The sequence below is a fragment of the Rattus norvegicus genome, chromosome 1, assembly GCF_021556685.1.
Source record: "Rattus norvegicus strain SHRSP/BbbUtx chromosome 1, alternate assembly SHRSP_T2T, whole genome shotgun sequence".
Classification (NCBI taxonomy): domain Eukaryota; kingdom Metazoa; phylum Chordata; class Mammalia; order Rodentia; family Muridae; genus Rattus; species Rattus norvegicus.
Window position 1 is genome coordinate 210,719,499 of NC_141534.1, and position 288,358 is coordinate 211,007,856.

At 44.5% G+C, this 288,358-nt stretch overlaps 2 protein-coding genes and 2 long non-coding RNA genes across 6 annotated transcripts in view; all 4 read right to left on the reverse strand.

The window, feature by feature from the left end:
• Ins2 (insulin 2) overlaps positions 1-18,853 on the reverse strand; it is a 21,444-nt gene extending 2,591 nt beyond the window's left edge. Inside the window, exons 1-3 of one of the 2 annotated variants that reach the window (XM_087613835.1) lie at positions 17,732-17,910; positions 16,477-16,542; positions 2,412-2,486 (exon numbers count right to left, since the gene is read on the reverse strand). In XM_087613835.1, the coding sequence (XP_087469961.1) occupies positions 2,412-2,424 (13 nt within the window). In that variant the 5' untranslated portion in view covers positions 2,425-2,486; positions 16,477-16,542; positions 17,732-17,910. Of the gene's footprint in view, positions 1-2,411; positions 2,487-16,476; positions 16,543-17,731 lie in introns of both variants that reach the window. The other variant, XM_087613806.1, reaches the window with a different exon arrangement.
• A 17,070-nt stretch (positions 18,854-35,923) lies between these two features.
• LOC147997012 (uncharacterized) lies at positions 35,924-95,667 on the reverse strand. Its single transcript, XR_015652736.1, has 30 exons — positions 95,445-95,667; positions 93,783-93,914; positions 91,563-91,781; positions 89,920-90,051; positions 87,699-87,917; positions 86,062-86,193; positions 83,841-84,059; positions 82,194-82,325; positions 79,973-80,191; positions 78,328-78,459; positions 76,107-76,325; positions 74,458-74,589; positions 72,237-72,455; positions 70,609-70,740; positions 68,390-68,608; positions 66,754-66,885; positions 64,533-64,751; positions 62,888-63,019; positions 60,672-60,894; positions 59,051-59,182; positions 56,826-57,048; positions 55,204-55,335; positions 52,980-53,202; positions 51,343-51,473; positions 49,120-49,342; positions 47,466-47,597; positions 45,212-45,435; positions 39,167-39,303; positions 36,930-37,175; positions 35,924-36,008 (listed from the first exon to the last, which is right to left on the reverse strand). It is a non-coding gene; the product is annotated as an uncharacterized LOC147997012 (long non-coding RNA).
• A 2,000-nt stretch (positions 95,668-97,667) lies between these two features.
• LOC147997012 (uncharacterized) lies at positions 97,668-154,178 on the reverse strand. Of its 2 annotated transcripts, none has more exons than XR_015652738.1 (12): positions 154,038-154,178; positions 140,473-140,598; positions 137,044-137,175; positions 135,276-135,502; positions 112,165-112,302; positions 109,249-109,380; positions 107,003-107,220; positions 105,349-105,480; positions 103,134-103,347; positions 101,512-101,643; positions 99,291-99,509; positions 97,668-97,800 (listed from the first exon to the last, which is right to left on the reverse strand). It is a non-coding gene; the product is annotated as an uncharacterized LOC147997012 (long non-coding RNA). The 2 variants fall into 2 exon arrangements; XR_015652737.1 differs by lacking the exon at positions 154,038-154,178 and adding an exon at positions 146,742-146,954.
• A 78,420-nt stretch (positions 154,179-232,598) lies between these two features.
• Positions 232,599-239,720, reverse strand: Th (tyrosine hydroxylase). Its single transcript, NM_012740.4, is given in 13 exon segments — positions 232,599-233,013; positions 233,819-233,952; positions 234,206-234,301; positions 234,440-234,496; positions 234,887-234,956; positions 235,115-235,250; positions 235,321-235,466; positions 235,811-235,861; positions 236,131-236,198; positions 236,314-236,402; positions 236,664-236,838; positions 237,706-237,930; positions 239,620-239,720. Coding segments are annotated over 13 exon segments (1,497 nt in total). The 5' UTR covers positions 239,710-239,720; the 3' UTR covers positions 232,599-232,853.
• Between the last annotated feature and the right edge of the window lie 48,638 nt (positions 239,721-288,358).

Consider the following 288,358-nt stretch of genomic DNA (forward strand, 5'->3'; position numbering starts at 1 on the left):
TGAGAGTTTCATTGTGGCTCTGTCTCTCCCTAGAGACTCAGCTGAACAGATGCCTTCCCCAGAGTGTCTTTGCGGTTTTTGAGTACCCTTAAAGGCAAGGGCACCCAGAGAGAGCTCTAGTTTCTCAGTGGGGTTAAGACCTTTTCTAGGCATTTTTGGAGCTTACAATCTTCCTCAGAGTCTCAGTAGGCATCATGGTCCTGCCATATCACCACTCTCTCAAATTGTTACAGTTTCCCCCAGAGTACTAAAGGGACTAAGGTTTTCTCCAGATGTTAGTGAAACCCAGTCTGCTTGGGAACTCAGCGGGGCTCACACTGCCTCCCTGGCTCTCATCCAAAGTCATGGCATTCCCAAGGCCTCAAGGGAGCTTAGGGCCCTCCATAGGGCCTCAGTGGACCCGAATGACTTCCCAAGATCTTAAAAGGAATTAACTCTTTCTGCCTGAGTTAGTGCCTTTCATATCCCTGTGAACAAATTCCAAAGAAGCAACTTTGGGAAGGAGAGGTTTTATTTCGGCTCATGGCCCATCCTGGAGCAGAAATCATGGTGGCTGTAGTTGGTCTGTCTGTGGCAGCAGGAGCTTGCAGAGGTGCTGGCCAGGAAGCAGTGTCAGACCAGAAGCAGGGCTGGTTGGCCTGTAACCCTAACACTCACTCTTGTGTGTCAATCATCTAGACCCCATGTATAAAAGGTTTCACAATCTCCCAGAACACCACCACATGCTGGAGACCAAGTGTTTAAACACACAAATCTGTGAGGGAAGTCTCACACTCAAGCCATCGCACCAGGGACTCAGTGAACCCTAAGACCTCCCCTCTGGTTGTTGTGTGGTCCACAGTTTCTCCCAAAGTCTCAAAGGAATAGAGAACAGAGATCTCAGTGTAGTGTGCTGCTTCAAGAAGGGCTCTCTGCACAGTGCTCTGTGTTCTCTAGGTTTTTAGAGGGTTTTACTCTCTGTCCCAGGGTCCCAGATTCTTAATGATGCCCATGCCTTCTCCAGGCACTCAGCAAGGTTCATGGCTCTCTCTAAACTCTCATTAGCATCTTGTGATTCACAGACTTCCCCAGAACCCCGAAGGACCTAAAGCCTTGGCACGTCAGTGGGGTTAAGGACTTCCCTTGGGTCTCAGGAAAGGCTAGTCTTCCTCAGGATCATATGCAATTGAAGAGCCTGCTTACATTGTAAAATGGTTCCAGGCTCTCCTCAGGTCTTGGTGGGGCTCAGGGATTTGCCAAGAGTTTCTGAGGTCTGAGGCCCTTCTACACTGTCCTAGAGATGTTCCCACACTTCTCGGGGTCTTCTGTAGCTTCCCAACCTTTTCTGAGGCCTCAATGAAGCATGGGGATTTTCCAGGATCTCAGCAATATCCAAACACGTTACAAGTGTCTCATCAGGGGAGAAGGCTTTCTCTAGAGTATCCACGGGCTAGAAGCCTTCACCATTGTCTTACTAGACTTGATAGTCTAAGGTTCCCATGGCCTAAGGAAAGCTCACAGACTTGCCTGAAGTCTCTGTTCTTCTTTTATATCTGTATTTTAATTAATTGATTAGTTTGTTTCCTTCTAAATGTGGAAGTCAAATGACAATCCACAAGGCATGAGTCCCTCTTTCCACTAAATGAGTCCTAGAGGCAGGCACAGGTCATTAGGCTTAGTAGCGATACCATTACAAGCTGAAACATCTTGTTACACCCAGATCTAAGTACTTTTTAAGGGCCTAAACTTTCCTAAGGGTCTCACATAGGCTTAAAACCTACAGATGGACTTACCAGGCCCTAAGTTCTTTCCAGTGACTGAATGGACATCTTCACAGTTTCAACCTAACACCTCCCACAGAAACTCACTGGGCCCAGGCCTTAGCCAGGTCTCATGAGGCCTAAGATTTCTCCAGAAACTTATTGAAGTCCATGGCTTTTCTTAAAGCCTTACTGTAGTCAAAGGTTTTCCTCAGGGTCTCATTGTGGCCAATAGTTATCACCAAGGTTTAAATGGGGTCTTAGCAGGGTCCCACTAAGTCCAAAGGTTTCCTTTAGGTTTCTATGGCAAAAGGCCTTCCCAGTGTCTCACTGGGGCACAGGCCTTACCTAAGTTCTTCCAGGATCCCACAGTCCTACAAGAGTCATAATGGAGGCTGAGTACTTCTGTGAGACCTTGGATTTATCTATCACTGAGGACTAGGGTCTTACAACAGGTATCAATCCTTCTAAGGCCTTTTCCATATTCTCTTTGGTTATCCCAGATGTTCTCAGTTTCTGACTGAGGCCTAAGGCCTTATCATACTGGGGTAGTAGGCTTTCCTCCAGGTTCTCACTGGGGCTTAATGCTTTTGCCAGATTCTGTTTTCTTTTCTTTTCTTTTCTTTTTTTTTTTTTTTAAGATTTATTTATTTGTTATACATGAGTACTCACCACAAGAGGGCATCAGATCTCACGACGGACGGTTGTGAGCCTCCATGTGGTTGCTGGGATTTGAACTCAGGACCTCTGGAAGAGCAGTTAGTGCTGCAGTCAGTGCTCTTAACCGCTGAGCTATCTCTCCAGCTTGCCAGGTTCTAATTAGGCCTGAAGTCTTCTCCAGGTCCTTACTGGATCTAAGGCCTTCCCCTAGGGCCTAAGACATTTGTACGTTCTCTCTGGTCTGAAACTCTATCAGAGTAAGCAATGCCCTCACTGAGTCTTAATGCCTTCCCAGATTCTCACTGGGTCTTATTAAGGCTTTCCCCAGGTTCTCACTGGGTCGTAAAGTTTTCACTAGTTTATGATTAAGTTTTCTAAGGCCTTCCCTAGGTTATCATTCACCCTTGAGGGTTTCTTCAGGGACTGACTGGGGCCTGAGTCTTCCTCAGATTCTCACTGGGATCCCAGGTCTTTCTTGGAGTCACAGTGGGTTCTAAAGCTGTCTCAGCTGTCTCCAGGATCTAAACCTGCTTTATGATTTCCCTATGATATTATTTGGACCTATGGTCTTATTTGTGGTTAGATTTGAGCTTAAGAGCTTCCCAGGGTTTCAGTCAAGAATAAGGATTTCTCAGGGTCTCACTGGACTCAAGATCTTTCTGTGGTCTTTCTGGGGACCTAAGGCATTCACTAGGGTCTTTCTGGAACAGAAAGCCTTTTAAAGGGTTTGTCTGGTTCATAAGACATCTCCAGAATCTCTCTAGGGTCCAAGTATGTTACCAGAGTCTCACTGAGGTCAAGGTTTTCCTCGGGGCCTCTCTGTGGCTTAAGGTCTTCCCAGTGTCTTTCTGGGACCCAGGCTTTCTTAGTGTCTCCAACCCTTCAAGGTTTATAATGGGGGCTGCAAATTTCTCCAGGATCTCATAGATACTGAGGAATTATCCAAGGTATCATAGAAGATTAAGATCTTATGCCAGGAATCATTGTACTTAAGATCATTCCCATATTCTCAGTGGGTCCTAAGGTCTTCTCAGTTTCTGACTGGGACCCAAGACTTTCTGCTGGTACTTTCTGTAGTCTAAGGATAGCCCCAGATTTTCACTATGGCCTAATGGCTATACTACATTCGCACTGGGGCCTAACACTTTCACCGGGTCTTCACTGAGTCCTAAGACTTCTCTCTGGACCTAAGGTCTTCTGCATTTCACTGGGACTGAAGGCCTTCTCCTGGTACTTTCTGGGGTCTAGGGCTTTCTCCAGTTTATCACTAGAGTCTAAGACCTTTCCCAGGTTTGCACTGGGTTTTAAGTACTCAATGAGGCATAAAGTCCTTTTCAAGTTCTCACTGAGGCCTAAAACCTTCTACAGATTCACACTTGGACCTAAGATCTTCCCAGGTTGTCACTGGGGTGTAAGGCCTTCCCCATGTTCTCACTGGGTTTTAAAGTCTTGTCTATATTCTCATTGAAGCCTAAGGCTTACCCAAGATCTCAATAGGCCTACTGTGTGACCAGGGTCTCACTAATATCTAAAAATTTTCCCAGGCCTTTGACCATTTTCACTGGGTCTCTAGGCTTTTCAAATGTCCTCACTCTGTAACCAGGTTCTCACTGATGCTTAAGAGCTTCTCCAGGTTCCTACTGCGACCCAAGGAGTTTCCCAAAGTCTCACTGAGTCCTAAGGATTTTTTCAGGGTCTCACTGGGTTCTAAAACTTTAAACAGGTTCTCATTGGGGCCTAAGGATTTCCCAGGTTGTCACTAGTTCCTAAGATCTGCCCTACGTTCTCATTGGTAAATTGAAAATTTCTGGTTTCTTTGGAGACTTGGCTCATAATGAGGTTTTACAGGGGGGAAAACAGGTGAAAGAATATTTCACTAAAGCAGGCACAGGTGAGAATGTTTTGCTGAGGCAGACACATGAAAAGATGAGTGACGTTTAAAAAGAAAGGATATAAATATGACCACAGATGTGGGGATAAGGCTCCGTGTTTTTGTTTGCTGTGCACCGCTTCGCTAGTCTTTGCTGACAGTGTGCATGCATTGGTTCACCTTGCATTGTTTTGCCAATTTTTGCTTGTTGTGACTTTGTAGAGAGTAAACTCGCCAAAGAACTTCTCATGATATTCTGGCAGCTTCAGGATGCTTCCACAGACTCAGACTAACTGGCAAAGCCTTCCAGTTTTTTCTGGTTGATGGAGTCTCACAATTTCTTCTGGATTGAACTCCCATTGCTGATTCATGTGTGGTGTCCGCTGAGTGGACTGGACCGAAGCTGCTGATTTGTGTTTGGCGCTTTGCTAGTAATCTGAACTGCTGATATCCTAACAACAAAGATTGGAATTGCCCAAAAGAACTATTTCTAAACAGGTCCACTTTCCCTGTGTCTTAATAACCTCTGGTAGGTGGTGGGCTAGAAGGGAGATTAAAGTGTTTAAGAACCCTTACAAAGGTAGGTTTGGAAAATATCTAAGCCTACACACTGGTTTTAAAAGCCTTGTTCATGTTCTCACTGGTACCTAGGGTATTGTCTCACTTGTTCCCTTGTTGCCTAAAATTTTTCTCTTTTTGCAGGGTATTTGACCACACTGTGAACCAAGAGTTTGTGTTATTTACTGAAAAAAACCTGTTTCTAGTTGTCCTGTGGCCCAGCCCTTAGCATAGACCTTTAATGCCCCTGGCTGGATACACCACCCCCCTTAGTATGCACCGTTAACACCAGACAATGAAGGTAAAGTTAGTTTGTACAAGGAAGCATCCAATTTGAAAGTGATATCTAGGGGTTGGGGATTTAGCTCAGTGGTAGAGCGCTTGCCTAGCAAGTGCAAGGCCCTGGGTTCGGTTCCCAGCTCTGAAAAAAAGAAAAGAAAAAAAAAAAGAAAGTGATATCTAGTTGAGTGGCAGACAAAGTGAAAGATTTGACAGAATAGGATCTGCCCAATTCTCATGAGAGAGAAAAGGGACACTATTTAAAGAGAGAACAGCACAGAGAACAAGAAAGGAAGGAGGCAGTTGCACTGGGACAGTTGTACAGACACATGTTTTAGAGAGAGAACAAGCTAGGTACAGGTAAAGACAGGTGAGCAGGAGAATGAGAAGGAGCCAGAAGACGAGAACATATTGCTAAAGTTAGTATGAGGACAAGCAGAGCAACTCAGGAGAGGCTGGGATAAAGGGGCTAGATTGAATCAGTTAGTGTGGAGAGGAATTTTGAGTCAGAACAGCTCACTTCACCAGCCATTCACTCAGCAGCAAGTCTCAGAGGGGAGAAAAATGTTCTATGCCTAAACTAGATTGTATGGAGGCTAAAAACTTCCAGGACAAGGCCAACATTAGCAGATGGAGGCAGTAAGAATAAAAGTTACTGTTTCTAGTTCTTACAGGGTCTTTAAAGCTTTCAATGGGTTTTCACTTTATGGTGTTTGAGTAAGAATGGCCTCCAGAGGCTCATACATCTTGAATGCTTAGTCACCATGGAGTGTCACTACTGAAAGGATTAGGGGTACCGGCGTTGTTAGAATAGGTGTGGAGGTGTGCAGTGTTGGGGAATGTGTTACTAAGGGTAGGCTTGAAGATTTTCAAAAGTCCAAGCTAGGCTCAGTGGTCCTCTCCTCCTTCTGTTCACAGATGCTAAGAGAACTCTCAACCACCATGTCTACTTGTGTGCCACCACGCTCCCCACTGTGAGGATAATGTGCTAAATCTCTGAAATTGAAAGTAACATGCTTTGTATTATACGAGTTGACATGGTCACGATGTCTTTCCAAAGCAACAGAACACTAAGACACAATGGGTCTGAAGACCTTCCTCATATTCTCACTGTGGCATAAAATCTTCTATAGGTTCTTACTGGGCCTTAAGGCCTTCTCTAGGTTCTCACAGGTATCTAAAGCTATTCTCAAAGTCTCCCTTAGGTCTAAGGCCTTCCCTAACAATTTTCTGGAGCTTAAAACCTTCTACAGGTTCTCACTAAAGAATAAGGCTATCCCAGGGCTTTCCCATGTTCTCACTGACTCTTAAGTCTTTGCCCTGGTTCTCATTAGAGCCTAAGACATTGCTCAGAGTCTCAGTGGAACCTAAGGCCCTTCCCATGGTCTCACTAGATCTTAAAGCTTATCCAAGTTATCAATGGGGCCTGAGGTCTTCTCGGATTGCCACTGTTGTAAAGGGCCTTCTGCTGGTTATCACGTGGCCAAAGGCCTTCCCAGATTGCCTGTTGTCAAAGACTTTCTCTAGGTTCTCAACGGGTTGTAAAGCCTTGTCCAGGTTTACAAAAGAGTCTAATATATTACTCAGGATCATTCTGGCGCCTAAATTTTCTCAAGTTCTTACAGGTACTATAAGGAATTTAGCATATTTTCACTAAGTCTGAATGGCTTCCTCATGTTCTCACTGTGGTCTAAAACCTTTTAGAGGTTCTCATTGGGGTTAAGACATTTTCTGGGTTCTTATTGGAATCTGAGTCTTTCTCTGAAGTTACATTGACCCCCTTAGGCCTTCCCAAAGTTCTCACTGTAATTTAAGGCCTTTCCCCAAAGTCTTATTGAGGAATAAAGCCTTCTTCATGTTCTTTTCAGTGCCCAAAATCTTCTACAGGTTCTCACTGGGGCCTAAAATCTTCTACAGGTTCTCACTGGGCCTAAGGGCTTCCAAGGTTGTCACTGGGCTTTAAAGCCTTCCCCATTTTCTCAGTATGTCCTAAGGTCTTGCTCAGATTCTAATTGGAGCCCAAGGCATTACACAGGGTCTCAATAGGTCCAAAATATTTTCTGACTTCTCAAAAGACCTATAAGGCCTTGACAGGTTTTTAGTGGGTCTGAAAAACTTTCCATGGTCTCCCTGTAGTCTAAAACCATTTACAGATTGTCACTGGGGTTTGAGGCCTTCTCTAGATTCTCATTTGATCTAAGGCTTACTCTAAAGTATCATTGAGACCTAAAACCTGCCATACATCATCATTGGATCATAAAACCTCCTGTAGGTTCTGACTGCAACTTAAGACCTTCTCCAGGTTCTCACTGGAGCCCTAAACATACTACAGGCTCTCATTGGGGTCTAAGACCTTCCCTGCGCTCTTATTGAGTCTTAAAGCTTTGCCAAGGCTCTCAGAGGCCTAAACCATTCTTCAGGAATGCAAGGGGACTAAGGTTTTTTTTTTTTTTTTTGTAGAAAATTTAATTCCAACCTGGGGGTTTCTACCCCACCTTTAACCATTTAGTTCCCGGATAAAAGACACACATACCTTTATATTTATAATAAGCCTTGATCAGTACAAGAGCTGGGCAGATACCTATCCTCTATGCTATTCAAATCTATTTCCTATCAATAACCCTGAAGTGTTACTATGTTTCATCTGTGTTGCTCTTAGCCAATTGGGCAGCCCTCAGAACCATGTTTTCTTGACTTCTAACCTTTGTCCCAAACCCAAGCCCAGGAAAACTAAACTCAGCCTATGTCTCTTCTGCCCAGCTATTGGCTGTCAGTATTTTTATTTAGCAATCAAAAATAACCTGGGAGCAGCCAGGGTCTTGGAGGCCTATACTTAGCATTAAAATACACAGCAAAAGACCAAACCTCAATAAAGTTCTTTCTAAGATTCTCACCAGTATTTAAAGCTTTCTGAAGGTTATCATTGGCACCTAAGGCCTACCCAGATTCTCATTGGATCTTAAGGCTTTGCTTACATTTTCACTGGAGCCTAAGTTGTTACCCAGAGTCTTACTGGTGTCCAAGAATGTTTCCAACATCTCACAGGTTTTAATAGTCCTTTGAAAAGTTTTCAATGGGTCTGAATTCCTTCAAGTTTTCATAGTAGAGTAAAACTTTCTGTACATTCTCACTGGAACTTAAGGCCTTCCCCATGTTCTTACTACAATCCAAGGTCTACCTCAAAGTTTCATTGAGGCATAAAGCATTTTCCAGGTCCTCATGGTGACCTAAAATATTCTACAGATTCTCATAGGAGCTTAAAGGATTCCTGAGGGTTTCAATGGGGCCTAAGGTCTTTCCCATGTTGTCAGTGGGTTTTAACATTTTGCAGGTTCTCACTCGGGCCCAAGGCCTTCTCAGGTTGTTACTGGGGCCTGAGGAATTTTTAGGTTCTTCCTAACTTCTAAGAAGGTTATATTAGGGCTAAGATCTTGCCAAGTGGTCACTGTGGATAAGTTTTCCCCCGTATTCTAAATGGTTCCAAATACTTAGCTCAGAATCTCAATGGAGACTAAGGTATTGCCTAGGTTCTCACAGGGGCGGGGGAGGGGTGTCTAATTTTTCCCCAAGTTCTCATTGATTCTATAAGACTGTTGATAGATTTTACACTGATTCTGAAGGTCTTCCATATGTTTTCACTGTGGTGGCATAAAATCTAGAGGGTCTCACTGAAGCTTAAGGCCTTCCATATGTTCTCACTGTAGCCTAAAATCTAAAGCGTATCACTGAGGCTTAAGGCCTTTTCACTGGGATCTGAGGCCTATAAAGTCTCATTGAGACTTTAGGCCTACTTCAGGTTCTCACTGGGATCTAAGGCCTTCTTTAAAGTCTCATTGAAACTTTAGGCCTTCCCCTTTTGCTTTGGGGCTTAAAACCATCTACGGGTTCTCACTGTGGTATAAGGTTGTTCCAGGCTGTAACTCAGGCCCAAGGGCTTCCCATGTTCTGACCATGTCTTAAAGCCTTGCCCAAGTGCTTCCTGTGGAGCTCAATGCATTACCAAGAGTCTCAGTAGGGCCTAAAACTTGCCCCATGTCATCACAAGGTCTGGAAGGACTTCAACAGGCTTCCCTTATAGCTGAAGAATTTTTCATTTTCTATCGTGTTCTAAAATCTTCTACAGGCTCTCACTGAGGCCCACGGCCTTCCCAGGTTGTAGGCTATCCAAGTTCACCCCCATGTTCTCTGGTTTTCAAGGATTGAACAGGTTCTCACTAGAGACAAAGGCATTGCCAAGTTTCTCTGTGGACACTACAGAATTTTCCATCTTCTCACCAGGTCTAAAAGTCTTCACCTGGTTTTCATTGGATCTGTAGTCCTTCCTCATGTTCTTACTGTGGTCTAAAACATTTTACAGGTTCTCACTCTAACTTAAGGAATAATTCAGGGTCTTCAGAGGGTCTAAGCTCTTTTTCGTGTTCTTAATCTATCTTAAATCTTTCTCCAGGTTCTCACTGGGGCTTAAGGCTTTCTATAGGTTGTCAGTGGAGCCTAAGGCCCTCCCAGAGTACAGGATAGGGTATTCTTGTCTTGCATTGGTGTCTGAGGCCTTTTGTAGGTTCACTGATTGTCACATGGGCCTCACTAATGCTTTTCCAACATACTCACTGGACACAAAGGCTTTACCTATTGTCTCACTGTGGACTAAATGTTTTCCATAGGTCTTTTGGGATCTTCAAACTTTTGAAAGGTTATCACTGGGTCTGAAAACCTTCCTTATGACCTTAAGGCGTTCCCCAGGTTCTCACAGGATTTAAGGTCTTCTCTAAAGTATCACTGAGGCCTTAGTTCTCACCCAAGTATTTATTGGTGCCTCAAACCTTCCACAGTTTCTACAGGGGTTTAAGGTCTTTCCAGGTTTTAACTGTAATATAATGTCTTTCCCATTTTCTCACTGGTTCTTTAATCTTTGCGCAGATTCTCAAGGAAGCTTAAAGCATTCCCGAGTATCTGAATGGAGCCTAAGCATTTTCCAAGTTCTTACTGGGTCTCTAAAGTTTTCTGCTTCTCACTGGGTCCTAAGGCCTTTCCAAGGTTTTAACTGGGTCTGAGGCTTTCACAGATTCTCAGTTGTGTCTAAGGCCACAGGTTCTCAATGAGCCCCAAGACCTTCCCAGGTTGTAACTAGGTCTAAGTCCCTCTTCATATTCTCAATGTGTCTCAAAGCCTTCCCCAGGCTCCCACAGAGGCATAAATTATTACCCAGAGTTCTCACTGGTTTCATAAAACTTTCAATACTATGTCTGAAGGTCTTCCCCTATGCCCTCAGTGTGACCAAAACTTTCTACATGTTCTTACTCGGGCATAAGGCTTTCCTCAGGTTCCCTCTACACTCTAATGCCTTCCTCAATGTTTTACTTAGGGCTAAGACCTCTATCTTCTATTAGTTCTAATTGTGTCTAAATTTCCTAGGTTGTCACTGGGGTCTAAGTCCTTTCTCATGTTTCAGTGGGACTTAAAGCTTTGCCCAAATTTCTTGCTGGGACCAAAGGTAATGCCCAGGGTCTCACTGGTACCTAAAACATTCTAAAAGTTTTTACTGGGATCTAGTACCTTCTCCCAATTCTCATTGGATCTAAGGACTTTTTCAAGTCTCGTTGAGGCCTAGCCTAACACTTTCCACAGGTTCTCACTGGGGCTTAAGGCCTTGTTCTGTTTTCACCATGATCTTAAGAGAACTTCCCTGAAGTCTAGTTTTATCCCAAGACCTTCTACAGATTCTCACTAGGGTCAAAACTCCCTATAGGCTCTCATCAGAACTTAAGGCTTTCTCCAGGTTTTGATCAAAAGCCTTATCCAAAGCCTCAATGAACCCTTCTGCTTCCCCTGGAACAGAAAATCTACTACAGGAATTCACTGGAGGCTTAAGCCTTACCAGGTTGTAACTGGGGCTTAATGACTTCCCCAGGTTATCCCTGGAACCTAACGCCTTCCCTGGGTTATCACTGGGGCCTACAGCCTTCCCAAGTTATTGGCATCTCAGGTCTTCCCTCAGTTCTCACTGAGATTTAAAGCATGCCCAGGTTCTCATTGTACTGTAAGAGCTTATCCAGGATCTCTATGGATTTTCCTAAGTCCTTAGACTACACAGGTCTATAAGGACCTACACAGTTCTTATAACTGGGTATTAAGGCCTCCCCCATGTTCTCACTTGCCCCTCAACTTTCTACAGGTTCTTACTGAGGCCTATGGCCTTTTCCATGTTCTCACTTGCCTAGGTTCTCACTAGCACCTAAAGGATTATTCCATGTTTCACTTGGGCCCACATTCTCACAGATTCTGGAAGTCCTTCTGCTGGGGACAGCATACCATGACAAGGACTGCCAACAGTAGGCCGGGATGGAGACATCTCAGAAGCCTGTGGCAGCTCCTTGTAAAAAAAGGATGATGTCTGGGACCCAGAGTCACATCCCTCCAGGGGACCTGCCATCTGAAATAAGAGACTGCCTGCAGTAGGCTGGGATGGAGACATTTCAGTAGCCCATAGAAGCTCTTTGTGAAAAACGGTTGTTCCCATTTCTCCTAACCTTAGCCCTGGACAATGACTATATAGATTTCATTTGTGTGTGACTCCTTACAGTTGGCCTATTATATCTGACTTCTCTATTTCTTTCTCCTTCGGTTCTGGCTAATTCTGTGAAACTAGCTGTTTCTTGATGTAACAATTCTTTTACTTTATTTTTTTATTGGGTATTTTCTTTATTTACATTTCAGATGTTCTCCCCTTTCCTGTCTTCCCCTCTGGAAACCCCCAACCCCATCACCCCACCTTCTGCCTCCATGAAGGTGTTCCCCCACCCATTCACAAACTCCCTCTGCTTCTCCACCCTGGCATTCCCCTTCACAGGACCAAGGGCCTCTCCTCTTATTGATGCCTGACAATGCCCATCATCTGCTACATATTGGGTTGGAGCCATGGGTCGCTCCATGTGTACTCTTTGGTTGGTGGTTTAGTCCCTGGGAGCTCTGGGGTGTCTGGTTGGTTATTGTCATTCTTCCTATGGGGTTGCAAATCCCCTCAGTTACCTCAGTCCCTTTAACTCCTCCATTGGGGACCCTGTTCTCAGTCCAAAGGTTGGCTTTGAGCCAACCATTTGTCAGGCTCTGGGAGAGCCTCTCAGGAGACAGCTATATCAGGCTCCTGTCAGCATGCACCTCTTGGCATCCCCATTAGTGACTGGGTTTGGTGACTGCATGTGGGATGGATCCCCATGTGTGGCAGTCTCTGGATGGCCTTTCCTTTGGTCACCTTGTCTCCATATTTCCTCCACTGAGTATTCTGTTCTTCCTTCTAAGAAGGACTGAAGCATCCACACTTTTGTTTTTCTTCTTGAGCTTCATGTGGTCTGTAAATTGTATCTTGGGTATTCTGAGCTTTTGGGCTAATATCCATTTATCAGTGAGTACATATCATGTGTGTTCTTTTGTGATTGGGTTACCTCACTCAGGATGATGTTTTCTAGTTCCAGCCATTTGCCGAAGAATTTCATGAAGTCATTGTTTTTAATAGATGAGTAGTACTCCATTGTGTAAATGTACCACATTTCCTGTATTAATTCCTCTGTTGAAGAACATCTGGGTTCTTTCCAGCTTCTGGCTATAATAAATAAGGCTGCTATGAACATGGTGGAGCATGTATCCTTGTTATGTATTAGAAAATCATTTGGATATATGCCCAGGAGCGGTATAGCTGGGTCCTCAGGTAGTACTATGTGCAATTTTCTGAGGAACTGCCAGACTGAGTGGTTGTACCAGCTTGTAATCCCATCAACAATGGAGGAGTGTTCCTCTTTCTCCATGTCCTCGCCAGCATCTGCTGTCACCTGAGCTTTTGATCTTAGCCATTCTGACTGGTATAAGATAGAATCTCAGGGTTGTTTTGATTTGCATTTCCCTGATGACTAAGGATGTTGAACATTTCTTTAGGTGCTTCACAGCCTCATGGACTCAATGAAGCCTAATTTCTTTCCCATGTTCTCTCTGGTTACTAAAGCTTCTCCGATACTTTCTGGGGGCAGAAAGACTTCTGTTGGTTACCACTGGGGCATAACTCCTTTCCAGGTTTTTAATTCTTGCCCTAAGGTCTAAGGCCTTCTCCATATTCTCATTGGGTGGTATAGACCTATCCAGGGTTTCCCTGGAGTCTTAGGTTTTCTTTACATATGACTTAACTGATGCCCAAATTTCCCCAATTTCCAACAGGATTACCAAGGCCTTTGGCAGTTTTTGAAGGTTCTTTAAAGTCTTTGAGAGGTTCCAATGTGTTCGATGGTCTCTCCCATGTTCTCACTGCTGCTTAAAAGATTCTATATGTTCTCAATGGGGCTTACAACTACCATATTCTCACTGGGTCTTATGGCCTTATTTAAATTCTAACTGCAGCTTAAGGTAATTCCCAGGATATCACTGGACCTAAAAAATTTCCAAAGCTCTCATGGGTTCTCTAAGGTCCTCAACAGATTTTCACTGGGCCTAAAGACTTTTCTCCATGTTCTTACTATACTAAAACAGTCTATAAGTTCTCGTTGGAGCTTAAGGCCTTCTTCAGGCCTCCAAACTCTCACTGAAGCCTTAGCCTTCTTAAGGTTCTCTGGAGCATTAAACATTCTGTACATTCTGACTGGGGTTTAAGGCCTTTGCAGGTTCTCATTGCACTCTAAGACCTTCCCTAACTCTCAATGCTGCTTAAGTCTTTCCCCTGGTACTCACTTGTACCTAAAATATTCTCCAGGTTCTCAGTAGAGCCTAAGGCTTCTCAGGTTATTAATGGGATTTGGGGTGGGGAGTCTAAGGCTGTACTGTTCTCACTGTTTCTTAAAGTCTTGCCCAGGTTCTCATTGTAGGCTAAGGCCAGGGTTTTTCTGAGGCCTAACATTTTCCCCAAGTTTTCACAGGTTCTCTAATCTAAGGCCCTGAATATGTTTCACTACTTTTGAAGGTCTTTCACATGTTCTCACTATGACCTAAAACCTTCTCTGTAGAAAGTTTTTCAGTAGGACTTAAGGCCTTCTCCAGGCTCTCAGAGGTTCTAAGGTCTTCCCCAAAGACTCATTGAGGCCTAAGGCATTCTATAAATTCTTTTCGGTGTTAAAACATTCTACAGGTTCTCACTGGGGCCTAAGGATTTCTCATGGTCTCATGGCTGTTTAATTTCATTGACATTCTCACTGGGTCTTAAATCCTTTCCCAGGTTCTCACTGGAGCCTAATGCATTATCCTTAATCTCATGGGGTTGGGGAACTAAAATTTTCTCAATTTCTCAGTGTCTCTAAGTCCTTCAACAGGTTTCACTGAGTCTGAAGGCCTTTTCTTTATACTTACTGTGGCCTATCAGTTTTTACAATTCTTACTGGAGCAATGTTCAAATTCTTACTGGGATGGAAGCCCTTCTCCAGAGTTTCATTAAGGACTTAGGACTTCCCCAGGATCTCACTGTAGCCCCATATCTTCTACAGGTTTCTACTGGGGCTTTTAAGTTCTTCTCCAATTCTTCACTGTGGAATAAGACCTTCCCTGGATTCTCATTGAGATCTGGGGCCTTCATTAAGTTCTCACTGTGATCTAAAACCGATAGGTTCTCAGTGAAGTTTATGGCATTCTTAGGATCTAAATATGCCTAAAGGTCTTTTCCATGTTTTCAATAGGTCTTAAATCTGTTCCAGCTTCTCACTGTGATTTAAGGCCTTTGTGGGGTTATCACTGGGTACTGAGGCCTTCAAAGCTTGTTACTGGAACCTAAGGCCTTCTTAGAGTCTCACACTTGTTGAAGTCCTTTTGTAGGTTTTTACTGTGGTCTAAGGCTTTCCTAGGTTGTCACTGGTGTGTAATGCCTTCACCTTGTTTTAATTGTACCTTAGAGCCTTTTCCAGGTTCTCATTATGTTTTAAAGTCTCCAAAATGTGTCGTTGAAGCATTAATCCTTCCATAGGTTCTCACTGGAACCTGGAGCCTGGAGCTTTTGGCATATTTTTACTATGTCCTAAAACCATTCACAGGTTCTCAGGCCTAAAGGCTTTCTCTAGATTTTGAGATCTAAGTAATTTTGAAAATCTCATTGAACCCTTAGGCTTTCCCCAGGTTTTTACTGGAACCTGAGACCTTCTACAGGTTCTCTCAGAGGCCTAAGACCTCCTCAAGGTTCTCACTGGGGACTGAAGTATTTTCCAGTATATCACTGGGGTTTAAGGCCTTCCCAGGTTGTCATTGGGGCCTAAGGCCTTCCCAGATTCTTGCTGGTATCTATGTCTTCCTCAGGTTCTCACTGGGGCCTTAGGCTTTCTCACTTTGTCACTGTGATCTACAGCTGTTGTGTTAACTATTAAAAATGCCACCAAGCTACTGCCAGCGGGCAGGCTGTGGGCCTAGCCTGTTCTTATCCTGTGGAGATTCTCTGACCTGGAGCTCTGGAATCCAAATTCCTGTGACTGGCTGGGGTGCCCTGCCACCAAACCTTTCTCTGGAACTCAGCCGAGTTGCTGTGTAAAGGAAACCACCACACAAACTTAGTTTAGAATCAACAGGTAACTCAATCACTAGGCGTACCAACTATCATCCTAATCCGTAAGCCATTTTAAGTTAAATCCTCTGGTAGCGAATCCTGGCAGATCTGCTATCTAAACCAGGGGCCTCTTGTTTACTACATGCTGTTCTCCAAGCTCTCCCTGTCCAAAAGCAAGTCACTATTTCCTGCTTCCTCTCTTCCCCTCTCTGACCTGGAAGTCCCACTTACTCCTCACCCAGTGATTGGTCCCCTAAAATCTTCACTCATTAGGAGAAGGTTCTGCCACACACAGCATTCTCCATGTTCTCACATGTTTTTAAATCATTGACTAGGTTCTCAGTGGAGCCTAAGGTAATAGCCAGTTTCCTATGGCCATCACAATTTTCCCATGTTCTTACAGGTTCTATAAAGCCTTCATCAGTTTATGGCTGTGTCCAGAGGTCTTTCCCACATTCTTGCTGCGGCCTCAAATCTTCTATTGTTTCTCACTGGAGTTTAAGCACTTCTCCAATGTCTAATTGATGTCTGAGACCTTATCAGTTTCTTACTAGAGCCTAAAATATTCTCCAACTTCCCACTCTTGCTTACGGCCTTCCTCCAGTTTCTAAGGTCTTCTCCAAAGTCTCATTGTGGCCTAAGGCAATTGTTTCAGTTATCTCTGGGGCCTAAGCATTTCCAGGTTGAACTGGTGTCTAAGACATTCTCCATGCTCTCAGGGGGTCTTAAAACCCTGACCAGATTCTCACTGAAGTCTAAGGAATTACTTGGTGTCTCAAGCTACCTAAAATTGTTCACAAATTTTTACAGGTTCTATTGTGCCTTGGCCATGTTTACAGTATGTGTGAAAAAGCCCCCCCCCTTGTTCTCACCATAATCCAAAACCTCCTACATGTTGTCCCTGGAGTTTAAGGTCTTCTGCACGTTGTAACTGCAATCTAAGGCATCACCAAATTCTCATTGTGAACTGAGGCATTATGCACATTCTTAGTGGGACCTAAGGCCTTTCCAAGGTAATAACTGGGGCCTAAGGCCTCCTCCAGGTTGCCATGGGGGACTAAGACCTTACAAAATTCTTACAGGGATCTAAAATTTTCTATAGCACTCACTGGGGCCTAAGGAATTCCAAAGCTGTCACTGAGGTCTAAGGCATTTCCCATGTTCTCCCTGATGTTAAATCCTTGCCCAGGGTTTCAGGGTGTCTAAAATTTCATAAGTTCATATAGGTTCTATAAGACATATGAGGGGGTTTCTCTGGGTCTGAAGGCCTCCCTGTGTTCTCACTCTGGCCTAAAACTTTTACCACACTCTCATTGGGGATTAAGGCCTTCTCAATTTTCTCAATGAGATCTAAGTACTACTCCACAGTCAGTGCGGCCTTAGAATTTCCCACAGTCACACTACAGCTAGATGTATTCACCCTGACCTAAGGCCCTCCCACATTAAAATTTTGGACTAAGGACTTATCTATATTTTCAATGTGTCTTAAAGCCTTGCTGAGGTTCTCAGTGAAGCCTAAGGGATTATCCAAGGACTCACTGGGGAACAAAAAAATTTCCCAAGTTCTCACTGGGTTTATAAAGCCTGTTACAGTTTTTTCACTGAGTCTGAAGGCCTTGTGTGTGCTCTCATTGTTGTCTAAAACATTCTACTGGTACTCACTTGGGCTGAGGTCTAAGGATTTCCTTAGATTTCGGATTAGGATTTCCTCTGGAGCCTAAACATTTCTGTAGGTTTTCACTTGTCTTTCTCCAGTTTCAAACTGAGATCTAATATCTTACTCAAAGTCTGAAACATTGAGGAATAAAGTCTTCCCAAGGTTCTCACTAAAGTCTAAGGTCTTTCATGGTTATCACTGGGGCAAAGGCCTTCTAACATCACTCAATCTTAAGACCTTCCCAGATGCTTGTTTGTGTAAAGGCCTTTAGTCAGGTCCTCACTGGGTCTCTGAGGCCTTCCCCATGTTCTTACTGGGTCTTAAAACCTTGCCCAGGGGTTGGGGACTTAGTTCAGCAGAAGAGCGCTTGCCTAGCGAGCACAAGGCCCTGGGTTCGGTTCCCAGCTCTGAAAAAAAGAAAAAAGAAAAAAGAAAAAAACAAAAACAAAAAACCTTGCCCAGGTTCTTACCAGAGTCTAAGGAGTTCTCCAGGTTCTTACTGAATCTGTAGCTTCTCAATTGGACTAAAGACTGTTTGCAGGTTCTTATTTGGGTCTAAGGACTTATCCAAAGATTCATTGAAGCCTTAGGTCTTGAACAGGTTCTCACTGTGGCCTAAATTTCTTTTTACAGGTTTCCACTAGAGCTTATGGGATTCCTCAGCTACTCAATGGTAACAGACTTTTAACATATTTTCATTGGGTCTTAAAGTTTTACAGTGTACTCACAGGAGCCTATGGCTTTCAGAAGTTATGAGTGTATCCTAATGCCTTTCCAGGAAGTCACTGGGACCTAAAACCATCCAGTATTAACTCAGGACCAAGACTTTCCCCATGTTATGACTGTCTCAAATCCTTATCCAGATTCTCATGAGCGTCTAAGGCATTAACCAGTTCTCACTAGGCCCAAAATTTGTACAAGTTCTCAAAAATTCAATAAGGTCTTTGATGGGTTTTGACAGAGTCTGGAGACCTTCCACATATTCTTGCTGTGGCCTAAAACTTTCTGCAGGATCTCAATGGGACTTAAAACCTCCTCTATGATTTCATGGTATTCAAAGGACTTCCCCAAAGTCTATTTGAGAACTCAGGCCTTTCCCAGGTTCTCACTGGAGCCAAAAACATTCTAATATGTTTTACTGGAACTTAAGGTACTCCAGGTACTCACTGTAATCTAAGGCCTTCTTCAAAGTCTCATTGAGACTTTCCCAGATACTCAATGGGTCTTAAGGTTTTCTGGATTGTTTCTGGTATCTAGGGCATTCTTTGTCACTGGGGCCTAGGAGCTTCTGAGTCTGTTGCAGGGTCTTAAAGTCTTGTCTAGGTTCTCTCTGTATATTAAGAAATGACCAAAGGATGTACTGTGGCCTAAAAATATTCCCAACACCTTACAGGTTCTATAAAGTCATCTCTGTGTTTGCAATGTATCTGAAGAATTTTTCCTAGTTCTCACTGTGACCTAAAACTTTCTGAATATTCTCACTGGGACCAAGAACCTTCTTTAGGCTCTGACTGGTATCTAAGACCTTCTGCAAAGTCTCCTCAGAGTTTACATCGTTCCTAGGTAGTTACTGGAGCCCAGAATTTGGAGCCAAGAAACTACCACATTCTCATTGGAACTTATGGATTCTCAAGGTTCTGACAGTGACCTAAGGCCTTACCCAAAGTTTCAGTGAAGACTAAGGGATTCCTCAGGTTCTCATTGGGATCCAAGGGCTACCACATGCTATCACTTGAGTCTAATCCCTTTCCAGGGTATAAGTGGAGATAAAGATGTTTCCAGATTCTTGTGGTGTGTAAGGAGTTTCTTGGGATATTATTATAATAGGCAAAAGTCTTCCCAGGTTTTTTAAGAACTTTAAAGAATTGCCCATATTCTCTCTGGGTCTTAAATTTTTACCCAAGTTTTTCTTGGACCCCAAGGCCTGTTTCTCACCTGGACTTAAGCCTCAACAAGTTCTTTCTGTGACTAAAGACCTTCTCTGCCTTATGACTTGGATCTAAGGCCTTTGCAAGTCACAACAAGGCATTAGGCCTACCAGAGATTCTCACAATGGTCCAGCACCTAAAATTTTTCCTTGGTATGAAGGCATTATCCAGGAACTACAGTAGGCATCAGATTTTCTATATATTCTCATCAAGTTTTCTATATATTCTTATTAGGCTCTGCCTGGAGCCTAATAAGGCCTTTCCCAGATTATCATTTGGTTTTAAGTTCTTTACATGCTCACTCAGATTTGAGGTTCTCTTAGATAGTCACTGATGTCTAAAGCCTTCTCCATGTTCTCCTTGGGTCTTCATTTCTCAATGGATCCTAAAGCATTATCCAGGGTCTCACTGGGCCTAAAAAATTGCCCTAGTCTCACAGGTTCTCTAAGGCCTCCATCAGGCCTTCATTAGTTCTGAATGCCTTCCTTATGTTCTGTCTCTTACAACTTTCATCAGCTTCCCATTTGGGCAGAAGGGAAACCTTCAGGTCCTTGCTGAGATCTTAGGCCTTTTGTATATTATCCCTAGGACCTGAGGTCTTTCTCAGGGTCTCACTGGAGCACAAAGCTTTCTAACCTTTCTAAACAGAACTTAGAGCCTTCTCCAGATTCTCATTTAAGTCAAGGGTCTTTACAACAGTCTTGTGAAGACTTTCAGCCTTACCTTGGTCCTCTCTAGAGCACAAAACATTCTAACCCTTCTGTGCCTTGAGGCTTTCTCCAGGTACTCAATGCCAATCTAAGGCATTTCTCCAAAGTCTCATTGATGACTGAGGACTTTTCCAGATTCTCTCTGAGCCTGAGACTTGCCATGATTATTCCTGGTGTCCATGGCCTCCTGCAAGTACTCACTGGAGTCTAGTTTAATCACTGTAGGATAAGTCAGTACCCAAGAATCATTATTGCCCCCAAATAGCCCAAAGTCCTCACAGGTTCTACAAAGTCATCAACAGTTTTTTACTATGTTTGGAGAATTTCGCCTAAATTTTTCTGCAGATAATCATTGGGGCCCAAGTCCTTCTCTAGGTTTTCACTTAAGTCAAAGGTCTTCTCAAAATCTAGTGAAGATCTTAGGTCTTTCTTTGGTCCTCACTGGAGCACAATTTATTTTAAAACTTCTAACTGCAACTTTAGGCCTTCTCCAATATATCCACTGCAATCTAAGGCCTTCTTTAAGTTTCAGTGGTGACAGAGGCCCTTTCCAGAGGACCAAGGTTCTTGCTGGTCTGAGGATGTTGCAGGATATTTGATCACACTGTCAACCTTGAGACTGTACCTCTTACTGGAAAACTTGTTTCTAGTTGTGGTGCAGCTCAGTCTTAGTCCATACCTTTAATCCCTTTTGATGGAATACAGAGACGCTTTTAATATATACCTTTAATCCAAACAATGAGGGTAAAGTTAATATGTAGAAGGAAGCACTCATGCTTCCTTACATAATTGAGTGGCAGACAAAGTAATGAGTCAAAGAAAGATTTGACAGAATAGATGCTCAGTTCTCACAAGAACAAAGAGAAAAGATCTCAGTGCAGAAAGGGAGAGGGCAGTTTTATCAGGGTGTTTGTAAGAGACAAAGTGTAAGAGTCAAGTTGTAAGAACAGTTGTAAGGTTGCAGAACGTGAAAAAGCTAAAAACAGGTGAAGACAAATGGGTTAAGGAATGAGAAGGAACCAGAAGATTAGAACAGATTATAAAGTTAGTATGAGAACAAACAGAGTAATATACAAGAAGTAGAGAGAAGCCAAATAGAGAGCTTAGAGAGGAGTTTGGGCCAGAACAACTAAGTTGAATAGTCAGCCAGAGTTCAGAAAGAGCTAGAAGGAGTAAGTTTACTCAGCAACAAGTCTCAAGGCTGAAAACATTCTAGGCCTAGATTAGATTGTATGGAGACTAGAAACCTCCAGGACTAGGCCTAGATTAGCAGGTGGAAGCAGTAAGCCTTGAAGATGACAATTATATCATGTGAATAAAAGATACTTTTGCTTCTGGCACTCATTGTGGTTGGAGGGAAAACCTAACATGATTGGAGAAAAATGAAAACCAACCCACATTGCAGAACGCAGAGGTTATCTGACAAAAATGTTGCAGAGGACAGGAGACATGAGACAGAAAGCAACAATTTCCTGGGACCACCCAAAGAGGTAGAATACGTTCTTCAAATTTGGTGTAAACCTCTGAGAAGACAATTACATCAGATGAATAATAGTTTTATTTATAGATATATAAATGTTATGGCCTTGATGCAGGAGGCACAGGTTGGTAGATTGGTGGTTGATGCCATTGGTTGCAGTTTGTTTGTTAAGTAGTCCTGTGCAGAGAAGAAATGACAAAACATTAGATATCCTGATGTCAAAGATCAAACTTGCCCTAAGGAACCCAATGTTACTCATCAGCAAAAGTAGTCTAACAATAATGTCACCATCTTTCCCCACTATCCTTTTTTTCCTCTCCTATCTAGAGTTAGGGAACTGAAAGGGTGAAAGAAAAGGGGTAGAGAAAGAAGCCACAAAGTAGCCAAAAGTCTGCCTACAGTAAGGCAAAAATTCAGGTCCTTACTGAGATCTTAGGTCTTTTCAATATTTTCCTTAGTACCTGAAGTCTTTCCCAAGTCCTCACCATAGCAGAAAACTTTTTTTTCTAACTGGAGCATATAGCCTTCTTCAGTTTCTCACTTAAGTCAAGGGTCTTCTCAAAATCCCATGAAGACCTTAGGCCTTTCCTCTGTCCTCACTGAAGCACAAACTATTCTAAGACTTCTAGCTGTGACTTGAGGACTATTCCAGGTAGTCACTGCATTATAAGGATTTCCCCAAAGTCTTGTTGTAGACAGAAATCTTTTCTAGATTCTCTCTGGACCTTAAGCTTTTCCTGATTATTACTGGTATCCTTGGCCTTCTGTCAGACCTACTGAAGTCTAGGTTTGCCATTGTAGCATAAGGCACAACCCAAGAGTTACTGCCACCTCAAAATATCCAAAGTCCTCACAGATTCTAAAAAGCCATCACCAGTTTCACACTGACTGATTAATTTCTCTTTGTTTTCACTGTGACAAAAATTTTTCTTCAGATTCTCACTGGGACCAAAGGCATTCTCAAATTCTCTTGGAATCTAAGGCTTTCCACAAAGGGTCTTCAGGGTTTACATCTTTCCCAGACACTTACTGGACCTAGAATCATCAACACATTCTCACTGGAACTTGAGGATTTCACCACATTTTAATGTATATCTAACATTTCACCAATGTCTCATTAAAGACTAAGGTTTACCCAGGTTCTCAATGGGACCTCAGGACATTCCCACACCATCAAGTTGGACTAAGGTCTTCTTAGGTTGTCACTGAGTTGAAGATTACCCCAGATTATCACTAGTATCTAAGGCTGTCCTAGAGTTCACATGAGGGCCCAAGGCCTTTCCAGGTTTTCAAAAGATTCAAAGGCATTGCCCAAATTCTCTCTGGATCTTAAAACGTTTAACGTGTTCTGACATGGAACTAAGGACTTGGCTCTAGATCTCTTCAAGGGTCTAGGTCTATCAGAGATTCTCACAGTGGCCTTACATGGTAAAACATTCTCTCTGAAGCTTAAGGCATTCTTCAGGAACTGCATTGAGCATCAGGTTACCTACATGTTCTCACTGGGCCTTAAAGACTCTCTAAGATGTCACCAGAGCCCAGAAGGCCTTTCTCAGATCATCATCTGCTTGTGAGGTCTTCCAAGGTTTTCACTCAGATCTGACGTCTTTCCAGATGCTTACTAGTATGGAAGACCTTTCACAGGTTCTCTCTGGGCCAAAAGCTTTCCCAGGTAGTAGTCACTGGTGTCTATAAAGACTTCTCCATGTTCTCACTGGTTCTTCAATTCTCACTCGATCTTAAAACATTATCCCAGGTCTACTGGGCCTAAAAATTTTCCCAAGCCTTTCAGGTTCCCTAAGGCTTTCAACAGGTCTTCGACTAGTTTTGAATTCTTTCTCTATGTTCTGTCCCCCACGACTTTCTTCAGATTCCCATTGGGGCAGATGGGGAAACTTCTTCAGGTCCTCACTGAGATCATAGGTCTTTTCCATATTCTCAAGACCTAGGCTATTTCCCAGGTATGCGCTGGAGCAGAAGACATTCTAACCTTTTAAACTGGAACTTAAGACCTTTTCCATGTTTTCACTTAGGTTGAGGGTTTTTCCAAGAGTCTCATGAAGACTTTTATCTTTTCCATAGTCCTTACTGGACAAAACATTCTTATAGTATCGCTGTAGCATGGGCCCAGCGAGGACCTGAAGAATTCCTTAGACTTCACTAAGGCTTTCAGAGAAAACCTTAGACCTCAGGTTGAATGTGAGAAAAAAAAAACCCAAAACCTCAAGTTCCAGTAAGAATGTGTAGAGGATTCTAGACTCCAGAATGTTTCTGGGGAAAGTATAAACTCCATATAGCCTTTTCAGAAGGTCGTGGCTGGGAGTGAGAACCCAAAAAAGGCCTTGAGCCCCAGTTAGAATCTGCATAAAAGTTTAGGTCACCATGAGGAGGAGGAGAAATTCATCAGATATAGTGAAATCCTGGTGAGGGCTTTGTAAAATCTGTGAGGACTTTGGGGTATTATGGGGGTGGCAGAGAACCTTGGGTCATATCTTTTGTACAGTGACAAACCTACTCCCAGTGAGGAGCTGGAAAAGAGCATGGACACCAGTAATATGGGAGAGCCTAAGGCCCAGAGAAAATCTGGAAAAGGCCTCAGCCCTCAATAAGGCTTTGGGGAAGGGCTTAGTATGTGTTCAGTACCTGGAGAAGGTCTTATATCTCAGTGAGAAACGTTAGAATGCTTGGTTCTCTAGTGAGGACAAAGGAAAAGCATAAAGCCTTCATGTAACTTTTAAGATCTTTGACTTAAGTGAGAATCTGGAAAAGGCCATATGTTATAGTTAGAAAGGCTAGAAATTTTTCTGCTCCAGTGAAGACCTGGGAAAGATCTGAGTCTTAGGGAGACTATGGAAAAAGCCTAGGATCTCAATGAGGACCTGCAGAACATTCACCACATGCCCCAGTGGCAATCTGCAGATTACTAGGAGTCAACGAGAAATGGGGAAGGCATTCAGAACTGGCAAAGATCTGTATAAGGCCTTAGAGAATCCATGAGAGCTTAGGAAGAAAATTTGGGCTCACTGAGACCCTGGGCAAGACACAACCTCAAGATTGTGTAAAAACCTCTTTCTAGTTGTGGTGTGGCTCAGCCTTGGTGTACACCTTTAATCCCATGGTGAAGGTAAAGTTAGTTTGTTGTAGAAGATAATCATGTTTAAATGTGATATCTAATTGAGTAGCAGAGAAAGAGCCATATCAGAGAAAGACTTTACAAAATAAGATATACCTAACTGTTTTATCCTCCCCGGGTAACACTGGAACCTAAATCCTTCTACAGATTGTCACTGGGGCTCCAGGCTTTTTCCAGTTTCTAAATGTGATCAAAGGCCTTCCCAAAACACTCATTGAAGACTAAGGCTTTCTTGAGTTTGTCACTGGGGACTCTGGAGTTTCACAGGGTATCACTGGAGTCTAAGTCTTCCCAGGTTGTTCCTGGGGCTTAAGATCTTCCTAGGTCCTCACTTGTATCTAAGGATTTCTACAGGTCTTTACTTAGGCCTAAGGTGTTGCCGGTTTGTCAAGTATTAATTGAATCTTTGGTTTTTAAGATGCTAAATCCACATTAAAAAGGCCTCTAAAGGCAAGATCAACATCAATAAATTGGTTAGAAATAGGGCTGTTTTTGGATCTCATTCTTATGATGCAACTTTAATAAGAAAAGTAATCTCTAAAGGTTTTAAGAAAAAAAACTGTCAAATAAATGTTTGGACTGTGACAAACAAGGTCATTTCAAAAGGAATTGTAGGTAGAGAGCCGAGCTAATTCTGAAAGAAGACCTAAGCCTTCTGTAATGTACTGAAGGTGTTGCCAGGCTAGCATTGGACTAGTGAATGCAGATCAACAAGAGACAAGCAAGGTAACCCCTTGTTGGGAAACACCCTAGGGGACCTTTTGCAGACTCAGATATCAAATGCATTCAAGTTAGCCATTTCAGGTCAGCAATGGAGAAACTCATCAGCAGAGCAACTAAATAGCACTGCTTTGGATAATAGCCATCAATAGTCCAGATATCAAGGTCAGAACAGCTTCTGTAGAGAAAACGGAAAACTTAGGAGAGCAGAAAACAAATATTTTGGCAAAGAAACCAGAAATTTCCACTTCATAATCCTTTTAATTTCTGACTGGAGACAGACTTTAAAAAAGCATGCTTGTGTCTGAAAAAGGGTTGAGCCATGACCCCATTCCAGAGCCAGCTTTTTAATAAAGTAGGACAGCATAAAACAACTTTTAAACAAACATTTAAACAGACATGCAATGGATTGCTAACAGTAGCAGCTAAATTATAACCAAGATGCATAGACCACAGTAAACTCACACATTCAGGGCAGCCAGTCAGCAAGCAAACATACAGTGGCCACTGTGCATTCATACACATAACATAATAGACAAAACCTTTCTTTACCTCCTCCAGTGCTGGAATTTCAGCGTAGGCGCTCCTCACAGCTGCTGAATCCCATTTTCTCAGGGACAGTGGTGCTGTAATAGGATTGGCCGCTGTTTTCCTCATGGGACTCTGGGTTTTTAAACAATAACCACTGGTCCCTAAAGTGGAAGTTCCTGGTTTCTTTGGAGACTCAGTTATGTCATGTGATGTTTTGCTGAAGCAGACAGGTGAGAGGCTGTTTTGCTGAAGTAGATAGGTGAAGGAATGTGTTGTTGAGGCAGACACATGAAAGGACACGTGATGATTAGAAAGAATACAAATATAACAGAGAGACCAGGCTCTTGTATTGGTTTGCTTTGTACCAAGTCAAGGACCTTTGCTTGTGACTTCATAGAAACTTGCCAAAAACTTTTCATGCTATTTCGGCTGGATTGAGCTGCTGCTACTGATTCATGTTTGGTGTTTGCCAATTAGACTGCATTGCCACTACCGACTGACGTTTGATGTTTTGGACTGGGCTGCTTATATCCTGACAACAAAGACTGGGATATCCCCCAAAGGGTTACTTCTAAACAGGTCTACGACCTCTGTTTCCTATTAACCTTTCTTTCCCCCTACCTCTGGTAGGTCCGCTAGAAGGGATATTGAAGGGTTTGTGACTTTTTTTTTTTCTGGAGCTGAGGACTGAACCCAGGACCTTGTGCTTGCTAGGCAAGCGCTCTACCACTGAGCTAAATCCCCAACCCGATATTGAAGGGTTAAAGAACCCTAATTAAAGTAGGTTTTGAAAAAAAAAATCTAAGCCTACAGGTTCCAAGCAAATCCTACTCCCTCAAAACTCCATATTGGGAGTGACTTTTCCAAAAGCAGCTTGCAGATAGCATGATCCGACCTCATTCCAACTAGACCCAGGGTAGGAGGTGGGGTGGAATCATTGGTGCCTGGCTTATGGGTGCAAGGTTTCCATACCATCTCAAGTCAGAAACATGAAGATAGACCAGACACACAAGACATAAGGCCCAAGCAACAACAGAAAACAGAGCCAATGACAATAGAGTACACGGACAATGACATTTAACAATTCTTTCTTGTACCATCCAGATGCTAGGCACCCATCAAAGGCTGGGTGGCTCTGAGTCTTCCCCAGTTCCCAAATCTCATGCTGGGTCTATCCAAATCTTTAGCTTTTGCCCCTAATCTCACAGAATACCTTACAGTTCCTAGCCTTTGGAACTCTATTGAACTAAGCTCCCCCTGGTCTTACCAGGGCATCTACATGACTCCAAGTTTGTACTATCTAACCAGAAAGAACGAGAGGGCAATGGGATGTCTCTGGCCTGAACAGGGATATACAAACCACATCAGGTTCTCCCCATTCATTAGATGGAGTACTGTGCAGCCAGAGTCGAGAAACCAGGCAGGAAATGGTCACAAAATGCTAACTCTAACAAGGCTTCTATGATTTGCCAAAAAGGAAGTCTCCATAAAAAAAGAAAAACTGCTTGCTGATTTCCTCTAAGCGAAGCCCTTCAGCTCAAGAGTACCACCAGACTGTCTCAACCTGACCTCTTCCAATAATGACAGACTTATTAATCTCAGGCCTTAGCTTAGGCTTGTTCCTAACTGGCTTGTATAATTTAATTAACCTTCTTTTAATTAATTTTCTAATCTAAGTTCTGCCATGTATCACGTTCTCTCCCCTTCAGTTCTGGCACCTGCTCCTTCCTCTGTGTTTGACTGGTGAATCCCTCCACCTGACTCCTTCCTAGAGTTCCTCTCTCTTTTCTGATGTTCCATTTTCTCTCTCCTGCTCTGATATAGGCCATCAGCTCTTTATTAAACAAGTCAGAATGTGCTGCAGAAGAATGTTTAGAAAACAACGAGATAGGTGATGCTTCATAAAAATAACAGTTCAGAAAGCATTCTGCTGGTCCAGAAATCAACACTTGAAACAATAGAGACAATCTGTACAGAGTGCACAAGAAGATTATCTCCCACTGAGGCCAGATTGTGCATACTTTCCCATTGAGGCCAGACAAGGTGGTCCTCTGTTACATATATGCTGATAGCCTTATTAACCAGTGTATATCTTTGATTGTTAGTTCAGTTTCTGGGAGCGCCCAGGGATCCAGGTTAGTTGATACTGTTGTTGTTCTTATGCCATCCCCTTCAACTCCTTCAATCCTTTCCAGGCAACAGCTTTTAAAATAGCCCCTGTTCCTGTTGTTCAGAACCCACATGATGATCAAGCTGCATGATTGCTACATGTGAGTGGGGAGGCCTAAGTGCAGCTTGGGTGTGCTCTTTGGATGGTGCTTCAGACTCTGAAAGCACCAAGGATCCAAGTTTGTTGACTCTGTCGGCCTTCCTGTGGAACTCCTATCCCCTTTGGAGCTCGAAATCCTTCCTCCTATTCTTCCATAAGAGTTCCAAAGCTTCATCCACTGTATCTGTCTGAGTCAGCTGCTAGGGGTGAAGGGGGGGTTTCTCAAAGAGGACAACATTCTCTGTCTACAAGCAAAACAGAGTATCATTAATAGTGTTAGGGATTGATGCTTGCCCATGGGATGGGCACTGCAGTAAATCTTCAACTCCAAAAACCCGTGTAAAAACACACAACCCAGTGCCCTTAGATTGGGCAGATTTACCACTATACTACTCTATTCCTCAGCTATGAGATCCCTTGCTACTTGAGGCTTCTCGGGGCCATGTGGTTTTGTTCCATCTTCCTTCTACCTCCTCTTTCTCTCTCCTTCCCTTCTCCCCCGACACCTCTCTAAAACCTCCAGCTCCATCTTTTTCCTTCCACTGCCCAATCACGGGTCTAGCCTTTACTTGACCAGTTTAAATGGGGAAAAGGTTCACATGAAATGACCTGAGTATGGTATCCACTCCTTGTCAGGGCAGGTCCTCTTGAGGAAGCAGAATTAACATCAGAATACAAACAGCACCAGGGTAACCCACAACATTTCTCTCTTTCTGTCCAGTTAAAAGGTTCCTTTTTTGAAGATATAAATTGAGCACAACTTATAATTTACAATTAGTAAATTATAAAGTATAGGAACACTCAGTCCATCATATTTGTCAATTTAGATAAAGCACTCTATCATCCTAGCTTAAAAAGCTTGCAATTCTATACATGAATTATGTCCTAGTTTCAGCTTGTATTATCATCTGAAAATCATCCTCTCAAATCTATATCATTTTTCTCAATGCTAAATAGCTTGAGTTGTCTATGAGACTATGACCAGTCTTCACCTCTGTCAGAAATCTGAGAACAATTTAAATATTACTTGAAAATATAGGAAGCACAAAACATAGCTTCCAAGACTTAACCAATTTGTAGAGATGTTGACTACCTGGACAGTCCCTCATTCCTTAAAACGTTGGAGCATCAGCCTTCAGCCCTCTGGCCAGGATCATCTGATGACCTTTGTAAAGCAGAATTAGGAAGGACTGCTTACCCTGTATTGGCAGAGCTATCAGTCGACTATTTTGCATACTGTGCCTTTTTCCTGGACAGTATTTTTGTCTATAGATGAGTTGAGGCAATTCTTGCCTAGTGGCTATCTCGCCACAACTGGAACAACTCCACCGATGCTCAATTTCTTCTTTGAACCAAGAAGGGGTGCTATCAGGGTATGTCTCTAGTGAAATGATCTTTAAAAATGAAATGGCCTTAAATGTTGTTTTCTGTGGACTTCTGACACCTTTGAAGACTATTTATACGAAGTATATCTGAACTCTTAGACCTTAATTATTCTTAGTCATTTCTATTTGAGTAAATTAAAAACATTTATTATAATTAAATTAGAATCTAATATAACCATGAGTTTACTATCTGGCCCTTAACTTCTGTTACTTATTCATCCTAAACAGTTTGTAATGGCAGGTATTAGAAGGACTGGGTCTAAGCCTTGTATTCTTAGATGAGTTGCATAGGTACAATGCCTATCAAAGAGTAACAGTATTAATTTCAAATCTTGTATCAAGAAATTCACACCAACAAAAACCTTAAACCTGCATCAGTCTATAAATTCTGTACCAATGTAAACTTATAACTTCAATTTGCTTAATTATAAAGATTTCTGCCAATGTAAGATATGGCTATACAATGTTTTGTTATTCCTCTAATTTTTATATTACTATATACCCTCTTTTCTTTTTCATCCCCTCTTTTCTTTACCTAAGAAGGAAGGACAGAGAAGAAGAAGGTAGAAATCCCTGAGTTTAAGCTCTCTAGTTTCCTCCCTGTCCAAAGCTATAACATTTGTAAAGTATACCTTAAAATGACAACATAGCTATAATTCATAAAATAACCAGAACCATCCACCCCAATCTAAGGGACTTGGGTTGATGATGCTCTATAACTTCTTCCTGCTGAATAGAAGTGACAAAAAATTCTTTAAAGGGGTGAGGAAGGGTAAGAAAATTAGAAAATTTGGTTAAATTTGAGAAAGCTAGCTTTAGCATCTGTTATCCAGTCTTTGCATATCTGGAAGGTTCAGAACTTGACTGAAGTTCTGACTGGATTGTCTGAAAGGTTGGATGAGGCAAGGTGGCCTGGAACCCATGGCAGTCCCTGAAGCTGTTTTGAACAGCAACTGAATCAGGGGGCCAGGCAGGTCAGTTCTGCATCTCTGAGGATGAATCTCACCAAAGCTGTACATTCTGTAATATATGAATCTCACAACCAAATTTTTAGCATCACTAAGATATTTGTATGGATTGTGCAAGATGAAATTCTCCTTGTTTGAGCAGGAGAAAGACAGCTGTCTTTTTTATGACTTAATTTTATTAATAACCAATTGTAGTGAGTCTTCATTCATGCCATGTGAGGATGGCGCAAAGAATCTTTAACTGTCCTGTTTGATTCTCTTAAATTTTCTAGTTCTTCAGGGGGGTCTCCCCTTGCATTTTCTGATCCATATCACTCTAGAAGGGGTCAGAGCCTATTCGCCTTTCCTGTCAAAACGTAGAGGCTTCCTTCCAAACAAAAGAAAAGAAAAGAAAAACAAAACAAGAGAAAATAAAACAAGTCCTTGGGCCAGTAACTGGAAATCATTAAATGTTTAACTTGATCGCTCTCCCAGAGGAATTGTACAATACTAGACTCAGAACCACACTCATTTGATAAAAAAAAAAAAACAACCCAAAGCAAATAAAGCAGTCTGAACAAATGTTAACTGCTGAGACAGCATTTCTGCTGTCTTCTGCCCCAACCTTCACGAGATCAAGGCCTAAATGATTGTTTAATATCAGTCTACTTGCGTATAAGTCTATTTCCAGGCTCTATTTGTCATACCAGGTAAAGAAATCCCATAACTCCCATGAGTAGGCCATGTTCAAAGACCCTGACGAATTGTCCTGGTAAGACTTTCTCAGATCTTCCCTGAAACATTTACCCATTCAGTGTCCCTAACCTCTCCCTTCTGAGGAGCTTAATGTTTGCTGCGTCTGCTCCTGGCCCTATTTTGTTGTGGTGTCTCCTTCCCCTCTTCTCTCTACCATGGGAACCATTGTAAATGTGACCCAGGTTCTACTACTGCTCTTGCCATAGCCTTCCAGGCTTGGATCATTCTGTTTTTAATAGCCCAAGAAGTCAGGATTTGTTTTACAAATGGTGAATGCATCCCAAAATTAGTGACTCTTTCCTTAAATTTCCTCAGTTCTACCACATCCACAGATTGCCATTCGAGTTCCTGATAACCCTGTGGATGATCATCTGGGGATTTTGTTGTACGATAACCAGATAAACTAAAGTTTGTTTTCTAACAACCTTGGTTGGCTTTCTCTAATTTATCTTCTGTGTCTACCTGAGTATTTTCCTTAATTGAAATTTTAAATTCCTCCCTTAAGGTCTGTGCCCATGCCTCATATCTCTCCTCTTGTCCCTTCTTCCTGTTCCCTGAGTTCCTTTGCTCTCTGCTCACAGCTCTTCTTCCACATTTTAAAACTTATGTTGTCATTCTGATGTTGCAGCCTCTACCTTATTTTGATTTACTAGCTTTAGTAAATTATTCTCTAGACTCTGCTTCCTTTTCTTTTCTTTCTTTTTTTTTTTTTTTTTTTTCGGAGCTGGGGACTGAACCCAGGGCCTTGTGCTTGCTAGGCAAGCGCTCTACCACTGAGCCAAATCCCCAACCCCTAGACTCTGCTTCCAAATTTTATCTCTATCCCCTTGTTGTTCAATCTGATCTATGAAATTCTTTATCTTTTTTCCTAGTATCTTTTCCAGCTCCTGTCTCCAACCTCTTGCTTATTATGACCTGCAATTTCCTGTGCCTTCAGTTCTAGAGTTTCCTCCAGGCTGTGTTGCCAAGTCTTAAGTTTATCTCTCTGTTGCTCAGTCTCATCTATGAACTTCTCTAGTGGTTGCTCTAATCCCTTTTCTAAGGCACATAATGTTTTATCCAGGGCCCTGTCTTTTGAGAAGACATAGCAAATCAAGAGAATAAATATTGCAGTTGTGTTAAACGACAAGGTATCTATTTCCTTTAAATCCATCCCTGTTGAACTGTTCAAAATATCATCCCATAAAGCCCAAAAGGTGTTATTTATTGTGATTCTTTAGGTAGGTGTATGTATATATTATCAATGTATAATCCTTATTATCTGATCCAGAGCCTTTTGTACATTTGTCTCCCTCTGCTGTTCAATTCAGGACACTGCAGTCCTCTTAGATTCTTTTATTCACAGGGAGTGGCTGACTGTAGAAAGATCGCAGCTTCTGTACTTCTGAGCTGGCTCTCTATCTTTGGGTTTCAGCAGGCAGCCTGTGCGCTGACCTCAGGCAGCCTGCAGCACAAGCAGTAGGGAGAGCAGGCCTGGCTGTCAGATGTCCTGGGTAGACTTTGGGCGTATGGGGGAGCAAGCACGGAAAGGTTCCCTCAGGCATAGATGGCTCACTGTGTCTGCCTGAAAACTACCTCGCAGTCAGTTGCACTCCTGCATGACTGTCCTCTGAGAGGTTCTACCAGCAGCTAACTGAGACAGATGCAGATACTTACAGTCAACCATTGGACTGAGGTCTGGGACCCCTATGGAACATTTAGGGCAAGGACTGAAGGAGCTGATGGTTGATATTGACACCATATGAAGACCAATGCTCAACTAACCTGGACCCCTGGGAACTCCCAGAGACTAAGCTACCATAAAGAACAAGCAGGGGCTGGTCCATGGCCCTAGGCACACATGTAGCACAAGATTGCCTTGTCTGGCCTCAGTGGGAGAGGATGCACCTAATCCTGTAGAAACTTGATGCCCCTGAAAAAGGGTGTGGTGGTGAGGTGGTGAGCACCCTCTCAGAGGCAAAGGGGAGGGGGAATGGAGTAAAGAAGTCTTGAGGGGGGACAAGAAAGGGAGGCAACATTTGAAATGTAAATAAAACAATTTTACAAAGAATGAAAGCATCTTCAACAAATGGTGCTGGACTAACTGGATGCCTACATGTAGAAGAGTGAAAATAGACCATATTCATCACCCCGCACAAAACTCAAGTCCAGGTGGATCAAAGACCTCAACACAGAACTGAATACACTGAATTTCAAAGAAGAGAAAGTGGGAAATACCCACGCATTTGTACAGGAGACAAGTTCCTGAACAGAACACCAATGGCTCAGGCTCTAAGATCGACAATTAATAAATGAGACTTCATGAAACTATAGAACACATGGCCAGGAGAAACTGCAAGTAGCAGAGGAATCAAGTTAGTATAGTTTTAGATCTGCCCAATCTAGGCATATAGTTGATGAATATAATATATGGATTGTGCATTTTTTATAAAGGCTTATGGGATTGGAAATTACTACCACAAATAGATAGATGATAGGTTTAGAACCCAACTAACCTGAGAAAAAAGTTCCCTTTGTGCAGTGTGAAATGCTAGGCTGTGATCTAGGGCTGCAGCAGTGTGTGGATGAAACGCTGAGTGAGTCTAAGGGGGTCTACAGAGAGCTTCTGAGAGGCTCCCTCCCAGAGCCCCATGGCAGCCAGGGGCAACACCCCAGCCCTAGGTGGGACTTGGGTAGCACTGGTGTTGCAACATGGTTTGGGTTCCCTGAGCCTAGGGAGGGCTCAGAGACCCTGGGTGAGACTGCCTGTGAGGTAGCCTTCTCACAGGCACAGCATGTTGATCTACGCATCTCTGGCCCAGAGAACCTTCTTGTGCTTGCTTCCTGGTTCCCTCTCTTCACCAGGTCTAAATAGGCTCAGGACAGTCAGATCTGCTCTCAGATCAGCAGCCATGATTCAAACAAAGGCAGGACAGCCCAGAAGTGAACTGCAGTGTCCCAATTTGAACAGCAGAGGGAGAAAGAGGTACAAGAAGGTCTGGATCAGGTAATAAGTATTATATATACATTGATTTACATACAATTTTAAAATACTTAAAGCTTAAAAATACAATTTTGGGTTTTGTAGGATGATATTTTGCATGGTTTGACATGTATGGATTAAAAGGAAATGGACACATTGCCAGTTAGCATTACAATGTTTACTATCTTATTTATCATGTCTTCTCAAAAGACAGGGCCCTAGATAAACATTATGAGCCTTAGAAAAGGGATTAGAGGAAACACTTCAACTAAAGGGACAGGAATGTATAGGTCAAAATAGGTGACAGAGAAAAGAAAATGAAGGTTGGAGACAGGAACTGGAAAAGATGCTAGAAATTCATAGATCTGACTGAATGGCAAAGAGATAGAGATAAAATTTGAAAGCAGAGTAGAGAGGATAATTTCCTAAGCTAGAAGGTAGATTATACAATAATAGAATTACAACATAATGAGAAATTGAAATTACAGAAGCAGGGCCTAGAACAGAAGATACAGGAATTTACAGAGCAGCATGAACAACAGAAGAAATTTAAGACTGGGCGACATGGCTGAGAGGAGACACTAGAACTAAAGCCACAGGAATTGATAGGTCACAATAGGTGACAGAGAGAAGAAAATGAAGGTTGGAGACAGGAGCTGGAAGAGACACTAGAACAAACGATGCAACAGCTCGCCCATCAGACTGAGTGGCAGAGGGAAATAATGAGGATTGGAAGCAAGGCTTGGAGGAGAACCTTTTGAAATTAATCAATCAAAATAATTGTGATATAGAGAAAAAAATTAAGATGTGGAAACAGAACCTTGAACAGGGAATGGAGGAACTTATAGAACAGGATGAACAACCAAAGCAGAGCTATGAAGCAAGAGCACAGACCTTAAGGGAGGAACTTAAAAGATCGGTTAGGGAAAATATTCAGGTATAGATAAAAGATAAAATTAGAGAAAGTCAACCAAGGTCGTTAGAAAACAAACTTTAGTTTATCCGGTTAGTGTACAACAAAGACCCCCAGATGATCATCCACAGGGTTATCAGGAACTTGAATGGCAACTCATGGATGTGCTAGAACTGAGGAAATTTAAGGAAAGTGTCACTAATTTTGGGATACATTTGCTGTTTGTAAAACCAGTCCTGACTTCTTGGGCTATTAAAAGTAGAATGATCCAAGCCTGGAAGACTATGGTGGCAAAGCAGTAGTAGAACCTGGGTCACATTCATGAGGGTTCCCATGGTGGAGGAAAGAGACAGGGGTAGGTGTTTCTAAAGGTCAGCTGCCTGGTAGAAGTGCAGGGTGTCTATGATGGAAGAAACTTGACCTTGTGTCACTTGGCAGCCTTACACTTCTGGGACAAAGTCACAGAAACAGGAAAAAGACTTGAAACATTTTTTCCAAGTTATGCAAGGTCTAACTTCTCTGACTTTTTGCAAACGTTAACTTCTGCTGTGGAAGGGAAGATATAGGATCTATTAGCAAGAAAGGCACTAATCGAGTCCTTAGCTTTTGAAAATGCAAATGCTGAATGCAAGTGATCAGACCTCAGAAGGCATCGGTTGATGAGTGGATTACATTACAGCTGATCTTAGACCTCATTTGCCTGATATAACGTTAGTAGGAGAAACTGCCACTAGAGGCCTTGAGATGACCCAAAATTTCTAATGTCTTAATTGTGGTGAACAGGGTCATTTCAGAATAAACTGCAGAGAAAATCAAATTAATCCCAAAAGTGAGTCTATGCTTTCTGGAATATGCAAAAGATGTGGCAAAGGGCAACACTGGACTAGGGAATGTGGAGCAATGACAGACAAATGAGACAACATCTTACCAAAAGACTCCCAGAGGGTCCTCTTGCAGACCCCAATGCCAGACTGAGAGAGTTCTTTTCCTCAAGACAATTAAACACCACTACTCTGAAAACAGAAGTTTTGAGACCAGATAACAAGGCTGAGGCAAATTCTACAAACAATTTAGAAAACCTATAAGGGGTCCCAAAATGAATATTTTGGCAAACTTCTATAGAGGATCAAAGGCCCAAGCTTGGAATATTAGTAAACGAAGCTGAAATTGAAGGAATGGTCAACACGGGGCAGATGCACCATTATCTCTCCAAAACATTGGTCTGCAGATTGGCCACTTCAAGAAGAAGTATGCATCCAATTTCAAGGAGTTGGTACTTTGTCCCAAATAAAGCAAAATACCAGATGGCTTGAATGTACAGGGCCTGAGGGTCAGATAGGAAAGTTAAGGCCATACATAGCCTCAATATAGCCTGATATAGCCATAAACTTATGGGGAAGAGAACTGTTACAACAGTGGAAAACACTAGTCAATATCCCTTCAGTTTTAGAGGCTAGACGCAAAACCAGTCAGATTTCTAATAAAAAAAAAATCAAATTAGCTAAGGAATGTTATTAAAGACAGTTTCGGACTGTCCAAAAATAAGGCCCAGCAGGGGCTGACAATTCAGCTTTACTTCAAAGATCCACTGCTTTTAAAACACCAACAGCCTCACCACTAAGGTGGTTGACTGACCAACCTATTTGGATTGATGAACGGTCTATGACAAAAGAAAAACTACAGGCACTAGAACAGCTAGTCCAGAAGCAGCATAAAGAGCAGTCCACCAGCCCTTATTTGTCATTAAAAAAAGTCTGGCAAAATGGAGGATGTTGACAGATCTCAGAACAGTTAAGATTATTCAGCCAATGGGTTCCCATCACCTTCCTTGTTGTCTAAGGAATGGCCTATCATAGTGATTGATCTAAAAGACTTTTTTTCACAATTCCTCTAGATGAACATAATAAGGAAAGGTTTGTTTCCTCAGTACCTACCTTTAATAGAATTTGTCCAATAAAAAGATATCATTGGAAAGTCCTGCCCCAGGGAAATGGCCTTGCCTTGTCTCAATGTTTTATACAATAGCCACTGGAGACGACTGGCAAACAATTTCCTCGATCCATTATTTATTATTAGATGGATGATATCCTATTGGCTGATTCAGACATAAATATCCTGGAAAGAATGATGAAGTAAAGAAAAAAAAAAAACCTTGCTTTGCTGGGAACTGTAAATCGTCCCTGAAAAATACAAAGAGGGGATTCTATTAATTAATTATCTAGAATAAGTCTACAAAAGTTTAGGCCACAAAGGGTGTAAAACAGAAGAAAACAATTAAGGACTCTTAATGATTTCCAGAAGCTACTAGGAGATATAAGCAGGCTATGGCCTGCAATTGGATTGGCAACTCAAGAGCTGAGTGATTTATTTCAAACCTTACAAGGTGATAAAGATTTAAATAGCCTGAGGAAATTATCAGTGGAGGCTGAGAAAGAGTTAGCTCTGGTAGAAAGGAAGTTGCAGGATACACAACTACATTGTATTTATCTAAAGATGGCCTGCATCTTAGTCATCTTTCCTTCTACCCATTCCCCTACAGGAATTCTCTCGCAGAGGGAGGATTATATCTCAGAATGGAAAATTTTAGCACATAAACAGAGTAAGAAATTAAAAACCTACATAGAAAAGGTTTCTGATTTGATACTAAAAGGGAAAATGAGACTTCCATTAATTATCTGGAATGGATTCAGCTTAGATTGTGGTACCTTTTACTAAGGCAGATATTGACTCATTGTGGACACAAGATGAACGTTTGCAAAGAGCATGAAGTAACTTTTGGGGAGAGATTGACACCAAATACCCTAAAAGCAAGTAACTTTAGTTTATAAAAAGAACTAATTGGAGTCTCCCTAGTATAGTAAAAAGAACTCCAATTCCTGAAGCCACTAAATATTACACTGATGCCAGTAAATCAGGAAAGGCAGGATATAAATCAGAAGATGTAAGGTGGCTGAGAGTCCCTGTAAGTCAGTTCAAATATTAAAATTATATGCAATACTTATGGAGTTATCAGATTTTCCAGATTCTCTTGATATAGTAGCTGATTCTCAATTTGCAGAAAACCCTTTCTGTAATATACGCAGAGACTGCTGAACTTACTCAGGATAATTCAGCTACAACAATCAATCAGGAATAGGAGTCACCTGCTGTCTTCACACACATAAGATCCCTTACAGGTCTGCCAGGCTCTCGGGCACAAGGCAATCCTGAAACTAACCAGCCATTGACAGGAAGTGGCTATCTTCTATCAACCAGAGGCTTCAGCATTCCATAAAGAACACCATCTCAAACAGCAAAGGTTTAAAGAATCTCTATGCACAGAATTTGAGGCAATGGCCTACTTGCTCATAATATAACCAAACTCCATTAACTACAGGCAGTAACCCTAAAAGTACGCAAAGAAATGAAATTTGGCAAATGGATTGTGTTCCATTTTACAGAGTTTGGTAAAGTTAAATATGTGCATCACACTATAGTCACATATTCAGGAGATAAAGACATAGCACTTTACTAACTTTACATTTTTAAAATGCTAATGGACAAAAACAGCTGCTGTAAGACATTGGATTGTGGAAAGGACTGAACTGACCAGCCTGTTTATTTTAAGGAAGTTCTAAAATCAGAATGGAAAGCAGGAAATGGTTATGCTGGAGAGAGATTATGTCTGTATTTCCACAGGAAAAGAAAAGCTTTGAGTTCCTTCTAAGTTGATAACGATCAGACTTGACAAAGGGAGACCCCCTTGAAAACCTTGGCTTACAGCCAAGAGGAAGACTGACAAGATCAACAAGATAGGTGATGTATATATATCTGTACACAGAGACAGATGGGACCAGATGAGGCTTAAATGTCTATCTACTGCCAATAACACTTATTGGGTTCAAAATTCTCATGACTTGTTACATATCATCCTGTAAATGGTATGAATGAACAGTTAGTTTGATTATGTGATCAAACTAACCTCTATTGAAATGCAGTTGTCTGTCTTTATTGATCTTCCTTAATCTGTGGACTCTACATGTTCTATATGAATGTCTTTACAGAGCTGTTTGTTGCTTGTAAGGTTTGTATATTGCAGAATGGAAGAAGAGAAAGACAGTCCTGACAAAACTCATATTCTGAGATGCTGAGATTCTGGGACCTTCTATTCTAGGTCCTAGCTTGATTTTACCTCCACTACATCGAAGCTGTTTCCTCTAAAGCCTTGCTTCCAGGACAGTTCCAGAACAGCTAGCTCAGCCATCCAGCCTGCCAGACTGTTATAGTCAGGACTTCAGCTAAGCCGTGAACCTTCTCAGCACGTAGAGACTGGAAGGCAAATGATGCCAGTTAGCCCACCTCTGACAAAACCAATTTTCCCATTTCCCTTTGGGCCCTAGAAAGGAACTCTTCACCCTAATTCAGCTAGAAGCAAGCAATAGGAGGTTGTTATCCAACTTCGGTAGGTTGGGGTAGATGGTTCTAACTATTTTATGAATTAGAGATACTTTGTCATTTTAAGAAATAATTGGCAAATGCTTTTAACTTTGGGCAGGGAGAAAACTAGAGAGCCTAGACTCAGTGATTTCAACCTTACCTTTCCTCTCCTCTATCCTTCATTCTTATGTAAAGGAGATGGGGTAGAAAGGAAAAGGGAGGATATAGTAATAGTACAAAAATAGACAAATAGAGATAGGATATTAAGTTTACTCTTAAACAAAGTGTTGTATAGCCATAATCTTATATTGGTAGAAACCTTTATATGTGATGCAAAATTGAAGCTTTAATTTCTTGCATTGGTACAGAATACATACACACACACATATATATATGTAGGGAGCCATATTGGATTTGGGCCTGGCCGCTTTTTGACTGCATGGCTCAAAGTGACTAGGTGACTCTGGGCTGTTTGGCCACAGATATTCACCCCTAAGATGACTGCCATAAAGTCTTGAGATTGTTGGACAAAAGCCTCTCCCATGAATTTACGGCACAGGAAGATAACATTCACGGGATGCCTCAGCTCGAGCAGATACCAGTTATCTCCTGAGTCAACACCTGGTGTCTCCACCACCTGACCTCTTTGCCTCCTGCTATCACTGTCTATACCCTCATCCCTCCATCCTTCATGTTTCACAAGGGACATTCCCCCTACCTGAAAGCCTTAAAAGCTGTAACGTTCACCCCAATAAACGAGACCTTGACAACAGAACTTTTGCTTGGTCTCCTTTTGCTCTTCACCCCCATTTGGCCCACAGGTAGAAAGCCTCTTCGGGACCCTGAATAACTGGGTCCCCGCTGGTGGGGGTAAGGCGCCTGAACAGGGACTCCGAAGCACGGCCAACTACAGGACGACGGAGACAAGAGAGCTGCAGCGGGAATTGAGGACTCTTCAGGCCATATTGCTCGTGCGTCGGTGGAGAGGGAGGTAAGGACCAGTTGAATAATTGTCGTCCAATTGTCATGGGGAAGGTATTGTCTAAGGAGGCTTGTTTCATAGGAGAGATCAAGTGCTCACTCAGGGAGAGACGATTAAGAGTTAAGAAAAAGGATTTAATCAAGTTCTTTTGTTTTATTGATGAAAGCAGTGTGGGGCTGAGGGTGACAAGCGTGCAGGCCTGCTAGCAAGCAAGCTGCAGGCTGTGCGTGGGCAACAGCACAGCTCAGGCCAAGTCAGCATAAGAGGAGTTTCAAGGTGAGGAAGCCAGCGCGGAAACAGGGACGTAGTGGGGTAAGATGGGCTAGCTTGAGTAAAACTTGTAATAAAAAAGGGACAAGGTAATGGTAAAGTGTTTTTGTGTATGCGTTCTTTTAGAGTTATGTTTTAGTCTTTGGACCCTGATTAGAGATAGTTTACACCCTAGACATGAGAGAGAATGGGTTTGGGAAAAACAGTCCTCCCGGACTCTCCGTGGATGCTTTGGAGAAAGAGAAAAACTTTCAGAGCTCTCCTGGGAACAGAAGAAAGGCAGGAGACATCCTGCCTCTCTGCTGGCTCCTATTGGAGAAATGCTTATTTCTGGTTCTGGGTTCCATAGGTAGGATATCTGGGTCCCTTCGGTGGGACACCATCTAGATTTTCCCCTCTATGTCTATTGTCTGTCCTTGGTGCACCAAGCTGTCTGTTTATGTCTGTGGTTTTTGTTTCTCATTGTTTAAATGTTTTATGTTTCATGTTAAAAAAATGGTAAAAACTTTATCTGCCAGTCGTTCACACCTTGATTTGGTTTTAATTCGTTTCAAAAAAAACGAACAAATGAATAAAAAACAGTTTCAGTCGGCCTTTGGAGCCCTGTATCTGTAGCTAGGAGCCTAGGTCAGCTGGAGAGCTGCCCGGGGGCAGAGCGTCTACAGGAGCTGATCTTAAAGGTGCCAACAGCCCCTCAGCTTCTATGGGCAGAGCGTCTACGGGAGCTGATGGCTGTTTCTCTTAGAAAAATACCTGACTTATTATTAGACTTAACAGGTGACAAGGTGCTTCTCTTAATATCACAGCTAGAAAAGTAAAAATGGTGTTTGGTCTAAATATTAAAGACATGTGTAGCCACTTCAATTTTGTTTCTGACTGGTTTTAAATGTATAAATATGCTCTACATACCTTGGTCATAGATTATTGGCTTTTAAGTTATTGAAGATGGTTAAAAAATTATAACGTCGGTAACAGAAAGTTGACATAAAACTGCTAATTTGGATAGAGTCATTCTGGACAACATGTGGCATGAGCCAACCTAGGGAAACAGGTCTAAATTGAGATAATATTTTTATGGAACTCTTATCCTAGAAACCAGGCTTCTAAAAGAATTTAGGGCAATGTCTCTTTGTTGAGGTATCAGAGACCGCACCAATGTGCGTTCATATGTAGGAATTGGCAGTCAAACTTTGAAGCATGAAGGATAGACTCGGCGTTTTGGAGACTGGATTTTGGAGACTAGATCGTTTGTTGGAGGTTGAGTTTTGCTTTCCAAAGTTGTGGTTTGCCCTGAAGTTACCTATATTTTGATGCTAATTGTACTGCCCCAAGGAAGCTGCCTAGTCACTTACTCAGACTTCCCAAAGTTGTGGTTGTGCTCTGGTGTTACAAGGAGAACTTAAGGATTGTGATTAAGGATTGCCAGTGTTACATTGACTAACTCAAACTTATTTATAATTAAGAAAAAATCAAACAGATAGAAATTGTTACAGGATTTACAAAGGATTGATGAGGTTTTAGAACTTGTGAGAGCATTACACCTTGTTTGCTTACTCCAACTGCCATTTCAAGATAGATTTAGAGGATTGATTTTATACAATTTGTTTACGTCCTGGCGATTGTGAGTTTTCATTTCGTGAGCTTGCTTATAATTTTAGAGAGCCCATGAAGTGATATCATTAAAAATTTTACAAAAGAATGGCTAGTAGCCTTATATTATGTAATTTTGTCGCTTCTTCAATGTAAGAAGTTAGAACTTTAATCTTTCAGTGTATATGGAAATTTTTACTACAAACCTTTGCTCTCAAAATGAGCTTTAATATTTAGAGAGTAGCTATTGCTCCAGAAAAGATTCAATATTCATTTTTAATATTTAAAACTAATTTTAAGCTTCTAAGGATATGTTAATTGGCTAAGTACCTCACCTTACCAGAGGACTTAGGCCTTTGTTTGTTATCCTCATTGGAGATAAAGCTTCAGTTGTGTTAATACAGAATTGTAGGCTAGAGTCTTAAAAATATTTTAACCCTTAAATTTTACAATTAGTTAATGCTTTATTGGAGACAAGTTTTCTACATAAAATCAGTGAGTGATGATTTCAGTGTAAATGTCTGACAATTCACTGTCCTTTCAGAGCTCCGGCTCAGACAACTAAACAAAACCATAGACCCAGCTCTTTGAAAATGGTAATGGAGTTGATAACACACCCACACGAAAAGAGGAAGACTCCATTTGCTTACTCTCAACGCCCAGCCTCACCCTGCCAACTCAGGGATTTCTAAATAAGGCTAAATCTGGACCTTGTTTACAGGATTTGGCATACTAATTAATTAATTATGCTAATTAATGCTTATGTTTAGGCAAATAAAGCTGGTGAGGTGCTGGAGAGATGGTTTAGTGGTTAAGAGCACTAAGTACTGTTCCTTTATAGGCCATTTAAGAACTCAAACTGGATACTGATACCAGGACAATGATACCAGGCAGATTATAGGCCTAACATAGGAACAATTAGTCAAAAAATCTCATTCTTTATATATCCAAACAATAATGCTAGAGACAATAATTTCATATACAAGTCAATTTATAAATACAAGTGCTCAGTGTCCTTAATTTAATTCTCGAGGACTTATCTTAATATCTTAACTATATCTTAATAAATAAAAAAGGGGAGTTATCCCTGTATGTTAAATAATGCTCCTTTTATTTCAATATTAAAATTTGGATGCCAAGGAACACTCTGAGTGTTTATGACACCCTACAACTAGACATACTTCTGCCTAGGTGAAATAGAAAGATCCTCATATTGGCATGATCCTGTCCAGGTATTTTTATGGGGAAGAGGGAATCTGTGTTTTTTCTACAGAATGCTACAGGAGTGTGCCAGCTGCCTGAGTGGCTGGTGAGACATGCTGATCCTGGGAACATGAAGATTCAGCTCTCCTGGTTCGGGTCCCTGGAGTCATTCCTGTGCCCTTGGAGGAAGATGGAGACTTTTTAAGATTTACCCTCACCGAGGTGTCTGGGGTGGGAAGTTGTATTTTGGGAGAACATATGCTCCCTCCTCACCAGCTGTTAAAAATATGCAACCATACCTTGGTTGTTAACAAACATCATGAGTACCTGCTCGCCCCAAACCATACTTATCTGGCCTGTTCATCAGGGCTACCTATGAAACAATATCTGAGTTCTTGCAGCAGCGCGATTATTGCGTATTAGTACAATTACTGCCCAGACTCAGCATTCACGAGCCACAAGATATCTTGGATTTTTGGGATAGAAACCCTGGTGTACCCCATTGTAAAAAAAGAGAGAGAGCCTATATCGGCCATCACTCTCGCAGTCCTCTTGGGGTTAGGGACAGCAGAGACAGGCACAGGCATTGCTTCTCTTGTGACTTCCCAACAAAACCAACAACGCTACCATTTACTCAGCGCTGCAATTGACCAGGACCTAGCTGAGCTGAGGGAGGGCTTAGCCAATTTAAAAGATTCTGTTGCCTCCCTTTCAGAAGTAGTACTGCAAAATAGAAGAGGGCTTGATTTACTCTTCCTACAACAAAGAGGACTTTGTGCAGCCTTAAAAGAGGAATGTTGTATTTATGTAGATAAGACTGGACTTGTAGAAGACAGTCTAAAAAAGGTGAGAGATAGCCTAGAAAAACGGAGAGAGAGAGAGAGCAACAAGAGTCGTGGTACAAAAATTGGTTTTCTACATCCCCATGGCTCTCTACCCTGTTGCCTACGATTTTAGGACCCCTTGGGGGCCTGCTTCTGTTGATTTCCTTAGGTCCTTGGGCCTTTCAGCGCCTCACCAGCTTTATTAAATCACAAATAGATTCTGCTTTGCCTAGAAATTCTGTTTCAGTACATTATCATCGCTTGGAGACCGGAACAACTAAGGAGAACCAGAGAGACAATGAACAAGTTGAGGTGCCCACTACTTATCAGGAGAGGCTCAATTAATCTCCTAAATTAATGCCATCTGGCCCCTATACTTTTGCCTCTGGGCTCAAATAAGAGGAATGAGAAGATGACACAATGTAGCCATCATCAGCAACGGCAACTTCCTCTGACTCTTGACCAGTTTAAGACATGAAACCTTGAGGGCGACAAGGAGATCCTATGACAGATAAGGCTGGGGGACAAGAGGTCGATCCTAAGACAGAGGTGGCTACACCCCGTTTAAACATACGGGCCGGTCAAATGCTCCTCTGCCCAGTTAATCCACCAATAAACACACACGTATAGCCCAGAACAGTGTGTCACAGCATAAGTTCATTCCTAGCCATTGGGGTGCAGTCCTAACTGCAAGAGTGGATCGCATGGCCGATCTGGGCGCTCTGTGAGGCATGTCTGATCTCTCTCAGACCACTACTTCCACCTAATGGTCTTTTATAAAAGACAAATGGGGGAGATGTAGGGAGCCATATTGGACTTGAGCCTGGCCGCCAATTGGGATTGGGGCTGGCTCAAAATGGCTGGGTTACTAAAATTAATGTGTGTGTGTGTGTGTGTGTGTGTGTGTGTGTGTGTCTGTATTTTTTCTTACCTGATCCAGAGTTCTAGTGCCTTTCTCTCACTCTCTCTCTTGTTCCATTCAGAACACCGCAGTACTCTCCAAATCTTTTATATGCAGGCACGAGCTAATTGGAGAAGGACCCAAGCCTTCTGAGCCATCTCTGTTTGTTTGCATTGTTGCTGGCTGCATGTGCAGCGATCTGGGGCTGTGTGCAGTGCAAGTCGTCTGTACAGCAGGTCAGCCTGTTCTGTATCCTGTTGAGACATGGGAGATAAAGGAAAGCGAGCACAGGAAGGCTTGCTTTGGTGGAGACACCTGATCAGCTTCCTGTGCCCGTGAGAAGCCTTTGCAAAGTTGGCTACCATTTTTTCACCTCTTGATGCTAAGCTCTGATATTTCACGGGAAGTTCTGCCCCAGCATCCTTGGACCTTTTAGGCTCAGAGAATCCCAACTATGTTGTGACATTGGTACTGTGGCTAAGTCTGAGCTCAGAGATGGGTTACTGTCATGGTCTGAATGGGGCTTAGGAGGGAGGTTCTCAGTAGATCTATAGAAACTTGTAGACCCACTAGGTGTTTCATTTTCACCCCGAGGCAACTATACAGCCCAGCCCTACTTGCCTATAGTGGGGAGGAGTGAATTTTCCCTCAAGTTGCTTGGGTTCTAATCCCCAGATTTGGAGCCAATTTGTTGCTCTAGTTTCCAAAGTCAATGAGACCATATATAGAACATAGAATCCAATGCAATCAGGTCAATCTCAGCTCCTCCTCTACAGGCCACTCTCCTTGCTCTTTTGCCCTTCCCTCTCTCCAGCTGCTACCACCATCAAACTTCCAGTCTCACCTTTCCCTTCTAGTCTCCAATCACAAGCTCTAGATTTATTGACAGGTTAATATAGGAAGAAGGTTCCCATGAAACCACCTGGGCACTAAATGGTCTGTTCTCTGGGGGAAGAATTAGCATCACAATACAAAAAGCAAGACTGGATAGATAATTTAAATGGGAAAACTACCTATGCTTTAAGACCTCCCTCCAAAGACACAAGGAAGCCTATGGCCCAAGGCCCACAAGGGTTCCCAGGTTACCCCTTTGGCCTACAGCTTTCCAAAGTCCTATCTGTGGCCTAATTCCTTGCACAGCATCTCGCTAGAGCCTATGCACGGGGTATCAAGTGGGCCACTATATTCCTCAACTTCTCATGGAATCTAGGAACCCATCCCGAGATTTTCACAGGGAATGAAGGCTTTCTTCATGTTCGAAATACGACGTACAACATTCCAAAAGATCTCCATGTGGCTAAAGGCCTTCTTCAAAGTGTTATTGAGACCTTCTGTCTTCCCTAGTTTCTTTGTGAAACAGAAAGGATCTTAGAGATTCTTGGTGTGTCGTCAACTTCTGGAAAGATTACACTGGTATGTTAGGCCTTCCTGAGAAACACAAGGTCTCAGGCCTTGACAGAATTCGATCTGTGTCCTCGAATATTGCAAAGTTGAACCTAAGGTTTTGCCTAGATTCCCGGTCAGTCTAAGAATGTCCCAGGATCACACAGCATTTAAAGTCTTCTCCAATACATCCCTGGCATAGAAGAGCTTTTGGTGTTCTTACTGCACCGAAGGCTTTCAAAAGGTATTCACGGAAACCTAAGGCCTCACCAAATCCAAACTGTGGTTTTTCACTGGTTCTAACAGTCTTCCACATTCTCACTGAGGAAGAAATCATTCCCCTCCTTCTCACTCATGGCTATAGCTTACCAGAGATTTTCCTTCAGATCTAAAGTCTGTCTTAGATTTTCATTAAGGCTTAAAGTCTTCCTTAGGACCTCCTTGGACTTGAATGTTTTCATTGGTTCTCTCTTGGACTCAATCCTGCTCCAGTTTCTCACTGGAACCTGTTCCATTTCTATGATGTTTCTAGGGTCCAAAGCTTTTCCCAGGTATTTTCAGAGGACTAGTACATTCTCTAAATTACCATTGAGGTGTCATGTTGTCAGGAGAATGTATCCGGTACCTTTTCTTCTGTCAGAGTCTCACTGATGTCTAATAATATCCCAGGTTGAAACTAGGTTCTGAGCAGTCTCCTGTGTCTACCTGGAGCCTCATGCCATCCCAGGATCTCATGGACACCTAAGGCCTACCCAGTAATTCCCTGCCTGTTTTGATCTCGACGGTCGGTATGCACAGTTGCTAGAAGAAAAGATGTAGTTTCTTATGCTGAGTATCTTCCCATAGGTATATGGCCAAGTCCCTAACTAAGGTCATAAATCTATCTTCCCAAGCTTCTCACCTGCCTGAAGAATCTTATCTGAATCTTGGCTCAATTCTTTCAGGGAAGGAGGCAGTTGAATGGTTAAGATCGCAGGAAACCCTCCATCCGTAGGGAAGACCAACATAGTCCCTTTCAAAGTCTTCAGCAGTCCTGTAAGGGCAAAGTACTATGCATTACTTTTGTTCTCTGATTATATACTCTCAAGTGGGGAGGTGGCATTGTCACTTTGTTCTGTCACATGTCAGATTATCTCTAGTAATTGATATACCTGCAGTCTGATTATCAGGCACAGGCTGGGCACTGTGGGTTTCCAGAATTTAAGCTTTTTTATCTTATGACTCAAAGGCTTTTTCAAAAATTATGTTTGTCATACTGCGGAAGTTCTTGGATTCAGGTACAACCACCTGGGGGCTATAGATCGTAAGGAAAACTTGGAACTGCCATAGACTGAGCAGCCTTGAACAGGGAGGAATAGCATAGTGGTTAGGAACTTGTGGGAACCATGGGTGGAGAACCTCAGGATGACCACTTGTCCCTTTTGCTAAGAGGACAAATACCTTCCTCCCTGCTCATGACACTCACTGGGGCTCATGGCCGTCATAAGATGCTAACTTGAATGTAAATATTTTGAGACTCTCACTGGACTTCCTTGCAGAATAACGTCTCTTGAGTACTCATCTGTTCCCAGAGGGTTTCCAAGTTTCTGAGAGTATGAGAAGGCCTTTACCTCTCACCATTCACTAAGACCTCTTTAGGGAGTCACAGGGATCCAGGGCCGTCCTCAGTACTCGGACCTCTATGGATTCCTTCCTAAGGTTCTACTTCAGTGCTCAGACCTTCTCAGGATCTCCGTGGGACCTAAGACCTTCCCCTAAGGAGTTTCTTCCTTCTACAGAGTTTCTGAAATTCACATTGGCACCTCAATTCTGACCAAGTATATTGCTGGACTTAAGGCTTTCCAAGGTTTTCAGGAAGGCTGTGTCTGAAAGACTTCCCTGTTATCTCAAAGGGGTCTAATGTCATCCCCAATACTCACTGGAGCCCAAAGACATCACTGCCACCAATTGTACTACTTATGGGTTTTGTATAAAAGGACTGCATACTACTACAGCTCTCTATGTTCTCACCGGTTCTTTTCTTTTGCCTCTCTCTCTTTCTCTCTCTCCCTATCCCTCTCTCTTCCAAATTTGTCATTGTTTCTCTCTGTATCTCCCTAATTTTAATTTTCAACCTCTAAACCGTTCTCTAGGCTCAGCTTCCAAAATTTATTGTTATTTCTCTGTTCTTGGGTCTGATATATGAAGTTCGGAAGCTTTGTTCTAGCAACCTTTCTAGCTCCTGTGTCCATACTTCCCTTTCCTGTATGTTTTTGTTGTGTAAAACCTTTGCTTGTACTCTCCTTAATTACTTATACTGTTTTGTTTTTCCTGAGAGTCCTGTCTTCTCAGAAGACATAGTAAACAAAGATAGTTGAAATTGTAATAATGAAAATTGTGTTTTACATGTATTCCTTGGGAACTATTCAAAATGGCAGTTCAGGAAAACCAAGGATATCTATTTGGTTACTAAAATTCAGGTGAGTGTGTCTGGGTGTGTGTGTGTGTGTGTGTGTGTGTGTGTGTGTGTGTGTGTGCATGTGCGTGTGTGTGTGTGTGTCTGTATTTTTTCTTACCTGATTCAGAGTTCTAGTGCCTTTCTCTTACTCTCTCTCTTTTCCATTCAGAACACCGCAGTACTCTCCAAATCTTTTATATGCAGGCACGAGCTAATTGGAGAAGGACCCAAGCCTTCTGAGCCATGTCTGTTTATTTGAACAGCTGCTGGCTGCATATGCAGCGATCTGGGGCGGTGTGCAGTGCAAGCCGTCTGTACAGCAGGTCTGGCTGTTCTGTGTCCTGTTGAGACATGGGAGAGAAAGGAAAGCGAGCACAGGAAGGCTTGCTTTGGTGGAGACACCTGATCAGCTTCCTGTGCCCGTGAGAAGCCTTTGCAAAGTGGGCTACCATTTTTTCACCTCTTGATGCTAAGCTCTGATGTTTCACAGGAAGACCTACCCCAGCGTCCTTGGTCCTTTTAGGCTCAACGAACCCCAACTATGTTGTGACATTGGTAATGGAGCTAAATCTGAGCTCAGAGATGGGTTACTGTCATGGTCTGAATGGGGCATGGGAGGGAGGTTCTCAGTAGATCTATAGAAACTTGTAGACCCACTAGGTGTATCATTTTTCACCCCGAGGCAAGTTTACAGCCCAGCCCTACTTGCCTATAGTGGGGAGGAGTGAATTTTCCCTCAAGTTGCTTGGGTTCTAATCCCCAGGTTTGGAGCCATTTTGTTGCTCTAATTTCCAAAGCAAATGAGACCATATATAGAACATACAATCCAATGCAATCAGGTCAATCTCAGCTCCTCCTCTACAGGCCACTCTACTTGCTCTTTTGCCCTTCTCTCTCTCCTAATGCTATCACTGTCAAACCTCCAGTCTCACCTTTCCCTTCTAGTCTCCAATCACATGCCCTAGATTTATTGACAGGTTAATATAGGAAGACGGTTCCCATGAGATCACCTGGGTACTTGGTGGTCTGCTGTCTGGGGGCAGAATTAGCATCACAATACAAAAAGCAGGACTGGATGGATAATTTAAATGGGAACACTACGTATGCTTTAAGACCTCCCTCCAAAGACGCAATGAAGCCTATGGCGCAAGGCCCACAAGGGTTCCCAGGTTACCCCTGTGGCTTTCCAAGTCGTATCTGTGGCCTAATTCCTTGCACAGCATCTTGCTAGAGCCTATACGGGGTATCAAGTGGGCCAATATATTCCTCAATTTCTCATGGAATGTAGGGATGGGAATGAAGACTTTCTTCATGTTCGAAATGCGACGTACAACATTCCAAAAGATCTCCATATGGTTAAGGCCTTCTTCAAAGTGTTATTGAGACCTCTGTTTTCCCTAGGTTCTTTGTGAAATAGAAAGGTTCTTAGAGACTCTCAGTGTGTCGTGAACTTCTGGCAAGATTACACTGGCATGTTAGGCCTTCCTGAGAAACACAAGGTCTCAGGCCTTGACAGGGTTTGATGTGTGTCCTACAATATTGCAAAGTTGAACCTAAGGTTTTGCCTAGATTCTCTGTCAGTCTAAGAAGGTCCCCAGGATCACACAGCATTTAACGTCTTCTGCAATACCTCCCCGGGATAGAAGAGCTTTTGGCGTTCTTACTGCGACCCAAGGCTTTCAAAAGGTATTCACGGAAACCTAAGGCCTCACCAAATCCAAACTGTGGTTTTTAACTGGTTCTAACAGTCTTCCACATTCTCACTGAGGAAGAAATCATTCCCCTCCTTCTCACTCATGGCTATAGCTTACCAGAGATTTTCCTTCAGATCTAAAGTCTGTCTTAGATTTTCATTAAGGCTTAAAGTCTTCCTTAGGACCTCCTTGGACTCGAATGTTTTCCTTGGTTCTCTCTTGGACTCAATCCTGCTCCAGTTTCTCACTGGAACCTGTTCCATTTCTATGATGTTTCTAGGGTCCAAAGCTTTTCCCAGGTATTTTCAGAGGACTAGTACATTCTCTAAATTACCATTGAGGTGTCATGTTGTCAGGAGAATGTATCCGGTACCTTTTCTTCTGTCAGAGTCTCACTGATGTCTAATAATATCCCAGTTTGAAACTAGGTTCTGAGCAGTCTCCTGTGTCTACCTGGAGCCTCATGCCATCCCAGGATCATGGACACCTAAGGCCTACCCAGTAATTCCCTGCCTGTTTTGATCTCGACGGTCGGTATGCACAGTTGCTAGAAGAAAAGATGTAATTTCTTATGCTGAGTGTCTTCCCATAGGTATATGGCCAAGTCCCTAACTAAGGTCATAAATCTATCTTCCCAAGCTTCTCACCTGCCTGAAGAATGTTATCTGAATTTGGCTCAATTCTTTCAGGGAAGGAGGCAGTTGAATGGTTAAGATCGCAGGAAACCCTCCATCCCTAGGGAAGACCAACATAGTCCCTTTCAAAATCTTCAGCAGTCCTGTAAGGGCAAAGTACTATGCATTACTTTTGTTCTCTGATTATATACTCTCAAGTGGGGAGGTGGCATTGTCACTTTGTTCTGTCACATGTCAGATTATCTCTAGTAATTGATATACCTGCAGTCTGATTATCAGGCACAGGCTGGGCACTGTGGGTTTCCAGAATTTAAGCTTTTTTATCTTATGACTCAAAGGCTTTTTCAAAAATTATGTTTGTCATACTGCGGAAGTTCTTGGATTCAGGTACAACCACCTGGGGGCTATAGATCGTAAGGAAAACTTGGAACTGCCATAGACTGAGCAGCCTTGAACAGGGAGGAATAGCATAGTGGTTAGGAACTTGTGGGAACCATGGGTGGAGAACCTCAGGATGACCACTTGTCCCTTTTGCTAAGAGGACAAATACCTTCCTCCCTGCTCATGACACTCACTGGGGCTCATGGCCGTCATAAGATGCTAACTTGAATGTAAATATTTTGAGACTCTCACTGGACTACCTTGCAGAATAATGTCTCTTGAGTACTCATCTGTTCCCAGAGGGTTTCCAAGTTTCTGAGAGTATGAGAAGGCCTTTACCTCTCACCATTCACTAAGACCTCTTTAGGGAGTCACAGGGATCCAGGGCCGTCCTCAGTACTCGGACCTCTATGGATTCCTTCCTAAGGTTCTACTTCAGTGCTCAGACCTTCTCAGGATCTCCGTGGGACCTAAGACCTTCCCCTAAGGAGTTTCTTCCTTCTACAGAGTTTCTGAAATTCACGTTGGCACCTCAATTCTGACCAAGTATATTGCTGGACTTAAGGCTTTCCAAGGTTTTCAGGAAGGCTGTGTCTGAAAGACTTCCCTGTTATCTCAAAGGGGTCTAATGTCATCCCCAATACTCACTGGAGCCCAAAGACATCACTGCCACCAATTGTACTACTTATGGGTTTTGTATAAAAGGACTGCATACTACTACAGCTCTCTATGTTCTCACCGGTTCTTTTCTTTTGCCTCTCTCTCTTTCTCTCTCTCCCTATCCCTCTCTCTTCCAAATTTGTCATTGTTTCTCTCTGTATCTCCCTAATTTTAATTTTCAACCTCTAAACCGTTCGCTAGGCTCAGCTTCCAAAATTTATTGTTATTTCTCTGTTCTTGGGTCTGATATATGAAGTTCGGAAGCTTTGTTCTAGCAACCTTTCTAGCTCCTGTGTCCATACTTCCCTTTCCTGTATGTTTTTGTTGTGTAAAACCTTTGCTTGTACTCTCCTTAATTACTTATACTGTTTTGTTTTTCCTGAGAGTCCTGTCTTCTCAGAAGACATAGTAAACAAAGATAGTTGAAATTGTAATAATGAAAATTGTGTTTTACATGTATTCCTTGGGAACTATTCAAAATGGCAGTTCAGGAAAACCAAGGATATCTATTTGGTTACTAAAATTCAGGTGAGTGTGTCTGGGTGTGTGTGTGTGTGTGTGTGTGTGTGCGTGTGCGTGTACGTGTGTGTGTCTGTATTTTTTCTTACCTGTTTCAGAGTTCTAGTGCCTTTCTCTTACTCTCTCTCTTTTCCATTCAGAACACCGCAGTACTCTCCAAATCTTTTATATGGAGGCACGAGCTAATTGGAGAAGGACCCAAGCCTTCTGAGCCATGTCTGTTTATTTGAACAGCTGCTGGCTGCATATGCAGCAATCTGGGGCGGTGTGCAGTGCAAGCCGTCTGTACAGCAGGTCTGGCTGTTCTGTGTCCTGTTGAGACATGGGAGAGAAAGGAAAGCGAGCACAGGAAGGCTTGCTTTGGTGGAGACACCTGATCAGCTTCCTGTGCCCGTGAGAAGCCTTTGCAAAGTGGGCTACCATTTTTTCACCTCTTGATGCTAAGCTCTGATGTTTCACAGGAAGACCTACCCCAGCGTCCTTGGTCCTTTTAGGCTCAACGAACCCCAACTATGTTGTGACATTGGAACTGGGGCTAAATCTGAGCTCAGAGATGGGTTACTGTCATGGTCTGAATGGGGCATGGGAGGGAGGTTCTCAGTAGATCTATAGAAACTTGTAGACCCACTAGGTGTATCATTTTTCACCCCGAGGCAACTTTACAGCCCAGCCCTACTTGCCTATAGTGGGGAGGAGTGAATTTTCCCTCAAGTTGCTTGGGTTCTAATCCCCAGGTTTGGAGCCATTTTGTTGCTCTAATTTCAAAGCAAATGAGACCATATATAGAACATACAATCCAATGCAATCAGGTCAATCTCAGCTCCTCCTCTACAGGCCACTCTCCTTGCTCTTTTGCCCTTCTTTCTCTCCTAATGCTATCACTGTCAAACCTCCAGTCTCACCTTTCCCTTCTAGTCTCCAATCACATGCCCTAGATTTATTGACAGGTTAATATAGGAAGACGGTTCCCATGAGATCACCTGGGTACTTGGTGGTCTGCTGTCTGGGGGCAGAATTAGCATCATAATACAAAAAGCAGGACTGGATGGATAATTTAAATGGGAACACTACGTATGCTTTAAGACCTCCCTCCAAAGACGCAATGAAGCCTATGGCTCAAGACCCACAAGGGTTCCCAGGTTACCCCTGTGGCTTTCCAAGTCGTATCTGTGGCCTAATTCCTTGCACAGCATCTTGCTAGAGACTATACGGGGTATCAAGTGGGCCAATATATTCCTCAATTTCTCATGGAATGTAGGGATGGGAATGAAGGCTTTCTTCATGTTCGAAATGCGACGTACAACATTCCAAAAGATCTCCATATGGTTAAGGCCTTCTTCAAAGTGTTATTGAGACCTCTGTTTTCCCTAGGTTCTTTGTGAAATAGAAAGGATCTTAGAGACTCTCAGTGTGTCGTGAACTTCTGGCAAGATTACACTGGCATGTTAGGCCTTCCTGAGAAACACAAGGTCTCAGGCCTTGACAGGGTTCGATGTGTGTCCTACAATATTGCAAAGTTGAACCTAAGGTTTTGCCTAGATTCTCTGTCAGTCTAAGAAGGTCCCCAGGATCACACAGCATTTAACGTCTTCTGCAATACCTCCCCGGGATAGAAGAGCTTTTGGCGTTCTTACTGCGACCCAAGGCTTTCAAAAGGTATTCACGGAAACCTAAGGCCTCACCAAATCCAAACTGTGGTTTTTAACTGGTTCTAACAGTCTTCCACATTCTCACTGAGGAAGAAATCATTCCCCTCCTTCTCACTCATGGCTATAGCTTACCAGAGATTTTCCTTCAGATCTAAAGTCTGTCTTAGATTTTCATTAAGGCTTAAAGTCTTCCTTAGGACCTTCTTGGACTCGAATGTTTTCCTTGGTTCTCTCTTGGACTCAATCCTGCTCCAGTTTCTCATTGGAACCTGTTCCATTTCTATGATGTTTCTAGGGTCCAAAGCTTTTCCCAGGTATTTTCAGAGGACTAGTACATTCTCTAAATTACCAATGAGGTGTCATGTTGTCAGGAGAATGTATCCGGTACCTTTTCTTCTGTCAGAGTCTCACTGATGTCCAATAATATGCCAGATTGAAACTAGGTTCTGAGCAGTCTCCTGTGTCTACCTGGAGCCTCATGCCATCCCAGGATCTCATGGACACCTAAGGCCTACCCAGTAATTCCCTGCCTGTTTTGATCTCGACGGTCGGTATGCACAGTTGCTAGAAGAAAAGATGTAGTTTCTTATGCTGAGTGTCTTCCCATAGGTATATGGCCAAGTCCCTAACTAAGGTCATAAATCTATCTTCCCAAGCTTCTCACCTGCCTGAAGAATGTTATCTGAATGTTGGCTCAATTCTTTAACGGAAGGAGGCAGTTGAATGGTTAAGATCGCAGGAAACCCTCCATCCGTAGGGAAGACCAACATAGTCCCTTTCAAAGTCTTCAGCAGTCCTGTAAGGGCAAAGTACTATGCATTACTTTTGTTCTCTGATTATATACTCTCAAGTGGGGAGGTGGCATTGTCACTTTGTTCTGTCACATGTCAGATTATCTCTAGTAATTGATATACCTGCAGTCTGATTATCAGGCACAGGCTGGGCACTGTGGGTTTCCAGAATTTAAGCTTTTTTATCTTATGACTCAAAGGCTTTTTCAAAAATTATGTTTGTCATACTGCGGAAGTTCTTGGATTCAGGTACAACCACCTGGGGGCTATAGATCGTAAGGAAAACTTGGAACTGCCATAGACTGAGCAGCCTTGAACAGGGAGGAATAGCATAGTGGTTAGGAACTTGTGGGAACCATGGGTGGAGAACCTCAGGATGACCACTTGTCCCTTTTGCTAAGAGGACAAATACCTTCCTCCCTGCTCATGACACTCACTGGGGCTCATGGCCGTCATAAGATGCTAACTTGAATGTAAATATTTTGAGACTCTCACTGGACTTCCTTGCAGAATAATGTCTCTTGAGTACTCATCTGTTCCCAGAGGGTTTCCAAGTTTCTGAGAGTATGAGAAGGCCTTTACCTCTCACCATTCACTAAGACCTCTTTAGGGAGTCACAGGGATCCAGGGCAGTCCTCAGTATTCGGACCTCTATGGATTCCTTCCTAAGGTTCTACTTCAGTGCTCAGACCTTCTCAGGATCTCCGTGGGACCTAAGACCTTCCCCTAAGGAGTTTCTTCCTTCTACAGAGTTTCTGAAATTCACGTTGGCACCTCAATTCTGACCAAGTATATTGCTGGACTTAAGGCTTTCCAAGGTTTTCAGGAAGGCTGTGTCTGAAAGACTTCCCTGTTATCTCAAAGGGGTCTAATGTCATCCCCAATACTCACTGGAGCCCAAAGACATCACTGCCACCAATTGTACTACTTATGGGTTTTGTATAAAAGGACTGCATACTACTACAGCTCTCTATGTTCTCACCGGTTCTTTTCTTTTGCCTCTCTCTCTTTGTCTCTCTCCCTAATTTGTCATTGTTTCTCTCTGTATCTCCCTAATTTTAATTTTCAACCTCTAAACCGTTCTGTAGGCTCAGTTTCCAAAATTTATTGTTATTTCTCTGTTCTTGGGTCTGATATATGAAGTTCGGAAGCTTTGTTCTAGCAACCTTTCTAGCTCCTGTGTCCATACTTCCCTTTCCTGTATGTTTTTGTTGTGTAAAACCTTTGCTTGTACTCTCCTTAATTACTTATACTGTTTTGTTTTTCCTGAGAGTCCTGTGTTCTCAGAAGACATAGTAAACAAAGACAGTTGAAATTGTAATAATGAAAATTGTGTTTTACATGTATTCCTTGGGAACTATTCAAAATGGCAGTTCAGGAAAACCAAGGATATCTATTTGGTTACTAAAATTCAGGTGAGTGTGTCTGGGTGTGTGTGTGTGTGTGTGTGCGTGTGCGTGTGCGTGTGTGTGTGTGTGTCTGTATTTTTTCTTACCTGATTCAGAGTTCTAGTGCCTTTCTCTTACTCTCTCTCTTTTACAATCAGAACACCGCAGTACTCTCCAAATCTTTTATATGCAGGCACGAGCTAATTGGAGAAGGACCCAAGCCTTCTGAGCCATGTCTGTTTATTTGAACAGCTGCTGGCTGCATATGCAGCAATCTGGGGCGGTGTGCAGTGCAAGCCGTCTGTACAGCAGGTCTGGCTGTTCTGTGTCCTGTTGAGACATGGGAGAGAAAGGAAAGCGAGCACAGGAAGGCTTGCTTTGGTGGAGACACCTGATCAGCTTCCTGTGCCCGTGAGAAGCCTTTGCAAAGTGGGCTACCATTTTTTCACCTCTTGATGCTAAGCTCTGATGTTTCACAGGAAGACCTACCCCAGCGTCCTTGGTCCTTTTAGGCTCAACGAACCCCAACTATGTTGTGACATTGGTACTGGGGCTAAATCTGAGCTCAGAGATGGGTTACTGTCATGGTCTGAATGGGGCATGGGAGGGAGGTTCTCAGTAGATCTATAGAAACTTGTAGACCCACTAGGTGTATCATTTTTCACCCCGAGGCAACTTTACAGCCCAGCCCTACTTGCCTATAGTGGGGAGGAGTGAATTTTCCCTCAAGTTGCTTGGGTTCTAATCCCCAGGTTTGGAGCCATTTTGTTGCTCTAATTTCCAAAGCAAATGAGACCATATATAGAACATACAATCCAATGCAATCAGGTCAATCTCAGCTCCTCCTCTACAGGCCACTCTCCTCGCTCTTTTGCCCTTCTCTCTCTCCTAATGCTATCACCATCAAACCTCCAGTCTCACCTTTCCCTTCTAGTCTCCAATCACATGCCCTAGATTTATTGACAGGTTAATATAGGAAGACGGTTCCCATGAGATCACCTGGGTACTTGGTGGTCTGCTGTCTGGGGGCAGAATTAGCATCACAATACAAAAAGCAGGACTGGATGGATAATTTAAATGGGAACACTACGTATGCTTTAAGACCTCCCTCCAAAGACGCAATGAAGCCTATGGCTCAAGGCCCACAAGGGTTCCCAGGTTACCCCTGTGGCTTTCCAAGTCGTATCTGTGGCCTAATTCCTTGCACAGCATCTTGCTAGAGCCTATACGGGGTATCAAGTGGGCCAATATATTCCTCAATTTCTCATGGAATGTAGGGATGGGAATGAAGGCTTTCTTCATGTTCGAAATGCGACGTACAACATTCCAAAAAATCTCCATATGGTTAAGGCCTTCTTCAAAGTGTTATTGAGACCTCTGTTTTCCCTAGGTTCTTTGTGAAATAGAAAGGATCTTAGAGACTCTCAGTGTGTCGTGAACTTCTGGCAAGATTACACTGGCATGTTAGGCCTTCCTGAGAAACACAAGGTCTCAGGCCTTGACAGGGTTCGATGTGTGTCCTACAATATTGCAAAGTTGAACCTAAGGTTTTGCCTAGATTCTCTGTCAGTCTAAGAAGGTCCCCAGGATCACACAGCATTTAACGTCTTCTGCAATACCTCCCCGGGATAGAAGAGCTTTTGGCGTTCTTACTGCGACCCAAGGCTTTCAAAAGGTATTCACGGAAACCTAAGGCCTCACCAAATCCAAACTGTGGTTTTTAACTGGTTCTAACAGTCTTCCACATTCTCACTGAGGAAGAAATCATTCCCCTCCTTCTCACTCATGGCTATAGCTTACCAGAGATTTTCCTTCAGATCTAAAGTCTGTCTTAGATTTTCATTAAGGCTTAAAGTCTTCCTTAGGACCTTCTTGGACTCGAATGTTTTCCTTGGTTCTCTCTTGGACTCAATCCTGCTCCAGTTTCTCATTGGAACCTGTTCCATTTCTATGATGTTTCTAGGGTCCAAAGCTTTTCCCAGGTATTTTCAGAGGACTAGTACATTCTCTAAATTACCAATGAGGTGTCATGTTGTCAGGAGAATGTATCCGGTACCTTTTCTTCTGTCAGAGTCTCACTGATGTCCAATAATATGCCAGATTGAAACTAGGTTCTGAGCAGTCTCCTGTGTCTACCTGGAGCCTCATGCCATCCCAGGATCTCATGGACACCTAAGGCCTACCCAGTAATTCCCTGCCTGTTTTGATCTCGACGGTCGGTATGCACAGTTGCTAGAAGAAAAGATGTAGTTTCTTATGCTGAGTGTCTTCCCATAGGTATATGGCCAAGTCCCTAACTAAGGTCATAAATCTATCTTCCCAAGCTTCTCACCTGCCTGAAGAATGTTATCTGAATGTTGGCTCAATTCTTTAACGGAAGGAGGCAGTTGAATGGTTAAGATCGCAGGAAACCCTCCATCCGTAGGGAAGACCAACATAGTCCCTTTCAAAGTCTTCAGCAGTCCTGTAAGGGCAAAGTACTATGCATTACTTTTGTTCTCTGATTATATACTCTCAAGTGGGGAGGTGGCATTGTCACTTTGTTCTGTCACATGTCAGATTATCTCTAGTAATTGATATACCTGCAGTCTGATTATCAGGCACAGGCTGGGCACTGTGGGTTTCCAGAATTTAAGCTTTTTTATCTTATGACTCAAAGGCTTTTTCAAAAATTATGTTTGTCATACTGCGGAAGTTCTTGGATTCAGGTACAACCACCTGGGGGCTATAGATCGTAAGGAAAACTTGGAACTGCCATAGACTGAGCAGCCTTGAACAGGGAGGAATAGCATAGTGGTTAGGAACTTGTGGGAACCATGGGTGGAGAACCTCAGGATGACCACTTGTCCCTTTTGCTAAGAGGACAAATACCTTCCTCCCTGCTCATGACACTCACTGGGGCTCATGGCCGTCATAAGATGCTACTTGAACGTAAATATTTTGAGACTCTCACTGGACTTCCTTGCAGAATAATGTCTCTTGAGTACTCATCTGTTCCCAGAGGGTTTCCCAGTTTCTGAGAGTATGAGAAGGCCTTTACCTCTCACCATTCACTAAGACCTCTTTAGGGAGTCACAGGGATCCAGGGCCGTCCTCAGTACTCGGACCTCTATGGATTCCTTCCTAAGGTTCTACTTCAGTGCTCAGACCTTCTCAGGATCTCCGTGGGACCTAAGACCTTCCCCTAAGGAGTTTCTTCCTTCTACAGAGTTTCTGAAATTCACGTTGGCACCTCAATTCTGACCAAGTATATTGCTGGACTTAAGGCTTTCCAAGGTTTTCAGGAAGGCTGTGTCTGAAAGACTTCCCTGTTATCTCAAAGGGGTCTAATGTCATCCCCAATACTCACTGGAGCCCAAAGACATCACTGCCACCAATTGTACTACTTATGGGTTTTGTATAAAAGGACTGCATACTACTACAGCTCTCTATGTTCTCACCGGTTCTTTTCTTTTGCCTCTCTCTCTTTGTCTCTCTCCCTAATTTGTCATTGTTTTTCTCTGTATCTCCCTAATTTTAATTTTCAACCTCTAAACCGTTCTGTAGGCTCAGTTTCCAAAATTTATTGTTATTTCTCTGTTCTTGGGTCTGATATATGAAGTTCGGAAGCTTTGTTCTAGCAACCTTTCTAGCTCCTGTGTCCATACTTCCCTTTCCTGTATGTTTTTGTTGTGTAAAACCTTTGCTTGTACTCTCCTTAATTACTTATACTGTTTTGTTTTTCCTGAGAGTCCTGTGTTCTCAGAAGACATAGTAAACAAAGACAGTTGAAATTGTAATAATGAAAATTGTGTTTTACATGTATTCCTTGGGAACTATTCAAAATGGCAGTTCAGGAAAACCAAGGATATCTATTTGGTTACTAAAATTCAGGTGAGTGTGTCTGGGTGTGTGTGTGTGTGTGTGTGCGTGTGCGTGTGCGTGTGTGTGTGTGTGTCTGTATTTTTTCTTACCTGATTCAGAGTTCTAGTGCCTTTCTCTTACTCTCTCTCTTTTACAATCAGAACACCGCAGTACTCTCCAAATCTTTTATATGCAGGCACGAGCTAATTGGAGAAGGACCCAAGCCTTCTGAGCCATGTCTGTTTATTTGAACAGCTGCTGGCTGCATATGCAGCAATCTGGGGCGGTGTGCAGTGCAAGCCGTCTGTACAGCAGGTCTGGCTGTTCTGTGTCCTGTTGAGACATGGGAGAGAAAGGAAAGCGAGCACAGGAAGGCTTGCTTTGGTGGAGACACCTGATCAGCTTCCTGTGCCCGTGAGAAGCCTTTGCAAAGTGGGCTACCATTTTTTCACCTCTTGATGCTAAGCTCTGATGTTTCACAGGAAGACCTACCCCAGCGTCCTTGGTCCTTTTAGGCTCAACGAACCCCAACTATGTTGTGACATTGGTACTGGGGCTAAATCTGAGCTCAGAGATGGGTTACTGTCATGGTCTGAATGGGGCATGGGAGGGAGGTTCTCAGTAGATCTATAGAAACTTGTAGACCCACTAGGTGTATCATTTTTCACCCCGAGGCAACTTTACAGCCCAGCCCTACTTGCCTATAGTGGGGAGGAGTGAATTTTCCCTCAAGTTGCTTGGGTTCTAATCCCCAGGTTTGGAGCCATTTTGTTGCTCTAATTTCCAAAGCAAATGAGACCATATATAGAACATACAATCCAATGCAATCAGGTCAATCTCAGCTCCTCCTCTACAGGCCACTCTCCTCGCTCTTTTGCCCTTCTCTCTCTCCTAATGCTATCACCATCAAACCTCCAGTCTCACCTTTCCCTTCTAGTCTCCAATCACATGCCCTAGATTTATTGACAGGTTAATATAGGAAGACGGTTCCCATGAGATCACCTGGGTACTTGGTGGTCTGCTGTCTGGGGGCAGAATTAGCATCACAATACAAAAAGCAGGACTGGATGGATAATTTAAATGGGAACACTACGTATGCTTTAAGACCTCCCTCCAAAGACGCAATGAAGCCTATGGCTCAAGGCCCACAAGGGTTCCCAGGTTACCCCTGTGGCTTTCCAAGTCGTATCTGTGGCCTAATTCCTTGCACAGCATCTTGCTAGAGCCTATACGGGGTATCAAGTGGGCCAATATATTCCTCAATTTCTCATGGAATGTAGGGATGGGAATGAAGGCTTTTTTCATGTTCAAAATGCAACGTACAACATTCCAAAAGATCTCCATATGGTTAAGGCCTTCTTCAAAGTGTTATTGAGACCTCTGTTTTCCCTAGGTTCGTTGTGAAATAGAAAGGTTCTTAGAGACTCTCAGTGTGTCGTGAACTTCTGGCAAGATTACACTGGCATGTTAGGCCTTCCTGAGAAACACAAGGTCTCAGGCCTTGACAGGGTTCGATGTGTGTCCTACAATATTGCAAATAGGTTCAGCCTAGATTCTCTGTCAGTCTAAGAAGGTCCCCAGGATCACACAGCATTTAACGTCTTCTGCAATACCTCCCCGGGATAGAAGAGCTTTTGGCGTTCTTACTGCGACCCAAGGCTTTCAAAAGGTATTCACGGAAACCTAAGGCCTCACCAAATCCAAACTGTGTTTTTTCACTGGTTCTAACAGTCTTCCACATTCTCACTGAGGAAGAAATCATTCCCCTCCTTCTCACTCATGGCTATAGCTTACCAGAGATTTTCCTTCGGATCTAAAGTCTGTCTTAGGTTCTCATTAAGTCTTAAAGTCTTCCTTAGGACCTCCTTGGACTCGAATGTTTTCCTTGGTTCTCTCTTGGACTCAATCCTGCTCCAGTTTCTCATTGGAACCTGTTCCATTTCTATGATGTTTCTAGGGTCCAAAGCTTTTCCCAGGTATTTTCAGAGGACTAGTACATTCTCTAAATTACCATTGAGGTGTCATGTTGTCAGGAGAATGTATCCGGTACCTTTTCTTCTGTCAGAGTCTCACTGATGTCCAATAATATGCCAGATTGAAACTAGGTTCTGAGCAGTCTCCTGTGTCTACCTGGAGCCTCATGCCATCCCAGGATCTCATGGACACCTAAGGCCTACCCAGTAATTCCCTGCCTGTTTTGATCTCGACGGTCGGTATGCACAGTTGCTAGAAGAAAAGATGTAGTTTCTTATGCTGAGTGTCTTCCCATAGGTATATGGCCAAGTCCCTAACTAAGGTCATAAATCTATCTTCCCAAGCTTCTCACCTGCCTGAAGAATCTTATCTGAATCTTGGCTCAATTATTTCACGGAAGGAGGCAGTTGAATGGTTAAGATCGCAGGAAACCCTCCATCCGTAGGGAAGACCAACATAGTCCCTTTCAAAGTCTTCAGCAGTCCTGTAAGGGCAAAGTACTATGCATTACTTTTGTTCTCTGATTATATACTCTCAAGTGGGGAGGTGGCATTGTCACTTTGTTCTGTCACATGTCAGATTATCTCTAGTAATTGATATACCTGCAGTCTGATTATCAGGCACAGGCTGGGCACTGTGGGTTTCCAGAATTTAAGCTTTTTTATCTTATGACTCAAAGGCTTTTTCAAAAATTATGTTTGTCATACTGCGGAAGTTCTTGGATTCAGGTACAACCACCTGGGGGCTATAGATCGTAAGGAAAACTTGGAACTGCCATAGACTGAGCAGCCTTGAACAGGGAGGAATAGCATAGTGGTTAGGAACTTGTGGGAACCATGGGTGGAGAACCTCAGGATGACCACTTGTCCCTTTTGCTAAGAGGACAAATACCTTCCTCCCTGCTCATGACACTCACTGGGGCTCATGGCCGTCATAAGATGCTACTTGAACGTAAATATTTTGAGACTCTCACTGGACTTCCTTGCAGAATAATGTCTCTTGAGTACTCATCTGTTCCCAGAGGGTTTCCCAGTTTCTGAGAGTATGAGAAGGCCTTTACCTCTCACCATTCACTAAGACCTCTTTAGGGAGTCACAGGGATCCAGGGCCGTCCTCAGTACTCGGACCTCTATGGATTCCTTCCTAAGGTTCTACTTCAGTGCTCAGACCTTCTCAGGATCTCCGTGGGACCAAAGACCTTCCCCTAAGGAGTTTCTTCCTTCTACAGAGTTTCTGAAATTCACGTTGGCACCTCAATTCTGACCAAGTATATTGCTGGACTTAAGGCTTTCCAAGGTTTTCAGGAAGGCTGTGTCCGAAAGACTTCCCTGTTATCTCAAAGGGGTTTAATGTCATCCCCAATACTCACTGGAGCCCAAAGCCATCACTGCCACCAATTGTACTAGTTATGGGTTTTGTATAAAAGGACTGCATACTACTACAGCTCTCTATGTTCTCACCAGTTCTTTTCTTTTGCCTCTCTCTCTTTCTCTCTCTCCCTCTCCCTCTCTCTTCCAAATTTGTCATTGTTTCTCTCTGTATCTCCCTAATTTTAATTTTCAACCTCTAAACCGTTCTCTAGGCTCAGCTTCCAAAATTTATTGTTATTTCTCTGTTCTTGGGTCTGATATATGAAGTTCGGAAGCTTTGTTCTAGCAACCTTTCTAGCTCCTGTGTCTATACTTCCCTTTCCTGTATGTTTTTGTTGTGTAAAACCTTTGCTTGTACTCTCCTTAATTACTTATACTGTTTTGTTTTTCCTGAGAGTCCTGTCTTCTCAGAAGACATAGTAAACAAAGATAGTTGAAATTGTAATAATGAAAATTGTGTTTTACATGTATTCCTTGGGAACTATTCAAAATGGCAGTTCAGGAAAACCAAGGATATCTATTTGGTTACTAAAATTCAGGTGAGTGTGTCTGGGTGTGTGTGTGTGTGTGTGTGTGTGTGTGTGTGTGCATGTGCGTGTGTGTGTGTGTGTCTGTATTTTTTCTTACCTGATTCAGAGTTCTAGTGCCTTTCTCTTATTCTCTCTCTTTTCCATTCAGAACACCGCAGTACTCTCCAAATCTTTTATATGCAGGCACGAGCTAATTGGAGAAGGACCCAAGCCTTCTGAGCCATCTCTGTTTGCACGGCTGCTGGCACTATGTGCTGCGATCTGGGGCTGTCTGCAGTTCAAGCCGTCTGTACAGCAGGTCTGGCTGTTCTGTGTCCTGTTGAGACATGGGAGAGAAAGGAAAGCGAGCACAGGAAGGCTTGCTTTGGTGGAGACACCTGATCAGCTTCCTGTGCCCGTGAGAAGCCTTTGCAAAGTGGGCTACCATTTTTTCACCTCTTGATGCTAAGCTCTGATGTTTCACAGGAAGACCTACCCCAGCGTCCTTGGTCCTTTTAGGCTCAACGAACCCCAACTATGTTGTGACATTGGTACTGGGGCTAAATCTGAGCTCAGAGATGGGTTACTGTCATGGTCTGAATGGGGCATGGGAGGGAGGTTCTCAGTAGATCTATAGAAACTTGTAGACCCACTAGGTGTATCATTTTTCACCCCGAGGCAACTTTACAGCCCAGCCCTACTTGCCTATAGTGGGGAGGAGTGAATTTTCCCTCAAGTTGCTTGGGTTCTAATCCCCAGGTTTGGAGCCATTTTGTTGCTCTAATTTCCAAAGCAAATGAGACCATATATAGAACATACAATCCAATGCAATCAGGTCAATCTCAGCTCCTCCTCTACAGGCCACTCTCCTTGCTCTTTTGCCCTTCTTTCTCTCCTAATGCTATCACTGTCAAACCTCCAGTCTCACCTTTCCCTTCTAGTCTCCAATCACATGCCCTAGATTTATTGACAGGTTAATATAGGAAGACGGTTCCCATGAGATCACCTGGGTACTTGGTGGTCTGCTGTCTGGGGACAGAATTAGCATCATAATACAAAAAGCAGGACTGGATGGATAATTTAAATGGGAACACAACGTATGCTTTAAGACCTCCCTCCAAAGACGCAATGAAGCCTATGGCGCAAGACCCACAAGGGTTCCCAGGTTACCCCTGTGGCTTTCCAAGTCGTATCTGTGGCCTAATTCCTTGCACAGCATCTTGCTAGAGCCTATACGGGGTATCAAGTGGGCCAATATATTTCTCAATTTCTCATGGAATGTAGGGATGGGAATGAAGGCTTTCTTCATGTTCGAAATGCGACGTACAACATTCCAAAAGATCTCCATATGGTTAAGGCCTTCTTCAAAGTGTTATTGAGACCTCTGTTTTCCCTAGGTTCTTTGTGAAAAAGAAAGGATCTTAGAGACTCTCAGTGTGTCGTGAACTTCTGGCAAGATTACACTGGCATGTTAGGCCTTCCTGAGAAACACAAGGTCTCAGGCCTTGATAGGGTTCGATGTGTGTCCTACAATATTGCAAAGTTGAACCTAAGGTTTTGCCTAGATTCTCTGTCAGTCTAAGAAGGTCCCCAGGATCACACAGCATTTAAAGTCTTCTGCAATACCTCCCCGGGATAGAAGAGCTTTTGGCGTTCTTACTGCGACCCAAGGCTTTCAAAAGGTATTCACGGAAACCTAAGGCCTCACCAAATCCAAACTGTGGTTTTTCACTGGTTCTAACAGTCTTCCACATTCTCACTGAGGAAGAAATCATTCCCCTCCTTCTCACTCATGGCTATAGCTTACCAGAGATTTTCCTTCGGATCTAAAGTCTGTCTTAGATTCTCATTAAGGCTTAAAGTCTTCCTTAGGACTTCCTTGGACTCGAATGTTTTCCTTGGTTCTCTCTTGGACTCAATCCTGCTCCAGTTTCTCACTGGAACCTGTTCCATTTCTATGATGTTTCTAGGGTCCAAAGCTTTTCCCAGGTATTTTCAGAGGACTAGTACATTCTCTAAATTACCATTGAGGTGTCATGTTGTCAGGAGAATGTATCCGGTACCTTTTCTTCTGTCAGAGTCTCACTGATGTCCAATAATATGCCAGATTGAAACTAGGTTCTGAGCAGTCTCCTGTGTCTACCTGGAGCCTCATGCCATCCCAGGATCTCATGGACACCTAAGGCCTACCCAGTAATTCCCTGCCTGTTTTGATCTCGACGGTCGGTATGCACAGTTGCTAGAAGAAAAGATGTAGTTTCTTATGCTGAGTGTCTTCCCATAGGTATATGGCCAAGTCCCTAACTAAGGTCATAAATCTATCTTCCCAAGCGTCTCACCTGCCTGAAGAATCTTATCTGAATCTTGGCTCAATTATTTCACGGAAGGAGGCAGTTGAATGGTTAAGATCGCAGGAAACCCTCCATCCCTAGGGAAGACCAACATAGTCCCTTTCAAAGTCTTCAGCAGTCCTGTAAGGGCAAAGTACTATGCATTACTTTTGTTCTCTGATTATATACTCTCAAGTGGGGAGGTGGCATTGTCACTTTGTTCTGTCACATGTCAGATTATCTCTAGTAATTGATATACCTGCAGTCTGATTATCAGGCACAGGCTGGGCACTGTGGGTTTCCAGAATTTAAGCTTTTTTATCTTATGACTCAAAGGCTTTTTCAAAAATTATGTTTGTCATACTGCGGAAGTTCTTGGATTCAGGTACAACCACCTGGGGGCTATAGATCGTAAGGAAAACTTGGAACTGCCATAGACTGAGCAGCCTTGAACAGGGAGGAATAGCATAGTGGTTAGGAACTTGTGGGAACCATGGGTGGAGAACCTCAGGATGACCACTTGTCCCTTTTGCTAAGAGGACAAATACCTTCCTCCCTGCTCATGACACTCACTGGGGCTCATGGCCGTCATAAGATGCTAACTTGAACGTAAATATTTTGAGACTCTCACTGGACTTCCTTGCAGAATAATGTCTCTTGAGTACTCATCTGTTCCCAGAGGGTTTCCCAGTTTCTGAGAGTATGAGAAGGCCTTTACCTCTCACCATTCACTAAGACCTCTTTAGGGAGTCACAGGGATCCAGGGCCGTCCTCAGTACTCGGACCTCTATGGATTCCTTCCTAAGGTTCTACTTCAGTGCTCAGACCTTCTCAGGATCTCCGTGGGACCTAAGACCTTCCCCTAAGGAGTTTCTTCCTTCTACAGAGTTTCTGAAATTCACGTTGGCACCTCAATTCTGACCAAGTATATTGCTGGACTTAAGGCTTTCCAAGGTTTTCAGGAAGGCTGTGTCCGAAAGACTTCCCTGTTATCTCAAAGGGGTTTAATGTCATCCCCAATACTCACTGGAGCCCAAAGCCATCACTGCCACCAATTGTACTAGTTATGGGTTTTGTATAAAAGGACTGCATACTACTACAGCTCTCTATGTTCTCACCAGTTCTTTTCTTTTGCCTCTCTCTCTTTCTCTCTCTCCCTCTCCCTCTCTCTTCCAAATTTGTCATTGTTTTTCTCTGTATCTCCCTAATTTTAATTTTCAACCTCTAAACCGTTCTCTAGGCTCAGCTTCCAAAATTTATTGTTATTTCTCTGTTCTTGGGTCTGATATATGAAGTTCGGAAGCTTTGTTCTAGCAACCTTTCTAGCTCCTGTGTCTATACTTCCCTTTCCTGTATGTTTTTGTTGTGTAAAACCTTTGCTTGTACTCTCCTTAATTACTTATACTGTTTTGTTTTTCCTGAGAGTCCTGTCTTCTCAGAAGACATAGTAAACAAAGATAGTTGAAAGTGTAATAATGAAAATTGTGTTTTACATGTATTCCTTGGGAACTATTCAAAATGGCAGTTCAGGAAAACCAAGGATATCTATTTGGTTACTAAAATTCAGGTGAGTGTGTCTGGGTGTGTGTGTGTGTGTGTGTGTGTGTGTGTGCGTGTGCGTGTGTGTGTCTGTATTTTTTCTTACCTGATTCAGAGTTCTAGTGCCTTTCTCTTATTCTCTCTCTTTACCATTCAGAACACCGCAGTACTCTCCAAATCTTTTATATGCAGGCACGAGCTAATTGGAGAAGGACCCAAGCCTTCTGAGCCATCTCTGTTTGCACGGCTGCTGGCACTATGTGCTGCGATCTGGGGCTGTCTGCAGTGTAAGCCGTCTGTACAGCAGGTCTGGCTGTTCTGTGTCCTGTTGAGACATGGGAGAGAAAGAAAGCGAGCACAGGAAGGCTTGCTTTGGTGGAGACACCTGATCAGCTTCCTGTGCCCGTGAGAAGCCTTTGCAAAGTGGGCTACCATTTTTTCACCTCTTGATGCTAAGCTCTGATGTTTCACAGGAAGACCTACCCCAGCGTCCTTGGTCCTTTTAGGCTCAACGAACCCCAACTATGTTGTGACATTGGTACTGGGGCTAAATCTGAGCTCAGAGATGGGTTACTGTCATGGTCTGAATGGGGCATGGGAGGGAGGTTCTCAGTAGATCTATAGAAACTTGTAGACCCACTAGGTGTATCATTTTTCACCCCGAGGCAACTTTACAGCCCAGCCCTACTTGCCTATAGTGGGGAGGAGTGAATTTTCCCTCAAGTTGCTTGGGTTCTAATCCCCAGTTTTGGAGCCATTTTGTTGCTCTAATTTCAAAGCAAATGAGACCATATATAGAACATACAATCCAATGCAATCAGGTCAATCTCAGCTCCTCCTCTACAGGCCACTCTCCTTGCTCTTTTGCCCTTCTTTCTCTCCTAATGCTATCACTGTCAAACCTCAGGTCTCACCTTTCCCTTCTAGTCTCCAATCACATGCCCTAGATTTATTGACAGGTTAATATAGGAAGACGGTTCCCATGAGATCACCTGGGTACTTGGTGGTCTGCTGTCTGGGGGCAGAATTAGCATCATAATACAAAAAGCAGGACTGGATGGATAATTTAAATGGGAACACTACGTATGCTTTAAGACCTCCCTCCAAAGACGCAATGAAGCCTATGGCGCAAGACCCACAAGGGTTCCCAGGTTACCCCTGTGGCTTTCCAAGTCGTATCTGTGGCCTAATTCCTTGCACAGCATCTTGCTAGAGCCTATACGGGGTATCAAGTGGGCCAATATATTCCTCAATTTCTCATGGAATGTAGGGATGGGAATGAAGGCTTTCTTCATGTTCGAAATGCGACGTACAACATTCCAAAAAATCTCCATATGGTTAAGGCCTTCTTCAAAGTGTTATTGAGACCTCTGTTTTCCCTAGGTTCTTTGTGAAATAGAAAGGATCTTAGAGACTCTCAGTGTGTCGTGAACTTCTGGCAAGATTACACTGGCATGTTAGGCCTTCCTGAGAAACACAAGGTCTCAGGCCTTGACAGGGTTCGATGTGTGTCCTACAATATTGCAAAGTTGAACCTAAGGTTTTGCCTAGATTCTCTGTCAGTCTAAGAAGGTCCCCAGGATCACACAGCATTTAACGTCTTCTGCAATACCTCCCCGGGATAGAAGAGCTTTTGGCGTTCTTACTGCGACCCAAGGCTTTCAAAAGGTATTCACGGAAACCTAAGGCCTCACCAAATCCAAACTGTGTTTTTTCACTGGTTCTAACAGTCTTCCACATTCTCACTGAGGAAGAAATCATTCCCCTCCTTCTCACTCATGGCTATAGCTTACCAGAGATTTTCCTTCGGATCTAAAGTCTGTCTTAGGTTCTCATTAAGGCTTAAAGTCTTCCTTAGGACCTCCTTGGACTCGAATGTTTTCCTTGGTTCTCTCTTGGACTCAATCCTGCTCCAGTTTCTCATTGGAACCTGTTCCATTTCTATGATGTTTCTAGGGTCCAAAGCTTTTCCCAGGTATTTTCAGAGGACTAGTACATTCTCTAAATTACCATTGAGGTGTCATGTTGTCAGGAGAATGTATCCGGTACCTTTTCTTCTGTCAGAGTCTCACTGATGTCCAATAATATGCCAGATTGAAACTAGGTTCTGAGCAGTCTCCTGTGTCTACCTGGAGCCTCATGCCATCCCAGGATCTCATGGACACCTAAGGCCTACCCAGTAATTCCCTGCCTGTTTTGATCTCGACGGTCGGTATGCACAGTTGCTAGAAGAAAAGATGTAGTTTCTTATGCTGAGTGTCTTCCCATAGGTATATGGCCAAGTCCCTAACTAAGGTCATAAATCTATCTTCCCAAGCGTCTCACCTGCCTGGAGAATCTTATCTGAATCTTGGCTCAATTATTTCACGGAAGGAGGCAGTTGAATGGTTAAGATCGCAGGAAACCCTCCATCCGTAGGGAAGACCAACATAGTCCCTTTCAAAGTCTTCAGCAGTCCTGTAAGGGCAAAGTACTATGCATTACTTTTGTTCTCTGATTATATACTCTCAAGTGGGGAGGTGGCATTGTCACTTTGTTCTGTCACATGTCAGATTATCTCTAGTAATTGATATACCTGCAGTCTGATTATCAGGCACAGGCTGGGCACTGTGGGTTTCCAGAATTTAAGCTTTTTTATCTTATGACTCAAAGGCTTTTTCAAAAATTATGTTTGTCATACTGCGGAAGTTCTTGGATTCAGGTACAACCACCTGGGGGCTATAGATCGTAAGGAAAACTTGGAACTGCCATAGACTGAGCAGCCTTGAACAGGGAGGAATAGCATAGTGGTTAGGAACTTGTGGGAACCATGGGTGGAGAACCTCAGGATGACCACTTGTCCCTTTTGCTAAGAGGACAAATACCTTCCTCCCTGCTCATGACACTCACTGGGGCTCATGGCCGTCATAAGATGCTAACTTGAATGTAAATATTTTGAGACTCTCACTGGACTACCTTGCAGAATAATGTCTCTTGAGTACTCATCTGTTCCCAGAGGGTTTCCCAGTTTCTGAGAGTATGAGAAGGCCTTTACCTCTCACCATTCACTAAGACCTCTTTAGGGAGTCACAGGGATCCAGGGCCGTCCTCAGTACTCGGACCTCTATGGATTCCTTCCTAAGGTTCTACGTCAGTGCTCAGACCTTCTCAGGATCTCCGTGGGACCTAAGACCTTCCCCGAAGGAGTTTCTTCCTTCTACAGAGTTTCTGAAATTCACGTTGGCACCTCAATTCTGACCAAGTATATTGCTGGACTTAAGGCTTTCCAAGGTTTTCAGGAAGGCTGTGTCTGAAAGACTTCCCTGTTATCTCAAAGGGGTTTAATGTCATCCCCAATACTCACTGGAGCCCAAAGCCATCACTGCCACCAATTGTACTAGTTATGGGTTTTGTATAAAAGGACTGCATACTACTACAGCTCTCTATGTTCTCACCAGTTCTTTTCTTTTGCCTCTCTCTCTTTCTCTCTCTCCCTCTCCCTCTCTCTTCCAAATTTGTCATTGTTTCTCTCTGTATCTCCCTAATTTTAATTTTCAACCTCTAAACCGTTCGCTAGGCTCAGCTTCCAAAATTTATTGTTATTTCTCTGTTCTTGGGTCTGATAAATGAAGTTCGGAAGCTTTGTTCTAGCAACCTTTCTAGCTCCTGTGTCTATACTTCCCTTTCCTGTATGTTTTTGTTGTGTAAAACCTTTGCTTGTACTCTCCTTAATTACTTATACTGTTTTGTTTTTCCTGAGAGTCCTGTCTTCTCAGAAGACATAGTAAACAAAGATAGTTGAAATTGTAATAATGAAAATTGTGTTTTACATGTATTCCTTGGGAACTATTCAAAATGGCAGTTCAGGAAAACCAAGGATATCTATTTAGTTACTTAAATTCAGGTGAGTGTGTCTGGGTGTGTGTGTGTGTGTGTGTGTGCGTGTGCGTGTGTGTGTCTGTATTTTTTCTTACCTGATTCAGAGTTCTAGTGCCTTTCTCTTATTCTCTCTCTTTTCCATTCAGAACACCGCAGTACTCTCCAAATCTTTTATATGCAGGCACGAGCTAATTGGAGAAGGACCCAAGCCTTCTGAGCCATGTCTGTTTGCACGCCTGCTGGCACTATGTGCTGCGATCTGGGGCTGTCTGCAGTGCAAGCCTTCTGTACAGCAGGTCTGGCTGTTCTGTGTCCTGTTGAGACATGGGAGAGAAAGGAAAGCGAGCACAGGAAGGCTTGCTTTGGTGGAGACACCTGATCAGCTTCCTGTGCCCGTGAGAAGCCTTTGCAAAGTGGGCTACCATTTTTTCACCTCTTGATGCTAAGCTCTGATGTTTCACAGGAAGACCTACCCCAGCGTCCTTGGTCCTTTTAGGCTCAACGAACCCCAACTATGTTGTGACATTGGTACTGGGGCTAAATCTGAGCTCAGAGATGGGTTACTGTCATGGTCTGAATGGGGCATGGGAGGGAGGTTCTCAGTAGATCTATAGAAACTTGTAGACCCACTAGGTGTATCATTTTTCACCCCGAGGCAACTTTACAGCCCAGCCCTACTTGCCTATAGTGGGGAGGAGTGAATTTTCCCTCAAGTTGCTTGGGTTCTAAACCCCAGGTTTGGAGCCATTTTGTTGCTCTAATTTCCAAAGCAAATGAGACCATATATAGAACATACAATCCAATGCAATCAGGTCAATCTCAGCTCCTCCTCTACAGGCCACTCTCCTCGCTCTTTTGCCCTTCTCTCTCTCCTAATGCTATCACCGTCAAACCTCGAGTCTCACCTTTCCCTTCTAGTCTCCAATCACATGCCCTAGATTTATTGACAGGTTAATATAGGAAGACGGTTCCCATGAGATCACCTGGGTACTTGGTGGTCTGCTGTCTGGGGGCAGAATTAGAATCACAATACAAAAAGCAGGACTGGATGGATAATTTAAATGGGAACACTACGTATGCTTTAAGACCTCCCTCCAAAGACGCAATGAAGCCTATGGCGCAAGGCCCACAAGGGTTCCCAGGTTACCCTTGTGGCTTTCCAAGTCGTATCTGTGGCCTAATTCCTTGCACAGCATCTTGCTAGAGCCTATACGGGGTATCAAGTGGGCCAATATATTCCTCAATTTCTCATGGAATGTAGGGATGGGAATGAAGGCTTTCTTCATGTTCGAAATGCGACGTACAACATTCCAAAAGATCTCCATATGGTTAAGGCCTTCTTCAAAGTGTTATTGAGACCTCTGTTTTCCCTAGGTTCTTTGTGAAATAGAAAGGTTCTTAGAGACTCTCAGTGTGTCGTGAACTTCTGGCAAGATTACACTGGCATGTTAGGCCTTCCTGAGAAACACAAGGTCTCAGGCCTTGACAGGGTTCGATGTGTGTCCTACAATATTGCAAAGTTGAACCTAAGGTTTTGCCTAGATTCTCTGTCAGTCTAAGAAGGTCCCCAGGATCACACAGCATTTAACGTCTTCTGCAATACCTCCCCGGGATAGAAGAGCTTTTGGCGTTCTTACTGCGACCCAAGGCTTTCAAAAGGTATTCACGGAAACCTAAGGCCTCACCAAATCCAAACTGTGGTTTTTAACTGGTTCTAACAGTCTTCCACATTCTCACTGAGGAAGAAATCATTCCCCTCCTTCTCACTCATGGCTATAGCTTACCAGAGATTTTCCTTCGGATCTAAAGTCTGTCTTAGGTTCTCATTAAGGCTTAAAGTCTTCCTTAGGACCTCCTTGGACTCGAATGTTTTCCTTGGTTCTCTCTTGGACTCAATCCTGCTCCAGTTTCTCACTGGAACCTGTTCCATTTCTATGATGTTTCTAGGGTCCAAAGCTTTTCCCAGGTATTTTCAGAGGACTAGTACATTCTCTAAATTACCATTGAGGTGTCATGTTGTCAGGAGAATGTATCCGGTACCTTTTCTTCTGTCAGAGTCTCACTGATGTCCAATAATATGCCAGATTGAAACTAGGTTCTGAGCAGTCTCCTGTGTCTACCTGGAGCCTCATGCCATCCCAGGATCTCATGGACACCTAAGGCCTACCCAGTAATTCCCTGCCTGTTTTGATCTCGACGGTCGGTATGCACAGTTGCTAGAAGAAAAGATGTAGTTTCTTATGCTGAGTGTCTTCCCATAGGTATATGGCCAAGTCCCTAACTAAGGTCATAAATCTATCTTCCCAAGCGTCTCACCTGCCTGAAGAATCTTATCTGAATCTTGGCTCAAATATTTCACGGAAGGAGGCAGTTGAATGGTTAAGATCGCAGGAAACCCTCCATCCGTAGGGAAGACCAACATAGTCCCTTTCAAAGTCTTCAGCAGTCCTGTAAGGGCAAAGTACTATGCATTACTTTTGTTCTCTGATTATATACTCTCAAGTGGGGAGGTGGCATTGTCACTTTGTTCTGTCACATGTCAGATTATCTCTAGTAATTGATATACCTGCAGTCTGATTATCAGGCACAGGCTGGGCACTGTGGGTTTCCAGAATTTAAGCTTTTTTATCTTATGACTCAAAGGCTTTTTCAAAAATTATGTTTGTCATACTGCGGAAGTTCTTGGATTCAGGTACAACCACCTGGGGGCTATAGATCGTAAGGAAAACTTGGAACTGCCATAGACTGAGCAGCCTTGAACAGGGAGGAATAGCATAGTGGTTAGGAACTTGTGGGAACCATGGGTGGAGAACCTCAGGAAGACCACTTGTCTTTTGCTAAGAAGACAAATACCTTCCTCCCTGCTCATGACACTCACTGGGGCTCATGGCCGTCATAAGATGCTAACATGAATGTAAATATTTTGAGACTCTCACTGGACTTCCTTGCAGAATAATGTCTCTTGAGTACTCATCTGTTCCCAGAGGGTTTCCAAGTTTCTGAGAGTATGAGAAGGCCTTTACCTCTCACCATTCACTAAGACCTCTTTAGGGAGTCACAGGGATCCAGGGCCGTCCTCAGTACTCGGACCTCTATGGATTCCTTCCTAAGGTTCTACTTCAGTGCTCAGACCTTCTCAGGATCTCCGTGGGACCTAAGACCTTCCCCTAAGGAGTTTCTTCCTTCTACAGAGTTTCTGAAATTCACGTTGGCACCTCAATTCTGACCAAGTATATTTCTGGACTTAAGGCTTTCCAAGGTTTTCAGGAAGGCTGTGTCTGAAAGACTTCCCTGTTATCTCAAAGGGGTTTAATGTCATCCCCAATACTCACTGGAGCCCAAAGACATCACTGCCACCAATTGTACTACTCATGGGTTTTGTATAAAAGGACTGCATACTACTACAGCTCTCTATGTTCTCACCGGTTCTTTTCTTTTGCCTCTCTCTCTTTCTCTCTCTCCCTATCCCTCTCTCTTCCAAAATGTCATTGTTTCTCTCTGTATCTCCCTAATTTTAATTTTCAACCTCTAAACCGTTCTCTAGGCTCAGCTTCCAAAATTTATTGTTATTTCTCTGTTCTTGGGTCTGATATATGAAGTTCGGAAGCTTTGTTCTAGCAACCTTTCTAGCTCCTGTGTCCATACTTCCCTTTCCTGTATGTTTTTGTTGTGTAAAACCTTTGCTTGTACTCTCCTTAATTACTTATACTGTTTTGTTTTTCCTGAGAGTCCTGTCTTCTCAGAAGACATAGTAAACAAAGATAGTTGAAATTGTAATAATGAAAATTGTGTTTTACATGTATTCCTTGGGAACTATTCAAAATGGCAGTTCAGGAAAACCAAGGATATCTATTTGGTTACTAAAATTCAGGTGAGTGTGTCTGGGTGTGTGTGTGTGTGTGTGTGTGTGTGTGTGTGTGTGTGTGCGTGTGCGTGTGCGTGTGTGTGTCTGTATTTTTTCTTACCTGTTTCAGAGTTCTAGTGCCTTTCTCTTACTCTCTCTCTTTTCCATTCAGAACACCGCAGTACTCTCCAAATCTTTTATATGGAGGCACGAGCTAATTGGAGAAGGACCCAAGCCTTCTGAGCCATGTCTGTTTGCACGCCTGCTGGCACTATGTGCTGCGATCTGGGGCTGTCTGCAGTGCAAGCCTTCTGTACAGCAGGTCTGGCTGTTCTGTGTCCTGTTGAGACATGGGAGAGAAAGGAAAGCGAGCACAGGAAGGCTTGCTTTGGTGGAGACACCTGATCAGCTTCCTGTGCCCGTGAGAAGCCTTTGCAAAGTGGGCTACCATTTTTTCACCTCTTGATGCTAAGCTCTGATGTTTCACAGGAAGACCTACCCCAGCGTCCTTGTTCCTTTTAGGCTCAACGAACCCCAACTATGTTGTGACATTGGTACTGGGGCTAAATCTGAGCTCAGAGATGGGTTACTGTCATGGTCTGAATGGGGCATGGGAGGGAGGTTCTCAGTAGATCTATAGAAACTTGTAGACCCACTAGGTGTATCATTTTTCACCCCGAGGCAACTTTACAGCCCAGCCCTACTTGCCTATAGTGGGGAGGAGTGAATTTTCCCTCAAGTTGCTTGGGTTCTAATCCCCAGGTTTGGAGCCATTTTGTTGCTCTAATTTCCAAAGCAAATGAGACCATATATAGAACATACAATCCAATGCAATCAGGTCAATCTCAGCTCCTCCTCTACAGGCCACTCTCCTCGCTCTTTTGCCCTTCTCTCTCTCCTAATGCTATCACCGTCAAACCTCCAGTCTCACCTTTCCCTTCTAGTCTCCAATCACATGCCCTAGATTTATTGACAGGTTAATATAGGAAGACGGTTCCCATGAGATCACCTGGGTACTTGGTGGTCTGCTGTCTGGGGGCAGAATTAGAATCACAATACAAAAAGCAGGACTGGATGGATAATTTAAATGGGAACACTACGTATGCTTTAAGACCTCCCTCCAAAGACGCAATGAAGCCTATGGCGCAAGGCCCACAAGGGTTCCCAGGTTACCCTTGTGGCTTTCCAAGTCGTATCTGTGGCCTAATTCCTTGCACAGCATCTTGCTAGAGCCTATACGGGGTATCAAGTGGGCCAATATATTCCTCAATTTCTCATGGAATGTAGGGATGGGAATGAAGGCTTTCTTCATGTTCGAAATGCGACGTACAACATTCCAAAAGATCTCCATATGGTTAAGGCCTTCTTCAAAGTGTTATTGAGACCTCTGTTTTCCCTAGGTTCTTTGTGAAATAGAAAGGTTCTTAGAGACTCTCAGTGTGTCGTGAACTTCTGGCAAGATTACACTGGCATGTTAGGCCTTCCTGAGAAACACAAGGTCTCAGGCCTTGACAGGGTTCGATGTGTGTCCTACAATATTGCAAAGTTGAACCTAAGGTTTTGCCTAGATTCTCTGTCAGTCTAAGAAGGTCCCCAGGATCACACAGCATTTAACGTTTTCTGCAATACCTCCCCGGGATAGAAGAGCTTTTGGCGTTCTTACTGCGACCCAAGGCTTTCAAAAGGTATTCACGGAAACCTAAGGCCTCACCAAATCCAAACTGTGGTTTTTAACTGGTTCTAACAGTCTTCCACATTCTCACTGAGGAAGAAATCATTCCCCTCCTTCTCACTCATGGCTATAGCTTACCAGAGATTTTCCTTCGGATCTAAAGTCTGTCTTAGGTTCTCATTAAGGCTTAAAGTCTTCCTTAGGACTTCCTTGGACTCGAATGTTTTCCTTGGTTCTCTCTTGGACTCAATCCTGCTCCAGTTTCTCACTGGAACCTGTTCCATTTCTATGATGTTTCTAGGGTCCAAAGCTTTTCCCAGGTATTTTCAGAGGACTAGTACATTCTCTAAATTACCATTGAGGTGTCATGTTGTCAGGAGAATGTATCCGGTACCTTTTCTTCTGTCAGAGTCTCACTGATGTCCAATAATATGCCAGATTGAAACTAGGTTCTGAGCAGTCTCCTGTGTCTACCTGGAGCCTCATGCCATCCCAGGATCTCATGGACACCTAAGGCCTACCCAGTAATTCCCTGCCTGTTTTGATCTCGACGGTCGGTATGCACAGTTGCTAGAAGAAAAGATGTAGTTTCTTATGCTGAGTGTCTTCCCATAGGTATATGGCCAAGTCCCTAACTAAGGTCATAAATCTATCTTCCCAAGCGTCTCACCTGCCTGAAGAATCTTATCTGAATCTTGGCTCAATTATTTCACGGAAGGAGGCAGTTGAATGGTTAAGATCGCAGGAAACCCTCCATCCGTAGGGAAGACCAACATAGTCCCTTTCAAAGTCTTCAGCAGTCCTGTAAGGGCAAAGTACTATGCATTACTTTTGTTCTCTGATTATATACTCTCAAGTGGGGAGGTGGCATTGTCACTTTGTTCTGTCACATGTCAGATTATCTCTAGTAATTGATATACCTGCAGTCTGATTATCAGGCACAGGCTGGGCACTGTGGGTTTCCAGAATTTAAGCTTTTTTATCTTATGACTTAAAGGCTTTTTCAAAAATTATGTTTGTCATACTGCGGAAGTTCTTGGATTCAGGTACAACCACCTGGGGGCTATAGATCGTAAGGAAAACTTGGAACTGCCATAGACTGAGCAGCCTTGAACAGGGAGGAATAGCATAGTGGTTAGGAACTTGTGGGAACCATGGGTGGAGAACCTCAGGAAGACCACTTGTCTTTTGCTAAGAAGACAAATACCTTCCTCCCTGCTCATGACACTCACTGGGGCTCATGGCCGTCATAAGATGCTAACATGAATGTAAATATTTTGAGACTCTCACTGGACTTCCTTGCAGAATAATGTCTCTTGAGTACTCATCTGTTCCCAGAGGGTTTCCAAGTTTCTGAGAGTATGAGAAGGCCTTTACCTCTCACCATTCACTAAGACCTCTTTAGGGAGTCACAGGGATCCAGGGCCGTCCTCAGTACTCGGACCTCTATGGATTCCTTCCTAAGGTTCTACTTCAGTGCTCAGACCTTCTCAGGATCTCCGTGGGACCTAAGACCTTCCCCTAAGGAGTTTCTTCCTTCTACAGAGTTTCTGAAATTCACGTTGGCACCTCAATTCTGACCAAGTATATTTCTGGACTTAAGGCTTTCCAAGGTTTTCAGGAAGGCTGTGTCTGAAAGACTTCCCTGTTATCTCAAAGGGGTTTAATGTCATCCCCAATACTCACTGGAGCCCAAAGACATCACTGCCACCAATTGTACTACTCATGGGTTTTGTATAAAAGGACTGCATACTACTACAGCTCTCTATGTTCTCACCGGTTCTTTTCTTTTGCCTCTCTCTCTTTCTCTCTCTCCCTATCCCTCTCTCTTCCAAAATGTCATTGTTTCTCTCTGTATCTCCCTAATTTTAATTTTCAACCTCTAAACCGTTCTCTAGGCTCAGCTTCCAAAATTTATTGTTATTTCTCTGTTCTTGGGTCTGATATATGAAGTTCGGAAGCTTTGTTCTAGCAACCTTTCTAGCTCCTGTGTCCATACTTCCCTTTCCTGTATGTTTTTGTTGTGTAAAACCTTTGCTTGTACTCTCCTTAATTACTTATACTGTTTTGTTTTTCCTGAGAGTCCTGTCTTCTCAGAAGACATAGTAAACAAAGATAGTTGAAATTGTAATAATGAAAATTGTGTTTTACATGTATTCCTTGGGAACTATTCAAAATGGCAGTTCAGGAAAACCAAGGATATCTATTTGGTTACTAAAATTCAGGTGAGTGTGTCTGGGTGTGTGTGTGTGTGTGTGTGTGTGTGTGTGTGTGTGCGTGTGCGTGTGCGTGTGTGTGTCTGTATTTTTTCTTACCTGTTTCAGAGTTCTAGTGCCTTTCTCTTACTCTCTCTCTTTTCCATTCAGAACACCGCAGTACTCTCCAAATCTTTTATATGGAGGCACGAGCTAATTGGAGAAGGACCCAAGCCTTCTGAGCCATGTCTGTTTGCACGCCTGCTGGCACTATGTGCTGCGATCTGGGGCTGTCTGCAGTGCAAGCCTTCTGTACAGCAGGTCTGGCTGTTCTGTGTCCTGTTGAGACATGGGAGAGAAAGGAAAGCGAGCACAGGAAGGCTTGCTTTGGTGGAGACACCTGATCAGCTTCCTGTGCCCGTGAGAAGCCTTTGCAAAGTGGGCTACCATTTTTTCACCTCTTGATGCTAAGCTCTGATGTTTCACAGGAAGACCTACCCCAGCGTCCTTGGTCCTTTTAGGCTCAACGAACCCCAACTATGTTGTGACATTGGTACTGGGGCTAAATCTGAGCTCAGAGATGGGTTACTGTCATGGTCTGAATGGGGCATGGGAGGGAGGTTCTCAGTAGATCTATAGAAACTTGTAGACCCACTAGGTGTATCATTTTTCACCCCGAGGCAACTTTACAGCCCAGCCCTACTTGCCTATAGTGGGGAGGAGTGAATTTTCCCTCAAGTTGCTTGGGTTCTAAACCCCAGGTTTGGAGCCATTTTGTTGCTCTAATTTCCAAAGCAAATGAGACCATATATAGAACATACAATCCAATGCAATCAGGTCAATCTCAGCTCCTCCTCTACAGGCCACTCTCCTCGCTCTTTTGCCCTTCTCTCTCTCCTAATGCTATCACCGTCAAACCTCGAGTCTCACCTTTCCCTTCTAGTCTCCAATCACATGCCCTAGATTTATTGACAGGTTAATATAGGAAGACGGTTCCCATGAGATCACCTGGGTACTTGGTGGTCTGCTGTCTGGGGGCAGAATTAGAATCACAATACAAAAAGCAGGACTGGATGGATAATTTAAATGGGAACACTACGTATGCTTTAAGACCTCCCTCCAAAGACGCAATGAAGCCTATGGCGCAAGGCCCACAAGGGTTCCCAGGTTACCCTTGTGGCTTTCCAAGTCGTATCTGTGGCCTAATTCCTTGCACAGCATCTTGCTAGAGCCTATACGGGGTATCAAGTGGGCCAATATATTCCTCAATTTCTCATGGAATGTAGGGATGGGAATGAAGGCTTTCTTCATGTTCGAAATGCGACGTACAACATTCCAAAAGATCTCCATATGGTTAAGGCCTTCTTCAAAGTGTTATTGAGACCTCTGTTTTCCCTAGGTTCTTTGTGAAATAGAAAGGTTCTTAGAGACTCTCAGTGTGTCGTGAACTTCTGGCAAGATTACACTGGCATGTTAGGCCTTCCTGAGAAACACAAGGTCTCAGGCCTTGACAGGGTTCGATGTGTGTCCTACAATATTGCAAAGTTGAACCTAAGGTTTTGCCTAGATTCTCTGTCAGTCTAAGAAGGTCCCCAGGATCACACAGCATTTAACGTCTTCTGCAATACCTCCCCGGGATAGAAGAGCTTTTGGCGTTCTTACTGCGACCCAAGGCTTTCAAAAGGTATTCACGGAAACCTAAGGCCTCACCAAATCCAAACTGTGGTTTTTAACTGGTTCTAACAGTCTTCCACATTCTCACTGAGGAAGAAATCATTCCCCTCCTTCTCACTCATGGCTATAGCTTACCAGAGATTTTCCTTCGGATCTAAAGTCTGTCTTAGGTTCTCATTAAGGCTTAAAGTCTTCCTTAGGACCTCCTTGGACTCGAATGTTTTCCTTGGTTCTCTCTTGGACTCAATCCTGCTCCAGTTTCTCACTGGAACCTGTTCCATTTCTATGATGTTTCTAGGGTCCAAAGCTTTTCCCAGGTATTTTCAGAGGACTAGTACATTCTCTAAATTACCATTGAGGTGTCATGTTGTCAGGAGAATGTATCCGGTACCTTTTCTTCTGTCAGAGTCTCACTGATGTCCAATAATATGCCAGATTGAAACTAGGTTCTGAGCAGTCTCCTGTGTCTACCTGGAGCCTCATGCCATCCCAGGATCTCATGGACACCTAAGGCCTACCCAGTAATTCCCTGCCTGTTTTGATCTCGACGGTCGGTATGCACAGTTGCTAGAAGAAAAGATGTAGTTTCTTATGCTGAGTGTCTTCCCATAGGTATATGGCCAAGTCCCTAACTAAGGTCATAAATCTATCTTCCCAAGCGTCTCACCTGCCTGAAGAATCTTATCTGAATCTTGGCTCAAATATTTCACGGAAGGAGGCAGTTGAATGGTTAAGATCGCAGGAAACCCTCCATCCGTAGGGAAGACCAACATAGTCCCTTTCAAAGTCTTCAGCAGTCCTGTAAGGGCAAAGTACTATGCATTACTTTTGTTCTCTGATTATATACTCTCAAGTGGGGAGGTGGCATTGTCACTTTGTTCTGTCACATGTCAGATTATCTCTAGTAATTGATATACCTGCAGTCTGATTATCAGGCACAGGCTGGGCACTGTGGGTTTCCAGAATTTAAGCTTTTTTATCTTATGACTCAAAGGCTTTTTCAAAAATTATGTTTGTCATACTGCGGAAGTTCTTGGATTCAGGTACAACCACCTGGGGGCTATAGATCGTAAGGAAAACTTGGAACTGCCATAGACTGAGCAGCCTTGAACAGGGAGGAATAGCATAGTGGTTAGGAACTTGTGGGAACCATGGGTGGAGAACCTCAGGAAGACCACTTGTCTTTTGCTAAGAAGACAAATACCTTCCTCCCTGCTCATGACACTCACTGGGGCTCATGGCCGTCATAAGATGCTAACATGAATGTAAATATTTTGAGACTCTCACTGGACTTCCTTGCAGAATAATGTCTCTTGAGTACTCATCTGTTCCCAGAGGGTTTCCAAGTTTCTGAGAGTATGAGAAGGCCTTTACCTCTCACCATTCACTAAGACCTCTTTAGGGAGTCACAGGGATCCAGGGCCGTCCTCAGTACTCGGACCTCTATGGATTCCTTCCTAAGGTTCTACTTCAGTGCTCAGACCTTCTCAGGATCTCCGTGGGACCTAAGACCTTCCCCTAAGGAGTTTCTTCCTTCTACAGAGTTTCTGAAATTCACGTTGGCACCTCAATTCTGACCAAGTATATTTCTGGACTTAAGGCTTTCCAAGGTTTTCAGGAAGGCTGTGTCTGAAAGACTTCCCTGTTATCTCAAAGGGGTTTAATGTCATCCCCAATACTCACTGGAGCCCAAAGACATCACTGCCACCAATTGTACTACTCATGGGTTTTGTATAAAAGGACTGCATACTACTACAGCTCTCTATGTTCTCACCGGTTCTTTTCTTTTGCCTCTCTCTCTTTCTCTCTCTCCCTATCCCTCTCTCTTCCAAAATGTCATTGTTTCTCTCTGTATCTCCCTAATTTTAATTTTCAACCTCTAAACCGTTCTCTAGGCTCAGCTTCCAAAATTTATTGTTATTTCTCTGTTCTTGGGTCTGATATATGAAGTTCGGAAGCTTTGTTCTAGCAACCTTTCTAGCTCCTGTGTCCATACTTCCCTTTCCTGTATGTTTTTGTTGTGTAAAACCTTTGCTTGTACTCTCCTTAATTACTTATACTGTTTTGTTTTTCCTGAGAGTCCTGTCTTCTCAGAAGACATAGTAAACAAAGATAGTTGAAATTGTAATAATGAAAATTGTGTTTTACATGTATTCCTTGGGAACTATTCAAAATGGCAGTTCAGGAAAACCAAGGATATCTATTTGGTTACTAAAATTCAGGTGAGTGTGTCTGGGTGTGTGTGTGTGTGTGTGTGTGTGTGTGTGTGTGTGTGCGTGTGCGTGTGCGTGTGTGTGTCTGTATTTTTTCTTACCTGTTTCAGAGTTCTAGTGCCTTTCTCTTACTCTCTCTCTTTTCCATTCAGAACACCGCAGTACTCTCCAAATCTTTTATATGGAGGCACGAGCTAATTGGAGAAGGACCCAAGCCTTCTGAGCCATGTCTGTTTGCACGCCTGCTGGCACTATGTGCTGCGATCTGGGGCTGTCTGCAGTGCAAGCCTTCTGTACAGCAGGTCTGGCTGTTCTGTGTCCTGTTGAGACATGGGAGAGAAAGGAAAGCGAGCACAGGAAGGCTTGCTTTGGTGGAGACACCTGATCAGCTTCCTGTGCCCGTGAGAAGCCTTTGCAAAGTGGGCTACCATTTTTTCACCTCTTGATGCTAAGCTCTGATGTTTCACAGGAAGACCTACCCCAGCGTCCTTGTTCCTTTTAGGCTCAACGAACCCCAACTATGTTGTGACATTGGTACTGGGGCTAAATCTGAGCTCAGAGATGGGTTACTGTCATGGTCTGAATGGGGCATGGGAGGGAGGTTCTCAGTAGATCTATAGAAACTTGTAGACCCACTAGGTGTATCATTTTTCACCCCGAGGCAACTTTACAGCCCAGCCCTACTTGCCTATAGTGGGGAGGAGTGAATTTTCCCTCAAGTTGCTTGGGTTCTAATCCCCAGGTTTGGAGCCATTTTGTTGCTCTAATTTCCAAAGCAAATGAGACCATATATAGAACATACAATCCAATGCAATCAGGTCAATCTCAGCTCCTCCTCTACAGGCCACTCTCCTCGCTCTTTTGCCCTTCTCTCTCTCCTAATGCTATCACCGTCAAACCTCCAGTCTCACCTTTCCCTTCTAGTCTCCAATCACATGCCCTAGATTTATTGACAGGTTAATATAGGAAGACGGTTCCCATGAGATCACCTGGGTACTTGGTGGTCTGCTGTCTGGGGGCAGAATTAGAATCACAATACAAAAAGCAGGACTGGATGGATAATTTAAATGGGAACACTACGTATGCTTTAAGACCTCCCTCCAAAGACGCAATGAAGCCTATGGCGCAAGGCCCACAAGGGTTCCCAGGTTACCCTTGTGGCTTTCCAAGTCGTATCTGTGGCCTAATTCCTTGCACAGCATCTTGCTAGAGCCTATACGGGGTATCAAGTGGGCCAATATATTCCTCAATTTCTCATGGAATGTAGGGATGGGAATGAAGGCTTTCTTCATGTTCGAAATGCGACGTACAACATTCCAAAAGATCTCCATATGGTTAAGGCCTTCTTCAAAGTGTTATTGAGACCTCTGTTTTCCCTAGGTTCTTTGTGAAATAGAAAGGTTCTTAGAGACTCTCAGTGTGTCGTGAACTTCTGGCAAGATTACACTGGCATGTTAGGCCTTCCTGAGAAACACAAGGTCTCAGGCCTTGACAGGGTTCGATGTGTGTCCTACAATATTGCAAAGTTGAACCTAAGGTTTTGCCTAGATTCTCTGTCAGTCTAAGAAGGTCCCCAGGATCACACAGCATTTAACGTTTTCTGCAATACCTCCCCGGGATAGAAGAGCTTTTGGCGTTCTTACTGCGACCCAAGGCTTTCAAAAGGTATTCACGGAAACCTAAGGCCTCACCAAATCCAAACTGTGGTTTTTAACTGGTTCTAACAGTCTTCCACATTCTCACTGAGGAAGAAATCATTCCCCTCCTTCTCACTCATGGCTATAGCTTACCAGAGATTTTCCTTCGGATCTAAAGTCTGTCTTAGGTTCTCATTAAGGCTTAAAGTCTTCCTTAGGACTTCCTTGGACTCGAATGTTTTCCTTGGTTCTCTCTTGGACTCAATCCTGCTCCAGTTTCTCACTGGAACCTGTTCCATTTCTATGATGTTTCTAGGGTCCAAAGCTTTTCCCAGGTATTTTCAGAGGACTAGTACATTCTCTAAATTACCATTGAGGTGTCATGTTGTCAGGAGAATGTATCCGGTACCTTTTCTTCTGTCAGAGTCTCACTGATGTCCAATAATATGCCAGATTGAAACTAGGTTCTGAGCAGTCTCCTGTGTCTACCTGGAGCCTCATGCCATCCCAGGATCTCATGGACACCTAAGGCCTACCCAGTAATTCCCTGCCTGTTTTGATCTCGACGGTCGGTATGCACAGTTGCTAGAAGAAAAGATGTAGTTTCTTATGCTGAGTGTCTTCCCATAGGTATATGGCCAAGTCCCTAACTAAGGTCATAAATCTATCTTCCCAAGCGTCTCACCTGCCTGAAGAATCTTATCTGAATCTTGGCTCAATTATTTCACGGAAGGAGGCAGTTGAATGGTTAAGATCGCAGGAAACCCTCCATCCGTAGGGAAGACCAACATAGTCCCTTTCAAAGTCTTCAGCAGTCCTGTAAGGGCAAAGTACTATGCATTACTTTTGTTCTCTGATTATATACTCTCAAGTGGGGAGGTGGCATTGTCACTTTGTTCTGTCACATGTCAGATTATCTCTAGTAATTGATATACCTGCAGTCTGATTATCAGGCACAGGCTGGGCACTGTGGGTTTCCAGAATTTAAGCTTTTTTATCTTATGACTTAAAGGCTTTTTCAAAAATTATGTTTGTCATACTGCGGAAGTTCTTGGATTCAGGTACAACCACCTGGGGGCTATAGATCGTAAGGAAAACTTGGAACTGCCATAGACTGAGCAGCCTTGAACAGGGAGGAATAGCATAGTGGTTAGGAACTTGTGGGAACCATGGGTGGAGAACCTCAGGAAGACCACTTGTCTTTTGCTAAGAAGACAAATACCTTCCTCCCTGCTCATGACACTCACTGGGGCTCATGGCCGTCATAAGATGCTAACATGAATGTAAATATTTTGAGACTCTCACTGGACTTCCTTGCAGAATAATGTCTCTTGAGTACTCATCTGTTCCCAGAGGGTTTCCAAGTTTCTGAGAGTATGAGAAGGCCTTTACCTCTCACCATTCACTAAGACCTCTTTAGGGAGTCACAGGGATCCAGGGCCGTCCTCAGTACTCGGACCTCTATGGATTCCTTCCTAAGGTTCTACTTCAGTGCTCAGACCTTCTCAGGATCTCCGTGGGACCTAAGACCTTCCCCTAAGGAGTTTCTTCCTTCTACAGAGTTTCTGAAATTCACGTTGGCACCTCAATTCTGACCAAGTATATTTCTGGACTTAAGGCTTTCCAAGGTTTTCAGGAAGGCTGTGTCTGAAAGACTTCCCTGTTATCTCAAAGGGGTTTAATGTCATCCCCAATACTCACTGGAGCCCAAAGACATCACTGCCACCAATTGTACTACTCATGGGTTTTGTATAAAAGGACTGCATACTACTACAGCTCTCTATGTTCTCACCGGTTCTTTTCTTTTGCCTCTCTCTCTTTCTCTCTCTCCCTATCCCTCTCTCTTCCAAAATGTCATTGTTTCTCTCTGTATCTCCCTAATTTTAATTTTCAACCTCTAAACCGTTCTCTAGGCTCAGCTTCCAAAATTTATTGTTATTTCTCTGTTCTTGGGTCTGATATATGAAGTTCGGAAGCTTTGTTCTAGCAACCTTTCTAGCTCCTGTGTCCATACTTCCCTTTCCTGTATGTTTTTGTTGTGTAAAACCTTTGCTTGTACTCTCCTTAATTACTTATACTGTTTTGTTTTTCCTGAGAGTCCTGTCTTCTCAGAAGACATAGTAAACAAAGATAGTTGAAATTGTAATAATGAAAATTGTGTTTTACATGTATTCCTTGGGAACTATTCAAAATGGCAGTTCAGGAAAACCAAGGATATCTATTTGGTTACTAAAATTCAGGTGAGTGTGTCTGGGTGTGTGTGTGTGTGTGTGTGTGTGTGTGTGTGTGCGTGTGCGTGTGTGTGTCTGTATTTTTTCTTACCTGTTTCAGAGTTCTAGTGCCTTTCTCTTACTCTCTCTCTTTTCCATTCAGAACACCGCAGTACTCTCCAAATCTTTTATATGGAGGCACGAGCTAATTGGAGAAGGACCCAAGCCTTCTGAGCCATGTCTGTTTGCACGCCTGCTGGCACTATGTGCTGCGATCTGGGGCTGTCTGCAGTGCAAGCCTTCTGTACAGCAGGTCTGGCTGTTCTGTGTCCTGTTGAGACATGGGAGAGAAAGGAAAGCGAGCACAGGAAGGCTTGCTTTGGTGGAGACACCTGATCAGCTTCCTGTGCCCGTGAGAAGCCTTTGCAAAGTGGGCTACCATTTTTTCACCTCTTGATGCTAAGCTCTGATGTTTCACAGGAAGACCTACCCCAGCGTCCTTGTTCCTTTTAGGCTCAACGAACCCCAACTATGTTGTGACATTGGTACTGGGGCTAAATCTGAGCTCAGAGATGGGTTACTGTCATGGTCTGAATGGGGCATGGGAGGGAGGTTCTCAGTAGATCTATAGAAACTTGTAGACCCACTAGGTGTATCATTTTTCACCCCGAGGCAACTTTACAGCCCAGCCCTACTTGCCTATAGTGGGGAGGAGTGAATTTTCCCTCAAGTTGCTTGGGTTCTAATCCCCAGGTTTGGAGCCATTTTGTTGCTCTAATTTCCAAAGCAAATGAGACCATATATAGAACATACAATCCAATGCAATCAGGTCAATCTCAGCTCCTCCTCTACAGGCCACTCTCCTCGCTCTTTTGCCCTTCTCTCTCTCCTAATGCTATCACCGTCAAACCTCCAGTCTCACCTTTCCCTTCTAGTCTCCAATCACATGCCCTAGATTTATTGACAGGTTAATATAGGAAGACGGTTCCCATGAGATCACCTGGGTACTTGGTGGTCTGCTGTCTGGGGGCAGAATTAGAATCACAATACAAAAAGCAGGACTGGATGGATAATTTAAATGGGAACACTACGTATGCTTTAAGACCTCCCTCCAAAGACGCAATGAAGCCTATGGCGCAAGGCCCACAAGGGTTCCCAGGTTACCCTTGTGGCTTTCCAAGTCGTATCTGTGGCCTAATTCCTTGCACAGCATCTTGCTAGAGCCTATACGGGGTATCAAGTGGGCCAATATATTCCTCAATTTCTCATGGAATGTAGGGATGGGAATGAAGGCTTTCTTCATGTTCGAAATGCGACGTACAACATTCCAAAAGATCTCCATATGGTTAAGGCCTTCTTCAAAGTGTTATTGAGACCTCTGTTTTCCCTAGGTTCTTTGTGAAATAGAAAGGTTCTTAGAGACTCTCAGTGTGTCGTGAACTTCTGGCAAGATTACACTGGCATGTTAGGCCTTCCTGAGAAACACAAGGTCTCAGGCCTTGACAGGGTTCGATGTGTGTCCTACAATATTGCAAAGTTGAACCTAAGGTTTTGCCTAGATTCTCTGTCAGTCTAAGAAGGTCCCCAGGATCACACAGCATTTAACGTTTTCTGCAATACCTCCCCGGGATAGAAGAGCTTTTGGCGTTCTTACTGCGACCCAAGGCTTTCAAAAGGTATTCACGGAAACCTAAGGCCTCACCAAATCCAAACTGTGGTTTTTAACTGGTTCTAACAGTCTTCCACATTCTCACTGAGGAAGAAATCATTCCCCTCCTTCTCACTCATGGCTATAGCTTACCAGAGATTTTCCTTCGGATCTAAAGTCTGTCTTAGGTTCTCATTAAGGCTTAAAGTCTTCCTTAGGACTTCCTTGGACTCGAATGTTTTCCTTGGTTCTCTCTTGGACTCAATCCTGCTCCAGTTTCTCACTGGAACCTGTTCCATTTCTATGATGTTTCTAGGGTCCAAAGCTTTTCCCAGGTATTTTCAGAGGACTAGTACATTCTCTAAATTACCATTGAGGTGTCATGTTGTCAGGAGAATGTATCCGGTACCTTTTCTTCTGTCAGAGTCTCACTGATGTCCAATAATATGCCAGATTGAAACTAGGTTCTGAGCAGTCTCCTGTGTCTACCTGGAGCCTCATGCCATCCCAGGATCTCATGGACACCTAAGGCCTACCCAGTAATTCCCTGCCTGTTTTGATCTCGACGGTCGGTATGCACAGTTGCTAGAAGAAAAGATGTAGTTTCTTATGCTGAGTGTCTTCCCATAGGTATATGGCCAAGTCCCTAACTAAGGTCATAAATCTATCTTCCCAAGCGTCTCACCTGCCTGAAGAATCTTATCTGAATCTTGGCTCAATTATTTCACAGAAGGAGGCAGTTGAATGGTTAAGATCGCAGGAAACCCTCCATCCGTAGGGAAGACCAACATAGTCCCTTTCAAAGTCTTCAGCAGTCCTGTAAGGGCAAAGTACTATGCATTACTTTTGTTCTCTGATTATATACTCTCAAGTGGGGAGGTGGCATTGTCACTTTGTTCTGTCACATGTCAGATTATCTCTAGTAATTGATATACCTGCAGTCTGATTATCAGGCACAGGCTGGGCACTGTGGGTTTCCAGAATTTAAGCTTTTTTATCTTATGACTTAAAGGCTTTTTCAAAAATTATGTTTGTCATACTGCGGAAGTTCTTGGATTCAGGTACAACCACCTGGGGGCTATAGATCGTAAGGAAAACTTGGAACTGCCATAGACTGAGCAGCCTTGAACAGGGAGGAATAGCATAGTGGTTAGGAACTTGTGGGAACCATGGGTGGAGAACCTCAGGAAGACCACTTGTCTTTTGCTAAGAAGACAAATACCTTCCTCCCTGCTCATGACACTCACTGGGGCTCATGGCCGTCATAAGATGCTAACATGAATGTAAATATTTTGAGACTCTCACTGGACTTCCTTGCAGAATAATGTCTCTTGAGTACTCATCTGTTCCCAGAGGGTTTCCAAGTTTCTGAGAGTATGAGAAGGCCTTTACCTCTCACCATTCACTAAGACCTCTTTAGGGAGTCACAGGGATCCAGGGCCGTCCTCAGTACTCGGACCTCTATGGATTCCTTCCTAAGGTTCTACTTCAGTGCTCAGACCTTCTCAGGATCTCCGTGGGACCTAAGACCTTCCCCTAAGGAGTTTCTTCCTTCTACAGAGTTTCTGAAATTCACGTTGGCACCTCAATTCTGACCAAGTATATTGCTGGACTTAAGGCTTTCCAAGGTTTTCAGGAAGGCTGTGTCTGAAAGACTTCCCTGTTATCTCAAAGGGGTTTAATGTCATCCCCAATACTCACTGGAGCCCAAAGACATCACTGCCACCAATTGTACTACTCATGGGTTTTGTATAAAAGGACTGCATACTACTACAGCTCTCTATGTTCTCACCGGTTCTTTTCTTTTGCCTCTCTCTCTTTCTCTCTCTCCCTATCCCTCTCTCTTCCAAAATGTCATTGTTTCTCTCTGTATCTCCCTAATTTTAATTTTCAACCTCTAAACCGTTCTCTAGGCTCAGCTTCCAAAATTTATTGTTATTTCTCTGTTCTTGGGTCTGATATATGAAGTTCGGAAGCTTTGTTCTAGCAACCTTTCTAGCTCCTGTGTCCATACTTCCCTTTCCTGTATGTTTTTGTTGTGTAAAACCTTTGCTTGTACTCTCCTTAATTACTTATACTGTTTTGTTTTTCCTGAGAGTCCTGTCTTCTCAGAAGACATAGTAAACAAAGATAGTTGAAATTGTAATAATGAAAATTGTGTTTTACATGTATTCCTTGGGAACTATTCAAAATGGCAGTTCAGGAAAACCAAGGATATCTATTTGGTTACTAAAATTCAGGTGAGTGTGTCTGGGTGTGTGTGTGTGTGTGTGTGTGTGTGTGTGTGTGCGTGTGCGTGTGCGTGTGTGTGTCTGTATTTTTTCTTACCTGTTTCAGAGTTCTAGTGCCTTTCTCTTACTCTCTCTCTTTTCCATTCAGAACACCGCAGTACTCTCCAAATCTTTTATATGGAGGCACGAGCTAATTGGAGAAGGACCCAAGCCTTCTGAGCCATGTCTGTTTGCACGCCTGCTGGCACTATGTGCTGCGATCTGGGGCTGTCTGCAGTGCAAGCCTTCTGTACAGCAGGTCTGGCTGTTCTGTGTCCTGTTGAGACATGGGAGAGAAAGGAAAGCGAGCACAGGAAGGCTTGCTTTGGTGGAGACACCTGATCAGCTTCCTGTGCCCGTGAGAAGCCTTTGCAAAGTGGGCTACCATTTTTTCACCTCTTGATGCTAAGCTCTGATGTTTCACAGGAAGACCTACCCCAGCGTCCTTGTTCCTTTTAGGCTCAACGAACCCCAACTATGTTGTGACATTGGTACTGGGGCTAAATCTGAGCTCAGAGATGGGTTACTGTCATGGTCTGAATGGGGCATGGGAGGGAGGTTCTCAGTAGATCTATAGAAACTTGTAGACCCACTAGGTGTATCATTTTTCACCCCGAGGCAACTTTACAGCCCAGCCCTACTTGCCTATAGTGGGGAGGAGTGAATTTTCCCTCAAGTTGCTTGGGTTCTAATCCCCAGGTTTGGAGCCATTTTGTTGCTCTAATTTCCAAAGCAAATGAGACCATATATAGAACATACAATCCAATGCAATCAGGTCAATCTCAGCTCCTCCTCTACAGGCCACTCTCCTCGCTCTTTTGCCCTTCTCTCTCTCCTAATGCTATCACCGTCAAACCTCCAGTCTCACCTTTCCCTTCTAGTCTCCAATCACATGCCCTAGATTTATTGACAGGTTAATATAGGAAGACGGTTCCCATGAGATCACCTGGGTACTTGGTGGTCTGCTGTCTGGGGGCAGAATTAGAATCACAATACAAAAAGCAGGACTGGATGGATAATTTAAATGGGAACACTACGTATGCTTTAAGACCTCCCTCCAAAGACGCAATGAAGCCTATGGCGCAAGGCCCACAAGGGTTCCCAGGTTACCCTTGTGGCTTTCCAAGTCGTATCTGTGGCCTAATTCCTTGCACAGCATCTTGCTAGAGCCTATACGGGGTATCAAGTGGGCCAATATATTCCTCAATTTCTCATGGAATGTAGGGATGGGAATGAAGGCTTTCTTCATGTTCGAAATGCGACGTACAACATTCCAAAAGATCTCCATATGGTTAAGGCCTTCTTCAAAGTGTTATTGAGACCTCTGTTTTCCCTAGGTTCTTTGTGAAATAGAAAGGTTCTTAGAGACTCTCAGTGTGTCGTGAACTTCTGGCAAGATTACACTGGCATGTTAGGCCTTCCTGAGAAACACAAGGTCTCAGGCCTTGACAGGGTTCGATGTGTGTCCTACAATATTGCAAAGTTGAACCTAAGGTTTTGCCTAGATTCTCTGTCAGTCTAAGAAGGTCCCCAGGATCACACAGCATTTAACGTTTTCTGCAATACCTCCCCGGGATAGAAGAGCTTTTGGCGTTCTTACTGCGACCCAAGGCTTTCAAAAGGTATTCACGGAAACCTAAGGCCTCACCAAATCCAAACTGTGGTTTTTAACTGGTTCTAACAGTCTTCCACATTCTCACTGAGGAAGAAATCATTCCCCTCCTTCTCACTCATGGCTATAGCTTACCAGAGATTTTCCTTCGGATCTAAAGTCTGTCTTAGGTTCTCATTAAGGCTTAAAGTCTTCCTTAGGACTTCCTTGGACTCGAATGTTTTCCTTGGTTCTCTCTTGGACTCAATCCTGCTCCAGTTTCTCACTGGAACCTGTTCCATTTCTATGATGTTTCTAGGGTCCAAAGCTTTTCCCAGGTATTTTCAGAGGACTAGTACATTCTCTAAATTACCATTGAGGTGTCATGTTGTCAGGAGAATGTATCCGGTACCTTTTCTTCTGTCAGAGTCTCACTGATGTCCAATAATATGCCAGATTGAAACTAGGTTCTGAGCAGTCTCCTGTGTCTACCTGGAGCCTCATGCCATCCCAGGATCTCATGGACACCTAAGGCCTACCCAGTAATTCCCTGCCTGTTTTGATCTCGACGGTCGGTATGCACAGTTGCTAGAAGAAAAGATGTAGTTTCTTATGCTGAGTGTCTTCCCATAGGTATATGGCCAAGTCCCTTATAAGGTCATAAATCTATCTTCCCAAGCGTCTCACCTGCCTGAAGAATCTTATCTGAATCTTGGCTCAATTATTTCACGGAAGGAGGCAGTTGAATGGTTAAGATCGCAGGAAACCCTCCATCCGTAGGGAAGACCAACATAGTCCCTTTCAAAGTCTTCAGCAGTCCTGTAAGGGCAAAGTACTATGCATTACTTTTGTTCTCTGATTATATACTCTCAAGTGGGGAGGTGGCATTGTCACTTTGTTCTGTCACATGTCAGATTATCTCTAGTAATTGATATACCTGCAGTCTGATTATCAGGCACAGGCTGGGCACTGTGGGTTTCCAGAATTTAAGCTTTTTTATCTTATGACTTAAAGGCTTTTTCAAAAATTATGTTTGTCATACTGCGGAAGTTCTTGGATTCAGGTACAACCACCTGGGGGCTATAGATCGTAAGGAAAACTTGGAACTGCCATAGACTGAGCAGCCTTGAACAGGGAGGAATAGCATAGTGGTTAGGAACTTGTGGGAACCATGGGTGGAGAACCTCAGGAAGACCACTTGTCTTTTGCTAAGAAGACAAATACCTTCCTCCCTGCTCATGACACTCACTGGGGCTCATGGCCGTCATAAGATGCTAACATGAATGTAAATATTTTGAGACTCTCACTGGACTTCCTTGCAGAATAATGTCTCTTGAGTACTCATCTGTTCCCAGAGGGTTTCCAAGTTTCTGAGAGTATGAGAAGGCCTTTACCTCTCACCATTCACTAAGACCTCTTTAGGGAGTCACAGGGATCCAGGGCCGTCCTCAGTACTCGGACCTCTATGGATTCCTTCCTAAGGTTCTACTTCAGTGCTCAGACCTTCTCAGGATCTCCGTGGGACCTAAGACCTTCCCCTAAGGAGTTTCTTCCTTCTACAGAGTTTCTGAAATTCACGTTGGCACCTCAATTCTGACCAAGTATATTTCTGGACTTAAGGCTTTCCAAGGTTTTCAGGAAGGCTGTGTCTGAAAGACTTCCCTGTTATCTCAAAGGGGTTTAATGTCATCCCCAATACTCACTGGAGCCCAAAGACATCACTGCCACCAATTGTACTACTCATGGGTTTTGTATAAAAGGACTGCATACTACTACAACTCTCTATGTTCTCACCGGTTCTTTTCTTTTGCCTCTCTCTCTTTCTCTCTCTCCCTATCCCTCTCTCTTCCAAATTTGTCATTGTTTCTCTCTGTATCTCCCTAATTTTAATTTTCAACCTCTAAACCGTTCTCTAGGCTCAGCTTCCAAAATTTATTGTTATTTCTCTGTTCTTGGGTCTGATATATGAAGTTCGGAAGCTTTGTTCTAGCAACCTTTCTAGTTCCTGTGTCCATACTTCCCTTTCCTGTATGTTTTTGTTGTGTAAAACCTTTGCTTGTACTCTCCTTAATTACTTATACTGTTTTGTTTTTCCTGAGAGTCCTGTCTTCTCAGAAGACATAGTAAACAAAGATAGTTGAAATTGTAATAATGAAAATTGTGTTTTACATGTATTCCTTGGGAACTATTCAAAATGGCAGTTCAGGAAAACCAAGGATATCTATTTGGTTACTAAAATTCAGGTGAGTGTGTCTGGGTGTGTGTGTGTGTGTGTGTGTGCGTGTGCGTGTGTGTGTGTGTGTGTGTGTGTGTGTGTGTGTGTGTGTGTGTGTCTGTATTTTTTCTTACCTGTTTCAGAGTTCTAGTGCCTTTCTCTTACTCTCTCTCTTTTCCATTCAGAACACCGCAGTACTCTCCAAATCTTTTATATGGAGGCACGAGCTAATTGGAGAAGGACCCAAGCCTTCTGAGCCATGTCTGTTTATTTGAACAGCTGCTGGCTGCATATGCAGCAATCTGGGGCGGTGTGCAGTGCAAGCCGTCTGTACAGCAGGTCTGGCTGTTCTGTGTCCCGTTGAGACATGGGAGAGAAAGGAAAGCGAGCACAGGAAGGCTTGCTTTGGTGGAGACACCTGATCAGCTTCCTGTGCCCGTGAGAAGCCTTTGCAAAGTGGGCTACCATTTTTTCACCTCTTGATGCTAAGCTCTGATGTTTCACAGGAAGACCTACCCCAGCGTCCTTGTTCCTTTTAGGCTCAACGAACCCCAACTATGTTGTGACATTGGAACTGGGGCTAAATCTGAGCTCAGAGATGGGTTACTGTCATGGTCTGAATGGGGCATGGGAGGGAGGTTCTCAGTAGATCTATAGAAACTTGTAGACCCACTAGGTGTATCATTTTTCACCCCGAGGCAACTTTACAGCCCAGCCCTACTTGCCTATAGTGGGGAGGAGTGAATTTTCCCTCAAGTTGCTTGGGTTCTAATCCCCAGGTTTGGAGCCATTTTGTTGCTCTAATTTCAAAGCAAATGAGACCATATATAGAACATACAATCCAATGCAATCAGGTCAATCTCAGCTCCTCCTCTACAGGCCACTCTCCTTGCTCTTTTGCCCTTCTTTCTCTCCTAATGCTATCACTGTCAAACCTCCAGTCTCACCTTTCCCTTCTAGTCTCCAATCACATGCCCTAGATTTATTGACAGGTTAATATAGGAAGACGGTTCCCATGAGATCACCTGGGTACTTGGTGGTCTGCTGTCTGGGGGCAGAATTAGCATCATAATACAAAAAGCAGGACTGGATGGATAATTTAAATGGGAACACTACGTATGCTTTAAGACCTCCCTCCAAAGACGCAATGAAGCCTATGGCGCAAGACCCACAAGGGTTCCCAGGTTACCCCTGTGGCTTTCCAAGTCGTATCTGTGGCCTAATTCCTTGCACAGCATCTTGCTAGAGCCTATACGGGGTATCAAGTGGGCCAATATATTCCTCAATTTCTCATGGAATGTAGGGATGGGAATGAAGGCTTTCTTCATGTTCGAAATGCGACGTACAACATTCCAAAAGATCTCCATATGGTTAAGGCCTTCTTCAAAGTGTTATTGAGACCTCTGTTTTCCCTAGGTTCTTTGTGAAATAGAAAGGTTCTTAGAGACTCTCAGTGTGTCGTGAACTTCTGGCAAGATTACACTGGCATGTTAGGCCTTCCTGAGAAACACAAGGTCTCAGGCCTTGACAGGGTTCGATGTGTGTCCTACAATATTGCAAAGTTGAACCTAAGGTTTTGCCTAGATTCTCTGTCAGTCTAAGAAGGTCCCCAGGATCACACAGCATTTAAAGTCTTCTGCAATACCTCCCCGGGATAGAAGAGCTTTTGGCGTTCTTACTGCGACCCAAGGCTTTCAAAAGGTATTCACGTAAACCTAAGGCCTCACCAAATCCAAACTGTGGTTTTTCACTGGTTCTAACAGTCTTCCACATTCTCACTGAGGAAGAAATCATTCCCCTCCTTCTCACTCATGGCTATAGCTTACCAGAGATTTTCCTTCGGATCTAAAGTCTGTCTTAGGTTCTCATTAAGGCTTAAAGTCTTCCTTAGGACTTCCTTGGACTCGAATGTTTTCCTTGGTTCTCTCTTGGACTCAGTCCTGCTCCAGTTTCTCACTGGAACCTGTTCCATTTCTATGATGTTTCTAGGGTCCAAAGCTTTTCCCAGGTATTTTCAGAGGACTAGTACATTCTCTAAATTACCATTGAGGTGTCATGTTGTCAGGAGAATGTATCCGGTACCTTTTCTTCTGTCAGAGTCTCACTGATGTCCAATAATATGCCAGATTGAAACTAGGTTCTGAGCAGTCTCCTGTGTCTACCTGGAGCCTCATGCCATCCCAGGATCTCATGGACACCTAAGGCCTACCCAGTAATTCCCTGCCTGTTTTGATCTCGACGGTCGGTATGCACAGTTGCTAGAAGAAAAGATGTAGTTTCTTATGCTGAGTGTCTTCCCATAGGTATATGGCCAAGTCCCTAACTAAGGTCATAAATCTATCTTCCCAAGCGTCTCACCTGCCTGAAGAATCTTATCTGAATCTTGGCTCAATTCTTTCACGGAAGGAGGCAGTTGAATGGTTAAGATCGCAGGAAACCCTCCATCCGTAGGGAAGACCAACATAGTCCCTTTCAAAGTCTTCAGCAGTCCTGTAAGGGCAAAGTACTATGCATTACTTTTGTTCTCTGATTATATACTCTCAAGTGGGGAGGTGGCATTGTCACTTTGTTCTGTCACATGTCAGATTATCTCTAGTAATTGATATACCTGCAGTCTGATTATCAGGCACAGGCTGGGCACTGTGGGTTTCCAGAATTTAAGCTTTTTTATCTTATGACTCAAAGGCTTTTTCAAAAATTATGTTTGTCATACTGCGGAAGTTCTTGGATTCAGGTACAACCACCTGGGGGCTATAGATCGTAAGGAAAACTTGGAACTGCCATAGACTGAGCAGCCTTGAACAGGGAGGAATAGCATAGTGGTTAGGAACTTGTGGGAACCATGGGTGGAGAACCTCAGGAAGACCACTTGTCTTTTGCTAAGAGGACAAATACCTTCCTCCCTGCTCATGACACTCACTGGGGCTCATGGCCGTCATAAGATGCTAACTTGAATGTAAATATTTTGAGACTCTCACTGGACTTCCTTGCAGAATAATGTCTCTTGAGTACTCATCTGTTCCCAGAGGGTTTCCAAGTTTCTGAGAGTATGAGAAGGCCTTTACCTCTCACCATTCACTAAGACCTCTTTAGGGAGTCACAGGGATCCAGGGCCGTCCTCAGTACTCGGACCTCTATGGATTCCTTCCTAAGGTTCTACTTCAGTGCTCAGACCTTCTCAGGATCTCCGTGGGACCTAAGACCTTCCCCTAAGGAGTTTCTTCCTTCTACAGAGTTTCTGAAATTCACGTTGGCACCTCAATTCTGACCAAGTATATTTCTGGACTTAAGGCTTTCCAAGCTTTTCAGGAAGGCTGTGTCTGAAAGACTTCTCTGTTATCTCAAAGGGGTTTAATGTCATCCCCAATACTCACTGGAGCCCAAAGACATCACTGCCACCAATTGTACTACTCATGGGTTTTGTATAAAAGGACTGCATACTACTACAGCTCTCTATGTTCTCACCGGTTCTTTTCTTTTGCCTCTCTCTCTTTCTCTCTCTCCCTATCCCTCTCTCTTCCAAATTTGTCATTGTTTCTCTCTGTATCTCCCTAATTTTAATTTTCAACCTCTAAACCGTTCTCTAGGCTCAGCTTCCAAAATTTATTGTTATTTCTCTGTTCTTGGGTCTGATATATGAAGTTCGGAAGCTTTGTTCTAGCAACCTTTCTAGCTCCTGTGTCCATACTTCCCTTTCCTGTATGTTTTTGTTGTGTAAAACCTTTGCTTGTACTCTCCTTAATTACTTATACTGTTTTGTTTTTCCTGAGAGTCCTGTCTTCTCAGAAGACATAGTAAACAAAGATAGTTGAAAGTGTAATAATGAAAATTGTGTTTTACATGTATTCCTTGGGAACTATTCAAAATGGCAGTTCAGGAAAACCAAGGATATCTATTTGGTTACTAAAATTCAGGTGAGTGTGTCTGGGTGTGTGTGTGTGTGTGTGCGTGTGCGTGTGTGTGTCTGTATTTTTTCTTACCTGATTCAGAGTTCTAGTGCCTTTCTCTTATTCTCTCTCTTTTCCATTCAGAACACCGCAGTACTCTCCAAATCTTTTATATGCAGGCACGAGCTAATTGGAGAAGGACCCAAGCCTTCTGAGCCATCTCTGTTTGCACGGCTGCTGGCACTATGTGCTGCGATCTGGGGCTGTGTGCAGTGCAAGCCGTCTGTACAGCAGGTCTGGCTGTTCTGTGTCCTGTTGAGACATGGGAGAGAAAGGAAAGCGAGCACAGGAAGGCTTGCTTTGGTGGAGACACCTGATCAGCTTCCTGTGCCCGTGAGAAGCCTTTGCAAAGTGGGCTACCATTTTTTCACCTCTTGATGCTAAGCTCTGATGTTTCACAGGAAGACCTACCCCAGCGTCCTTGGTCCTTTTAGGCTCAACGAACCCCAACTATGTTGTGACATTGGTACTGGGGCTAAATCTGAGCTCAGAGATGGGTTACTGTCATGGTCTGAATGGGGCATGGGAGGGAGGTTCTCAGTAGATCTATAGAAACTTGTAGACCCACTAGGTGTATCATTTTTCACCCCGAGGCAACTTTACAGCCCAGCCCTACTTGCCTATAGTGGGGAGGAGTGAATTTTCCCTCAAGTTGCTTGGGTTCTAATCCCCAGGTTTGGAGCCATTTTGTTGCTCTAATTTCCAAAGCAAATGAGACCATATATAGAACATACAATCCAATGCAATCAGGTCAATCTCAGCTCCTCCTCTACAGGCCACTCTCCTTGCTCTTTTGCCCTTCTCTCTCTCCTAATGCTATCACTGTCAAACCTCCAGTCTCACCTTTCCCTTCTAGTCTCCAATCACATGCCCTAGATTTATTGACAGGTTAATATAGGAAGACGGTTCCCATGAGATCACCTGGGTACTTGGTGGTCTGCTGTCTGGGGGCAGAATTAGCATCACAATACAAAAAGCAGGACTGGATGGATAATTTAAATGGGAACACTACGTATGCTTTAAGACCTCCCTCCAAAGACGCAATGAAGCCTATGGCGCAAGACCCACAAGGGTTCCCAGGTTACCCCTGTGGCTTTCCAAGTCGTATCTGTGGCCTAATTCCTTGCACAGCATCTTGCTAGAGCCTATACGGGGTATCAAGTGGGCCAATATATTCCTCAATTTCTCATGGAATGTAGGGATGGGAATGAAGGCTTTCTTCATGTTCGAAATGCGACGTACAACATTCCAAAAGATCTCCATATGGTTAAGGCCTTCTTCAAAGTGTTATTGTGACCTCTGTTTTCCCTAGGTTCTTTGTGAAATAGAAAGGATCTTAGAGACATGCAGTGTGTCGTGAACTTCTGGCAAGATTACACTGGCATGTTAGACCTTCCTGAGAAACACAAGGTCTCAGGCCTTGACAGGGTTCGATGTGTGTCCTACAATATTGCAAAGTTGAACCTAAGGTTTTGCCTAGATTCTCTGTCAGTCTAAGAAGGTCCCCAGGATCACACAGCATTTAAAGTCTTCTGCAATACCTCCCCGGGATAGAAGGGCTTTTGGCGTTCTTACTGCGACCCAAGGCTTTCAAAAGGTATTCACGTAAACCTAAGGCCTCACCAAATCCAAACTGTGGTTTTTCACTGGTTCTAACAGTCTTCCACATTCTCACTGAGGAAGAAATCATTCCCCCCCTTCTCACTCATGGCTATAGCTTACCAGAGATTTTCCTTCGGATCTAAAGTCTGTCTTAGATTCTCATTAAGGCTTAAAGTCTTCCTTAGGACCTCCTTGGACTCGAATGTTTTCCTTGGTTCTCTCTTGGACTCAATCCTGCTCCAGTTTCTCACTGGAACCTGTTCCATTTCTATGATGTTTCTAGGGTCCAAAGCTTTTCCCAGGTATTTTCAGAGGACTAGTACATTCTCTAAATTACCATTGAGGTGTCATGTTGTCAGGAGAATGTATCCGGTACCTTTTCTTCTGTCAGAGTCTCACTGATGTCCAATAATATGCCAGATTGAAACTAGGTTCTGAGCAGTCTCCTGTGTCTACCTGGAGCCTCATGCCATCCCAGGATCTCATGGACACCTAAGGCCTACCCAGTAATTCCCTGCCTGTTTTGATCTCGACGGTCGGTATGCACAGTTGCTAGAAGAAAAGATGTAGTTTCTTATGCTGAGTGTCTTCCCATAGGTATATGGCCAAGTCCCTAACTAAGGTCATAAATCTATCTTCCCAAGCTTCTCACCTGCCTGAAGAATGTTATCTGAATCTTGGCTCAATTCTTTCACGGAAGGAGGCAGTTGAATGGTTAAGATCGCAGGAAACCCTCCATCCGTAGGGAAGACCAACATAGTCCCTTTCAAAGTCTTCAGCAGTCCTGTAAGGGCAAAGTACTATGCATTACTTTTGTTCTCTGATTATATACTCTCAAGTGGGGAGGTGGCATTGTCACTTTGTTCTGTCACATGTCAGATTATCTCTAGTAATTGATATACCTGCAGTCTGATTATCAGGCACAGGCTGGGCACTGTGGGTTTCCAGAATTTAAGCTTTTTTATCTTATGACTCAAAGGCTTTTTCAAAAATTATGTTTGTCATACTGCGGAAGTTCTTGGATTCAGGTACAACCACCTGGGGGCTATAGATCGTAAGGAAAACTTGGAACTGCCATAGACTGAGCAGCCTTGAACAGGGAGGAATAGCATAGTGGTTAGGAACTTGTGGGAACCATGGGTGGAGAACCTCAGGATGACCACTTGTCCCTTTTGCTAAGAGGACAAATACCTTCCTCCCTGCTCATGACACTCACTGGGGCTCATGGCCGTCATAAGATGCTAACTTGAACGTAAATATTTTGAGACTCTCACTGGACTTCCTTGCAGAATAATGTCTCTTGAGTACTCATCTGTTCCCAGAGGGTTTCCAAGTTTCTGAGAGTATGAGAAGGCCTTTACCTCTCACCATTCACTAAGACCTCTTTAGGGAGTCACAGGGATCCAGGGCCGTCCTCAGTACTCGGACCTCTATGGATTCCTTCCTAAGGTTCTACTTCAGTGCTCAGACCTTCTCAGGATCTCCGTGGGACCTAAGACCTTCCCCTAAGGAGTTTCTTCCTTCTACAGAGTTTCTGAAATTCACGTTGGCACCTCAATTCTGACCAAGTATATTGCTGGACTTAAGGCTTTCCAAGGTTTTCAGGAAGGCTGTGTCCGAAAGACTTCCCTGTTATCTCAAAGGGGTTTAATGTCATCCCCAATACTCACTGGAGCCCAAAGCCATCACTGCCACCAATTGTACTAGTTATGGGTTTTGTATAAAAGGACTGCATACTACTACAGCTCTCTATGTTCTCACCAGTTCTTTTCTTTTGCCTCTCTCTCTTTCTCTCTCTCCCTATCCCTCTCTCTTCCAAATTTGTCATTGTTTCTCTCTGTATCTCCCTAATTTTAATTTTCAACCTCTAAACCGTTCTCTAGGCTCAGCTTCCAAAATTTATTGTTATTTCTCTGTTCTTGGGTCTGATATATGAAGTTCGGAAGCTTTGTTCTAGCAACCTTTCTAGCTCCTGTGTCTATACTTCCCTTTCCTGTATGTTTTTGTTGTGTAAAACCTTTGCTTGTACTCTCCTTAATTACTTATACTGTTTTGTTTTTCCTGAGAGTCCTGTCTTCTCAGAAGTCATAGTAAACAAAGATAGTTGAAATTGTAATAATGAAAATTGTGTTTTACATGTATTCCTTGGGAACTATTCAAAATGGCAGTTCAGGAAAACCAAGGATATCTATTTGGTTACTAAAATTCAGGTGAGTGTGTCTGGGTGTGTGTGTGTGTGTGCGTGTGCGTGTGTGTGTCTGTATTTTTTCTTACCTGATTCAGAGTTCTAGTGCCTTTCTCTTATTCTCTCTCTTTTCCATTCAGAACACCGCAGTACTCTCCAAATCTTTTATATGCAGGCACGAGCTAATTGGAGAAGGACCCAAGCCTTCTGAGCCATCTCTGTTTGCACGGCTGCTGGCACTATGTGCTGCGATCTGGGGCTGTCTGCAGTGCAAGCCGTCTGCAGGTCTGGCTGTTCTGTGTCCTGTTGAGACATGGGAGAGAAAGGAAAGCGAGCACAGGAAGGCTTGCTTTGGTGGAGACACCTGATCAGCTTCCTGTGCCCGTGAGAAGCCTTTGCAAAGTGGGCTACCATTTTTTCACCTCTTGATGCTAAGCTCTGATGTTTCACAGGAAGACCTACCCCAGCGTCCTTGTTCCTTTTAGGCTCAACGAACCCCAACTATGTTGTGACATTGGTACTGGGGCTAAATCTGAGCTCAGAGATGGGTTACTGTCATGGTCTGAATGGGGCATGGGAGGGAGGTTCTCAGTAGATGTATAGAAACTTGTAGACCCACTAGGTGTATCATTTTTCACCCCGAGGCAACTTTACAGCCCAGCCCTACTTGCCTATAGTGGGGAGGAGTGAATTTTCCCTCAAGTTGCTTGGGTTCTAATCCCCAGGTTTGGAGCCATTTTGTTGCTCTAATTTCAAAGCAAATGAGACCATATATAGAACATACAATCCAATGCAATCAGGTCAATCTCAGCTCCTCCTCTACAGGCCACTCTCCTTGCTCTTTTGCCCTTCTTTCTCTCCTAATGCTATCACTGTCAAACCTCCAGTCTCACCTTTCCCTTCTAGTCTCCAATCACATGCCCTAGATTTATTGACAGGTTAATATAGGAAGACGGTTCCCATGAGATCACCTGGGTACTTGGTGGTCTGCTGTCTGGGGGCAGAATTAGCATCACAATACAAAAAGCAGGACTGGATGGATAATTTAAATGGGAACACTACGTATGCTTTAAGACCTCCCTCCAAAGACGCAATGAAGCCTATGGCGCAAGGCCCACAAGGGTTCCCAGGTTACCCCTGTGGCTTTCCAAGTCGTATCTGTGGCCTAATTCCTTGCACAGCATCTTGCTAGAGCCTATACGGGGTATCAAGTGGGCCAATATATTCCTCAATTTCTCATGGAATGTAGGGATGGGAATGAAGGCTTTCTTCATGTTCGAAATGCGACGTACAACATTCCAAAAGATCTCCATATGGTTAAGGCCTTCTTCAAAGTGTTATTGAGACCTCTGTTTTCCCTAGGTTCTTTGTGAAATAGAAAGGATCTTAGAGACATGTAGTGTGTCGTGAACTTCTGGCAAGATTACACTGGCATGTTAGACCTTCCTGAGAAACACAAGGTCTCAGGCCTTGACAGGGTTCGATGTGTGTCCTACAATATTGCAAAGTTGAACCTAAGGTTTTGCCTAGATTCTCTGTCAGTCTAAGAAGGTCCCCAGGATCACACAGCATTTAAAGTCTTCTGCAATACCTCCCCGGGATAGAAGGGCTTTTGGCGTTCTTACTGCGACCCAAGGCTTTCAAAAGGTATTCACGTAAACCTAAGGCCTCACCAAATCCAAACTGTGGTTTTTCACTGGTTCTAACAGTCTTCCACATTCTCACTGAGGAAGAAATCATTCCCCTCCTTCTCACTCATGGCTATAGATTACCAGAGATTTTCCTTCGGATCTAAAGTCTGTCTTAGGTTCTCATTAAGGCTTAAAGTCTTCCTTAGGACCTCCTTGGACTCGAATGTTTTCCTTGGTTCTCTCTTGGACTCAATCCTGCTCCAGTTTCTCACTGGAACCTGTTCCATTTCTATGATGTTTCTAGGGTCCAAAGCTTTTCCCAGGTATTTTCAGAGGACTAGTACATTCTCTAAATTACCATTGAGGTGTCATGTTGTCAGGAGAATGTATCCGGTACCTTTTCTTCTGTCAGAGTCTCACTGATGTCTAATAATATCCCAGATTGAAACTAGGTTCTGAGCAGTCTCCTGTGTCTACCTGGAGCCTCATGCCATCCCAGGATCTCATGGACACCTAAGGCCTACCCAGTAATTCCCTGCCTGTTTTGATCTCGACGGTCGGTATGCACAGTTGCTAGAAGAAAAGATGTAGTTTCTTATGCTGAGTGTCTTCCCATAGGTATATGGCCAAGTCCCTAACTAAGGTCATAAATCTATCTTCCAAAGCGTCTCACCTGCCTGAAGAATCTTATGTGAATCTTGGCTCAATTCTTTCAGGGAAGGAGGCAGTTGAATGGTTAAGATCGCAGGAAACCCTCCATCCGTAGGGAAGACCAACATAGTGCCTTTCAAAGTCTTCAGCAGTCCTGTAAGGGTAAGGTACTATGCATTACCTTTGTTCTCTGATTATATACTCTCAATGGGCAGGTGGCATTGTCACTTTGTTCTGTCACATGTCAGATTATCTCTAGTAATTGATATACCTGCAGTCTGATTATCAGGCACAGGATGGGCACTGCAGGTTTCCAGACATAAGCTTTTTTTTCTTATGACTCAAAGGCTTTTTCAAAAATTATGTTTGTCATACTGCGGAAGTCTTGGATTCAGGTACAACCACCTGGGGGCTATAGATCGTAAGGAAAACTTGGAACTGCCATAGACTGAGCAGCCTTGAACAGGGAGGAATAGCATGGTGGTTAGGAACTTGTGGGAACCATGGGTGGAGAACCTCAGGATGACCACTTGTCCCTTTTGCTAAGAGGACAAATACCTTCATCCCTGCTCATGACACTCACTGGGGCTCATGGCTGTCATAAGATGCTAACTTGAATGTAAATATTTTGAGATTCTCACTGGACTTCCTTGCAGAATAATGTCTCTTGAGTACTCATCTGTTCCCAGAGGGTTTCCAAGTTTCTGAGAGTATGAGAAGGCCTTTACCTCTCACCATTCACTAAGACCTCTTTAGGTAGTCACAGGGATGCAGGGCTGTCCTCAGTACTCGGACCTCTATGGATTCCTTCCTAAGGATCTACTTCAGTGCTCAGACCTTGTCAGGATCTCCGTGGGACCTAAGACCTTCCCCTAAGGAGTTTCTTCCTTCTACAGAGTTTCTGAAATTCACGTTGGCACCTCAATTCTGACCAAGTATATTGCTGGACAGAAGGCCTTTCAAGGTTTTCAGGAAGGCTGTGTCTGAAAACCTTCCCTGTTATCTCAAAGGGGTCTAATGTCATCCCCAATACTCACTGGAGCCCAAAGTCATCACTGCCACCAATTGTACCAGTTATGGATTTTGTATAAAAGGACTGCCTACCACTACAGCTCTCTATGTTCTCACCTCTTCTTTTCTTTGCATTTCTCTGTCTCTCTCTGTCTCTCTGTCTCTCTTTCTCTCTCTTTTAATCTCTCTCTCTTCTAAATTTGTCTTTTTTTCTCTCTGAATCTCCCTAATATTGATTTTCAACCTCTAATCCGTTCTCTAGGCTCAGCTTCTAAAGTTTGTTGCTATTTCTCTTCTTGGGTCTGATATATGAAGTTCGGTACTTTGTTCTAGCAACCTTTCCAGGTCCTGTATCCAGACTTCACTTTCCTGTATTTTTTTTGTTGTGTAAAATCTTATCCTGTACTCTCCTCAATTACTTATACTTTTTTGTTTTTACTGAGAGTCCTGTGTTCTGAGAACACATAGTACATAAAAATAATTGAAATTGTAATAATGAAAATTGTCTTTTACATCTATTCCTTAGGAACTATCCAAATTGGCAGTTCAGGAAAACCAAGGTTATCTATTTGGTTATAATAATTCAGGTGTGTGTGTATGTGTGTGTGTGTGTGTGTGTGTGTGTGTGTGTGTGTGCGTGCGTGTGTGTCTGTATATTTTCTTACCTGATTCAGTGTTCTAGTGCCTTTCTCTCACTCTCTCTCTTGTTCCTTCAAAACACCGCACTACTCTCCAAATATTTATATGCAGGCACGAGCTAATTGGAGAAGGACCCAAGCCTTCTGAGCCATCTCTGTTTGCACGGCTGCTGGCACTATGTGCTGCGATCTGGGGCTGTCTGCAGTGCAAGCCGTCTGTACAGCAGGTCTGGCTGTTCTGTGTCCTGTTGAGACATGGGAGAGAAAGGAAAGCGAGCACAGGAAGGCTTGCTTTGGTGGAGACACCTGATCAGCTTCCTGTGCCCGTGAGAAGCCTTTGCAAAGTGGGCTACCATTTTTTCACCTCTTGATGCTAAGCTCTGATGTTTCACAGGAAGACCTGCCCCAGCGTCCTTGGTCCATTTAGGCTCAACGAACCCCAACTATGTTGTGACATTGGTACTGGGGTAAGTCTGAACTCAGAGATGGGTTACTGTCATGGTCTAAATGGGGCTTAGGGAGGGAGATTCTCAGTAGATGTATAGAACCTTGTAGACCCACTAGGTGTTTCATTTTCACCCCAAGGCAACTTTACAGCCCAGCCCTACTTGCCTATAGTGGGGAGGAGTGAATTTTCCCTCAAGTTGCTTGGGTTCTAATCCCCAGGTTTGGAGCCAATTTGTTGCTCTAATTTCCAAAGCCAATGAGACCATATATAGAACATAGAATCCAATGCAATCAGGTCGATCTCAGCTCCTCCTCTACAGGCCGCTCTCCTTGATTTTTTGCCCTTCCCTCTCTCCAGCTGCTACCACCGTCAAACCTCCAGTCTCACCTTTCCCTTCTAGTCTCCGATCAGAAGCTCTAGATTTATTGACAGGTTAATATAGGAAGACGGTTCCCATGAAATCACCTGGGTATTTTGTGGTCTGCTGTCTGGGGGCAGAATTAGCATCACAATACAAAAAGCAGGACTGGATAATTTAAATGGGAACACTACCTATGCTTTAAGACCTCCCTCCAAAGACACAATGAAGCCTATGGTCCAAGGCCCACAAGAATTCCCAGGTTACCCCTGTGGCCTACAGCTTTCCAAAGTCGTATCTGTGGCCTAATTCCTTGCACAGCATCTTGCTAGAGCCTATGCACAGGGTATCAAGTGGGCCGATATATTTCTTAACTTCTATTGCAGTCTAGGAACCCATCCGAGATTTTCACAGGGAATGAAGGCTTTCTTCATGTTCGAAATACGACGTCCAACATTCCAAAAGATCTCCATGTGGCTAAAGGCCTTCTTCAAAGTGTTATTGAGACCTCCTGTCTTCCCTAGTTTCTTTGTGAAACAGAAAGGATCTTAGAGATTCTCGGTGTGTCGTCAACTTCTGGAAAGATTACACTGGTATGTTAGGCCTTCCTGAGAAACACAAGATCTCAGGCCTTGACAGGGTTCGATCTGTGTCCTACAATATTGCAAAGTTGAACCTAAGGTTTTGCCTAGATTCTCTGTCAGGTCTAAGAATGTCCCCAGGATCACACAGCGTTTAAAGTCTTCTCCAATACATCCCTGGCATAGAAGAGCTTTTGGTGTTCTTACTGCAACCCAAGGCTTTCAAAAGGTATTCACAGAAACCTAAGGCCTCACCAAATCCAAACTGTGTTTTTTCACTGGTTCTAACAGTCTTCCACATTCTCACTGAGGAAGAAATCATTCCCCTCCTTCTCACTCATGGCTATGGCTTCACAGAGATTTTCCTTCGGATCTAAAGTCTGTCTTAGATTCTCATTAAGGCTTAAAGTCTTCCTTAGGACCTCCTTGGACTTGAATGTTTTCCTTGGTTCTCTCTTGGACTCAATCCTGCTCCAGGGTCTCACTGGAACCTGTTCCATTTCTATGATGTTTCCAGGGTCCAAAGTTTTTCCCCGGTATTTTTAGGGGACTATTACCTTCTCTAAATTATCATTGAGGTGTCATGCTGTCAGGAGGATTTAACTGGTACCTTTTCTTCTGTCAGAGTCTCACTGATGTCTAATAATATCCCAGGTTGAAACTAGGTTCTGAGCAGTCTCCTGTGTCTACCTGGAGCCTCATGCCATCCCAGGATCTCATGGACACCTAAGGCCTACCCAGTAATTCCCTGCCTGTTTTGATCTCGACGGTCGGTATGCACAGTTGCTAGAAGAAAAGATGTAGTTTCTTATGCTGAGTGTCTTCCCATAGGTGTTCGGCCAAGTTCCTAACTAAGGTCAAAAATCTACCTTCCCAAGCATCTCACCTGCCTGAAGAATCTTATCTGAATCTTGGCTCAATTATTTCATGGAAGGAGGCAGTTGAATGGTTAAGATCGCAGGAAACCCTCCATCCGTAGGGAAGACCAACATAGTCCCTTTCAGAGTCTTCAGCAGTCCTGTAAGTGCAAAGTACTATGAATTACTTTTGTTCTCTGATTATGTACTCTCAAGTGGGGAGGTGGCATTGTTACTTTCTTATGACACATGTCTGATTATCTCTAGTCATTGATATACCTGCAGTCTGATTATCAGGCACAGGCTGGGCACTGTGTGTTTACAGACTTAAGCTTTTCTTTTCATATAACTCAAATGCTTTTTTTTTAAAATTATGTTCATCGGGGTTGGGGATTTAGCTCAGTGGTAGAGCGCTTACCTAGGAAACACAAGGCCCTGGGTTCGGTCCCCAGCTCCGAAAAAAAAGAACCAAAAAAAAAAAAAATTATGTTCATCATACTGAGGAAGTTCTTGGATTCAGGTACAACCACCTGGGGGCTATAGATCGTAAGGAAAACTTGGAACTGCCATAGACTGAGCAGCCTTGAACAGGGAGGAATAGCATAGTGGTTAGGAACTTGTGGGAACCATGGGTGGAGAACCTCAGGATGACCACTTGTCCCTTTTGCTAAGAGGACAAATACCTTCCTCCCTGCTCATGACACTCACTGGGGCTCATGGCCGTCATAAGATGCTAACTTGAATGTAAATATTTTGAGATTCTCACTGGACTTCCTTGCAGATTAATGTCTCTTGAGTACTCATCTGTTCCCAGAGGGTGTCCCAGTTTCTGAGAGTATGAGAAGGCCTTTACCTCTCACCATTCACTAAGACCTCTTTAGGGAGTCACAGGGATCCAGGGCCGTCCTCAGTACTCGGACCTCTATGGATTCCTTCCTAAGGTTCTTCCTAAGGATCTCCATGGGACCTAAGACCTTCCCCTGCATTTTTCTAGAGCGAGGTGTTTCTCAAGTTCAATTTGGCATCCCAAATTTTACCTATTTTATTCCTGGAAACAATCCTTACCCGGTTTTCCTGAAGGCTTTATTTTAAAGCCTTCCCTCTTATCTCACAGGGGTCTAATATCATCCCTCATACTTCTGGTGTCCAAAGCGTTACTTAGTTACTCACTGGGATAAGGCCTCCAGAATATCCTAGCATTCTAAAGACATTACCAGGTTCTATGATCTAAGGCTGTTTCTAGAGTTAAGATAACAAGTGGTTCCACCACATCATTCCCAGGACGTAGCAAATGCTTACATCATAAACTGCGACTTCCACCAAGTGTAACCGTTATGGGCTTTGTATAAAAGGACTGCCTACCACTAACTACAGCTCTCTGCCTCTCTTCTCATGTGTCTTTTTCTTTTCTCTCTGTTTCTCACTGTTTCTCTCTCTCTCCCTCGTCCCCCTCCTTCCCCTCGTTCTAAAGTTCTTCCTTGCTCTCCATTCCTCGTAGGTCTCACTCTCTTACATCACGTCCTTCATTTGGCCTCCTCCTTCTGTGTCCTGGTGACTGTTCTCTCATCTGACTATCTTACCTCATGTCCATTCCTCTGCTTCTCCTCATTCTCTATGTTCTTACTTCTATTTCTCAGTGCTCTCCTGCCTCACTCCTCTCCCTCTAACACATCCCCTCGTCTTCAGTCCGCATTGTCTCCAAGTAAGCCCCTTTATGCAAGATCTTTTGTAAGGAATGAATAAAGGTGTGATCCTGACAGGTAGCCTTTACTGATTAAGGTCTCATTCAAATGAATACTGTGAACTCAGGTCAATCCCAATAGTGTTAAGGCCTAAGACCTTTTCCAACTTTAAAATGAGTCTCAGTTTTCCCAGATATGTACTAGTGTCTTAGGCCTTCATTGAGCTCTTCCTGGGACCTAAGACCTCACAAATTTGTCACTCATCTTACAGCCTGTCCAGGGTTTTCACTGAGCCTAAGGGTAAACTGAAGGATTGTTTGAAGACTAAAAATGTTGCTATGTTTTTACAGCATCTATAAGGCAATTACCATATTATATATTCTGAAATTTTTCCTTTTCTCTTTCTAGCCTAAAACGTTAGGCAGGTCCTTGCACTTGGGCAAGATCACTCCTCACGGTTCTCATTGGTCCTTAAGAACTTTGACAAACTTTTTTTGAGGCCTTCCCTGTTCTCCAAATTTTTACTGTGGCCTGTAATATTCTACAGTCACTAAAGTTTACAGTTGTCTCCAGGTTCTACCTGGGTGTAGGATACTTGATTATGTTACATAGACAATCTAATTGTCAGCAAATTATAAAAGCTAAAACTGATACTGCATATTCTCGAATGCAGGTTAGGTGTTCCCCTATAGCCTGTGTTAATTAGAATGCTTGAAAATGGAATGTTCCCACCTATTTTAAGGCAAATTGCTTGGAAGAGGTCTTCTTTCCCTCTTTTGTGGCCAGAGGCAAAGTCAGCAGAATGGTATGACTGGCTTGGCTTGGAGTCCCTCTAATCATTATAGTGACATTGTTCACCTAGCAGATGTTGTGGAAGAAGACCTGGAGATTCTCTCTATAGCAACTGGACTTTGATAGATCGCTCTATGTCACTCTGTATCTCTCTGAGTCTTAACCTGTCTCTGTCTTTATGTTTCTTTCCTCTTCTGTTTTTGTCTCTTTTTCTCTCTGGCTTTAAAGAGTCTTTACAGAAGGAGCTCCAGGTAAGCAATAGAATGTTGGCTTACATCTGTCAAGATGTTCGTTAGTAAGGGTTCTTAAATGTGTTAACCTTCCTTCTAGCCAACCATCCACCGGAGGTATTAAAAAAGGAATGGTTAAGGGGGAAGGACATGGGGAGAAGTGGACCTGTTTACGAGTAGCATTTTGGGGCGATTCCAATCTTTGTTGTGGGGATACCAGCAGTTCAACCTACTAGCTCACCAGGAAACATCAAGCTGCAGTTTCTGTCCAGTCCATCCATCTGGCAGACACCACCCATGAATCAGCAAAGGGAGCTCCTTCCTGTACAAACAGAGTGGGTCCTCTGGATCCGAGAGAGTTCTTGAAAGTCACAAGAAGCTGTGGGAATATCACAAGAAGTTCTTGGCTGAGTTACTCTCTATGAAGTTACAAGAAAATATCACCAACTCTATATGAGGGAAACTAATACCTGATCACCATCAGTGAAGACTAGTGAGCTGGAGGAAGGAAAACCAATGTCAGAGTCTCCTCCAAATGTCTGTGGGCTCATGTCTATACTCTTTGTAAATGTCACGGCTCCTCACCTGTGTCTGCTTCAACACAATATTATTTCACCTATCAGCCTCAAGATTCTTTCACATGTCTGCTTTAGCAAACATCCCGTAACTTGTGTCTGCTTCAGCAAAACATCACTATGACCTGAGTTTCCATAAATTTCCCCTTCAAGAGTGAATTTTTTCTTTGGGCTTGCAGGTAACACAGAAGAGTATGCCAGGCACAGGTAAAACAGGATCCTGGGAAAGTTTGCTAAGTAGCCCTCTTGGGTTTGAAAGAGCTCAAGGGAAAGGTAGACTAGCCAGGTAGAAAGACAGTTTTATACAGCTAGTAGTTTAGAATCAGGCTCATAAAAAATTTTTGTATATAGTTCAGAAAATAAAGTTACCTCCTGAACTAGTAGGATTTTCCTCACTTTATGCCTCCAATGGCTTTATTGGTATAAATACTGGATAATTTAAATACCAGACTCAGGTTTAAACCCTTGTCCAACGATAAAATGAAGCCTCAGTCTTTTCCCCAGGTTGTTACTAGGAACTCAGGTCTCACTTTTCATCACTGTGGTCAACAATTTTAACAAGTTTTCCTGAGTCTTAATGCCTGGCACAGGTTCTCCCCAGAACCTATGCACAGGATGTCCATTGGTGATAAATATTTTCTTAAGTTCTCAAGGAATCTAGAAAACCATAACAGGATTTTCACTAGGTCTGAAGACTCTCCTTGAGTTCTCATTGTGACCTCTAACATTCCACAGGTTCTGAAGGTTGCTAAAGGTCTTATTATAAAGAGACATTTTTCCTCCCTTAAGTTCTTTTTGGTACAGTTGTGTGCTAAAGCTTTTTGCAGGTTCTAAATGTTTTCTAATGTGTTTCTGAGAAACACAGCAAAGCCTAAGCAAGGCCTTTCCTGAGGTCTACTTGAGTACTTCTACATGGCTGATTGTCTGAAGTGTAAATTTGTTAGAGAAAGGGTATTACTTAGGCGTGGGGTTTAAAATCTCAATACAGCCCTCAATACTCACATTATGGCTAATGTGAGTAAGAGTCTTCTGCTGGCTAGTATGCACAACTCTTAGCTCTTTCTTACTCTATTTCTTCCTGGACACTGCCATTTTTCAGCACTGGTAATGGACTGAACCTTTGAACTTGTAAACCAACACTAATTAAATGTTGTCCTTGATAAGCTGTCCTTGGTTATGGTGTCTCTTCACAGGAATAGAAACCTAAACTAAGAGACCTTTACCTTCCCTTGGTCTTAAAGCATGGTCCACATTATTGTTGAAAACTCCAGGAACTACTCAGAGCCTGAGTAGTGCCTAAAAATTGAGTCTTGTTCTAACAAGTTTTCTGTGGTCATTGATAGGTTTCTCACTAGGTCTAAAGTCATCCCCCATGTCCTTATTGTGGTCTAACACAGTCTGCAGGTTCTAGCTGGGGTCTAGACCACCTTTGTTCTGACTATATGTCTTAGGCCTTCTCCAATTGCTCAAGAGTCCTATAGCATTCTCCATGTTCCCTCTGAGGCCTAAAACCTACAGGTACTCAGTGGGTCCAAAGACTTATCTGGTGACCTGTGACTTGTATCCACGTCCTTTCCTATGTTCTCACTGGGTCTTTAAGCATTGCTTGGCTTGCCAGTGGAGCCGAAAATTTGTTCCAAGTTCTCACATTTTTCTAGAAGCTGTGTCTAAGAACTTTTCCATAGTCTTCCTGTCTCCAACAATCTTATATCCATTATTACCGAGTCTTAAGTTTTCCTTCTGGTTTATACTGGCATCTAAGGTATTCTCAAATTCTCACTGGGGACTTTGGCCTTCTCCAGGTGCTCACTTTATGATAAAACCTTCTACTACTTACTTTAATCTAAGGCCTTTTCAAATTTTCATTATTGGTCTAAAGACTTCTGGCATTTGGTGTGGCCCAACCCCTTTGCTATGTTCTCTCTGTATCTCATAGCCTTGCCAACATTCTCTGTCACCCCGAAGGTATTAGTTAGGATCTCAATAGTATCTAAAAAAATTCCTGTAAATTTCTAGGGTTTATAAAGCCTTATACTGGTATTCACTAGGTCTCAAGACATTCTCTCTGTTCACAGAATAGGAAAATTGGTATAAGTACTCACTGATGCTGTTACTAGGTTTCCACTACATTCTAAGGCCTTTTCCAAAGACTTTTTGAGGCATTAAGCCTTCTCCATCTTCTCAGTAAAGCCTAAAACCTTTTACAGGCTTCATTGGGCCTAAGAACGGGTCAACGTTTTGACTACTAGACCTTTTTTTTTTTGCCAAAATATTTCTGAGGCCTAAGGCCTTCCCCAATTCTAATTATGGCCTAAAAGCCACTCAGTGGAGTTAAAGGCCTTCCCAGTTCACTGTATTTTAATATACCCTATGTTCTCATTGGTATCATAAGGTTTACTAACAGTCTCACTGGAGCCTAAGTGTAGAGCTATCGCATGAGGAGACTGCTCCCAGCCTGCTAGCTTCAAGGCAACCAGGGTCCCTGCCATTTTCAGCAGACTGAGACTGAGAAGGCAGAATTCTGCTGTTTTGCCAAGTAAGCTGAAAACCTGAGGAAGTGACCTTCACATTCCATTTCTTATGAGAAGTAAATTTGCTTATAGTTTAAGTAGACATCACACCAAAGACTTGGACTGCAGAAAGATTTCTCATTTTACACGGAGGTTTGGGTCACCATGAGTCAAGGTAAGATGATGCTAGGTAAACAGCACCCGGTGGGAGTGAGAAATTGTGTGAATTCTTTAGTCTGCTTTCTGCATAAAAGATGCTGAAATTTTGAATAAGTGTGCATTGGCTGACTATGGTTGTGTGCTCCTATGTCCTGATTAATGAGGCTCTACCCTTAGCACCCCACTTCACCAAACGTTGACACCTAAGTTCCAACTATGTTTCTGCTGGATTCTCAGGCCTTCCCATTTTTCTATTGGGTCTACAGACATCCTCAGGTTCTCATGGGAGCCTCCTGCCTTGCCCACAACACTCACTGGGGCATAAAACTTTCTAAGGTACTCTCTGTGCCTAACCACAGATGTCCTGCAATCAAAGAATGGATACAGAAAATGTGGTTCATTTGTACAATGGAATACTATTCTTGTATAAAATTGAGGTCATCATGAATTTTGCAGTTGGATGGACCTACAAAATACCATCCTGAGTGAGGTAAGACAGACCCCAAAGCATATGCATGTATGTACTCATTGATAAGTAAACATTAGCCCAAAAGTACCGAATACTCATGATACAACCACAGAACCTTCGAAGTTAAAGAAAAAGGAAGGCCAAAGTGAAGATGCTTCAATCCCACCTGGAAGGGTGAACAGAGTAGTCATGGGAGACTGAGCAAGGGTGGAAACTGAGTGAGAGAGGGGAAGAGAGGAATGGGAGGATAGGGATGGGAAAAGACAGGAGAGAGGCCCAGAGGGCCAGGAGAATGAGTGGAAATATGCTGCTGGTTGTGTTGGGTGGGGGAATTTCTAGAAAGTCTCAAGAGACTTGGTATGGAGAGGCTCTCAGGAGTCAATTGTGTGATGGTAGCTGAAATGGCTAACGGTGGGAATATGGATCCTGAAGACTCTATATCCAGAAGCCAGACACCGAGAGCAGGGTTGGGGACACAACACATGTACGAAACTTTTGACCAAAAATTATTCCTGTCTAAAACAAATTCAGGGAGAAAGATGATGCAGAGCCTGAAGCAATGGCCAACCAATGCCCGGTCCAACATGAGATCGAGGTCATGGATCGGCATCAATCCCTGAAACTATTACTGATGCTATGATATTTGCTGATAGGAACCTAGCATGGCTGTTGTCTTAAGAGTTTTATTGCTGTGAACACCATTAACAAGGCAATTCATACACAACATTTAATTACCAGTTTACAGGTTCAGATGCTCAGTCCATTGTCATTAAGGTGGGAGCATGGTAGCATCCAGGCACATATGAGGCAGGCATTGCTGAAGAGTTCTTCATCTACATCTGAAGGCTGCTAGGAGATGACTGGCTCCCATGTGGTTAGGAAGAGGGTCTTAAAGACCTCTCGACATTGACACACTTCTTCCTTAAGGGCACACTTCCAAACAGTACCACTCCCTGGGCCACGCATATTCCACTGTCCTCTGAGTAGTTCTATCCAGTAGCTGACTGAGACTTATGGAGATGCCTGCAGCCACATATTGGATAGAGGTAAAGATCCGTATGGAAGAGTTATGCAAAAGATTGAAAGCCCTGAATTGTATGGGAACCCCACAGGAAGACCAGCAATGTCAACTAATCTGGAACCCTGGAAGCTCCCAGAGACTGAGCCAACAATCGAAGAGCATACCTGGGCTGGTCTGAGCTCCTGAGCACATATGTAGTACAGGGCTGCCTTGTCTTGCCGCAGTGGGAGAAGTTATGCCTAATTTTGTAGAGATTTGAGGCATTAGAGTGTGGGAACACCACAGGATTTCGCATTCTCAGGGGTAAAGCTGGAGGGGGTGGGTAAAGGGAAGACTCTCAGTGAGGGGGTCCAGGAGAGGGAGGTAGCATTTTCATTTTTAAAAAAAAAAATAACAAGCTAATAGCCTTCTTAAAATGCTTCTCAAGATCTTAGGCCTTCCCTTCATTCTTACTAAGGCCTAAAATATTATACAGCTTCTGATTGGAGCTTAAGGCATTTCCCAGGGTCTTAATTGGTCCTAAGGTCTTTCCCATATTCTCACTGGGTCTTAAAGCTTTTCTGGGTTCTCACTGGGGCCTAAAGGCTTCCCAAATCCTTACTGGTGTCTAAAGCCTTCTGTAAGTTCCACTGTCCTAAGGTTTTCCTGTGTTGACACTGGAGCAGAAGGCTTCACAGTGTTGTCATTCACTCTCAACGCCTTGCCTGGATTCTCCTCATAGACAAAAGTGTTACTGAAGGACTCCCTGTTGTCTAAAATCTTTCCCAAGTTTTACAGAATCTACAAAGCCTTTGTCTGGTCTTCACTGGTTGAAAGCCTTCTCCATGTTCTCACTGTGGTTTAACAGCTTCTACGGGCTATTGCATGAGCTTAAAGCTGGGATGATTCTGTCTCAGTGGGGCCTAAGTGTTTCCCTTGTTATCACAGGAGTTTTATTTTAGACCCAATTTAAAAAATTATTTATGTGAATACACAGTCAGTGTCTTTAGACATATCAGAAGAGGGCATCAGATCCCATTACAGATGATTATGAGCCACCATGAGGTTGCTGGGAATTAAATTCAGGACCTCTGGAAGAATAGTCAGTGATCTTTAATTCTGAACTCTCTCTCTCCAGCCTCTCACAGAATCTTAATGCTTCCTTAGCTTCTGACAGGAGTATAAGGACTTCCAAGGCTGTACCTTACCCCTAAAACTTTCTGAGATTTTTTTTAAAATGTCTATGTCCTTTCTGGATTGTCACTGGGGTCTAAAGCCTTATGTATCTACTCATTGGGGTTAAATCTGGGCCAAGGTTCTCATTGAGACTAAGGCCTAGCCAGGTCTCATTACTGCCAACAATTTTGACACAGTACCACAGAATCTCTCAGGGGTTAGACAGGTTTCCTTTGATTTTGGAGGTTCTCATGGGGTTGTTGCTTGAGCCTGACACATTCTTCAGGTTCCCACTGGAAAATAAGGCCTTCCCCAGGTTATCACACGGTTCTAAACATTCTACAGCTTCTCAGTGGGGCTAGAGACCTTCTCCAAATTCTCAGTTGGATTTAAGTCCTTTTCCAGGCACACTGAAGCCTTCAGTCTTCCACAGATTTTTTTTACTCTTACTATATATTTTCTATAAATACGCGCTGGAGCGAAGAGCATTCCACAGGGTCTCCATGGGAGGCCCAAGCTCTTTCCAATGTTCTCAGTGACTCATAAAGCTACCCCATGATTTTACTGGGGACTAAGGCCTTTTCCAGTGTATGACTGGGACATAAGGCCTTCCGAGGTTTCACTTGAGTCAATGGCCTAATAAGATTCTTTCTGGTCTCTAAAGAGATACTCAAGTTGTAACTGGGGCTTAAGGCCTTCCAAGGTCATTACTGGGCTGTAAGGTTTACTCCTGTTGTCACTGCATCTTAAGTTTCCTGTGTAGATTCTCAATGAAGTCTAAGTTAATATCAGGAATCACTATGCTTAAAATATTCCCTAGTTCTCAGGTGTTCTCGAAGACCTGCAAAAATTTTCTTACAAGGTTCTGAAGGCCTTCTTCAAGTTCTCCCTGAGGCCTAAAGACTTTACTGGTTCTAACTGGGGCTTATGGTCTTCTCTAGGTCTACGCTGGGATCTAACAGCTTCCCAAAATTCACATTGAAACCATAAGCCTTCCTCAGGTTCGGATTGGATCCAAAATCCCCTAAATTGTCTCATTTGGGGCTTAAGACATCCCCCAGGTTACCCCTGGGATCAAACGGCTTCCCTATGTTCTCATTGGATTTGAAAGCCTTGCTTGATTTCTCAGTGGAGTTTAAGGATTAACCAGGATCTCATTGGGACCTAACAATTTCCCCCAAATTCTCACAGTGTATACATGGTTTTCACTAGGACAGAAGGCACTCCCCGTTTCCTCACTGTGATCGAAATCTTTGTTCAAGTTCTCATTTGTGGTTGCAGTCTTTAGCACATTCTACATTAATCTAGACCCTTCTCCTAATTTGTTTTGAGAGCCTAGGCTTAGCAGATTGTCTCTAGAGCCTAAACTTTCTACTTATTCTCACTCAGGTTTAAGGCCTACTGAAGGTTCTAAGAGTGATCAAGGCCTCCTCCAAAGTCTCACTGAAACCTAAGCCTTCCCCAGGTTGTCACTGGAGCCTAAGCCCTTCCTGGACAGTCACAACAGTGTCTAAGATCTTTTCCACATTCTCACTGAGTCTTCAAGCCGTTCCCAAGTTCTTTCTGGAGTCCAAAGTTCACTGGGTCCTAAAAATCTTCACAAATTCTCACAGATTCCATCAGAACTTAGAGCACTGTCACTGGGTGTAAGGTCTTTCCCATGGTCTATGTCTGGCCTAAAATATTCTACAGGTTTCAGGGGCTAATCATTTTTCCACATTCTCACTGGCTCTCTAAGGCATCCAATACTTTTTGGGGGAATTCTTAAAACCTTTGTAATATTCTCACTGTGGCTTTAAATTTTTTTCAGGTTTTCTCTGAGGCACTGTGTCTAAAGTCCTTCCACATTTTCTCTCTGGGGCCTTCAATATTCTACAGGTACTAATTTGGGCTTAAGGCCTTCTACAAGTTCTCACTAATTAGGTGTTGGTTAGATTCTCAAAGGAGCCTAAAACCTTTTAAGTATTCACAGCGATTCTTGAGGCTCAGTTTCTTACTGTGATCCAAGGACTTCCCCCAAGACTCATTGAAGCCTAAGGCATTCCACGGAATCTCAACATAACTCCAAACTTCTACAGGTTCTCAAGGAATCTTAAGGACTTCTCCACATACCTACTGTTATCTAAGGCAAAGTTTCATTTATGCCTGAATCGATGTTCATGTTCTCTGTGGGCTAAATCTTTCTACAGATTCTCACTGAGGCTTAAGACATTCCTGAGTCACAGTGATGCCTGAGGCTTTTTCCTTTTTCCTTGGTCTAAAAGCTTCTCCCGGTTTGTCCAGGGATCAACAATTCCCCATGTTTTCATTAGGACCCAAGGTCTTTCTAGGTGGTAAGTGCGGCCTAAAGCCTGCTTATGTTCTCACAGATTCTTAAACTTGTATCCATGTGTTCATGGAAGATAAGACAATACCTTGGGTCTCACTAGGGCCTAAAATGTTTACCAAGTTCTCAGCACCTGGGAATAAGTGAACAAGTTTTAAGCCATGGAGAGATTCTGGATCACAGCCACCAAGTACAAGTTCTATACGGCCTTTGATAGATTTTTCCATGGGACTGAAGGCTTCCTTCAGGTTTTCACTGTGGACAAAAGCTATGGATAGCTTCTCACTGCAGTCTCAGGGTTTCCCCAGTCTCATTGTGAAACAGTTTTACACTTTCCCCACATTCTCACAGGAGGCTAAGACTTCCTAGAGGTTTTCATGGTGCCTGAGTTTTTCACTGTGATCAGTGGCCTTCCTTCCCCAGAATCTCATTAAGGCTTACAGCCTTCCCCAGGTTTTTCTTGGGACCTTATATCTTCTGCAGCTTCCCTCTGGGGTGCAAGCATCTCAGATTCTTAAATGAGCTGACACCCTTACAGGTTCTGAAGGAGGCTTAAGCCCTTCTGTGAAGCCCAAGGTTTTCAAATTATTTTCATTGGGTGTAAGGATTTTTCAAGTTTTCCTGAGAACTAAGATCTTCCTGCTTGGGGTAACCTTTTTTTAAAAACTGGGTTAGAATATATTAAGTTGTTAATTTAGTGAAAGCCAAGAGCTAACTGCTGGAAGGATTGTGTCACTGTCCTTTACATGGCCTTTCCTCATGTTTTCTATTTGGTAAATATTTGTTCTTCCTCACCAGCCTAAAGACAATCTAGAATTGTGTCAGAGGTTGCCTCGCTGCTGACTGGTTATACTAAAGAGCTGATGGCAAATAGCTGTGTAGGAAACGGGGGCAGAACTTCCAACACAGAGAGAGGGTTCCTGGGAGAAGAAAGCACGTGTCAGAGATTTTGGAGGTTGTGGCATTTCCAGCAAGGCATCTGCGGACAGGGCAGCCTGTTTCTCAGTCTGGCAGAGTTTTTGACTCAGAGCTCCAAAATCTCTGCGTGTGGCTCGCTAAGTTCCGAGGGCGGGCTGTTGCCGAGCACAGCCCACGCTTCCAAATCCCTGTGCCTGGCTGGGGTGCCCTGCTTCCTTACCTTTCTCTGGAACTCAGTTCAGTTGCTGCGTGAAGGAAAATGCCATACAATCTTAGTTTAGAATCTACAACTAACAGAATCGCTGGAAGCCGAAAGTAGCATCCTAATTTCATAATGTATTTCAGTTATAAATCCTCTAGTGGTGCTTTTGTGCATGTCTGCAATGGAACCGGGGGCCTCTGGCTACCTACACTGTGTCTTTATGCTCTCAGGTCCAAAATAAAAAACATTAAAAAAATATTTAAAAAAAAAAAGTTTGACCCGCAGATCCCGGCCCGCAGCAGCTCTCTGCTCCCAAACCCCGTGGGAGAGAGACCTCACCGCCTGATCAGGTGGGCACTCCTGAGGCTGCAGAGCGGAGGAGACCACCAACACTGCCCACCCCTGCCCACATCCCTGGCCCAAGAGGCAACTGTATAAGGCCTCTGGGTTCCCGTAGGGGAGGGCCCAGGAGCGGCAGGACCCCTGCGCCTAAGACACCGCCGGAACCTGAAGGAAACAGACCGGATAAACAGTTCTCTGCACCCAAATCCCGTGGGAGGGAGAGCTAAACCTTCAGAGAGGCAGACACGCCTGGGAAACCAGAAGAGACTGCACTCTGTGCACATCCAGACGCCAGAGGAAAACACCAAACGTCATCTGGAACCCTGGTGCACAGAGGCTCCCGGAAAGAGCGGCGCAGATCTTCCAGGGTTGCTGCAGCCGCGGAGAGGACTTAGGCAGTACCCCACGAGCAAACTTGAGCCTTGGAACCACAGGTAGGACCAACTTTTCCCCTGCAAGAAACCTGCCTGGTGAACTCAAGACACAGGCCCACAGGAACAGCTGAAGACCTGTAGAGAGGAAAAACTACACGCCCGAAAGCAGAACACTCTGTCCCCATAACTGGCTGAAAGAAAACAGGAAAACAGGTCTACAGCACTCCTGACACACAGGCTTATAGGACAGTCTAGCCACGGTCAGAATTAGCAGAACAAAGTAACACTAGAGATAATCTGATGGCGAGAGGCAAGCACAGGAACCCAAGCAACAGAAACCAAGACTACATGGCATCATCGGAGCCCAATTCTCCCACCAAAGCAAACACGGAATATCCAAACACACCAGAAAAGCAAGATCTAGTTTCAAAATCATATTTGATCATGATGCTGGAGGACTTCAAGAAAGACATAAAGAACTCCCTTAGAGAACAAGTAGAAGCCTACAGAGAGGAATCGCAAAAATCCCTGAAAGAATTCCAGGAAAACACAATCAAACAGTTGAAGGAATTAAAAATGGAAATAGAAGCAATCAAGAAAGAACACATGGAAACAACCCTGGACATAGAAAATCAAAAGAAAAGACAAGGAGCTGTAGATACAAGCTTCACCAACAGAATACAAGAGATGGAAGAGAGAATCTCGGGAGCAGAAGATTCCATAGAAATCATTGACTCAACTGTCAAAGATAATGTAAAGCAGAAAAAGCTACTGGTCCAAAACATACAGGAAATCCAGGACTCAATGAGAAGATCAAACCTAAGGATAATAGGTATAGAAGAGAGTGAAGACTCCCAGCTCAAAGGACCAGTAAATATCTTCAACAAAATCATAGAAGAAAACTTCCCTAACCTAAAAAAAGAGATACCCATAGGCATACAAGAAGCCTACAGAACTCCAAATAGATTGGACCAGAAAAGAAACACCTCCCGTCACATAATTGTCAAAACACCAAACGCACAAAATAAAGAAAGAATATTAAAAGCAGTAAGGGAAAAAGGTCAAGTAACATATAAAGGCAGACCTATTAGAATCACACCAGACTTTTCGCCAGAAACTATGAAGGCCAGAAGATCCTGGACAGATGTCATACAGACCCTAAGAGAACACAAATGCCAGCCCAGGTTACTGTATCCTGCAAAACTCTCAATTAACATAGATGGAGAAACCAAGATATTCCATGACAAAACCAAATTTACACAATATCTTTCTACAAACCCAGCACTACAAAGGATAATAAAGGGTAAAGCCCAACATAAGGAGGCAAGCTATACCCTAGAAGAAGCAAGAAACTAATCATCTTGGCAACAAAACAAAGAGAAGAAAAGCACACAAACATAACCTCACATCCAAAAATGAATATAACAGGAAGCAATAATCACTATTCCTTAATATCTCTCAACATCAATGGCCTCAACTCCCCAATAAAAAGACATAGATTAACAAACTGGATACGCAATGAGGACCCTGCATTCTGCTGCCTACAGGAAACACACCTCAGAGACAAAGACAGACACTACCTCAGAGTGAAAGGCTGGAAAACAACTTTCCAAGCAAATGGTCAGAAGAAGCAAGCTGGAGTAGCCATTCTAATATCAAATAAAATCAATTTTCAATTAAAAGTCATCAAAAAAGATAAGGAAGGACACTTCATATTCATCAAAGGAAAAATCCACCAAGATGAACTCTCAATCCTCATCTTCGGTTGGTTTATATACAAGTGTGCAATTTCTAGGCTTGAAAATAAAATGATGCTATCTGGTGCTGGATAGAGGAGCCTTATTTTTTATTATGGCAGCTTGCTATTTTTGTAACATGGTGATTTGGTTGAACACAATAAAGTACAGTAGTAACTGATCTCCCCTTCTTCCTGGATGAGTGAGGAGATGATTAAATGTTGACGTCAGCATCCTTGAGCATATTCAGATGAGCTTCTGCTTCTGTTGAAAAGGATGCTGTGTTTGATTGTGGTCCGAAGCTTTGAAGCACTACTTGGCATCTCCTTCCTTGGAGGTCTCACTGTTTAAACATAACAGATTTGATAGCTTGTTGGTAAGGTGAGGTCCAGCTTGTCTCCACTAGGTCATCTTCATGTGAATCCGGTGGTTATACGGTTTTGTTCTAGGGATATTTCATTTTTTTTAATAACGGTTTTAGCTGACATTCATGGAGAGAATGAATCCTTAGAACTGTGCCACTAGTGAAAGGAAATCCTGTCTAGAGTATGTTTCTTTACAAAGCTGTGTCACACCATCCTTTGGGCCCTCTGCTGGAAAAGTAGAATCAAGTCTCAAATAATGCCTTTTAAATTGTATCCTCTAGTATTATAGATGTAGGACAGTACTGTATCATACCTCTGTGGATGTAAAATAGCTTGTACCTGCTTTATGATACGTAGTAGTGACCGTGCTTTATCAGAGCTGTTTTTAATGATGTTGCTCAGAATGTTTTCTTTCCAGATGATGATTGAGAAGCTAATTTAAAAAAAAAAATGGTGCCAGGTACCACAAGAGTAACAGAACTGTGCTGTTTTCTCGGGTTTTGTTTTTTTACTTTTTTTTTTTTTTAATGGAGTGTGCTGGATGTCTCTACAGTTTTGTTCAGATGACTGCAGAACCTGGAAAAGCTGTTGCTGCTGTTGATGCATAACACACTGCTATTATTGGTCTTTTTATATAAATATAAATATATATATACAGATATATAATTTGAATTTTTTGAAACTTTAGCTGTGCTGTCAACTTTGGAAAAAAGTATCCCCGTTTACTGTGTTGAGTTGGACTGTACAGAAATTAACAGCCATAATGGTCTAGAAATGTTGAACTTAAGTTTTTTCCATTTGTACAGGGGTAACACACTGTATTAAATATGTAAGGTCTTATCTACGTGGGTTTGATTACAAAAACTAATAAAGTATTCTCTAAATTTAAAAAAAAAAGAAAAGTCTTAGTCAGCAGCCTTCTTTTTAAATTTTCTGTTTTTTTTTAGTACCCTCAATTAAAGGATTTTGCAGATTATTGAAGATACTAAAATACATTCAAATTACAAAATATTTGTTTTCTGTGACTCTAAATTGGACCTAACTTAAATATATTCATTGTTTTTCTTGTGATTCTTGAGCTGTACTATCTTTGAGATATATGACACCTGATAATTTTATTACTATTGTACTAATAAATTATTATCATCTCTTATCTTTAAAAAAAAAAAAAGTTTTTCCTGCCTCCCCTCTTCCTCTTTCCAACCCGGAAGTCCCGCCTCCTCCTCGCACAGTGATTAGTTCCTTGAAATCTTTATTCATTAGGGGAATGTTCTGTCACAGGAGGGGAACTTGGTAAGAGACAGGTACACAGGCTGTAGGGGAATACAGAGGTATAGAAATTTGCACACGCTCCGGGTATAGGCTAGATGGTTAGCTGAGAGACTGCCCAAGCAAAAGGTCTAAGCCTTCAGCTATGTAGAAGACGCCATATCATTATTTATACCACTGGAGGCTCCAAGAAATTCTGCTACACTTCTCTCTGCTATCACTTAACTTAAACACCTGTCCTGGTTCAGAATTGAGCAAAAGCCATTAGCCAGGGTCTCAAGAGGACCTAAAAATTTTTACGACTTCTCTGGTCAGTAAATTTTCAACAGGTTTTCAATGGAACAAAAAATTTCCTTTTATCCCCATTGTGGTCTACAACCTTCTTCATGTGGTCAGTTTTTCTGAAGCCTGTCCCCAGGTTCTCACTGTTATCTAAGACTTTCTCCGATGTCTAATTACAACCTTACACCTTACCTAGGATCTCACTGGAGTCTAAAAACTTTTACAGTCTCTCATTGGCTTCAGGACTTCTCTAATTTGTCACTGGAATCTTGAGGCCAAAAGCCTTCACTAGGTTCACCATGGCATAATCTTCTATAGATTATCATTGGAGCTTAAGACTTTCCTCAATATCTCCCTTGAACTTATGACTCTTCAGATGTTCTCACTGTGCCTAGTTTTAACCAGTTTTTCACTGGTTCTAACAGTCTTCCACATTCTCACTGAGGAAGAAATCATTCCCCTCCTTCTCACTCATGGCTATGGCTTCCCAGAGATTTTCCTTCGGATCTAAAGTCTGTCTTAGATTCTCATTAAGGCTTAAAGTCTTCCTTAGGACCTCCTAGGGGTTTAATGTTTTCCTTGGTTCTCACTTGGGCTCAATCTTTCTCCACTGTCCCAGTGGGCCCTGTTGCCTTTCCATGATTTTACTAGGACCCAAATCTTCCCGCAGATATTTACAGAGGCCTACTAGTTCCCCTAGATCATCTTTGAGGTGTTAGGTTGTCCCTAGACTGTTACTAGTACCTCATGTTAGCTCACATTCTCACTGATATCTAATAACATCCCCAGATTCAAAATAGTTTCAGAAACTTTCCAGTAACTACCTGGAGCCTCATGCCATCCCAGGATCTCACTGAGACCTAAGGCCTTCCCCAGGTGTTCGGGCAGATTGTGGTCTAGATGGTAGGTAGGCACGGTTGGTATAATAAAAGATTCATTATCTTATGCTACGGGTCTTCACATGAGGTGTACCTCCAAGGTCCTAACTAAGGTCTCACCTCTTATCTCCTCAATCTGCTCACCTGCATGAGGTTTCTTATCCACAGCTTGGGTCTGGATCAAAGGGGACACTCTCCAGATACAGGGAAGGTCAGTGCGCTGTCTATTCCAATGTTTTCCACAGCCCCAAAGGACCAAAATGACATGCATTGCTCTTGGTCTCTGCTTATGTCCTGTAAGTGGGCGGGGCAGCATTGTGTGGTCATGCATTTACATGCCTAGTCATCTTCAGTAAGCTATGTCACTTATTTCTGGTTATTAGAAGCAGCCTTGCCTATAGTGGGGTTCCTTCTTTTTAACCTCTTGAATAAAAGGCATATTCTATTTTTTGGAAATTATGCTTGTCACAATGAGAAAGTTCTTTGGCTTCAGTGGGAATCACTGAATGGCTGTAGGCCCTCGTGAAAACTTGGGCCTGCCCTAAAGCTGACCGGCCATTGCTGAAGAGGTTGGCCTAGGATTGAGGTTAGGAACTTAAGAGTGTGCACTTTCAGTTAAAAAAAAAAAAACCCTAAATATAATAAAATATAACTTTGTTACCAGTATCATTATTTACTGTCTTGCTAGTGATACTGACTGGGATTTAGTTACCAGTATCATTATTTACTGTCTTGCTAGTGATACTGACTGGGATTTAGTTACCAGTATCATTATTTACTGTCTTGCTAGTGATACTGACTGGGATTTATGGCCTCCCTACTATTCCAACTTGAATCTAAAGTGTTCTTGAGATTCTCACTGGGGTCTAAGCCCAAGAGGTCAGCATTTGTTTTAGAAACAACAAATGCATTCCAAAACCAGTGATATTTCCCCTAAGTTTTGTCAGTTCTAACACATCCACAGGTCGCCACTGTAATTCCTGATAATTCTGTGGGTGATCATCATATGCTGGTCTCTGTTGAACACTAACTGGATCAAGTGAGGTTTGTTTCCAACAGCCTTTGGTTGGTTTTCTCTAAATTTATCTTCTGTCTATACCTGAGTATTTTCCCTGATTAGTATTCTTATTACTCCCTTAAGGTCTGTGCCCATGTTCCATATCTCTCCCTTTGTTGTTCATCCTCTTCCATAAGTTCCTGCATCCTCAGACCTACTTTCTCCTTCTACATCATAATTACTGTAATTCTGATATTCTGATGACTCTTTTATTTATTTTTCCTTTTCTGGATGCATTTACTTGTGTATATGAGTATTTCTTTTGGCATGAAGTTACATTATGCATATAAAAGAAGCAATAGTTACTGTAGTGGAGTGGACTAAATTGCGACAGCTCACTTTGTTCTATTTTTTGTGACATGCAAGCTAAAAGCTTATTTAATGCAATTCCCAGTACAATATGCTTTTATTGACGTTAGTCTTCATATCGCAGTTAGTCCTGTAGACTGGTTCACCTGCTTTCTTGGGTCCTTTGACTTCTCATATCTCTCCCCCTCCCCTTCCCTTCTGTTTGTCTTCTGTCCATGGTAAACATGGTTACATTCCTTATTTCTGTGTATTAGAGCTTGATTTCATACATACACATCCCACATGTTAACAAGATCATGTACTATTATTGTCTGGAGTATTTCACTTAGCAAAGATATTAATATTCCAGACCCCATCCATGCTGTAGTAGAACATAGCCATATTTCTTTTTATTTAAATTTTTACTTGGCATTTTAAAATTTATATTTCAAATGTTATTCCGTTTCCCGTCCATAAACCTGCTATCTTATCACTCCTGCCCCTTCTTCTGTGAGTGTTCTTCCTCCCTACGACCCTGTCTTCCCGCCTCCCCACACTGACATACACTGGGGAGTCCAGCCAACCTCTGCTGCATATATAGCTGGAGCCACGGGTGTGTCCATGTGTACACTTTGGGTAGTGGTTTAGTCCCTGAGAGCTCTGGTTGGTTGGTATTGTTGTTCTTATGAGGCTGCAAGCCCCTTCAACTCCTTCAATCCTTTAACTCCTCCAACGGGGACCCCATTCTCAGGTCATTGATACTGACTCTGAATGGCCATTCCTTTAGTCTCTGCTCCAAACTTTGTCTCCATATCTCTTCCTATGAATGTTTTTCTTCCCCCTTTTAAGAAGGACTGAAGCATCTGCTCTTTGGTCGTCCTTCTTCTTGAGCTTCATGTGGATGGTATCTTGTGTAATTTGAGCTTTTGGGCTAATATCCACTTAGTGAGTGCATATCATGTGTGGGGTTTTTTTGTTTGTTTGTTTGTTTGTTTGTTTGTTTTTCCTTTGGTGATTGAGTTATCTCACTCAGGATGATATTTTCTACTTCCATCCATTTGTCTATGAATTTCATGAAGTCATTGTTTTTGATAGCTGAGTAGTACTCCATTGTGTAGATATTATCACATTTTCTGTATCCATTCCTCTGTTGAAGGGCATCTGGGTTCTTTCCAGCTTCTGACTATTATAAACAAGGCTGCAATGAACATTGTGGAGCATGTATCGTTGTTGTATGTTGGAGTATTATTTGGATACATGCCCAGGAGTGTTATAGCTGTGTCCTCGGGTAGTACACTGTCAGGTAGTTTTCTGAGGACCCTCCAGATTGATTTCCAGAGTGGTTGTACAAGATTGCAATCCCATCAACAATGGAGGAGTGTTCCTCTTTCTCCACATCCTTGCCAGCATCTGCTGTCACCTGAGTTTTCAATCTTAGCCATTCTGACTGGTATGAGGTGGAATCTCAGGGTTGTTTTGATTTGCATTTCCCTAATGACTAAGGATGTTGGACATTTCTTTAGGTGCTTTTTGGCCATTCGATAATCCTCAGCTGAGAATGTTTTGTTTAGCTCTGTACCCCATTTTTAATAGAGTTATTTGGCTCTCTGGAGTCTAACTTCTTGAGTTCTTTGTATATATTGGACATTAGCCATTTATTGGATATAGGATTAGTAAAGATCTTTTCCCAATCTGTTGGTTGCCGTTTTATCCTAAGACAGTGTCCTTTGCCTTACAGAAGCTTTGCAATTTTATGAGGTCCCATTTGTCGATCCTTAAGCTTAGAGCATGAGCCGTTGTGTTTTTGTTCAGGAAATTTTCAGCAGTGCCCACATGTTCGAGACCCTTCTCTACATTTTCTTTTATTAGTTTGAGTGTATTTGGTTTTATGTGGAGGCCCTTGATCTACTTGGACTAAACTTTGTACAGGGTGCTAAGAATGGATTTATTTGCATTCTTCCATATGCTGACCTCCAGTTGAACCAGCACCATTTGTTGAAAAGGCTATCTTTTTTCCATTGGATGGTATTAGCTCCTTTGTCAAAGATCAAGTGACCATAGGTGTGTGGGTTCATTTCTTGGTCTTAATTCTATTTCATTGATCTACCTGCCTGTCTCTTTCCCAATACCATACAGTTTTTATCACTATTGCTCTGTAATACAGCTTAAGGTCAGGGATGGTGATTCCACCAGAAGTTTTTTTTTATTGTTGAGGATGGTTTTTGCTGTCCTGGGTTTTTTGTTATCCCGAATGAATTTGCATGTTGCTCTTTCTAACTCTATGAAGAATTGAGTTGGAATTTTGATGGGGATTGCATTGAATCTGTAGATTGCTTTTGGCAAAATGGTCATTTTTTACTATATTAATTCTGCCGATCCATGAGCATGGGAGGGCTTTCCATCTTCTGAGATCTTCTTCAATGTCTTCAGAGACTTGAAGTTCTTGTCATACAGATCTTTTACTTGCTTGGTTAGAGTCACACCAAGGCATTTTATGTCATGTATGACTATTGTGAAGGGTGCCATTTCCCTAATTTGTTTCTCAGCCTGTTTATCTTTTGAGTAGAGGAAGGATACTGATTTGTTTGTGATAATATTATACCCAGGTACTTTGCTGAAGTTATTTATCAGGCTTAGTAGTTCTCTGGTCGAACTTTTGGGGTCACTTACATATACTATCATGACATTTGCAAATAGTGATATTTTTACTTCTTCCTTTCCAATTTGTATCCCTTTGACCTCCTTTTCTTGTCTGAATGTTCTGGCTAGGATATCGAGAACTATATTGAATAAGTAGGGAGAGAGTTTGCAGCCTTGTCTAGGCCCTGATTTTAGTGGATTGCTTCAAGTTTCTCTCCATTTAGTTTGATGTTAGCTACAGGTTTACTGTATATTGCATTTACTATGTTTAGGTACGGGCCTTGAATTCCTGATCTTTCCAAGACTTTTAACATGAAGAGATGTTGAATTTTGTCAAATGCTTTCTTAGCATCTAATGAGATGATCATTTGGGTTTTTTTTCTTTGAGTTTGTTTACATAGTGGATTACATTGACAGATTTCCCTATACTGAACCATTCCTGTATCCCTGGGATGAAGCCTACTTTATCATGATGATCATTTTGATGTATTCTTGGATCCTGAATTTTAGAGTTTTATTGAGTATTTTTGCATCAACATTTATGATGGAAATTGGTCAGAAGTTCTCTTCCTTTGTTGGGTTTCTGTGTGGTTTAGGTATGAGCTAAATTGTGGCTTCATAGAAGGAATTGGGTAGAGCTCCTTCTGTTTCTATTTTGTGGAATAGTTTGGACAGTATTGGTATTAGGGTTTCTATGAAGGTCTGATAGGATTCTGCACTAAACCCACTTGGCATTTTTGGGTTGGGATACTTTTAATGACTGCTTCTATTTCTTTAGGGATTATGGGACTGTTTAAATTGTTTACCTGATCCTGATTTAACTTTCATACCTGGTATCTGTCTAGAAAATTGTCCATTTCATCTAGATTTTCCATTTTGTTGAGTATAGCCTTTTGTAGTAGGATCTGAAGATTCTTTGAATTTCCTCAGTTTCTGTTGTTATGTCTCCCTTTTCATTTCTGATTTTGTTAATTTGGATACTCTCCCTGTGCCCTCTGGTTAGTTTGGTGAAGGGTTTATCTATCTTGTTGAATTTATCAAAGAACCAGCTCCTGGTTTTGTTGATTCTTTGTATAGTTCTTTTTATTTTTACCTGGCAGATTTCAGTCATGAGTTTATTTCTTGTCATCTATTTCTTTTCGGTGTCCTTGCTTCCTTTTGATCTAGAGCTTTTAGGTGTGCTGTCAAGCTGCTAGCATATGCTCTCTCCAGTTTCTTTTTGGAAGCACTCAGTGCTATAAGTTTTCCTATTAGCACTGCTTTCATTGTGTCCCATAAGTGGGGGTATGTTGTGCCTTCATGCTCATTCAATTAGAATTCATTAAATTTAGAATTTAGAATTCATTAAATTCTAAAACGTCTTTAATTTCTTTCTTCATTTCTTCCTTGACCAAGTTATCATTGAGTAGAGTGTTGTTCAAGGTCCATGTGTATGTGGGCTTTCCATTATTTTTATTGTTATTGAAGACCAGTCTTAGTCTATGGTGATTTGATAGAAGACATGGGATTATTTCAATCTTCTGGTATCTGGTTATGCCTGGTTTGTGACTGATTATATGGCCAATTTTGGAGAAGTTACCATGAGGTACTGAGAAGAAGATATATTCTTTTGTTTAAGGATGAGATGTTCTATAAATATATGTTAAATTGATTTGGCTTATAACTTTTGTTAGTTTCTCTGTGACTTTGTTTAGTTTCTGTTTCCATGATCTGCCCATTGATAAGACTGGGGTGTTGAAATCTCCTACTATTATTGTGTGAGGTGCAGTGTGTGCTATGCACTACAGTAAGGTTTCTTTTATGAATGTGGGTGCCCTTGCATTTGCAGCATAGATATTCAGAAGTTGAGAGTTCATTTTTGTGGATTTTTCCTTTGAGTATGAAGTGCCCTTCCTTATCTTTTTTTGATAACTTTTGGTTGAAAGTTGATCTTATTAAGTATTAGAATGGCTACTCTAGCTTGTTTCTTGGGACCATTTCCTTGGAAAATTGTTTTCCAACCCTTTACTCTTAGGTAGTGTCTGTTTTTGTCACTGAGGTGTACTTCCTGTATATGCAGCAATATTACATAAAACTTACACATCCAGTCTATGTCTATGTCTTTTTATTGGGGAATTGAGTCCACTGATGTTAAGAGATATTAAGGAATAGTGATTGTTGTTTCCTGTTATTTTTGTTGTTAGAGGTGGAATTATGCTTGTGTGGCTCTCTTTTGGGTTGGTTGCAAGAAGATTACTTTCTTGCTTTTTATAGGGTTTAGCTTTCCTCCATGTGTTGAAATTTTCCATCTATTATCCTTTGTAGGGCTGTATTTGTGGAAAGATATTGTGCAAATTTGGTTTTCTCATGGAATATCTTGTTTTCTCCATCTATGTTAATTGAGAGTTTTGCTGGATATAGTAGCCTGGGCTGGCATTTGTGTTCTCTTAGGGTCTGTATGACATCTGTCCAGGATCTTCTGGCTTTCATAGTCTCTGGTGAGAAGTCTGGTGTAATTCTGAAAGGTCTGCTTTTACTTGACCTTTTCCCCTTACTGCTTTTAATACTCTTTGTTTTATGCATTTGGTGTTTTCACTATTATGTGGTGGGGATTTCTTTTCTCATCCAATCTATTTGGAGTTCTGTAGCCTTCTTGTGTGTTTATGGGCATCTCTTTCTTTAGCTTAGGGAAGTTTTCTTCTATAATTTTGTTGAAGATATTTACTGGCCCTTTAAGTTGGGAATCTTTGTTCTCTTCTATATCTATTATCCTTAGGTTTGATCTTCTCATTGTGTCCTGGATTTCCTGGATGTTTTGGGTTAGATTTTTGCATTTTACATTTTCTTTGATGGTTGTTTCAATGTTTTCTATATCTTCTCCCCCTGAGATTCTCCCTTCAATCTCTTGCTCTGTTGGTAATGCTTGCATCTATGCCTCCTGATGTCTTTCCTAGTATTTTCATCTCCAGTTTTGTCGCCAATTGTGATTTATTTATTGTTTCTATTTCCATTTTTATATCCTGGATGGTTTTGTTTAATTCTTTCATCTGTTGGGTTGTGTTTTCCTGTAAGTTTTAAAGGAATTTTTGTGTTTCCTCTTTAAGGGCTTCTACTTGTTTACCTGTGTTGTCCTGTATTTCTTAAAGGGAGTTATTTATGTCCTTCTTAAAGGCCTCTATCATCATCGTGAGATGCGCTTTTAAATCCAAATTTTGCTTTTCCAGTGTATTGGCGTATCCAGTATTGGTGGGAGATCTGGGCTCTAACAATGCCAAGTAGTCTTGGTTTCTGTTGCTTGGGTTCCTGCGCTTGCCTCTTGCCATCTGGTTGTCTCTGGTTAGCTTGTCTTGCTATCTCTGACAGTAACTTGATCCTCCTCTAAATCCTGTGTGCTAGCACTCCTAGAGGCTGGGGTTCACCCAGTGGGATCTGAGTACAGAGAGCCGTGGAATTGGGTCAGCTCCTGGTAAAGGCAGAAACCAGAAGGGTCCTGTCCCAGATCGATCCTGGGTTTGTGCCTTCTGCAGCCTCCAGGCTGGTCACTTGGATCAGAAGAGTTGGTCTTACCTCTGCTCTCAGGTGTATAGGCGCTCCTGGTGAATGGCTTTCAGCTCAGGGCATAGGCAGAAACTGGAAGGATCCTGTCCCTGACTGCTCCTACTTTCCTGTGCCCAGAGGGCACAGAGGGCAATAGGAGGGTTTGTCTTGGGTCAGGAATGTGAACAGAAGTAGTTGTCTCCTCTGAGCTCTGAGGATTGTCCACACGTCTGAGAGTCCAGCTCTCTGCCCCATGGGATTTCGGTACAGAGGATCTGTGGGACCGGTTCAGCTATGGGTACAGGCAGAAACTTGAAAGTTCCTGCCTATGACTATTCCTAGGTTCCTATAGCCAGAGGTCACTAGGCAGGTTACTTTTAGGACTAGAATGTGAGCAGAAGTGGTAGTTAGCACTAAGTTCTTAGGACTGTCTGTACTTCTGAGAGTCCAGTTCTCTCTGCCACGGGATTTGGGTACAGAGAGCTGTGGGACCAGTTCAGGTCAGGGCAAAGGCAAAAACTGGAAGAGCCTCTTTTATTTTGATCAGTTAATTTTAAAAGGTTCTCCCCAACCCTTTGTTTCAATCCTACTTATTTTCTCTGTGCTACTCAGACTGATCTGGGAGATGTCTCTGCTTTTGTTTTAGTGCCTTCTCCATCTCCTGTCTCCACCCTCCATTTGCCTCTCTTTGTTGTTTATCTTGACCTATACATTCCTGTACCTTTAGTTTTAAGTTTTGCTCTCTGTTGTCCCTTTTGCTCTATAAATTCCTGTATCATCTGTTCTAGGCCCTGCTTCCATAATTTCACTTCTGTTATGGTGCCATACTGATATTGTATCAACCTTATTTAGATTTACTAACTCTAGTAAACCACCCTGTAGGCTCTGGTTCCAAATTGTATTGCTCTCTCTCTCTCTCTGTTGAGTCTCATATATGAAATTTTGTTTCTTTTGTTCTAGCATCTTTCTTAGCTCCTTTCTCCAACCTTAATTTTCCAGTATATTTTGTTGTATAAAATCTTCTAATCTCTTTTAATGACTTATAATTTTTTTTTACTGAGGGCCCTGTGTTGTGAGAAGACATAGTAAACCAGGGTACTTAACATTGTAATAATGATAACTGTCCAGAGATTGGTTTTTTTCTTTAAATCTATTATTTTATATCCTGTGTGAGTGTGTGTGTGTGTGTGTGTGTGTGTGTGTGCGCGCACACGCGTGTGCATGTGCGTGTTTGCTGGCCTGTGTGTGTACATACATATTTTTTTCTTACCTTATTCCAGCTTTTTGTGCCTTTGTCTCCCTCTAGTGTTCAACTCAGGACACTGTAGTACTCTCCAATTCTTTCACTGGCAGGGAGGAGCTAACTGGAGAAGGACCCACAGCATCTGGGCTTATGAGGCAACTCTTGTGTTTGCAGAGCTGATGGCAGCATGGGCAGCGATCTCCAGCAGCCTGCAGTGTACACAGTCTGTAGAGCAGGTCTGGTTCTTCTCTGTCCTGTTAAGATGAAGGACAAGTGGAAGGGGAAGCCCGTGGTCCTACCAAGGCTGGAGGCCCAGTGAACAGGATTGTTGGGGGGTGGGGGAAGGGGGTTAATTGGGGGTTGGGTGGGGAGGGGAACACCCACATAGAAGGGGAAGGGGAGGGGTTAGAAGGATGTTGGCCTGGAAACCAGGAAAGGGAATAACTTTTGAAATGTAAATAAGAAAAACCCAATTTAATAAAGGTATGAAAAAAAAAGAAAAAAAAAAGATGTGGGGGATGAAGGAAAACTAGCACAGGAAGGCTTGCTCTGGTGGACACACCTGATCAGCCTGCTGGACCTGGGAGAAGCCTTTGGAAAGTCGGCTGCCATTTTTTTCACCTCTTGATGCTAAGCTCTGATGCTTCACAGGAAGTCCTGCCCCAGCGTCCTTGGTCCTTCTTTAGGCTCAAAAACCTCAAACATGCTGTGACATTGGTGCTGGCTAAGTCCCAGCTCTGGGATGTGTTTCTGCCTCTTGTTGCCACGGTTTGAATGGGGCTTAGGGAGGGAGCTTCTTAGTAGCTCTGTAGAAACTTGTTAGACCTACTAGGTGTTTCATTTCCACATTACTGCTAGTTGCATATTTTGGGGAGAAGTGAATTTTCCCTCAAATTGCTTAGGGTCTAATCCCCAGGTTTGGAGCCAATTTGTTGCTCTAATTTCCTAAGACAATGAGACCATATATAGAACATAGAATCCAATGCCAATATTTGAAAGTTGAATCTAAGATCTTGCCTAGATTCTCTGTCAGTCTAAGAATGTCCCCAGGATCACACAGCATTAAAAGTCTTCTGCAATACCTCCCTGGGATAGAAGAGCTTTCGGTGTTCTTACTGCAACCCAAGGCTTTCAAAAGGTATTCACGGAAACCTAAGGCCTCACCAAATCCAAACTGTGGTTTTTCACTGGTTCTAACTGTCTTCCACATTCTCACTGAGGAAGAAATCATTCCCCTCCTTCTCACTCATGGCTATGGCTTCCCAGAGATTTTCGTTCAGATCTAAAGTCTGTCTTAGATTCTCATTAAGGCTTAAAGTCTTCCTTAGGACCTCCTTGGACTTGAATGTTTTCCTTGGTTCTCTCTTGGACTCAATCCTGCTCCAGTTTCTCACTGGAACCTGTTCCATTTCTATGATGTTTCTAGGGTCCAAAGCTTTTCCCAGGTATTTTTAGAGGACTATTACCTTCTCTAAATTATTTTTGAGGTGTCATGCTGTCAGGAGGATGTAACCGGTACCTTTTCTTCTGTCAGAGTCTCACTGATGTCTAATAATATCCCAGGTTGAAACTAGGTTCTGAGCAGTCTCCTGTGTCTACCTGGAGCCTCATGCCATCCCAGGATCTCATGGACACCTAAGGCCTACCCAGTAATTCCCTGCCTGTTTTGATCTCGACGGTCGGTATGCACAGTTGCTAGAAGAAAAGATGTAGTTTCTTATGCTGAGTGTCTTCCCATAGGTGTTCGGCCAAGTCCCTAACTAAGGTCATAAATCTATCTTCCCAAGCTTCTCACCTGCCTGAAGAATCTTATCTGAATCTTGGCTCAATTCTTTCAGGGAAGGAGGCAGTTGAATGGTTAAGATCGCAGGAAACCCTCCATCCGTAGAGAAGACCAACATAGTCCCTTTCAAAGTCTTCAGTAGTCCTGTAAGGGCAAAGTACTATGCATTACTTTTGTTCTCTGATTATATACTCTCAAGTGGGCAGGTGGCATTGTCACTTTCTTCTGTCACATGTTTGATTATCTAGTAATTGATATACCTGCAGTCTGATTATCAGGCACAGGCTGGGCACTGTGGGTTTACAGACTTAAGCTTTTTTTTTCTCATGACTCAAAGGCTTTTTCAAAAATTATGTTCATCATACTGAGGAAGTTCTTGGATTCAGGTACAACCACTAGGGGGCTATAGATCGTAAGGAAACTTGGAACTGCCATAGACTGAGCAGCCTTGAACAGGGAGGAATAGCATGGTGGTTAGGAACTTGTGGGAACCATGGGTGGAGAACCTCAGGATGACCACTTGTCCCTTTTGCTAAGAGGACAAATACCTTCCTCCCTGCTCATGACACTCACTGGGGCTCATGGCCGTCATAAGATGCTAACTTGAATGTAAATATTTTGAGACTCTCACTGGACTTCCTTGCAGAATAATGTCTCTTGAGTACTCATCTGTTCCCAGAGGGTTTCCAAGTTTCTGAGAGTATGAGAAGGCCTTTACCTCTCACCATTCACTAAGACTTCTTTAGGGTGTCACAGGGATCCAGGGCCATCCTCAGTACTCGGACCTCTATGGATTCCTTCCTAAGGTTCTACTTCAGTGCTAAGACCTTCTCAGGATCTCCGTGGGACCTAAGACCTTCCCCTAAGGAGTTTCTTCCTTCTACAGAGTTTCTGAAATTCACGTTGGCACCTCAATTCTGACCAAGTATATTGCTGGACATAAGGCCTTCCAAGGTTTTCAGGAAGGCTGTGTCTGAAAGCCTTCCCTGTTATCTCAAAGGGGTCTAATGTCATCCCCAATACTTACTGGAGCCCAAAGCCTTCCTTAGTTCCTCACTGGGACAAGGCCTTCCAGAGTGCTTATAAGATCCTACGGAGAGTCCCAGCTTCTGGGATCTAAGGCTGTTTCTAGTGTTAAGCTAACAGGTGATTCCACCATGTCATTCCCAGGATGTAGCAAATGCTTACATCATAAATTGCCACTGCCATCAATTGTACCAGTTATGGAGTTTGTATAAAAGGACTGCCTACCACTACAGCTCTCTATGTTCTCACCTGTTCTTTTCTTTTCTCTCTCTGTCTCTGTCTCAGTTACCTCCTGAACTAGCAGGATTCTACCTCACTTTATGACTCCAATGGCTTTATTGGTATAAATACTGGATGATTTAAATAGCAGACTCAGTCAGGTTTAAAACCTTCTCCAAAGATACAATGAAGCCTCAGTCTTTTCCTCAGGTTGTCACTAGGGACTCAGTTCTTATGTGTCATTACTGTGGCCAACAAATGTATCAAGTTTTTCCTGAGTCTTTATTCCTGGCAAAGGATTTCAATTGGCCATAAATATTTTCTTAAGTTCTCATGGAATCTAGAAAACCATCACCAGATTTTCACTGGGTCTGAAGACTCCCCTCATGTTCTTGCTGTGACCTCTAACATTCCACAGGTTCTGAATGTGGCTAAAGGTCTTATTCAAAGTCTTAAAGAGACATTTTGCCTCCCGTAAGTTCTTTTTGGTACAGTTGTGCCCTAAGGCATTTTGCGGGTTCTAAATGTCTTCTAAGAACTCACTGAGAAACACAAGAAAGCCTAAGGCCTTTCCTGAGGTCTACTTGAGTAATTCTACATGGCTGATTGTCTGAAGTGTAATGTTAGAGAAAGGGTATTACTTAGGCGTGGGGTTTAAAATCTCAATACAACCCTAAATCTGGATAATGTGATTAAGAATCTTCTCCTGGTGGCTAGTATGCACAACTCTTAGCCCTTTCTTACTCCATTCCTTCCTGGACACTGCCATTTTTTCACATTAGTAATGGACTGAACCTCTGAACCTGTAAACCAGCCCCCATTAAACATTGTCCTTGATAAGCTTGCCTTGATTATGGTGTCTCTTCACAGGAATAGAAACCTAAACTAAGACACCTTTTTCTCCCTAGGTCTTAAAGCATAGTCCTCATCATTGTTAAAAACTCCAGGAACTACTCAGAGCCTGAGTGGAGCCTAAAAATTAACCATTTTTCCCCACACGTTTTCTGTGGTCATTGATAATTTTCTCACTGGGTATGAAGTCATTCCCCATGTTCTTATTGTGGCCTAACATTCTCCACATTCTCGCTGGGGCCTAGGTCTCCTCTAGGTTCTGACTATAAGGCTTAGGCCTTCTCCAATTGCTGATTGACTCCTATGGCATTTTCCATGTTCCCTCTAAGGCCTAAAACCTTCTACAGGTACTCAATGGGTCCTAAGGGCTTACCTGGTTGTCACTTGTATCCAAGTCCTTCCCCCATGTGCTCACTGGTTCTTAAAGCATTGCCTGGTTTCACTGGACCGAAAAATTTGTTCCATGTTCTCATATTTTCTAGAAGCTGTGTCTAAGAACTTTTCCATAGTCTTCCTGTCTCCAACAAACTTATATACATTATTACTGAGTCTTAAGTTTTACTTCTGGTTTATACTGGCATCTAAGGTATTCTCCAATTCTCACTGAGGCCTTTGGCCTTCTCCAGGTGCTCACTCTATGATTAAAACCTTCTACTTCTTACTTTAATCTAAGGCCTTTTCAAATTTTCATTATTGGCCTAAAGACATCTGGCATTTGAGTGTGGCCCAACCCCTTTGCTATGTTCTCTCTGTATCTCATAGCCTTGCCAACATTCTCTGTCACCTCGAAGGTATTAGTCAGGATCCCACTGGTGCCTAAAATAATTCCCACAAATTTCTAGGGTTTATAAAGCTTTATACGGGTATTCACTATGTCTAAAGACATTCTCCCGTTCACAGTACAGGAAAATTTGTATAAGTTCTCACGATGCTGTTACTAGGTTTCCACTACATTCTAAGGTCTTCTCCAAAGATTTTTTGAGGCATTAATTCTTCTCCAGCTTCTCAGTAAAGCCTAAAACCTTTTACAGGCTTCATTGGGCAAAAGAACTGGTCAAGGTTCTGACTACTAGACCTTTTTTCCAAAATCTTTCTGAGGCCTAAGGCCTTCCCCAATTCTAATTATGGCCTAAAACCCACTTAGTTCCACTGTACTCTAAATCTACCCTATGTTCTCACTGGTTTCTTAAGGTTTACTACGAGTCTCACTGGAGCCTAAGTGTAGAGCAATGGCATGAGAGACTGCTCCCAGCTTGCTAGCTTCAAGGCAGCCAACGGTCCCTGCCATTTTCAGCAGACTGAGACTGAGAAGGCAGAATTCTGGTGTTTTGCCAAGTTACCAACCTGAGGAAGTGACCTTCACATTCAATTTCTCATAGGAAGTAAGTTGGACTGTAGAAAGATTTCTCATTTTACACGGAGGTTTGGGTCACCATGAGCCAAGGTAAGATGATGCTAGGTAAACAGCACCTGGTGGGAGTGAGAAATTATGTGAATTCTTTAGTCTGCTTTCTGCATAAAAGATGCTGAAACTTTGAATAAGTGTGCATTGGCTGACTATGGTTGTGTACTCCTATGTCATGGTTAATGAGACCCTACCCTTAGGACCCCACTTCAATAGACATTGACACCTAAGTTTCAACCATGTTTCTCCTGGGTTCTCATTTTTCTATTGAATCTATAGACTTCCTCAGGTTCTCATGGGAGCCTCCTGCCTTGCCCACAACACTCACTGGGGCATAAAACTTTCTAAGGTACTCTCTGTGCCTAACCACAGATGTCCTGCAATCAAAGAATGGATACAGAAAATGTGGTTCATTTGTACAATGGAATACTATTCTTGTATAAAATTGAGGTCATCATGAATTTTGCAGTTGGATGGACCTACAAAATACCATCCTGAGTGAGGTAAGACAGACCCCAAAGCATATGCATGTATGTACTCATTGATAAGTAAATATTAGCCCAAAAGTACAGAATACTCACGATACAACCACAGAACCTACGAAGTTAAAGAAAAAGGAAGGCCAAAGTGAAGATGCTTCAATCCCACCTGGAAGGGTGAACAGAGTAGTCACGAGAGACTGAGCAAGGGCGGAAACTGAGTGAGAGAGGGGAGGAGAGGAATGTGGGGGCAGGATTAGGGATGAGGAAAGAAGGAGAGAGGCCCAGAGGGCCAGGAGAATGAGTGGAAATATGCTGCTGGTTGTGTCGGGTGAGGAATTTCTAGGAAGTCCCAGATACTTGGTATGGAGAGGCTCTCAGGAGTCAATTGTATGATGGTAGCTGAAATGGCTAACAGTGGGAATATGGATCCTGAAGACTCTATATCCAGAAGCCAGACTCAGAGTGCAGGGTTGGGGACACAAGCACATGTACAAAACTTTTGAACCAAAATTATTCCTGTATAAAACAAATTCAGGGACAGAGATGAAGCTGTGTTTGAAGGAATGGCCAACCAATGCCTGGTCCAATGTGAGATCGATGTCATCAGTGGGAACCAATCCCTGAAACTATTCCTGATGCTATGATATTTGCTGATAGGACTTAGCATGGCTGTTGTCTTAGGGTTTTACTGCTGTGAACAAACACCATGCCAAGGCAATTTATACACAACATTTAATTAGTAGTTTACAGGTTCAGATGCTCAGTCCATTGTCATTAAGGTGGGAGCATGGTAGCATCCAGGCACATATGAGGCAGGCATTGCTGAAGAGTTCTTCATCTGCATCTTCATCTGAAGGCTGCTAGGAGAAGACTGGCTCCCATGTGGTTAGGAAGAGGGTCTTAAAGCCCACTCAACAATGACACACTTCCTCCAATAAAGGGCACATCTCCAAATAGTTCCAATCCCTGGGTCAAGCATATTCAGTTGTCCTCTGAGAAGTTCTATCCAGGAGCTGACTAAGACTTATGCAGATGCCTGTAGCCAAATATTGGATAGAGGTGCAGACCCCTAGGGAAGCATTACTGGAAGGATTGAAGGGGTTGGTAACGCCATAGGAAGGCCAACAGGTCAACTAATCTAAGCTCCCTGTAAGCGCCCAGAGCCTGAGCCACCAACCAAAGAGCATGCCTGTGCTGGTCTGAGCTCCCCAACATATATGTAGTAGAGGGCTGCCTTGTCTGGCCTCAGTGGGAGAAGATGTGCCTAATTTTGCAGAGGTTTCAAGCACTAGGGTAGAGGAATAGCACAAGATTTCACATTCTCAAAGGTAAAGCTGGGAGTTGGGAGATAAAGGGAGGACCCTCAATGAGGGGGGATCAGGAGGGGCAGGAAGTATTTTCAAAGTTTTTTAAAAAAAACAAAAACAAGCTATTAGCCTTCTCAAGGTGCTTCTCTAGACCCTAGGCCTTCCCTTCATTCTTACTAAGGTCTAAAATCTTATTCAGCTTCTGATTAGATCTTAAAGCATTTCTCAGAGTCTTAATTGGTCCTAAGGTCTTTCCTATATTCTCACTGGGTCTTAAAGCTTTTCTGGGTTCTCACTGGGGCCTAAAGGCTTCCCAAATCCTTACTGGTGTCTAAAGCCTTCTGTAAGTTCTACTGTCCTGAGGCTTTCCTGTGTTGACACTGGAGCAGAAGGCTTCACAGTGTTGTCATTCACTCTCAACGCCTTGCCTAGATTCTCCTCATAGAAAAAAGTGTTAGCAAAGGACTCCCTGTTGTCTGAAATCTTTCCCAAGTTATAAAGTATCTGCAAGGCCTTTGAGAGGTCTTCACTGATTGAAAGCCTTCTCCATGTTCTCACTGCAGTTTAACAGCTTCTACGGGCTATTGCACGAGTTAAAGCCTGAGATGATTATGTCTCAGTGGGGCCTAAATGTTTCCCTTGTTCTTACTGAAGTTTTATTTCAACCCAACTTAAAAAATTATTCATTTATATGTGTCTTCAGACACACCAGAAGAGGGCATCAGATCCCTTTTCAGATGGTTGTGAGCCACCATGAGGTTGCTGGGAATTAGACTCGGGATCTCTGGAAGAGCAGTCAGTGCTCTTTAATTCTGAACTATCTCTCTAGCCTCTCACAGAATCTTAATGCTTCCTTAGCTTCTGACTGGAGTACAAGGACTTCCAAGGTTGTACCTCGGCCAGAACATTTTCTGAGATTTTTTACATGTCTATGGTCTTTCTGGATTTCCACTGGGGTCTAAAGCCTTCTGTATCTACTCATTGGGTTTTAAATCTGGGCCAAGGTTCTCAGTGGAGCCAAAGGCATTAGCCAGTCTTATTACTGCCAAAAATTTTGTTACAGTCTCACAGATTCTCCAAGGTGTTTGGCAGGTTTTCATTGATCTTGCATACCGCCATGGTGTTCTACCTTGAGCCTGACACATTCTTCAGGTTCCCACTGGATAATAAGGTCTTCCTCAGGTTATCACTAAGTCCTAAACATTCTGTCACTTCTCAGTGGGGCTACAGGCCTTCTCCAAATTCTCAGTTGGATTTAGGTCCTTCTCCAGGCACACTGAAGCCTTCAGCCTTCTACAGATTTTCATGCTTACTATACATTTTCTATAAATACTCACTGGAATTTAGCACATTCCACACGGTCACCATGGGGTGTCTGAGGTCTTTCCAATGTTCTCAGTGAGTCATAAAGCCACCCCATAATTTCACTGGGCACTAAGGCCTCTCCCCATGGACAATTGGGGCATAAGGCCCTCCTAAGCCTCCCTTGAGCCAAAGGCCTTCTAAGATCCTTTCTGGTCACTAAAGCCTCCCCCAAGTTGTCACTGGGGTTTAAGGCCTTCCTAGATCATTACTGGGCTGTAAGGTTTTCTCCTGTTATCACTGTATCTTATGTTCTTGTACAAATTCTCACTGGAGCCTAAGGTAATATCAAGAATCACTATGCTTAAAATATTCCCTAGTTCTCAGGTGTTCTCTAAGTCTTGCAATAGTTTTCTTACTGGGTCTGAAGGCCTTCTCCATGTTCTCCCTGTGGCCTAAAGCTTTCACTAGTTCTCAGTGGGGCTTATGGTCTTCTTTAGGTACCCACCAGGATCTAAGGGCTTTCAAAAGTTTGCATTGAAATCTTAAGCCTTCCTTAGGTTCTGACTGAATCAAAAAATCTCCTAAAAAGTCATCATTTGAGGCTTAAGACATCCCCCAGGTTATCCCTGGCATCAAAACGCTTCCCTATGTTCTCACTGGATCTGAAAGCCTTGCTTGGTTTCTCAGTGGAGCTTAAGGCATTAACCAGGATCTCATTGGGGCCTAACAGTTTTCCCCAAATTCTCACAGTGTATACATGGTTTTCACTAGGACAGAAGGCACTCCCCATTTCCTCACTGTGATCGAAATCTTTATTCAAGTTCTCATTTGTGCTAGCAGTCTTCTGCACGTTCTGAATTAATTCTAGGGCCTTCTCCTAGATTCTATTAATACCATAGGGTAAGCAGATTCCCTAGAGCCTAAACTTTCTATTTATTCTCACTCAGATTTAAGGCCTACTGAAGGTTCTAAGAGTGATCAAGGCCTCCTCCAAAGTCTCACTGAAACCTAAGCCTTCCCCAGGTTGTCATTGGAGCCTAAGCCCTTCCTGGACAGTCATAACAGTGTCTAAGATCTTTTCCACATTCTCACTGGGTCTTCAAGCCGTTCCCAGGTTCTTTCTGGAATCCAAAGTTTACTGGGCCCTAAAAATCTTCACAAATTCTCACAGATTCCATCAGAACTTAGAGCACTGTCACTGGGTGTAAGGTCTTTCCCATGGTCTATGTTGGGCCTAAAATATTCTACAGGTTTCAGGGGCTAATCATTTTCCCACATTCTCACTGGCTTTCTAAGGCATCTAATGGGGTTTTTTGTTGTGTTTTTTGCTTTGTTTTGTTTTGGTGATTCTTAAGACCTTTGTAATGTTCTCACTGTGGCCTTAAAATTTTTGCAGGTTCTCCCTGAGGCACTGTGTCTAAAGTCCTTCCACATTTTCTCTCTGGGGCCTACAATATTCTACAGGTACTAATTTGGGCTTAAGGCCTTCTACAAGTTCTCACTAATTCCATCTCCAAAGTCTCTTGGAAGCTTTAAGCCTTGGCTAGATTCTCAATGGAGCCTAAAATCTTTTAAATATTCACACTGATTCTTGGGGGTCAGTGTACTACTGTGATCCAAGGACTTCCCCCAGGTCTCATTGAAGCTTAAGGCTTTCCCCATAATCTCACCATGACTCCAAATTTCTACAGGTTCTCACAGAGCCTTAAGGACTTCTCCACATACATACTGTGATCTAAAGCCTTCCTGAAAGTTTTATTTATGCCTGAAGCCTGAAGCCATGTTAATGTTCTCAGTTAGCTAAATATTTCTAAGGAGTCTCACTGAGGCTTAAAACATTCCTCTGAGTCACAGTAGTGCCTAGTGCTTTTCCCTGTTCTTACTTGGTCTAAAAGCTTCTCCTGGTTCTGTTGGGGCTCAATGACCTCCCCACATTTTCACTTGGACCCAAGATCTTTCTAGGTGGTAACTGCAGTCTAAAGCCTGCTTATGTTCTCACAGATTCTTAAACTTTTATCCATGTGTTCATGGAAGATAAGACAATACCTTGGGTCTCACTAGGGCCTAAAATATTGACCAAGTTCTCAGCACCTGGGAATAAGTGAACAAGTTTTAAGTCATGGAGAGATTCTGGATCACAGCCACCAAGTACAAGTTCTATACGGCCTTTGACAGGTTTTCCCTGGGCCTGAAGGCTTCCTTCATGTTTTTACTGTGGACAAAAGCTATGTACAGGGTCTCACTGCAGTCTCAGGGCTTCTCCAGTCTCACTGAGAAAGTTTTAGACTTTCCCCACAATGTCACAGGAGGCTAAGCCTTCCTAGAGGTTTTCATGGTGCCTCTAGGTTTTGATTGCAATCAGTGGCTTCCTTCCCCAGGTTTTTCTTGTGACCTTAAATCGTCGGCAGCTTCCCTCTGGGGTGTAAGCCTCTCAGATTCTTAAATGAGCTGACACCCTTACAGAGGTTCTCAATGAGGCTCAAGCCCTTCTCCAAATTCTCACTTGGACTCGAGGACTTTCCCAAAGCCTCAATGAAGCACAAGGTCTTCTAATTATTTTCATTGGGTCTAAGAACTCCTCAAGTTTTCCTGGGAACTAAGATGTTCCTGCTTGGAGCAACGTTTTTTCAAATTGGGTTAGGACCTATTTCGGTATATTCAAGTGTTACTTCTGTACCAGCAGAGAGCTAACTGCTGGAAGGATTGTGTTACTGTCGTTTACATGGCCTCTCCTCATGTTTTCTATTTGGTAAATATTTGTTCTTCCTCACCTGCCGAAAGACAATCTAGAATTGTGTCAGAGGTTGCCTCGCTGCTGACTGGTTATACTAAAGAGCTGATGGCAAATAGCTGTGTAGGAAACGGGGGCAGAACTTCCAAGACAGAGAGAGGGTTCCTGGGAGAAGAAAGCACGTGTCAGAGATTTTGGAGGTCGTGGCATTGCCAGCAAGGCATCTGCGGACAGGGCAGCCTGTTTCTCAGTCTGGCAGAGTTTTTGACTCAGAGCTCCAAAATCTCTGCGTGTGGCTCGCTAAGTTCCGAGGGCGGGCTGTTGCCGCGCACACCCCACGCTTCCAAATCCCTGTGCCTGGCTGGGGTGCCCTGCTGCCTTACCTTTCTCTGGAACTCAGTTCAGTTGCTGCGTGAAGGAAAACGCCATACAATCTTAGTTTAGAATCTACAACTAACAGAATCGCTGGGAACCGAAACTAGAATTTCATAATGTATTTCAGTTATAAATCCTCTGGTTGCCCATGTCGGCGGGTCCGCACCTGAACCGGGGACTTCTTGCTACCTACATTGTGTCTCCTCGCTCTCTCCGGGTCCAAAAAAAAAAAAAAAAAAAAAAAAAAAAAAAAGAAGTATGTTTTTCCTGCCTCCCCTCTTCCTCTTTCCAACCCGGAAGTCCCGCCTCCTCCTCGCACAGTGATTGGTTCCTTGAAATCTTTATTCATTAGGGGAATGTTCTGTCACGGGAGGGGAGGGGAACTTGGTAAGAAACAGGTACACAGGCTGTAGGGGGAATACAGAGGTATAGAAATTTGCGCACGCTCCGGGTATAGGCTAGATGGTTAGCTGAGAGACTGCCCAAGCAAAAGGTCTAAGCCTTCAGCTATGTAGAAGACGCCATATCATTATTTATACCACTGGAGGCTCCACCAAGAAATCCTGCTACACTTCTCTCTGCTATCACTTAACTTAAACACCTGCCCTGGTTCAGAACTGAGCATAAGCCATTAGCAAGGGTCTCAACAGAACCTAAAAATTTTCACAACTTCTCTGGTCAGTAAATTTTCAACAGGTTTTCAATGGAACGAAAATGTCCTTTTATCTCCATTGTGGTCTACAACCTTCTTCATGTGGTCAGTTTGGCTGAAGGCTTTCCTCAGGTTCTCACTGTAATCTATGACCTTCTTGAATGTCTAATTTAGACCTTACACCTTACCTAGGATCTCAATAGAGTCTAAAACTGTTTATAGTCTCTCATTGGCTTCAGGACTTCTCTAATTTGTCACTAGAATCTTGAGGCCAAAAGCCTTCACCAGGTTCACCATGGCCTACAGATGATCATTGGAGCTTAAGACATTCCTCAATATCTCCCTAGAACCTGTGGCCCTTCAGAAGTTCTCACTGTACCTTAAAACTTTAGCCAGTTTCTCACTGGTTCTAGCTGTCTGCACATTCTCATTGGGGAATAAGTCACTGCCCTGATTCTCACTCATGTCTATGGTTTTCCAGAGATTTTACCTGGGATCTAAGGTTGTCTCCAGTATATAACTGGAACCTAAGGGCTTCTCATGGGCTCCCTAGGACCTAGGCTTTCCCCCCTAACTTACTGTGATTTAAGGACTTCCCTGAATTTCATTGCTGTCTCAGGCTTTCTCAGGATCTCTCAGGGACCTAACACTTTCCCAAGATACTAATGGACCCTGTGGCCTTGCCCAAATTCTCACTGTTGTCTGCAGCTATTTCCAGAATACCACTGGGTCTTAAGGCCTTCTGTGTTTTCACTGGGCTCTAAGACCTTCCTTTGATTCTCACTATTCTGAGCATTTCCCTAAATCTCATTGGAGCCTCAATCTTTGCAGGTTTGACTGGGTCCTGTGCCTTTCCCCAGATTCTCATTGAGGCCTAGACCTTCCAAAATTTCTCAGTGTTGTCTTGGGTCATTCTCAGAATGTCAGTATTGTAGGCCTTCCACCGTATCATTACAGGAGCCTAAGACTTTATCTTACCCCTGTGCTGACTGGGTTTACTAAGTCCTTCCACAGGTTCTTCTAGGGTCTAAATGCTGTCGAGGTTTTGACTATAACCTGAGGCGTTTGCCAGACTTGTACTGAGGCCCAGGCCTTCCCAACTATCCCTGGAACCTAAGACTTTTTCCAGGGGCCTGTGTTTTTCTACAGTATCCCAACAACACTTAAGGTTTTTTCCTAGGTTCTCATTAGGGTCCACAGGATTTCTCCATGTTCTAAGAGGAAATTAAAGATTTACCTACATTCTGATTGGGTCATAAAGCTTTTAATAAACACTCTCAGGGACAGGATGCCTTCTCCAGTATTTCAGTTGTGGAGAAAGGTTTGCTAGGATCACACTGGGCCTCCTGGGCTTTCCCAAGTACTCATTGGGCGTAAGGTTTTTCCCTAGATTTTCTATCAGGCCTACAGATGTCCAGAGGAGCACACAGCATCTTAGAGCCTTCTCTAATACCTCCCTGGGATATAAGAAGTTTCTGCATTCCTATTGGAACCCAAGACTTTCAAAAGGTATTCACTGAGACCCAAGGCCTCACCAAATTCTCATTGTTGCTCAGGGCCTTCCCTACTTTCTCACTGGTTCTAACTCCACATTCTCACTGGGGAATAAATCACAACCCTGATTCTCACTCATGTCTATGGATTTTCAGAGATTTCCCCTGAGATCTAAGGTCTAAGATTCTCACCAAGGCTTAAAATGTTCCTTAGGACCTCCTAGGGGTTTAATGTTTTCCTTGGTTCTCACCTGGGCTCGATCCTTCTCCAGTGTCTCACTGGGACCTGTTGCATTCCATGACTGTACTAGGGCCCAAAGCTCTCCCCAGGTATTTACAGGGGCCTAGTACCTTCCCTACATTCTCCTTGGGGGTCAGGTTGTACCTGGAATGTAACTGGTACCTCATGTTCTCTCACAGTCTCACTGATGTTTAAGAAATCCCAGATTCAGCCTAGGTCCTAACAACTTTACTGTGTTTACCTGGAGCCTCATGCCATCCCAGGATCTCAATGAGACCTAAGGCCTTGCCGAGGTATTGAGACATATTCTGATGTAGATGGTAGGGATACCCATCTGGTATAACAAATGATGTATTATCTTATGCTAAGGGTCTTCACATAAGGTGTACACCCAAGTCCCTAACTAAGGCCTTACCTCTATCTCCCCAAGCTGTAACCCCTAGTGAAAACTTGGGACTGCCCCGAACTGACTGAACGTTCCTCAAGAGGTTGGCCTAGGATAGAGGTTAGGAACTTAACAGTGTGCATTTTCTGTAAAGAAACTAAAGATAACAAAATAGAACTTTGTTACCAGCATACTCATTTACTCACTTGCTAGTGATACTTACTGGGACTTAGGGCCTCCCTAAGATTCCAACTTGAACCTAAGGTTTTTGAGATTCTCACTGGGGTCTAAGCCCAAGAGGTCAGCATTTGTTTTAGAAACAACAAATGCATTCCAAAACCAGTGATATTTCCACTAAGTTTTCTGAGTTCTAACACATCCACAGGTCGCCACTGTAATTCCTGATAATTTTGTGTGTGATCACATATGCTGGTCTCTGTTGAACACTAACCGGATCAAGTAAGGTTTGCTTTCAACAGCCTTTGGTTGGTTTTCTCTAAATTTATCTTCTGTCTATACCTGAGAATTTTCCCTGATTAATATTCTTATTCCTCCCTTAAGGTCTGTGCCCATGTTCCATATCTCTCCCTTTTGTTGTTCATCCTCTTCCATAAGTCCCTGCATCCTCAGACCTACTTTCTGCTTCTACATTTTAGTTACTGTAATTCTCATATTCTGATGCTTCTTTTATTTTGACTACTTAATTTTAAAAGGTTCCCCTTCAACCCTTGTTTCCAATCCTCATTTGCTCTTTGCTGGTCCATCCAATCTGGGAGGTGACTCATCCTTTGTTCTCCTGCCTTCTCCATCTCCCTTCTCCATCCTCCATTTGCCTCTCTTTGTTGATGACCTTGACCTATACATTCCTGTACCTTTAGTTCTAATGTTTCCTCTGAATCTGTAGCCACATTTTAAGTTTTTCTCTCTTTGTTCCTTTTTGCTCTATAAATTCCTGTATCGTCTGTTCTAGGCCCTGCTTCCATAATTTCACTCCTGTTATGTTGTCATACTGATAGTGTATCAACCTTATTTTGATTTATTAACTCTAGTAAACCATCCTCTAGGCTCTGCTTCAAATTATATTGCTGTCTTTCTGTTTTCGAGTCTGATATATGACTTTTTTTCTTTTGTTTTAGCATCTTTTCCAACTGCTGTCTTCAACCTTCATTTTTCTGTATTTTTTGTTGTATAAACTCTTCTAATCTCTTTTAACAACTTATAATTTTTTTTGCCCAGGGCCCTGTGTTGTGAGAAGACAGTAAACAAAGATACTTAACACTGTATTAATGATAACTGTCCAGGTGTCGATTTCTTTCAAATGTATTCTTTTTGAATTATTCAAATTGGCATTTCATGATACCCAAAGGGTATCTATTTTATTTCTTAATTTCAGGTGTGTGTGTGTGTGTGTGTGTGTGTGTGTGTGTGTGTGTGTGTGTGTGTGCTTGCATGCGCATGCCTGTGTGAATTTTATTTACCTGAATTGGAGCTTTTTGTACCTTTGTCTCCCTCTAGTGTTCGAGTCAGGACACTGCAGTAGCCAATTCTTGCAAGGAGGAGGTATTGGAGAAGGACTCACAGCATCTGTGCTTCTGAGCCATCTCTGTCTTTGTTTGCACAGCTGCTGGCAGCATGTGCAGCAATCTCAGACAGCCTGCAGTGTATGCAGTCAGTACAGCAGGTCTGCCTGTTCTGTGTCCTGTTGAGACGTGGGAGATAAAGGAAAGCGAGCACAGGAAGGCTTGTTCTGGTGGAGACAACTGATCAGCCTGCTGGGCCTGTGAGAAGGCTTTGAAAAATTGACTGCCATTTTTTCACCTCTTGATGCTAAGCTCTGATGCTTCACAGGAAGTCCTGCCCCAGTGTCCTTGGTCCTTCTTTAGGCTCAGAGAACCCCAACCATGTTGTGACATTGGTCCTGGGGCTAAGTCTGAGCTCAGAGATGGGTTACTGTCATGGTCTGAATGGGGCTTAGGGAGGGAGGTTCTCAGTAGATCTATAGAGACTTGTAGACCCACTAGGTGTTTCATTTTCACCCCGAGGCAACTTTACAGCCCAGCCCTACTTGCCTATAGTGGGGAGGAGTGAATTTTCCCTCAAGTTGCTTGGGTTCTAATCCCCAGGTTTGGAGCCAATTTGTTGCTCTAATTTCCAAAGCCAATGAGACCATATATAGAACATAGAATCCAATGCAATCAGGTCAATCTCAGCTCCTCCTCTACAGTCCACTCTCCTTGCTCTTTTGCCCTTCCCTCTCTCCAACTGCTACCACCATCAAACCTCCATTCTCATCTTTCCCCTCTACTCTCCGATCACACAATCTAGATTTATTTATTGGTCAGTTAATATAAGAAGAATTTTTCCATGAAATCACCCGGGTACTTAATGGACTACTCATTGGGTGCAACCCCTCTTAAGTAAGCAGATTTAGCTTTAGAATAAAAAACATTACACGAAAATTTAAACTGTAACACTTAACTGTGGTTTAAGACCTACCCCAAAGACGCAATGAAGCCTAAGGCCCAGGGGCCCCAGGGTTCCACAGGTTATCGCTGCAGCCTACAGCTTTCCAAAGTGGATTCTGTGGCTTAATGCCTGGAATCTCACTAGAGCCTATGCACAGGGTTTCAGTTGGGCCTAAATTTTCATTAACTTCTCATTGAATTTAGAAGGCCATCACCAGATTTCCACTGGGTCTGAAGGCTTTCATCATGTCCTCAATGTGACCTATGTCATTCCACAGGTTCTCCATGTGGCTAAAGGCCTTCTTCAAAGTCTTTTTGAGACCTTCTGCCTTTCCTAAGTTGCTTTTAGAACAGAAAGGATCTTAGAGATTCTCAGTGTGCCCTGCAGCTTTGGCAGGTTCAAACTGGTATCTAACGCCTTACTGAATAACACAATGGGGACACAGGCCTTTCCAGGGTTACATAGGGGTCTTATAATCTTTCAAAGGTTGACCTGGGGCCTTTCAGGTTCACTGGAGCACAAGGCCTTCCCCAGGATATCCCTCGGACATAATGCATTGACAGGTTTTCACTGGGGCCTAAAGCCTTTCCCAGGAGGGTCTAAGGTTGTCTTCAGGATGTAACTGGAACCAAAGGGCTAAGAAAGACCTTAGGAGTCTAAGACCTAAGGAGTTCCCCCAACACTTACTATAATATAAGGACTTCCCTGAATTTCATTGATGCCTCAGATCTTTTTAGGTTTTTACTGAGATTGTGCCCTTCCCCAGATTCTCAATGAGGCCTAGACCTTTCTCAGATTCTTAATGTTGTTTAAGGTCATTCTCAGAATGTCAGCATGGTAAGGCCTTCCTCCATATTATGACTGGGGTCTAAGACTTTATATTACCCGGTACTGACTAGTTTTTTCAAGGGCTTCCACAGGTTCTTAGAGGGTCTAAATGCTGTCCAAGGTTTTCACTGTAACCTAAGACCTTTGACAGGCTTATACTAAGGCCCAGGCCTTCCCAACTATCACTGGAACCTAAGGCTTTTCCAGGGAACTGTGTTTTTCTACTGTATCCCAACAACACCTAAGGTATTTTTCTAGGTTCTCATTAGGGTTCAAGGTTTCTCCATGTTCTCAGTGGTATCTGAGGATTTATCTACGTTCTGACTGGGTCATAAAGCTTTTACTAACCACTCTCATGAGCCTGGGGCCTTCTCCAATACTTTATTTGTGGAGAAGGGTTTGCTATGATCACACTGGGTCTCCTGGGCTTTCCCAAGCACTCATTGGGCCTAAGGTTTTCCCTAGATTCTGTGTCAGATCTAAGGATGTCCCCAGGGTCACACAGCATCATAAAACCTTCTCCAGTACCTCCCTGGGATATAAGAACTTTCTGCATTCTTACTGAAACCCAAGGCATTCAAAAGGTATTCACTGAGACCTAAGGCCTCACCAAATTCTCACTGTGGCTCAGGGCAATCTCCAGTTTTTCAGTGGTTCTAACTGTCTCCATATTCTCACTGGGGAAAAAATCATTGCCCTGATTCTCATATCTATGGCTTCCCAGAGATTTTCTCTGGATTCTATTGCATAAGATTCTCACCAAGTCTTAAAGCCTTTCTTAGGACCTCCTAGGCATTTAATGCTTTCCTTGGCTCTCACTTAGTCTCAATCATTCTCCAGCGTCTCACTGGGACCTCTTGGCTGTCCATGATTTTACTAAAGCCCTGGGTATTTACAGGGAACTACGACCTTCCCTAGATTCTCATTGAGATGTCATCTTGTTCCCAGAATGTAACTGATACCTCATGTTCTCTCACAGTCTCACTGATTTCTAACAACATCCCACATTCAATCGAGGTTCATAGAACTTTCCTGTGTCTACCTGGAGCCTCGTGTCATCCCAGGATCTCACTGAGACCTAAGGCCTTCCCCAGTTATTCAGCCATATTGTGATCTATATGGTAGGTATGCCCACATGTTATAACAAAAGATGCATTTTCTTATGCTAAGGGTCTCCACATAGAGTGTACACCCAAGTTCCTAATGAAGGTCTCACCTCTATCTCCCAAAGCTGCTCACCTGCATTAATTATCTTATCCACAGCTTGGGTTCATTCTCTCATGGCAGGCTCCATTCAAGGGTCTGGATGGAAGAGGAGTCTCTACAGATACAGGGAAGATCAACATGGTGTCAATCCAATGTCTTCAGCAGTCCTGAAGGACCAAAGTGACATGCATTGCTCTTGGTCTCTGCTTATGTCCTGTAAGTGGGTGGGGCAGCATTGTGTGGTCATGCATTTACATGTCTAGTCATCTTCAGTAAGTTATGTCACTGGTTTTTGGTTATCAGAAGCAGCCTTGCCTATAGTGGGGTTCCTTTTTTTTAACCTCTTGAATAAAAGACATTTTCTATTTTGGATATTATGTTTGTCACACGGAGAGAGTTCATTGGCTTCAGTGAGAATCACTCCTGAAATCTTGGGACTGCCCCAAAGCTGACCAACCATCCTTAAAAAGGTTGGCCTAGGCTTGAGGTTAGGGGCTTAACAGTGTGCACTTTCTGTAAAGAACCTAAACATAGGAAAACAGAACTTTGTTACCAGTATACTCATTTACTTTTTTGATAGTGATACTTACTCGGACTTAGGGCCTCCCTACTATTCCAACTTGAATCTAAAGTGTTCTTGAGATTCTCACTGGGGTCTAAGCCCAAGAGGTCAGCATTTGTTTTAGAAACAACAAATGCATTCTAAAACCAGTGATATTTCCCCTATGTTTTCTCAGTTCTAACACATCCACAGGTCACCACTGTAATTCCTCATAATTCTGTGGGTGATCACATATGCTGGTCTCTGTTGAACACTAACCGGATCAAGTAAGGTTTGTTTTCAACAACCTTTGGTTGGTTTTCTCTAAATATATCTTCTGTGTATACCCGAGTATTTTCCCTAATTAATATTCTTTTCTTTCTTTTTTTTTTTTTGGTTCTTTTTTTTTTTTCGGAGCTGGGGACCGAACCCAGGGCCTTAATATTCTTTTCTTTTCTTTCCTTTCCTTTTCTTTCCTTTCCTTTTCTTTTCTTTTCTTTTCTTTTTTCGGAGCTGGGGACCGAACCCAGGGCCTTGCGCTTGCTAGGCAAGTGCTCTACCACTGAGCCAAATCCACCCCCCCCAATTTATATTCTTATTCCTCCCTTAAGGTCTGTGCCCATGTTCCATATCTCTCCCTTTGTTGTTCACCCTCTTCCATAAGTTCCTGTATCCTCTGACCTACTTTCTGCTTCTACATTTTAATTACTGTAATTTTGATATTCTGATGAATCTTTCATTTTGATTGCTTAATTTTAAAAAGTTCTCCTCCAAGCCTTGCTTCCAATCCTCCTTATTTTCTCTCTGGTGCTCAGTCTGATCTGGGCGGCGTCTCATCCTTTGTTCTCCTGCCTTCTCCATCTCCTGTCTCCAAACTTTTTGCCTCTCTCTGTTGTTTATCTTGACCTAAACACCCGGTACCTTAGTTCTAGTGTTTCCTCTAGACCCCATTGCCAAGTTTTAAGTTTTTCTCTCTGTTGTTCATTTTTCTCTAAATTCCTATATCTTCTGTTCTAGGACCTGCTTCCATAATTTTACTTTTGTTCTGTTGTCATGCTGATACTATATCTCCCTAATTCTGATTGACTAACTCTAGTAAACCATTCTCTAGGTTCAGCTTCCAAAATTTGTTGCTATTTCTCTGTTCTTGGGTCTGATATATGAAGTTCTGTATCTTTTGTTCTAGGAACTTTTCCAGCTCCTGTGTTCATACTTCATTTTCCTGTATTTTTTGTTGTGTAAAATCTTGTACTGTCCTTTAATGACTTATACTTTTTTTTTAACTGAGCATCCTGTGTTCTGAGAAGACATAGTAAACCAAGATACTTGAAATTGTAATAATGAAAATTGTCTTTTACATGTATTCCTTAGGAACTATTCAAATTGGTAGTTCATGAAAACCAAAGGCAATCTATTTGGTTACTAAAATTCAGGGGTGTGTTGTGTGTGTGTGTGTGTGTGTGTGTGTGTGTGTGTGTGTGTGTGTGTGTGTGTGTGTATTTTTTCTTACCTGATTCAGAGTTCTAGTGTCTTTGTCTCCCTCTCGTGTTTGACTCAGGATACTGCAGTACTCTCCTTTTTTTTTTTTTTTTTTTTTTTTTTTTGCAGGGAGGAGGTAATTGGAGAAGGACTCACATCATCTCATCATCTGTGCTTCTGAGCCATCTCTGTCTTTGTTTGCACAGCTGCTGGCAGCATGTGCAGCAATCTCAGACAGCCTGCAGTGTATGCAGTCAGTACAGCAGGTCTGCCTGTTCTGTGTCCTGTTGAGACGTGGGAGATAAAGGAAAGCGAGCACAGGAAGGCTTGTTCTGGTGGAGACAACTGATCAGCCTGCTGGGCCTGTGAGAAGGCTTTGAAAAATTGACTGCCATTTTTTCACCTCTTGATGCTAAGCTCTGATGCTTCACAGGAAGTCCTGCCCCAGTGTCCTTGGTCCTTCTTTAGGCTCAGAGAACCCCAACCATGTTGTGACATTGGTCCTGGGGCTAAGTCTGAGCTCAGAGATGGGTTACTGTCATGGTCTGAATGGGGCTTAGGGAGGGAGGTTCTCAGTAGATCTATAGAGACTTGTAGACCCACTAGGTGTTTCATTTTCACCCCGAGGCAACTTTACAGCCCAGCCCTACTTGCCTATAGTGGGGAGGAGTGAATTTTCCCTCAAGTTGCTTGGGTTCTAATCCCCAGGTTTGGAGCCAATTTGTTGCTCTAATTTCCAAAGCCAATGAGACCATATATAGAACATAGAATCCAATGCAATCAGGTCAATCTCAGCTCCTCCTCTACAGTCCACTCTCCTTGCTCTTTTGCCCTTCCCTCTCTCCAACTGCTACCACCATCAAACCTCCATTCTCATCTTTCCCCTCTACTCTCCGATCACACAATCTAGATTTATTGACAGGTTAATATAGGAAGAAGGTTCCCATGAAATCACCTGGGTATTTATGGTCTGCTCATTTGGGGGCAAACCCTCTTGAGGAAGCAGAATTAGCATCACAATACAAAAAGCAGGACTGGATAATTTAAATGGGAACACTACCTATGCTTTAAGACCTCCCTCCAAAGACACATGATGACTATGGCCCAGGGGCCTCAAGGTTTCACCGGTTATCACTGCAGCCTACAGTTTTCCAAAGTGGATTCTGTGGCTTAAGATTCTGGCCCAACATCTCACTAGAGCCTATGCAGAGAGTATCGATTGGGCCTATATATTCCTTAACTTGCCATGGAATCTAGAAACACATCACCAGATTTCCACTGGGTCTGAAGGCTTTCGTCATGTCCTCAATGTCACCTATATCATTCCACAGGTGCTCCATGTGGCTAAAGGCCTTCTTCAAAGTGTTACTGAGACCTTCTGCCTTTCCCAAGTTCTTTTTGGAACAGAAAGGATCTTAGAGATTCTCGGTGTGCCCTAAGGCTTTTGGCAGGTTCAATCTGGTACTAAGGCCTTCCTGAGACACACAACAAGGACTCAGGCCTGGCTATGGTTCTATATGGGTCCTACAATCTTTCAAAAGTTGAACTGGGGGCTTTCAGGTTCACTGGAGCACAAGGCCTTCCCCAGGATATCACTGGGACATATGCCTTGCTAGGTTTTTAATGGGGCCTTAAGCCTTCCCCAGTAAGGTCTAAGGTTGTCATTAGAACCTAAGGCTTTCCCCCAAAACTTACTATAATCTAAGGACTTCCCTGTGTTTCTTTGGTGTCTCAGGCTTTCTCAGGTTCTCTCAGGGACCTGAGGATTTCTGAAGATACTAATGGACCCTATGGCCTTGCCCAAATTTTCACTGTTGTCTGCAGCTATTTCCAGAATACCACTGGGTCTTAAGGCCTTCTGTGTTTTCACTGGACTCTAAGACCTTCCTTTGATTCTCACTATTCTGAGCCTTTCCCTGAATCTCATTGGAGCCTCAGATCTTCGTAGGTTTTTACTGGGACCTGTGCCCATCCCTAGATTCTCACTGAGGTCTAGACCTTCCCCAGATTCTCGATGTTGGCTAAGGTCATCCTCAGAATGTCAGCATGGTAAGGCCTTCCTCCATATTATGACTAAAACCTAAGGCTTTAGCTTACCCTGGTTCTGACTGGGTTTTCTAAGGCCTTCCACAGGTTCTGGTGGGGTCTAAAGGCTGTCCAAGATTTTCACTGTAACCTGAGGCCTTTGACAGGCTTATACTGAGGCCCAGGCCTTCCCAACTGTCACTGGAACCTAAGGCCTTTTTAGGGGCCTGTGGCTCTCTACAGTATCCCAACAATACCTAAGCCTTTTTCTATGTTCTCATTAGGGTCCAAGGGGTTCTCCATGTTCTCAGTGGTACCTGAGGATTTATCTACGTTCTGACTGGGTCATAAAGCTTTTACTAACCACTCTTAGGAGCGGGAGGCCTTCTCCAATACTTGATTTGTGGAGAAAGATTTGCTAGGATCACACTGGTGCTCCTGGGCTTTCCAAAGTACTCATTGGGCTTAAGGTTTTCCCTAGATTCTCTGTCAGGTCTAAGGATGTCCCAAGGATCATATAGCATTTAAAGCCTTCTCCAGGGATATAAGAACTTTGTGTTCTTGCTGGCACCCAAGGCATTCAAAAGGTATTCACTGAGACCTAAGACCTTGCCAAATTCTCACTGTGGATCAGGACCCTCCCTAGTCCTTCACTGGTTGTAACTGTCTCCACATTTTTACTTGGGAATAAATAATTGCCCTGATTCTCACCCATGTCTATTGCTTTCCAGAGATTTCCCCTGGGATTTAAGGTCTAATATTCTAACCAAGAATTAAAGCCTTCCTTAGGACCTCCTAGGGGTTTAATGTTTTCCTTGGTTCTCACTTGGGCTCAATCCTTCTCCTGTGTTTCACTGGGACCTGTTGCCTTTCCATGATTTTACTAGGGCCCAAAGCTTTCCCCAGGTATTTTCAGGGGCCTAGTACCCTCCCTGGATTCTCATTGAGGTCTTAGGTTGTCCCTCGAAATGTAACTGACATGTCTTGTTTTCTCACAGTCTCACTAATATCTAATAACATCCCCAGATTCAGTCTAGGTTCTAAGAACTTTCCTGTGTCTACCTGGAAGTAAGGTTTGTTTTCAACAACCTTTGGTTGGCTTTCTCTAATTTTGTCTTCGGTTGCTTCCTGGGTATTTTCCCTGATTAATATTTTAACTTCCTCCCTTAATGTCTGTGCCCATGGTTTACCTCTTTCCTTTTGCTCTTCATCTTCTTCCATAATTTTCTGTAACCTCTGCTCAAGATTCTACTTCTAAATTTTAATTACTCTAATTTTAATAGTCTTACATCTCTTTTATTTTGATCAGTTAATTTTAAATGCTTCTTCTCTAAGCCTTGCTTACAATCTTCATTATTTTCTCTCTGCTGCTCAGTCTGATCTGTGAGGTGTCTCATCCTTTGTTCTCCTGCCTTTTTCATCTCCTGTCTCCAAACTTTTTGCCTCTCTCTGTTGTTTATCTTGACCTATACATTCCTCTACCTTTATTTCTACCATTTCCTCTAGACCCTGTTGCAGAGTCTTAAGTTTCTTTACCTGTTTTTCATTTTGCTTTGTAAATTTCTGTATCTTCTGTTCTAGGACCTGCTCCCATAATTTTGCTTTTGTTATGATGCCATACTAACATTGTATCTACCTTATCTTGATTTACTAACTCTACTAAATCATCCCCTAGGCTCTCCTACTGAATTTTATTACTATCTCTTTGTTGTTGAGTCTAATATATGAAATTCTGTATCTTTTGTTCTAGTGTCTTTTCCAGCTCCTGTCTCCAACCTTCATTTTCCTCTCATTTTTGTTGTGTAAAATCTTCTAATCTCTTTAAAAAACTCAGGTTTTTACTGAGGGCCCTGTGTTGTAAGAAGACATAGTAAACCAACATTTTAAAATTTACTTAACATTTTAATAATGATAACTGTTCAAGTGTTGATTTCTTTTAACTTTATTCTTTTTGAACTATTAAAATTATCATTCCATAAAACCCAAATGTATCTATTGTGTTTATCATCTTTAGATGTGTGTGTGTGTGTGTGTGTGTGTGTGTGTGTGTGTGTGTGTGTGTATTCTTATTACCCCAGGTTGAGAACCCATTTGTTGGTGTCCTTTCTAACCCTAATAAGCCCATATAAAAATCATACAATCTAATTGATTGTAAGCTATATGCCTCGATTGGGCAGATCTAACAATACACTAACTTAAGGTTTAAGACCCCTTGCTACTTGTGGTTTCTCCTACCCATGTGGTTTAAGTTTATTTCAGCTTCCTCATCCTCTTCAGTCTTCTCTTTTTGCCCTCTTGTCTCTCTCTCCAACTGCTCCCACTGTCAAACCTCCAGTCTCATCTTTCCCTTCTGCTCCCCATCACATACTCTAGATTTGTTGACCAGTTAGTATGGGGAGAAGTTTCCCATGAAATCACCTAGGTACTTGATGGACTGCTCACTGGGGGCAACCCCACTTGAGGAAGCAGAATTAGCAGCAGAATACAAAAAGCATCAGGACAACCCACAATAATGCTAGTTAATTTAAATGGTTACACTAACTATGGTTTAAGACCTTCTCCAAAGACACAAAGAAGCTTAAGGCCTTCCCCATGTTCTCACTGGTGCCTCAGGACTTCACATGTTATTTCTGTGGCCTACAGCTTTCCAAAGTTGTTTCTATGACTTAATGCCTGGCTCATGATCTCTCTATGACCCTATGCACAGAGTTTCAATTGGGCCTAAAATTTTCTTAAGTTCTCATGGAATTTAGAAAGCCATCATCAGATTTTCACTGGGCCTGAAGACATTCCTTGTGTTCTCATTGTGACCTATAACATTCCTCATCTTCTCAGTGTGGCTAAGGCCTTCTTCAAAGTCTTATTGAGACTCTGTTCCCCAATTGCTTTTTTGTTTTTGTTTTTGTTTTTTTGTTGTTTCTTGTTGTTTTTAGAACATAAAGGATCTTCCAGTTTTTCAGTTTACCCTAAACCCTTTTGTACGTTCTGTTTGCTATTGCCTTCCTGAGAAACTCAACAAGGTCTAAGGTCTTTCCAAGGTTCTCCACGGGTCCTGAGGTCCTTCAAAGGTTGATACTGGTGCCTAAGACCTTTTGTGATTATTACTGTTGCATAAAAGTTTCAACAGGTTCTTACTGAAACTTCAGGACTTCCCAGGTAGTCAATGTTGTCTAAGCTCTCTGGCCTTCCCCAAGTTCTCATTGGGTCATAAAACCTTGCCAAGGTTCTCACTGAAGCTTAATTCTTCCTAGTTATTCAATGGTTTATAGAATCTAAGATTTGTCTCTGGGTCTTAAAGCCTTATACAAGTTCTCATGAGGGACTAAAGCACTCACTTGGGTTTCACTGTTGCCTAAATGATATCCTGTTTTCATCATCTATATAAGGTTTTAGAGAGATTTAAATTTGGTATGTCTGCCATGTCTGTGTTCTCCTACAGTGTTATAGAGATTCCCACTAGGGCTTGAAGGCTTCTCCAAGTTCACACTTAGACATAAGGCCTTCAACCCAGTCTCATCACTTAGGGTTTTCTCAGTTCTTACCTTTTGCCTAAAACCCTCTCCAGGATCGTGCTGAGGCTTAAGGTCTACTCCAGGTTCCAACTATGACCTCATTGATTCTCTGAAGTAGCATTAAGGCCTAAGGGATTGTCCAGGTTGTCACTGGTACCTAAGGTTTTGCCCTGATTTTTACTGGGGACTAAAGCTTTCTGAAGTTGTCTCTGGAGCCTAAAAGCTTTACAGAACCTCACTGGTGTATGCCTTCAGCAGACTCTTACAGGGACCAAAGGCCCTGACACTAAGGCCTTTCCCTTTGTGGTAGTTTGAATATGCTTGGCCCATAGAAAGTAGCACTATTAGGGGTGTTGCCTTATTTCAAGAGGCATTTCCTTGTTAGAGAAAGTGTATCACTATGGAGGTGGGGCTTTAATGTCTTATATATAGGTCTAAGTCTGGCCAGTGTGATCAAGATTTTTCTGCTGGTAACTTTAGACTCTTCCTATATGATTTCTGCCTGGACACTGTCATACTTCCACATTGATAATGGACTAAATCTCTGAATCTGTCAGCCGGCCCCAATTAAATGTTGTCTGTGATAAGAATTTACTTGGTCATGTTGTCTCTTCAAAGTAATGGAAACCTAAACTAAGATACTCATGTTCTCACTAGGTCTTAAAACTTTGTCCACACTATTATTAAAGACTTAAGGAACTACTCAGAGTATAAGTGGAGGCTTAAGGTTTAACCCTGTTCTCACTTTTTTTTTTTTTTTTTGGGGTCCGGTCATTGTAAGTTTTTCACTGGGGCTAAATCCCTTTCCAATGTTCGTATTGTGGCCAAAAACATTCTGCAGGTTCTCACTGTGGTCTAAGGCCTCCTCTGGGTTCTGACTGCAGTCAAAGGCAATTTCTTTGGGAGGGTTTTAGGCAAAAGGTAAAAGCTGAGAAAACCCTAAGTGCTTGATGAGACTGGGTTGAAGGCCTTATGTCTAAGTGTGAACTTGGAGAAGCCTTCAAGCCCTAGTGGGAATCTCTATAACACTGTGGGAGAACACAGACATGGCAGACATACCATGAGAATTTCTCATTGAGTCCTACGCTACCTTCATATTTACACTAACATGTAACATGAAAGCCTAACACTTTCATGTCCACAGTGGGTCCTAAGGTCTTACCAGGTTGTCATTGGTGTCTAAAACCCTCCCGAGATTCTCAATGAGGTCTGAGGCCATGCCTAGAATACCACTGGGAATTAAGGCCTTCCCTAGGTATCTCTGGGACCTCATTCTTTCTCAGGTTTTCACTAGATATTAAACCTACTCCAGTTTCTCACTGGAGACTAAACCTTCTGCACATTCTTACTGGAGTCTTAAGACTTTTCCTATGTCCTCTCTGTATGTTATGGTCTAATCATCTAGGGACTGAGGGCTTCACTAGGAACTCACTGCACCCCATGACTTTTCCAGGTTATCGCTGGGACCATATACCAGCTGTTAGTACTCACAAGGCCCTAAGGCCTTCCAAGGTTTTTACTGTGATCTGGGGCCTTTCAGGTTCACAGAAGCACAAGGCCTTCCCCAGTATATCACTGGGACATAATGCCTTGCTAGGTTTTCAATGGGGCCTAAAGCCTTCCCCAGTAGGTTCTAAGGTTGTCTCCAGTATAGCTTCACTGGGACCTAAGGCTTTCACCAAAACTTCACTAGGATCTAAGGCCTTCCCTGTGCTTTATTGACATCTCAGGCCTTCCCAGACTCTCATGGCAACCCCAAGCCTTTCTAAGATACTCATGGAGCCTATTGCCTTGCCCAAATTCTCACTGGAGTCAACAGCCATCTTTAGAATACCACTATGTCTTAAGACCTTCTCAGTGTTCACCAGGCTTCAGGACCTCCCTCTGGTTCTCCCTATTCTAACCCTTTCCTTGAGTCTCATTGGAGCCTCAGGTCTTTAAAGGCTGTTACTAGGATCTGTGTGCATCCCCAGATTCTCAATGTTGTCTAAGATCATTTGCAGAATATCAATATGGTAAGGCCTTCCTCCATATTATTACCAGAGCCTAAGGCTTTATTCTATCTTCATTCTAACTGGGTTTCCTAAGGCCTTAAGCAGGTTCATATTGGGACTAAAGGCCTTTCAAGGTTTTCAGTGTAGTCTGAGGCCTTCTCCAGGTTTACAATGGGGCCCCAGGCCTTCCCTACTACCTCACTGGAGTCTAAGGCTTTTTTCAGGAACCTATAGCTTTCTCCTGTATCCCAACAGCACTCAAACCATTTTCCAGATTCTCATTAGGGTCCAAAGCTTTCTCCAGGTTCTCAGTGGTGCCTAAGGATTTACCTACATTCTGACTGGTTCATAAAGCCTTTACTATACATACTCTCAGGGGCCAAAGGCCTTCTCCAGTAAGTATCTCAGTTGTAGAGAAAGGTTTGCTAGGATCACACTGAGCCCCCAGTGCTTTCCATGATTTTACTAGGACCCAAAGCTTTCCCAAGTGATCTTAAACTTTTGACAACTTCTATTCGGGCTGAAGGGCTTTTGACATTTTCACTTGTAACTAAGGTCTCCAGTCACATTGAAGTTTTCACTGTGCCTACAACCATTTATAAGCTCTCAGTTCAGATTAAGGCATTCCTCAGGCTCTTAATGGAACCTAAGGTTTTCTCCATGTTCTCACTGAACCTTACAGTGTACCTTGGATGCCACTGTGACTTAAGGCCTTTCACATGTTATCATTGGGAACTGTGGCCTTCCAATATGTTCATCTGACCTGAGATCTTCCCAGATTCTTCATGTTATGTAAGGCTTCCTCAGGTTATCATTGGGGCAAAACACCCTCTCACCTTTGACCATTTCAGCAAAACATTCATGTGTCTGCTTCAGGAAAAGATTTTTTCACATCTTTGCTTTAGCAAAACATCCTTTCACCTGTCTGCCCCTACAAAACATCATATGAGATAACCGAGTTTCAGAATTTCCTACTTCAGATCTATTTGCTTTCTTCTACATGTAGAGATCCAGTTTGACCAGCACCATATGTTGAAGGTGCTTTCTCTTTTTCCAGTATGTATTTCTAGCTTGTTTAGAAAAAATTAGGTATCCATTGGTATGTAGAGTGATGTCTTGCTCTTCAATTTGATTTCTTTGATCGATGTATCTGTGCATTTTTATTTCTGTCGCTCTGCAGTACAGCTTAAAGATAGGCATGGCGATGCTTCCAGCAGTTCTTTTATTGACGAGGTGGTTGATTTTAGTAGAATTGCTTTGGGTTGCTCTCTGTTTAACTTGATATAGGATTGGCTATAGAATTGATGTAAATTGCCTTTATTATGTTTAGGTATGTGTCTTGTATCTCTGATCGCTTCAGAACTTTAATCAGGAAGCAGTGTTGGTTTTGTCAAAGTCTCATTGAAGTCTTCTGCCTTCCCTAGGTACACATTGAAATCTAAGGCCTTCAAAATTTTCTCACTGGAGCATAAGGGTTTTTCCATGTTCTAACTTTGATTTAAGGACTTCATGAAAGACTTATAATGCTTTAAGTTCTTCCTAAGGTTCATTCAATGACCTAAGACATTTAGATTATCACTGGAGCCTAAGGCCGTCTCACCTTGTTGATGTAAATCTGAGGATTTTTCCACATTACCAATGAGTCTTAAATGCTGTCTCACTGGAGTCTAAGGTGAAGCCTTAAGCATTTTGCAGTTTCTTACTGGCCCTAAGAATTTTTCCAATTCTCATTTGGATGTAAAGCCTTCTCCAAAGTTCCACTGAGGTCTTAAGCCTTCTTCATGTAATCTTGTAGCCTAAATTTTTCTATGGATTTCACTGAACTTTGAGGCATTCCTCAGGGACTCAATGGGACCTTGAGTGTTTCCCATGTCATCATTGGGTCTTGAAGCTTTACCAGGTCTTAACTGAAGCCCCAGGCTTCCCTTAACTTATCATTGGGGTCTTCTCAGGTTGTCACTAGTGTCTGAGGTCACAAAGTTGTCACTGTGATCCAAGGAGTTTTCTGATATTTCATTGTAGCCTAAAGTCTTTTTCTGTTTCTACCACTTTTTTGAACGTTCATTACTGTGCTGTATCTTAAGCTCTTGTATAGATTCTCACCGAAGCCTAATGCTATATCAGGTATCATCTATGCCCTAGTTCTCAGGGGTTCTTTAAGACCTGCAATAGCTGTTTTGACTGGGACTGAAGGCCTTCTCCATGATCTCCCTGTGGCCTAAAGCCTTCACTGATTCTTACTGGGGCTTATGGTCTTCTCTAGGTTCATACTGGGATCTAAGGACTTCCAAAATTTCACATTAAAGTCTTAGATCTTCCTTGGGTTGGGATTGGAGTCAAAATCTTCTAAAAGTTCTCATTGGGAGTTTAAGACATTCCCCAGGTTATCACTGGGTTCACAAGTCTTCGCTGTGTTCTCAGTGGATCTGAAAGCCTTTGTTCATTTCATTAAGCCTAAGGCATTAACCAGCATCTCACTGGGGCCTAAAAAATTTTTCCCAAATTCTCACAAGGTATAGATGGTTTTTACTGGGTCAGAAGGCATTCCTCATTTTCTCACTGTGGTCTAAAACATTATATAAATTCTCATTCATGCTAGCAGCCTTCTGCAGATTCTGAATGAATTCTAGAGCCTTCTCCCAATTTTTTTTTTTTTTGTTCTTTTTTTTCGGAGCTGGGGACCGAACTCAGGGCCTTGCGCTTCCTAGGTAAGCGCTCTACCACTGAGCTAAATCCCCAGCCCCACCTTCTCTCAATTTTATTGAGACCATAGGCTTACCAGGTTGTCACTGGAGTCTAAACTTGCTATTGGTTATCGCTCAGGCTTAAGGCCTACCTCAGGTTCTAAGTGTGATCTTAAGCCTCCTCCAAAATCTCACTGAGGCCTAAGCCTTCCCAGGTTGCCAATGGAGCCTAAGCCCTTCCCAGATAATCACAGGGTCTAAGATCTTTTCTACATTCCCACTGAATCTTAAAGACTAGTCCAGCTTCTTCCTGGAACCTAAAGTTCACAGGGTTTTAATTTTTTCACAAATTATCATACATTCAATAAAGCCTTCAAAGGGTTTTCAATTGTTCTGAATGCCTTCTCCTCACTCTTACTGTGGCCTATAACTTTCTGCATGTTCTCTCTCAGGATTACAGCCTTCTTTAGGTTTTCACTGTAAACTTCTCCAACATGTCATTGTAGCCTTCCTCCTTCCGTCGGTTCTTCCTGGAGCCTAAATGGTTCCCTAGATTCTCACTGAGTCTTAAGACCATTCCCAGGTTATAATTGGGGCCAAAGGCCTCCCTAGATTATCATTGGTATCCAAGACCTTCCAAGATTCTCAGTGATCTTCTAAGGCCTCTGAAAGTTCTCAATGGGACCAAAAGTCTACCAGGGTGCTCACTGTGCTCTAAAACCTCCTGAGAAGAATCACTGTGGCCTTAGGCTTTTACAGGTTCTCACTGGAGCTCAAAACATTCTGTAGTCTCTCACTGAGGCTTAAGGTCTGTACTAGGTTACCAAAGGAGTGTAAGGCCTTCCTAGGTTGTGACTGAAGCATAAGATCTTCCAGATTCTTACTGGTATCTAAGACCTTCCACAGGTTCTCACTGAGGTTAGGGCCTTCTGAATTTGTCACTAGGGTCTAAGCACTTCCACATGTTCTTACAGGCTCTTAAGGCCTTGAACAGGTTCTCATCAGAGCCTATTGTATTAATGCATTCTCTCTAGAAGTTTAAATTTCTCACGAATTTTCACAATGTCTAATTTTAACAAGTTTTCACTGGATCAGAAGCCTTTCCCATGTTTTCACTGTGCTGTAAAACTTTCCACAGGTTCTCAATCATGCTAAAGGCCTTTCTCTGTGTTCTCACTAGGTTGGAAGCTTTTTCCAAAGTCTCATTGTGGCTCAACTTTTTTCACAGATTCTGTGTGAGACCAAAAGTTATTTCAGGATCTCATTGGAGTCCAAGCATTTTTCCAGTTTTTCTAGGGCCTAAGACCTCCCCTATGTTTGCACTGGAGTTAAAGATTTGCCCATGATCTCACTGGGTCTCACTGGGACCTAAAAATTTTCCCACAGTATCTATACGTTCTTTAACACACTTTTCCTGGCTCTGAATACTTTCCCTATGTTCTTGTGTGGCTTACGACCTTCTAACGTTCTCACTGGGGCTGGAGGCTTTCTCCAGGTTTTTACTTAAATCTAAGGCCTTTTTCAATGTCTAATTGTGGTGTCAAGCCTTTCCCAGGGTCTCACTGATGCCTTAAACCTTGTACAGGTTCTCACTGGGGCTTAAGTACTGTGTTAGCTTCTTACTGTGTATAAAGCTTTCCCCAAAGTCTCAATGAGGTGTAAAGCTTTCCCAACCTTCTGACCATGGTATAAATTCTATAGAATTACATGGAGTCTAAAACATTGTTAAATCTCTGTCCGTGTATTAAGGTCTTTCCCATGTCCTCACTGAGACTGCAAGATCCCAAAGGCTCTCGCTTCAGCCTAAAGCCATTGATAGATTATTATCAAAGCTTAAGGCTTTCCCCATGTTCTCGATGAGTCTTAAAGCTTCACCCAGGTTTTCACTGGTGTTTAAGGCATTACCCAGGGTTTTACTGGGTCCTAAAAATTATCACAAATTCTCACAATTCTATAAGAATTTAGACAAGTGTAACTGGGTCTAATTTCTTTCCCATGTTCTACATGGGGTCTACAATGGTCTACAGATTTCAGGGGCCTAAATATTTCTCCACATTCTCACAGGTTCTATAAGGCATTCAATAGGTTTTTGCTATTCATAAGACCTTTTTTATGTTCTCACTGTGGCCTTAAACTTTTTTCAGGTTCTCCCTGAGGCGATGTGTCTAAAGATTTTCCCCATGTTCTCTCTGTGGCCTATAATACTCTATAGGTGTTTACTTGGACTTAAGGCCTTATTAAGGTTCTCACTAATTCCAGATCCAAAGTCTCTCGGAAGCCTTAGGCCTTGGTTAGGACCTCACTGGAGCCTAAAACCTTTTGAATATTCACACTGAGGCTTGAGGCTGTTTCTCACTGTGATCCAAGGATTTCCTCCCAAATCTCACTGAGGCCTAAGGCCTTCTCCTCAGTCTCACCATGACTTATAACTTCTATAGGTTCTCACTGAGTTTTAAGGCCTTCTCCACATAGCTGCTATGATCTAAGGAGTTGCATTTATACCTGAAGCCTGAAGCTGAATGCTCAAGTTCTCAATGGGCTGTCTTTCTACAGATTATTCTGAGTCTTAAGACATTTCTCTGAATCTCTATAGTTCCTAAGGCCCTTTACCTTGTTCTTACTTGGTCTAAAAGCTTTTCCCAGTTCTTATGGAGATCAAGGACTTCCCCACGTTATCACTTGGACCCAGGCCTTTCTAGGTTATAACTTCAGTCTAAATCCTTCCTCATGTTCTCACAGATTCTTAAACATTTATCCATCTGTTCATGGGAGCTAAGACACTAACTTGGGTCTCCCTGGGGCATAAAATATTTACCAAATTCTCATAACCTGGGGATAGGTATAGAAGATTTAAGTCATGGAGAAATTCTGGATCACAGAAACCAAGTACACGTTATATAAGGACTTTTGACAGGTTTTCCCAGGGACTGAGGCTTCCTTCATGTTTTCAGTGTGGACAAAAGCTATGTACGGGTCTCTCTGCAGTCTAAGCCCTTCTATAGTCTCATTGAGGTTTTAGACTTTTCCCACCTCACAAATGGCTAAAACTTTCTGAACGTTTTCACTGTTGCCCAAGGCTTTCTCCAGGCTTTGATTGCACTCTGAGATCTTCCTTCCCAAGAGTCTCATTGAGGCTTCAGACCATCCCCAGGTTTTTATTGGGACTTTAAACCTTCTACAGGTTCCCTCTGGGGTTTAAGGCCTTCTCAGATTCTTAAAAAAGCTGAAACCCTTCTAGAGGTTCTCAATGAGGGCTAAACCCTTCTCCAAGTTCTCACTTGGACTTAAGGTCTTTTCCAAAGTCTCAGTGAAACCCAGAGGCTTTAAATTATTTTCACTGGGGTCTAAGGACTTTTCAAGTTATCCTGGGTTCTAAGACTTTCCTGGTTGGGGTAACTTTTTTACATTGTGTGAAGGTATATCTCTGTATTTTTAATTGCAATTCTGTACCAGGAGAAGCTTAATTATGGCAGGATTTTGGTATTGTTATTTATATGGTCTAACATGTTTTCTATTCTGTAAATATTTGTCCTTCCTCAACTGCCTTAAGACAATCTAGAATTGTATCTCAGGTTGCCTCGCTGCTGACTGGCTATAATAAACATCCGATGGTAAATAGCTGTGCAGTAAGTGGGGGCAGAATTTTGAAGAGAAAGAAGGATCACAGGATAAGAAAGCACATGTCAGAGATTTGGGAGGGGGACATGGAAAGGAATAAACACAGCCTGTAGTGGAGTATAGAGGTATAGAGATAGATAGATGGTCTGGGTATAGACTAGATAGTTGAGTTGAGTTAGATGAGCTATCTGGGAGACTGCCCAAGCAAAAGGTCTAAGCCTTAAGCTATATAGAAAACTCCATATCATTGTTAACATCACTGCAGGCTTCAAGAAAGTCCTGATATACTTCTCTATCCTATAACTTAATTTTAAGACTTGTCCAGGTTCTCACTGGAGCATAAGCCATTACCCAGGGTCTCAACTGGATCTAAAAATTTTCACAACGTTTCTGGTCTATAAAGTTTCAACAGGTTTTCAATGGAATGAATATTTCCTTTTATCTCCACTGTGGTCTACAACCTTCTTCATGTTGTTAGTGTGGCTGAAGGCTTTCCCAAGGTTCTCACCAGTATCTATGACCTCCAATGTCTCATTTAGATCTTAGACCTTTCCCAGGATCTCATATTTCCAAGGGTCTCCATGTAGCCTAAATTTTAACCAAGTTCTCAAGAGTCTATAAAGGCATGGACAGATTTTAATGTGTCTTCTTTGCATTCTTACTATGGCCTAAAACATTTTACAGTTTTTCACTAGAGCTTAAGGCTTTCTTAGATCCTTAATGTGGCTGGCCTAAGGTCTTCCCTATGTTCTCACTGGATCTTAATGCTTCACCAGGTTCTCACTGTGACCAAGGGCCTCATCTATGTAATCCCTAAGGACCAATAGCTTCCAAGATTGTCACTGGGGTCTAAGTAATTCTCAGATTCTCACTGGTGTATAGGCCTTCTGCAGTTACTCACTGAGACCCTAGGCATTTCTATGTTTTCACTTAGAGCCATGATATGTTTCTCAGTGAAGTCTAAGGTGTTACAAAGTGCATTGCTGGTTACAGGGCCTGAAAATTTTGCCAAACTCTCACAGGTTCTATAAGTCCTTTGACAGAATATTTTGGGTCTAAAGACCTCCCCCCCCCATGTTCTTACTGTGACCTAAAAGTTTCAGCAGATTTTCAATGAGTCTTTGGGCTTTTGCAAACTTTTTGATGGTATTTAAGTCCTTCTCCAAAGTCTTACTGAGGCCTTAGGCCTTCCCCAGGTCCTCCATAGAGACTGTAACTTTCAACAGGTTCTTACTGGGGGCATAAAGGTCTTTGTGGATTCTCAAGTTCTAACACATTGCCCAGGTTTTGAATGTGGCCTAAAACTTCCTGTAGCTTTTCATAGGAGTGTAAATCATGAGACAGGGTCTCACTGAGGCCTAAACATTTCCCAGTCCTCAAGGTTCTATAAGTACTTCCATAAGTTTTCACTGGGTTTTAAGGTCTCCCCCCTCCCATGTCTCAGGGATGAAGTGAAAATTTGTTTTTTGAGGGGACTCAGTTATGTCATGTGATGTTTTGCTGAAGCAGACACAGGTGAGAGGATGTTTTGTTGAAGCAGACATGTGAAGGATGCATGATGAGTAGAAACAATGTAAATTTTTTTTTTGGTTCTTTTTTTCGGAGCTGGGGACCGAACCCAGGGCCTTGCGCTTCCTAGGTAAGCGCTCTACCACTGAGCTAAATCCCCAGCCCCGAAACAATGTAAATTTAACCCCCACACAGTGTGATACAGATCTTGCAACCACTATGCTGATCTTTGCTTGTCTTGATTTATAGAGAGTAGTTCACCAGAGAACCTCTCATGATACTCTAGAACACCTGCTGAGCAGCAGAGCCTCACAGGTTTTTCAGGATAAAACTGCCATTGCTGATTCATGTCTGGGGGACTAGACTGCTAACAACAAAGATTGGGAAAGCCTCCAAAAACTATTTCTAAACAGGTCTGCAATCCCCACTTCCTATTAATGCTTCTTTCTCCCTACATCTTGTGGGTGGTGGACCAGAAGGGAGGTTGAAGTGTTAAAGGACCCATATTAAAGTAGGTTTTGAAAAATCTAAGCCAACATAGTATGGCCTAAAACTTTCTGCAGGTTCTCATTCAACCTTAAGGCCTTCTTCCAGTTCACAAAGGGACAAAAGGCCTTCTACGAAGTCTCATTTACACCTTAAAGTTCCCCAGGTTCTCTCTATTGTTTAAATTCTTCTACATGTTCTCACTAGACCTCAAGGTGCATCTCAGTGTCTCAGGGGATGGATGGTTTTCTACTGTTCTCCCTGGATCTTAAAGCTTCATTCTGATACTCAAGACCTTCTAAGGTTTTTGTTATGAATCCAGGACTACTACATGTTCTCGTTGGTCTAAAATATTTGCTAAGGTTCTCACTGAAGCTTAGGGTATTACAATGGGTCTCACTGGTGCCTAAAATATTTCAAAATTCTCTCGCATTCTATAAGGCCAATGTCAGGCTTTCACCTGGTCCGAGATGTCCCTATATTCTCACTGTGGTCTAAACTTTTCTACGAGTGCTCAGTCATGCTAAAAGGCCTTCTCCAGGTTCTCACTGGGATGTAAGGCATTCTCCAAGTCTCACTGAAGCCTAAGAACTTACCTAGTTATCACTTGGGCCTAAGGCCTTCCAAGGTTGTCACTTAGTCTTAAAGCCTTGCCCAGGTTCTTTTTATAGCCTATGGCATTCCCAGGATTTCACAGGTGCCTTTAAGTTCTCCCAAATTTAATGAAGTCTATAATGCCTGTAATGTGTTGTTTACTGGAAATAAAACCTGTTTTTAGATGTGGTGTGGCTTAGCCCCTTAGCATAGAAATTTTATCCCTCTGGTGACAGTCAGATAGAGAAAGATGAAAGGGTTGGGGATTTAGCTCAGTGGTAGAGCGCTTGCCTAGCAAACACAAGGCCCTGGGTTCGATCCCCAGCTCCGAAAAAAAAAAAGAGAAAAAAAAAAAAGAGAAAGATGAGAGAGAGAGAGAGAGAGAGAGAGAGAGAGAGAGAGAGAGAGACCCCAGTTTGAATTAGTCAGACTTGAGAGGAGTTTGAGACAGAAGAGCTCAGTTAAACCAGCTAGCCAGAGTTCAGAAAGAACTAGGAAGGAAAAGATTATGCAGCAAGTATATCTCAGAAGCTGAAACCTTTCTAGGCCTAGATTAGATTTTATGGAGGCTAGAAGCTTCTAGGACTAGGCCTCAGACTGAGGCAGTAAGCCTCAGAGATAACAACTACTTCAGGTAAATAAAAGTTACCTTAACATCCTGAAGCTTTGGATCTGTGGGACTGGCTCATTCACAAGCTCCAGAGGTTTATAGATGGGGTAGATGTTGGGGTGAGCTGAATCAGAGCCCTGGATCTGGGCCTTAGTGGAAACTGAGTTGGTCAGCCCACAAGCTGTCCTGTGCCCACATCACCAGAACCAGCTCTTCTACTTTGCCCAGGCCCTTGGGACTGGTTCTCCTGTGACCCCATGCTACCAGGGACAGTTCTACTGTGCTGCCAGGTGAGGTGTGGGCCTGTTGTCCCAAGTGCTACAGCTGGTAAGGGGAGGAGCTGGTTCTCACACCCTCTGGGCCAGCTCACCCACCTGCCTCAGGGGGAGGGGAAATTTCTCCTGTGTCCACACCATGATACAGCAGCTGAGGAATGTAGGGAGGTTTTTTGCGCACATGCCACCATAGCCAGTTCTTTCATGCTTTCCAGCAAAGAGGTAGGGCTAGCACATCACTGTGCTTGGCCATCAATATGGTCTCAGGTGGCATTCCAGAACAAAGACATTGCATGGCCTTTAGTGGTAACACAGGCCTGAGGCATCAACAAAGACCCAAGTTCTGATAGGACCTTGGACACAGACAGCACCTAGTGACTGCATGAACCTGGATGTCACCATGGCTTCAGGGGGCAGCACAGGAAATTCAGATCAGTTTGACATCCTCCTGTGTCAGCGCAGTCACCAGACATTAACATGGTTTCAGGCAGATGCCTAGATCACCGACACCCAGATAGTCTTCAATGGTAACACAGAACCTGACTGCAGTAGGGCCTCAGACCCAGACACTAAATCAACATGGCTTCAGCTGGCTGCACAGGTTGCTCTTTGCAACATGCCTGTACCTCATTCCTCCTCTCTTCACAGTGCAAAACCTACTCAGCCCCACTTTCTCCTATCTTCACTGAGTACTCTGTCTTTCCCATCTATCACATATTAGCTCATCATAGTGGCACCCACCATGGGGTGGTTACTTGAGTGTCTTACTTCTGGATAGACCCCTGAGGAAGTTTTAAAACCCAATGAGTACAAGGGGAAAACTTAAGGCTCCAGTGAGACACCAAGGAATGCCAGTGACAAAATCTGAAAATTTTAGGGAACAGTGAGAACCTAGGGATGGCCTAATGCTTCCTGAGAATTTGAAGAAGGTCTCAGTTCAGGTTGTAAAATTGGAGATGGCCTAAAGCTCCAGTCAGAATATTGGGAATTTTTAACTTCCTGGTGAGACCCCGGATTAATGTCTTAGGTACCCATAAGAACCTGGGCAAAGTTATACAACCCACTGTGAACATGAGGATGTCCTTAAACCCCATTTATGACCTGGGGAATCATTAGGACCCAATGAGTACCTATAGATGATTTTAGGCCCCAAGAGGACCTAGGGAAGGCTTTAGGGCACAGTGACAATTTGGAGAAGGCCTTAGACTACAGTCTAAGCCTGGAGGAAGTCTTAAGTTCTAGTGAGAACCTGTAGAAAGTTTTAGACCCCAATGAAAAAGTAGGGAAGGCCTATAACCTCAAAAATGACTGAGGTCAGAGAGAACCTGGAGAAGGCCTTAAGTCCCAGTAAAAGCATTTAATGTATTTTATACTCTTGTAAAAATAAGAAGGCTTTCAGACCCAGTGCAACATTTTCAAAGGCCTTATAGAAACTGAGAGAACTTGTGGAAAATTTTAGGACCCACTGCCACCCTGGGTAATGTCTTAGGATCCAATGCAAGACTTTAATATTCAGGGAGAACATAGAGCAATCCATAGACCTTAGTCACAATCCAGAAAGGCCTTAGGATTTAGTGAGAACCTATGGAAGGCCTTATATAGTGTGAGAATCCGTGAAGGTCTTAGGCTCCACTGTCAAACTTGGGAGAACTTAGGCTTTAGTGATAACCTGGGAAATGCCTTAGGCCCCACTGACAAACTACAGAATGACTTAAACCTAAGTGAGAATTATGGAATATTTTAAGAGCCATGGAGATCCCGAGCGAAGCCCTAAGACCCCAGTGATACTTTGTAGAAGGTCTTGGATCTTGTTAAGGGTCTGGAGAAGGCATTTAGCCTTCATGAGAACCTTAGGAAACTTTAGGCCCAAGTGAGCACGAGGAAGGCATTAGGCTCCAGTGAGAACCTGGGTGAGGATTTAAGACCCAGTTAGACTATGGAGAGGGGTTTAGGCCATAGTGAAACATGTGGAAGGTCTTGAACACCAGTGAGAATCTGGGAAGGTTTTAGGCATAGTGACAACCTGGGAAGGCCTTAAGTAGCAGTGAGAACCTCAGGACTTAACCCTCAGTCTTTGGGAAAGGACTTAGATCACAGTAAGAAACTGAAGAAGGCATTAAGCCCAAATAAGAACAGAAAGTTTTAGGCCACAATGAGAACATGGGGAAGGTCTTCAGACCCAGTGAAAACTCACTGAAGTCATTATAAACTTGTGAGAACTGGAGAAAAGTTTTAGACTTCAGTGAGAGGTTGGGTAATGCTTTAGGATCTAGTGAGGCTCTGGGCATGGGTTTAAAACCCAGTTAGATTACTGAGAAGGCTTTAGTCCCCATTGAGATCTCAAGGAATACCTTAAGCTTCAGTGAGAATCTGCAGAAGATTGTAGAAACTGGGGAAGGTACGATGGCTCAATGGGACTTTGGAGACAACCTTAGATCACAGTGAGAATCCAGAGAATCCAATAAACCAAAGTGTGAACTATAGAAGATTTTAGGACATAGGGAGAACAAGGGATAGACCTCTTGATCCAGAAAAATAACAGGTTGCAGGTGTCATAGAACCTTTTCTAACTTGGGAAAGTTTCTGGCAACAGTGAGACTTTTAATGCTGTATGCACCAGTGATAAGCTATGGAAACCCTTAGTTGGTAGTGAGCACCTAGAGAAGTTTTAAGACCCAGTGAGAATAAGGGAAAAATCTTAGGCCCCACTAAGACCCTCTTAGCAATACCTGAAGTACCAATGAGAACCTATAGAAGGTTTTAGACCACAGTGAGAAACAGGCAAAAGCCTAGGGCCTTAATAAGATTTTGTAGAAGGCATTGGGTCCTAGTGCATGCACAGAGAAGGCCTTAAGTCTGGTGAGAACATGTACAAGGTCTAATACTCAAATGAGAACTCAAATAAGGTCTTAGGCACCAGAGAGAATCTGGGAAGGTTTTATGTTCCATTGAAAACCTGGGGATGGCCGTAGGCCCCAGTGATAATATGGGGGAAGGCCTTAGGGCTCAATCAGACTTTGGTTAAAGCCTTAGATTACAGTTACAATCTGGAGAAGGCCTTAAGTCCCAATGAGAACCAGTGGAATGCATTAGACCATACATACAATCTGGGAAATCCCTAAAGCATCAATGGAACTTTGAAAAAGTCTTTAGCTTGCATTGAAAACTTAGAGAATTCCTTTAGCCCCAGTGAGACCACATGAAAGTTGTGGCTCATATGAGAATTTGGGAAGGCCCAGGCCTCAAAGAGACTTGGGAGAAGGCCTTAGATTGAAGCACAAACATGGAAAAGTCCTTAAACAATGATGTGAACCTGTAGAATGTTTTATCTCCACAGAAAGAACAGGGGGAAGTCTTTCATACCCAATGAAAACCTGTTGTAGGCCTTATAGATTCTGTCAGAACTTGAATAAGATGGCCTTAGATCCTTTGAGACTATGTGGAAGAGTTTAGGCCTAAGCAAATGTTTACAGGAAGGGCTTATATCACAATCAGAACCTGGAGAAAGTCTTGAAACCATGTAAGAACCTATAGAAGGTTTCAGTCTACAGTATAAACTGGGAAGGCCTTTTCTCTCAAGGAGATTTTGGAGAAGTCCTTAAATTCCAGAGAAAATCTTGAAAAGGTCTTTAGCCCCAGTGAAAACCTGTTGAAAATACTAGGCCACAGTGAAAACATGGAGAAAATCCCCAAAGCTAGTGAAAACCTGGCAAAGGCCTTGTGAAAACATAAAGGTCCCAGTAGACACTGAGGATTGCCATGACCTTACATGTCTTATACTCCATTGGGAACCTGCAGAAGACCTTAGACACTAGTTAAGAATCTGGGAAGGTCTTAGACTTCAGTGAGAATCAGAGAAGCCCTTAAGCTATGATGAGACTTTGGGAAAGGTCTTAACAGTGAGAAGTTCCTGAATGTTTTAGGCTACAGTGAGAACACCAGGGAAGGCCTACAGGCCCAGTGAAAACATATCAAAGGACTTATAGAACATGTGAGAACTTTAGAAAAGTTTTAGGTGCCAATGAGACCGACCCTGGATAATGCTGTAGGCTGCAGTGAGCAACTGGGCAAGGCTTTAGGAACCAGTGAGAACATCAGGGAGGCCTTTTAACCCAGTGATAACCTGGGATAGCCTTAGGTGCCAGTGAGTACCTTTAGAGGGTTTTAGGCCACACAGTGAATCTCAGAAGGCCATATGCTTTTATGATATCCTGGGAACAGCCTTATGAACCAGTGAGAAATTGAGGAACCTTTAAAACCCAATGAGAAATGGAAAAGTCCTCAGGCTCCATTGAGACACTAAGGAATGTCTAAACATCCCACAGTAACCTGAGGAAGGCATAAGGCTTCAGTAAGACTTGGGGGAAGACCTTATTTTGTAGTATGAACCTGGGGAACCCAACAAGATCAACTGAAGTCTTTTAAATGTATTAAGCCCCAGGAAGAATATGGAGAAAGATTTCAGACCCAGTGAAAACCTGTTGCAGGCCTTATAAAACTTGGAAAAAATCTAGGCACCAGTGAGACCCTTTGTAATGTCTTAGGCCCTATTAACAACATGGGAAGGCCCAATGACCCAATGGTAACCTGGGAAAGGCTTTGAATCCCAGTGAGAAACTGAGAAAGCCTTAAGACCAAAAAAGAATAAGGGAAACCCATAGAGTTCACTGAGACACTGAGGAATACCTTAAACTCCAGAGAGAACCTGTAGAAAGTTTAAGGCCACAGTGAGAATGTGGGGAAGTCTTAAGGTTCCAATGAGACATCAACGAAGACATTAGTCCAGTGTGGATGTGGAGGTCTTCAATTTGGGTAAATATCTCTAGAATAGTGGTTTTCAACTTTCCTAAGGCTGCTATCCTTTAATGCAGTTCTTCATGTTGCAGTGACACCCAACCATAAAATTATTTTCATTTCTATTTGATAACTATAACTTTGCTAGTATTATAAGTCATAATATAGATACTGTGTTTTCAGTTGTCTTTTGTGAGTTGCTATCCACAGGCTGAGAACTGCTGCTCTAAAGGTGTTAGACTGCAGTGATAACATGGTGAAGGCTGTCAGACCTGGTGGGATACTGTCAAAGATCTCACAGAATGAGTGAAAACTTCAGAAAACTTTTAGGCCCCAGTGAGACTTGGGTTCATGTTATAATCTCCAGTGAGAATCTGGATGAGCCTTCAATAACCAGTGAAAACTTGGATACGGCCTTAGGCTCTACTGACAACTTGAAAATCTTTCTGCCCCAGTGATAACCTGTGAAAGGCCTTAGGGCCCAGTGAGAAATTGGGGAAGCTTTAAGACCCAATGTGAAGAAGGGAAAACCTTTAGGACCCAGATAGACTCTGGATAATGCCTGAGTCTACTGTGAAAACCTGTTGAACATTTTAGGCCATGGTGAGAACCTGGGGAAAGCCTCAGTGAGAATTTGGGGAAGGTGTTAGTTCAAAGTCAGAATCTGGAAAAGGCCTTATGCCTTAGTAAGAACTTGCAGAACGTTTTAGGCTATAGTGCAAACCTGTAGTAAAAAATATCAAAGACCTCTTAGAACCTTTGAGTACTTGTGAAATATTTAGGCCTCAGTTAGACCCTCTGTAATGCTTTAGACTCCGTTCTAAAAATGCTGGTGTTTCAGCTCATAGTAAGAATCTGGAGAAGGCCTAAGGCATAAATGTGACTATAGAAAAGTGTTGCAGGATATTTGATCACACTGTGATCCTGGGAGGTTTGTTATTTACTGGGAAAACATGTATCTATTTGTGGTGTGGCTCAGCCCTAGCATACACCTTTAATACAAGATATTTCAGTTTACTGTAAAAAGGATTAAATAAAATCAACCATACGTCAAGAAGCAGAGCAAGCAATCAGTTGGCAGGAAGTGAACATATGAAAACATGAGAGACAGTAATAGGAAGTCAGGAGTCTGGATAGAGAGACACACAGGAAGTAGAAAGTTGGGGCACTCAGAGGGTTTTTTGAGATGGCCTGGAGATGGAGAACTTCCTTTTCCTTTTGAAACATCAGCTGAGGAGGAAAGTCAGCTAGGTGCTTTCTCTGCTTCTCTGAATGAGCAGGCTTTCACACCAGCATCTGGCTTCTTAAGCTTTATTGGTAAAATTAAAAAACAAAACAAACAAACAAAAAAGAAAGCAGAAAAACACTGCCTATAGGTTCTCACTGGGGCTATGGCCTTCTTCAAGTGCTGACTGAGATGTAAGACTTTTCTTGTAGGATTGCTGCATGGCCACATGGGGAGGCAGAAACATGGGAAGTTTGACCATGGTACCGAGACACTGCTTGGGGGGTGGAAAAGCTGGAGGTGGTTCAGGGGTCTCCGGGCCTGTGATGAGGCCAGGGCTATGAGGTGTTCAGACTCTTGGACATCAAGGCACTGCTGTTTGTTGCAGAAGAGAAGAGAACGAATGGAGTTGGGGGCCTGAGGGCTGGGAACCCAGGGTCAGAGGTCAGAGGGGTGGGGTGTGGGGGTGTGGGAGATGGGAAGTCCAGCTTGTCTCATGGGGTGATTGTCCTTAGCTTGGAGGTGGCAGGCTGGATGGCAGCTGTGGCTGGGAGTGCAGAGAGGCCTTTAACAGGAGATTATTCTGCAGCTCTGTAGTCAAAGGCCTTCTTCATGGCTCCCTGCAACAACAGCTTTCCCAGGTTATCAGATGGGCCTATAGCATTCCCAGGCTGTCACTGAAACTCAAGACCTTCCCAGTTTCTCACTGGTATCTAAGACCTTCCACAGGGTCTCACTGTGGTCTATCCCAATGTTCTCACTAGGCCTTAAAGCCTTATTGAGGTTCTCACTGTAGACCATGCCAAGGTCTCATTGGAGCCTAAAATTTTTCCCTAGCTTTCACAAGTTTTATAAGAACTTCGGCAGGTTTTCACTGAGTCTGAAGGTCTTCCAGAATTTCTCACTGGAGCTCAAAATCATCTGCATTTAGACCCTTAAACTTAAGGAATTCTCCATGTTCTAACTGCAATATAAGGCCTTCTCTAAAGTCTGCCTGTGGCCTTAGGCCTTCCCCAGATTCTTACTGTGGCCTAACATATCTACAGGTTCTCAGTAGAACATAAGGCATTCCTCAATAATTCACTGGTGCCTAAGGTGTTTCCCATGTTCTCCCTGTGTCTTCAAGCCAGGCCCAGTTCCTCACTGGAACTTGAAGGTTTATCCTGGGACTCAATCGCCTGATATTTTGTGAAATTCTCATAATTTTTATTAGGACATGAAGAGCTTTCATTGGGTCTGATGGCTTTCCCCATTTCTCACTGTGGCCTAAAATTTAGTGCAGGTTCCACTTAGTCCTGAGGCCTCTTCCAGGTTCTAACTATGAAGTAAGGACCTCTGCAAATTCTCATTGAGGTCTAAGGCTTTCTAAAGTTTTCAGAGGTGCCTGAAACATTTTACGCGTATTCACTAGGGAGTAAAGATTCCCATTTCTTGATGATGTCTAAGCCTTCTCTGTGTTCTCACTGGGTCTTAAAGCTTTGCCCAGGTTCTTGGTGGAGCTACAGGCATTTATTCAGGGTGTCTTGGAGCCTAAAAAATTGGTCACATTTTCACAGGGTCTTTTAGGCCATTGGTGGTCTTTCACTGGGTTTGAGGCCTTCCCCCATGTTCTTGCTCTGGCCTAAAAGATTGTACAAATTCTCTCTGAGCCTAAACACCTTCACATCTTACTACATTCCTAGGAATTCTGTCACCCTAGGTTTTCCCCATAGTCTCCCTGTAGCCTAAAACTTTCCATAGTTTCTCTCTTAAACTTATGGCCTTCTCAATGTTCTCACAGATCTAAGCCTTCCCCAAAACCTCATTGAGGCCTGTCATCTTCCCCAGATTTTCACTAGGTCCTAGGGCCTTTCCCAGGAATCAGTGGGCCTTAGGCTTTCACTGGAACCTAAGACCTTCCTAGATTAGAACCGGTATCTAAGGCCTTTACAGTTTGCCACTGATGTCTAAGGCCTTCTCCAGGTTTTCAATGGGGCCCAGGTTTTCAGTGAAAACTTAGGAATTACCCAGGGTCTTCTTGAGGCCTAAAACTTGCCCATATTCTCACAGTGGCCTAAAATGTTTTACAGGTTCTGACCAGGGGCTAAAGGCCTACTGGAAGTTTTCACTGGATTCTAAGGCCTTATTCAAAGTCTTTTTGAGGCCTCCCTAAAGGTATGTGGCCCAAATTCTTCTACAGGTATTCATTGTGGTCCAAACTGTTCTATGATTTGTAGATGGGGTTTAGGCATTCCCAGATTTTAATTAGTGTATAAAGCCTTCGGAAGGTTCTCAATGTAAACTAAGCCCTCCACATTGTCTCTGGAATTTAAAGCCTTCCCTTGTTTCTCACTGGAGCACAAAGCAATTTTCCCAATTCTCATAGGTACTATAAGGCCTTCAACAGGGGTTAACTGGGTCTGAAGTCTTTCCCCATGTTCTCAATATGGCCTAGAAGTTTCTACATGTTCTCTTTCACACTAATGACCTTTTTCACATTCTCACTGGGTCTAAGGACTTGTCCAAAGCTGAACTTTGTCCTTCTACCTTCCCCAGGTTCTCACTAAGCAAGTTTTCACTTTATTGTGGCTTAATGTCTTCCGCATGTTCTAACTACAATCTTTTTTTAAAAATTTTTTTAATCTTTATTAACTTGAGTATTCCTTATTTACATTTCAATTGTTATTCTCCTTCCTGGTTTCTGGGCCAACAACTCCCAACCCTTCCCTCTCCCCTTCTATCTGGGCTTCCCCTTCCCATCCTCCCCCCATTACCACCCTCCCTCCAACAATCACGTTCACTAGGTTCTAACTACAATCTTGAGCCATCCCTAAAAACTCATTGTGGCCCCTCCCCATGTTCTCAACAGGACCCCTCTAGTATAGCTGTAGCCATTTTGTTCTATGCCTGCCAGCTATTTCATATTGTTGCTGTAATATGCTGCCAGTCATTGACAAAGAAAAATAACTCAGAGCAGGGAAATGCTGACCACATATGTGTGTAATGAAGTTTGTTAATCTTAAGAAATTCTACAACCTAAGTGTCTTAGTCAGGGTTTCTATCTCTGCACAAACATCATGACCAAGAAGCAAGCTGGGGAGGAAAGGGTTTATTGAGCTTACACATTCACACTGCTGTTCATTACCAAAAGAAGTCAGGACTGGAACTCCCATAGGGCAGAAAGCAGGAGCTGATGCAATGGCCAGGAAGAGATGTTACTTACTGGCTTCCTTCCCCTGGCTTGCTCAACTTGCTCTCTTATAGAACCAAGACTACCAGCCCAGGGATGGTACCACACACAATGGGCTGGGTCCTTCCAGCTTGATCACTAGTTGAGAAAATGCCTTACTGCTGGGTCTTATGGAAGCATTTCCTCAACTGAGGCTCCTTTCTCTGTGATAACTTCAGCTTGTGTCAAGTTGACACATAAAACCAGCCAGTACACTAAGCTTTACTCAAGACCCATCAAAGGTCAATATGAACTGTTATGTCTAAAATGACTTAACTCGGGGTTGACCTCCAGGCAGCACTTCCAGCACCTACATATGATCTCATTGTGGTTCTTGCACGTCTAGCTTTCATAATCTAGACCTGAGGAATGTCCAGCATGTAACTTTTAGCTTTTGAGCCTGAGCTCTTGCCCTGGCCAATCAGTCTTTGGGTGTGCATTCAATAAACCATCCCTGTTCAACTGAGATCAGTGTTCTTGTGGTTTGTGGGGGTGAATCCAGTACCCCAATAATTGCCATGGTCAAAGACCTTTTAAGGTTGTCACTGGAACCTAGGACCTTTTCAGACTCTCTCTAATGTCTAAGGCCTTCTGCAAGTTGTTACAGTGCCCTAAGGCCTTCTCAGGTTGTTAGTGAGATCTTAGGTTTTCTCTGTGTTCTCATTGAATCTTAAAGCCTTGCCCAGTTTTTCATTGGAGCCTTATTAGGAAATACCCAGTATCATATTGGGCCTAAAATTTTTCCTAAGATCCCACAGGTTGTACAAGGCCTTTAGGGTCTGAAGGCTTTCTCCATGTTCTTCCTGGGGCTTCAATTTTTAAAGTGTTCTTACTGGGGCTACAGGCCTTCTTTGGGTTCTCACTTCGATCTACGGTCTTCTGCAAAATCTGGTTCCCTGGCCTCTCCATGGAGTCTACAACCTTCTACACATTCTCACTGAGGTACCAGGCCTCTTCCAGACTGTGACTGTGATCTTCTCAAATTCTCATTGAGATATAAGTGAAGTGGAAATTATTAGTTCTTTGGGAAGTTAGTTACACCAAATGATGTTTTGCTGGAACACACAGGTGATAGAGCAAACACATGAAAGACTTTTCCTCAAGCAGTCACAGGTGAAAGGATGTTTGGATATAGCAGACACGTGAAGGGAGACTTGATGAAGGAGTATAAATATGACCCCACAGACTGGGAGATGAGTATTTCTCTGCCTCACTATTCTTTGCTAAAGATGTGTTGGTTCGCCTTATATTCATTATTGAGCTCAATTTATGATAACTCCGACAGTGAGAGAAGCTCCCCCAGGAACTGCTCCTGAGGTTCCTGCAGCAGCTTCTGCCTCTATGGCCTTGCCTTAGGCTGATTGGTGAGCTTGGTGGTTTCTTCAGGATTGAACTACAGCTGCCTGGTGTCTGCTTGCTGAAAGGACTGGATTGAAGCTGGGGGTTTGTGCCTGGTATTTGCCTGCCTAGAGGGCTGGTCTATAGCTGTTAAGTTGTATTTGGTGTTTGCTGCGGGACTGAACTGCTGCCAAGGAAAGTCGAACTTGCTCCTAAAGAACTGCTGCTGGGCAGGTCCACTTCCTCCACAGCCTAATGACTTTTGTCTTCCACTGCTTCTGCTGGGTGGTGGGCTACCCTTATTAAGAGTAGGTTGAAAAAAATTTATGCCTACATGTAAGCACGTCCTAAGTTTCTCATTGGGGTACAAAACCACCTACAGGTACTCACTGGGTCCTAAGTCCTTCCCAAGGTCTTGCTGTGGTCAAAGCATTCTTCCTGTTCTCCCTGGGTCTTAAAAGTCTTGCCAAAGTTTGTTTTTTTTTTTTCTGGATATTTTTTTATTTACATTTCAAATGTTATTTCCTTTCCCGGTTCCCATCCACAAGCCCCTTATCCCATCCCTCTCCCTTCTTCTATAAGGGTGTTCCCCCTCCCCAACCACACCCCCTTCCTGCCTCCTCACCCTGACATTCCCCTATGCTGGGGGTTCCAGCCTTCTCAGGTCCGAGGGCTTCTCCTCCCATTGGTGCCCAACAACTTGCCAAAGTTCATACTGGAGACTAAGGCATTATTCTGGGCCTCACTGTTGTCTCATATCTTTCTCAAGTATGTAGAGGAGTTTTAATCTAGCAACATGGTTGTTTTGGGAAGTGATAGCTACTAAAAACCTTCTGGGTCTATACAATCTGGCTGGAATGCAGACAGGCCATGGATTATGATCTAGGGGAAATAGAGATATGCCTTTAGTACACACTTTTAATCCCTATCAACGAAGGTAAGGTTAGTTTGTAGAAGGAAGTAGGCAAATGTGAGAGTGACATCTGAGGGACAGACAAAATAACAAATCAGAGTAAGATTTGGCAGGATGAGTCAGAGATATGATATGCCAAAGTCTCACGAGAAAATCACAGGACAGAGAGGCTAAGTGACAGTAGTAGCACGGGCACAGAAAGGTGGTGTGGTCTTTGTGTGACGGTTTTACCAGGACACTTTTAGAGAGACAGGTTGCAGAGAGAAGAAGCTAGACACAGGTGAAGACAAAACAAGTCAGAGAGAATGAGGAGGAGGCAGCAGATTAAAACATATTTCCAAAGTTAGTACGAAGCCAAACAGAACAATTCAGGTCTTACTTGTAGTCTGATTTGATATTACGAGTTTTCAAGAGTTTCAATCAAGTATAAGGACTTCCCAGGGTTTCACTGGACTCAAGACCTGTCTATGGTCTCTCAGGGTACCTAAGGTACTAGGGTCTTTCTAGAACATAAGGCCTTCTATAGAGTCTCTCCGAAGCATAAGGCTTAAGTAGGGTCTCTCTAGGGCTGAAGGATTTTACCAGGGTCTTAATCACTGGTGCCTAAGGCCTTCTCAGGATGTAAATGGAACACATCTTCCCACATTCTTGTTGAAGCATAAGGGTATCTTCAAGTATCATCCAGAGCCAAACCGTCTCAGGATATCACCTGGGTCTAAGACCTTCCCCAAAGAACTCAGGGGATTCTAACATTTTGTCCAGCATCTCATTGTGGCAAAAATTATCTTAATATTCTAATGGGGGTCTGATGACCTCCCAGGGTCTCATTCCAAAGGTTTCCCTTAGGATCTCTCTGTGGCTTAACACCTTCAAAGGATCTTTCTAGGGTCCAGACGAAGGTGTAACAGAGTCCTACAGCTACCCTGAATGCATAAAAAGGGTTGAAAACTTCTCTAGGATCTCAAAGATGCCTCTGATCGTGTCTAAGTTATTACTTAGAACTAAGGATTGACACCAGGATTCATTGTACCTAAAGGCCTTCTCCATATTGCCAGTGGGAGGTTCAAATCAATGGACCAGTTCTTGGAGAGGCCTTTTAGCCCAGATTTGGGCAGTTTCAGTGCAGAGGGGGGAACACTTCCACTCACCTAGAAAAGTCATCTTTAAAAACTAGCAAGTCCTTTTATCTTCCCACAGAGGGCTGGATCTTGGTAAACTCACTTTTCTTAGAGTCCACCAGGATGCTGGTCTCTCAGTGTTGGGCAGAAAGTAAAATCTACTCTGTCCTGGTTGCATTGTTTGGCATAGATCATTCTGCTCAGCCCAGGGGTGATTTCTTCTACCTTTTTCAGAGAATGGTGGGTTTTAACTTTTCCAATTATATGGATTACTGGTTAATATAGACACATAAATTCTAAAAGAGAAAGGAAGAAACTTTCTCTTTTCCTTCAGGCTCAGCCTCAGGGAACTTTCCTACTTCCCCAGGACTGCTTAGAGCAGGCACAGAGAGGGAATGCTGAGAAAACTCCCTATCTGGGTGCCTTGGCTTACATGGCAGGAAGCCCTGGATGAGAGGCCCAGCTCTTCCTAGTCCAGCGGTTGACTTCTTGTCATTTTTATTAACTCAGTTAGTTAGGGGAGAATTCCGCTACATTTCCTTTAGTAGTGGAGGTGTCAGAGTCCTCTGAAGTGTTAAGCAGCAATAGATCAAACCGAGTATTGGGGACCTGGACTTCAGGTTATATACCTTCTAGGAGGCTCTTAACCACTTTTTTCTTCCCCTTTCCCAGGGTCTCAGTCTTGTTCTGGGTTCTCAGTGAGACCTTCAGAGATGTTGTGGGGAAGACAACTCACACATGGATTTAAGCCAATAGAAAGTTTTTTTATCAGTCAACTGCTACACTGGGTGTGCAGGATCCCAGTATAGCCCTGAGCCCTTCTGAGGGCAAGTTTTTAAGTTTGTCAAACATATTATGGGGTTGACATACTTTTCAGCTAACAAGAACCATAGTTAGACAGCAGCAGAACTGTGGAAGCCAAAAAGCATAGTTAGTACATTTAGAGACCTTCTCAGAACTATGTATGTCCTTTAGTGGATTAGGTCTTTGATTTCATGTTTGGCAGGCAGTACTGACTCTGGGTGAGTTTTAGAGCCTGAATAGTATATCCTTCGTGGAGTCAGTTTTTGTCAAAAGTCACATCTGACTTAAGGCCAGGAAGGAGAAATGGAGTCCAGATACCTTTTGATCTCAAGGTTGATTTTTTTATTGGATAATTTTTATTTATTTCAAATGTTAATCACTTTCCCAGTTTCGTCCATAAACTCCCTATCCCATTCCCCCTCCCCCTTCTTCTATGAGGATGTTCCCCCTCCCCAACCATCCACCCCTTCCTGTCTCCCTGCCCTGACATTACCCTACATTGGGGGGGGTGTCCAACCTTGGCAGGACCAAGGGCTTCTCCTCCCATCGGTGCCCAATAAGGCCATCCTCTGCTACATATGCAACTGGATCCATGGGTCTGTCCATGTGCACTCTTCAGGTGGTGGTTTTAGTCCCCGGGAACTCTGTTGGTTAGTATTGTTGTTCTTATTGGGCTGTAAGCCCCTTCAGCTCCTTCAATCCTTTCTCTAACTCCTCTAATGGGGACCCCATTCTCAATTCAATGGTTTGCTGCTAACATTTACTTCTGTATATGTCATGCTCTGGCATAGCCTCTCAGGAGACAGCTATATCAGGCTACTGTCAGCATGCACTTCTTGGCATCAGCAATATTGTCTGGGTTTGGTGGCTGTATGTTTATGGGCTGGATCTCCAGGTAGAGCAGGCTCTGAATGGGCATTCCTTCAGTCTCTGCTCCAAACTTCGCCTCCATATCTCCTCCTAAAAATATATTTGCTCCCCCTTTTAAGAAGGACCGAAGCATCCGCACTTTGGTCATCTTTCTTCTTTGAGCTTCATGTGGTCTGTGAATTGTACCTTGGGTAATTTGAGCTTTTGGGCTAATATTCACTTATGAGAGAATACATACCATGTGTGATTTTTTGAGATTGGGTTGCCTCACTCAGGATGATTTTCTTCTAGTTCTATCCATTTGCCTATGAGTTTCATGAAATTATTGTTTTTGATAACTGAGTAGTACTCCATTGTGTAGATTCATTTCTGATTTTGTTAATTTGGATACTCTCTCTGTGCCCTCTGGTTAGTCTGGCTAAGGATTTATCTATCCTGTTGATTTACTCAAAGAACTAGCTCCTGGTTTTGTCAATTTTTGTATAGTTCTTTTTGTTTCTACTTGGTTGATTTCAGCCCTGAGTTTGATTATTTCCTGCTGTCTACTCCTCTTGGGTAAGTTTGCTTCTTTTTGTTCTAGAGCTATTAGCTGTGCTGTCAAGCTGCTGACATATGCTCTCTCCAGTATCTTTTTCAGGCACTCAGAGCTATGAGTTTTCCTCTTAGCACTGCTTTCTTTGTGTCCCACAAGTCTGGGTATGTTGTCCCTTCATTTTCATTAAATTCTAAAAAGTCTTTAATTTCTTTCTGTATTTCTTCCTTGACCAGGTTATCATCAGGTAGAGCATTGCTCAACTTCCATGTAAATGTGGGCTTTCTGTCGTTTTTGTTGTTAATGAAAAGCAGTCTTATTCCATGGTGATCTGATAGGATGTATGGGATTATTTCAGTCTTCTTGTATTTGTTAAGGTATGTTTTGTGATCAATTATATGGTCGATTTTGGAGAAGGTACCATGAGGTGCTGAGAAGAAGGTATCTTCTTTTGTTTTAGGATGAAATGATTTATAGTTAAAGATCTTTTAAATCCATTGGGCTCATAGCTTCTGTTAGCTTCACTGTGCTTCTGTATAGTTCATGTTCTCGTGATCTGTTCATTGAGAGTTAAGGTGGTGAAGGCTCTCACTATTATTATGTGAGGTGCAATGTGTGCTTTGAGCTTTAGCAAGGTTTCTTTTATGAATGCAGGTGCCCTTGCATTTGGTGCATATTCAGAAATAAGAGTTCATCTTCATAAGTTTTTCCCTTGACGAGTATGAAGTATATTTCCTTATCTGTTTTGATAACTTTTTTTTTCTTTTCCTTTTTTTCGGAGCTGGGGACCGAACCCAGGGCCTTGCGCTTGCTAGGCAAGCACTCTACCACTGAGCTAAATCCCCAACCCCAGTTTTGATAACTTTTAGTTGAAAGTCAATTTTATTCGATATTAGAATGGTTACTCCAGCTTGTTCCTTGGAACCGTTTGCTTGGAAAATTGCTTTCCAGCTCTTTACTCTGAGGTAGTGTCTGTCTTTTTTCACTGACGTGCATTTCCTGTATGCAGCAAAATGCTGGGTCCTCTTTTCGTATCCAGTCTGTTAGTCTGTATCTTTTTATTGGGGAATTGAGTCCATTGATGTTAAGAGATATTAAGGACCAATGATTGTTGTTTCTTGTTTTTGTTGTTAGAGGTGGAATTATGTTTTTGTGGCTCTCTTCTTTTAGGCTAGTTGAAAGAAGACTACTTCCTTGCTGTAGTTTCCCTCCTTGTGTTGGAGTTTTCCATCCTTTATCCTTTAAGGCAGGTTTTGTGGAAAGATAATGTGTAAATTTGGTTGTCATGGAATATCTTAGTTTCTCCACCTATGGTAATTGAGAGTTTTGTTGGATATAGTGGCCTAGGCTGGCATTTGTGTTCTCTTAGGATCTTTAGCCATATCTGGCTTTCATAGTCTCTGGTGAGAAGTCTGGTATAATTCTGGTAGGTCTGTCTTTATATGTTACTTGATCTTTTTCTCTTACTGATTTAATATTCTTTCTTTGTTTTGTACGTTTGGTATTTTCACTATTATGTGACGGGAAGAATTTCTTTTCTATTCCAATCTATTTGGAGTTCTGTAGGCTTCTTGTGTGTTTATGGACATCTCTTTAGGTTAGGGAAGCTTTCTTTTATAACTTTGTTGAAGATATTTACTGGCCCTTTAAGTCGGTAATCTTTGTTCTCTTCTATACCTATTATCTTTAGGTTTGATCTTTTCATTGTGTCCTGGATTTCTTGGATGTTTTGTGTTAGGAGCTTTTTGCTTTTTGCATTTTCTCTGATGGTTATGTCTTTGGTGGTTTTCTATGTTTTCTTCTGCCCCTGAGATTTTCTCTTCTATCTCTTGTATTCTGTTGGTAATGCTTGTGTTTATGACTTCTGATCTCTTTCCTAAGTTTTCTATCTCCAGGATTGTCTCCCTTTGTGACTTTATTGTTTCTATTTCCATTTTTAGATCCTGGATAGTTTTGTTCAATTCATTCACTTGTTTAGTTGATTTTTGTGTTTCCTCTTTAAGGGCTTCTACCTATTTACCTGTGTTATCCTGTATTTAAGGGAGTTATTTATGTCCTTTTTTAAGTCCTCTAATGTCATCATGAGTTGTGATTTTAAATCAAATATCTTGCTTTTCCAGTGTGTTGGGATATCCATTATTTGCTGTGGTTGGGGAACTGGGTTCGGATGATGCCAAGTGGCCTTGGTTTCTGTTGCTTAGGTTCTTGCCCTTGCCTCTTGCCATCTGGTTATCTCTGGTGTTAGCTGGTCTTGCTGTCTCTAACAGTGGCTTGACCCTCCTCTAAGCTTGTGTGTCAGCACTACTGGGAAAGCAGTACTCTTCCAGGGGAATCCATGTACAGAACTATGGCACAGGGTCAGCTCAGGGCACAGACAGAATCTGAAAGGATCCTGTTCCAGGCTGCTCCTCAGTTCCTGTGTACTGCGGGCTCCAGGCGAGCTCCTCTTGGGCCAGGAATGTGAGCAAAACTGCTGGTCTCACCTTGCTCTCAGGGGTGTCAGCACTTCTGGAAGAACGTCTCTCTCCCAGTGGGATCTGGGTACAAGAGCTGTGGCACAGTCAGCTTTGGGAGCAGGCAGAAACCAGAAGGATCCTGTCCCAGACTACTCCTTGGTTCTTGTGTCCAGAGGGCCCTGTGAGGGTTTCTCTTGGGCTGGGAACATGAGCAGAAATGGTGGTCTCACCTGTGTTCTTGGGTGTGTCAGCTTGGAGACCAGCTCTCTCCCTTTGAGATCTGGGTACAGATTGCTGTGGCTCAGGGTCCGCTCAGGGCACAGACCACATACTCCATTCTTTAGATCATGAGCTGGGTAGTAAACAATAAAAATAACATGGTAAGGGCTGGAGAGATGGCTCAGCGGTTGGGAGCACTGACTGCTCTTCCAGAGGTCCTGAGTTCAAATCCCAGCAACCACGTGGTGGCTCACAACCATCTGTAATGGGATCTGATGCCCTTTTCTGGTGCCTGAAAACAGTGACAGCGTACTTATATATAATAAATAAATAAATCTTTAAAAAAATAACATGGTAAGTTGTCATGTCTAATTTTTTAGATACCCTTCATATCCAAATCCCAAGTTTTCCACCATTGTACTGTACTGTACTGTATTATTGCCTGGATAGACTACAATACTCTTCTTAACTCTTGTGATTGGCCTACCTGTTATGTCTTATGGGGAAATCTATGGTTTACTATATTCTACCTGCATCCGCCCTGAAAAATCGAAGGCTAGTATTAGTTGTGTCTCTTTAAATATAGTAAGACTTTTGGCTGGTATTGTTTTCACAGTGTGGTTTATATGTAGCATGGTATTGGGAAACCCAAACTTTGTGTGTGTGGTACTCTGTCAGAGATTGATTTCAACTGAGTGTAGGACTTTATCCTACTACCTTGCTCCTTCTCACTAAGCATGAGGACTATGTAACTGCCTATTAAGTTCTCCTTTAGAAAGGTAATGCTTTGCCAGGGTCCTGAAATGCTTGCTATTCTTGATGAGTCGGTTTTATGATATCATTTTTGAATGGTTATCACTTTCAGTGGTTATCCAATTAGTAATGGATTAATAAATGATATTGCTGGGCTGGAGAGATGGCTCAGTGGTTAAGAGCACTGACTGCTCTTCCAGAGGTCATGAGTTCAATTCCCAGCAACCACATGGTGGCTCACAACCATCTGTGCCCTCTTCTGGCCTGCAGTCACATATGTAGGCACAATGCTGTACATAAAATAAATAAATCTTAAAAAATAAAAATAAAAATAAAATAAATGATGTTGCTGACACCTTTATTTTGTTCTTAATATTCTGTCCAAACTTTTTTGTGTTCATGATTTTAAAGATTAAAAAGGTATGGCTCAAATTTTTGTAACATAGGCCCATTACATTCTGACCTACAAAGCTTGTGGTTACCTTTAGTATTACTGTTTTACTTAGAAAAATCATAAGCTCAACTGGGGGTCTGGGTCCTTGCAATGTTGCCTTCTACTCCTACCAGGAAGCACATATGTGTTGTAATGTTATACGTGCAAGATTGTGGCTTTCTCCATGATGTCACTGTTGTTGTCCATGATTGTGCAATGGGGTCATATGCACTTACAGCTGTCCAAAATGTTGTATGCCCAATGCCATTGCTTTCCAATCATTCACTTTCCATTTTCCTGACCGTATGGATCTCTCATTCACTACGAACCATGAGTCCAAGAACAAATGCTGTGCCTTTTGTTTTTGAGGCTTTGCCTTGCTGCTAGTGTGGCTGCCACAACTTCTGTGTGTTGTGCAGATTTAGATGTTCCTTGTTCTGTAACTATCATTTCATCCCCTGGTCTGTACGTTGCCACCTTTCACAAGGCCATATTCTGTTTACTGGTTGTGGAGTCATCTGTAAACCAGGCATTAACCAGGGAAGACTGGTACTCTCCTGTCCTCCAATGCCCTAGTGGTACCTGTTTCTGGGGAAGAGTTTGAGATGATTGATAATCCCTGTGGAGTCATAGGGCTGTTGGTTTGAAGTCTTGATTCCAATGCCTTTGGTACTGACCCCAAACAGACAGGGTGCCAGAATGAAGGAGCTCCACTAAGTACCACTCCACTGTAGTACTTTCCCTTCCATGGGTAGACCGGCCCATGCTTCCTCTGAAGCTTTGATCCAATCTAGGATTGGGAGGGTGGGTCTGAATATTACTTGGTTGTTCTGCAGCATGTTGTGGCAAGTTTTTAAGGCCTTGTATCCTGTACAAACTGTTTCCTAAAATAGAATTTGTTTTCCAACCATGGGAAGCATTTACAATAGAAGCCTCCTGGCCATTCTCTACCATTTCTTTTGGCAAAGACATTCTAGTTTCCAGTGTATCTAAATGCACCGTATCATCTGGTTGAATGTATTATAGCTTAGAATATTCTAGTGATGTTTTCACGGCTTGTTCTTGGGGCTTATCCCAAAAGAAATAATTTTCTTTCCTTGTAATATTATGTAAATGTTGCACAATGGCTTGTAAATATGTTGTGTATTGTCTCCGATATCCAAATAATCCTGTGAGATGTTCTGCTTATGTTTTATTAGTTTGTGTTTTAAGTTGTTTTAACTTATAACTTCTGTAGGTATTCCTGGACCTGTAGTGGACCACATTACACCCAGGAACTTGACCTTTGTATCTAGTTCTGATGCCTTCTCTTTATTGATGGTCCAACCATCATCTCCCAATAACTTGTATGATTTCAGCTACTGTTTTCTGCATATTTTCCTTTTCTTGTCCTATTATGAATTGTTCATCAACATATGAATATATAACAGATATAGGTGCTGGAGTGACCTTATCTAGTGACCATCTTAGAATGTGGGCAATGACTGGATTGATTATGTATCCTCATGGTAGTCTTAAAACTTGGTACTGTGTTCTTTGCCAAGTGAATGTGGTGTATTTTCTGCTTTATGGGTGCAGTGGTATGCCAAAGAGCATGGCTGGCAAATCTACAGTTGCCAGTCATTTTGATTCTGCTTTCTTAATCCTCATGGAAAGATCTTCTGTATCTGGCAATTTAGGGGACAATTCATTAATTCTTCTATAATCTACTATAATTTGCCATTTATCATTTGGTTTTAAAACTGGCCAATTGGACTGCTGAAATGGAACCTTTGAGTCAGTTCAATTACTCCTCCCTTAGTAGGGTTTGGTGGTTTTATATATCCCCATTTTCTCCTTTAATTGGGTATTGTGCCATAAATGAGGGTTAAGTTTTTGGTAGCCTTCTAAGTCCTATATTTACTTCTGCTAAAATACACTTTACTTTGGCAATCTTTTTAAAATTTAGGAAATCTGAGAAAAATTTTCAGAAGCCTAAAATATTTTCTGGTGCTTTGCAACATGCGATATCCAAGGGATATTTTATCATATACCATTAATTCTCATTTACATGCGAGTACTATGAATTCCCTTGACACTCCTTGTACAGTTATTTTTTCCTTACTTAGTATAGTGTCTGGTAGTCCTTTGTACATATTAACATCACTGACTTTGTCTATTATCCATCTAACATTTACATTCTTATTCTTAATTTTTAGAGGCCACATTGTCCACATTGGCTCCTAACCTTATTCCTGTTAAAAGGTAGATGTGTTTGCCTTCTCACAGATGGATGCTGATTGTCCCTTTGTACTTGTGGCCACCTTCATGGTGGCCTTCTGTTCTCTAAAAAAAAAGGCTTACATTTATTTCTTCCAAATCCAATTTGGTATATCCCTCTGTGGGGTTCAGTGGGATTCTGTTTACAAATAGCATTCCAGGATTTCTGTCAAAGGGTCTAATATTTGTGAATGGTCTGAAAAATCTGGGTGTTCTTAATTTAAATGGCTTCTTAATTAATGTTAATACTTTTTTTGGTTTAACTCCCTATATTCTTTAAAGAAATCAATTACCTCAGAAACTGTTCTGCGGTTTTGAAGTGATCATGCCAAATTAATTCTCATATATTGTGGTGTCCTCTGGAGCATCCTGTGGTGTAGCTACTTTGTTACATGTAAACCACAATATTACGAGTTTTCTCATGAGCTGAATGGACTCTTGGAAAGTGTTCCAGTTTGTGGCTGCTTCAAATTTTGTAAGGTCTAAAGATGGAAATGCTTATCTCCAGGCGGTGGTTATCCAGTCCAGCAGAGGGTGTACATCGCCTTAGGCAGTGTCTAGGATTGGCTCTAAATCTCCATATACTGCTAGATTTTCTATGTTCTCATTTTTTCTTATCTCTAATTCTGACAGCATTACTGTGACTGCCCCTTTTCCCCAGAGCTTAATCATATAGGATGTATCCTTCATTCCATTCTGGGCACATTCTTGTCTCGACTGACTTATTACTGAGGAGTTCATGGTCTGATTTCTATTTGTTGCTGAAGCTGCTCCTAATCGTTTTACCAAATAATCCAAATCTTCTAGGTGAATTAACCTTGGATGATGTCACTGGGAGCGATATGGCTGTTTTGCCTGGGCCCTGGGTTACAACAGCACCTTTAAAGGGATTGTTGGCCCCCTCCTCACCCTTTCTTTCTTACATTAGCGGCTAGCCTTTTGTACATTAGACTGTCTTTATGGCCACTACGGTTTTCATCAGTATTGCAGGAACTTCTTTACTAGCTGCATGCTCTAGCAGTGGCTCTGCTACTTGTGGATTTGTTAGAGACATCCTTGTACTCAGCTTTCCTTTTGGCATTATTCTTGGTTTCAAGCCATTTCCTCTCTGTTGGACCTGTGGCATCTGGACTCTTTCACAGCTTTTAAGCTACTAATTAGGTTCTTCATTCTGGTGTTATCATATATGCTAGGGAATATAGACCTTCAATAGGTTCTGACTGGGTCTTAAGGTTTTCCCCCAGGTTCTTATAGGGGCTAAAGACCTGCCAAGGTTTTTACTGTACTCCAAGGCCTTCTCCAGGTCTATACTGAGGCCCAAGGATTTCCCAACAATCTCACCAAATCCTAAGGCCTTCTCCAGGGTCCTGTGGCTTTCTACACACAGTATCTCAACAACACCTAAGGCTTTTTCCAGGTTCTCAATGGTGCCTATGGATTTACCTACATTCTGTCAGAGACATATAGCCTTTATAACATACTCACAGGGGTACAAGTCCTTTTTCATTATCTCAGTTGTACATAAAGTTTTTCAAGGTTCACATTGGGTCCCTAGGGCTTTCCCAAGTATTTACTGGGCCTAGGCATTCCCTATATTCTCAGTCAAGTCTAAAGCTTTCCCTAGGATTTTACTGCATCTTAAAGCCTTCTCTACTACCTCCCTGGGTCCTAAGGCATTTCCAGATTCTTACTGGCACCTAAGGCTTTCCTAAACTACCCACTAAGTCCTAAGGCCTTCTCCAAGTTCTCATGGGGCTTAAGGCCTTCCCCAGTTTTTCCACTGACCCTAAGGCTGTCTCCATATTCTCACTGGGACCTAAGGCCTTCTCCTGGTTCTCACACATGCCCATGGCTTTCCTGAGAATTTCTCTGGCATCTAGGGCATTCCACAAGTTCACACAAAGACTTAAAGCCTTCCTTGGGATCTGCCAGGAATATAGTGTTTCCCCTATTCTCACCTGGAGTCGGAGCCTTCTCCATTGTCTCACAGAAACCTGTTGCTTTTCCAGGATTTAACTAGGCCCCAAAGCTTGCCTCAGGTACTTCCACAGGTTCTCATTGAGGTGTAACGTGGTCCCCAGGGTGTAACTTGAAGCTAATGTCCTCTCACAGTCTCACTATGGCCTAATGACTTCCCCAGGTTCGAACTATGTTCTAGGACTTCCCTGTGTCTCATTGGAGCCTCAGGTCTTCCCAGGTCTCACTGATATGTAAGGTCTTCTCCAGGTATTCACTGGGGTTTTGGGCTAGAAGGTAGGTATGGATAGTTGTTATAACATAAGTTATATTTTCTTATGCTGAGGGTCTTCACATAAGGTTTATACTGCAAATTCCTAACTAAGATCCTAAGTCTATCTCCCCAAGCATTGCACCTGTATTGTTTCTTAGCCAAACCTCAAGTCAAGTCTCTCATGGTAGACTCCAGTTCGAGGGTCAGGATCCCAGGGGAGACTCTTTGGGTAGAGGGCGAATCAACATGCCGTCTCTCCAATGTCTTCAGCAGCCCTCAAAAGCGATATACATTGCTCTTGTTCCCTGCTTAAATACTGTCAAGTGAGCTGAGTGGTATTGCCTGCTTATTTAGTCACATGTTTGGTTATCTTCAGTAAATGATGTCACCGGGTTTTGGTTATCAGAAGCAGCCTTGGGTATAGTGGGCTTTTTTCCTCACGTTTATAAGGCATTATTTTAGTATGCTTTTCAGACTGAGGAAGTTCTTTGGCTTCAGTGAGAATCAGTGGGTGGCTAGAGGCCCCAGGAAAAACTTGGGACTGCCACAAAACTGACCATCTTGAAGAGGTATGCTAGGACAATAGATAAGAATGTAAGAGTGTGAAATTTCTGTGAAGAACATAACTATCACAAAATATAACTTTTGGTACAAGTAAAATTGCATACCTTCTTGCTCATCATACTTACTGGGACTTAACTGCTTTTTTAAGATTCTTGAATCTAAGGTTTTCTTGAGATTCTTACTGGAGCATAAGCTTTTCCCTAGGATTCCTTTGGGGTGTAATGTCTTGAGTACTCACTGGGCCCAAGGTTTTTCCCAGATTCACACTGGGGCCTAAGGCTTTCCCCATGTTCTCACTGTGTCATAAGACCTTTACCCTCTCACTAGTCATTAAGATCTTTTCACTGTCTTTCACTGGGATCTAGGTACTCAGAACTCTACAGAGGTTCCCTAAGATTTTAACTGGGGCCTAATGCCTTCTCAGGGTCTCACTGGAACCTAAGACCTGCATCTCCTTGAACCTAAGGACTTTCATAAGTTCTCACTGGTGATCAAAGCCTTACCTACTTTATTCCTGGGCATTAGGCCTTCATAGGTTCTCACTGGAAGGCTGTGTCTTAAAGCTTTTCCCATTATCTCACTGGGGTCTAATGTCGTCCCAAGCCTTCTTTAGTGCCTCACTGAGACCAAGGCCTTCCAGAACTTACTGGAGCGTCAAGACTTTCCCAGATTCTAGGATCTAAGGCTGTCCCTAGTGTTAAGCTTAGAGGCAATTCCACTAGGTCATCCCAGGAACCTAGCACAGGCTTACATCATCAACTGCCAAGTCCACCAGTTGTGCCAGGAATGTGCTTTGTATAAAAGGAGAGCTTGCCACTACAGTTCTCTCTGTCTGTTCCCATGTGTTCTTTTTCTCTCTCTCCCCTGACTCTTTATCTTCCCACCTTTTTCTTTCTCTCTGTTCCCAGCAGCACTCTTTCATCCCTTTCTGAGCCTCCCTATTCTCTGCTCTCGTTATTGTGCTCCCATCATTTTGCCTATCTACAGGTCCACTCATTTGCCTCAACCCTCTCTCCATATCCTAACACCTCTCCCCCTCTCTCCCTACCCTCATGGCTTACTCATCTGCCTCTACACAACCCCAGGTCCTTCCCCTTCTCCCTTCCCCCAATAAGCCTCCTTTATACCAGATCTTTTGCATGGCATGAGTACTCAGGGGCATACCTTCATGGGCCCATGAAGTATGCCTTCCTGATTAAGGCCTTCTTCAAGAGCACATTGTGAGCTTGGTTCATCCCCAAAGTTTATTGAGGCCTGAGACCTTTCCAAAGCTATCCATGGGCTATCCTTAGGCTTTCTCAGATTGTAATGGTGTCCAAGCCCTTCTGTAGGCTCTTACTGGGACCTAAGGTCTTCCAAGTTTGTCACTTATTTTAGAGCCTGTCCAAGGTTTTCACTGTAGCCTAAGGCTAAACTGTAAGATTCATTGGCCTAAAAATACTCCAAACTTCTCACAGCATCTGTAAGGCCATTGCCAGTTTTTTATGGACTCTGAAGACTTTCCCTTCTTACTGTCAATGAAAACTTTTGACAGGTTCTCACTCAGACCAGAGACCTTCTTTGGGTTCTCACTGGGCTCTAAGGTCTTCTTCAAAGTGTCCTTGAGTACTTCTGTCTTCTTCCAAGTCTCACTGTAGCGTAAAACCTTCTAAAGGTGTTCACTGAAGCTTAAGGGTTTTTTTTTTTTTTAGGTTAATACCTGTTCTAGGATGTTTGGCCACTGTACATAGAAAACCTAACTGACAGCAAAATATAAAGCTTAAATAAATATTGCATTTGTCAGATGTAGTTTGGGTGTCCCCTTAAAAGGCTGTGTCGATTAGAATGCTAAAGAACAGAAAGTTCCTGCATCTCTTAAGGCAAGTTACTTTGGAGAGGTATTCTTCTTAGTTTTATGACCGGAGGCAAAATCGGCTGGGTGCCTAAAGATACCCAAGCAAAGAGGTGAAATGGCTTAGCCCCCATTGGCATGACTTGGAGTGACTCAACCATGATGGTGACATGGTTCAGCTTTCAAAGCGTGTAACAGAGGAACTAGAGACTTCTATAGCAATTGTTTCTCTCAGAGATATGTTTCTGTCTCTCTGACTCTCTGACTTTCTGTCTCTCTGTGTCTCTATCTCTCTGTTTCTGTCTCTGTCTTTCTCTTTCTTCTTCTTCTTCTTCTTCTTCTTCTTCTTCTTCTTCTTCTTCTCCTCCTCCTCCTCCTCCTCCTCCTCCTCCTTCCTCCTTCCTCCTCCTTCCTCCTCCTCCTCCTCCTTCTTCCTCCTCCTCCTTCTTCCTCTCTCTCTCTCTCTCTCTCTCTCTCTCTCTCTCTCTTTCTCTCTCTTTTGCTCTCTCTCTCTCTGGCTTGGAAAGGCCTTTATAGAAGAAACTCCAGGTAAAAGATAGGGTGTTGGCTTATATTTTTCTAAAACTAATAAGAGTTCTTAAACGCTTTAACTTCCCTTCTAGCCCACAACTCACCAAAGGTAGTAGGAAAAAAAAGGTTATTAGGACATGGGGGAAGTAGACCTGATTAGAAATAGTTTTTTGGAGTGGTTCCAATCTTTTTTTTTTTTTTTTTTTTGGTTCTTTTTTTCGGAGCTGGGGACCGAACCCAGGGCCTTGCGCTTCCTAGGTAAGCGCTCTACCACTGAGCTAAATCCCCAGCCCCGGAGTGGTTCCAATCTTAATTGAATAATATCAACAGTTCAGTCTACTAGCAAACCACCAAACATCCTGTGAGAGAGAGACCCAACCGCCTGGTCAGGTGGGCACTCCTGAGGCTGCAGAGCGGAAGAGACCACCAACACTGCTCACCCCTGCCCACATCCCTGGCCCAAGAGGAAACTGTATAAGGCCTCTGGGCTCCCGTGGGGGAGGGCCCAGGAGCGGCAGGACCCCTGTGCCTGAGACACCACCAGAACCAGAAGGAAACAGACTGGATAAACAGTTCTCTGCACCCAAATCCCATGGGAGGGAGAGCTGAACCTTCAGAGAGGCAGACAAGCCTGGGAAACCAGAAGAGACTGCTCTCTGCACACACATCTCGGACGCCAGAGGAAAAAGCCAAAGACCATCTGGAACCCTGGTGCACTGAAGCTCCCGGAAACGGTGGCACAGGTCTTCCTGGTTGCTGCCGCTGCAGAGAGCCCGTGGGCAGCACCCCACGAGCGAACTTGAGCCCCGGGACCACAGGTAAGACCAACTTTTCTGCTGCAAGAAAGCTGCCTGGTGAGCTTGGGACACACGGAAGCAGAATTCCTGTAGAACCGGGCACGTTCTGTGTTTACCGGAAGTCCCACACCCGCGGATCCCGGCCCGCAGCAGCTCTCTGCCCCCAGACTCTGTGAGAGAGAGACACAACCACCTGGTCAGGTGGGCACTCCTGAGGCTGCAGAGCGGAAGAGACCACCAACACTGCTCACCCCTGCCCACATCCCTGGCCCAAGAGGAAACTGTATAAGGCCTCTGGGCTCCCGTGGGGGAGGGCCCAGGAGCGGCAGGACCCCTGTGCCTGAGACACCACCAGAACCAGAAGGAAACAGACCGGATAAACAGTTCTCTGCACCCAAATCCCGTGGGAGGGAGAGCTGAACCTTCAGAGAGACAGACAAGCCTGGGAAACCAGAAGAGACTGCTCTCTGCACACACATCTCGGACGCCAGAGGAAAAAGCCAAAGACCATCTGGAACCCTGGTGCACTGAAGCTCCCGGAAACGGCGGCACAGGTCTTCCTGGTTGCTGCTGCTGCAGAGAGCCCGTGGGTAGCACCCCACGAGCGAACTTGAGCCTCGGGACCACAGGTAAGACCAACTTTTCTGCTGCAAGAAAGCTGCCTGGTGAACTCAAGACACAGGCCCACAGGAACAGCTGAAGACCTGTAGAGAGGAAAAACCACACGCCAGAAAGCAGAACACTCTGTCCCCATAACTGACTGAAAGAGAGGAAAACAGGTCTACAACACTCCTGACACACAGGCTTATAGGACAGTCTAGCCACTGTCAGAAATAGCAGAACAAAGTAACACTAGAGATAATCTGATGGCGAGAGGCAAGCGCAGGAACCCAAGCAACAGAAACCAAGACTACATGGCACCATCGGAGCCCAATTCTCCCATCAAAACAAACATGGAATATCCAAACACACCAGATAAAAGCAAGATCTAGTTCCAAAATCAGTTTTGATCATGATGCTGGAGGACTTCAAGAAAGACGTGAAGAACTCCCTTAGAGAACAAGTAGAAGCCTACAGAGAGGAATCGCAAAAATGCCTGAAAGAATCGCAAAAATCCCTGAAAGAATTCCAGGAAAACATAAATAAACAAGTAGAAGCCCATAGAGAGGAGACACAAAAATCCCTGAAAGAATTCCAGGAAAACATAAATAAACAAGTAGAAGCCCATAGAGAGGAGACACAAAAATCCCTGAAAGAATTCCAGGAAAACACAATCAAACAGTTGAAGGAATTAAAAATGGAAATAGAAGCAATCAAGAAAGAACACATGGAAACAACCCTGGATATAGAAAACCAAAAGAAGAGACAAGGAGCTGTAGATACAAGCTTCACCAACAGAATACAAGAGATGGAAGAGAGAATCTCAGGAGCAGAAGATTTCATAGAAATCATTGACTCAAGTGTCAAAGATAATGTAAAGCGGAAAAAGCTACTGGTCCAAAACATACAGGAAATCCAGGACTCAATGAGAAGATCAAACCTAAGGATAATAGGTATAGAAGAGAGTGAAGACTCCCAGCTCAAAGGACCAGTAAATATCTTCAACAAAATCATAGAAGAAAACTTCCCTAACCTAAAAAAAGAGATACCCATAGACATACAAGAAGCCTACAGAACTCCAAATAGATTGGACCAGAAAAGAAACACCTCCCGTCACATAATTGTCAAAACACCAAACGCACAAAATAAAGAAAGAATATTAAAAGCAGTAAGGGAAAAAGGTCAAGTAACATATAAAGGGAGACCTATCAGAATCACACCAGACTTCTCACCAGAAACTATGAAGGCCAGAAGATCCTGGACTGATGTTATACAGACCCTAAGAGAACACAAATGCCAGCCCAGGTTACTGTATCCAGCAAAACTCTCAATTAACATTGATGGAGAAACCAAGATATTCCATGACAAAACCAAATTTACACAATATCTTTCCACAAATCCAGCACTACAAAGGATAATAAATGGTAAAGCCCAACATAAGGAGGCAAGCTATACCCTAGAAGAAGCAAGAAACTAATCGTCTTGGCAACAAAACAAAGAGAATGAAAGCACACAAACATAACCTCACATCCAAATATGAATATAACGGGAAGCAATAATCACTATTCCTTAATATCTCTCAATATCAATGGCCTCAACTCCCCAATAAAAAGACATAGATTAACAAACTGGATACACAACGAGGACCCTGCATTCTGCTGCCTACAGGAAACACACCTCAGAGACAAAGACAGACACTACCTCAGAGTGAAAGGCTGGAAAACAACTTTCCAAGCAAATGGACAGAAGAAGCAAGCTGGAGTAGCCATTCTAATATCAAATAAAATCAATTTCCAACTAAAAGTCATCAAAAAAGATAAGGAAGGACACTTCATATTCATCAAAGGAAAAATCCACCAAGATGAACTCTCAATCCTAAATATCTATGCCCCAAATACAAGGGCACCTACATACGTAAAAGAAACCTTACTAAAGCTCAAAGCACACATTGCACCTCACACAATAATAGTGGGAGATTTCAACACACCACTCTCATCAATGGACAGATCATGGAAACAGAAATTAAACAGTGATGTCGACAGACTAAGAGAAGTCATGAGCCAAATGGACTTAACGGATATTTATAGAACATTCTATCCTAAAGCAAAAGGATATACCTTCTTCTCAGCTACTCATGGTACTTTCTCCAAAATTGACCATATAATTGGTCAAAAAACGGGCCTCAACAGGTACAGAAAGATAGAAATAATCCCATGCGTGCTATCGGACCACCACGGCCTAAAACTGGTCTTCAATAACAATAAGGGAAGAATGCCCACATATACGTGGAAATTGAACAATGCTCTACTCAATGATAACCTGGTCAAGGAAGAAATAAAGAAAGAAATTAAAAACTTTTTAGAATTTAATGAAAATGAAGATACAACATACCCAAACTTATGGGACACAATGAAAGCTGTGCTAAGAGGAAAACTCATAGCGCTGAGTGCCTGCAGAAAGAAACAGGAAAGAGCATATGTCAGCAGCTTGACAGCACACCTAAAAGCTCTAGAACAAAAAGAAGCAAATACACCCAGGAGTAGTAGAAGGCAGGAAATAATCAAACTCAGAGCTGAAATCAACCAAATAGAAACAAAAAGGACCATAGAAAGAATCAACAGAACCAAAAGTTGGTTCTTTGAGAAAATCAACAAGATAGATAAACCCTTAGCCAGACTAACGAGAGGACACAGAGAGTGCGTCCAAATTAACAAAATCAGAAATGAAAAGGGAGACATAACTACAGATTCAGAGGAAATTCAAAAAATCATCAGATCTTACTATAAAAACCTATATTCAACAAAACTTGAAAATCTTCAGGAAATGGACAATTTCCTAGACAGATACCAGGTATTGAAGTTAAATCAGGAACAGATAAACCAGTTAAACAACCCCATAACTCCTAAGGAAATAGAAGCAGTCATTAAAGGTCTCCCAACCAAAAAGAGCCCAGGTCCAGAAGGGTTTAGTGCAGAATTCTATCAAACCTTCATAGAAGACCTCATACCAATATTATCCAAACTATTCCACAAAATTGAAACAGATGGAGCACTACCGAATTCCTTCTACGAAGCCACAATTACTCTTATACCTAAACCACACAAAGACACAACAAAGAAAGAGAACTTCAGACCAATTTCCCTTATGAATATCGATGCAAAAATACTCAATAAAATTCTGGCAAACCGAATTCAAGAGCACATCAAAACAATCATCCACCATGATCAAGTAGGCTTCATCCCAGGCATGCAGGGATGGTTTAATATACGGAAAACCATCAACGTGATCCATTATATAAACAAACTGAAAGAACAGAACCACATGATCATTTCATTAGATGCTGAGAAAGCATTTGACAAAATTCAACACCCCTTCATGATAAAAGTCCTGGAAAGAATAGGAATTCAAGGCCCATACCTAAACATAGTAAAAGCCATATACAGCAAACCAGTTGCTAACATTAAACTAAATGGAGAGAAACTTGAAGCAATCCCACTAAAACAGGGACTAGACAAGGCTGCCCACTCTCTCCCTACTTATTCAATATAGTTCTTGAAGTTCTAGCCAGAGCAATCAGACAACAAAAGGAGATCAAGGGGATACAGATCGGAAAAGAAGAGGTCAAAATATCACTATTTGCAGATGACATGATAGTATATTTAAGTGATCCCAAAAGTTCCACCAGAGAACTACTAAAGCTGATAAACAACTTCAGCAAAGTGGCTGGGTATAAAATTAACTCAAATAAATCAGTTGCCTTCCTCTATACAAAAGAGAAACAAGCCGAGAAAGAAATTAGGGAAACGACACCCTTCATAATAGACCCAAATAATAGAAAGTACCTCGGTGTGACTTTAACCAAGCAAGTAAAAGATCTGTACAATAAGAACTTCAAGACACTGAGGAAAGAAATTGAAGAAGACCTCAGAAGATGGAAAGATCTCCCATGCTCATGGATTGGCAGGATTAATTTAGTAAAAATGGCCATTTTACCAAAAGCAATCTACAGATTCAATGCAATCCCCATCAAAATACCAATCCAATTCTTCAAAGAGTTAGACAGAACAATTTGCAAATTCATCTGGAATAACAAAAAACCCAGGATAGCTAAAGCTATCCTCAACAATAAAAGGACTTCAGGGGGAATCACTATCCCTGAACTCAAGCAGTATTACAGAGCAATAGTGATAAAAACTGCATGGTATTGGTACAGAGACAGACAGATAGACCAATGGAATAGAATTGAAGACCCAGAAGTGAACCCACACACCTATGGTCACTTGATTTTTGACAAAGGAGCCAAAACCATCCAATGGAAAAAAGATAGCATTTTCAGCAAATGGTGCTGGTTCAACTGGAGGGCAACATGTAGAAGAATGCAGATCGATCCATGCTTATCACCCTGTACAAAGCTTAAGTCCAAGTGGATCAAGGACCTCCACATCAAACCAGACACACTCAAACTAATAGAAGAAAAACTAGGGAAGCATCTGGAACACATGGGCACTGGAAAAAATTTCCTGAACAAAACACCAATGGCTTATGCTCTAAGATCAAGAATCGACAAATGGGATCTCATAAAACTGCAAAGCTTCTGTAAGGCAAAGGACACTGTGGTTAGGACAAAACGGCAACCAACAGATTGGGGAAAGATATTTACCAATCCTACAACAGATAGAGGCCTTATATCCAAAATATACAAAGAACTCAAGAAGTTAGACCGCAGGGAAACAAATAACCCTATTAAAAAATGGGGTTCAGAGCTAAACAAAGAATTCACAGCTGAGGAATGCCGAATGGCTGAGAAACACCTAAAGAAATGTTCAACATCTTTAGTCATAAGGGAAATGCAAATCAAAACAACCCTGAGATTTCACCTCACACCAGTGAGAATGGCTAAGATCAAAAACTCAGGTGACAGCAGATGCTGGCGAGGATGTGGAGAAAGAGGAACACTCCTCCATTGTTGGTGGGATTGCAGACTGGTAAAACCATTCTGGAAATCAGTCTGGAGGTTCCTCAGAAAATTGGACATTGAACTGCCTGAGGATCCAGCTATACCTCTCTTGGGCATATACCCAAAAGATGCCTCAACATATAAAAGAGACACGTGCTCCACTATGTTCATCACAGCCTTATTTATAATAGCCAGAAACTGGAAAGAACCCAGATGCCCTTCAACAGAGGAATGGATACAGAAAATGTGGTACATCTACACAATGGAATATTACTCAGCTATCAAAAACAACGAGTTTATGAAATTCGTAGGCAAATGGTTGGAACTGGAAAATATCATCCTGAGTGAGCTAACCCAATCACAGAAAGACATACATGGTATGCACTCATTGATAAGTGGCTATTAGCCCAAATGCTTGAATTACCCTAGATCCCTAGAACAATCAAAACTCAAGACGGATGATCAAAATGTGAATGCTTCACTCCTTCTTTAAATGAGGAAAAAGAATACCCTTGGCTGGGAAGGGAGAGGCAAAGATTAAAACAGAGACTGAAGGAACACCCATTCAGAGCCTGCCCCACAGGTGGCCCATACATATACAGCCACCCAATTGGACAAGATGGATGAAGCAAAGAAGTGCAGACCGACAGGAGCCGGATGTAGATCGCTCCTGAGAGACACAGCCAGAATACAGCAAATACAGAGGCGAATGCCAGCAGCAAACCACTGAACTGAGAATAGGTCCCCCGTTGAAGGAATCAGAGAAAGAACTGGAAGAGCTTGAAGGGGCTCGAGACCCCAAAAGTACAACAATGTCAAGCAACCAGAGCTTCCAGGGACTAAGCCACTACCTAAAGACTATACATGGACTGACCCTGGACTCTGACCCCATAGGTAGCAATGAATATCCTAGTAAGAGCACCAGTGGAAGGGGAAGCCCTAGGTCCTGCTAAGACTGAACCCCCAGTGAACTAGACTATGGGGGGAGGGCGGCAACGGGGGGAGGGTTGGGAGGGGGACACCCATAAGGAAGGGGAGTGGGGAGGGGGATGTTTGCCCGGAAACCGGGAAAGGGAATAACACTTGAAATGTATATAAGAAATACTCAAGTTAAAAAAAAAAAAACCACCAAACATGAATCAGCAGCCTCTGTCCAGTCCACACAGCAGACACCACACATAAACCATGCACACGCACTTAATCCAGAGTAAACCACACAGCTCCCCTATGCAGTATGAGTCTTTTAAAGCTTCAAGAAGCTGCTGGAATATCACAACAAGTTCTTTGGTGAGTTACTCTCTATGAAGTCACAACAAGCAAATATCAGCAACTCGATGTTGGGAGAACCAATACATGAGCATTGTCAGTGAAAGCTAGTGAGCCGGAGCAAGACAAACCAATGCCAGAAGCTCCTCCCACTGTCTGTGGGTCCATATTTATATTCTTTCTATCCAGCATACATCCATCCTCTCACCTGTGTCTGCTTCAGCAAAGAATTCTTTCATGTGTCTGTTTCAACGTTCTTTCACATGTCTGCTTTAGCAAAACATCCTTTTACCTGTGTCTGCTTCAGCAAAACATCTTTATGAAATAACTAAGTCTCCAGAAATTTCAACTAAAATAGGGATTTTTCTCTTTGGCTTGCATAACCACAGAGAATCATCTGAGAGGCACAGGTAAAACAGAATTCTGGGAAAGAGAGCTAAGGAGCCCTCTTGGGTTTGAAAGAGCTCAAGGGAAAGGTAGACTATCCAGGTAGAATGACACAGAGAGTTCTACAGAGCTAGTAGTTTAGCTGTAGAATCAGGCTTATAAAAATATTTCAGAAATAAATAGTTCAGAAAGTAAAGTTACCTCACTAAACTCTGAGGATTTTACCTCAGTTTATGCCTTCTGTGTCTTTATTGGCATAAATGTGGGATAATTTAAATGGTTATACTAACTGTTTTAAAATCTTCCCCAAAGACACAATGAAGCCTAAGGCTTTCCCCGAGGTTCTCACTGGGCTTCAGGGCATAAAATGTTATCACTGGGGCCTATAGCTTTCCAAAGTTGTTTCTCTATCGTAATGCCTGACCCAGGTTCTCACCAGAGTCTATACACAGGGTTTCAATGGGGCTTTATATTTCCCTTAAGTGCTGGAGAGATGGCTCAGTTTTTAAGAACACTGACAGACTTCCAGAGGTCCTGAGTTCAATTCCCAGCAAATGAATGGTGGCTCATAACCATCTATAATGGGGTCCCTTGTCTTTTTCTGGTATATCTGAAGACAGCAACAGCATACTCACATACATAAAAAAGTAATCTTAAAAATTTTTTCTAAGTTCTTATGGAATCTAGAAAGCCATTACCAGATTTTCACTGGGTCTGAACACTTTCCTCATGCTCTTATTGTGACCTATAACATTCCACAGGTTCTCAGTGTGGCTAAAGGCCTTCTTCAAAGTCTTTTTGAGACCTTCTGTCTTCCCTAAATTCTTTATAGAACAAAAGGCTCTTACAGATTCTCACTGTACCTTAAGGCTTTTTGCAGGTTCTAATTGTTTGTACCTTAAGGCTTTTTGCAGGTTCTAATTGTTTGTACCTTAAGGCTTTTTGCAGGTTCTAATTGTTATGTAAGACCTTCCTGAGAAGCTCAACAAGGCCTAAGGCCTTTCTAGGGTTCTACATAGGCCCTAAGGTCATTCACAGGTTGACAATGGAGCCTAAGACCTAACATGGTTCTTAACATTGTCTATGAGCTTACAGAGGTTCTCACTGGCACCTCAGGACTTTCTAGGAGGTCAGTGTGGTCTAAGGCCTTCTGGCTTTCCCCAAGTTCTCACTGGGTCATAAAGCTTGCCAACATTCGCATTGAAGCCAAATGCTTCCCTAGTTACTCACTGGTGCCTACAATCTAAGATTTGCCTCTGGGTCTTAAACCCTTGATCAGGTTCTCATCAGAGACTAAGATGTTATCCTGTGTTTCACTGTTGCCTAAAATATTTCCTGTTGTTGTAGGCTCTATAAGGTTTTAGACAAGTTTAAACAGGGTCTGCAGGCCATGTCTCTGTTCTCCCTTTGGCCTACAATGTTATACAGGTTCCCACTGGGGCTTAAAGGGCTCTCCAAATTCACTCTTAGATATAAGGCTTTCTACACTGTCTCATTAGGCCTTAGGTTTTCCTTAGCTTATAACTTTTGCCTAAAACCCTCTCAAAATCCTTGCTGATGCTTAAAGCCTCATCCAGTTCTAACTGTGACCTAATCTCTTCTCCTAAGTATCATTGAGGCCTAAGGATTTCTCAAGGTTCTCACTGGAATCCCTGATTCTCACTGGGGACTAAGACCTTCACAGAATCTCACTGGTGTACATCTTCAGCAGACTCTTACAGGGACCAAAGACCTGGATATAAGGCCTCTGTCATAGTTTTAATGTACTTGGCCCGTGGGAATTAGCACCATTAGGATGTGTGGCCTTATTGGATTGTGTGTAACCTTATTAGAGAAAGTGTGTTACTGTAAAGGCGGGGCTTTAAGGTCTCATATATAGGCCTAAGTCTGGCCAGTATGATCAAGAGTCTTCACCTAGTTGCCTTTGGATCAAGATTCAAAACTCCCAGGTCTTTCCAAGCCATGTCTGACTGGACACTCCAATTCTTCCACATTGATAATGAACTGAACCTCTGAACCTATAAGCCAGACCCAATTAAATGTTGTCCTTGATAAGAGTTGCATTGGTCATGGTGTCTCTTTACAAAACGGAAACCCAAACTAAGACACCCTTGTTCTTAATATGTCTTAAAGCTTTGCCTACATTATTATTATAGACTCAAGGAACTACTCAGAGTTTAAGTAGAGCCTAGAATTTTTCTGTTGTTCTCACGTGTTTTACGTGGTCATTGATAGGTCTCTCACTAGGTCTAAAGCCTTTTTCCAGGGACCTAAAACATCCTACAGGTTCTCATTGGGGCCTAGGCCTCCTCTAGGTTCTGACTACAATCTAAGGCCTATGCCTTCTCCAATTCCTCATTGAGTTCTATGGCATTCTCCATGTTCCCACTGAGACCTAAAACCACTACAGGTACTCAGTAGGTCCTAAGGACTTAACAGGCTGTCACTGGTGTCTAAGGCCCACAGTGTGAATCCATCCCCAGAACATCATTAGGGCATTAGTCCTTATGGAAAGCCTTTGGGGGTCACTTGCTTCTAGACACTTGGTGGAAATTTGACATTTGGCCAGGACAAAAGAAGTAAGCTCAAGGTGGGAATCTGACTTTGGGCCTGGAGTCAGGAAATAGGCCCAGATTAAGAACATTTTCATCTGAGTTAACGCAAAGCTCAGAACCTGCTCGGCAGCAGCATGTATGGCATTCCCTTTGTCTTGTTCACCCTGACTAGCCCCTAGAAAGATGTTTACAGGATTTTGTTATTGCCTTGCTTATTTCTTAACCCAGAGCTGATCTTATTATTTTGCATGTACTTAGAGTGATATAAAAGCAGAATGGAAAACAATAAACCCACTTCAACCTCAGAACTGGCTGGAGTCATGTTATAATGTTTTCTAATTGTTTTTTACTTGTTTTTTTAATTGAATATTTTTTATTTACATTACAAATGTTACCCCTTTTCTGGTTTCCTGTCCATAACCCCCCTATCACATCCCCCACCCCCTTTCTTCTATGAAGGTGTTTCCCCTCACACCAACCACCCACCCCTTTCGGACTCCCCACCCTGAAATTCCCCTAAATTTGGGGCTTCAGCATAGCAGGACCAAGGGCTTCTCCTAACATTGGCACCCAACAAGGCCGTCCTCTGCTATATATGCAGCTAGAGGATGGGTCTTTCCATGTGCACTCTTTGGATGGTGGTTTAGTCCCTTGGAGCTCTGGTTGATTGGTATTGCTCTTATGGGGTTGCAAACCCCTTCGGCTCCTTCAATCCTTTCTCTAAGTGGCCAATGGGAACCCTGTTCTCAGTTCAATGGTTTGCTGCTAGCATTTGCCTCTGTATTTGTCCTGCTCTGACTGAGCATCTCAGAAGACCGCTATATCAGGCTCCTGTCAACATGCACTTCTTGGCATCAGTAATATTGTCTGGGTTTAGTGGGTGTATGTTTATGGGCTGGATCCCCAGGTGGGACAGGCCCTGAAAGGCCATTCCTTCAGTCTCTGCTCCAAACTTTGTCTCCATATCGCCTCCTATAAACATTTTCTTCCCCCTTTTAAGAAGGACTGAAGCATTCACACTTTGGTCATCCTTCTTCTTGAGCTTCATGTGGTCTGTGGATTGCATCTTGGGTAATTAGAGCTTTTGGGCTAATAACCACTTATCAGTGAGTTTATACTATGTGTGTTTTTTTGGAGATTGGGTTAACTCACTCAAGATAATATTTTCTAGTTCTATCTATTTGCCTATGAATTTCATGTAGTCATTATTTTTGATAGCTGAGTAGATGTGTAGATGTACCACATTTTCTGTATCTATTCCTCTGTTGAGGGACATCTGGGTACTTTACAGCTTCTGGATATTATAAATAAGGCTGCTATGAACATGGTAGAGCATATGTCCTTGTTATATGTTGGAGCATCTTTTGGGGATATGCCCAGGAGTAGGTCCTTAGGTAGTACTATGTTCAATTTTTTGAGGAACCTCCAGACTGATTTCCTGAGTGGTTATAACAACTTGCAATTCAAGCAACAATGGAGAAGTGTTCCTCTTTCTCCACATCCTCACCAGCATCTGCTGTCACCTGAGTTTTTGATCTTAGCCATTCTGACTGGTGTGAGGTAAAATCTCAGGGTTATTTTGCTCTGATGACTAAGGATGTTGAACATTTCTTTAGGTGCTTCTCAGCCATTTGATATTCCTGAAATATCTGAATATCTGAAATTCCTGAAATAGTTGAAAATTCTTTGTTTAGCTCTGCAACCCATTTTTAATAGGATTATTTGGCTCTCTGGAGTCTAACTTCTTGAGTTCTTTGTATATATTGGATATTAGCCCTCTATCAGATGGAGGATTGGCAAAGATCTTTTCCCAATCTATTGGTTAATGCTTTGTCCTGTTGACAGTGTTCTTTGCCATACAGAAGCTTTGCAATTTTATGATGTCCCATTTGTCTATTCTTGATCTTAGAACAGAAGCCATTGGTGTCCTGTTCAGGAAATTTTCCCCAGTGCCATGTGTTCGAGGCTCTTCCCCACTTTTTCTTCTATTAGTTTGAATGTATCTGTTTTTATGTACAGGTTCTTGATCCACTTGAACTAAACTTTGTACAGGGTAGTAAGAATGGATCGATTTGCATTCTTCTGTATGCTGACCTCCAGTTGAACCAGCACCATTTGTTGAAAAGGCTATCTTTTTTCCACTGGATGGTTTTAGCTCCTTTGTCAAAGATCTAGTGACCATAGGTGTGTGGGATCATTTCTGGGTCTTCAATTCTATTCCACTGATCTACCTGCCTGTCTCTGTACCAATACCATACAGTTTTTATCACTATTATCTGTAATACAACTTTTCCTCAGGAGTTATTTTAGATTTTGCTGTTGTAGATCTTTTGTTATTCAAACAAATTTGCAAATTGCTCTTTCTAAGTCTATGAAGTTGGAATTGAAGTTAGGTTGGAATTTTCATGGGGATTGCATTGAATCTGTAGATTGCTTCTGGCAAAATGGCCATGTTTTCTATTTTAATCCTGCCAATCCATGAGCATAGGAGATCTTTCCATCTTCTGAGATCTTCTTCAATTTCTTTCTTCAGAGACTTGAAGTTCTGTCGTATAGGTCTCTCACTTGCTTGGTTAGAGTCACACTAAAGTATTGTATTTTATTTGTGACTATTGTGAAGGATGTCATTTCAAGTTTCGCTCCATTTAGTTTGATGCTGGCTACTGATTTGCTGTATATTGCTTTTACTATGTTTAGGTATGGGCCTTGATTTCCTACTCTTTCTGAGATTTTTGGCATGAAAGGGTGTTGAATTCTGTCAAATGCTTTCTCAGCATCTAATGAGATGACTATATGTTTTTTCTTTGAGTTTGTTTATGTAATGGATTATGTTGATGGATTTCCATATATTGACCATCCCTGCATCCCTGAAATGAAGCCTGCATGATCATGATGGATGATCATTTTGAAGTATTCTTGGATTGGGTTTGCAAAAACTTTATTGAGTATATTTGCATTGATATTCATAAAGGAAATTGATCTGAAGTTCTCTAAAGTTTTCTTTGTTGGGTCTTTGTGTGGCTTATGTATAAGCATAATTGTGACTTCATAGAAGGAACTGGGTAGTGTTCCTTCTGTTCCTATTTTGTGAATAGTTTACACAGAATTGGTATTGAAAGACCCTAGTGGCTTTCACCAGCCTTACACCCACCGCCTCAGGTCAAGATTAGTCCAACTACCAGCTTCCCGCCTCAGGTCAAGGCTAGGCTAAGTTCATTTTCCAGCCACAGTTCTCAGGATGAGTAGAGATATTGTTGAAAAACTTCAGAATGTACTGACTGATAGTCACCTGACCTGCTGGTCCCAGATAGAGTTCCAATGCATGTCATATGCTTGCTATACAATAGATTCAAAGATCAATATGCTTAGCCAATAAGTTTAACTGTAACCTTGCTGATGTAACCTGTACCCCTAAAAAGTGTAAAAACTAGTCATTTGGGGTAACCTTCTAGTTACTCTCCATGAGGGGCTGATTGAAGGTTGACCCCGATGTGCTGGAAAAATAAACCTCTTGCATTTGTATTGAACTCCATTCTCACGTCTCACTTGGGGGATCTCCTGGTAGTTAAGACTCACTTTGAGCCATACATTTGGTGCGTTGGCTGGGCAGCCAGACCCCACTATGAGGTCTTGAGGGATGGTGGTCGGAGGAACAGCTTGAGCTTGATGTTGGGTACTGCAGTTGTCTGTATCCATGTTATCTGCGTCCATGTTGTCTGTCTTGCTTTTGGTTTGCTCAAGAGTGTCTGTAAGGCTTAGAGAGCCTTTGGTCTGGTCTGGTGCAGTCAAATTTCAGCTGGAAGATGTGCCTTAAGGGCATGACTGCGGGAAGTCTGGAGGACACTTCAGCCCCACCCCACCCCTGGAGGGAGTCAGAAGGACTCTGCTCCTTTTGAACCTGTTAGATTCAATACCAGCATAAGCTGGGTCAACTGTTGGACTTTATACCAGTGTAGGTTGGACGAGTCACCTGATTATCTGGTTTCTGGCCCATGGCAGAGGCAAGCTGTCTATGTGTTGATTGTCTTTCTCTTTGTTTTTGGACCTCAGTATTTGCAGGAGCCAACCAAGTCTCGCTCTGCACCAGTGGCAAGGGTGAGCTGTCTATGTGTTGATTGTCTTTCTCTGTGTTCTTGGACTTGGTCTTTGACTGACACTATTTTTAGACATGGGACAGACTGAATCTACCCCATTAAACATCCTAGTTAACCACTGGAGGAAAGTTGGGGAAAGAGGAGAAAACTTGTCCAGTAGTAGTAAAGAAGGGCAGGTTAGTTACTCTCTGCTCCTCTGAATTGCCCACCTTTGGAATAGGTTTGCCACTCATAGGGACCCTTGATTTGCAGGTGATCAAAGCAGTAAAGGAAAGAGTCTTTAGACCAGAATCCCTGAGGCACCCAGACCAAGTGCCCTATATAGTTACCTGGAAGGATCTAGTGAAGAACCCACACCTCTTGGATAAAAGTTTTTTCTCCAAGACTCTCACAGGTTCTGGCCATGAAGAAGAACCCTGTAGAGACCAACAAGTCTGTAAAGAACATCCTCCAGGACCTTTCCACAGTGGATCTGATACTGACAGATCCTCCATCCCCTTTAACCCCTACTACGGCCTCAGTTTTTATGGCCCCTCCTCAAGGATCTCCCTTGAGCACTCATCAAGCATCCCTTTATCCTCCTTTCCTCTGGCCCCAGCAAAAGGGGAGGGGAGGAAGGGACCCTCAGAACTGGGAATGGCCATGGAGACCTGGAGAAAAAGGGCCACTTTACCCTTTTACAACAGTAGCCCTCCCCTCTGAGACTATAAGCCCATAGATGAGGATGGCAATCAGGCCATGCAATATTGGCCTTACTTTTCATCTGACTTGTACAACTGAGAAGCCCAATCCCCCCCCCTCTTTAGATAACACCAAGGGGCTGATTAATCTCAGACTTTTATTTACTCATCAGCCCTCCTGGGATGATATACAACAATTCCTGAGAGATCTCTTCATGACCAAAGAGTGAGAGAGGATAGTGCAGGAAACCAGAAAGAATGTCCCCTCAGACATGGGGGCATCATCGATTGACCAGGCTGTCATTGACAGCAGATTGTCCCTGACTAGACCTGACTGGGACTACTAATACAGTAAGTATCACATGAAGGTCTACCACCAGACTCCATTGGCAGGTCTCAAGGGAGTTGCAGGATGACCCACCAATTTGACCAAGGTATGTGAGGTTAACCAGGGACCAGACAAGTCACCCTCAACCTTTCTAGAGTGGCTTGTGGAGGCATTCCACCAGTATACACACTATGACCCCAGCAGCGAGGAGCACAAAGCTACTGTGGCTATGGCTTTTCTTGACCAGGCTAGTAGAGATATCAGAAAAAAGCTTTAGAGGCTAGAGGGGTTACAGGATAAGATGTTGGGGGATTTAGTGCAGGTTGCTTAGAAAGTCTGCCATAACAAGGAAACAGAGAAGGAGCAGAGAAAGCGAAAAGAAAAGGATGAAAGGGAGATAAAAAAGAAAAGTGTCGGGGCTGGGGATTTAGCTCAGTGGTAGAGCGCTTACCTAGGAAGCGCAAGGCCCTGGGTTCGGTCCCCAGCTCCAAAAAAAAAAAAAAAAAAAAAAAGTGTCAGGAGGGTAATTTACAGAAAATCTTGGCTATAGTGGTTAGGAAAGGCAGAGAAGAAGGACTCCAACCAAAGAGAGACAGAAAACCCCTTGAAAAGGACCAATGTGCATTTTGAGAGGAGAGGGGCCACTGGGCCCAAGAATTCCCCCAATGAACGGAAGCTGAGGGCAGGAGATCCCAGGCCTTGGAAAAGCGTCCCCAAATGGTGAAGGTATTAGCCCGGGGGGAGACAGCGACTAGGGAGGACAGGGTTGGACCCCCACCCCCACCCCAAGCCCAGGGTAACCTTGAAAGTGGAAGAGAAACCCACCCGATTCTTGGTGAATACTGGGGCCCAACACTCAGTCCTCCAAGCTAGTGTCACTGTAAATTTATAAAAAATGGCTTTCTTTTACCCCACACTAGATTCGGCACTGCAGTGCCTCAAGATATCTCCTAGATATCTTCATCTCAATCAGCAGAGTGTCTCATCCACTCTGCTCCATCCCATATCACACTGCCAATGGCTTCTCTCTGAGCCTGGCAGCAATCTCTCTACCCATCTAGTTCCCAAGGCCAGAAACACACATCATGCCAGAAACACACATCATGCCAGAAACACACATCATGCCAGAAACACACATCATGCCAGAAACACACATCATGCCAGAAACACACATCATGCCAGAAACACACATCATGCCAGAAACACACATCATGCCAGAAACACACATCATGCCAGAAACACACATCCCAACTCTGGCAGCCCAGCGTCTCTAGCCATCACACACTCTCTTAAACTTAAATTGCTACCTGAAAGAACACACAACACAATAACCTCTGATCCAATTAATAAGATATAATTACCCACCTTAACATACAAAGCCCTATATACATCTATCCCTTAAGAACATTCATAACAACCTATAAAGATGCAGAGTAGAATCTTAACAGCAGCCCCCATGTTATCTCAGTGGCTTCCTCTGACTCCTCCTCTTCCCTCAAACTTTTCTCCCGCCCATCCTTCCTTCTTGTCCAATGACAGGCCTCATTCTATCATTGTATCTGCCTTCACCATTGTCATTATGACATCATCCCACATTTCACCCTTTTTATCTAATTAAAAAATTTTCCTTTCAAATATAAGCTGAGTACAACTATTATCATTTTGTAATTAAAAGCATAAAATATATTTAGTACCCAGCCCAACACTATCAGTTAAACAAAACATTTAGTTATCAATTCCAGCAAAAATAAAAATTGGTGGGTCCAAGAGGCCACTGGGACTGAACAATATTCATTGACTACCCAAAGAATTGTAGACCTGGGCATGGGGGATCCCACTCATTCATGGTCATCCATGACTGCCTCTATCCCTTGCTCAGGAGAGACTTGCTCTCCAAAATGGGGGTTCAGATCCACTTTCTTCCTGAGGGCCCTCAGTTGAGGGGGTCTGCTGAAGAACCTGTCCAGGTCCTTACTATTAGGCTGAGGACAAATACAAATTGTTTGAGACCAATACCCAAAAGACAGAGGATATTACCTTGATGGCTGGAAAAGTTTCCTCTTGCTTGGGCTAGGTCATGCATATCTGCAGGCTGTGTATGTGGAGCTTAAGACCCAGGCTGATCCTGCTTGGTGCACAGTCCCCGATGTCAGGGGAGGCACAAGAAGGAATTAAGCCACATACCTCCCAGCTCTTCCAGTTTGGGGTGTTGCTTAGTGCTGTTCTGCCTGGAACACACGGCCCGTGCCAGTTAAGAAGCTGGGCACTAACAATTATTGCCAAGTCCAGGACCTAAGAGAGGTAAACCATGGTAGAGTGGCTAATATCCACCCTACTGTGCTTAACCCCTACACTCTGTTGAGTTCTTCACCACCTTCCAGATTTTGGTACACAGTTTTAGACTTGAAAGATGCTTTCTTCTGCCTGACCTTGGCACCCCAAAGTCAAGAGTACTTTGGTTTTGAATGGAAAGATCCAGAGAAGGGGACCACCAGTCAGCTGACATGAACTAGATTCTCTACCGGTTGGGCTCAATTTGGCCACCTTGCTGCCTGATCCTGTCCACCACAGCACAAATGTCATATACTGCAGAAAGACCTCTCCAACTGACCCCTGCCGGGAGCCGAGGCTACCTGGTTTATAGACAGGAGCAGTTTTCTTCATGAAGGTCAGAGATGAGTGGGTGCTGCTGTGGTAGACAACACAAATGTCATCTGGGTTGGCTGAACCTCTACCCACCAGCATGTTGGCACAGAAAGTGGAGCTAATTTTCCTTAGAACTTGGGGCCGGCAAGAAAATTAACATCTACACAGATAGCAGGTATGCCTTTGCCGCAGCCCATGTTCATGGGGCTATATACCAAGATGACTGCTCACATCAGAGTTTGGAAAAGAAATAAAAAGACAAGCATGAAATCTTGGATCTCTTGGATGCCTTGATGAAGCCAGCAACTGTATTATTCATTGCCTAGGACGTCAGAAGGGAAGAGACTTTGTAGGGTGCCCTCCAGTGGTGAACAACGGTACTGCACATGCGCAGGTTTTGCACCTGGTGTCAGTTGGCCAGTAATATGCTAATGAGGGGGCGGTACCATGCTGGTGGGGTGATTCGTTCTCCGCCAATCCCTGGAGGACAAGTAGTGGGGTGATAGTGGGGTGACCCGTGCCCCACCAATCCCTGAGAGATTATTAGCATACTGTTGTGTATATAAGGTGAGCGCTCTTGCTGTTTGAGGTCCCCTGTCCCTGTTCAAGAGAGCTGTACAGTAAAGGCTTGTTCGCAGAAGAATCCTGTTGCTGCGCGTCGTTCTTACTGGCGAGACGTTGGGCGCTCGACAAGTGGTGCCGAAACCCGAGAACCAACATCGCCGGTGCCGAGGGGACCCTTCAGTGTGCTGAAGAGGATTCAGAACTGCGAGAAGGTAAATTAAAAGGTAAGCTTCGAGAGGCATGCCCCTTTTTGGATTTAAGAGAGCATGTCAGAAACGGAGCAGAGTGAGAAATTAGGAGCATGCAAAAAGAAAAAGGTTACTAAAACAAAAGTGAAAAAGATACAAAAGGCTGAAGAAATGCCGCTGGAGGAAAAAATAGGCGTACCCCGGAGGAGAAGTACAAGTCATCCGGAGAGGATACTTTGTATCCATTAAAAGAATTAGAAGCCTTAGATCTGGCTGGCAGTGACTCTGAGCAAGAGTTGTCAGAGTCCGAGGAGGAGAAATTAGAGGAAGAGGCAGCCAGATATGAGGAAGAAAGATATGGGCCTAGGTGGAGAGCCACTGTGAAGAAACCAAAAGTTATGGGTCCTTTGTGGGCAAGGCTGGTAATTTTGTTTCTTTTTTTTCTTTGTGTGGGATAGAGAAGCCACAGACAGCAAACTTAAGCCCGGACCAAAATTTCTTTGGCGAAGAGGATAAACGATGTGAGGAAGCCGTTAGAGCCATTAGGACAGGTCAGAGGGTTCTTGCAGAGCAACAAGAAAGTATGTCAGAGGGAGAAAAGGTCTCGAAAGAAAAAAAGAAAAGAAAAGGAGATAAAAGGAACAGAGAGAAGGCAGAGATAAAAAATGGTGTCAGTGCAGCTTTTGTTGTGGCTCAAGTTGAGACTATTGCTAGGTATGTGATTAGGCTCTGGAAACCTCACAGAGTCATACTGATCAGATTTGATAGAGGAAGACTGCCTGAAAATTTATTCAGGAGAATCAAACAAAAAGATATCTCAATTCTAAACTTTTGTCTTGAGAATTGTACAGAGTGTGCCTACTTGGATTCCTGGTCTCAAGGACTTTCAGCTGGGACCAGTCAGGACACATCAGCTACAGCATTCGTTTCATTTTTCCTACCCCCTACCCCCAAGGACATCTCAACGCCCATGTACAGTTTGATGGAGTTAATGCAATTGGGTTGTGAGTGGAAATATTCAGGACTGTGTTTCACTTACATACCATTTGTGAATGTCAGTCATGCTGCTCAGTTATCCTGTAATATATCTCAGTATCTTACAGGAATTTGGTCTCAACACTTTGATGAACTAGTCCAGGAATTGAGACAATCCATCGTCCATATCAACTCCACTCGAGTAGATGGTCACCGTGGAAGTGTTGGGAAAGGGGAAATCCTACCTCTCTGCTGACTCCTATTGGAATCTGGGTCCCTTCGGTGGGACACCATCTAGTTTTTCCCCTCTATGTCTATTGTCTGTCCTTGGTGCACCAAGCTGTCCATGTATGTCAATTTATGTCTGGGTTTTGCTTCTCATTGCTTGAATGTTTTGTGTTTCATGTTTAAAAGAAAAGGTTAAAATTTTAAATGCTGGTTGATTCACCCATTGATGTAGCTTTAACTCCTTTCAAGAAAGGAACAAATAAATAAAAAGTTTCAATTGGCTTTTGGAGCCTGCATCTGTAGCTAGAAGCCTAAGTCGGCTGGGCAAGCTCCCCAGGGGGCTGGCTAAATGTTTATACTAGCCGATCCTAAAGACACCAGGAGCTTCTCAGCTTCTAAGGTAATGGAACTGATGGCTGTTTCTCTTAGAAAAATCTTTGACTGTGATTATTGGACTCAACAAGTGACAAGGTGTTTCTCTTAAAACTACAGCTAGAAAAAGTAAAAATGGTGATTGATTTAAATATTAAAGGTATGTGTAGCCACTTCAATTTTGTTTCTGATTGGTTTTAAATGTATAAATATTCTCTACGTGCCTTGGTTATGGACTATTTGCTTTTAAGTTATTGGATATGGTTAAAAAATGTGACATTGGTAACAGAAAGTTGACATAAAACTGGTAAATTTGGATAGAGTCATTCTAGACAACATGTGGCATGAGCCAATCTAGGGAAATATGTCTAAATTGGGATGATATTTTTATGGAAATCTTATCCTAGAAACCAGGCTTCTAAAAGATTTTAAGGCAATGTCTCTTTGTTGAGGTATTGGAGACCGCACCATCGTGTGTTCATATGTAGGAATTGGCAGTCAAACCTTGTAGCATGAAGGATAGACTCGGTGTTTTGGAGACTGGATTTTGGGATGATGAGGCTAATCTCAAGGAAGAGGCTGCTCAGTGTGAGAGGGAGAGATATGAAGATTGTGGCACCCTAGAAGCAGCCTATGCGAAAGTGTTTAAGGTGCTTGAAAACAATAGCACCTGAAAAGGTTCAAATGGGCCAAATGGGGGAGTATATAGGAATTAAAATCACCCCTCATAGTATTTCCCCTCAGAAAATTGAATTACGAAAAGATCATTTAAAAAACATTAAATGACTTTCAGAAATTACTAGGAAGCATAAATTGGATTTGACCCTATATTAAAATGCCCAATGTAGATTTACAACCACTTTATGAGATCCTGAAAGGGGATTCCGAGCTTACTTCACCCCGTGTTTTAACCAAGGAAGCATGATTATCCTTGAGGAAAGTAGAAGAAAGATTAGAAAAGGCAATGCTTAGAAGGTACAAGGAAAAGGAAGATCTGCTTTTGTGTATACTAAAAACCTTTCATCAGCCTACAGGAGTATTATGGCAACAAGGTCCACTTCTTTGGATTTATCCCCATACTTCTCCAAATAAGACCCTTGAATATTACCCTTCTGCTGTTGCACAGTTTGCTGTGTTAGGCGTTAAATCTTGTATTCAGCATTTTGGTATTTTACCCAAGAAAATTATTATACCATATACAACTGCTCAGATAGAAACATTGTGTGCCTTGATAGATGATTGGGCCAAATTACGCTGTAGTTTTGATGGAGAGTTTGACAATCATTATCCTAAGGATCCTTTGCTACAATTTTTTACTGAACACCTAGTGATCTTTCCTAAGATCACTGCCTCAGAGCCTTTGCTGGGAGCGTTAGATATTTATACAGATGGCTCCAAAACCGGTGTAGGTGCCTATATGGTTGATTCTCAAGAACCAGTATTAATTCAATATAGTCCAGGCACCGCCCAAATTACAGAATGTAAAATTGTATTGGAAGTTTTCAAAAGATTTCATAATTCTTTTAATTTAATTTCTGACTCTGCTTATGTAGTTAATGCTGTGCGCTCACTTGAAATTGCGGGGCCAATTTGGTCGACTAGTACTGTATGTCAAATTCTTTTAGAATTACAAAATTTGATTTGGGCCAGAAAAAATAAATTTTTCATACAACATATTCGAGCCCATACTAATTTGCCTGGTTCCATGACCAGTAATAACGCCCTGGTGGATGCTAGTACTCGTAGAGAGTTTATTTTTCATGCTGCTCCGGTTGATCTTGCTAGAGAATTTCATCAAAAGTTTCATGTTCCTGCCTTTACTCTTCAACAAAAGTTTAAAATCTCTAAAGCTGTAGCTCGTGATGTGGTGTTACGTTGCCAGAATTGTGTTCAATTTCACCACCCTCCTCATGTGGGGATTAACCCTCGTGGTCTGATCCCGCTAAAACTTTGGCAGATGGATGTCACACACATATCTCAATTTGGAAATTTAAAATATGCTCATGTTTCTGTTGATACCTGTTCTGGTATTATACACACTACTCTGATGACTGGTGAAAAGGCTTGTAATGCCATTAGTCATTGCTTAGAGGCATGGGCAGCCTGGGGAAAGCCTGATAGTCTCAAGACAGACAACGGGCCTGCCTACACTGCAAAGTCCTTTCAGGCATTTTGCCAGACAATGCAGGTCGGTCATACTACAGGCTTACCATACAATCCCCAGGGTCAAGGAATTGTGGAAAGAGTACATCGTACCTTAAAAGAGCTTATACAAAAACAAAAAGAGGGAATTGCCAGCGGCCAAACACCAAAAGGACAACTTTCTTTGGCTCTTTTTACTCTAAATTTCTTAATTTTGGATGCGCATGGCCACTCTGCCGCGGAAGGCCATGCTACTACTACACCTATAACCAATGCAGAAGTAAAGTGGAAGGATGTCTTAACTGATGAATGGCGGGGCCCAGATCCCGTGATTTTGAGATCTAGGGGAGCGATTTGTGTTTTTCCGCAAAATCAAGAAAATCCAATTTGGGTACCTGAGCATTTGACTTGAAAATTGCCTTCTGCTCTTCCTGAAGATGAGACTACAAACCCTACTATTACTACTGGGAATGAGCAAAGAAATCTCAAATTATCTGAAAGGAAACTTGTCCATGAAAACAGAGCAACTATCAAGACAATTGCTGATGCAGATTATTGTCCTCAACAGCACTAGGTTGGACCCCATCACAGTTGAAGATTTTACCTCATGGATTACCAATGCTTTCTCCCTTGTTAAGAAGTGGGCGGGCATGATTGCCTGGGGAGCTATTGTCCTCCTGGGACGAGGAGTAGGTCTCTGGCTTATTGGCCGTTTAAAAAGAGAACATGCCAGACACAAAGTGGTTGTTTACCAGGCTATGACCGCCATCAAAAAGGGTGCTTCTCCCAACATATGGCTGGCCTCTTTGAAAGATTAAGAGTTCGCCCTAGATCATTTTTATCACTGTCATGTGGAGTCATTGTATCCAGAGACGGGCAACTTTCCTCGAGCTCGAACCAACCTAAGACATGGGGCCCGGTGGCGATAGGGTAACTCTATGACGGGTAAGGCCGAGTTTGGATGAGAACGACCTAAGACAGGAGCAATGACAAGATTGACGTGACACCCAGATCTAGACCAGTCATTTTATTAAACAAAAAAGGGGGAGATGTAGGGCGCCCTCCAGTGGTGAACAACGGTACTGCGCATGCGCAGGTTTTGCACCTGGTGTCAGTTGGCCGGTAATATGCTAATGAAGGGGCGGTACCATGCTGGTGGGGTGATTCTTTCTCTGCCAATCCCTGGAGGACAAGTAGTGGGGTGATAGTGGGGTGATAGTGGGGTGACCCCTGCCCCACCAATCCCTGAGAGATTATTAGCATACTGTTGTGTATATAAGGTGAGCGCTCTTGCTGTTTGAGGTCCCCTGTCCCTGTTCAAGAGAGCTGTACAGTAAAGGCTTGTTCGCAAAAGAATCCTGTTGCTGCGCATCGTTCTTACTGGTGAGGTGTTGGGCGCGCGACAGAGACTCAGTGGTCCAGAGCAATAACCATGCAGATCAAGTGACTCAAGAAAAGTCTATGCAGGAGCCTATCCCAGTTATGAGCCTGCAGGAAGCACCCTAATCCTTTATCTAAAGGAACTCACTTTACAGTGACTACTCCAACGATCAACCACTGTGTCTTATGGTAAACAGTTCCATATGAAAAAGATGTAAAGCTTATGTAAACTTAAGTTATGAGGATCTAAGGGGGTGTTTTAGGATAGAAGAAGGTGTCTAAAGATTCGTAAACGCAAGTGAAAGCCTAAATGGTAATAAGAAAATGATTTAAGGTATATAAAAAGAATTAAAATGCTTCAGATTTTCCCATTATCTCTCTGTTGTATTAGAACTTCAATAGCCCAGAGATTTAACATTAATCAATGAAATTCTGATAAGTTATTAGTCTAATTCTGATTAAAAAAAAACCCTTCCACTATATGATCCACTAAAATAATCACAAGCTCAAGATTTTAAATTTCCTGTAGTTGTCTTTTAAGTATAGACTTAAAAGTGTTTCTCATCATGCTAAATTTATATACATCCAATCTTCCGGATAGAGCCTCTCTTTTCACAATCTGTAGTCACACTGAAAATCAAGATCTAGTGAGCTTCTGCCCCTTCTGCTCCACAGAAGGGTTCTGTCTTCCCTGAGCTCACCTTAAAGAGTGTTCATGCTTTTAACCCAAAATTGTTTCCCAAGCCTCTACTGTTACACAAAGGTGTATGTCTACTACCCTTTCTATAATGTGGATTTTGGTACAGATTACAAATAATGCCACACCTAAAATTTATCTCTTTTTGTAAACCTAAAAAGGATTCTTGTAAGCTCCAGGAAATCCACTCAGACCCACCTCTCACCAGTCAAATGGACTCCAGATAAGTACCCCTGTCAATCAACAGCCTAAGTTTCCCAGCGGTTGCCTACTCCAGAGGGTGGGATTCCTTCCCTTTTCCCTGATTTTGGGACTCAAGTTTCAAATGTACACCCAAAGGAAAAAAATCTCCCTATCCAACTTAACCATCTTCTGCTCCTAACGTATTTCTTTTCCCTCTGATATGAGCAGTCATCTTGGTACACCCCAGCACGCACACACACACGTACACCCACACTCACACACACCCACACCCCACACACACCCATGCACACACGTGTGCACCTGTGCGCTCATGTTCCAGCCAAGTCCAAGTGTTTTCTCAAAGTCTGCATCCAGAACAACTCCAGAGCAGTTTCCCACAGGTACTGCAGCCTGACCTCACTGAATGCTTTTGCTTGACTTGCACATTCCTACCCCAAGATGCACCCTACTGCCCCAGATCCTGGACAGCAGTGAGTCAGCCAGATCTCCCAGGACTTAAGTAGCATCTCAACTTTCTTATGGTCCCCAAAGATGACATCACCCCTAGTTAGCAGGAAACAATGCCCCCACGCTGACCCTACTATCACGCTTCTTAGTTTTTAATTAAACAAAAATGGAAGAAATTATGGGCAATTCTACTAGGCTTCTCCCAGGGACCTAGCAATGGCTTATGTCATCGGCTGCCACGATCAGGTGCACCAGGTGTGGGCCGAGTTTAAAAGGACTGCCTGCCACTACAGCTTTCTTTCTTTCTTTGTGCTCTCAGCCAGGCTCTCCCCTGCCTCTTTCTGTCCTTCTCTGTCCACCCCCACCTTTTCTGCCCTTGTGGTACTGCTTCTGTCTGTCTGCCTGTCTATATGTCCACTCCTTTATCCCTTCCCAGATCATCACTCTTCTCCCTTTCCCTCAATAAACCTCCTTCACACCAGACCTGTTTCATGGCATAACTACTCAGGGGCACACACACCTTGGCCTGGGCCCTCCAGGTGCCTACTCACAGCATTATCTTTCATAGCACCTGGGATCCCACTGGAGCCTAAGTTCTTAGGGTCACACTGGGACCTAAGACCTTCCCCAGGTTCTAGGCTTTCCCTTCTAGGTTCTAAGGCCTTTCTTGGTTTTCACTGGTGCCTTAATGCCTTCCCAGGTTTTTCCTGGAAGCTAAGGCCTTCCCAGATTTTCACTGGGGCCTTGTGGGGCAAGTGGACTGTGCCACCAGATAGAACTGGTAAGGTTGAAGCAGTTTCGAAACCCAGGGAATCTCAGAATTGAGAATGGTAGGTGTGGAACCAGCTTCCTACCATGCTCTACTTGTCCTGAAACATGTAACCACAACAACCCATTAAGAGGGCCATGACAGGGGCTGGAGAGATGGCTCAGAGGTTAAGAGCACTGTCTGCTCTTCCAGAGGTCCTGAGTTCATTTCCCAGCAACCACATGGTGGCTCACAACCACCTATAATCAGGTCTGGTGCCCTCTTATGGCCTGTAGTTGCATACATGCAGGCAGAAAGCTATATGATGTATACATAATAAATGTTTAAAAAAAAAAGAGGGCCATGACAATCAGTCCTATAGTGACAACACCTGAAGCTCTTCCCCATGCAAATGGAGCATCCCTAACATCCCAGACTGAGCCAATGGGAAGCGTAAATCCCCAAATCCCACCCTACTCCCAAAATGTTTATAAGGTCCCTAATCCACATGAAATAAGGTGCAGGAATTATTTCACCAAGAACCATCTGAAGGTGCCTGTTTCATTGAGCATAGCACTCTGGGGAAGAGTTTTCTCTCCCAAAGCATTCATCACTGGTCCATGGATCTGCACAGTGCTTGTGCTCTGGCTTGCCACTGCCTGCAGCTACCATTTGCTGTCCGTCATAGCCACTCCCTGCCACTTGCTTAGTGGCTCTGGCTCTGGCTTTTGGCCACCTATCACAGCTGCTGCCACATAACATAGGTGCTGTGATAGTTGCAGCAGAAACCCTAGCTACCTACCTTTCACAGGCTGCCCTTCAGAGAGCTGAAACACTTTAGCCATTCTGGCTAGACCAAAGCCCCTCAAAACCTTTTGTTCTAGCTAGGCTAGAGATCCTCAGGTTGCATCTGTCTCCCCCAAGCAGCTTGCTGGTGGCACTCCAGCCTTGAGGCATACACACAGCCGAACAGGGCCTAAGGCTTTCCTCCAGATTCTTACTGAACTCTAGGCCTTTCTCAGTAGATTCTCCCCCTGGTACTCAGTGAAGTCTATTCTGTGGCCTTCCAATTATCTAACTAGGGATTAAAGACCTCCAAAATCTCACTGGGGTCTAAGATCTTCCCCAAGTTCTCACTGGAGTCCAATGTTATCCCTGGATTCTCACTGGGTTTTTAAGTCTTTCCCCAATTTCTCACTGGTAAGCAAGGTTTTCCTGGGTCTCACAGGGACCTAAAGTGGTCCCCTAAATCTCATTCATTCTTTAAACCTTATCCACATTTTCACTGGTGCCTGAGGCCTCCCCAGGGTCTCACTGGACCTTAAGGTCTCACTGAGATCTAAATAATTCTCCATATTTCTTTGGGGCCCAGTTTTCCACAAGTTCTTCACAGCCTTAGGTTGGGACCTAAGGCTTTTCCAAGGTTATCACTGGATCTTAAGTCCTCTTCCATATTCTCCCTAAGGCCTAAGATCCTCTACAGTTTCTCACTGGGTCTTGAGGCTTTCCCTGTATTCTCACTGGGGCCTAAGACATTCACCAGATTCTTCTCTGAGCCTCTGATGTGGAAATTGAGAATGTTACCACATTTGTCAGGTGTCCAGGGATATTATAGCATGGCATATACACTATACTCATAACTGTGGAGCCTGTCTTAGTCAGAGTTCTATTTCTGTAAAGAAACACAATGACAACAGCAGTTCTTATAAAGGAAAACATTTAATTAGGGCTGGTTTACTTACAGTCTCAGAGGTTCAGTCCATTCTCATCATGGCAGGGAACATGGCGGCACAGAGACAGACATGGTGCTGGAGAGGCAGCTGAGAGTTCTACAATTGCATTCACTGGCAGCAGGAAGAGAGAGTGACACTGGGCCTGGCTTGAGCTTTTGAAAACCTCAAAGTCCACCCCCAGTAATACACTTCCTTTCAAATAATACCACTCCCTGTGTCTGAGCTTTCAAACCCATGAGCCTATTGTGCCATTCCTATTCAAAGCATCACAGGGCCTAGAGTTTTCCGATATTCTCACTGAAGTCTAAGATCTTCACTAGACTCTCAATGAGACACAATAATAAACCCAGGGTTTCATGGGAGCCTAATGCATTCCTCAGCCTAACTGTAGCCTAAGGTTTTTCTATGTTCCCACAGACCATACAATCTCTATAGTGTCTAAGGCCTTCCACAGGTGCTCCCTGGAGTGTGTGGTTTGCCCATGTTCTTACAGAAGCATAAGGGCTTTCCAAGATTTTCATACAGCCTAAAATTTTCTCAGGATCTTACTAGCCTAAAGTGTTCTTATGGTTTCACTGGGGCCTAAGACTTTTGCCAGGTTCGAACTGGATCATAAGGCCTTGCCACATTTTCTCTGTGGTCTAAGGCATTGCCCAGGTTCTCACTAGGGCCTGAGATCTTTCCAAGTTCTCATTTGGTCTTAAGATTTTTTTCCACTGGGTTTTAATATGTGTTAAGGCCTTTCGAAGGTTCTCACTGGGGCATAGGGTCTTCCTTGGCTTTTCACTGGGCTGAAGGCTTCTCAGGGCTTCCTCAGAGTCTCAGTTGGTTGTAAGGTTTTCCCAAGAATCTCACTGGAGCCTAAGAACTTCCCAGTTCTTATCGTGGCCCAAAACCTTCCACGGATTCTAATTGAGACCCAAGGCATTTCCCAGGATCTCTCTGGAGCCTAAGACTTTCCCAGATTCTCACTGATGCCCAAGGCTTTCCTTAGGTTTTTTCTGGGGTTTAAGTTATTTTCTAAACTCTCCACAGAGCCTAAAGCTTTCTGTAATTTCTCACTGGTGCCTAAAGCATTCCCCAAATCCTCATGGGGCTTAAGGCTTTCTTGGTTCTCACTGGAGCCTAAGGCATTCCACTGGTTCTTGCTGAGTCAAAGGCTTTTCCAAGTTTTCACTGTCTAAAACTACCCAGGTTCTTAATGGGGTCTAAGGTTTTCCCATGATCTCACTGGGGTTAAGGCCTTCTCTAGATTCTCACAGGAATATAAGGCATGATCTCAGGTTCTCACTGAGTTTTAAAGGCCTTCTCCAGTTTCTCACTAGTAAGACTTTCCTTGGGATTCACTAGGACCTAAGGTGTTCCCCTGAGTCTCACACATGCCTAAGATATTTTCCACATCCTCACTGGGGCCTAAGGCCTTCTTTAGGTTTGACTAAAGGCCTCTGGCCTTCTTTAGGTCTTACTTGGGCCCAAGGGTTTCCCATGTACTTACTGAAATCTAAAACTCTCCCTGTTCCCCGATTCTCACTGAGGTCTCACTAGGGTCTTCCCCAGGTTCTCACTTGGTCTTAAGGCCTTCCCTGAGATTTCACTGCACCCCATGTCCTTTCCAAGTCATCTTATGGCCCAAGGCATTGTCCATGTACTCACTGTGTCTTCCCAAGCTTCTCATTAGGGCCTAAGGCCTTCCCCAGGTTCCTACTGGCACTTAATGTTTTCCTAGGTTTTAACTGTAGTCTAAGGCCTTTCCAGCTTTTCTCTAGGGCCTATAGCTTCCAGAGTATCTTACTTGGTCCTAAGGTCCTTCCCAGATTCTCTCTGGGGCCTGAGGACTTTTCCTAGGTTCTCACTGGGGCCTAAGTTTTTCTTCCCTTTCTGGGACCCACCATGTTCTCTGGGTTCTCACTAGGTCTTAAGACTTTCTTTAGAATTTTACTTGGTCTTAAAGTCTTATCCAGTGTCCTAATAAGGCCCTTGACCTTCCTGTGGTCTTCCTTAGGTGTGAATTTTTTTCAGGGTTTCACTAGGTCTAAAACTATCTATAGTGTTTCTCTGTGGCCTATGTCCTTTGCAAGGACCCACTATGGCCTCAGTCCTTTTTTGGATTCCCACTCTGGCTTACAGATTTACCCCCAGATCCTACTGAATCCAGTGGCCTTCTTCAGCATCTCTCTTGGGCTTCAGAAGCTCAAATGTTCTCAAATGGAAGTTAGGTTGTATTGGTTACTTGTCCTGTGCTATAATAAAACACCTACGACCAAGGCAATTTAAAGAGAAATTATTATTTGGGCTTAGGCTCTGTGCTGGCTGGTTTTGTGTGTCAACTTGACACATACTGGAGTTATCACAGAGAATCCTTCCTTGAGGAAATGCCTCCATGAGATCCAGCTATAAGGCATTTTCTGAATTAGTGATCAAGGGTGGGAGGGCCCCTTATGGGTGGTGCCATCCCTGGGCTGGTAGTCTTAGGTTCTACAAGAAAGCAAGCTGGGAAAGCCAGGGAAAGCAAGCCAGTAAGTAACATCCCTCCATGACTTCTGCATCAGCTCTTGCTTCCTGACCTGCTTAAGTTCCAGTCCTGACTCCTTTTGGTGATGAACAGCAATGTGGAAGTGTAAGCTGAATAAACCCTTTTCTCTCCAACTTGCTTCTTGGTCATGATGTGCAGGACTAGAAACCCTGGCTGAGACAGGCTCCAAAGATATGAGTCCATCGCCCTCACACTGGGAAGGCATGGTACCTCAACCATAAGCAAGTGTGGAAAACATGAACTGTAAGTAGGAAAGGGTTTTTAACTCTCAGAGACTGCCCCTAGTAACATACATTCTTCAACAAGGCCAACCTCTTAAACCTTCCCAAATAGCATGACCAAATGGGAGGCTAAAGGCTCACCAGGGCCAAAGATCATTCTTGGGGTATCTCTGGGACCTCAGGCCTTCAATGGTGTTTCATTGTGGTCTAAAGCCTTCCTCTCTGTGGTCTGAGGCACTTCCTAGATCTCCTAGAGCCGGAGGCCTTTCCCAGACTCTCACTGTAGCCTAAAATCCCCATAGGCTTGAAGGTAGACCTACTCTATTCCCATGCTCACTCTCACTGAGTCCTAAGGGCTTCTTCCCTGGAGTCTTATTGGAACATGTATTCTCCTCCAGGGTCTCACAGGGGCCTAAGGTTCTTCTTGGATCTCAGCAGAGTATATGTCCTTCCGTGAGTCTCACAGTAGCCTGAGGCTTTGCAGGATCTCTCTGGTGCCCAAGGCCTTCCCCAGAGTCTTTCAGGGATCTAAGGTTTTCCCAGGGTCTCACAGAGGCCAACTATCTTTCTCAGCATCTTACTATAGCCTAAGGCCTTCCATTTTGTTTCACTTGTACCTGTTCCAGGGTCATGCTAAGGTTTTAGGTCTTTCTTAGGCTTTTATGGAGGCCTAAGGGAAAAAAAAAGATATTCCTCAAGTTCTCACTCAAGCCTGATACTTTCCTCAGGTTCTAACTGGGACCTAGGGCCTACCCAAGAGTCTCAGTAGGGTCTAGAGCTTCCTAGGATTCTTCTGTGACCTGAGAACATCTTCAGAGTTCCATTAAGGTCTAGCATCTTCCCCAGTTCCCTGCAATTGTCTAAGACCTTCCCCAGGTGTCCATCCAGGGTCTCACTGTGGGCTAAGGCCTTCCTCTAAGGCAATGGTTGTTAACCTTCCTAATGCTATGACCCTTTAATACAGTTCCTCATGTTGTGGTGTCCCCTAACCATAAAATTATTTTCATAACTAATTTTACTACTGTTATGAATCGTAGTGTAAGTATCTATGTTTTCCAATGGTCTTAGATGATGATTGAAAAGGTCATTTGACCCCAAAGGGGTTGCAACCTACAGGTTGAAAACTGATGCCCTGTGGTCTGAGTCTAAAAGCTTTACAGAAGTTCTCAATTGAGCTTCAAGCCTTCCTAGGATTTCACCAGAACATGAAACCTTCAGTGTCTCATTGGAGGCTAAAGTCTTCTCTGGGGCTTAATAAGGGCCTCAGACCATCCTTTGTTCTCAGAGTCTCAGTGGAGCTTAGGTCACTCTCTAGATGTCACAGGAGCCCAAGTCTTTTCTCAGGGTCTCTCTGTGGATAAGGGTTTTCTTGTGTTCCCATGTCTTCCATGGTCTTACAAAGATCAAAGGTCTTCTACAGTATTTCTCTATGTCTTAAGCCCTTCCTAGGTTCCCACTAGGCCCTTACTTAAGGCCTCACTGGATTCTTATTGAACCCCTTACTTATAGTCTCACTGGATTCTTACATTTTCTTTAGAGCCTAGCATAAGCCAATAACCTTTCTCAGGATCTCACTGGAGCCTGAAGCCTCCCAAGATCCTACTCTGGCCTACAATCTTCCCTCATGTCTTTAAGAAGGCAAAAGGCCTTGCACAGTTCTCACTGTGGATTATGGTCTGACCCTGGAGCTCACTGGAAACTAAAACCTTGACAGGGTCCCAGTGGCACAAAAGCCCTCCCTACTGTAACAAATTAAGGTCTTCTCTGGGTTTCAATATGACCAAAGACCTTCCCAGGTTCTTACTGGGATCTAAGGCCTTTCCAGGGTTTCTTTGGTGACTAAAGACTTCCCTGGGATTTCTTTGGAGTCTAAGACTTTCCCAAGGTCTCTCTGGGGGCCCACAGCCTTCTGTGGGGGGTCTTGCTTAAGTCAAAGATCTTCTTCATCAATCCCTAAGGCACAAGACACTTTATGGAGTTCATGGGACATAAGCCTTCCCCTAGGACTCATTAGGTGTGATGTGGGGCACAGCTCTTGCTGTGTTTTGCTGACTTCCTTCAATCCTCTGCCTACTTGCAAGGTGCCTAAGACTCCTGAGCACAGGGAGAGGGCTTGGTCTACAAGCCTTGTCAGAGGCTGTTCCCTGGTGAGCACAGCTGTGACTGTCACTCCTTACCCTGGTCTCCACCTTTGTGTTGTTAGCCCATGCTTCTGGGGCAGCTCATCTGGGGCCTTGTTCAACACCCCCCAGTACTGTTTCAGAGCTCATAGTTGGCAGGGAGATAACACCAGTACCTTCTGTCTGGTCTGAAGTGTCCAGGAGGCTGAATTGGAAGAAAGAGGTGGGGGAGAAGAAACCGTCTAAACCTCCAAGTGAAGCCAGAGCAGATATGAATGCTAGGAACTATCTTTGTGGTGACGCAGTGACCAGAGGCAGCCCTGGAGATCTTTCCTTCCTTTATTGAGAGAATAATCAGGGTAGTATAGAGCATGGAGGGCAGGAGGAATGCAGGACCACCCTGGAGTGCATGCAGTAGTAAGACATGGTTGAGAAGCAGTGTTGGGAGGATGGGGGTCCAAGAGGAGCCCATCAAAGGGCCCAGCCACACACATGGGAAAGCCTCTGGGCCAGGAAAGGTTGGAGAAGGGGATGGAGACTTTGGGAAAGGCCCCTGGCACCTGTGGGTGGTACCCTATGCATTTAGCTAATGGCACTCAGTGCGTGGGCCAGGGTGTGCAGCTCATCCTGGACCCCCTCCAAGGAGCGCTGGATGGTGTGAGGGCTGTCCAGTACGTCAATGGCCAGTGTGTATGGGTCAAACTTCACAGAGAATGGGCGCTGGATACGAGAGGCATAGTTCCTGTGGAGGGAAGCCGGTATGATTCCTCAATCACAGGAGACTGGATGTAAGGGTGAGAAAGCAGGCTAGAGTCAGGTAGCTCGGGATAAAATCTGCAACCTCCAGGAGAATGGGGAAATGGCTTTTCTGAGTTTGCCAAACCCCTAAAGCCCATTCCTGACATTCAGGAGACTAAAGCCCCAGAAAATCTTGTGGGCAGACTTCTGCAAAGCACTTCATTTCTCATCTGGACTTCTTCCCTCAGGAGGCTCTCCTTGACTGTGTGCCCTAGAGAGTCCCTAAACTGAAGTGGACATGCCAGGACAGCAGGCCAGGAGAAGTGATAAGGACCAACTTTCCAGTCTCCTCTTCCTTTCTCAGACCCTGTATAACTGTGTCCCTTGAATTTGTACTGCCTACCCCTTCTATAACCTTTGCCCTCATGGCAGCTCTTAGCTTCCACTTCGTCTCTTGTTCTTCCTTATCTGTCCCCACCCACTCCAGCCCGTGCTACTCAGAGGATGAGAGATCCTGGCTCTACTGAGGCATAGACAGATGGCCTGAACCTAACTTTGACCTTGCCTTGACCCTATGCTGCTGGTCTCTTTCTTCTCAGATTTTCTGATGGGAGCAGGCCCCCCACCCCAGACCATGAGCCCCCAGCTCTGACCTTCTTTGCTAGGGGCTGGGAGCAGGGTAATCTCAAGCATGTACTCTTCTTACAAGGGGGTGTTGCTGTGCATACTAAGTGTGTTCTCAAGTGGAGACAAGGCCTGGCTTGCACAGGGGAGGCTGGATGGGGCTGGCTCATGAAGGGTTCACGCACCTGAGCTTGTCCTTGGCGTCATTGAAGCTCTCGGACACAAAGTACACAGGCTGGTAGGTTTGATCTTGGTAGGGCTGCACAGCTGCTGTGTCTGGGTCAAAGGCTCGGACCTCAGGCTCCTCTGACAGGGAGTGCTAGAAAGAGACCACAGGCATCACACCCAAGCACTCAAGGCAAATGGGTGCTGTGGGTATGAGGATCTCCCATCCCACAAGGATTCTGGGCTACTGTACAGTGGGGTCTGGGCAGAGTCCCGTACTCTCCAGAGCAGCCTGAATCTTAGACCTGGGTCAAGGACTTCATCCTTCTAACGGGAGCAGGGTCCTCCACACCTGATTCCCCCAGCCCTGATCTCCTTTGCTGGGGGCTGGGAGCAGGTAATCTCACCAGGAGCTCTCCGTAGGAAGACAGCAGCCCTGCACCATAAGCCTTCAGCTCCCCATTCTGTTTACATAGCCCGAATTCCACAGTGAACCAGTACACCTGCCAGATAGTCATGAGTCACCTAAAACACCTGGTGCCAAGCACAGCCCCTCTGTGAGTAGCACCCACAACAGGTAAAGGCTGTTCTTGCGGACCGAAAAGAAGGTCTGAACTCCCCATAGGACCCTCAAAACCAACCGTGGAGAGTTTTTCAATTTCTTCATCTGAGGCCCCCAGAGATGCAAGTCCAATGTCCTGTGGGTAGAGAAGGGGACAAGAGCATGAAAAGACTCTTCTCTGACACTGTGCTTGAGGCAAGAGCACTTGATGCTACCTCTCCAGGGAACCCTGCCGCATAGTTTTCACCATGCACCAAAGTAGCCAAAAACCCAGGACCTGCAGTTCCAAGAAGTACCAGCAGGTGGCAGCAAAACCCACAAAAATCCCTTTCTCCTGAGACTTGTGTTCCTAGCCAGTCCCTCCCTGTTGAGGAAACAGTCTGTGCTTCAGTATTTGCTACCTGCAAGCATCGTGAATCCATAAGGGCGCACTGTCTAGCTGGAGGAATACCCCAACAAGCAAAACTGTCGAGTCTCTGGCTCAATCAAACAACCCCTGGTTTCTGTATTGAGGCCCTAGACATACCTGGGAGAACTGGGCAAATGTGCGGTCAGCCAACATGGGTACATGTCCCAACAGCTCATGGCAGCAGTCCCTATGTGAGGCCACAGGAGAAGCAAGATGGAATGGGCAGGCTTTCCGTCCTTTCCCTGGGACAAGGAGGCTTTAGCTCCTCCACACTTCTGTCATCATTACGCACAGATATTACTGGGCAACAAATTCAGGGTCCCCTGCCCCAGGCAGCATACTCACGGCTCAGGTGAATGCATAGGTGAGGAGGCATGGCGGATATACTGGGTGCATTGAAACACGCGGAAGGCCAGACTGGCCAGAAAATCACGGGCGGACAGTAGACCGGCCACGGGTCGCAGCTGGAAGCCAGTCCGCTCTGTAAGGGGCCACGCATCAGAGTAGGCAGAGGGGATCCCCTCCCTGCCCTACTTCCTCTGCATCCGCACCCTTCAAGAAGCGGGACACGTCCTCCAGCTGTGGGATGCTGTCCTCTCGGTAGCCACAGTACCGTTCCAGAAGCTGGAAACCCTCCAGGTGCTCCCGGCAGGCATGGGTAGCATAGAGGCCCTTCAGCGTGACATATACCTCCTTCCTGTAGGTAATTGCCAGCTGTTGGAGTTCTCCTATGACCACCCTACCTGCCCACAGCCCCCCAGGGATGCTCTGCCTGCTTCCACCATCCTCCTGAACTGTGGTCTCCAACAACGCATAGGGCCTTTCTGTGGTTTGAGAGAACCCAGAGGTTGAGAAAGGGTCAATCTCTGAATGACCTGATATTTTAGGCCACTGGAAGCCTCTCCTCTAACTGACTTTCGTCTCTTCTCTGTACCCAAGTTTCCAGAGGTGGCCCTCGCAGACAGGGATTCTGGGAGTTTCCCTGGCTCTTTTCACGCCCAGCTCTACCCTGCTCCAACCCAACGATCAGCCGGATCTTACCAGGTAGCAATCTCTTCCGCTGTGTATTCCACATGGGGAATTGGTTCACCGCTGTGGAGGGGATCAACGGTCAATAGGGCCCCCCATCCCCTGCTTCCTCTCAGAGAGTAGAAAATGGGGTGAGGCACTTCTCCTGAAGCTATGTGAGCTGTTCAGAGGCCTTTAGCATATGAAGTGGACTGGCTGGGGTCCATTGACCCCACAGAGCAGAGACAGACAAGCTGACATTCGAAGCAGTGTGACAGTTAACCAGTCACCTCCTCCCCCTTCCCTCCTCTCCCTACAGGCTGGGGACTCTGCCCCACATGCAGGCTCCTTACTGCTTGTACTGGAAGGCAATCTCTGCAATCAGCTTCCGACGCTGGCGATACACCTGGTCAGAGAAGCCCTGATGGCCAAGGGACACACATCAGGAGGAAGTTGGGCATTCCCTGCTCCAACAACCAGGGTCAGTCCCTACCTGTGCCCACCCCACAGGCCTCAGCTATGGGACACAAGCTCACCGGGTGGTCCAGGTCCAGATCAGGGTCAAACTTGGTGACCAGGTGGTGACACTTGTCCAATTCCGACACTTTTCTTGGGAACCAGGGGACTTCACAAGCAACAGAGGCAAAGGGCCCAGGTTAGCATTGACCCATAATAAGGTTTGGCTATCCTGGGTCCAGCCTCCTCTAGGGACCTCCTAGAGGGCAGAGTTTACTGGGATACACGAAAAGAAGCAGAAGGGTGAAGCCAGCATGGTGGGGCCAACTCTGTGGACACTTCAGGGTCCCCCTTGGCAGGATACTCTGCCCCCACCCCTGCAGGCCACACACTAATTTGATTGCACTCAGGGACAGAAGCCCATCCTCACCCTTGTCCTCTCTGGCACTGCGCACGTCGTCAGACACCCGACGCACAGAGCTGAGGAGGGCAGCCAGGTCTCCACTGGGCACCTCGAAGCGCACAAAATACTCCAGGTGGGGGCTTCCTGCCAGTGGCCTCTGGGCAGGCCGGGTCTCTAAGTGGTGAATTTTGGCTTCAAATGTCTTTGGGAATAAAAGCAGGAAGAGAGAGGAGAGAGACAGATGGGGTGGGGGGAGCAATGGAGAGAAGTGGAGAAGATGGAGAGAGAGAGAGAGAGATAATGACAGGTAGGGGGGATGGAGAGAGATAATAATGGGGAAAGGGAAATGGAGGACCCTGTCGGGCCTGGTCAGTTGTTGGTATTTTATTTGTTTGTTCTTGTCTCTGCCTATGAATTTTGGAAGGTGTCCCCAGTACATGACACCTATAGGTGTCACCAATACATTGGGTTTTGTCCTGTGCACCCATTCAGGAATCATCACAGCTGTGCCTTGGGCCCCTTTTCTGGACAGTTCTGTCCGTCTGGAGATCATACCAGCCAGCCGGATTGCCCTGCTGACAGAAGGCCCTATCCCCTAATGGTCTCATTGGACCTACTGGCCACGCCCAAAGGCCTGGATCCCACTCCACTATATCAAGGACACAAGGCTCAGGCCATAACAAGATAAATAGGAAACTCAGGACTGCTGGGCAGGGGTCAACTTCATCCTTACTTTTTGTTGCCCAGCAACAAAACACTTAGGCCAGGCTGTCGATTCTGGGAGCTCACAGGGTTCTGGCTTTAATGTCATTTGAGATTTTTTTTCTGGGGGGCAGGTCACTAGCCAGAGCAACAATGCAATCAGCTGCTTCACAGACCCATGGGCAGGTGGTTCAGAATATATATGGGTGTCAGAGCTGAGGCTAACTAGAGGAGCTGAAGGGTAGTCCCTGAGACCCAGCCCTTGTTGTCCTGAGCAGCCGTATTTCAGCCCTGGAAGGGGAACAGCCATGCTCACATATCTTATGCATGCTTGCCCTGGCACACCAAGCCATCCCTCAGGCCTCACCTCAAATACTTTTACAGCCCGAGACAAGGAGGAGGGTTTTGTACCCCTCAGGGAGAAGAGCAGGTTGAGAACAGCATTCCCATCCCTCTCCTCAAATACCACAGCCTCCAGTGGGTTCCCAGGTTCCGAGGAGGCTACCGCTGCTGCTGCTGCAGCTGCCGCCGCCTCCCGCTCCTTGCGGGCATCCTCGATGAGACTCTGTCGCCGTCCGATGAACCTTGGGGACTAAGAGTCAGAAATATGCCTGTATCTCCATGCTGCTGCCTCCACTGATCCTGCCTCCAAAGCCCTGGTCAAACCACTGGATGCCAGGGTGGAGGGCAGGACATGCTAGTCAGTGTTCTGACAGGGCATGGTGGGCAGCTAGGGCTGGAAGCCAGGGCAGAACTGGAAGGCAAGGGCTCCTAGCCACCATTTCCCAAGGTAGATGTGCCCTGTCACCTACCTCCCAGGCTTAGACCTAACTGAATTAGTGAGAGGACTGTGACTCGCTGTTTTTCCTGATTTCTCTGGGCAGCGCCCAGAGACTGGAGGAGGGCAAAGCCTCAGACGTGGGAGGTGAATAGCTTGAGTGATCCATTCAGGTAGGGAGTACGTGCACAGCTTAAACCAGCATCCTTCCCCTCCTGATTCTCTGAGAGAGACATGAGGCTGAGCCCCGTGGACACACCATCATTGGAAAAAGTGGTTCTTAGCCAGGTGCCCTGCCCAGGCTGTTCCCCTGTCCTGAAACAGCCCCCTCAAAATGCCTCCTCCTCCTCCTGGCTACCCTATCCTCTTCTGTCTGAGTACAGGCTACCTCTGTATGGCCTCCGCTGGCTCTGTGTCTGCCACAGCTTTGAACCAGTACTCCCAATCTCTCAACACTCAGAACTATCTGGACTTCAGGGAGGAGGAGCCTGAACTCTTATCTGGGAGCTGAACTCCCCAAAAGGTTTGGGGTCTTGGGCTTTAGGGATGTCATAGCCATGGGGAGAAGCATGCCCTCTGGAGCCCCCTCCAGACTTCCAGCAGGACGCATGAATACAGCCAGAGATCCCCAAACTTCCTGGGAAGAGCCTGAGACAGGGTGGATCCCAGGGAGCTGAGGGGAGAGCCTTGCAGCTAAGAAGTGTGAAAGGGCCCTTTTGACCCCACAATTGTCCCTTGAGAAGTGCCTGCAAATTAAATTTCTAAAGGTCACACCAGTCTCATTAATGTCTCTGTCAACTCAAGGAAATAGTTAGGTGGGGCCCCAAGGATAATCTGAAAGCTCTTATGAGCTGATCCCCCACCCCCACCCTGTCCATGCTGACAAAGGGGACTGTTTGATGTCTTGGCAGCTCCTCCCCTTGATCCCTATGGCTCCCTAAGCCCTGCTCATAAGGAACACAGAAGCAGGACAGTAGAAGGTAAGGTATGGGAGAGGGGAGGCACAGGAATTGTCCCAGAATTGGGGACCTCTTCTGGCACAGTAGAACCTGGGCCCATGTCCTGTTTCCACAGGTCTCCTCAGAAGTGTACATTGCAGGAACATCACACTCTGTGACAGGCAAGCCTAGAGAACCCAAGGGGGCAGGTAAGTAGGGAAGCTACTAGGGGACTCGGATCATGGGGTTCTCCCAAGACCACCCAGGGGAGATTTTCCCCTACTTCATGAACTAGGACCCACAGAAGCCCTAGGAAGGCTGGCGTAGTGAGACAGGCACTGGCTGTCTCTCTCGGAGTCCAGCAGGACACAGCAGAAGCATTTACCCAAGCACAGGACTATCTACCAGGGCTAGGACCCAAACTAACCCTCAGACAAGATGGGACCAAGAACCACTCCAACCCTGAGTGCCAGACGCTGGGTAGACTCCCAGCCTGGGGTATCCACCCATCTACAGGTACAAAAGCTGCTCCGGATACCTCCGGGTGACAGCATATCCTCCTCACCGTGACAGCCTCGGCCTGCTTGGCATCCTGCTCTGAGACGGCCCTTCTGAAGCCCTTGGGCTGTGGCGAGGGGGCGCTGGGGGTGGGCATAGTGCAAGCTGGTGGTCCCGAGTTCTGTCTCCACAGCCCTCGCCAGGCAGGCGCCCTCTTTAAAGGCCAGGCTGACGTCAAAGCCCCTCTGGGTCCCCCACCTCCTACCTCCTGCGCATCCTCTCCACGCCTGCTGTGCCTGAGGGAGGCGGGGGTGGGCATGGAGCGAGGGCGACGAGAAAGGCCTCCGTCCCATTAGATCTAATTGCATCCACTGTCACAGGCACCTGCCTCTGAATCACCCTCAGCCCGAGGCACGACGTAGGGCAGGGGCTGGCTGGTATTCTGTGGGACAGGAGACCGCTAGAGCTCTCTAACCAAACCAGGGCACACAGGGAGAACCATGCTGGATTTCCTAAGGGCTCATGTTAGAACTATAACCTTTGGAGACAAATCTAGAAGCCCTCTCACTGGATTTTTGGATGTCTGTCATAAAGTCCCCTCCAGGACATGGGCCATGTTCCCCCCAGCCCATGTAACAAAGTGTACTATCTATTCACTGCCCCAGTCGGTATATGTGCTGGCACTGGGGCTGGATCCCCAGGCAGGTCCTATGAGACACAGAATGTTCCAGAAGGCTATTCCTCTATAGTATTCCCAAGACTGGCCCACTTTTGCAAGGTTCTATCCCTCTGATTATCATCTCCTTAAAGACACAGCCTGGGAGATGGTGCCAACCCTAGCCCCTGGCAGCTCCCTAAGGCCTTCTGACCTCACCTTCCTGTGGGAGCAAACCTCTGCTTTGGTTAAGAGTATTCTGAGCCACTCCCTACCCCCAAATGCACACTTATTCCCTGTATCATGGTCTCGAGCTAGTGGTAGCCCCATTCTCAGCTGGTCCCCATGTAAGGGCACACTCAGTGATCATCTCTTCCATGGTACCCCGAGGTCTAACAGTAAGTGACCTTTTGTTTTCCAGTTAGCATCCACACCCACTTACACAAAGATCCACCCTAGCTTCCTCAGCCAGGGAAACAGGATCTCTAAGGAGACCAGGGAGGGGACCTTTCTCTGTAGCAGGTGAGTTGTGCTGGGCCCATCCTATGTCCCTGGAGTCATTTCCTTCCTTCAGGTAATGGCTCGGCACATTCAAGCCCTTCAGAGAAAAGTGTCCTCTCACTAAGGGTACTGAAGAGTACCATCCTTATCCCTCTGGATATTGGAGTCTGCACAAGTGCCCAAAGGACAAAACCCACTCTGAAAATGGCCACCCTGGGGTTCTGAGGATTTAGCATTCTGGATATTTGCAAGACCCAGAAGCCTGAACTCGCAGTCCCCACCCCGCTTAGCTTCTGTTCTGGCTGATCACTGAAGTCTCACTGCACCTCCTAGACAGCACTCGGACCCTCAGAAATGGCGTGCTGTACGTACCAGGCCCAGCCCGCTCCCTTCCCAGCTCTTTCACAACAGGAACTGCCTGCCACATCACTGCCTTGCTCTGCATCCCTCACTGGCCCCCATTGCCCCCTGGGAGCAGGATAAATGCTGAGTCAGTACAAAAGGAACTCTCCCTAACCTCCCTTGCTGACCTTCTGGCCCTCACAGTTCCGTTCCCAGGAGAGCCTGGGGCTCTGTGATACTCAGACTGGCATGGCATCTCTCATCTACTTTCTCTGAGTAAGCTCCTACAAACCCCATAAACCCCGGCTCAGTGACTATTTACTCTCCACTGCCTGCTCTCTCTTACTATGAACCCCTCCCCATATTCCACGCTCCTCTCTGAACTCTTCCTTGGTCAGTGCCTTTGCTGCTTTAGCCCACTCCTGTCTCTACATGCCCAGCACAGCTCTGGCCTATCCAGGGTCCCAGGACCCTTCTCAGAGCGTTCTTCACAGCCCAGAAAGGGCTCACATAGAGACATTCCCACCGTGAAGGCAGAGCTGGCTGCACCTTAGCCTTTCATCCTGAGGACTGGGGGCTGTTGCCCACACCTGAAGGGCGTCTATGCCCACTCCCAGGGTCCTCCTTTGGAGGGTGCTGGGGATTCCAGGGTGAGGCAAGCCCAGGCTGGTTCCAGCCCACCCAGCCTGGCATTTGCTCAGGTGGCACGGGGTAGGAGGGAGCTGTGCCTAACAAATCCTGCACAGGGGGCTGCTGTGCAGCACCACGAGTGTGGATTTAACCTTTCGGCAAATGTCTTACGCTGACACGAATATTGCTTTTTAATTCGTTTTCTTGTCTCGGCTGGAGGTGCTTGCATAGAAGCTGGGTGGGGGTGGGGAATGTGTGCTCTCCAGACCTTTGTCTGTGTCTGAGCTCACCCAAGTGAGCACCTGGCCTAAACTTGAAAATACGATGTCTTTGGACCCTCCTGGGAGACAACTGCTGGCCCAGACTCTTGCCTCTGTTCACATCCAGGCCATTGTGCACTGTCTGTGAGATACATGCAAACACACACACACACACACACACACACACACACACACACACACACACACACGGAGCTGGCTGACTACATTGTGCCAAGATCTAAGGCATCTGTGGGCACAGAGGAGCCCTGGACGCTTTAGCTGTGTCCCATGCCCTTTTTGATGAGAAGAATCCCAAGAGGCCTCTTAGGCCTGCCCTTGGTCAGCTTTCCAGGACTCAGCCCTGTTCCATGCTAGAGGTCCCTGCCTCCTCTCAAAGCTCACCCACAGACAAGCTGGATCTTTTAACCACTCATGGCGACTCAGATTAGGCCCTGCAGAGGGGCACCTGCCTTTCCATTTCAGACAGACCCATTCTGCAGAAGGGAGAGCTGAGACCCAGAAGCACACTACTTCTCTGGATCATACGGCCCAGGTCCTCAGCTCCCAACACTTCTGTCTTCAAGGAAGACAGCATGAGTGGGGCTCAGGCACCCCCAGCTGCAGCTGCTAAATCTCACTTTGAAGAGGCACACGAGGTCAGGGCAGGGCTGACGAGAGGCTTCTGGTTGGTCGAAGTGAGGCTTTGAAGGCTCTCTGGACAGCGTACAGGCTGGAAGCCAAGCCGCAGAGCCTAGAGGAGTGATTGGGAAGCATCCCCTAGCAGTTAAGAAAGGGGGCTGATCTGAAGCGCAAGGCCAGTGCAGTGGGCCATTGCCTGCTCTGGGCTCAGATGCGTGCTGGGGGCATAGCAGGCCCTCCCTCCTTCCTGAGCCCTTTACACCCCTGTAATGCCTGTGCCATTCACAGCCGTCCTGATAATTACCCTCCTCTGTCACCACAGCGATTAGGCCTGCAGAGACGGGGAGCACACGGGGCCTTTCTCTCTCAGCACGGTGCTTAATTGTCCATAATGACAGCTCACCCACTCCCTGGCATCAGTGTTGCTGGTGTGGAGGCTGCTGTGCTATCCTGTATGCACCCTGCTGATATGGACCTCCCTGCCCAGGACATCATGGAACTAAGGAGGCAGAGGACTAGGGGGTGTCCTGATCCTTGGTCTTGGAGCAAGGACCCCAGATCTACCCCATAGCTTTGGGCACTATGGAAACCTATGTGCATTTTGGAACACATGCCTCTACAACCTAGGCTCAAAGGCCACTTTCAACCAGCATCATGACCTTCTACCATAGACACGCAGAAGCATGTACACACAGAGACACATGACCACACATATATGAGGACATACATAGGCATACACACATGTATAAAGACATACATGTACACATATGGCCATATACAGATACATTCAGAGAGAGATTGGCACACACAAATGTATATACACAATGGTATATACATAGACACATAGACACACAAACGTATGCACATACAGATATACAGATTCACAGTGCTTATACATGGAAACACAGACACACAAATACATACACAAGTATACATAGGAGCAGCCACATGCACACACAAACATATGCGAACACAGATATACACATACAAACAGAATCGCATAGGCATACATGTATTATAATATGTTCATGCATTCACAAACATGCTATACCTATAGACCCCCACACACACACACGCAAACACATACCCCACCCACTTTGACAAGTCCACCCAAATCGCTTTCTATAGAAACACATGATGCCAGGGTCTCAAGAATCCTGTCACCAGATGGGCTCTGGGGTCAGTGTTCCTGCTCACAGAGATGCAGGTCCATGAAATCATCAACTGACATACCCTGAAAGGCAGTGGGAGCTTCTCTGGGATTTAAGTTGGTCAAGACATCATGACCAGTTGCCTAAGTGCTGTGCAGGGTGAGCCCAAGACAGAAGGGAGAGTGAGGTTGCTTTTCCCTGCCATCAGGAGACTGAGATGGGTTGTAAAGCAGGGACCTGATGCTCAGTGAGACTGCAGGGCCCTTTGTCCCTGACACAGCTCACCAATCTGACTGGAAAGAGAATGAAGCTCCCTGACATCTGGTAGGGTCCAGCCATTCTTGTCCTCATCAGGCCCAAATGCCAGAGCAATTAGCCCTAACGAGGCCATCGGATGGAGCAGCAGCCTCGGGGCTGTAGGCTCAGAACACGTACCGGACAGCACCAGCTGCGGTCGGTCGATAGGAGACACTTAGGGATAATTGGGCAGTTGAAAGTCAGACCAGAGGCAAGAGCTGCTGATCAGCCCCCGTCTCAACCTAGGCTCTAGGCCCTCTCTCCCCAAGGAGCCCCCACCTGTCTGCTTCCTCTACCCTGGCTCCCCACTTCCACCAAGCCTTCAGGTCCAGAGTATCTTCCAGGCAGCCCACCCTCCTCGCTCCCCTAAACCACTTCCACCTTTGGCTAGTAAGACCAGCACTGCTTCTCTGCCCGCCTTATTCCTGGAGATTCACTGTCTACAGGTAAGAGAGCCCCAGCGTGGCTCAGCCTCTCGTACCTTGTGCCTTGATTTCCCTAGCTTCACGGTGATTCCTGGGAGTGACTTGTGGCAGCTCTCAGGAGCTCTGGTGCTTCTAAAGAACTCTCCATCTGCTGAGAGATGGCTGGCCCTTCTCTGAGCTTCTAGTAGGAGATGACTTTAGTTAGGTGTGTAGCGTTCTCAAAGGCCAAGGGGCCTGGGTCAGGGTGGTCACCAGGAGGGAGGACCAATAGCCAGAGTGCAACTAAGGCAAGAGACAGAGAGACAGAGAGACAGAGAGACAGAGAGACAGAGAGAGAGAGAGAGAGAGAGAGAGAGAGAGAGAGAGAGAGAGAGAGAGTGAGTCCAGGTTAGAGAGCCTGTCCCTCTGTTAGACCTAGCCAACAGGAAGTCAGCATTAGAACCAGGCTTCTCTGAAGCGCTCAACACTAGCCTCACATTAGCAGAGGCTCACAGCTACACCTATGTCACCTGGCAACCCACACCAACCTGGCAACCTACACACCAACCCTGAGATGATAGAGAGGTGTCATGCCAAATTCACTAGTGGCTGGCTACATGAGTGTCCAGGCCAGGGACCCATGATCTATATCTAACCTCATTTGGTCTGAATGCAATACACTACATGTATGTGCACATGTGCATGCACATGTACATGCCTTATGCACATGCCATTGTGTCTATATGCACATGCAGGGCAGGGCATGTGTTCTATATCCCCAAGCCTTCATATAAGCATGTGTGTACACAGAAGGGCCTAGAGGAACTCAGAGCCATCGATATGTGACAGGTGGGGTAACCTCAGCTCCCATGCCCCTCAGACTTTCCGAAAATGTCATGGGTCAGACCCCTGGTCCTCTCTGGTATTCCTGCTTCCCTCTGTCCCCCCTAAGTCCCTTGCCTCTCCCAACCTGTGCACCAGTGAGTCACGTAATACCCTCCGTGCCACCTCCCAGAGTACTTGACAGTCTGACAAATTAGCCAGTAAAAGCAATAAGAGTGACATTCAGTTCCCATTAGTCACTCACAAGGACCACGGTGGTGATGTGACAGCAATCATGTCTAATTGCAAGACGGCTGCCTACCCACCCCAGGCCCACGGAAGCACTGGAGCCTGTGGGTGGTGGTCCCCCTCCCATCCTGTGGTAGGGAGGGGCAGTGGTTCCTGCTCCGAATGGGAGTGCTTTCTTTCTTGCAGTTTGTGGTGGTGTGTAGTCCTCTCTTCTCATCTACAAGGTGGCTTCTGCTCCCCACAGCATGGCCCGGGGCTGTGTTAGCAGAGTTACAGTGGCCCCAGCATTTAGCAGGGATAGTCTTACAGTCTCACTTGCCTCACATGTGCCAAGCCACAGTAGAAAAACTTCCTAGGGCCCTGCCTATGGAGGATGCCTATGGGCAGGGACAGGAGATGGGACAGCAGCAGACTCTGGAGCTTTGTCCCCCTGAACTGAAGAGATGTCCAAAGGAGGTGTAGCTTCTGCATGTGTGGAGGACATTGGCAGGGGAGGCCCAGGGGCAGCTTGGCTTGGTTTAGAGCAGACTTTAATGTGTTTGGGGTCCAGTCTGGGGAACTCAGGAGAAATAACCCTATCACCTCTGTCATTAGGGTAGGCTTCTCCAGGTGGAGAGGGCTCCCATCCCGTGGCTTTGCGGCCTCATAGTTACCTAGTGTGGCTGCTGTGTTTGAATGCTTAGTCACTGAGGAGTGGCACTATTTGAGAAGTGTTAGGAACTGTGGCCTTGTCAGAGTGGGTGTGGCCTGGCTGGAGTGGGCATGTTATTGGGGTTTTAAAAGTCCATGCCAGGTTCAGTGTCTGTCTGTCTGTCTGTCTGTCTGTCTGTCTGTCTCTCTCTCTCTCTCTCTCTTTCTCTCTCCAGATCAGGATGTAGCTCTCAGATTCTGCACACTGCTATGCTCCCTGCCCTTATTGTAATGGACTAAGCCTCTGAAATTGTAAGCCAGCCCCCAGTTAAATACTTGCTCTGTAGTGTACAGAGGTAACTCAGTCCACAGAGTTCTTTTTACACAGCATATGGGCCTAGTCTGATTCCTAGAAGACATGTAGACAGGTGTGGTGGTGCATGTTTCTAATCCCAGCAGTGAGGAGGCAGAGGCAGGAGGATCCCTAGGACTCAGCTAAAAGCAGTGTAGCCTACCTGGCGAGCTCCAGGCCAGTGTGGGATATGGTCTCAAGGCAAGGTGGACTCGGCTGTTACATAGCACTATTCTCCAAGCCAAACAACCAATATCTTGACTTCATGACTTCGCTTGAGTTAAGCCTGCAGAGGATTTCTCAGCTTGGCTTGTTGACTGATGACCGCCCAGCATGGATGGAGGGGATAGAGTCATGGGACCCTCATTGAAGTACTCAATCCTTCCTCCCCACATGCTGTATGATGGTCTGCCCTGATTGCAGTTGGCCTTGATGTCTTAGGGAAGGGCTACAATTGGTAGGCCAAAGTGTTGTCCAGTCTCTGCTCCTCCATGCTCCTCCTAGCCCCCAGGAAGGAAATTCTCCCAATGCATCAAAGAACCAATATTCTAGTCTGTCCTCTGGCTTCCATACTGCTAATCACATACAAACACACATGATCGAAGTATATGAAGTAAAAAGAAAAGCAGTGTCCTAGCTTGATTTCTGTTGCTGTAATAAACACCAGGACCAAAAGTCACTTGGGAAGGAGAGAGTTTATTTGGCTTACATGTCCTGGTCACTGTCCATCACTGGGAAAAGTCAGGGTGGGAGCCTGGAGGCAGGGACTTAAGCTGAGACTATGAAGGGACATTGCAAAGTGCCTCTCCCAACTTGCCTTTCTATGCACCCCAGGATCACCAGCCTATGGTTACCACCCACAGTGGGCTGGGCCCTCTCATACCAACCATTAAGCAAGAAAATGCATACAGATTTGCTTCTAGGTAAATCTGATGGAGATATTTTCTCTCAACAGGCTTTTTGTTTTCAATGTATGTGAATGTCTTGCCTACATGTGTCCACATACCAATTGTATGTCTGGTGTCCGCAGAAGCCAGAAGAGGGAGTTGGATCCACTAGAACTGGTTGTGAGCCACCATGTGGGGACTGGGAATCAAACCCAAGACCTGTGGAAAAGTGGCCAGTGCTCTTAACTGTTGAGTCATCTTCCTAGGCCTGGAGATGGCATTTTATCAATTAAGGTTCCCTCTTTCAAGAAGACTCTAGTTTGTGTTGGGTTGATTAAAAACAAAAAACAAAACAAAACAAAACGAATACAAGGGAGAGGAACGTCCAGGGACAGAGCCAAACACAGCTCTGGACATCCTCTACTGTGAGGCCACAGTGATCCCACCAAACACGAACATGCATTGAGTTGAAAGAAAGGTTTATCGGAGATTAAACTGCCAAGGCTATCTCAGAGGTGGAGGGGGCATGGTGGAAGAGCAACAGACTTTATGTAGGGGTCTTTGAACTGATAGAGGCTGTTTGGACTGATCTAAAACTAGATGCACTTATCCGAGACAGTTGACCTAAGGGCAGTTCCTAGTGATTTAAAGAAGGTTCCTGGAAGACAAAAACTCCACCTTTAGGGCTCTTATTTACCCAACAATAATCCTTCTACTTGGCAAAGCCCTTCTGTTTAGGACAATGTCACCAGCCCCATTATGGGGTGAAGGAACCTTGTGTCTAACAAGCATGACAGCTGCTGAGCCCATGCAGATGGTAGCAACAGTTCCCACCCAGCAGCTTCTCACTGCCATTTGAGCAAGTGGTCAGGTTTTGTAGAAGTGAGAGAACAAGGGAGGACACAAGGGTGAGTAATCTCGCAGTGAGGGCCCGGGACAGCCAGGCTTTCTCCACGGGGCTGCCCCTGCTCCGGGTTCCTAGTGAGAACTTGGAAGTATGTCATTCCAAAGGCTACAGCCGCTTATGGCTCAGTCTGACCCCACGGGCAACACCTTTCCCCAGGGACCCAATCCCACGATCTGGCAGTGAGAACACACCTGAGGCCTCTTCGGGTTCTTGGGGCTAGAGCCAGGCTGAAGGCAAATGCATGTGGCTCAGGTGCCTGGGCTAATCCTGGAGCTGGGAGGAGGCCCCCGCCACTGACATTTCCAGGCTGCGGTGCGCCTGACCCACACTCTGTGATATTTAGACAGTGCTTGTTTGCCAGGCGATTACTTTGGAGTTGGAATGAGGGCGCCTGACACTGGAGCTGGCCTGTGTTCTCCAGGACCTTTTAAAATCAGCTCTTGCCCTGCTTCACGCAGTCTGGCCAACCACAGACTCTGAGTCCTACCTGGAAATGAAGAACTAAAGGACAGAAGATGGCTGAGATCTCACTGGGGAGACTGTGAGTGAGGTCACTCACTCATTCATTCGTTCATTCAAAACATGTCTTTCCCCCCTCCTCCTCTACCTCCCTTCCCCAGAATTGCCTCTGTGCAGAACTCCTCTGAGAAACTGTCAGGGACAGCCTTTGCAGCTCCAGCATCTAGGAGAACAGTAGCTCACAGACAGGGATCCTCCTCTGAGCAGGTGATAGCTTTAGGAACTGAATCCCTTATTCCTTGCAGAGATGGCTGGAACCCAACCAAATGATGCCCCACAACCATCCCCCAGTGTGTCTTTGGGGAATCTAAGGTAACACTGCTCTCCGAGGTGTGGTCAGTAGTCAGCAGGGCTGGCTGATAGGGTGGAGAGAGAAGGTCACAGTTTAGGTCCGACTTCTTATTAAAAGTGGGTTTTGGTTCTTTGGCAGACCCCAAGTCTCACCCAGCCACAGTTGTTTCCAGGGGAGAATCAGCAGCCTAAAGTTTGAGGTCACAAGAAAACATGAGTCCCAGCGATGTTTCTAAGCCTATCACAGCAGATGAAAGCCAAGCCCAGTACTGCAACACCCCCCCCCAAGATCCAGGAGAAATAAGGAGGACCTCTGGGATGGAAGAACAGGTCATCTGACAGGAAGCTAAAATCAGGCATGTGTCATGAGGTCAGTGTGTGATGGACGCAGGTTTGGAGTGACATCTTATTCACGGTGGCTCCTGGGACCTCCTGTGGCTCTCTCAGGCCTTCTATAGGTGGCATGCTGAGCTGTGACACGTGCCTGGGAATCTAGAAGGTGGGCTGGACAGGGAAAGGGCTGTGGCTGGGTTGCCCCTGCTGAGTTAACCTGCCAGCAAGAACTAAGAGAAGTTACAGCAGGGTCTCCCAGTGCCAGGCACACTGGGCAGATATGGGTAGACAGGTACTGCAGAAGCTAGTCAGGACTCTCCCTCCTACCACGGGGCCCTTCTGGTGACTCACCATTTTGGAGGTCCCAAGTGTCTGCACCCACCCTGCTCCACAACTGGGTGAGAACTTTGACTCAGAAATGGCAAGATTGGAAATAGGGACCAGCCATCTATGCCTGAAGCCTCTTCTGCCCAGAGCTAAGTAGGGTGGCCAGGAACCTGGTATCCAGCTTTCCCAGATGACTCGGGGGATTTGAAGCATGGCAAATACCCTTCATGGTTCTAATTATGCCCCCTTTCCACCCTGGCTGCTTTCTCAGGATTCACAGGGTCATAAGAGGCTCCAGTGTGCCTCAGCTCTTACCCAGCCCTGTCCCTTCCTCTCCAAATTCTCCTTGTATTTGGGGCTATGATGGTTAGGATTAACTGTCAATTTGATACAGCTTAGAGACACTTGCAAAGACAGTATAATGAGGGATTCTCTAAAGCTGGGTGGCCCGAGAGCAGGTCTTGACTGAGGCCGTCGACCTTTCCCTACTGTGGGTGGCACCATCCCCTGAGTTGGATCCTGGAGACTGTAAACTGGACTGTTCACAGTGCCTGTTTTTATCCTCTCTGCTCTTCACTGAATATGACCAGACACCTCGACTCTCCTCATAATGGCTGACTATAAACATTATGTGAACTAAAGTAACCCCTTTCACCCTGCATCAATAGGAAAGGAAACTAAGATGGGTTAAAATGATTGATGATGATAAAACATGTGCTGTCTTAGCCATTTTCAAGCGGTATGCAGCTACCCCAACCACTCATCTCTTCATCTTCTTAGACGGAACCTCTGTCCTTGTGAAGCACTGACTGTCACCCCCTTCCCAGTCAGCCATTTCCCATCCTATTTTCACTCTCTGGGAAACTAAATCTAGGGACTTTCTGTGAGTGGAATCCTACAGTGCGTGTCCTCTTGTGACTGGCTTGATTTGCTCAGCATAGTGGCCTCAAGGTTGGTTCATGTCACCAAGGGCACTCTTCGAAACTGAGTAATATTTCACCACGTCTGCCACAGGAACTTGTGTGGTTCCCCCCTTTGGACTGCTTGGATGAGGTGGGCAGACATCCGTTTAAGACCTACTCTGATCCTTCAGGGACATGAGTGGGAGTGGGATTGCTGGGTTATAGATGTTGTTTGCAGAACTCTGGAGTGCTGCTCTTCTGTTTTCCCCAGAGCTGGGTCATTTTATATTTAAACCACAGTGCACCGAGAACCCATTCTGCCTCTACATTATTAAACTCACTTGGAACACACATATTTCACAGACAGGACCAAGATGTGTATACTCTGCCTGCTAACCTGAATCCAGGAGGACCCCCACAAGGGAGCAAAGATAGGACTCAGGAATACATCAGTATCCCTCCCCTCCACAGTCCTTCAAACTCTGACACAAGTGACAGGTATAGACAGACTTTAAGCTTCTCTGTCTGGCTCCCACCCAGGCTCTGCACCCACAACACTCTCAAGTATAAGAAAGTAATGTTAGAATCCAGCTCTGCCCAGGCCACGGTATCTGCAACAGCCACTCCTTGACTCTGAGAGGGACCCTGCTGAGACACTGTCTGGAGCTCCTGGCTAACAGGCTCTCGAGGACAGGATCTCTCCCATGAAAGGAGCGTTTACATCACAGGTGACATTGGTTCTTGCCGTGAACCTGCCCGGACCTCAGAAACCATCACAAGAGATTCTCGCTTATGGGCTCTGATTTCTCTCTTCAGAGACTCACCATGCTGTCTGCCTCTGATGCTGGCTCCGAGGCAGATGCCTCTCTGTCTGTCTATCCACGGCATTAAGAACTGTTGTAATGACTCTTACCAATAATACCTCCATGTTCTTTTGAACTCCCAGTCTAAATCTAACATCTGGGTGATCTGAGTTTTCCAGAGATGAGAGAAGTGGCATCTGCTTTTTCCATGGACCCTCTTGCAAAACAAACCTTTCTACTGGCTCCCGTGGAGCCTTTGGACACTGGATGCGATTGGCTTGTGTGGCCTTAGGGGTGTAGGGTGAAGTCAGAAAAGGACCCTCCCTTTATGGTTCTGTTATCTGGCTCTTGTCCAAGAAGCTTCAAGGTGAAAGGTGATGCCAGGCCCTGGGAGAGCCAGTCCCTGGCAGCTATGGAAGCTCATCACTGTGTTTGCATTTGTTCACATCAGCAAACACATGGGCATAAATCCTCTTTAGCACCCTGCAGATGGGCTGGCAGGACAGACCATTTGTGTGCAGGCCAACATATCAGTGAGGTCAGCTGGTGGGCAGGGCCATTCTAGGGGCCCAATAGATGCAGAGAGCTCCTGATTATCAAAGTCTCCCATGACGAATGGCTGAGTGGGGCTATCCGGCAGGGGTTGAGATACATCAGGGGAGCCCAACAAGAGGTGGCCCTCCCAGATGCCTACAAAACAAACACAAGGAAGACGGACAGATGGACAGATGCTGTCCTCTGTCTAGATAGCTTCCACTTGGACCTAGTGAAGAGCTCAGCCTGTTAAAGAGATCCCTGATGTTCTCAGAACTGCTGCCCAACTTTGAGGAAGGAAGTGTGAACATTCCAGCCACCTTTGCTATCACCAGAGGAATCAGAGACTCCAGGTACAGGGAGAACTGGCCTGAGATACATGTGGAATAGGTCTTAGGGGTTCCCAAGACCAGATTCAACCTTGCGTGGAGACACCCATCACATCCGGTAGCATAGAGAAAACATCATTAGGTGGTATCACCCGCAGTCCTGGTTCAAGGACACATCCCAGCTCTCCCTGGCATTTGGTTGCACCCAAGTAGAGATCACTGTAGTTTAAGGCTTGTCTCTCCTTCCTCTTTCTGGCCTCTGCTGGCCCCCTGTTCAGTGTCATAGCAGCCCATCATTCTCCACATCGCCAGTGATAATCTATAAAGCTCTATAGTCTCCTTGGCTCCTCCAGGCTAGTCCAACTATCCAGGACTAACACTTCCGTGATCTCATCAAGCACATGCACCCTTGGTAACTCACTCCAGAACCTTTACTTGCTTCTGCTGCCTGACAGTGACAGCAGGACTCTGGCCTGTTGATTCAGAGACCCTGCCTTGCCAGCCCTATCTACTTCCTTCTGTCAACCGCAAAGCCCACACTGGGGGCTCCTTCAATCCCCTAAATCAAGCTCCCAGACCTATGTAGACATTGGTGTGTGTGTGAGTATTGATCCTGTCTTGATTTAGATGCAGGGAGCTTACTTTACAAACAGCTAGAGCACAAGCCTTTGCAGACAGGTGAGACTTTAGCATCATCAGGAAGCTCACAGGACAGCCTCTGGCACTGCTCACTCGAAGCCCACACATGCACACCCTGGGCTAGAGAGCACACCTGCATCCCCTCCATGCAAAATGTCAACTCAAAAGGTCTTGGTGACAGCCCCAGGCAGGAAGGTCACTTTAGACAGGAAGCAGCACTGGAAAGGGTAGGAGCTGGGGGGACTCACCGGGCCCTTGTGAGGCTGGAGTTACATGGGGGTTGTCAAACCTAGCCAACATTTACTTGAGTGAATTCTGAGGACCTAAACTCAGATCCCCATGCTTGAGGTGCAAAGACTTTATCCTGGAGATGAGATCAACGGAACAAGCTGGGCATTGAGACTGGCCATATCAGGACAGAGGCCAGGGATCTTTTGTAGTCAGAGTTCATGAAAACAGCTGCCTAATTGGACTTTAGGTCCCAGCAGCAGGAGGAAATCAATGTCTGTGACATGTTTCCCAGCCACGTTGGCTGGGCTAACTAGGTAAATCTAGCTATCTACTCATAGCTGGTTAAGCCCTGGACTCTAGAGAAGAAGCTGCCACTGCCACTTTCTCAAGCCAATATAATTTCTAATTGCATCCTATATAGCCATCCTTATACACACAGATAGGCGAAGCTCTTATACCTTGTCTTACTTAGTGCTCTATGGCTATAAAGAGATGCCATGACCATGGCAACTCATAAAAGAAAGCATTTAATTGGGGCTTGCTTACATTCAGAGGTTTAGTATACTTTTATCATGGCAGGAAGCATGGCAACACGAAGGCAGACATGGTGCTGGTGAGCTAGCTGGGAGTTCTGCATCCAGACCAGCAGGCAGAAGAGAGAGAGACTCTGGACCTGGCCTTGACTTCTGAAACCTCAAAGGCCACTTCTAGTGACGCACCTCTTCCAACAAGGTCACACCTCCTAATCCCTGTCAAGTATTGCCATTCCCTGAAGACCAAGCACATTCAAAGATATGAGCCTATGGGGCTATTCCTTTTTTACCACCACACCCCTCATGAAATAAGTTCCTTTTTACAGCAAGCAGACTAGCACAGAAAGCCACCACTGGTTAAAATGCAGAAAATAGTTCACCATAGGGTGCCCATTCTCAATCAATACACTCACAGCACAATGCCTATACCCAGGGCTCAGGGGAGATTAAGAAAGAGGGTGCGGAAAGACTACAAGAGCCAGAGGACTGAGGAGTCTGCTGGGGGATTGTGTCTTCTAGACGTGACGTAGAAGCTGCAGCCACAGCTCAAAGCAATATGGTTGCCTAAACAAGACCTGAAAACGACATGCCAACATGGTTAGGGGAAATGTCACAAGCCCCCACCCCTGCATGAAGAGAAACAGGCAATTAATGGCTGCTGAGAGAGGAGGAGTCAGTCTTCCCTAGAGACAAGGCCCTGATAGGTTATCCAGGTTCAGGTGGTCAGCTCTGAACACACGTACTTCTGAGCAGCACTGTGTGGACTCAGCAGACTGTGTTTATATGGTTATTTCCCTCCTCTCTCCTCTTCCTCCTTCTCTTCTTCCTCCTCTCTCCTCTTCCTCCTTCTCTTCTTCCTCCTCTCTTCCTCTTCCTCCTGTGTGTGTGCGTGTGTGTAGCAATAGTAGTTAAAGGAAAAGAGGCAGGAGAGGTAGCGGAGGGAGGAGAGAGAGGAAAATGATGTAAATACAGTACACACGTGTGAAATTTAAAACCACTGCATTAGAGCAGATCAGCACACTCTCGGTTCTAGGCTGAAGCCCGATTTTGCAAAGTCATAGGACAAACAGCTTTGCCTTCCCAATGCAAAGTCTCCAGCCCTCTTTTTTATGAAGTGAGAGTCTTTCTTTCTCGCCCAGGATAGGTAAAGGGGATTTACAAATCCCGTAAATGATACAGTACTGGTGAATGACTCTAGAAAATTAAAACCTTTTGCTGGGAGTGATTTCAAAATGGGCAAAGGACTTGAATAGACCAAGAACTTGAAGACAGCCAACACGTGAGGGAGCAGACACTACCAGGGAGGTGCTACGGGGAAGGCTACCACCTGAAAGGCAGGGGTAAACGAGTGTGAGCCAAGACATGGAGAGCCGAAGTCTTCTTGGTGGGAACTGTTTGGAAACGAGTTTCTAGAGGTATAGCAGAGCTTGCCTGCCAACCCAGCACTCAGAAGACTGAGGCGGGGGGTGGGGGGAGGGGTTACAATTAAAAGCCACCCTGGTCTACATAGAGAGTGCCTGATTCAATAAAAACCCCCAAACAAAGCCCAATAAAACAAACCCATCTGCTCAGTTCTTGAACCTAGAATCTCTGTATAATGTGATGGTTTTTAATCAGGAGTAAACCCCAAAGATAGTAATTTGACCTCACCAAAACATGTGTACCATTGCTCAAAATCTTCCAGTTGTGCTCTGTGGCCCTCAAACATCAATTCAAGTGTCTACCGACCAATGGATGAATGAGTGGCCACCCACACAGTGGGATGTTATTCTGCCTTAAGGAGGAAATGATCTTGAAGGCATGGCATTAAGTGAAAGAAGCCAGACTCAAAAGGACATGCATGGAAGGATTCTACTCACAGGAGGTCCCTGGAATTACCAGACCCACAGAGACAGAAAGCTGGCCTGAGGGTGGGGTGGAGAGTCAGTGTTTCATGGGGACAGAGTTTCAAATAGGAAGATGAAACTTTCTAGAGGTGGGTGATGGGGAAGGCTGTATGACACCATGATCATGTTTCGTGTGACTGAGCTGTCACTGAGATATGAGCAGGGTGAGAAATTAATTTATTCATATGTAGCTCAAGGGTATGCTGCTTGGCCAGCATGCATTGGTGAGGTTCGATCTCTAGTCACTACAATACTCATTTCAAGAGACTCCAGGGCTTGGGACGGCTCAATGTGTAAAGTGCTTGTCACATGCGTGTGAAGACCTGAGTTCAAATCCCCAGGACCCACATAAAGTTGGGTGTGGTAGCCCTTATCTATGGTGCAGTGGCAAACAAGAGCATCTCTTAAACAAGATGGACAATTACCGAGGTTGTCCTCTGACCGCCACACATGCACTGTGGCACATGTGTGGCCCATCCTCACAAACATACATAATGATTTGTACGGAAGAAAGATAAAAAGAGGTCACAGAATGAATGCTCTGGCAGAGAACGGAATTGAATTACCCTTTCTTTTCCTTAACAGTTTTCACGTGTGATCCACATTGCACCAGGGACTGGGCTGGAGGGAAGCCCATGCAGGATCAAGGCTGTCTCAGTCACATGAAGCAGAGAAAGCAGCCTTAACCCTGGCAGCCAGGGTAGGATACTAAACAAACAGAGCCACCAGCCAGGCAGGGCAACAGGAGACAGAAGCAACACATGCACTTAGGGACCCCGTCCTTCATTCTAGCTGTGAGAAGTGGGGGAGCTAACTAAGCCCACGGACAGGCACCTTGGGGTACCCTGGCCTCCTCCCAACTTGGGGTTACCTCTAGGTCAGGAAGACTTGCAGAGCCTAAGGCATGAGGCCAGCCCATGACTATTCTGGTAGGCCCCATCTTACAGGTAGGGGAGTGGCTGTCCACCCTCACCCCATGTCACTCCCTCCTCAAGAAACTCCAAATCAGATGCAAAAATTTCAAAAGACCAGTCCTGACACCCAGGATACTACCCTCAGCTATCCAGCCTCTAGACATTAATAGGCTTGGAGCCCTCCAGGGCAGCCATAACCTAGAGAGTGTGGTGAGGCGGACAGCAATGAGTCCACCCTACAGTCAAGCTCAGTTGCTATTTATTTCTTTTCTTTTAAAGGCCTCAGAACCATTTATTGATTTTCGTATTAAGACGCGTTATCTCCCATTACATAGCAAAGTGGAGAAAACAGAGGTGCAGGCAGCGAGCGGCGGCTACCTGGTCGCCCTGCCAATGAGGCACTGCTCTTAGCTTCCTGGGCCATCTTTCCCCTACATTCTCCAGGCTTAATCACCGCTGCAGACACCTGCTTTGTGGTACAAAGAAAGGTACCTTAGAAACCTTCTCCCAGCCGTCTCTATATCGACTCCTCAGTGAGGAAAAGGAGCAGGAGTGAGGCCTCTGAGAAGGGCAATGATGCCCAGGCCCTGCAAGTCTGGAAGGCGCCTGCCTGTCTCACCGTGAACCTCATCTGATAGCCACAGGAACAGCAAGCATTAATGCTCAGACACCACCTTTGCTGGGTCCTTTATCTGTCCACCATCGGCACAGGGCCACGTGGAACTAAGGCCTGCTGACTCCTTGCACGCATGAGAGGGCTAATTGCTGGGACACAGAATCCAGAGCCCGGTGTGACAGCTGTGTGGTGCAGCTTGCCCTGGCTGCCACTGCCTCAGGGACAGGAAGGGCGGGAGCGAGAAGGGAAGGAAAACGGATGGAGGGATAGATGGGGAATGGATGAGAGGAAAGATGGATGGAGAGATAGATGGAGAGAAGAGGTGGAGGAAGCCAGAGAGGTAAAATAAAGGGAGGAGTGGGAGGATGGAAGGAGGGGGCAATGAAAGGGGAAAGGAAAGGATGAGTGGATGGAGCAATGGGTAGAAAAATTTATGGAGGAAAATGTATAGAAGAAATGATGGATATATGTGGGAAGGGAGGGAGGGGTGAGTAGAAGGATAAAGGCACTGGGATGGAAGAGTGAATAAGGGAGTGGATAAAAGAGGGAGGGAGAGGGGGGAAGGAAAAGGGAGAGGAAGAGGAGGGGAGGGAAAGAGGAGGAAGGAAAAAAGAAGAGGATGGGGGAGGGAAGGAGGAAAGGATGGATGGATGAGAGGAGGATAGAGGAGAAAGGGAGGAGTGGATAAAGGAATGAATGAAGGGATTTGGAGGGATGGAGGAAATGATTGAGGAAGAGAGGAAAATGTAAAAGAAGTGATATAGGGAGGGGTGGAAAGAGTAGGTATAGATGGAGGAGGATCAAAAGGGGTGTATAGAGGGGGAGAGCAAAAGGGGTGAATAGAGGGAGGAGAGCAAAACGTGTGGCCAGAGGGATGAAGAATGGGGGAGAAATTGGGGTGGGAGGAAGGGAAAGGAAAGGGGAGAAGGAGGTACTTAGCTGTGCCCTACCCATTAGTATGGAGGTCTCTAAGCTCTTTGAGGTGACGCATAGGCTCTGTGTGTCTAGGGAGAGGCTCAGGGCACACAGAGGATGGGGACTTAGCTTCCCCACTTCTTTGACTGTTGACTTTGTCACCAGCACACGGTGACCTTTTGGAATCAGTGGATGGGATGTCTGCAGCTTTGTACTTATTATTGAAGTAACAGCTTTGTAGCTAGGAAAAAATAATCTGATTATGAAAGTAACCTTTGCTCATCTGAACACAGAAAGCTTAGGAAGCACAGGGAGGAGAAAATGGTCTCTAATATCCTACAGCTAGGACACAGAGCTCAGATGCCCTAGAAAACAAACCAGCAATACCAGTGGACACCCCAGATTCAAGATAGAGGCCATGCTTAGGGCTGAAACGAGGAGATTAGGCCAGGGACATAGCTCCTATGTTCTGATCCTTTTAAGGCAAGGGGTGCCAGGCTGGATGGTGGATGAGTCATGGCTGCTGCCTACAGGCTACAGTTTCTACCCCCTACTGCTGGAGCACACACGGAAGGGCCTTCCTCACAAAGTAGGGATACACTTCATGAATGATCCTTTAGATTTGCGCCATCAACTGCGTCTGAGTTTTAGGAGGCACCAAGTCTCACAGTGGTCAAGGTTTTACATGCACATACACATGTACACACACACACACACACACACACACACACCCCTGATGCTTCTGTGCCCAGCTTTCCATGGGTTCTGGGAATTCACATTCAGGTCCTCATGATCATAAGACAGAAAGGAGAAACTTCTAGAGGGAATGTCAATAAAACTTCAAGCCAGAACTCCAGAAGTCCTCAGCTTCCTTACAGGCAAGCAGGCATCCTTAGCTGACTGTGTGCATTTATGTAAACCACCAGCCTGTGCACCCCCAGGTCCATATAGGTGGTAAAGAATCCCCTACCCAGGCCCCCTCTCTATCCTGCTGGGAATTCTGCCTCCTAGAAGGGTACAGGACCCAGAGAATCAGACATATCCATGTGTGAGGCTAAGGAGATCCTTTCTGGGACAAGAAAGATATCATTGAGGGTGGCAACCTTTTGAGGGAGTCCCAAAAAGCAGAGCCCAGAATCTGTTGCTTCTGCACAGAAGGGGCTTGGGAACCGTTGCTGTCCACCCTCTTATCTTCCTAGAGAGTGATGGTTGGTACTCTCTCCACTCTGGTCCAAGTGCTGCCAGGCTCTTTGGGGCTAGCACAGGAACCCACAAAGGATCAGTAGAAACCTGGTTCTGCCCCTCAGGCCTATGAGCCAGGCTCAAGTCCAGGGTCCACATGACCCCTTCCCAACGAGCTGGTGTTCCAACCTGTGCAGTAGCTAATCTGGGATCGATCCTGCAGGCAATGGTGAGAACTGGCAAGGTGCCCAGGGTGGGGTGAATGATGGGCACGGTGTAGTCTAGTGGGTGTCAGCCCTAGGCTACACCAAGGTACAGAACACAGTGTTCTCCCCAGGGCACCACAGAGGCACCGTGCTCAGCCTCCTGCCTGGTAGTCTGCTCTGTGTCACTCTGACAGGAGGAAGCAACTGCTCAACTGGGGACAGGCAGAGGCTCAGCTGGGTTGGGAGACAGAGTAATGGACGGTAGTGGTTAAACAGTTCAGGAGCCTGGGAGAGAGACAAATGTCTAGGTAGAATGAGGGTCCAGTGGGCACAGCAGGGGTTCAGAAGAAGGCAAGAATGAAGAACAGGAATGGAGAGACTTAAGGGGTACTCAGAACCAGAATGGGGACAAAGAGTGTGGATAGGTGGGACACTGAAAATAACCCTGTACGAAGACTTAGCTCTTAGTCCTTTGTGCCTTTGCATCTGACCAAGGAGCAACTCGAGTTCGCAGCTCTCAGGCCTCCCGGCAAAAGCAGCGTTTGGGGCAGGCCATGCGGTATCTCTGCTTGATGGGCTCTTTTCCCAGCACTGGCCATTTTGCCTCTTGCTCTCTGTGACATGGCTCTCTTTGCGCAGGGCCTGGAGAGACTCTACATTTTGCCTGTTGGTTGGCTCCCTCACGTGGCCGACTGAGTTATAACATCTGCCCTACAAGTGCCCCCGTGTGGCCAACTGTAACATAACCTTCACTCGATGAGGGTTGTCAGTAAAGAGGCTGTGAGGCTCACTCAATAGGCTGCTGGGTGTTGGGAGGCTGTACCACTGGGGAACTTGGGGCTACTGACATTTGATAGGTTTAGGCAAACGCCAAAGATTCCAAATTTCCAGACTCTAGGGTTCACTCAGGTCTAGAGGTTCCTCTGGGCCCTCAAAGGCCCCGACCTTGTTGGCAAAGAAGTGAGGAGGTAGGGGTGGGGAGGTACATATAGGGTTATATAAGTCAGAACTTCAAAGAATCCATTGGTAATAAACAGCAGGTAGTGGGAGGATTTCTGTCCTTCAGGTCTCTGGAGACAAGCTCCTCCCCCGCCCGCCCCCGCCCCCGCCCCCTACACACAGTTGCCTAGAGAGCAAGCCTCCTCAACAATGCAGTGTTCCTGCCTTGTTGCACGGAGGCAGGCCAGCAACTCTGTCCACTGTGGTGACTATCCCAGCAGTTCATGTGGTGCAGTAGCCCCAGAGCACCATGTACTTCCCAGCATTTGGGGGACTCTGTCAGCACTCCTGTTTGACTGAAGAGAAGACAGGACAGGAATTCGGGAAGCAGTGGGTGGAGGACCTAGGCTTTAGGTCCAGGCTACCTCTGCCACCTTAGGATAAGGACATTTAAAAAAAAACTTACTCACTTTACATCCCACTCACTGCTCTCCCCCTGGTCACCCCCCTCCCCCCTCTCACAATCCTCCCTCTCCCTCTCCCTCTCCCCTCCCCCTCCCCCTTCTCTTTTGATCAGGTGAGGCCCCCTGGTGTCTCAGTTCTCTCTCTCTCTCTCTCTCTCTCTCTCTCTCTCTCTCTCTCTCACACACACACACACACACACACACACGCGCGCACACGCACGCACGCATGTACACACATGCACACACATGCACACACATGCATACACACACACACACACACACACACACACGCACATACACACTCAGGTCTCTGCAGGGCTAGGTGCTTCCTCTCCCACTGAGGCCAAAGCAAGCAGCCCAGCTAGAAGAACATATCCCGCATACATACAACAGTTTTCAGAATAGCTCCTGCTCGAATTGTTCAGGACCTACATGATGACCAAGCTGCACATCTGTTGCATAATGTAGGGGAAAGCCTAGGTCCACCTGGTGTATGTTCTTTGGTTAGTGGTTCAGCCTCTGAGAGCCCCAAGGGTCCAGGTTAGCTGATTTTATTGGTATTCCTGCTGAGTTCCTACCCCCTTAGGGACTGCAATCTAGATAAGAACGTTGTAACTAGGGAGGTAGAGGGGTGTCATTCACACTACCTCTGAGTTCAGTCAGTAGAGCCACATCCTCAGGGCTTCCTGGTCCAGGGGGAGTGGGGCTGAACTGATTTAGTGTTAAGGCCTCGGCTTCAGCCGAGTCTCAGTCTGCTCTGGCAATGAGGCGCTCAGCTCTGACCTAGCGATATAACCCTGTGGTTCACTTGGCCAAGAGTGCTACCATTATCCCATAACACGCGGGAGTTAAGGACATGGCAGGGCAGGATGACCTGGGCTCTAGACCTATGTCCCCAAACTGCAATCAGGAATGTATTAGATACTGGCTTCTCTACCTTGCGTGGCATCCCAGGGCAGCAAGATGTAAGCATGGCCGGTCTCTCTAGTTCACCCGTGTCGCCATCTTTCTTGTCTGTGTCTGTTGTCTTCTCTGTCTCTATAACTCTGCCTCTCTTGATTTCTGTCAGTGTGCCTCTGTCTCTCCATCTGTGTCTGTGCCTTTTAGGCCTCTTTCTATCTCTGGCTCAAGCACACAAGAAGAGATGGGGTACAGCCCTGTAGCCACATGGTACCCTGGTCCCAATTGAGGTGACAGAGCCCAGAAAAGGGGGTCTTAAGAGGTACCAGGGAAGTCAGCTACAGTGGGAAACCTAGCTCCATCACGATATCCCTGGGGAGCCCATACTGGTCCATAGGACCTCAGAGAGAGGATGAGAGCCCCAGACTAATGCTATGGTTTTCTAGCCAGGGCAGGTATACAGGAGCCAGGCCAAACTTAGGGTCAGGCAGTGGCCTCCAGAAATGAAAATAAAATGCCCAAAAGGAAGGCGTCCTCTGGGGTGTCACGGGAAGTGTATTACAGGGTCTCCAGGATTCCTCTGCAGTTCTAACTTGGGTATGGCAGATGGATGAGGCATGGCCTAGGACAAGGTGTCCCAGACATGTGCACAGGTCAGCACCCTCATATACATTCACTCTCACACATCTCGTACATCACAGCTATGTGTGAAATCCTCGCACCAATGCCTCGACTGTGGCAGAAGGCCACAAGTACACACTTGCCAGCTCCACACTGCTTACATGTGTCTATACACAGCAACACCCATGCTTTCACATACGGTTAGACAAAGGGATGCTAACACAGCCTTTCTCTCACACATGGGGAAGGGATTGCTCCTGAGCCCAGAACTGGATGGAGTTGGACAGGGTGCCTCACCCCTGGGTCTGTGCAGTTGGACTCTGCCTCCAAGGATGGCTCCAGTACCTCCCATCGCATACTCCTCTGGGCTCCAACTCCATGCAGCCCTACTCAGAGCTCTTGCTCCTTCCTTTCTCAAGAGAGAGTATGGAAGACAGCAGGGCCTCTGCTGCTCTATGGTGGCTGGCCTCTGAGGACCAACATTCCCTGCTGTGGTAGTCACCCACTCAAGGAGCTGACCTCTGATCTCAGGGACACAAAAGGCAGTAGATAGGGCATACCTGGAGTGCCTGGAGACTGGATCTGGCCAAAATTTGCATCTGGAAACAGGAGAGCCACCTCCTGAAACTTGCCTAAGCACAGATGCTCCCCATCTGGTGTGTGATGCCCCAGGGCCTTACTCTTTACCATTGGAGATCTTAGGCCACCTGCCCCTTCTTTGACCAGGTCTTTGTATGGAAGGAACCCTCTTGTTAGAGCCTCTGGTTTCCTGGCCCTTGGAAACTGTACCTTCCAGACCCCAGGGACTCTTCACTGAGGTACTGATGCTGACAGGGTCCACCAGACAGGACCTCTAGCTACCAGGCTTTTTCCTACTTGAGCCTTCATGTAATTTTAAGGGTAGCAGGGTCAGCACTGGTCAGCATACCATAAAGTTTTCAGCCACAAATAGACCACCTACTTCCCTTACTACTCCTAGGTTGCTCAGTCAATGTCTGGGAGCCCTGAAGATGTGCCAATGCCCTCCTCATCCCCAACTGCTTTTTCTTTTCCCATTGTGCTCCCTACTGAGCCAAGCAGGCTCTGGGGTCCTCCAAGTGACCCAGGAGTCAGAGAGACCCTTCTCAGCCCTCATTCTGACCCATGACTGTCCCCAGCACCCAATGAGGAACAAAAGTAGGCAGCAAGGTGACTATTTTGTTTATAAAGAGTAAAGAGCGAAACCCCCTAACACTACCCCACCACATTCCACCACCCATTTGCCACTCTCCCCTCCCTGATCCAAGAACCATGAAGGTGGGAACACAGGTGTAGAGGTAAGAGCACACCATCTATGCAAAATACGAGGCCAGGGGGGAGATAAGGGATGAGGTGATAATGAAGGGAGAGGTGCTGACTGTGGCAAGGGGGAGACACTGGACAGCAGCCATGACTCAACTCATTGCTATTGTTGCCTCTGGGAATGAAGCACATGTCCTGCTTGCCCTTGGATGCAGAACAGAAACACACCCCTCTCCTGCTCCTACACCCTGCTTGGGCTGTAGTAACTCACTCGTGTCTTAGTTCTGGGGCAGGGTTTCCATGATCAAGGGGCTACTTTCTGCCATGGACTCTTGTATCCACAGAGAAGGCACTGCCTGCCATGTTCTCTGACAAGGGCAGTAATTCTATGGGACCATGGACCCACCCATAACCTTCACCTAATCTCCAAGGCTCCCTCAGTGATGTCCTCAAGCCTGCTTCCCTTCTGCAGCCTTTAACACCCCACGCTGTTCCCAGAGCAGGTGAAGAAAGCCGGGGCTCACGTGGTTGGAGAAAGAGTCTCAAGTCCAGGCTCTCTGCATCCTGCCCCAGAGTATGCCTACAGTCTCTCTCCCCGCCTCTGGCATAAGCGGTTCCCTCTTTTTAGTCAAGTTGGATGTTCATGCACACATGCTGCACCCCAGCAGAGTCTGGGGAGCACACAAATGCAATACAAATGTGGGTTCCCCAAGATTGGTGCTCCAGAGAGATAAAAATGAAGCATCTGAATGAGTAAGACAGTCCAATGGCCTTGAGTGTTTCGTGTTCAGAGCAGAGCGCTCCTGGAAGCATCTTAGTGATACACCCCTCAGTAGCTGCAGAGTCTATGGACCAGACCCCAAATATCATAGCTGACAAGAATGCTATGGCCTCACTTAATAAAAAGTGAGAGTGAGTGGCTAAAGGACTGAATAGATCAGACACCGGTGCCTAAATAAATCCCATAGATACCTGCAAACATATGAGAACTGGTGGGGAAAGGAAAATAGGGAGGATGGCTGGATAGGTGATGGATGATGGATTATGAATCAATGGTTGATAGATGGGTGGGTGGATGGAAGGTTGGGATGGATGGATGGTGGATAGATGGATGGGTGGATGGATGATAGATTATGAATGGAGGGTTGATGGATGGATGGTAGATGGATGGGTGGGTGGATGATTGGTGGATGGATCGATGATGGGTGATGAATGCATGGTGGATGGGTAAAAGGTTGGGATGGATGGATCACTGAGATGAATGAACAGGAGGAGGATAAATGTTTGGGGATAGAAGGATGAGTAGGTAGGTGAAGTGGAAACTTCTAGTTTCTTTGGAAAGTTAATTATGTCAAATGGTGTTTTGCTGGGGCACACAGGTGAAGGGATATCTTGCTGAAGTAGACACAGGAAAGACTGTTATCCTGAAGCAGACACCGGTGAAAGGATGTTTTGATATAGCGAACACGTGAAAGGACCTGTGATGAAGGATTGTAAATATGACCCCAAAGACAGTAGGAGACAAGCACCGAGCATGGGTTTGGCTTGCTCTGCCTCCCTGTTCTTCACTATTGACACGCATGTATTGGTTTGCCTTACATAGTGTTGTTGAGCCCAACTTGTGGTAATGCTACCATTGAGAGAAACTTGCCCGAAAACTGCTTGGGAGTTCCTGCAGCGGCTTGCCACTTCAGAGACCTTGCCTCAGGCCCACAAGCATTCGTGCCTAGTGTCTGTGTGCTGCTGAGTTGTATCTGGTGTTTGCTACGGGACTGAACTGCTGCCAAAAAAAGACCAAGCTTGCACCCAAAGAACTATTGCTGAACAGGTCCACTTCCCCCGATCCTAATAACTTTTCTCTTCTACTACCTCTGCTGGGTGATGGGCTAGAAGAGAGGTTGGACCCTTATTAAAAGTAGGTTACAGGGGTTGGGGATTTAGCTCAGTAGTAGAGCACTTGCCTAGGAAGCGCAAGGCCCTGGGTTCGGTCCCCAGCTCTGAAAAAAAGAACCAAAAAAAAAAAAAAAAGTAGGTTACAAAAGAATTATGCCTACAGGTAAGTGAGTAGATGGATTGGTGAGTGGATGGGTGGATGAATGGAGGGCGAGAGGGCTCAATAGGTGGATAGTGGATAGATAGGTGAATAAATAGATTGGGATACGTGGATGGGCTGATAGATGGGTGAGAGAATTGGTGGCTTAATGGATGGATGGGTAGTGAATGGATGGGAGGATGGATGGATGAGGGATAGATGAGTGGAAATATAGAGGAATGGTGGATTCAAAGGTGAGTGGACGGATAGATTGGTGGGTGGAGGAGCAAACAGTAGGAGACAGATGTCTTCACAATGTACCCATAAGGCTGTGGCTCTACTTCCAGATGCTGGGAGTCCTCTACTTGTCCATGTCCCCAACTCCTGGGCCTGGCTGAACAGTTGTCATTCTAGGAAATTTCCCTGGAATGGAAGACTCTCTTACCCCTGCTGCTGGTCACTTTGAGGCAGGAAAATCTTCCCATAAGCCTGGTCCACACCTTTGCCTAGTACCTGGTCTCTACTGTTCCCATATCCCACTGTCACAGATAAGGGGGTTTGGGGTGTAGGAGATGAGAGATGCTGGTAAGGCTTCTAGGGGGAGGACATCCAGGGACACGGATGGAGACCTCACCCACAGCCCTCTGTGTGAAACCCCATCTTTTTGAGAGGGAAGCAGTCAGCTTTGATAGCATAAGCAGCTTAGACATAGGCTAAAGTGGAGGTGAAGTACGCATAAGAAGCATGGAGTGACTGCCTGCATGGGTCTATGTCCAGGATCACCTGGAAATGACACATGGTTGGGGTCCTGCATAAAGTTCTGAGCCTCAGGTACTTGCTCATGGCCCTCTGTGTACACGTGTTAGCAGAGGAGGGAGCTCTTGTGTGCAAGCTCCAATACTTATGGACCAAGTACCTCTGATGTAGACTTTAAGAGTGGCCAGAACTGGAATCATTCCCACCCATCAGCAATGGGAACCTGTTAGAGCCTGAGAAGCGAGAGGGGGGAGACTGGCTAGAAGAGCGCCCAATCAACTTCATGGAACCACAGAACCAGAGGCTCAATCCACTCCAGGCCCATGGAGTAGAGGGATCAAAGAATTCCAGGGACCCGGATGTGAGGGTTTTCTACAGAGTCTAGAGGGCACTGCTCTAGGTCCACAGTGCTGGGGGACATCATTCTGCCTGGGACAGTTCCCACGCCATTAGCATAGGAGGTCATGGAACCTATTGTCAGTCTAGTCCTGTCTCTTAAGGCTCTTCTGTGATCCTGTCCACTCCCCAGAGGACATCAGAGCACGTGGCCAGAAAGTGAAATCACCTCCAGGTCCTTACACCTGAATCTAGGTCTCTACCGCTCTGTGGGCAGTGGGCTGGTAGGGCCATCCTGACCCGGAAGCCCTGAACCATAAAGACGCCGCCTGCTTCTTTTTATTCTGTAATTTTATAGCAAAAAGAAGAGATAAGTCAGGTTTGACTGGCAATAATTTTATTGGCATAAGCTTTTATCCCTCTCTGTTCAGGGGAACAGAGAGTTTATGGCCATCTCCCCATCTCAGCCAGAGCGGGTGGGGTGACAGGCTGCAGCCTGATTAGGGGCTCTCTTGGGCCTGATTTCCCACACCCTTGAGGGGCTGGGGAATGAAGCAGTCTGAGATGGAGACAGCCTCTTGTTTCCCATGTTTCTCCCTCCCTTTCCTTGGCCTGGACGGCTCCACTTGCAGAGGCTCTAAGCCCTGCATTCCTGCATGCTGCTTTCTTTGCCTCAAAGCCTGGTATCAGTGAGTCAGTGAAACTCCTGGCAGCTCCCCCATGATAGGTACTAACCTGATATACTGCAGTATCAGGAACAGTCCCACTGTGCCCTCTAGCCACCCTCCCACCAAGTGACATCACCAACACTCATAGGCTCTGCCTAACATGGAGAAAGATATCAAGGATTTTGGGTGGTGGGGGGGGAGGGGGCTGCCCACAGCTCACAACCCCAGATTACCCAGTATATTCTAGGGTGGACGTCAGTTCTTGTCGGCTGTGAATGAACCAAAGGCTAGTACCAGCTTCAAAGGGCCGAGAAAGCCGCACGGCCACACCTGAAGAGTCGGGGACATTAAAGGGCCCCACCCCAAGTGGCGGGTAGCCCAGACAAGCAAGGGGATGCCCAGAACTCTGACCCAGAGGGAGTGGCCAGGGTGGGCCCAGGGGGCCAACCCCACCCACGAGGCCCATAGAGGCCCCCACAGAGCCAACCCCACCCATGAGGCCAATAGAGGCCCCCATAGTGCCTGAGTCTCTGGCCTGAGGCTGCACCCTTGGGGTTCTTGGGAACTTCTGGAGATGGGTTCTATCTGCCTCTTGAATGAGGGCCTTGTTCCCTATGGGAACACTGAAGTTAAGGGCATAATATGGTGGGGGCCTCCTAGGGCCAGGTCAACCTTACTTCGAGGTCACCAGTTAAGATTAGGGTTGAGTCAATCTGAGATCCCTGGAGAAGACTATTGCCATCTGGCACATCTTCCATAGGCCTCTTCCTTGGGGGATTCTCAGTGCCCACAAGACCCTGGGGTACAGCAGCAGCAGCAGATATAGTCTGAGCCACAGAGGACCTCTTAGCTTTACTTCCACCAGGACAAGGCTCTAAGGTGAATACATCAAAGACCAGCTGCCGTAACTGGCCTCTTCTGATTAGCGCGAAATGGGGCTCCCAAGGTATGAGGCCCAGGTACCCTTCCCCACAACAGCACAGAAGCTCCCTATGAAGCACCTTAGGGGAACCCCTTGATAGGGCTCTACTGTGGACCAGACCAGGGGCTGACCTGTTATGGAGTTCCCTTCTTTCCACATCTGTAGGCAGGGTCCTTCTCATTTAACTCTAGAGTTTGAGGTCAGGGGCTAATGATACCCACAGGGTCAAACGGAGAAGGTTTAGGAGGTGTTCCATACCCACCTACCCAATGGAAACTCCTGCTTCAGCTCTACTTTAGCGCAGGAGGTCCATCCCCTCCAAGCTCATTCCTGGTCTGTCTGAGGGAATAGCCAGCCACTAGGATATCCTCTAGCTTCAGGCCTTCCAAGATGATTTTATGCAATGGCTAGGCCTGAGGGTCCCCGGTCCAGATGTGAGACCTTCCTATAAGTATGAAAGCAGATTACCCTCCTGCTCCACCAGGAACAAGGCTGGGTTGGAAGTTGTAGCCAGGAGCAGGAACCCTCTGGCTGCCTGCTTTCTGTTTTTCCAGGGCAGAGAGTGAGGAATCACTAATTGGCGTCTAGGGCGGTACTGCACCTGAACCAATTGTCCTCGGGGAAAGTGATTCAAGGAAAAGCTCACACCCTTCGAAGAGCTGCTCTGCCTGCTGCCTCAGCTCCCAACCTCCCACATCCCAACAGCTTCTCCTACCTACCAGCCTCCATTTCCTAGCCTCCCTTCCAGCTCTCAGACTCTTCTCCTAGTACCCATACATCAAGCCCCTCAAGCTCCCAGCCCCCCAAGACTTTCAGCCTCTCAGCCTCCCCACCCTAAGGAATACTCTCCTTGGGATGAGACACCAGTTGTCTCCCTGCACAGGGAGGAGTAGTGCAAAGACCCTGAGGCAGCAGTTAAAGTGTGTTCGTGGCTGACAGGGTAGGAAGAATGGCCGAGAAACAGGTAAAAGGGGAAGCCTCTAGACTTCAGGGGAAGAGACCCACGCTTACTCCAGCCTGGTTCTCGTCCACACAGAAAATAAGGTGGGAGACACCAGGGCCTCAGATCCCATTAATAGTTCTCTCAGCAGTATTTGCAGTCTCTACTCATGTAGATTATGGACCCCGGCATGCCTTGCAGTCAGGCAGCCGGCCTGAAGAAGCACACGGTATTCTCTTAGGAACCTATACAGCCTCAAAAATAGCAGACTGACTAAGCCATAGCCTGGAACCCAGGAAGGTCTGGGGGACAGTGGAATTCTGGGAGGAGATGCTTGGAAATAATAAGATGGTAGGTGGTCCATCCCAGAGGGTACAGGCACCCATAAGCTTCACTACTTCCCAAGCCCATTGGGAAAGCCCAAGTTCCACCATTCCCAAGCACCCCTGTGGTGGCCTAGTTCTGCCAGCAAGGCCTTTCCTTCAGGAATCTGGTTGCTAAGCAGAAACTGGGGTCACCCCCACCTCTACCTACCAAGGACACTGGGAGCATTGGCTCACATTCCAGAAATAACCCATCCTGGGATGCCCCATGGGTGATGTGAAGGCTACCAGTGGCTGCATGTCTCTGCTTGTCCACAGACGGAGGCAGTGGGGACCCTCCTGACCTCACCTCTTCCCAGTGGAGGTCAGCAGTTGCCCACAGACAGAGAAGTAAGAAGTACGGAGAGTACTGAGAAGTTAAGGGGATGGGGAGACCACCTAGAGGTTATAAGCAGCCCGAGGCAGGGCCAAGGCCAGAAGAGTAGCTACAGTGAAATGAAGGAACAGCAGAGCTTAGAGACCTGAAGGAATGGGGACGGGCTGGAGAGAAATTGGCAGAGCATTACCAGGGCACAGAAGTGGCTGGGATGAGGACAGGGAATGCTGAAACAAGGTAGGAGCAGAGGCTGCTTGGATGCGCCCAAGTACAAGGCTTTACTGGCTTCCAGAGGGAGGACAGCAGGCAAGGCTGGACATTTGAGCTGGGGCCCATGTGGCTATGGGACTGGGGAGGGCTAGCAGACCTGGAGCAGCTGCCAGCTGCTGAAGCACCAAGATTCTCCTGTCAGAGCAAAGGCAGAAGCGGGAGATAGGTTCCATTCAGGAAATGAGGTGATGGGGGACCCTTTGGCTCCAAGAATAAGCCCTTCACTACACAGCTCTTGTAGCTAGTGAGGTCTGAGGCCTGGCCAGGGTTTAGTGTGAGCACACCCTTACCATGGAAGACAGGGAGGAGTTAGGGTGACAGACTCTTTCTCTCTGTCCCTAGAACTCCAGGTTCTTTCCTGTATCTCCCATATAAGTATCGTTCCCCTCAAAGGCCAACCTCTGATGCCAGGAATGAGGCAGCCTCCGGATTGACTTCCACTCACCTCAGGGACCAGACGTTCTGCTGTAGGCATAACGTTTTTGCAACCAACTTGTAATAAGTGTTCAGCCTCTCCTCTATCCCACCCCCCAGCAAAGGTTATTAGGATACAGGGGAAGTAAAACTGTTAAGCAATCGTCTCCGGGAGAACAGAGCTTGATCTTCTTTGTCAACAGATTAGTCCCGTAGCAAACACAAGATGCAATTCAGTAGCCGCAGACCGGTCCTTCAGGCAATCAGACCACAGGCATGAACCAACGGCTACAGTTCAGTTCTTTCGGCAAGCAGACACCAGACAGCTGTAGTTCAATCTTGAAGAAACCCCCAGGCTCACCAGCTGGCCGAAGGCAAGGCCGCAGAAGCTGCCACAGGAACCTCACAAGCAGTTCTTGAGTAAGTTGCTCTCAACATCAGAGTTATCACAAGCTGAGCTCAACAACAACGCTCTGGAAGGCCAACCAGGGGAATAGTGAGGTAGAGCGAACCAAACCAGCGCTCAGCACTCATCTCCCACTGTTTGGTGGGTCATATTTATACTCCTTCCTCCCAGGCCCGTCCACGTGCTTGCTTTAGCAACACATCCTTTCACCTGTGCCTGCTTCAGGAAAACATTCTTTCACGTAATTGCTTTAGCAAGATATCCTTTCACCTGTGCGCCACGGCAAAACACCATTGACATAACTTCCCAAAGAAACCAGAAGTCTCCACTTCATTTCACCCCTTCCCAAGACCACACTGACTAGGTCAAGCCTATGATTGGAGTCCAGGCCTACTTCTCAGTGTCCCCAGGTAACGAGGAAGACCCTGTGCCTCCATTCTATCTCATCTCTAAGACCTCAGGTCAGAGTTGGCATGGGATGGGGGTGAGGTTCCAAGTGACAAAACATCCCCAGGACCAAAAGATTACAGGCAGGGGGCGGGACACTGAACTCGGCCCCAGATGGAGTCTTCTACAACCCTTAGCATCTAGAGACCTGCCTGGACAGCTGACATCAGCAGTTCTCCTGGGGAGCAGTTGCTACCGCTGAAGCTAAGAGGCTACATTCTGCTCCCCAGTTTCTGCAAGCATACCGTATCCACCTAGCCCACCCCTTTCCAGCAGCAGCCTTCGACGTCAGCTGCTGGGACACCTTGCTGTGGGAACTTTCCACATTTGCTGTCCACCCAGCTCCAAGGACCCCACCAACATCCACATGTTGAAAGCAGCAGAATTTACTGCTCCCCTTTAGCCAGTAGGATGCGGAGAAACAATGACATCATCTCTGAGTTTAGGAATATAAAAGGACTGTAGCTGTCCCCTACTTTCATTCACAGCCCAGCACTGCGGCCAGCCCTGCCCACATGGGCTGATCTGGGAGGCAAATTTCTGGTTCATCTGTCTTCTCAGGCCCACTGCTCTGCATTTGCCCAGAGCCCAAAAGCAATTTGTCGCATCCAGGCCCTCAAGAGCTGCCAGGTACTAAGTTTGCCTGAGGGACCTCCACATGGGATGGGCCAGCCTATGTACCTATCGGAGTAGCCACCCACTCACAGGGCCACCCAATATTCTGCTCCACCTGACCTATGACTTCGGTGCACGGCTGAGAGCTCAAAAATTCCCAGGACTGCAGGATGAGGCACAGGCACCTGCAAACCTGGTGCTAGGACCAGGGTGCATATCCAAGAGGCTTCATGAAGGCACCCCTTGTTAGGTGCAGCTCCAGTGCTTCCCCCAAGGACTCATTCTAAACAAACTCAGCCTGTAGGGTGGCCATGGAGTACCCTGTTCCCTGCCCACTCCCGGGGCTACTTCTCCAGTCCAGCCATGCTCCAGGCAGGTCAGGTGAATGGGCGTGAGTAGACAGCTCCCTAGCTTGGGACACACACGCCTCATATTTTCTGTACCTAGAAATGACCGATGTTGTCCATCTTTGGCGAGCAGGCCACTGGGGAGGAAGGCCCAGCTAAGCAAGGGCAGTTTGTGGCCCAGCAGCTGGTCTGGCCCCTGCACCTGTCTCTGTTTGCACAAATCCTGTCTCTAATAGACTTAATCATGGAGCTTTGATGCCTGTGCCAGGGCCCTACAAGTCCTTGGGCCTCCCAACAAACAGGCCATTGTCTGTGACCCAGTGGTAGGCCTGCCTGTTAATGGTTAAACCGGGGAAGACAGCCCTCTCTGAGGCCAGGACGAGGAGCCAGAAAAGGCCTAGGCATAGCAGCACCCATCTCTCAGAGTGTTGCTGTCCTGTGCTGGGACTCCCATGGATAGTCGCATGGACATAGGACTTTTCTGTGTTCTAAAAACAGGGGATACTGATCCCTGCCTGGTACCCCTGTGCCCCAAAGCATGTTGCTAGCCTGTATGGACCTGGGGCAGTGGAAGATGCTCTAACCTTAGAGACCCAGCTACTTGCTGTGCTACCCTAACCCGAAGGACAGCAGCAGAGGTAGCTTTGTGGTTTAGAGCTGCTCTTCCAGAGGAACTGCATTTCTTGCACCTACATGGCAGCTCATGGCAACTACAGTTCCAGGATATCTGGCACCCTCTTCCAGTCTCCACGGGAAGTAGGCATGCCTGTGGTGTGCATGTAACAGGATCATTCTGGATGTGCAGTCACAGGAAGAGAAAACAGGGACTCAGAGAGGCCGCTACACCTGCTGCACTGCTCAAAACAGCGTTATATGGAAGAGAAAAGCTCCCGAATAATGGGGGTCAGAACCACATCATGAAATATTACTTGGCTCAGCAAAAGAAAGCGTTCCGTGAGCCGTGGTGGTGACTGAGTCAGGAGAGTTGCCACAGCTTTGAGGCCCAGCCTGGGCTACATAGTGAGACTATTACTCAAAAATCAAAAACACAGAAAGACTAAAGCTATGACATATACTACAATGGGGCTGAGCCTCTGATTTGTGGCTAGGTGAAAACAGACAGATACAAAAGGCCACACACTGTCAATGGCACTTAATGCCCCAGAGGCAAGTCCCCAGAGGCAAGAAAAAGAACAGGAATCACCAGGAGGCTGAAGGGCAGGTGGATCCTTCTGGGATAAGGATGTTCTGGAAGCAGATAGCTATGCTCCCTATATACACTAACTGCCTGCCATGGGTCATGCACTTTTAAAAAGAGCCAATCTTATGTGGTAAGAATTGCCCTTACTGTCAAACACCAATGACCCACTTAGATAGATGGGGACGCTGTGGGTAGAGACTGTGGCACAGATCCCAAATTGTGCCTGTCTGTGACTTTGGCTGTAACTGGCTGCCTACCTCAGTCAAGAGTTCCTGAACACTGGCTGCTTTGCTTACCAATGGCCTCTAGGGTACACACACACACACACACACACACACACACACACACACAGAGAGAGAGAGAGAGAGAGAGAGACAGAGAGAGAGAGACAGAGACAGAGAGAGAGACAGAGAGAGAGACAGAGACACACACACACACACACACACAGAGAGAGAGAGAGAGAGAGAGAGAGAGAGAGAGAGAGAGAGAGAGGATTAGAGAAGATTCCCACATGTTGGCTTCCTAGGTCAAGCAATGACATTGAGGGTCCACACACACTAGCTGGCTAGTCCGACAATAGAATATTAAGGGTCCCTATTTTTCCTGAAGCTCAACAGTAGCACCTTAGGTGCCACACATGAACCAAGCCACTCTCCTTCACCCTAACATTCTGAGATCATGAAGTTACCCCTGCATCCCTGCCACTTCGTCATGGTGCCAAGCAACCAACCATCCCTCCAATATTTCTAGAGTGGCCCCTGCCAAGGCCTGGTGACTGGCCCAACCATTGCAACCATTTCACAATGGATCTCCACACCCCCACCCCTTTCTTCTCTCCTCCAACTTTCCCTTCCTGGGTCCCTGAGAAGATGCAGCCTCATCTACTACACAGAGCTCCTGACCAGAACTTCTTATGATGGGCCCAGCTGTGCTCCCTCTGAATCCCCAGGGCCCTGACCCCAAAGGCTAGTTCCCCAATTGTGGACCCTACTTGATCTTCCCCTACTGGATATCCAGAGCTTGGGGCGACACTGTGGATTTCCAACAGGTCCCCCCACTACCCCTGTAGGCTTGCCGCCAGCTGCTCCCTGGAGATATGGTCCAAATTCACCATGAAGAGAGCCATGAGCATGGGCTTTGGACTTCTTCCATCCTCCTATAAGTTCAAGTCCAAGTGACTACAGCAAACACTCATGTCCATGTACACCTCCTCCATACTTCGGGACCCTATCAGCCTTGAGTAAAGACAGAAAAATCTAGCTAGGCCTATCTTCTGGATTTGAAGGGTTATATCCAAGTCCAGCCCCACTGTCTCAGAAGAGTCTAGCACTGATCAGCCACAGGATTTTTGCACAGGTTACACCCCAGTCTGAGTTAGTCCTATCTGACCCTTGCTTACATAGCTCCTCCCTCACCACTCCTTAGGAAAGCCTTCTTCAGATGTCCCAGCCAGACTGCAATGTACTTCACACCAATCCTTCACACTCAAATGTCACACACCACTCCTCAGCAGGCAGAAAGGGGCTGGGGCCTTAGATTAGTTTGAGGCTATAGGCTCTGTATCGGATGCCCTCTTGGGTCACAAGCCACCTAGGGACCCTACTCACCCCTGGCCCACGTCTGGGTCTCAGCCACATACCAAGTACCCAGCAAATATCAGTGGAGCAGAGGGTAGCAATGGACAAGCAGCTATGTGAGTAGCCTCTGAAGGGGAACATGTTGAGTTTAGGAAATGCTCAGGATGTAGCCCGCTGGTATCCTATTCACAGGTAAAACCCCAAGCCAGGCAGAGAAGGGAGAAAGCCAACAGAGGCCACCCTGGGCCAGAAAACAGCACAGTGACCCCTTTTCATAAGCCCTTGAGTGGGCAGTTCAAAGCAGGATGGGGTCTGTTGAAGTGGCCAGTGTGGGCAGCAAGGTTCCCCGGGATCTTGAGCTGTGTCTCTTGCCCATTTCTTTGCTACAACCTTCTGCCACTTCTTAACAAGCAGAGACTTGGACATAGCTTCTAAGTGCTTGCCATAGATTGTCACTCACTGTGACCACAGGGAGACAGGGTAGACATTGCCTAACCCCGGGGACAGGATTTCAGTGCCAGTCGCATACAGCCGCGCATAGGTACACATGGCCACCCAGAGACAAATAGAGTCACACACAAGTATGCATTGCCTCATGCGGCCACACGCAGGCATGCACGAGCATGGAGACACGTGCCCAGCCCTCTTAGCCACACGCAGGCTCTCATCCCCACAGCCACACCCACAGATCCTGCAACACCTAGCCACTCCTGCAGTGGGTACCCGCAGGCAGTGACAACCCCACAGCCGCCCAGGCGTACGTCCTCAGCCGTGTCCACCCAGGCCTGCAGGTTCAGACAGACACCACCCCAGGCAGCAAGTGTGCCTAGAGCCTGCCAGACTAGGAGACTGTGGGTGTGAGGATGCCCCACCCGAACCTACCTGCCCTGGCCAGGGAGGTGGAGCCCTGCTGAGCCACTGTCCTACTTCACAACTTAGGAGGGGAGATCCAGAAGAGCTGAGGAGTAAAGCCAAGGGCATCAGAGGCTCCTCCTAGAGTACTGGCCTTGGAACCTCAAGGAAACTCAGGTTCTAGGGGTACATGGTGCTGGGAGCCTCAAGAGCTGCCTTGGTGGCTACCACTGGCACCCTAGCCATTCCAGGTGTCCAGCAATCAGCTCTGAGGCTGGCTGCTAACTTCCCATGCTGCCCTTTGTGACAACTTGTTCTACTCAAATAAGAGGCCATGCCGGCCCAGGTACAATGGCCAGCCTGTCCCCTGCAAGCAGGACCACATGTGGGATAGTGTATGTCCTAGTCTGTATACCTGGTCCACCTGACATATCCTCCTTTTCTTATACGTGCCCCCCTCTCCTGAGGTCACTGGTCCCTACCAACAAAACCCATAACTAGAATCTCCATTTCAGGCCCTACTTTGGAGGTGGGTGACTAGCGCTCCGAATGGGGGATTTGGGGGCAGACCTCTGCAGGTGACACCTTGCAGTTGCTGCTCTGCCTTACAGTGATGGGAGGGGGGGGGGTGTCTCTGCACTGGAAAGCAAGGGCAGACGGGTAGAGGGGTAGGCTGCATGTGCTGAGGTGGCTGAGGACTCACAGAAGGAAGATGCAATAGACACACAGGATTGAGAATCACACTTGGGCTCCGCACGGTGGCTCAGTTTCTCAACCTTAGCACTCAGGAGGCTGAGGCAGGAGGATCCTTGTGTCCTTCCCCACTCCTGAAAGGGGAAAGCTTTGGAAATAGTTTTGAAGGTATGGCCCAGGGCCACAGTATACTGAAACACTATAACTTAACCAAAAGACAGGAAGGGGCCTGGAGTCTCCGGAAGATGACTACAGAATCCAAAATAGGGTGAGCAAGGCAAAAAGGTTTACTTCTGTGGCTGCTGGGAACCAAACTCAGTTTCTCTGCAAAAACTGCTGGGCCATCTCTCCAGCCCATCCCACTGTGTTTCCATGACTGATACAAAGGGGTCTCCCACCTCACTGGTGCCACTTGAGCACACACTTTGATCTCAGAGAAAATGCTGACTGGGGAGAAGATTTTTGTGAGATGGTGTCTTTTCAGATTAAAGATGGTCTTTGTCCGTTTAACCTTTGATAGAAAGGACAGTATAATTCACTGACATTCCCTCGCTGCCCCCCCCCCCATGACATTTATATCTTCTTCAAAGTCAACTCATGTTACTTGACTTTCTTATCCTCAGGACCTCTTCAGTAACATATGATAAGATGTCAGGTAGTTTTGGCCATTACTGCTGTTCCAGTGGTTCCCTACAGGCTCAGAGAGTTGGCAGTGCTCTCTGGGGAGGTTGTGCAGCCCTGCTGGAGGGAGTCTGTCCAGCAGGGGAGGCTTTGAATGTTTAGCCATGCCCTACTTCCAGTTTTCTCCTTCTCCTTTCCCCCTCCCCCTCCCCCTCCCCCTCCCCTCCCCCTCCCCTCCCCCTCCCCCTCTCCCTCCCCCTCCCCCTCCCCCTCTCCCTCCCCCTCCCCCTCCCCCTCCCCCTCTCCCTCTCCCTCTCCCGCTCCTGCTCCCTGCTTTGTGTTTCTGGCTGGGATGTGCTGTCTCTACATCCTGCTCCTACTGTGCCATTCTTCCACACAACATTCCACAGGACAGACACCTCCCACTCTGGAACCATAAGCACAAATAAACTTCTCTAAGTTGCCTTGTTCCTGGTGTCTTATCATCATAATAGGAAAGTAACTAAGGTCGAAGAAGTAACGACTGAGGTCATTACTCCTTCCCTCTTTCTAAACCATTGTTCCATAAGATTAGACAAAAAGGATCATGTATTCCAAAATATTTTTAGCTAGATCATTCAAAAATAGCACCAGACAGGGCTTTTGTAATGGTGTCATCATGTTGTTAGGAATGAAAGTTCAACACTGGCCACCTGTCATCACACAAAGCGTCCACTTTTTCTGCTAACAGTGTGTTTAGGGCTCATCTCTGCTCCCGTTGGGCTGCTGACATTCGGCTGCTCTGTCTCACCCTTGACAAGTTTCCCTAGTGTAGTTCATAGATCAGTGTCCCTAGTGTAATTCACAACCTTCATTGGTTGTAGTGCACATAAATCACCAGGGTGGCACTGATTCAAATCCCACTGTTCTTGGTTTCTGGCCTTATACTCATCAGGAACTCCTCTGGGCATGCCAACAGAATCATTAAGGGCAAATGACTCTCCTGCAGTCATCAGCTCCCTTTTCCTAGGAGACAGCTGGGTTCAACTTGGGCTAGATTGGCAATGTGCAGTAATGAAGGGGATGGCCAACTGGACCAAAGCACAGGTCTCATTGACTGGTTCAGCACAATTACAGCCACACCTGCCCTGGAATGCTCAGGTTAGAACAGGGAATCTTCTTAAAGGCACAGAGGCCCTGGCATCCAGACACATTTCCCAAGAATTCTAACCCTCCTCTGACCTTTCTCATTAGGAGATATCTGAGTCATTGATCTATTGCTGTGAAGAGACACCATGACCACAGCAACTCTTATAAAGGACAGCATTTCGTTGGGGCTGGCTTACAGTGTGAGAGGTTTAGTCCATTATCATCATGGTGGGGAGCATGGTGGCATGCAGACAGACATGGTGCTGGAGCAGTAGCTGAGAGTTTCCTGTCCGAATCTACAGGCAGCAGGAAGAGAGCAATGCTGGACCTGGAGAGAAGTCACGTGATTTAGAGGATCCTTGCCTTAGTTCCTTGGTGGCTAGGGACAGCAGGAACAAGGATATGCAACATGGATTCCTCCAGACCATCTTCTCCTGGAAGAGGAAGATCATAGAAGCACAGTTCTAGGGTCACTGTGGTAGCTTCAAGCAGAATGAGCCCATTCCAACTGCTACACAAGTAGAACAGTTGCTCTTAGATAATGCACAGAGAGAATATCTGTTTCATTCAGTCATGCATTCATCTCTCTGCACACAATTTCAACTTCTAATCTCTTTAAAATCTTTACTTTCTACATCGTTTGATCTTCTTGAAGTCTCTAATCTTTAAACTCTTCACAGATAAGATTAGACATCAGACTGAACAGTTAATGGAGAAATGGTTTTATTTACATCAGTTACAAAGCTTCCCGTTGTCCTTCCTCATAATAATCAGACAAAAGCAAGTCCTTTCCTTTCTTTTGGGGGTGGAGGGTGGAAATGGGGAAAGAACTCATCATGTAACTCCAGCTGTCCTGAAACTTGCTATGAAGACCAGCTGGCCTTGACAGAACTGTGGGAGTTCTATTCATTTGCCAGCAAATTTCATGATATCATTTTTTTAACAGCTAAGTAATACTCCATTGTCTAAATGAACCACTTTTTTTTTTCATTCATTCTTTGGTTGAGAGACATCTAAGTTGTTTCCAGTTTCTGGCTATTATGAATAAAGCTACTATGAACATAGTTGAGCAGGGGTCCTTAGGGTAGGATGGAGTGTCCTTTGGAGGTCTTAAGGTAGATCAATTCCCAATTTTCTAAGAAACTGCCGTACTGATTTATAAATTGACAGTCCTTTTCTTATACCACCCAGGACTACCTGCCTAGGGAATGTCACTGCCCACAAGAAGCTGGGCCTCCCACATCAGTCATTAACCATGAAAATGCTTCCCCAGTCTTGCCTACTAGATAATCTGATGGAAGCATTCTCAACTGAGGTTCTCTCTTCCCAGATCCCAACCCTTGCTTATGTCAAGTTGACAAGAAACAAAACAAAATAGTCTCCTTGGGATAAGACAGTGCATCTCCTCAATACTGTTGTCAGTGTCCTTCTCTATCGGGATGTAGTGTGTCCAGCTTCTTTCAGCCGTCTGAACCATTGTTTCAGTAATTAACAGCACTCAAACGTGTCTCCCAGGCTGACTCCATTTGCTCTTTCCTAGCATTTGGGCCCCAGCTGTAATGGATGAGCTGGAGATTCATGTGAGGAGATCCAGATAAGAAAGCCTTATAACCCACAAGAAAGAAAAGTAGAAGGAAACCCGGTACGCAATTTCTGAGAAGCTGATCTTTAATCTCCACAGTGGGAAAGGTTATCCATCAGCCTCCCCACTGCTCATCAATCTGTATAGCATTTCATAAAGGGACAGTCCTGAGTCCTCTGGAGGGCTATATGGATTCTAAATAAAGTTATAGACAAGTACTTGGTCTACCTGTCCATCTGTGGATCAACTGCCTATCTGTCTGTCTATCACCTATCTACCTATCCATCATCTATCTCTCTCTAATCTATCAATCTATCAATCATCTGTAATCTATCATCTATCTATCCATCTCTAATATCTGTCATGTACATCTCTCGGTCATGTATCTATAATTTATCTGTTAATCCATCCTCTGACATTGTCTATCTGACTATCTGTCATCTATCCATTTTCCATCCATCTATAAGTTTATCATCCTCTTTCTATCTTTCATTGGTCTATCTCTTTTCAGTTCTGTTTCTCTGGAGACTGCTAACTAATACATATGTGTGCAGAGCAATGGAAAACATTGGCTGAAACACAGCAAAGAAGCACCAGTATTTAGTCCTTTCCAGTCTTAGCAAAGAAATAAAAAGAGCATACACCTCAGACCATATTCAATAATTGAACTTAAGGTGAATTAGCCATACAATATAAACCTAAAACTAGGAGAATTATAGAAGATGTGGGAGAAAAATCTTTTGATCAAGAACCAAAAGGAAATTACAGAAAGAGCACAATGCATAAAAATAAGTTAACTAAACATTATAAAATCTAAAAGCTCCCACTATTCCAAATCAAATGAGAATAAAACCATAGAGCTGGAGAGAAGGCTCAGCAGTTAAGAGCAGTGACTGCTCCTGTAGACACCAGAGTTCAGTTCCCAGCACCCACATGACAACTATCACTGAATCCAATTCCAGAGGATCCAACACCCTCTCTGGACTCCTGGACACCTGAACTCATATGCACATACCTACACATAGGCACACATATAGATAATTGAAAGATAATAAAAATAAACATATTTTTAAAAGTTAATCCCAGTGTCCACTATAAGTTCTAACTGATCACACTAAGATATTTACTGTAAAGAGAAATGAAATCATGCATTTTACAGTAAATGGATGGAACTAACACAGATCATATTGAATAAGGTAACCCCAGACTGTGAAAGAAAGACAAATGCTGCATGCTCCCTCTGAGCTCCAAATCTTCAGATGTAGGAACATAGCCTGAAGTAGCCACAGGAACCAGGAAAGTAAAATGAACCCATTGTCATGATGGAGGGTTTGGGGAGCAATAGAGAGGGGAATAGCAGGGTACAGTGATTTGATCAGAGAAATGGGAAAGAGAGGAGTCTTCCTGGAAGATAAAGAGAACAAATACAGAAGAAGGAAGGTAAAAATGAATAACAGGGTATAGGTGATTTGATGGGGAAATGGGAAAAGGGAAGGCTCTCTAGGGAAGACAGAGGGAGGCAAATACAAAGAAGAAACACAAGTCAAAATAACAATAAGGATGTCTGGAAAAGTCACAGGGAATCACACTATTAGCTATTTACCTAAGAAAACCTATAATACACATAATTCCATGTACAAATACACATACATATTTTCAGTGAACTTTACCCATGGTGGCTTATGGTGCTAGAAAGCCAAAGCCTCCAAGAGCCAAAGACCATCAAACAAAAACCCAATACCAGAAATGAGAAGCCCTCTTTTGAGTTGTTGACCAGGACTGTCAAAGAGACTCTCAAAACATACAGCCTATTGCTTTTGCCCTTGGTTACCTGCCAGAGGTAGAAGATAAGTCTCTATTACTGAAAACACCATGCACTTCAGAAACAGAGTCCAGAGACCTCTAAGCTGGTCTCAGTGCCCCTCTCTATGCAAGTTCCCCAAAGGCGTAGGCAACCAAAAGTTCTATGATGCAGAGGAAACACATCAACGACCAGCAACATGCAACAATCTTAAGGGTGCACATGCCTTGGCAGTAACCAATAACTCTCTAACTGGACTTTCTCAATCTGGTACTGGAAACCTAGATAATTACTCTGCTAGTGAAGTCACAGTTATTGGAGAAGACTCTACCACCTCTATTGTACTAGACCAATATAATCCTTAAGAAAATCTATAAACATTTGTTCTTATATCCACAGAGAAGTAGTCTTCACCCTTCATCAAAGAAACTTCTCTTTGTGAAAGACAGTGATCACTGCAGAAAACTACAATCAATCAAAATGCAAGGTTGTGGACTCTATAATCCCAATGGATACACCTGCAAAACACACCCAAACCTAAGGTTCAGGGAACATTGCAGAAGAGGAGGCAAAAGATTGTAAGAGCCAGGGGGCCAAGGAATTTGCTGTGAGATTGTGTCACCTAGGAACATTAGAAACAGCACCCATAAAGCCTCACCAACATGACGGTCCAGCATGAGTTAAGCAAGGATGACACCAATGGACATATCAAACTAGATAGGGGAATTTGCATAAGTCTTCAACCCTACACAAAGAACTGTAGGACACTAAGAACTATAGGAAACTATGTGTTGACATAGCCCTGGCTGTCCTGGAACTCAATATGTAGACAAGGCTGGTATCACACTCATTGAGATCTGCCTGCCTCGGCCGACTGAGTGCTGAGATTAATCTCCAGTTCATTTTAATCATGAAACCTTTAAGCCCATTAATAGTAGACCCAGTTTCTTAAGAAAAACATATATTTATGCTTTACAGGTCAAGTGAAACCTATGGGTATCAGAAAAAAAAAAAAAGGTTAACCACAGTACGCTCTAACTGATCACATTAGGATATTTACTCAAGAAAAGTGAGCACAGTTGTCCCCACAAAGACTGTGCACATGAAGGCTCATGGCCCACAGCTCTCTGGAGTCAACCAACATGACCTGTAAGATGACGAACAAAAGCATTCATTATACAACTCAGCGAAAGGGAATGAGCTTGCAAAAGTTCAGCTACACTAAGGAAGCTCAAAACATAGGGTAAAAGAAGTCAGTGGAGGGCTGGTGATATGACTAGGTCTATAAAGTGTTTGCCTCACAAGCAGAAGAAGGTTTAGTATATTATCATGATGATGGGAAACATGATGACATACATTCCATTCTGAGAACAGATCCCCAGAGAACATTTCCTAAAGCCATATGTGGGAGCACATGTTTATAATTCCAGTACTGGGGAGGCAGAGATAAACAGGTGGTACCTGGACCAATCAGTAAGTCTCTGCTGGATGAGAGACCCTGTGGTGGTTTGAATAAGAATGGCCCCATAGGCTTATATGCCTGAATCCTTAGTCACCAGGAGTGGCACTATGTGAAAGGTATAGAAGGATTAAGAGGTGTTATACTGTTATAGGACATACTGTTATAGGAAATATGTCACTAGGGGGTGGGTTTTGGGATTTCAAAAATCTATTCCAAGCCCAGAGTCAGTCAGTCAGTCAGTCAGTCAGTCAGTCAGTCTCTCTCTCTCTCTCTCTCTCTCTGCCTCTAGATCATGGTATAGCTCTTAGCTACTGTTACAGTGCCATGCACACCACCATGTTCCCCATCATGATGGTAATGGACTAAGCCTCTGAAACAGTAAACGAGGTCCTAATTGAATGTTTTATAAGAGTTGCCTTGGTCATAGAATCTCTTCACAGCAATGGAATGGCGACTTAGACAGACCCTGTCTCAAGAACTAAGGTAGACACAACTGAAGAGCAACCCAAGATTGTTCTTTGGCTTCCACACACATGCATGTATACATCTGAACCAACACCCACACAAACACATGCATACATGTGTCTCCATATGCCAAAAAGAAAGAGGAGGAAGATGAAAGGGAGAAAGGAAGGAAGGAAGGAACAAAGGAAGGAAAGAAAGACAGAAAGAAAGAATGAGAGAAGAGAAAAAGAAAGGAAGGGAAAGAGGATAGAAGAGAGAGAGAGAGAGAGAGAGAGAGAGAGAGAGAGAGAGAGAGAGAGAGAAGAAAGCAGACAGACAGACAAAAAGAATGCCTATGGTGTAAGTCTACTTATAGGAAATTCTAGAAAATAAAAACCTTCTGGCAGAAAGGTTGACAAAGGTTGAGTGTAAAGTCCAAATTCTTGACAGGTGATAATTTCACTCTTGGGTTTACATAAAAACTGCTCAAACTCTACACTCACAAAGATACAGATTCACTTCCCAGGAAGATGTTATCCCCTGCAAAAATGAAACACAAAGGAACTGATCTCCTTTGTGTCTACTGGCCCACTGCCCTGTGCAGTACCTCACTTAGAAGAGTCCTAGCTCCCAGTGCAGCGGCTGACCCAGACACAGTGCCTTCATTAAAGTATATGAACTGCCCATAGTGGGAAGGAGGACACTCTATGGATGTTGCCTCCCTGAATGAGTCCTTTACTATATTCCTCAGGAAGGCAGCTGAACCACACTTTACAGTTACGCAGGTCAGACAGCAGGGCAAGCAGCCCCTTCACTTGGCCTATGCTAGGTAAGTGAATAGCAAGAAAAGGGCAAGCCACCCAGGTACCCCAAGTAAGGCACATGATCTCTTCAAAGGGGGGACAAGTTGCTCAAAGGCTTTCAGAGATGACACATGATGAAGTCACTATTGTCTTGCTGAGTGAAGGCTTGGTCCCCAGAGCAGCACTCCTGGACTAGGGAAGAACATTTTTTTAGAGGCGGAGCCTAGTGGTGGTTTTCCTTTGAACATGGCACCCCGCCTCTTCTTCTTCTTTTCTTTACTGACTCTGAAGTGAATAGTTCTGTTCTGCCACCTGCCCTTGTAGTAATGTGCAGTTTCATCACAGGTCCAAAACAACAGGGCTTTCTAGAGAAACAGAACTGATAGAAGAATTCATAGTAAAAAGGGATTTGTTAAATTGGTTTCCATGACTCATCTTAGGTAGACCAACAATTGCTGACTCATACCAAAGAGCCCAAGAAGGCTGGATGCCTCTGCAGCCCCAGTCTGCTACCAAAAGCCTGGAGGGCTGTTGGCCTGTGATCTACACTAGAACACTAAAAGTTGGTTCAAACATGAATAAATGTAGAATGTAGAGGTGGCAGCAACAGGACAGAAGGAGTTTCTAGCAAAAGTGAAGGCAAGCAGGCAAACAGCAATGTTTCCTTCTTCTCTCCTCCTTTTATCTGGGCTGTCACCAAGAAGCTACGACTCACAGAGTGGATCTTTCTACTTCGACAATCTGATGAAGAAAAATTCCAATACAGGAGTGCCCAGCGGCTTGCCATTAGGTTGATTCCAGATCCAGTGAGTCGACAATCAAGATTAACCATCACAGTGGACAAAGGTCATAGGCTGGAACCTCCAAACTTGGGAGCCAAACCCAGCCCTTCCCTGGAACCATGATTGGTTCAGATGCTTGCTCACTTACCGTGAGGAAAACCTGACTCACAGACCATGAAACCGGGTAAATCCCAAGGGAGCAGAGGTGGCTACGAAGAGGAAAGACGCTGCACACCCAGGTCCATGGAAAACCCAACATATGAGCCAAGGTCCAGCCACTGGGGCTCGGGAATGAGGCCATGCGAGAACTACCACATCCTGCATGGCTTGGGTATGGAAATCTGACTGACGTAAGGGAATGACATTGAATGGTGAGACTGAGGGACGATATTAGTAAAGGACAGACACTTAAAACACAGAGACACACACAGAAATGCTGGAGTCGGGTGAGCTGTGAGTATTCTGGTGGAGCCCCACCGACTACTACACAACAGCCAGGAATCTTGATGTACCTGTCATGTACAGCAAAGGGAAGGGGACTTAGCTAGTTGTAGTGCAAGTCTCTGTAGGTGAGCAGTCTCAGGAGGAGGAGGAAGCTACAGCTGCTAGTTTCTGTCCACAATGATCAATCACTCATAAACACTGCACTTAGACCAGAGGAAGGTTTTGCCAATTTCCCATGGGTCTGAGGTATTGATCTTTGGCATGGCTGTGCCCCTGTCAACAGTACACATTCACTCAAGGCTTCCTTGACTCACTACAGAGAACTTCTTCATTCTCCAGGAGGTTCCTGCCACACTTTGGGACCCTAAGGGTTATAGTGTATCTGAGAAATTCTGAATGTGTCAAAATTTGTATGCTGGAAATTTAACTCCCAAATCATTGTGTGGTTATCATTTAGAATCAGGGACCTTTGGGAGGTGACTAGAGTACAGAAGATTATGAAGGTGGGATCCCCCAGGATGTAATTGATGGCTTCATAAGAGAAAGACACTGTCCTTAACATCCTCCATCTGTCCCACCATTCAGTGTCATGCTCACATTACTGTGAAACACAAAACAGGTTCCATGTGGGTATAGAGTTAGGCTCTTGGACTCCCTAGCCTCCAGAACTATGAGTTGGAGGTAAGACAACAGGGCAACACCAAGGACATGGTGGCAGGAGGTCCCTTTTTTATGTGTCTTTTTGTGTCCTCTTCTTGTACCCAATCCTAGATGTAATCTATCTCTTCTGGTGTAGGATGAATAGCTTCTGGGCTTGTCTGGCCTCTTAAGTTGGTGGGTCTGACCATACTGAGCTTACAGTGGTCATCTCAGACTACAGGCCCCCTTGGATTCTGAGACCGTCTCTGTATAGATTAAAAAGACAACTGCTCATGTTCCTGCTAAGACTCCAGCTGTGTGTTATCTGGGAGATGCTCTGGGTGTGCAGGGAAAGTCTGCAGAGGGGCAGGGAGCCAGGTCAGCACTTTGTCTGTTGAGGTAAAAAATAAAAAAGGCGCCACCGGTTCCTGCTCGTACCCTGGCAGTTGCTCCCTTGCTGCTAGTTCTGGCTCTGGTGGGCTATTGTAACTAGCACTAATTTATCTCAGCAGCTCCACGCTGCTCCCAAGTACTCTCTGACCCAGGCAGTCCAAGAGTCGTTCCAGCACACAGCCTGCCAGGCCACCCTGTCCTCACTCACAGCTCCTTTGGTGGGCCACTACCATGCCAGTTTCATACAGAGACTGCCTATCTCGTGGCTCTCTTACTGTGGACTCAATTAAGTCTCCACAGGAAAGAACACACCACACAATAACCTCTGATCCAATTGATAAGATATAATTTGCCCATCTAGACAGCACAAAATCCTGTACACATCCGTCCCTTAAAAATAGTCATAACAACTGTATCTATGCACAGAGAAGAATCTTAACATCCACTGCCATGTTCTCCCGGTTCATTCCTCTTCTGTCCCCCTCACTCCTTTCTAAAACTTTTCTCCCACTCATCCTTTCTACTTGTCCAATGAGAGGCCTCATTCCATCCTGTACCTCCCTGCGTAATGACAACAATCTACATTTGTCTGCCACTATGATGAAGTTTCCATGACGAAAGGGGTACACGAGCCTTCCCAAGAAGGCCCTATGATGCTCAGCTCCTCATGGAACTGTCTTTCTTCTCCCTGGACCACTATATCTTCCAGAGCATTAGGAGGCTGGTGGAGAAGAGAGATGGAGACAAAGCCAGACCGCAGGGATCCAAACCAACCCATGCGGTAGGTCCTAATCTCCTCTGGGGTCTGAAAAACACTGAAAAGCCAGCCTGACCTGCCCCACCTTCATTCTAGATCCTAGAAAGGCCTCAAGTAACTTCATGGATATCCTAGGCTGCTTCAACTGCTAGAATGAACCGTGATCAAACAATCCCAGAGACAGACCTAAGAAAGGACCCAGGAGAGGACCAGGCCAATGAGTCACAGAGAACCTGCCCCAACCCTTAGGCAGATCCAGCACCTAGTGTTAGGGAAACATCTTAAGAAATCGGGCCAGCATTTGGTCCCTGGAGCCCTGTCCCTGCCTCCCTTCTCCTCACACAGAAGGCAGTGGTACCTTCATGGTTGTTTATGATGATAGCAAGAACTAAACTTCAAGCTTGTGAGGTTCCCTGGAAGCAGCAGAAGCCACTGCAGCTGCCATAGGGACTCAGAAAGCCACTCCAACCCCATCACCAACCTAAGCAGCAGCCAAATGCTCCTCTCCCACCCCCAGACACTCAACTCTCCTTGAAACAGTCAAAGTTGAGCTCACAGGCCAATCCACCAGAGCTGAAATTGAAGGGAAGGGAGCAGCAACTGGCGTGAGAATGTCAGCACAAGAGAACCCAAGGCAGGTGAGGAAGGCAGAGCATCCACAGGATTCAGCTATACCAGCTTTAC